The 288,358-nt window shown below is 38.4% G+C and overlaps 5 protein-coding genes across 10 annotated transcripts in view; 2 read left to right on the top strand and 3 right to left on the bottom strand.

Annotated features, from left to right (window-relative positions):
• Positions 1 to 108,224, bottom strand: part of CNOT4 (CCR4-NOT transcription complex subunit 4) — a 122,581-nt gene extending 14,357 nt beyond the window's left edge. For 2 of the 6 annotated variants that reach the window (XM_045565340.1, XM_045565342.1), the window contains exons 1-10: positions 107,951 to 108,203; positions 54,270 to 54,535; positions 45,161 to 45,358; positions 38,694 to 38,780; positions 37,837 to 37,938; positions 36,978 to 37,103; positions 33,549 to 33,673; positions 22,387 to 22,444; positions 19,847 to 20,096; positions 18,432 to 18,929 (exon numbers count right to left, since the gene is read on the bottom strand). In XM_045565340.1, coding sequence (XP_045421296.1) covers positions 18,432 to 18,929; positions 19,847 to 20,096; positions 22,387 to 22,444; positions 33,549 to 33,673; positions 36,978 to 37,103; positions 37,837 to 37,938; positions 38,694 to 38,780; positions 45,161 to 45,358; positions 54,270 to 54,443 — 1,618 coding nt within the window. In that variant the 5' untranslated portion in view covers positions 54,444 to 54,535; positions 107,951 to 108,203. Of the gene's footprint in view, positions 1 to 12,275; positions 13,507 to 18,431; positions 18,930 to 19,846; positions 20,097 to 22,386; positions 22,445 to 33,539; positions 33,674 to 36,977; positions 37,104 to 37,836; positions 37,939 to 38,693; positions 38,781 to 45,160; positions 45,359 to 54,269; positions 54,536 to 107,950 lie in introns of those variants that run through there. The other 4 variants (XM_045565343.1, XM_045565344.1, XM_045565339.1 and 1 more) reach the window with 4 other exon arrangements.
• Positions 108,225 to 141,679: 33,455 nt separating this feature from the next.
• Positions 141,680 to 213,661, top strand: NUP205 (nucleoporin 205). Its single transcript, XM_045565475.1, has 43 exons — positions 141,680 to 141,759; positions 148,584 to 148,726; positions 150,254 to 150,425; positions 152,385 to 152,529; positions 152,922 to 153,081; positions 153,765 to 153,993; positions 154,768 to 154,932; positions 159,016 to 159,191; positions 161,794 to 161,910; positions 162,468 to 162,605; positions 164,983 to 165,133; positions 166,519 to 166,724; positions 168,086 to 168,268; positions 169,843 to 169,893; positions 170,479 to 170,688; positions 173,524 to 173,623; positions 174,071 to 174,208; positions 175,649 to 175,838; positions 176,555 to 176,675; positions 178,107 to 178,188; positions 178,680 to 178,844; positions 179,170 to 179,294; positions 183,486 to 183,600; positions 185,100 to 185,249; positions 185,830 to 185,901; positions 186,273 to 186,430; positions 187,175 to 187,255; positions 188,046 to 188,237; positions 188,760 to 189,027; positions 189,129 to 189,227; positions 192,112 to 192,260; positions 193,566 to 193,757; positions 194,641 to 194,762; positions 196,348 to 196,486; positions 198,046 to 198,172; positions 202,376 to 202,452; positions 204,524 to 204,652; positions 204,842 to 204,968; positions 208,776 to 208,942; positions 210,496 to 210,619; positions 211,085 to 211,213; positions 211,804 to 211,877; positions 213,312 to 213,661. Exons 1-43 carry the CDS (start codon positions 141,732 to 141,734, stop codon positions 213,462 to 213,464), a joined length of 6,039 nt encoding a protein of 2,012 aa, XP_045421431.1. The 5' UTR covers positions 141,680 to 141,731; the 3' UTR covers positions 213,465 to 213,661.
• Positions 213,662 to 217,884: 4,223 nt separating this feature from the next.
• On the top strand, positions 217,885 to 227,510 carry STMP1 (short transmembrane mitochondrial protein 1). The gene is made up of 3 exons (XM_045564776.1): positions 217,885 to 217,996; positions 225,825 to 225,878; positions 227,159 to 227,510. The coding sequence occupies exons 1-3, from the start codon at positions 217,982 to 217,984 to the stop codon at positions 227,231 to 227,233; spliced, it is 144 nt and encodes a 47-aa protein (XP_045420732.1). The 5' UTR covers positions 217,885 to 217,981; the 3' UTR covers positions 227,234 to 227,510.
• A 6,359-nt stretch (positions 227,511 to 233,869) lies between these two features.
• SLC13A4 (solute carrier family 13 member 4) lies at positions 233,870 to 276,093 on the bottom strand. Its single transcript, XM_045564600.1, has 16 exons — positions 275,331 to 276,093; positions 270,391 to 270,519; positions 257,101 to 257,237; positions 254,987 to 255,159; positions 254,516 to 254,570; positions 252,050 to 252,089; positions 251,005 to 251,085; positions 248,788 to 248,972; positions 245,448 to 245,567; positions 244,205 to 244,306; positions 242,733 to 242,834; positions 241,740 to 241,837; positions 241,397 to 241,521; positions 237,870 to 238,031; positions 236,888 to 237,025; positions 233,870 to 234,588 (listed from the first exon to the last, which is right to left on the bottom strand). Exons 1-16 carry the CDS (start codon positions 275,427 to 275,429, stop codon positions 234,451 to 234,453), a joined length of 1,884 nt encoding a protein of 627 aa, XP_045420556.1. The 5' UTR covers positions 275,430 to 276,093; the 3' UTR covers positions 233,870 to 234,450.
• Positions 276,094 to 277,507: 1,414 nt separating this feature from the next.
• FAM180A (family with sequence similarity 180 member A) overlaps positions 277,508 to 288,358 on the bottom strand; it is a 14,930-nt gene continuing 4,079 nt past the window's right edge. Inside the window, exons 2-3 of the mRNA XM_045564119.1 lie at positions 282,001 to 282,101; positions 277,508 to 280,444 (exon numbers count right to left, since the gene is read on the bottom strand). Of these exons, the coding sequence (XP_045420075.1) occupies positions 280,100 to 280,444; positions 282,001 to 282,101 (446 nt within the window). The 3' untranslated portion in view covers positions 277,508 to 280,099. The remainder of the gene's footprint in view (positions 280,445 to 282,000; positions 282,102 to 288,358) is intronic.

Below are 288,358 nucleotides of genomic sequence, written 5' to 3'. Positions count from 1 at the left end.
GATCCTTGGAGGTTGGCCATTCCAAATAAAGTGATAGCTTTTGATTGTTTAAGTCCCAATAAAATACTTTTATTAGGGTATAAGTTCTTTTTTAGGCTCACATTCAGACCAAAGTATTTTGTTGCCTATACTGCAAGTCCCCTTATGGTTATATGTCTATTGAAATTCCTAAGACTCCTGATTTTCACAATATTCCAAATTACAAGATTCCCAAATTATCCACAGGTTCTCTAAAACATTAAACCAAGTTCTTTACTGCACTTGATTATACAGCCCACTTTTATTTCAATAGTGAAGATCAGTCAGTCTCATCTTTTTCTAAAAGATGGCTCCTATCAGCACAGAATTATCTTAAGTGTTAAATTCAAAGTAACAAAAATCCCAAATAAGAAGACTAAAGTTACCCACTTTTCTGAAACATAACTTTAATTGACAAATCTTTCATAACCCAGTTATAAGCTTCATTTTAAAAAGTTATTTTTTAGGTACTAAAAGGGTGATTTACTTTATTTAACTTCAGAAAAAAAATTATTTCAGAAAATGATATAATTTTCTTGTTATTTTATACTAAAATTAAATGAAATAGACATGGGTATAATCATGGTGATAAACATTTCCAACACTACAGACCAAATATAATCTTTAAGAGTTCTTTCTTTTTACGCTAGTACCCAAACCAAGAGATATTTGTTAAGGTTTGTTTTGGGATTATTTTTTAAAATAAACGTTTTCTGAAATAAGCATGTACATTTTGAAATTTAACTATTTTAGCTAGGTGAATTGTGATTAAAATAAATAAGACTGGAGGAAACCTAAATGTATGTTACTAAGTGAAAGAAGCCAATTTGAAAAGGCTATATACTATATGATTCCAACTACATGACATTCTAGAAAAGGCAAATCTATGGTGGCAGTAAAAAGATCAGTTGTTGCCAGGAGAAGAAGGGAGGGATGAATGAGAGGAACACACCAGATTTTTAGGGTAGCTTTTAGGTAATACAGATTAGTTTTACAGTAGAACTACTCTGCATAATACTGTAATAGTGGATACATGTCATTGTAAATTTGTTCTAACTCACAGAATGTACACCACCAAGAGTGAACTCTAATGTAAACTATAAACTCTGAGTGATAGTGATATGTCAGTGTAGTTTCCTCAATTGTAACAAACGTACCACTCTGGTAGGAGATGTTGATGATGGGGAAGGCTACACATGTGTGAGTACAGCGGATATGAGAAATCTCTGTACCTTCCACTCAATTTTGTTACGAACCTAAAACAGATCTAAAAAATAAAGTCTATTTTTTTAAAAAAGACTATTTTGATTTTTATTCCTCCTTATTATCTATCCACATATGAGGGGAAATAAAAACTTTTTGGCTTCTAATTTTCAAATGATGTGTCAATTTAAAAGGAATTAGTCCTAATTATACATCCTTCCCAGACTTAAAAAAGATACTTCTGTGGAGGATAGCATTCCCAAACATCCTAATGATTCAAACACTTACAGACTCACCACCAGTCCACTAAAAGGACTTCATTTAAAAATCATTTAAAATATATAATTACTTAAGTGTTCATCCTTAGCTATAATTTATTATAGTTGAATTAGAAACAGACTGCCAGAGATGGTCTTGACAGAATCAATTCTCAGTCAATACTGAATTCTTTCTTCAAGAGAAGAAAGGTAGAAAGAGTTGATACATTTTCAAATATTAATCAGAAGCTACAATATTCTTATTTCAGATATGCTGGAGCTTTGTACCGAATTAGAATTAACATTTAGTGAAAATAATTTTATTAAAAATCACATTGCAAAACCTTGAATTTTAGTCATATTGTTTAGACCTGTTAAGTGGTTTTTTTTAAGAGCTAGAATTACCTTAAAAGTTAGGGAAATTGAATAATACCAAAGTCTTACAATGTCAAAAATCTTTACCAATTCAAAATATCAATTCAAAATTTAACAGTACAGTGGTTGTTCCTCAATCTACTCCAAAATCCAGACTATGATTTCTGTTTAAATGTGTTATTTTGATTTAAACAAGAGAAGAAGGAGGGGGGAAAAATATGCTTACTTAAAGGCCAGTTTGGAAATAAGCTGAAAGGCTAGTAGAACGGTTACTGGGGAGATGGGTCTGGTGACTCTGCTAACTGAGTAAGAGTCTGAGAAAACACTCAGCAGCTTGATATGGAGAGTGCTCTGTACCCTGAAAAGGGAAAATTCAGCCTTGTCAAAGTCCCAGCAGGGAAATCATGCAGGTAGTGTACATTAAGAGCTGGGCATGACCTCCCTGCTAATTTAAGTTACACAGGGAAGAAAATGATTTCTTCTTTGTGCAAAGAAACTGTATAGAGACGTGAGCACAAGCTATTAGAATAAGACCCACGGTGGTCAAGAATTAAAACCTGAAAGCTTGTTATAAAACAAAGGTTGCAGCGCTTTGTGTATTTGTTTGGAGATTATACAAAATATTTGTTTAACGATATACTTCATTCCAATTTAAATAATCACCTACCATTTAAAATACAGGTGAGGTCTTAGGAGTTTATACCCATGAACACTGCTAGACTAAGTCAAGATATGTTACGTTTGTCTGGGAACAGGGGAAGACTACAGTTAGATTAATTAGTGAACGTTAACAGTTTAGAAGTAAAAAGAAACATATCTGGTAGCAAATCTTACTCTAAATGGGGACTGGGGAGTACCGTACATGTATCAGCAATCCATTATCATCAATTTTGATAAAAACTAATTTTTTTTTTTTTTTTTTGAGACAGAGTCTCACTCTGTTGCCCAGGATAGAGTGCCGTGGCGTCAGCCTAGCTCACAGCAACCTCAAACTCCTGGGCTTAAGCGATTCTACTGCCTCAGCCTCCCGAGTAGCTGGGACTACAGGCATGCGCCACCATGCCCAGCTAACTTTTTCTCTATATATTTTTAGTTGGCCAGATAATTTCTTTCTATTTTTAGTAGAGATGGGGTCTCGCTCTTGCTCAGGCTGGTCTCGAACTCCTAACCTTGAGCGATCCACCCGCCTCAGCCTCCCAGAGTGCTAGGATTACAGGCACGAGCCACCGCGCCCGGCCAAAAAACTAATATTTTTTAACAGAGAAAACCTAAGTGAAACAATGTTTGTAACTGAACACTCAACTTAAGGCCAATGAGAAACAAACCTTCCTACTTGGTTGATGAGGTCATAATCCACGGCTTCCTTTACCTTTAGCTGGGTACTCAACTTACAGGTGTAATACAACAAAAAATAAACAGCTTCAGAGTGTCAGACTTCTTGCATATACTAACATAGAACATGACAATGTTTAAAACCATGCCACTGAAGTTCTAGATCACTACCTTCTGCTCTGTAGACACATAATTTCAGTATGCAAGAATGATAATAGAGCATAAATGCTGGTATAGTCTCTGGGACAAGATCTCGCCATATTAAGAAATAGTGCTAGGCTACAAAAGTTGATTGTAGTCAGCTTTCTTGCATTTCTTCTTGGAGATAGTAACGGTATTATCACCTTTAAATCCTTGTGGATCTTTCCCTGATTCATTATGCTGAAAACAACCACCTCCTTGATTAGAAAAAAAAAAAAAGGGGGGCAGATATGCTACATGGTACAGCACAGGGCAGGTCTTCTTCAAAGATGAATGAGAGATCATACCTTTAGAGTGTGTGTGTGTGTGTGTGTGTGTGTGTGTGTGTGTGTGTCCTTACATCTTGGTGCCATCACTATAAGGTTTTTCTCATTTTGTAATATTAGAGATGTCACTTATGCATGTTTGTCCTTAAATGCTCTTTGGTACTGCAGGAAAATCCTGGGTAAATTAAATTCTACCTCTGTTTTACTCTTTATTTTAGTTCTGACATTGGTAATTATGTAATTACTGTAAGTTTACTTAAGAGCACCTGCAAGGTTACAATTTTTTTTCCCCTCCTAAAATTACTCCAAGATCACCAGGCCACATTTAACACAAGCTGATGTGACGACCTACATGATATGTGATCAAGCTGCCAGTAAATAGTCATTTTGAAAGCCTTCAATTATTTGCACTGATATTCACAGTTGAAAGATTTTGACTTGAGAGAATGACTATATTAAACTACAAGACACAATGTTTAGGGAAGAGATAAATTCAGAATCTTGAACTTTTTTTCTTCATTGAATTATATGTATGAAAGCAAATTCAGATGATGAGGGTTAAAGGAACTTTAAATTGTTGTTAAAATATGACTATAGACAAACCACAATCCTTCTGAGCCTTCTTTATTATTATTATTTATTTGGTCTTTAAAAGAAGGATTATTGAAGACTATGTTATATCCATTCACAGCTCTAAAGTTTCATGATTCCAATACAAATCTTTTTTTCTTAATTATCCTTTTCTTAGGTTTTCCCAAAAAGTGTGACATAGGATGGATACGCTTAGTAGTGGGAGTGGAATTTGATGAGAAAAAGCTATGAAAATATTTGTTCAGAAAAAACATGACCAGGGTGGGGTGGGCACCAGTATTGTAACCTCACTGCATTTAAATAGGGTCTTTGGTTCCTTTAAAAAAAAATTGGGAGAAAGACAATAAAAATAGAACATTTATCCTGTAATCAGAACACAGCAGAAATAAATACATGAAAAGTCACAGAGGAATGGTCTGAGATGTTTTCTTCTGCTACATTCACTAAGTGGAGGATTTAACTGAAAATTACTTTATATAAAAATTAGCACATGTACTCATACTCAACTGCATATGCATACAAAGAAAGCTAGGCTTATAGTTTACCTTTGCTAAGCAAACTCTTTCTTACATAATGCTAATTAAGCGTCGCAAAGACAGTAAGACTATCATTACCATTTCAAAGCTATTCAGAGTTGCTTCAAACATTTTTACCTACTCAAGAAAGCCAATCTCCTAAGGGTCTCTTGCTTAGAGCTCCATGCATTCTTTTTTATTTTTTTAGAAAGGGGTATAAAAGTTGTTTGATCCCCAAGTTTAAGTAGTACTGCTATGCAGAAATATGGAATATTTCAAAGTTTAACATTCGACTTTTGGCTTACTGGGTCTAGAAACAGCTATTACCACACAGCCTCAGCAAGGAACAGGCCAGTAGTCTCACGGCTGGAGTGCGTTATTTATTTTGCTATTTTTCATGGAGATAGTAAGAATGGTAATGGGGCACTGACTTGTACACCTTAAAATAGTTAATTGTATGTTATGTGAATTTTGCCTCTATAAAAAACAAAGAAAGGTACTGACTACTTTAAAGGCTGTATATATTATATAGAGGGAAAAAGCTTTTTGGGATGTTGCTTTCTAACAGCACAATAGTGGGTCTGAGCACCAAATAGGAGCCAGAACAACAAAATTGTTCTAAGCACGGTATGTTCCAGGGTCAGCTTGGAGCTTCCAGGAACCTTTAGAATAAAGGTGAAGTATAGTACAACAGTGAAGTCAATAGTTGCCTTAAGAAGTGTGATCAAGAGGAACCTGGAGAAAATGAATTGGCTCTTAAGGTCAACAATTTCCAGCTGTTTCGTGGAGCGTCTGGGTACTTCAGTCCAATTCTCAAGTGGCTTAGGTTACTTAGGCTTGCCTTCAGTTCTAGGTACCTAGCAGGTGTAAAAAGTAGATTTTTTTATAACTCAAACCCAGGGCAGACTCTCTAAAAGGCCATGAAACAGAACAGATTCTCCTTAATGAATTAACTCTTGAACTATCAAGATTGATTCTTTGAATAGCTCCTGATTAAGGAAGCTGCAGGTTGATATGACCAGTAATATAAGGTGGCTAGATTACGACTCATGGAAGCAAATCACAGAGCAGTAAGGAGGTCTAAGGAGCAATGGTTTCTCAATTCACCAGCATGGTTTCACAAACCCAGTACACTTGAGCAATGATTTGTAATCTGAAGCATTATCATTTTTAAATGTCACAGTTCATATCTCAGCTGACATATATGGAAATAAGTCCGGTGAGTTTAAAAATATCTTAGTGTTATGAAACTAAGGTTGCCTCCGAACTAAGAATATTTGCTATTAATTGAATAAGGAGAAGAAATATATAGTCGGCCCTAGGTATCTGTGGGTTCCACATTTGTGGATTAAACCAACCTTGGATGGAAAATATTAAAAAAAAAAAACCATTGTGTCTGTATCAAACAGGTACAGACTTTTTTCTTGTCATCAGTCTCTAAACAATATAGTGTAACAACCATGTACATAGCATTTACATTGTATAAGGTATTATAAGTAATCTAGAGATGACTTAAAGTATACCGGAGAATGTGCGCAGATCACATGCAAACATTACACCATTTTATATAGGGGACTTGAGTGCTCGAGGATTTGGGTATCAGTGGGGCTCCTGGAACCAATCCCTCCCAGATGCTGAGGGACGACTGTATATAATATCTTCATCCTGCTCTACTACATCTTCAGCAGATTTTCCTAAAGGTCACTCCTAAATATACAAAATACAAGAACCAAGAGTAGATTAGCCCAATAATTTGTAGATTTTATTTATTCACACAGTATATTCTTTTTGGGGAAAAATTATCAAAATATTTTTATAACCTGTTATGATAAAATTTTTAATTTCTCCCTACTCTTCACTAATATATAACTTTTAATTCTTATTTGCTATAGAAATAAAGCAGAATGGCCTAATCCAACTATGTAGGAAGAGATACATTCCCTTTGTAGATGGAAGCCTATGCTTAAAAAAAGCTTTTCAGTTTGCTTGTGAGCAGCCAGCTCATCTGTAGCATGGGCTCCTCAACTACCAGACTCATCATATCTAGTACCTAATCTCTCTCTCTAAATCTTTCACAAGTAACATTTCTACCAGCTAATCCCTCACACTCACTGGGGCTTACTTACACCTGTCTCATCTCATCCTTGGCTTTTCCCAGGCCTTCCCTAACACTCTGCTTCCATGTCCTCCTATCGTGCTTTGAGGAAGGAAGTTTTCCCTTGGATCATTTTCAACCTACAGAAAATCTGACCCAGGATTCCTCAGATATACAATGCTTTCTACAATTCTCTCTCATATACTTTGACTTCCTACCCTTATAAGACTGGAAGGAAATGGGGTAGAGCAGAGACCATAGGAGGTTATAAAAGCTGGCCTTCTTTCCAACCTGCAGCTCTAAGGTTAGACATTTCTACCTACCAAATTTTCTCTGGTTCTCATTCATCATTTAGCATTCAGTGGTCATCACACTGACCAGTCTCCTTAGTTGTCAATTCCTTAACAACACTAACCTGTTCTTTGTCCTCATGAAAATCTAAAATCATTCAACTCCCTTCCACATCATTCAGACCATTGGTTCACAGGAAACTGCCTTAGTGGACTCTTTTTGGCCACAAGATTAGGTATTTCAATGTGGCCTTTTTGAATATCTCTATGTCCTTGTCTTCTTCACCTTTCAACCAAACTGTCAATATTTACTTTCTTCCACTAATGCTTTGTGCTAAACCAGAGGACCACACAAAGCCATACATATTTGAACTCTAAAAATCTTTAAGCTGACTCTTATCTTTACACAGCAATTCTTTCATTTATTTCCAATGCACATCTGGGCTTTTTCTTACAGATTCTATTTTTAATCTCCCTTTTTAACAGGCTACCAACTCCATTCTCTCATCCCCATTTTCAAACAATAATGCATTCTAATAATTACTGATACGAGTCCCTTCATCTATTCTCATTTTCTCTAATCTTGCCTTCTCTTTCCCTGATCTTCTCCTTGCTCTCACAAATCACCGAGGAAGATATGGCCCACCTATCTCTCTCCTTTTTAAAATAACATACGGCTGGGTTTTTTATTTTATTTTTTAGAGACGAGGTCTTGCTATGTTGCCCAGGCTGATACTGATCCTCCTGCGTCAGCCTCCTGAGTGGCTGGGATTACAGGCACAAGCCACGGTGCAGTTCCTGGTGGTCCACCTCTCTTAAAGCTAAACCACAACCTCATCTCAGGAGACTATTTCCTTCCACCACCTGAAGACATCTGCCATCCTCCTGAATTAGCCTATCTTCTTTAAAACACTTGATCCCTTCCTCTTAATTGGCTCTGTATGGTCTGCCTTTAAACACTTAGGTCTCTTTATAGCAAAGCAGTGCCTTCTAAGACCTAGCACCCATCTAGTCGGCATCTTGTTTTTCTTTTCACCTTTGTTGTCAAATGTCTTAACTAAGTAGTCAATAATTGCTGCATCCACATCCCTGATACTTCCTTATTAATTCTAAAAATCTGGTTTCCATTCTGCACCTTTCTATGAAAGTTGCATTTTTTTTTTTTTTTTTTTGAGACAGAGTCTCGCTGTGTTGCCCAGGCTAGAGTGAGTGCCGTGGCGTCAGCCTAGCTCACAGAAACCTCAAACTCCTGGGCTTAAGCGATCCTACTGCCTCAGCCTCCCCAGTAGCTGGGACTACAGGCATGCGCCACCATGCCCGGCTAATTTTTTTTTTTCTATATATATATTTTAGTTGGCCAGATAATTTCTTTCTATTTTTAGTAGAGACGGGGTCTCGCTCTTTGCTGAGGCTGGTCTTGAACTCCTGACCTCGAGCAATCCACCCGCCTCGGCCTCCCAGAGTGCTAGGATTACAGGCGTGAGCCACCGCGCCCGGCCTGAAAGTTGCATTTTTAAAGATCACCAGAGACCTACTCAAACCTAAAGACCTTTTCTCAGATCTCATGCTTCTAATTTCTAATTCATAATTTCTTCTCCAGTCCAACTACACTGCTCTTATTTGTACTGGACAGCAATGGCATACTGGAATTGTTGTCTAACTGGTCCCAATAGCACAATCAAATCTATTACCAAATTACTCTTTTTAAAATGCTACAATCAAGTCACAGCTTTGCCAAAAAATCTATAGTTCTCTACCACTTGACCATATCCACATCAAGACTAAACTCTTCTTCCTAGTTTTCAAGGCTTTAAGCACATCTATCCCAGCTTACCTGCATACCTCAGTCGAGTCTACCTCCTTACTGTCCTTCCCTTCCAACCCCTATAGACCATGTTAATTTCTCCCTCTCATCCTAGGTTCAATCTGCATCCTTTACTGTGCTTTCTCCTGCCTTCATCTAAATTTAAGCCATCTTTCAAAGTCAAAAAGTCCCACACTCTTTTTATGAAGCTTCTCCCTGTACCAGCTCACAATAACTTCTTTCTCTAATTCCTACCTTTACTTTTATATCAACATAGTGTCTGATTTGTTCACTAAACATTTCATGTGTGAATACTTGCATGTATTACTGCTATTTATCTAGCACAAGCAGGCACACATTAGGTACTCATTCAGATAGAGACATAGCACTAAGGGTAGAAGGACTAGCTTAACACCAGAAAATTTGGCCAATTTTGTAGAATACAGACATATATCATTGTTTGGAGTTATCACTTCTTTGTAAGATAATTAAAAAGAAAAAGTTACTGTATTTTCAATTGTATGATAGCCAACTCTCAAAGCCAATTAAGCAGATTTGGTAAGACTTTGTGATCAAATGACCCAACAAATCCAAAACCTTACATATACAATTCAACACAGCATAAAATGTCCCCCAGTTTATACACACACACACACACACAAATAACTTGGTGGTCTTCATTTTGTAAGATTTCAATACACCTGCAATTTGTTCCCTTCTCTCGGCTTTCTCAGGCAATGTCTCTGTGGGAGTACCTCCCTAAGGACCCGTGTCACAGCAGAAGAGAGCTCTGGCAATTGTCAAGGTGCTTGGAATACCATACAAATAGGAGGAGCCATGTCAGTAGAAATGTGCACAGACAACATGCTTTAAAACTGTTTTCTTTAAAAGAACACAGATATAGAAGGCTCTACTTAATTCTCAGGGACATAAATAAAGGGTAAGAGACATGAGCATACACACACATAAATTAGAATAATGAATGTATGTCTTTCCTATGAAGGGTTTTCACTTCCCTCCAAATACAAATAAGTACTCAATACTCTTTGTTGCCACTGTCAGAGCGGTTACTGATATGAGCCTGGACTGCTATGGTAGTTCTTGTGATTAAAGTGTATCAAGAGCTGACCTGATAGAAATAATGTGAAATAAAACTGTCATTAGGCTGTTATTGTTGGTGATAGGGTCTGTATTTTATTCAACCTTGTATCCCTTAAGATCTAGCTCAAGTCACTACACAGAATAGGTACTCAAATATCTCATTAATGCTTTGTTGAAAGAAGGGGAGACTATACAAAAGCTGGAAAAACAAAATGCAGCAGTAGAATGAAAAAGAAAGCATTGTTAATCAGAAAATATTTTCTAATGAAATCTTTGAGAAAATAAAGAGGCACTTGACATTCACCACACAACTAAAATCATTCAGTGCTCTATTCAGTCTATTCAGACTCTATTTCATACAGTGGTACTAAAAACACTGCAAGGCAGCAGTTTTTAACTCTTTTTCTTTTTCTTTTTTTTTTTTTTTTTGAGACAGAGTCTCACTTTGTTGCCCAGGCTAGAGTGAGTGCCGTGGCGTCAGCCTAGCTCACAGCAACCTCAAACTCCTGGGCTTAAGCGATCCTTCTGCCTCAGCCTCCCAAGTAGCTGGGACTACAGGCATGTGCCACCATGCCCAGCTAATTTTTTTCTATATGTATTTTTAGTTGTCCAGATAATTTCTTTCTATTTTTAGTAGAGACAGGGTCTCGCTCAGGCTGGTCTTGAACTCCTGACCTCGGGCGATCCACCCGCCTCGGCCTCCCAGAGTGCTAGGATTACAGGCGTGAGCCACCGCGCCCGGCCTTAACTCTTTTTCTTGAAGGGGAAGGGGTGTCATCAAATCTTTCACAATCTATTAAAAATGGACATATGTAACAGACAAGAAAAGGACATGCAGACAAACCTACAATTTTGCATGTAGTTTCAGAGTTCTGAACTCCAAGTTAAAAATTCCTGGGTTAAGGAAAAGACTAGTCACTTTATGAAGATTAAGGACTTAAACATGTACAAATTTTCCCTTGCGCATGATGGATCATGCAGAAATGTATCAAAAACAAATTTGAAGCTTTTAAAGAATTTCTCATTCTTTGCCATCATTTTGGATTCATTTTGCTTGCTATGTGATGTGGTGCTTTCTTTTATGTGTTCTGTCATTTCTTCTGTACTTTAGTGAAAAATTAATTATGACTATGATTTTAAGATTAAAAAAACAGTATTAAATAAAATATTAAGTAAACAAAAGGTGAGGTCTACAAGGTCGAAGAATTATAAATTGAGTTAAAAGAGTATCTTTAGCCATATATAAAAATTTAGAAGATGAAATCTAATTGCCCAAGCAGCATTTTCTTCATTCATGGTGTGCCTGGAAATGGAGGCAGGGAGGAGAAGCAGGCAGGGAGACGGTTTTGGGATTCTATTCAGGGATCTGGCAAGTCTGGGCAAACTACCTGACAGTTGTTCTGCACTGGTTATGAATGAGAAAGGAAAGGAACAGCTATAAAGAAAAAAGCCTTATTTAACAGGTGTATCTCTCAATACCAAAAAGTGAGTAAAATGGGAGCTATCCACCTGCTATGTCTTCTTAAGAAGATCCAGACAACAAAAGGCCTTACACTGAAGGCTGGAGAGAACTATGAGCTAGTAAGCATCATTACAAGGAGTCAGAGTTTATTAATAAAGCCCAGGAGCCTTAGCCCCACAGGAGACATAAGTGAAGTCTCTGTCTCTTACAGCAAAAATGAAAACCATAATTAAATTAGGATATAATAAAAGGCTAATGTTTAATAAGTCTACAATATTTTATTGGTACTTTCTAAACTGGTAATTTTCTTGTAATGTCTTAAAATCACCTCTGAATAGAAATTAGACTAATATTTATGACGAATTTTACAAAAATCACTTAAATGGCTAGACAGCGGCTTCTCTACCCTGTTAATCAAATCTAAGGGTACCTAAGAGTAGATTTTAGCTTACCCCAGTATACCTTGGAATAAGGCCATTTAATTTGTTGCATTATATCTAATAGAAAGTAACCAGATTCCATATAAAGAGGTAACCTTGAAAATTCTAACCCCAACACAAGTATCATCTCCTAATAACATATTTTTTTATTATTATCTTAAGCCCTAGGCTTCTTTTTTGGTATTCACATTACCCCTTTCATACCTTTTAACAAATTAAGGCATACCTTTTATCACAATTGTTTTTTAAAATCTCAAGAGGAGGTGTGACTTTCCCCTTCTTCCCAGATGCTTCATTTAGGCAGAATATGGTCATGTTTTCTGAATCAGCTTTTGTCCACTGGTCAGGACTGAGTTCAGTTTCTTTCTTTTATTATCAGTTTTAAAACTATTTCAAGAAATTCTGTATTATCAAAAACATCACTTCACATTATATCCTAATAAAGTACTCTACCATTCTCTTGATTCACTAAGGTTATCTATTACAACGTAGGTGGCCTAATTTTAGAAGACACCCACTCTCTTCTCTTCTTAGTCTCATTCTGGTCAGGTACTTATAATATCGTCTTATTATCACATTTTCATTATTAATCAATGAAATTTCCAAACAGATATCCCACAGAATTACTGTTTGTTCAATAAAAATGTTAAACACTGCTATGGTTGCTTCTCACATACAATGTTTACCCTATATTCAAGTTTCTGATAAGTCAACTATAAGTTGAAATTCTGTTTTTGAGGCATTTCCTGGTATACTAGGCAGTGCATTAGAAAAGAGATTATATTGCATTTAAGCTATAATATAATAATTATCTTTTAACCATCTATGTATAATTAACAACCATTCAAAAGAAAGTGCAAATGTGCAAATGAGAGAGAACAAAACAATTTCTACAGATGTAATGCATAATATAAGATATAAATCTAGACAACTAAAAACAATTGCTGACAACATCCTTTTGAGCATTAAATGACACCACCAATTTTATGTTATATGTATTCTTTCTTAAGTATTCAAAGAATGCAATAGACATTATCTTCTTAATTTTCAAAATTTTCAGGAGTAGATTAGGATATTACCATTTTTTCACATATCAGAAAACAAGGAACTACGATTACCTTTGTATATTTTCAATAATAGAGCCAAAATAAGAACAATTCTAGCTAATCTCATCTGGGATCTTAATTAGCACTACAAGTTTATTTGTATGAGTTCAAAATAGTATCACTCATGAGAAACAATGCCAAAATTATTATACTAATAAATTATGTTAAAGGCCTAATGAAGAAATACTCCAGCAACTATGAGGTAACACGCTAACTGTAGGCATGAGGAACGTTTATATTGGCTCTTTTGGGTGTATACATTAAAAGCAAAATCAGAAAGGAATCATGCAAAAATCCGGTTGCCCATGCAAGCACCCCAGAGTCTAATCCTCTCCTCTCAGTTCTGTTGTCAGGCCACAGTAGTGTGGAGACTTGTAGGCTGCTGTCCTTGTTGTAATGAATGGGAAGAGGCTGACAGTGGCATGGTCGAAACCTTCACCTCTTCTTCCCCTGTGGAAAAGTCAGTCATGGTCTAGTTATGGGTGACTAGATTTGTTAACAGTCCCTTTAAAAATGATCTCAATATTTGGAATACTGATACATATATAAAATACATGCTTAATGTATGGAATCTGGGTGTGAAACAAGACATGAATTTTAAAATATAAGTTTATCAAGTACCTAGAAAGTAGTTATACTCTAAACACACCCTTAATTTTGTCAAAGGTAAGAACAAATATAATAGATTTAGATTATAAGTATACTACAAAAAAAAAAAAAAAGACCAGGAAAGCCATTCTTTTCCAAGCCAATTGGACCCCTTATAAATATAGATACTCCTAAGGGTAAATAATATTTTGTGAAAAAATTAAAACTTGATTTACAGAATTAAAAAACTGATTCTTAAAAAGAGGAAAATTATAAATCTGTGTTTCAAAGTAGTATTAAAAAACATGAAATAACAGATATAAATATTAACTTAGTAAATTAACTTAGTAAAAAATTAACTTTAGTAAATTGACATAGCTAATCTGAAAATTCAATGTGAACTTCTGAAGTAACTGGAAAATAGTACAATACTAACAATATAATGATCCAATTGACTGAAAGTGAGATGACTACTTCTAGGTCAGAGAACTATACAGAAATGATATCAGTTCTCCTAATTATAATTGATTATTATTTGACTACAAGTGACTTGTTTCACACGTGACTCAAAATTCAATCAAGTCACTGATAAAATAGTTAATATAGAAACAAAGACAATTTAAAGAAAAATGCCCTCTCATAAATAAAATCTGAATTAATAAAAACATGAAAAAAATCCAATCCTAAACAGTTTCAAATATTTTTCAAGGTATCTTGAAACAACAATGCTTACAGACTTAGACCTACTATTATTTGTTTTCCAAATAATTTTTATAATTATGGAATAAAAACAACTTGGCAAAGAGTTCTTTGAAAAACAAATCTGCAAAATTACATTTGAAAAGATAACTGACAAAGTGTAGAAAAGGAGTTTTTCAATCCATAGAACAGGTTATTTCATAGTTTTTCAGCAAATTGGCAAAGATGCTTATAAACCCCAAGTACATAGCAATGAGACTGTGAAGCAAATTTTAGCCTAGAGTTCTTGGTGAGAACATGATACTAATGAAGACTAAGCAAGAGATTGAAGTTAATAAAGTCCATTCTATTTTGTAACTATAGGCCACATATCTCTGAGCTGGGCCAATTTGTCTCATGAATAGATACCGTTGATAAAAAGGGACTTGCAAGTGTGTGAGAGCAAAATCAATTACCACGGGAAGAAAGCCAAGTTAAAACACATGCCAGTGAGCTTCATTTATGAGGGAGAGTATCATTGTTGTAGTGTAAAAACTTTTCCGTTATTGAATTTAGGATCTGGATTCTTATTCTAATTCCACTATTAATTGAATATGTGACCTGTAACAAATTATGTAAGCTTTCTGGAACACAGTTTTACCATTCCTAAAATGAAGGAATTGCGTAAGTCGCTTTTTAGGATAAGATACGTCACTTTTTATAACAAAGGTGTATGGTTCTAATAATAAAAAAAGAATGAATGGACTTACTATAACTGCCCACTAATCAAATTTTCCCAAGAATATTCATTTGAAAAATTCTTCTAAACTTAGCAAACCAAATGTGAAGCCCAAAAATGCTGCTAAAAAGATTTCACCTAATTAAGGAAATAACTAATTTTAAACTCAAAAATGTTTTTAATCAGACAAAGGAAAGGGAAGCTGCATTTCTATTAAACCTCTGGCAACTGTTCTTCCCATGATAGGTTTCAGATATATCAATCTTTAATAATTAACTGAAACAAACCAAAAATAAGAATTTAAGTACAAATATATAATAAATGAAAGCTGTAAATGTATGATATGTAAGTGACTGCCACCTCTGATTTGCTCCTACAGGTCAGGAACCCTATTTTGCTCTACATAGCTAAAGAATAAAAACACATGCCTTTCCCACGGTAGTATTAGTTTAAAAGTAGCAGGTCCCACAGAAACAGTAAGCATTTAATGAACAGGTATCCTGTAGAAGGTACCAGAATAATTGCTGGAGGACACAAAGTTGAACCCCTTTCAATAGCTCAACTCAAGTATAACTAAGTTACCACTTCAGTGTAGGCAGGTATCACCTAGGTATTAAGTTGCTTAAAATTAGACACATTAAGATGTATATAGTTTTCTAGATTTTTACTTTCTGTCATTTCTAATAATTACTGAAAATCCTGAATTATCTGGCTACAATTATACAACTATTCTGCCCTAAGGTTTGGCACATTCAGTTTTCTGAGGTACATGCCAAATATTTATAAGCCATGAGAGGATTTTGGTGTGACTCTTGATAACAATTTTAAATATTTTGGTACATTAAAACTAAAGTTTCTCCAGTCACCAGAGCCTTAAAAATAATCTAATCATAAGCTTAGCCACAAGTCACCATTTAAACACCAAACAAGTCTGCATAGACAAAAACTGAAAATGTGAAGTAAACTCTCCCCACTCTCCACCAAATACAACAATGATTTAGAACTTAAAGCTGGTGACTTAATTTTTAGCATCTCTGGAAAAAAAGTTTTTAATGCTCTATGGTTGAGTATATGGTAAAATTAAAAACAAAACAAAACCCACAAAGATAGGGACATATTTAATGCTACATTTTTTTTCATAAAGTATCTACTTTAGATGAAGATTTCAAATTACTAACATGAGGACAACCACACTCACAAATCAGAGATTTCTCATTACCAGTGTGGCGTTTCCAGAATATCTACTGGCTTGAAATATTTGGGTTAAAACTGCTCTTCAGTGCTAAGGGACAATAGATTATGCAATTGGAAGAAGAGATAATTTATCAAAGATGGTCATGTAGTAAGTCAAATAAAAGTACAAAATGAAGACAACTAAGAACTAGAGTCCCACAAAGGCATCCTACTTCCTATCATATCAAGTCCACGCTGTCTTGTCTCGTCAGAGCTCCTCATCTTCTCATCCGTTTTATCTATACAATCTAAGAAGCACCTCCTGTTACAGAAGGCAGTTGTATTGCTTCTTAATGTAAGGACATACTAATTCTTGCCTCTATGCCTTTATTCAGGAGGTTTCCATCAACATAAAAGGCCTTTCTCTTCCCCTGCTGCTAATCCAAATCTAAGACACCATAGTAGATCAATTCCTACTTCTTCTATGATGAAGCCTCCCCAACAATGATAGGCTACATTGATGTCTCTCAGATTCCAGTATCACACAAATAGTTACCACTTTCATATATGATTTTAATTTTATCTCTTCAACTATACTACAAAGTACCTGAAAACAGTACCCATATTTTATGCTTCTTTTATATCCCTCATATAGCCTAGTTTATTGTAGGGCAAATAGGAACCCAAGTATTCACTGTAATTGGTTTAATACTTTATTTCTGGGAACTTAACTTTAACTTTTAATGTTATAATCAGTTATGAGATACAGTACTAGTTATTAAAATGCCACACTTCTAAATGATTAAAACAAAGCAAAACAAAATAGAATTACTTTCTAAGATGCTATCTTGAATGAAAGAAATAAAAAAGGACTAGGAACTGAACACATTATTTCACAAGTGAATAACATGGAGATGAGAGGACTTAAAAACGTCACTCTGGATTGCCTACAAACTACTAAAGTTAAATGACCAAATATTGTATCATCAATGTGCAAATCATTACATTAGGCACTAACAAGCTTATGTAAATTATCTTCACTGTAACAACTGTTAACTTCACTATGTCAATAGCTACAAACTATACTTTCTTAATCTAGCTACTTGTCTAGAACATGAAATGTTGTTAGTCCCAATCGGAATAGAGGCTAAGAATTTTGATGGATTTTTCTAAATTCATCTATCAACTTTACTAAAAACAAGAGAATGAACATCTTGTTGGTAATAACACACTATTATAATAACACTGTGCCATGCCATACCTTAAATACCATGACAGGGATAAAAATAGATTATATGAATTATGCAAGGAACTATTCTAACAGAGTGAGGAACTATTCTGTTCTCCTTGAGAGAATCATGAGAGGAAAAAAACTTGTTTCTTTCCACATCATCTCTAAAGCCCAAATTAAATAAGAATACTATTAACAAGAATGACTTCCTCAGATATAGAAGATACTTCATCTAAAAAATATTATACAGAATATTAAAACCCAAAAGTTCTGAAACCTTCAAGGGTAGCAGTACAAAACCAGAAGTATTTGTATTCTGGCATCAAATTTATATTACCTTATATATACCTAATATTTTTCCCCAGAAATAAAAACATGACAAATGGGAAAATACCTTTCCTTGAATAATTTCTTTTTCACAGAAGGATATGTCTGTAACATATGATATGCTATATGAAACATTAATAACCAGAGTTCTCAAATATTAAATATTAATATATAAGCACAGTTTTGATGTGTGTGTATGTGTGTTTCAGTCAAAATAAGTAATTGCCAAAAGTAGTTAGAGAGTGGCTTTATCCCTCATGCTCTCATTAATTATCAATTAAAAAAATTTTTTTAACCACTTTACTTTTAGAATGTAAAATCTGAATTTTTACCATGGTGTTGGACTTAACAGCATCATAATTTCAAAGACCATTTTTTCTTTTTGCATTTATATACCATATGAAAGTCTGGTAAATATCCTATTAACAATTACTAGGTATAATACTCCACCATCCTTATAAAGCTCAATATTACAAGGCATTTATCCAATTAAGTATTTTTTAGATTACGATATAGACTTTGAAATTTCCAAGACTAATAATAAGTAATCTTTGTTATTCAATAGTTCCCTCCCTATCCACCCAACAACCTGAAAGCATGAGTTATTCACAAATTCTCAAAGGCTTTAAATGAACCTACCTGCTATAGGGATCCCTCCCAGACCTGTGTTGTGCTGTGGCGGGAGATTCAAGTCCAAGAAATTACTATTTGAGGTGGGGTTTGCTGTGTGGTTCAAGTGCATGATGCTATTGCGTGGAAAGGCCATCCAAGGATAGCGGGCTGCCTGGCCTGGAAAACTGAATGAATTATAAACCGCTCGGTGCTGCTGAAATTGAGGGAACCTCTGTGGCAAGACTGAAAAGGTACTATTGAGAGAGTTGGCATTTGTAGGTGCAGCAGGATGCAGGAATCCAGAGCCTGGACCTTTGGCGGTTGTAGTGTGTGAAGAGGAGTTCTGAAGAGATGTGGGTGAAAGGGAAGGTTGGTCTTGGACGGACAGTTCCTTCTCAATCAGGTCTGCTAAGGCTTTTCGAGTGACATCAAAGGGATCAAAACCCAAGTCATCCTCTGGTTGTTTAGAAGAACCAAAGCCAAATGCTGCTTGCCAGTCTGTAGAGGACGATACTGGGATTGTTTCTGTTGGGAAGAAAAATAGTGATGAATATCAATTACATAGTTCACTTTCAAACTTAATGAGTATCCACACTAGTGAAAGTTAAACATGTCATATTACAGGATAAAATCAAGTGCGCGCAAAATCTGTATGACTTCTTAACACATTAAGATCACGTAATTACAAAAGGCTTTATATACTTCTAGCAGTGATTTCATACTTAAGTTACTAACTTCAAAAACTGAATGATACAGACTGATTTTGCCCATCAAGGGGAAAAATGTACTTGATACCCAAATTATATTCTTAACCATTGATAATCAAACTAGTATAAGTCATTTAAATGAAATAATCTAACAGATTTTAATTAGTAAAGTTTATTTTTAAAAATGTACTTATCAAAGTATAAATAATTTTGAATATATGCTTCATATACCACTAAGAAAAAATATAATTTAATAAACTATCTATATAAATCTGTACAGTTATTGTTACTTTTATGCTATCTTTCACATTAATAAGAGAATTTAGAATGAATATACATGGAAATGGCTCAAAAATGCCAAAACACAGCTGTTACTATTAAATAAATTACCTCTTTGTCAGTTGGAGGGAAAAAAATCTTAAATTTAACTATACAAATACAAATCTGATTAAAAATGTAAGTCCTCAATAATTCCCAGAAGAATAATGTTTTTATTACTGGGAAATAAATTACCCTTGATTTCTGGAGGAATCTTTTTAACACATTAATTTCTAGGTCATATAACAATTTATCTAACCATCTAATTCTGTGTGGTTTAAATGTTTATATTTTTATAAAAAGGGAGTGGAGAGAAAAAGGATAAAAACATATTTACCAATGGGTTTCATTTCATATCAGTCTTGTCAGTCTATCAACAATATGTCAAGATTAGTACTCGATAGTAGTATCATATACCTGATGTGAAGAGGCTCTGTGGTTCTGGTGCTGTAGGCCAGTCACTAGAAGTCTGTGGGGAGCTGGGGAAAGGAGGAAGCCCACTTGGGATAGGGTTGGGATGGCGAAAATTGTCTGAGAATAACGACTGAGACTCTGTTACTGCTCCTTCAAAAGGAGACCGTGCACTGTGATTGGATGAACTGATGGGGATGACTGGATTGGATTTTGATAAACCAGGTGGTGGTGAGGGCGTATCACTGTTAGATATCTGAATCAAAAAGAAAAAAAAAATCAATACATGTTTATACATTTTAACAAACCACAATTTAAAAGGTCTGCAATTAAATGGATTAGAATAGTGGTTGTCTTCAAAACAGGGTACTTGAAGACTTTTTAATGAAAGCATGGAGTTTCAGAATATCAATTAAATCATTAACTTACATATGTACTCTTTTTAGAAATTAATCCAGCTGAAAAGAGTAAACAAGTCTCCTTTTTCACAAAGAAAAGAATTATTTCTCATTTTCTGAGATTTCGCTATAGTATTTTGCTCAAGAATGAAAACTTTCCAGGGACCAAATACAAATTATTAGAAATATTTGGATTAGTGATAAGAGAGTAACTGACTCTAATGACTAGACTGTTTTGCAAACTAGGTGATTCCCAATATTTTAGTTTTCAACAAAATTGAAGAAAGAGATTAAGCTGTTACAAGACACATCCTTAAAAAATAATTTTATAAGTAGTCTTGGCAGAGTGCAGTGGTTCATGCCTGTAATCCTAGCACTCTGGGAAGCCAGGTGGGAAGACTGCTTGAGCTCAGGAGTTTGAGACCAGCCTAAGCAAGAATGAGACCCCATCTCTACTGAAAATAGAAAAATTAGCAGGGTGTTGAGGCACATGCCTGTAGTCCCAGCTACTTAGGAGGCTGAGGCAGGAGGATCACTTGAGCCCAGGAGTTTGAGGTTGCAAGTGAGCTATGATGACACCACTGCACTCTACCCCAGGGCAATAGAGTGAGACTGTCTTAAAAAAAAAAAAAAAAGTCTTTATATATGATTCTTAGGTATTTAATACAGAAGGAATTCAAAAATTTGAGTGATACTGATACAATACTCCTCCTTCTTCCATCTACTTATTTATATGAACAAAATATCTCAATACTTATATCATAAAAAAAAGAAAAATATAGCTAGATTGCTGCTGAAACTTGTCTCATTTTACCACTATGTAATATTCACCTAGGGATATATAAAAACTAATTTTAAAATGGCCCTATCTGTCTCATTAGGAGATGAATTTCTAATTTCAATATTTATGTTTAATGGTTTTTATAAAAATTTACACTTGTATAAGTTGTTCAGATCAGCTCAATACTAATAAAATTTCAGAAGAGAAAAATTGGCATTTAAAGCCTGTGACAGCAAAACATTTTTATTTCATTCAGAAATTTAAATGCCTATTTTTGAGAGAAATGTATGCTTTTCAAGCAAAAACTATATTACATCAAGAAAAACTCTATGATGGCAATAGAAATAGAAAAATGAGTTCACAGAAAAAAAGAAATGATGTAAAATTTCTGACTGTTGAAGCTTGTGTATTTTAAAAAATGGATGGAGTAACAAAACATGATTATGATCAAAATATTATGATGGAGTATCAAAACATTCAATTTCTTATTTAAAAGGCAATGTAGCACTTTCATTTAAAATTACCAATATTTATAATATGTTGGAATACCTACTTTTAACTTATGAAAAAATTTTAATGTGAACCTAAAATATACAAGGGGATATGAAGATTTTCAAATTCTTTTATGAAATTTCTGAGCAAAAAAGTTTGGAAAGGTACCCTATTTTAGATCTCGAAGAAGTTATTCACAAATACTGTGGGGATCTGGTCATTCTTTATGGAAGAGATTAGAATTACATTTATTTTACCAATGTAAGATACACAGAAACTTAAGCAGTGAAAAAGTAGCAGGAAAAAAGCTCCCTGGACAATAAGACAAGACAATGCAAACCATGCTCTAATGGTCAGCACCTCAGTTTCACAGTGGATACAACTTTGAACAACTTATCTGGTTTATCATTCAAAGCTGATAGTCATTTGGGAGAAACTAAGGGGGGAAAACTGTTATAGGCAAGTATATTGAATGAAATAGAAAATGAAAGCTGGCAGCAAGGAACAAGGGGAATGTGTAGTAGGAATATAACTTTTAAAAGCAAGAACTCAAAAGGCATGCTAGCCTGGGGCCATTTGGTGTAGAGTCAAAAAGACTAGTAACATTAGCAGACTCTAAGGATACTGATGTATTACCATACAGTACAATAATATACGGTCATAATGATAATTCTGAGTCATCAAGAAAGTATTAATCTATACAGTGTGTGGAAGAAAAGAAGGCTAATCATAATACACTTAATAAACAAGTCCCTCAAAAGTGTTTTTAAATTGTGTCAGTATTTAAAATATTTTTCACAAAAATACACTTACAAAGAATACCCTGTTTTGTGAGTATGGCAGAAAAATCAAGTGATACTGTATCCAAATCTTACCTGCTGGGAATTATCACCATTCCCTATACTGAGAGAATCTGAAGGTTTGTCAATGGGGCTGTAAAAAGAAAACAAATCGAATAAAATCAGAATACAGTCATTCTTCTAAAATAAAAACAAACTCCTTAAAAGCCAGAAAAATAAAACATTTTACCATCTTAATAAATGTTTATTGAAGTACTGTGAAGTAAAACACTAGGTTAAATGTCGAGGACACAAAGTATTTCAGATTTCAAATCTGAAAATCCGAAACCTGAACTGCTCAAAAATTCGAAACTTTTCGTGTACTGATGTGACTGACAGTCAAAGAAAATGCCCAATGGAGCATTTGGGATATCCAATTTTCAGATTTGGGATGCTCACTCAACTGGTAAGTACAATGCAAATATCTCAAAATCTGAAAAAATCCAACATCCTAAACACTTCTGATCCCAAGCATTTCAGATGAGATTTTCAACCTGTATAAGATTAAGATCCCTACCATTGAGGAACTTACATTCTAATTAGATTCTCCAAAAACAATGGGTGAAATAATAGTTTATGGGAAAAAAACTACTGCTTACAACAGATACTATTCCAATTAATAGACCAAAAGTCTAGTCCATCACTTGGTTTTGCACAGGTGATAAACACATTCCCCATTATAGTTTCTGAAAAAGTAATGACCCATTTTTCTAGGTGTTTGACAGAGGGCACAAAAGTTATTGAAATGTTCTCTACAGGTTTTTAAGAGCAATAAATTTAATACTTCTATATACTAACCATAACCCTAGACAAGTGTATACATATTGAAATACATATACACACACACACAAATTAGACAAATGAAACACACTTCTGTGCAAATTTGACTCAAACAAAAATATTAATGTTTTATTTCCATATGGAGAAAATGCAGCACCATGGAACAGTAAGACAGCATTGCTTACTCCAAGTCCATTTTAGCTCATCTGACTTAAAGAAAAAATAAAATCTTTATAAGCAATGCAACTCTGACCTAGTGACATCATTTCTATAACTAACTTTAACTCACCACACAAACAAAAAATAAGTACAGCCACGTGTTGCTTAATGATGGAATACGTTCTGAGAAATGTGCCACTAGGTGATTTTGTTATACGCAAACATCAGAGTGTACTTACATAAACCTAGATGGTATAGCCTATTGTTCCTAGGCTGCAAACCTGTACAACATGTTACTGTACTGAATATTGTAGGCAACTATAACACAATGGTAAGTAAGCATTTGTATATCTAAACATAGGAAGGTACAGTAAACATATGGTATTTATACTCTTGTGGGACCACCATCACATACGCAGTCAACCATTGACAGAAATGTCGTTACGCGGCACATGCCTGTGTTATTAATATTACCTCAAATGTGTTGCTCTGATACAATATTACAGGAAAAAGAATTAAAATTCCAAATTTCTCAAAATTATTTTATTCTCTGGAAATATATATGAAGTCACCTTTCAAACAGATAACTTACTGGTACTATGTTTAATTGCTCTAAAAAAATTTAACAATGGCTAGTACCCAATCTGAATCCCAGGTGTATCTTCTACAGAGATATTGCCAGAGACTCTTGATTCTAGCAAACAGATGTGAAGTTTACTTGAAGAGCACCTTCTCATTATCCATAAAATATCAATGAATCAATGAATATAAAGTAATGTGGGTAACGCAAATTATTTTAAGATACAGTTCTGAGCACACTAAGTTTAGAGATATTTGGGGAGACAAGACAGGTGCACACCAAACAAATATCAGGTAGTGTCTGCTATTGAATGAACTGTTTAAACAAAAAAATGCCACAAATCTTCAGAATAAACTGAAGCTACCACAAGTGAGGCAATTAGGGAAAGTTTCCTAGGGGAGTTCAAATTTAAGTAGGTCCTTAAAAAGATTTATACATTAGGAGAAGGAAAGAAAAAAGGGAAAGGGGCAGCATTAAAGACAGGAACGGTACCTGTATCAAGGGTCAAAAGGTCACATACAGGGTAGGACAGAGTTACGGAATTAATATAGCTAAGAAATAGTATGGATGGAATAAAAATGGGAAGGTAAGGATAGAAAGGTAGACAGAGGCCAGACTCCAGAGACCAATGGAAAATTTCTGAGCACAGAAATCAAGCAGAGTTCCAGAAAGATTAATTTGGTGGTGGCACAAAGTACAGACTGGAACATAATAGAGATAATTTTAAAATAAACTTCCACTATTCTTATAATATAAGAATAAGGGCTTCAAGTTGAGAGCAAGAGGTGGTAACAGAAACAAAAGGATGAAAGCAAGATATTACAAAGGAAAAATTTTAGTGTCTAGATCTTGGTTCACCTTCCCAGACACAACCATTAAAGAGCACTAAATAAAAATTTTCAGTATAAGTGAGGTCAGTCTTGCTAAGGTCCAGAGCAATATATAAGAATGTTATTACATAGAGAATAAATCTTAAGGATGTTTCTGGATTACAACTGATTAGAATAATTTACATCATCTTGTCCAACACCCCAATTGCAGTTTTTTAAGCCCCGATTCATAACACCATATGCTTTATCTGTGAAAGTTTTATCGAAGATGCTAATTGTGTCAACAATTCAAAAATAGCTGCTGAAAAATAAGAATTATGGCAACATACCAGTATACTCATGTTCCACTCAGTTTTAGTATATTTGTCTCAATTTATTAATATTTTAATAATTAAATTAAAAAATCAATTATGTCATAGTCAAACCTGATATTATAAGTGCAACTATCAGTGGAAAAGCAGAAAAGAAATATGGGAGAGTCCCTGCAAATACATGTATAACTTCAACAGAAAGAAAAAGTATATTTAAAAATTCCAATGACCATGAACTCCTTAGATCTCTAATGGCTGGACAAAAAAGATACATCCCTAGACTACTACCAACAGGTCAGAGTTCTCACAACTCCACTAGCATCAAATGTAGAACCTCTTTCCTCAGCAAGCTGTTTGCTTAAGGTGTGGTCCATATTAATAAATTTGTTTTACTTTCAACATTCACGCACCCATTATCATGCCATGAAGGTAACTGCTGAGAAAAGGAAAACAAACTTTACTAGTAATAAATACCACATTTACCAAAGAAGAGTGAGACACATACATTCTATTATCTGGACAAGAATTTCCAGGTCCTAATGATATCAGATGTAAGCAGGCTGGGTGTACTAAGACATATTGCATAGGGTTTTTTCATTTAAAAACAAATTAAAACAAAAACAAAACCCCAAACCCTATGGGATTCCTTAAATCAACCTCTTTTTGCAACACTAAAAAAATTGCATTTTGAAGCAAAGGGCTTGTTCATTCCATTTTCAATGGGAAAGATTTTTAAAAACTATTTCTGCAGTACAACGCAGTGGGGCAGAAGCTGCCTAGTGAGGGAAAAAACTCTAGGTCTCTGAAAAGTTGAAGATACCAATTTAGTTCTCAAGGATAGAAGCAAAGAAAAGCAGATAGTATAATCTGAACTAAAGAATGAGAGAAGCAAAAACAAAGGTTGACAACCATCTTTGAAAAGGCTAAGAGTTGGAAGACTACCTATGCCTATAGTTCAAACACTGAAAACAGTCATAATGTTGACAGAAAGAAATCAAGACACTGAAGTCCATAAACACCATGTAGTTGATTGAAAATCACCAGATTAAAAATGGGAGAAGCACTAATACATATTAGGTCTTGTAACACAATCGGGATGTTATCTCTAGAAGGCAATGTTGTGTGTGTAAATCCCCGTAGGTAAAAATTCATTAACATATATTCTCATATAAACAGGTCTCATTAACTTTTTTAAAGTTCCAGTCCTAAACAGTTCTGAAATCTATGGTGAAATTATAGATTTCTTAGGAATAAATGTTTTTAAATTAACCCAACCAGTTGGAATCAAGTACTACGGAGCTTTTATTAATAAAAAATAAATATATAAGTATAAATACATATATTGAAGTATATATTCAGACTCCATCCCTAAAGATTCTGATTCAATTAGTCTGAACTGAAACATCTGGTATCTGATGATCACTTTAACAGAGGAAGTGAGGAGAAACAAAGTAAAAAGGCATCAAAAGTCTCCTCAAAGTCTCTCAGATTATTAGATTTCACAGCTAGAAGGAATCATTAAAATTAAATACTTTATAGATAAACCAAATTCAAAACTCTCTGCAAAAAGGTAGTCAATGACACAGCAGGGTCTCAGTTTGGATCTTCAGATGGTCAGCCAAGTTTTGCTCTCTTCTAACTTGCCCCAAAGACAGTGCTTGAATTTTACTTCCTTTTACTTACTACTTCCTTAGTGGTGATGCCAAATATTCTCATGGCTGCTTTTTAAAATTTGCAACATAAGACCATTACATAGTAGAAGGATAAAAAAAAAAAAATCATTTTCAGGAAGTAGGGGTGGGCCAAAAAAATGCTGAAGTCTGTCTCCCTTGTTTATCAAGTTTAAAACAAAAATAGTCAAAGTGATTGTATTAATTTTTAGTCACATTTGAAAACAAGACAAATTAACTTAAGGACAGAAATTTCACCATCATGTTATTATATGCACAAGTACATACTTACTTTGCTTCTAAATTAAATATTCCCATATTCATTTAGAAGAATTAATTTTAATTTTTCCTGGTCACCAGAGTCCTACATAACTCTGAGATATACTTAAATATTTGCTAACACAATAAATATATTTGTTATTAACAGGTAAAATTTGCCTCTACAGAATATATTTCATTTGATATAGGCTTCAAATAGACAGTAACATTTAAAGTATCATTCTGCTACTAAAATATGGCCACATCTTAAATGGCATAATTAGCTATAAAAAGGGCAAGGAAAAAAATGCCTCAATAAACCTGAAATGATTGTAGTTGAGCACGTATGATTTTAATTGGAATTTTCTCATAACTCTAAGGCCTACTTAACATGAATGAAAACAAACGTTTTGATTAACTACTAGTAAGTACAAAAAATTAGTTATTTTTAATGTTAAAGGTGAAAGATGGACATCTATCATCCTAAATATACCACAGAATGTAGCAAACCTTTCAAAAACAGCAAATATTCATTTATTCATTTTAATTTTGTATTACAGAAATAAATTTGATCTTGAAAAAGATAATAGGTTGGTGCAAAAGTAATTGAAGGTTTCGGACCATGAATTTTAAGTCACCTAGATATCTAGGCTCAAAATCACCTTTATTAATCAAAATAGGAACCATTACAATCAGCACATTTTTTGCCAACAAGAAATGTTTGTTTATTCCTGTAGCATAAAAATCCATGCTTCAGGATTCGACAAACTCTTGGAAAGCATTTTCTGCAACCTGCTAGTTGTGGAAGCATTTTCCCCACAAAAAGTTGTGGAGATGCTTGACGAAGTGGTAGTCGGTTGGCGAGAGGTCAGGTGAATATGGCGGATGAGGCAAAACTTCGTAGCCCAATTCGTTCAACTTCTGAAGCACTGGTTGTGCGACGTGTGGTCGGGTGTTGTCATGGAGAATTGGGCCCTTTCTGTTGACCAATGCCAGCTGCAGGCGTTGCAGTTTTCAGTGTATCTCATTGATTTGCTGAGCATACTTCTCAGATATAACAGTTTTGTTGGGATTCAGAAAGCTGTAGTGGATCCAACCGGCAGCAGACCACTGAACAGTGACTGTGACCTTTTTTGGAGCAAGTTTGCTTTGGGAAGTGCTTTGGAGCCGCTTCTTGGTCCAACCACTGAGCTGGTTGTTGCTGGTTGTGCTAAAAAACCCACTTTTTGTAGCACATCACAATCCCATAGAGAAATGGTTTGTTGTTATTGCGTAGAGTTAAGAGATGACACCTCAAAATGACAATTTTTTTGATTTTTGGTCAGCTCAGGAGGCACCCACTTATTGAGCTTTTTCACCTTTCCAATTTGCTTCAAATGCCGAACCACAGAATGGTCAAAGTTGAGTTCTTGACAACTTCTCATGTAGTTTTAAGAGGATCAATGATTGCTCTCAATTGGTCATCGTCAACTTCCGATGGCCGGCTACTGCGCTTCTCATCTTCAAGGCTCTTGTCTCCTTTGAAAAACTTCTTGAACCAACACCGCACTGTAGGTTCACTAACAGTTCCTGGGCCAAATGTGTTGCTGATGTTGTGAGTTGTCTCCACTGCTTTACGACCCATTTTGAATTCGCATAAGAAAATCGCTTGAATTTGCTTTTTGTCTAACATCATTTCCATAGTCTAAAATAAATATAAAATCAACAGCAAGTAATAAGTCATTAGCAAAAAAACATAAAGCGAGAAATGTGCATGAAAATGACTTACAACATAACCATACTTAAGAATGTATTCCAATATCAAATGGCAAATTTCAACAATGCTAAAAGCACAATTACTTTTGCACCAACCTAATACTATATATTTAAGTTGAATTTAAACACGCAACTGCTTGTTTGATGTGCCTTTCTTCTATTCTAGGAAACAAGGGCACAAACAACCCTATCTCTAACTGTCCCTCTTCCCACACTCATCCCACCCCACTCTCTAGAATAAATACTTTACACCAGTAGCTTTAACTTCTTTTTTGACTATTCTACTTAGGTGGGGCAAGATACCCCAGCACACATACTAGTTTTCCACTGTATATACACATGTATAGTAACTGTATATATCCAAACACAACATGAGAAGAAAACTTAAGAGAAATAAGATTTTAGGATATAATCTCAAAATAATCTAATAATCCACTAATTTTAATGTAAACATAAAATTTTAGCAAACCTTAACTCACCCACTTAGTTTACTCGTAAATAGCCTTAGTTTTTTGCAAAGCTAAAAGTGGGGAAATATAAATAAATCATTTACCCATAATAAAAGATGGGATATTTTTCTGGAGATCAATTTTACAAAACATAGGCCACCTTTCATGGCACTTATCCATACTTTGAGAATCACTGCTTTTGGCCACTCCTGAATTCACCTCTAACCTACCTATAGGAATCAGCAGAGCAGCACCATCTATACCAATAACTGATAACTATTTTTAGGTCATGGATCCTCTTTCAAGAAAAACGTGTACAAATATAAAATTTTACCTAAAATTTCAGAGTTCAAAGAAATCCTGAGGCCTAGCCATGATTTAACAAGCTCTGCTCAAGGGACCATACTTTTTCTAAATCTCAGGGGTTTACCAAATAATGCCAGGGTATGAGAACAGGATTCATGCAGTGACCATTCATATTCTGCTGAATTAATAAGGTATTTTGACTCCATCTTCAAGTATGTCAGAGCTTATACTTGACTTTCAGGAAGAATATAGCAGTATTTTTTTCAAAGATGTACACTTCCTCTCGATGTAATAAAAATTAATAAATTTCTGTATAAATTTCCTTTCATCATTTCTTTAGCCAATCTACTACTGCCACCAATCTGTGGTTTAGGGAAACTTTTGCTTAAAAAACCATCAATTCCTAGGAATTTACAGTCCATCCACTATATTTATCCTGCAATATTAAGCCTCAAGAACTAGAGATTTTCAAAGTCAAACTATATATAGTTATGGCTTGGTTTCATTTAACTGAATTAATTTGATTAATGTTAAAGAGGTTTTCCTGTGAGTTGCTCATCAGAATTTTACATCTTCTAGACTAAGCTATGGCAGAGGGGGAGAATGAGCTTGGGCTTTATGGTAACAGAGACTTTGATCAAAATCAAGTCTATCACTTATTTTTGTGGGATGCTGGTAAATTATTTAAACTCTCTGAAACTTAGTTTTCTTGCCTTTAGTAAAATAACAATATATACCAAACAGGAACTAATAAGGAGAGTAAATAAACAAAGAAGACACCAAATTTTTGTTCAATCCCCCTTCCACCTACGTCTAAAGCTGAACATCTCCATTTCCTTAATGGTGGTTTGTCTGAGCCACAATATCATGTCATAACCACTTATATTGAGTGATCTGCATACTCCATAATTCTTGTAACTAGGTCTGCTCACTGTCCTGGGCACAGTAGCCCACCCAGCTCCTGTTCCTTTCACAGTTTTTAGTTGGTACATATATAGTGTCTTAATTTAGTGAAGGTATTTCAAAGCCCCAAACTTAAAAATCATAAAATATCCAGTCCTTAAGCATCACTATTGCATGGCTTCCTCACTTCCCACTCACATTTTGTGTATTCATCATTTCAAAGCAACTTACTCATATTAAAAAATAGCACATCTATAGCTCAAAACTCAATATGACTGATAATACTCTCAAATTAATAACAATGGTGAGGGAACAAATGCCATGTTCCTTTTTGGAATTTTCTGCTCATTGAGAGAGGAATAAGACATATTACAGAAAATTTCACTTACTAACAAATATGCTTATCAGTGAAGATTAGTAACGATGGTACTCTTAAGATTTCTACGTTGGCTTAATTTAAAATAAGAGAAAACTACATTTTAAGTTGTATCTCAGTCTATAAGGTTCCGAACTTTGCTTTTTGCAATTCTTCCTGTAAAACTGATACTATCTAGGAATGCCAAGAAATAAGAAAATGGAATCCTTCTTTTGAGTATCTTTTTTCACAAGGGAAGTTTAATTTTCAACTTACCCTGAAGAAGTAAAAAAACTTATCTCTTGGGTAGGACCAACGAAATACAAAATGCAAAGAGAAATACAGTAAGTCCTTATTTAACGTCATCGATAGGTTCTTAGAAACTACACCTTTAAGCAAAACGAGATAGAATGAAGCCAATTTTACCACAGGCTAATTTACGTAAAGAAGGGTTATGTTCCTACAGTGTATTTCTGATCACATAAACATCACCAAACTTTTAAATAAAGACCCCAAACACTTCTAACATTAAAACTGAAATAAATGTGAGCTATACATACATTTAAGAAAGATTAATAAAAAGAAAGATAATTACCCAATTTTTGGTTAATCAGTGAGTGACAGAGGTTGTAGTAGTGGTGGGTTAAATCAAGAACCAAATGTTTGCAAAGTCAAAATTGTAAGGAGTACCTTCTGCCACCACACAATTCAAACACAAACAATAACTAATATGGTGGGCTCACTGAGCACTTTCATACCACATCATTTACTGTCATGCATTTATGTAACTATCATGTAAAAATTTTGATTTTACTATAATTTGTATTCATTCATTTTCCAACCCACTTATTTCAGTTTAAGGTCACCAGTGGCCAGAGCCTGTCCCAGAAGCTCAGGGTGCTAGGTAGGAACCAACCCTGAAGAGGATGCCATTCCATCACAGGGTGCACTCACTCAGATGCCCACACTCATTCACACTGGGACAATTTGGACACACCAATTCACCTAACATGCATAGCTTTGGGATGTGGGAAGAAACTGGAGTACTCAGAAAGAACCCACAGACATGGGGAGAACATGCAAACTCCAAACAGTGACCCAGGCTGGGAGTCAATTTTTTTCTCATCATTGTAACAAAACAACATTCAATGAAATGATGTTATTCAGGGCCTGCTGAACACAAATCATTTTCAGTGAAAAGCTCTGGGTATTTAGATCACATACAATATTTATTTTCTTCTGTATACTTTCACAAATTTTTCACATTTCCTTCAATAAAAACATGTTACTTTTATATTCAGAAAATAACAAATGTTATCTCAAAGAGATAATCTAAATTTTAGATTTTGCTCTGAAATCACCAGGGGCTATAAACCCAGAATATGACTTAAATTAGAATGACAACATTTTTAATGAGAACAATGATGTGTATAAATGTTAAAAGCATCTGAAATAAATGTTTACTACAATAACCTCATTCTTATACCAAGCACTAAAGAGGTGGCAACCAATGAGATAAGTAATAGCATATGGTTCATCATAAAATAAATATACAGGGCTAGAAAAGGATGGGTACAAAAGATCAAAGGAAAACATCAAAGCTTGTCAAACCAGAAAGATCTCTGTTTGGACTGAGCTTTTATTCTTAGCTTTGACATAAACAAATTTCACATCATTTACAATCACTTTATGTTTTGCTTTGTGGCCTATTTATACACAGATAAACACATGTACATACATGTGTATGTATGTGTGTGTATAAATATTTAAATAGTCTTTAATATTAAATAATATTTATTATCAAAGGGAATAAACAAGGACTTCAAAAATTTAAACACAAGAATGTTTTTTTGAAGAAGTGGACTCAGACAAAAATCCATGTAGTTATTTTATTATTAGCTACATTTGAAAGACCGTTCTTACATTTTTTTAGTACTAAATAGACACTGGGCTATATTTAACACCCAGACATTAAAACATCACTTAGAAAAATTTAACTTTAAAATTAAAAAAAAAAAGACAGTTAACGTATCCAAATTAATTACAGCTATTTACTTTTAAAAGTTCATTTGATAAAAGTTAATCAATAAAAAAAATTGAATAACATTCCTAACAAATCAAACTCATGGAATGTTCAGAGTAGAGTAAAATCCTAAAATTATTACATTTCTTAATTACATGATTTTCTGACAGGCTATAATCAAATACAATCCAAGATATGAAGATCACCTTATCAGAATGAGACTCAGTACTAAAGACTATAAATTTGTTTAAACATTGACACAATATAGTCTACCCAAAACTATGTTGGGGGTGGAAAATAGGTGACTTGTCCCCTAAGATAAATAAGATTCTGAATATGGAATACTCTCCTAACTCACAGGATATAACTTTAGTAATCTTGGGACTAGACATCTTTGAATATTTGTGTCCCCAACATAAAATGCTTCCTTTAGATAACTCCACTCTCTTTTTTACAGTATTCCCCCCCCCTTATTCTATCAGGAAAAAAAAACCTCAATTAGGAGACAAGAGCCTTTTAATACCCAACATCCTTTAACTTCCTTTTTAAGAAGGAGGGTGTTCCCTGGGATCAAGGTAGTCTGCAAATCACTGCAAAAGCTGAAGTCATCAAGAGGCTAGTCTGAATTATTATCAGGGAGCAGTAGGCAGCAAATATTCAAACCCAGAAATTGTCACTCAACATTTCCTGTATAACTAAACAATTCTGCATAAATGGCAGACTTTATCAATAGGCTTTTGCCTGAAAAATACAGAAAAGACTGACAGATGTGAGGGTAAGATGTCTGAGTGTATGAATATCAATACTTACGTATCATACCTCTGCAGTGGTGTCACTTTGTTCTTATTCTTATCAACCGAACCCGTAGACAGCTGAAGAAAATTGGGATTTAATTTATATAATTCTTGAAGTAGCTTCTGTTCATATTCTTGGTGTTTACCCGCCTAATGAAAGAAGAAATTAAAACTGCAGTGGGATTCACAAAATGGCTGGCATAAAATACTGAATTACCTTCTGGATTATTAAATATATCCTAAATAGAGCATACAAGGTATTTTCATGGAGTCAGCGAAACCTGTGAAGATGACGTCACAAAACTTCCAGAACAATGACAATTATTCCAATAAAATCACATGATATATATTCCATAAATTAACCTCTTTATCATATAGAAAAGAGATTAAGGAGAGAATATTTTCACCAGCTCAAAACTATACAGACAGGTACATTTTAAATCTACTTCCAAATCTTTCATATAAGAATTAAGTCTTCTAACAGGTCATTACTGAGTTTTTCTGAAAATCTCCTATAATCCAGTCGGTCAATCAATCTCCTTTTTAATTCAGAGATTAACACAGATGAATAATTTTACTATATTATCTTGACACTAAGCTAAAATTTCATTAATTTGTTTTTATTCTCTCCTTTCCTCCTCTGTTATCAAGAGTAAAATAAAAATGTATTTTAAACTTTAGACCGAGAGTCAACAATTTATAGCCAGTCACCTGTATTCATAAATAAAATTTTATTGGAACACAGTCATGCCCATTCATTTACATATTATTTATGGCTGCTATTCTGCTACAATGGCAGAGTGAAGTACTACAACAGAGGCAGAGTGAAGTAGTTGTGACAGATACTACACAGCCCAGAAATCCTAAAATATTTACTGTCCTTTTTAAGAAAAAGTTTGCCAACTCCCATCATATACGCTTTAAATTTAGACATGAGACTAGCAACGAAGAAGCAATCAAGGGTGAGTGGCAGGGAGCTAGGCAGGATCCAGTGAAGCTTCATCTGTATTTACAGCTGCTCCCCATGGCTTAAATCACCGCATGAATTTCCCCCCCAACCTTTCGTGAAAAAATTGTCTTCCATGAAACTGATCCTGGGTGCCAAAAATGTTGGGGACCGCTGCTATACACAAGAGAATGCTGCATTTACTATAATTGGGTAGCTGTATCAGAAGGCAACATTACAAACGTTATGGGAGAAATTAGGCAAAGATTGTGGAAGCTAATCATACACAAAAATAAATGATAATAAAATTAATTACTTTGAGTAACTTTTTACTATTTGAATGCATATCATGACTGGAAGAGTATTTTTACTTACCTTCAGGGATGTTAATTATTTTTAAATTATGGTCTAAATAGATGTTACGGCAAAATCAAAATGGAACAGATCAACACAAAAGAAAAACAATAACAAGCGAGGGCAATATCATTTAATTGAGTACAACTGTATCATGTACACTGCACAATGCATCATTCCCTGTTCTTAGAGGCTACTTGCCTATTTCAATTGGACCTTTAAATATTTCCTGTGGTACTAAATTCTTAACTATGAAGTAATAAGGAAAGATTTTCTGATTTTTGCCATGATATGACTTATTCAAATTTCCTTTCCACACTGAGGAAGTGTTTTTAACAAAGAAATCCCTTTTCAAAGTAATTTAAATTCAGGTAAAGAAGAGCAGGATGAATTCAGGACAACAATATGAAATAAATTTTAAATTATTTTTAAAAATACATTTAGATGTGGATTTTACATCTTTAAAACACGAAAAGCCCTGAAAATGCTTTCTGCAATCAATACTTCAGGAGTTATTATGGCTTTCATTAGCCACAAAGAGTTCAAACTGATATTAAAATGACTCTACAGGGGCAGTTCATAAAGACAGATTAAATCCCATTACAAATGAGTTCCAAAAGGACTGTCTGAACATTTTCTTTCATTGTTCAATAAGACTTAATTTTTTTTTTTTTTTTTTTTTTTTTTAGAGACAAGGTCTCCCTCTGTCACTCAGGCTGGAGTGCAGGGGTGTGATCAGAGCTCACTGCAGCCTTGAACTCCTGGGCTCAAGGGATCCTCCTGCCTCAGCCTCCTGAGTAGCTAGGACTACAGGCCCACACCACCACACCCAGCTATTTTTAAAACTTTTTTGTAGAGATGGGGGTCTTACTGTGCTGCCCAGGCTGGTCTTGAACTCTTGGCCTCAAGCAATCTGCCCCCAACCCCCCTGGCCTCCCGAAGTGCTGGAATTATAGGTGTGAGCCACCACACCCAGGCCAATAAACTTTTAAATGAGATCAATTGGGCCTTGGATATTCTTTGATAGAAATTTTCATTGTAATCGAACATGTCAGTAAAGTATACCCTCACCACTAGCTAAAATTCAGTTGAAATGGTTCCATCTTAAATTTCGTTCAAAAAAGAAAACAAAAAAGCATATACTGAAGAAATCAGTAAGTCCCTGTTAAATATCAGACAGACCTTATTTTAACATTGTTTTTGAATCATAAAGACCACACTATCAAGAAACTCCAGCGCATTTATTATAATGGGATTTAATCTGTACTAGCTCCAAGTCAAAAAAGGTAATACTTCATTTTATTTAACAATATTCTCTTAAAGGAGTCCCCACCAGACTTTCTCTAGTTTGACCTGGAGAATGAAAGGTAGCAATGAATGCCCCCCACCTTCTAAATGAGAAGTATTCCTGAAAAGTCCACAGCAACAATCTGAAGTCCTCATCTACAATAGGGAAGTGCAGCATTGTGCTTTGGTATAATCCTCATTTAATATGCCGTATGGTCAATATTTTTACTTGTAAAGGCATGTTTATACTACAAATTGAAAGGAGACAGAAGAGGATATGTAAAAAAGAACATAGGATATTAGGCCTTCAATTCATCCTTTACAGGATAGTGATTCAGGGGACACTTTCACTGGGAGAATCACTGTAATAAAAATAATGTTAGCTTATCAGTATCATTTGATAGAATATTATTTTCTGGCATGCTCTGTAAAGAGTAGACATTGGGCCAACAAAACAACTAGTAAGTACAGTATCCCACTTAGCTTTCATTTTGTTGACATTCCCTTAAAGTAGCATTTCCCAAAGTGCTTTCCTTGGTCAATTAAGTTCTGGTTGTACATCCCCCTACTCCTTACACATGTATTAGCATATTAAAGACTTTGAGAAGTCCTACAGCAAAGAAACCTGTTTTTCTTTATTTATCTAACATTTTCAAATTTAGTTGACCACAGGCCCATTTTTATTGTAACAATATCCTGCAGAACTGACATTCTCTGGAACATTTTGTTTAGAAAATGCTACTTTAAAGTAATACTTGTTTTTTTTTTTAAAATCAAATCAAATGAGTTTTTGCTTTTACAATTACAGCTTATAAAGAAAAAGTACTCCCTTTTCTACAAAGTTGATAATTCACATGACTTTACTACCTGCATTTCTTCTTTTGTGAAGCTTGCAGCCTCATCCCCCAATTCATGTAGATACATGCAGTCGGGTTTGGGGCACTGCATATTCTTTAAGAAGTAACTGCAGTATTTTGTTGTACCTAGAGATGCCTGCAGGAAGAAAAGGGGTAAGCAAAAAGAGGACTCAAAATATGAACTGACACCACAATGAAAATTTCCATATTTAGTGTTTTCACTTCACCTAAAACCAGGCACAGACAAGACAAATCAAGGAGTATGGCTGCGAATACTACAGAAATGGACCACCACTGGTAGGATTTATTACAGATGATGCTCATTTGGAAGAACTAAAGAAAATATCTATCTCAACCTATGGTTTCCAGAACTTGAATACCCAAATTTTCTTCCCTATATATCAGGAGAGGAGATAGACAAAAATCTGTTCCATATTATGAGTGGTTAGGCACATAAGAAGGCAAATCCTTTTTCTAATTATGCCATCCTTCTATTTACATAAAGCATTGTTGGGACCTTTCGCTGAAACCTGAATCAATGACCAAATATTTAAGGACAAAAAATTAGAACCATTACCATTTCTGATGAGAAGAATAATGGTTCCATTTTCACAAAATTATATGTAAAAATGGGAGATTTGTAAAGATTATCCCCTAATAATGAATGTGTTTATTCCTACCTAGTAAAACAGAACCCTGTATAAGTCAGCAGTTAACAAATTAGTTATCATAGGTTGGTAAAGATACTTAAGACACAATCGTTAAATTAAGCGTCTTCAAATTTAATATATAAATGGTAGGTTCTCCTCAACTTATACATCTTATCCCTTCCCCCTTAAAAGAAAAAAATATCAAGAGGACTGTATTACCTTAAGTGTTCTGCCATCTACTACCACATTGTTGACACACTGTATGGCTCTGAGAGCATCTTCTGACCGGATATAGGTTACATAAGCACTGGCACTTGGACCCTAAAGTGAAAACATCCCATTCCACTGTTAGTAGTTTCAAATTAAACACTTAAAAAAAAAAAAAATTCTCTTACAACCTAGGAAATTCTAAAGACCTTTACTACTACTATTATTAATAGTAATGACAATAATTAGAAGTGGTAGCAGTTTTGATTAAATACTATACTAGCCCATGTAAGAGCAATCACACTTAATGAGTTTTATCTGATTTAAAGTTGACTATAGCATATATGAATAAAATATTATCTTTTGCTTGGTATTTATTTTTTTAAAAAGTCATTTGACAGGCTCATCAAGGTTAAAAAATTTTTGAAATTTGCAGATTTTTAAAAATCAGATCTAAAGACACTGTGTCATATTGTGTTCTGTCAAAAATAATTACTATAACAGTATTCTATCTGCTAATACCAGCATAACAAAGATGTTCCATTAAGTTTTCAATATCTGAAAATACTATGAATTAGAAATCATTATCTAATTATCAGATTACCTGATAACAGACTCAACTACTCTTCCCCTTCATCACTAAATCTTTGTTTTACTATTTCCCCCTTACTACTACCAATTTACTATTAAGTCATACAAGGGTCAAATGAGCACCAAAAATTCCCCCACCCCACCAACAGGGGTCACTACACTGTTTAAGTCCATGTCCCTCAAGCTTTCTAAGCACAGAAAGCAAATTTTCCTTCTGAACGGCCCAGGTCAAGCCCAGATCATAGGGAGGAAAGGCAAAAATCCCTATAATTAGTTACCTGTGAGCCTGCATACGATGTGCTATTATTGATGACAACTTTATGTATTTTACCAAACTTCCCAAAATATTCTGGTCGTTTTAAAACCTATAAAAGAAGAAGAAATAAGGTATAAACTGTCCCCATTTTCATCAACTTTATCCTTATAATGGGAACATTCACCATCCCTCTTCAGTGAAAAGAAAATATTAATTTTTAAAGTTTTCTAATAAATGTGACTATTTCCTAACAGCAATTTGTGTAGCTAACCTTATAAGAGATCAAGAGTCTAAAAGCTATCCTTTTCTGACCCACTGAATAAAAACTGAGACTCAGTAAGTTTGCTACTGTCTACTATGTTCTAATATCTATATCAATAATATGGGGAGATCTTACCTTCACAATATTTTTAAACATAAAACAGATCAAAGATCTTAACTACACTGTCATTAATAAATGATCCTTGTAAGAAAGTAATTCTCAAAAAAATGACCAAAATTACATATTATAGCAGGGATAGAACTGAAAGAACAGAGGTAAGTAGAGACAGTCCTTACTCATAAATCTATTGGAAATAATATTTGATATACATTAAAATATTGTTTATAAGCTACAAATTCAAAATATAACAGAGTGCCCCCTCAACCTTCTATGCTTTATGATTTATCACTGTGTATATAGTTTCCTACGTCAATCAATTTCACCATTTCTCAACTGCCTTGTGGGGTTATTTTTCCCTCTTTTCTTGGTAAATAACATTTGGGAAACAAATTTGTACATTTCTTTCTTTATTACTTGGTTACATCTTGGTGGTTATTTCCCCCTCATACATATTTCACCCCTTTTACTTTGTGATCACTATGTGAATTCTTTTAGCCTCTTTTACAAACTTAACCTTGGCTAATTTGACCAGTATGTAACTTGATACAAAAACCTCTCCCATGGGTGCAGTGGCTCATGCCTGTAATCCCAGCAACTTGGGACACTGAGGCAGGAGGGTCGCTTAAGGCCAGGAGTTTGACACCAGCCTGGGCAACACAGCAAGATGCCATCTCTACAAAAAATTAAAAAACAAAACCAGAAAACCTGCCTGAGAAGGAACAGACATAAATTTAAAAAAAAGAAAAGAAAAGAAAAAAACAGAAAACTCTCTCCCATGATTTGCAATTACCTTAAAAATTAATTTGTTGTTTTCCTTGAATTTACCTTTAGATCTACTATTCCTACAATTTCTCCAAATAGTAAGCTCTTAATCTAGCTAAAGTGTTCTGCATTTGATAGAATCAAAGCTTCATGAAATAGTCTATGGTTGGTGTATCATTAATCCTTAGTCTTCAACTTAATTCATGTAAAGTAATTAATCTTACCATATTTTGTTGCAGGTGCTTATAAGTACAGGGTTGTGATGTTTGCTACAGCCAATTTTAATGTACTAGAAGATGAGCTGGTTACACTGGTCTTTAATCTTTTCTCTACTCAAATCCCCTGAGGGATATGATAGTAATAGTGGCTAATGCAATGACCCTCAGGTTATTCCTAACAAAGTCTCTGGGTTGAGCCATAGGGAAGAGTATAGTTTGAAAATGCTTTCTGGCAAGTGGAGTTTGGAACTGCATTCAATATTACAGGTGGATGTACACCAACTCAGCCAAGTGGCCTCGTAGCTCAAATACCTGCTCCAAAGGATTCAGGCTGGTCACAGGTTATCCTCTATCAGCATCTCATATGTGTGAGTTTATGACGGTAGTTGTCAATGAGGGAAACACTCAACGGGGCATTTTGGAAATTTGTGGAAGCTTGTACTGGGGGAGACTGTAAAAGCAACTGGGATACACTACTAGAGTTCAGTGGATAGGACCCAGGGATGTCTTACAAGGCTCACACTATCGCTGCACAATAAAGAATAGTCCCGCATAACTTTTCAATGTCCTACAAGATGTTCACGAAGTTGAGAAAGCCTGTTTATAATTAAGTGAACTTAGAAACAAATCCATATTACATATAAACACAAAGTATTTTCCTAGTTTTGACATACATTAAATTTACAGAAAAGTAGATAACATATAATTAAGGGAAGACTACACATGCTTTGGTTGAAATTTTACTATGATTTTTTTCAGAAAAATCATATCATTGGCATTTCATGGAACCTGAGCTGCCAATATATACACCTGTAACAATCTGCATTTGTAGTTGTCATACTCAGTGATGCTACAAATAATGCCAGAATCTTACTACTTCATTACATAGAGTAAAATAGTATTTTAAGAACTCTAGTACACATATAAATCTAGTTAAAATGCAGATTCAGATCCAGTAGGTCTGAGGCAGTGCCTGACAGTGGGCATAATAATCTTCCAGGTGATACTAATGCTACTGGCCCAGAGACCACACCTTGAATAGCGAGGTTCTCAAGTAGCAGTGCCCAGGAATTTATATGTAGACACAGTCTTTCCATATTTACTATCCTTCTATTTCTCCTTTATATGTTTTTTTCAAATTATGTGTGTAGACAAATTATATTATCAAGAAGTCACTTCAAGAAAGTCAAGGGATGTTATAAAATATTAGTTTTTAAAAAGTGGGCACTGAATCTGATAGGGTTGAATATCACTGGTTTATGGAAACAGTATCTTGACAACATTTGGTTATAATACCTTCACAGTGACATGAGACTGACATATAATTACACTGACACGTCCACACTGCAGCTAGAAAGATATTTTCAAAGCACAAACCTAGCTATGTCACTGTTCATAAGAATATTCAACAGCTTTCCACTGCCTTTAGGATAAAGAGCAAACTCCTTAGCATGATTAGAAAGCCCTTCATGATCCATTACCACTTACCTTGATAACCTTATCTCTCACCACTGCACTCTAATCTTCCAGCCAAACAAAACACTTGCAGATCGAGGTCTTTTTCATCCAGAAGCATTTGTACAGTTCCTGTGCCAGAAGCACTTTACCCCCAAAATAGCAGAGGGGTAGTTACCTCCTTCCCAAGGTCAGGTGCTATCCTTTGTGCCTCCATAGCCTATAGTACTTCTACGTATTGTTACTTTTGTAAACAAGCAGGTACTACCTTGCTTATCCAGCGTATGCTCAGTGTCTTACGTAGTGCCTTATTGTAGGCACTCAGTAAATGCTTACTGAAAAACTGAACTGTCTTAGTATTGAACAAAAAGAATTACGTGAATATATAACATCGGTGGGCCTCAAACTATTAGCAAATGCCTAGTGGTGGATAAGAAACAGGCTGGTCAAGCAGGGAAAATTCAAAGAATTTAAACCCCTCATATTAACTTGAACATTTCAGATTCTGCCTAAATAACCAGCAAAATAGTATTCTAGTGAATAAAGTAAAGGGTAAGGGGAGTAGAAACAGCACCCTGTACATCAGTACATTATCTAAACACTTGCTGTCATGTATTTACTTCACAGTGGGCCAGTTTTAGAACAAACAGACTATAAAAGGTCATGTGACAGAATTATAAATATCCAATGGTATGCCTAATGACTAAAATGTCTTGCTATATATTCTCTGGGAACACAGTCAAGTATTCATGGACACTACAGAGAAAAACAAAAACTTGGTAATCAGATGGATAGAAAAGTATAAATGAATGGGGTGGGTGAACAACTGGCCCAATCATTAGTATACAGTGGAACAGGAGCTGTAAGACCATAGGCAAGTCATGTAACTTCCCTTTGCCTCAGTTTCTTATTTGTAAAATGAACTGTTGTATCTTTTTAAGTCTTTTAGTTCCTCAAATAAGCTGTTCTCTCGGGATAGCACACTGGGAAACTACTGTTCATATATGCTGCCTAGCTAACACCTATTAATTCTTCAAGCCTACCCTAATTATCCTTCCTCAGAGAGGCTTTGTGACTCTCCACACTAAGTACTCAACTGTTATATGTTCCCAAAGAGCTGTGTACTTCCCTTTTTATAAATGCTCAACACACATGTAAGCACTGAAATTGTCTTCCCTACTAGTCTGTAAGCTTGTTAAGGGTAAAGACTGTGTCTGGCTTGCTAAACTACTTTATTTCCAACATCAAAATGCCTAGCACGTCTTAAGTATTCAAGAATTAATTTTCAGAATAAATGAATTAGGTCACTACAAATCTACAATTTTAGGACTTAGAAGACGATCATCATTGCTTGTAATCTAATCATCGCCTCTAATTACCATGTCTTCTAAGATAGTTTTTCTATTAACCAATAAACGAAGATATTTGACAATTAATCTTGGTATGAAGCTTTCTGATGTACAAAAATTATTTTCAAACTAAGCCTTAATTATTCCTAAACTCTCCCATTTTGTTAATCTGAATTTAGTCAAATATCAGACTGTTCATCATCCAAAAGGTAAGTAAACTATATAGATCTTCTTTGGCTTGAAAGTAACACTAACAATTTGAAAATTCTTTGGAGTTTTCGGTGAAGTCGACTTTAAGTTTTCCAAAAACTGAAAAGGTTATATAGACAAATTAAGTGAATTTTAAAAGATATTTAATAAAAAACAAAAACACTTGTCTCTGGTCTTCGTAGGCTTTCAAGAGAAATAAATGAGAGTAACCAATGTTGAAAAAAATTAATTGTCCTCCCATCAAGCAACAATGATTTCAAAAGTATGAAACTAGTAATTTTTAGATAGATTCATGATAAAGTGCTCTCTCACTAATCATCACCTAGATATTTCCTTCTGTATAACAGGTCTTCAGATTAATCTTCCTGGAGTTATTTGAAATGGAAAAAAGAGATTTCTGTAAATAAATAAAAACTTATAAATCACAGACAAAAAAAAAAGAGGTAGGAAACCTATAATCCAAAATCAGATTCAGTCTATGGCTTAATTACATCCAGCTTTTGGGTGCTGCTTTGTTAGCCTCCGGTACTACAGCTGACCAGGCCCAAGATGTATTAATAAAAACAAGTACATCCACATCCAAGAAGTCTCAAATGAAGATAGAAGTTCAGCTTTAGTAAGGCAAAAGTAGATTCTAAATAACAGGATTAGTAGGAGTAAATAGAGGCAGAAATGCCCTCTGCTTAAAAAAAAAAAGGCAGTTGAAAGAGGGAGATTAAACGGTCAGTGCAAAGGTGAGGTGGTGTTCAAAGAAATGGTCAAGGGTGAGGTGGGATTCTGTCTGCCTGGGGAGTAACCACCAGCTAAAAAGAAGGGAGAACTGGCTGCTGAAGTTGAGTCCTAGGCCTAAAATGAGCTCTCTTCTTAACATTTCTTATTGAAGAAGTCTCTTTCTATGTAAACTTTAGACCATTCCCTTTGGCTTTGGAAAGAATCTGGTCTCCTGAGTATCACACAACCCCCTACTGCCAGCGTCCCTGGACCTAGGTCCTAGTAATTAGTGAGTTGCCTCCCTGTTTATTGTCCATGATAGATCCTTCTTAGTAACATTTCCCTGGCTCACCTCTATTGATTTTGAAGACCTTTATAGTAAACTCTTCGTAAATAAGTACTTATTATTCTCTCTAAATTAATTTTTACAGAAACAGACATCATACTCCTTAAAGTTCCTCCTCCTGGGCTATTAGCATGATGAACCAAGTCCAGAGGTTCCTACCTCCTCAAGCACATTCACTACAACCCTCCCTCTGATTGGAACCATGATGAATATTACTTTAAACCCTTTTCAAGAAGTACTTTTAGAAGATCCCTAAAATCTAGCTCTCTCCTACTTAAGTAAACACTCTGGCTGTCTAAAAGCTTCCATTTGTCTTCCCCAAAATCTAGTCAGCATCTCATGGTATATCAGAAACTAAAAATTAGCAGATGCATATTCAAGGGTCTCAAGGAAAGCATGAGTTTGACATTACTCTAATAAGGCTGGCGGTGGAAGTAGAAAAAAAGAGGTAGTAAACAAAAAGGTTAAGATCTCTCCTGCCCCCAAAAGAATGACAAAGAACCCTGTCCTTAATTTCACTTTATCAAATTCTCCCTCTTTCCTCTAGAATGGCTTAGAATAAGTAAAGAATGATTATACAGCACAGCAACAGTTCTGAAAAACCAAGAATAACTACTTTGGAAGGATAAATAAAAAAATACAGGTTACTAAGATCTCTAGTGGGTTCAAATAACTGCATCTCCATTGTTGGTCCTTACATAGCTACAGAAAAGAGGAAAGAAACAGTATTCATGTCACATGATAGTCTTAACAGCAAAAGAAATCATTACCCAATTTTCACAGACTGTTAGCACTAAAAGGGTCTTTAGAAATCTAGTTCAACTCTTTAGTTTTACAACTGAAGAAACTGAGGCTAAGAATGATTAAGACACTTGCCTAAGATCACAACCAGTCATTGTTTTTTAGCAATTATTAAAAAGTCGTTTCTTATTTTCTCCTAAGATTTAACATTTTCAGAGGAATCTGACAGCTGAGCAGGGTCAACTGTTTATTTTCAAATAAGGTAAGCAAACAGAAAAAATATCAAGATGACAAAGAAAAGAGAAGATGACTTACCTCTGGGTCTGCTAGGCGCTGAGACAGACCTACAACAAAGACGAGGTTTTTTTGTACAACACGTACACTAGCCAAATGCTTGCGATTTTCTGATATTTTCTGTTTTCTCTCATTTTGTTTCTGTTTTTTCTCATTCTTTATCCTTTGCAGCTCTTCTTGGGAGAGTGGTTTATAAACTGCTGGGTCTTCTGGATATGGCTTTAAGCATAAAACAAACATAGAGGTTAGTATGAAATAAATTAGTAGGAAAAACTGCATGAATAACAATTATCCAATTCCGGATGGCATATATGTGGTTATTTGTTATTTTCTGAACATCTTAATCGCTTAAAAATATTTTTTTATTTAGCAAAAGGTAAATATTAAAATAGTTCTAAAGATACTTATTTTTTGGAGCTTAGCAGGGACCACCTTTAGTGCTAAAACTTCACACCAAAGGTTTAAAACAAAACAACAAAAAACCAATCTTGGTATTCCCGAGAGTACCCAACACGGTTCAAGGGAATAGTTAGCTTCTAAGGTGCTGTGTAAGAGGAGAAAAGTGTAAGGTCTCTCATCTAAATATAGGTTTTACATATTATAATCAACAAATATTTAATGAAAACCTACGTGCTGGAAGATTAATGAAGTTATACATTCCCGGTATAAGAGGGAGAGAGAAGAGCAAATAAATAACAATATATACTCTGGCTCAGGAGTTTGAATTTAGTTTCAACACTAACATGCGGTCTTAGGCAAGTTAATGAAACTATGCCTCAGTATCCTCAAAGTTAAATGAAAACAATCTTAAAGGTTGGTGTAAAGATGAAATAATACTCATAAAGCAATTATTATTGTTCCTGGAACACAGTTATCCCTTAATAAACATTAGCAATTTCATTATTGTATGTCTTTTATCTTTTCCTTCTCAGCATTATGATATCATTTTCATTCCTACTGCTAATGCCAGCGCTACTTGTGGTCTGAATAAGAGCTATGGAGTCAGAATGCCTGGCTTTGAATCCTATCTCACCCTTCACTATCTAATAGACTTTTTGGCTAAGTTATGTGACCTTCCTGCCTCAATCTTCTCACCTGTAAAATGCAAATTTCAGTATTTTATTTAGAGTGTTTCAGTGACAGTTAAAATAGATAATACACTTACAAAGTGATTAAAACTGTGTCCTGGATATAAGCATTCTAAAAATCAATTATTACAGGTACTAATAAATACTGTTAATGATAAACAGAAGATGGAGCACATTAAATACAGTAATATTTAAAACTGGATATAAAGAGATGCCAAGAACAGGAAACACAACTGGTTAGGAATTGTACCTATCAAAATACAAGAGTGGGAGAAAGCAGAAACAATGCCAACAAGAAAAAAAGTGGAAACAAGAGTGAAAGAAATTCCACAAGCCTGAAACCTTGCTATTCCTTTAACATAAAATTACTTTCATATCTTTACACATAAGCAAAAAATAAAAGCCAATAAAAACTCTTTAATGCATAAATTTACCCAGACTAATGCTGAAAGGCAGTAAAGTGTGATTTCACTTTATGGTCCTCAACTTGTACTAGTATATATCCTAAAGTCTCCAAGACCCATATTCTTTCCCGTTTATGCCCACTTTTAACTTTAAGTTACTGCTTTTTTAAGAAAACCTTAAACTTTTCAGTTTACCTTATCATCAATGAACTAGACCTGGTTACCTAAAAAAGATTCAGGAGTAATTCTTAATGGTTCCATAGGATGTGAGCACCTTACTATTCAACTTCCACATGAAGAAATCTGAATCTCTTAGCTAATTGATCCTGTTTGGCATACTCTAACTTACTCATGAGTGGAAGACATATAAAATAGCTTAGTAATTTACCTGACTTTTGTATGACTTTAGGACGTTCTCCAAGATCAAATATAAATTTGATCCTAAAATTGCTCATTTTAGGAGCTCAACAAATATGTGCCAACTGAACACCAAGCTACTCTCTAGAATTAGAAATGGGGCACTGCTAATTGTCTAAAGAACAAAGCAACTCACCTAAAAACAAAAACAAAACCCCTGCATTTCTGGATTAAAAAATAAATTATTTATTGCATTTTAACTTAAGGAATCAAATGGTTAAAAATCTATTAAAGTAAGTTCAATTCCTCAATTATGTAGTCTTCGTTTAAGTTTTTTTCAATGCTTCTTCTCAAAACTTTTTATCCACTTACTCTCCTCTCTACTTACTTTTCTATACTCACATGAATTAACTCCATCAAATCTTAATCTGCCTTGAAGCTATTTGGAGCTATAAAGGCACAAATATAGGCCGGGCACAGTGGCTCACATCTGTAATCCTAGCACTCTGGGAGGCCCAGGCGGGAGGATCGCTCAAGGTCAGAAGTTTGAGACCAGCCTGAGCAAGAGCAAGACCTTGTTTCTACTAAAAATAGAAAGAAATTAGCTGGACAACTAAAAAATATATAGAAAAAACTAGCCAGGCATGGTGGCATATGCCCGTAGTCCCAGCTACTCAGGAGGCTGAGGCAGAAGGATTGCTTGAGCCCAGGAGTTTGAGGTTGCTGTGAGCTAGACTGATGCCACTCTAGCCTGGGCAACAGAGTGAGACTCGGTCTCAAAAAAAAAAAAAAAAGGCACAAATATAAAACTTGCATAACAAGCATGAAAAAGTATAAAAATGAACTACCTGTTAATCAATTAAAATACTTTTCTATAAGATCACTTAAATTTTTCATTTGCACATAGAAAAGCTGTTTTCTACATCTGGATTTCAGGGTCGCTCCTTTTGGAGTATAAGCTGTTGCTTTTCACTAACATCTAGAATGGCAACGATCCACTCCCTGAATCCATCAAACATATGGATTGTTCCTAGCTTTGTTTCAAGAATGAGGGGAAAGAGGCAGCATTCAAAGCCCAAGGCCAGTCCAAGGTGGAGAGTTTTTGGCAAGACTGGCCCCAGGTTAAGATGAGACCCAGCCCACTCCCAAAAGGTAATCTCAGAATAAAACCAAACAATAAACCAAAGGATAGTCTCAGGATAAGAACAAACTACAGCGAGGTCAGAATAAGGTAAAAGAGGGCAGGAGAAAACCATCCTTGAGAAATTATTGAAGCCAACCCTAGGGAAGACTTACACTCTGAAGATGTGTATCTCGACCAGACCAAAGATCTTTAAGCATGAGGCATTCCTAATGCAATCTTTATAGAATCCTGCAGAAGGCAAATCAAAGCCTTTCCAGAGGAAGGCAAATCCATCCTAGGCTTTGGGGAATGTGCAAATAATTTTCTCAATGATAACAACCAAGAAGCAGCCACATTAACTAAGCACATAAAGAAAGAAAACAACATGAATAACCAACCAGCAGAAACATCTCCCCATAGACTTAAGCTACTGGATTACTGAACAAATATTTTAAAACAATAATGTTTATCTGTTTTAAAAAGATGTACAGAAAAAGTTAGCCAGGTATAGTGGCACATGCCTATAATCCCAGCTACTTGGCAGGTTGAGACAAGAGGATCACTTGAGCCCAGGGGTTTGAGGTTACAGTGAGCTATGATGAGGCCGGTGCACTCTACCCAGGGCAACCGAGCTAGACTCTGTCTTAAAAATAAATAAAGAAATATGATGTAATAAGCTTGAAAATATCTGCAGAGTATAAGAATCTATTTAAAAGTAACAGCAAATATGAATAAAGAGCAAACATTTCTTGTAGAGAACACAAAAATTGTTAAAAACTCAACGGACATATTTAGCAGCAGATTGGATCCAAAGAAGAAACTATTCCAACATGAAGATAGATCAGAAGACATCATCCATTGACCCATTAAGGAGAAGATAGAAAAAACAGAAAAGAGATTAAGAGACACGGAAGACAGTAAAAAGATCTGAAAATATTTAGTCAGAGTCCTAGAGGATAGGAAAAAAGGTAATATTTGAAGAAATAATAGCTTAATTTTTTTCTAGAACTAAGGAAACTCAGCAGCCCAGAGATTCAAAAAGTTCTACAAACCCCAGGCAGAAGAAATTTTTAAAAATACACAAGTGAGCTCTACTTTTTGGAATTGGCTAATATTTCCACTGTGGCCTAATAGTCAATTTTTGTATTTAAAGTTTTGTATAAAGTTACGCACACATACACATCTTGTTGAGTTACTAAAATTCTCCATTTTCTTTTTATTGTTTGCTTTATCTGTCAATTTCTAAAACACAGATGTTAAAGTCCACTATGAATATTGATGTCAGTTTCTCCTGGTATTTATACTATAATACCTCAAAGCTCTGCTGTTAAATAAAGATTCATGACTTTGTGGACCTTTTATCAGTAAGAAAAATTCCTTTTGCTCTTTTAAAATGTGTTTGATCTTAAATTTTATTATGACTAATATCAGTATTATTATATCTTTTTTCCTAGTATTTCCATTTGCCCACTAAATCTTTTTTTCCCTTGTTTCATTGATATTTTTCTTATACATGGACCTAGTCAACCACTTCTACAACTTTTATTAGGAAAAAGAATAGTTCCCCATTTCCTCCCTCCTTTGTACCAGTTGCCTTCCCACAGAAATAATCATGTTGACTCTTTTAGATAATTCTTTGTCATTTACTACAATATCTCTAAGTAACTTGCTTGTATTGCTTCTCTTTGATTTTTCAGTTTTAAATATTATCATGTTATACAAGTTGAAGATTTAGCTCTCTCAGCCTTCCTCACCACACATCCCAAGTCCACTTTCTAACCTTTACCCTAACTTTGGTTGGGTCAATACTCACCATTATTATCCAAAAGTCATAATGAATAGAGGGGATAGTGGTCAAAATTTGAAGAGGCTAAAGCAACTGAAATATAGGGCAAAATACCACAAAGAGGGAGTTAGCCTAGAAAGAATTCCAGAACTCTACATAGAGAAATACTGCGGAAGCTGGTTTTCATAGGTGGCTTTCCAGTGAAGACACCTGACAGAGTTCATGTCATTAACGAATTTGGGGAAGAAATAAAAAAGAATACCGATCACATGCAACTTTCAGAAGATAATTAGGCAACATCTCCTAACTCATTTTATGAGGCCAGTATTACTTTAATAACAAATCTAAAAACAATACAAAGAAAAACTACAAATAAACACCCTTGATGACACAAAAATCATCTGAAAATATTATCAAATTGAATAAAAAAGATAATGAATGATAATAAAGTGGGGTTTATCCTTGGGACTAAAGGTTTATTAAAAAATCAATATAGATCACTTTTCAACAGAATAAAGGGAAAAAAGTATTACCACCTCAATAGAAGTAAAAAAGGTATTTGGCAAAATTCAAAACCCATTCACGATAAAATCTCTCAGCAAATTAGGAATACAAGAAAACTTCCTTGACCTGAAAAAGACCATCAACAAAAAAAATGTACAGCCAGCAACACATTTAATGGCAAAATACTCAACACCTTCCTGATAAGATTGAAAACAAAGACATCTTTCTTACCACTTTCTTTTCAGTATTGTACTGGAGGGATTACCCAGTGCAATAAGGTGAGAAGAATAAGACTTAAAAAGCATAGAGATTGGAAAGGAAGGAGTAAAACTGTCTTTATCCACAGAAGACATGATGATCATCTATGTAGAAAATCCCAGGGAATCTTTTTTTTTTTTTTTTTTGAGACAGGGTCTCACTCTGTTGTCCAAGCTGGGTGCAGTGGCACCATCATGGTTCACTGTAACCTTGAACTCCTGGGCTCAAGCGATCCTTCCACCTCAGCCTCCAGAGTAGCTGGGACTACAGGAACATACCACCACATTGGGCTAGTATTTTCCATGTTTTTATAGACAAGGTCTTGCTGTGCTGCCCAGGTTGGTTTCAAACTCCTGGCCTCAAGCAATCCTCCTACCTCAGCCTCCCAAAGGACTGGGACTACAAGCATGAGCCACTGCACCAGACCCCAAGAAATCTATTTAACAAGGCTTCAGGATAAATGGTCAATATACAAAAACTGTACAACAGCAATAAAGAACTGGAAAATGAATATTTAAAATACAGATAAACCTAACAAAACATGCTGTACTACACTCTGTATACTGAAAACTACAAAACACTACTAAAGAAAATTTTAAAACCTAGAAAAATTAAAAGACATTTTATTCATTAACTGACAGAGTCAGTGCAACACCTATGTTCCCTCATCTGCTGCTTTCACCAGGTATTTTCCGCTAAAAAGGCATACAAAGGCAGTCTAAGAAATGACCAAGTGGCATGCATGTGCCTATGTTTAGCAGCTAGGACCAAACAAACACTAAATTCTCTTGGTTTTTAATACCTGTTTTTGCTTGGTATTAGGGCAAAGAGGCCCTTTCTGCAAACAGGCAGGTTTCATCTTGTAGACCAAAATTAAGGGCTTGATTCAACTAGCAATCTACCTGCATCTACAAGTTTATTCAAATCATCTCAACATGCCACCTCAGAGTGACCTCTGCAGGCCCTTTCCCTGCAAAGTTGGAGTGACATATAAATCGTAGCTTCAGGATCCCCTCCAGGCCTCTAGCAACACTGGTGGTTTTCCTCTGTGTTAACACAATCATGGAGGCTGGCCTCCAGAGACTGAAGATTTGCTGGACCCTGACTGAGATGGGCAACTTCATAAATATTAATCCTGTGCTCAGCATATTCTCTGGCAAGGCTAAGCCAGATCTCAGACCCAAGACCCTCTATTACCTGCCTGTGCCCTCCGTGACCCACTCCAGCCATGAGACAGGAATGAGCAAGGTCTGGCAGCCAGGAGACCAAGGAGAGGTTCTAGGAGATGTGGTTACACTAAGTCAATAAGAAACCAATCACCTGAAAACAAGGACTGCCTCAGCTAAAGATTGAACTGGGAGACCTAAAAGGAGGTTGTCCTTAGACTTCTGTAATCTGGATTTTTTTTTTCCCTATAAATGTTGGAGTGCTCATCCTTAGACAATCTCTCATCTTTTCCATTTACCCTCTCTCATGATCTTATCTAGTCTCATGATTTTATTAATATAAGTAACACACTATATGCTGACGACTCCTGAATTTGTACCTCTACACCAGAACCTCATCTGAAATCCAGATCTGAACATTGACCTGTCTACTTAATATCTCCATTTAGATTTCTAATAGGAATATAATACTTAACATATCTAAAACTGAGTTCTTGATCTTCTAAAAAAAAATCCATTTCTGTTTTAGTTTTCTTCATTTTAGTTAATGGCCATTCTTTACTTCCAGTTGCTCAGTTCAAAACTGTGCAGTCATCCTCAACTCTTATACTTGTCTATATGGTGGTTTATGAATAAAATTTTATGAATTTCTGCATGTCTGCAAATGTTTTGTTATGCCTTCATATATGAATAAAACTGAGAATTCTTCTTTCAAAGTTGTTTTCCTTCAAAATTTGGGAAAATAATTTTTCAATTACTTTCTCTCTTCTTTGATAATATGAAAATATTAGTATTAATTTTATTCTTGTTCCTTTGTAGTCTATATGTGTTTATATCTCATGAGCTTTTAGAACTTTGTCTTTTTACTAGGTATTCTAAAACTTAGTAATTATATAAATAGATATTGATCTTTTTCAGTCATCTTGTTTCACATTCACAGTGCTCTTCTGATCTGAAGACAACTGCTTTTCATCATGAGGAAGTTTCTTCTATTAGTTCTTTGATTATTTCTTCCCATCCATTTTCAGTTCACTCCTTCTGAAACTGCTCTCAGCAGAGATTAGAATCTGTAGATAGTCTATGTTGCTTAACTTTTCTTTCATGCTATTTTTTACCTTTTTGCATTATATTCTGGGAAAAAAACTACTCGGCATAATCTTCCAATTTACCAATTTGCTCTTGAAATGTGCCCATTCTGCTCTTCAGGCCATCCATATGATTTTTCATTTTCAACATACCTAACTGGCTCTTTTTAAAAAAAAATATATTCTTTCTATACGAATACGTCATTTTCTCTCACTTCTCTGAAAGGTACCAATGGTACGTTTAAAAGCATTTCTCTGTTTCCTTGTTAGAATATTCTACTTACTGATTTTTGTGCTTCTCTTTAATGAGGTTGATTTTTCTAAAATCTGTGTTGATTTTTTGCTGTTGCACATCTTTATATGTGAGAACCCTGTCAACCTGTCTATCAATGATATTGCTGTTTACTGCGAGATGCTCCTTTGTGACCACAGCAAAGATAAATTGCTGGACAGTGTGTGCCAATAGGTAATCTGCTGAGCATAGGAGCAGACATTAAAGAGAAGGCAAATTCTATAATGTGACAGATATTTGCATTAATCCCTAAGGTCACAAATAAAGTCCTTCAAAATAGAAATGCAATAGTCCTACCTACCCTAATACCTCATTCACTATACTATAACTGTGTTGCAGATGCTTATCAAAACAAAACGACTCAGAGAATATTAAAAATCATGCATCTTGAAAGTTAGAAAGGGCTTTTCAATAATACAATAGTTCAGAACAAAGACTTTAGACTCAAAGATATATCTGAATCCCAAACTTCCTACTCACAAGTTGATGGTTCTGGACAAGTTGCTTAAGTTCTCTAAGCTCCTATTTTCTCAAGGATAAAATGGGGATAGCAATAACAGCCTAGAATTTTTGTAAAAGCTCAACAAAATGAGCAAATATTATCTTCTGAAACTAGGATTTCTCTGTCATATTAACCCCTTTTATAAACATCTTCTCTCCTATTTTGTATAGAAAATTAACGTGAATTTCCTCCTACACAAAATGTGTTTTTCCAATTTTATACCATCCTATCTAAATCAATTACTTCTCCAATCCTAATTCCCTTAAACAGCAAGCACTCTTGACTTGTGTCCTTCTCGTCAGATTTAAAAAAAACAAAGTAAAGGCCAATCAGAGAAGTTATTTGACTTTACAAAGGTCACAGAGCTAGTTAACAACAAAGCCAAGCTTTCACCCTGACTCCTTAGTGCAATGCTCTTTCCACCTCATTATGTCTTAAAAATACAATGCTAACCATAATCTCACCTGAGGTTTGTAGTCTTTTAAATTCATTTATGCATACTTACAATGGTAAAAAAACTGTACAGTTAAAACAAATAACTGTAAAGTTATTTTGAAGTATTTACCTTTCTACACGCAGGGCAAAGCCCATTTTCATCAGTGCGAATTCGATGCCAACAAAATCGGCAAATCTGGTAGCCACAGGTGCAAGGAAAAAAGTTGATATCATCTATTTCCAGGGGCTCCATGCAAAGAGGGCATTCCACAGGGTCTTCCTTCGCATCAGGACTGCGAGACATCTTCACGTTTATTGAACAGCAGAGAAAGTTTATAATAATTTAAGGGAGAAGGAAGTTCAGCACTGTGAGCTAAAATGTAGAACTTTGAAGACCTGCATGAGAAGAAACAAAATACATTGTTTACTACTGGAAAAAAATTGCATAGTCAACAATCAAGAGTCACATTATCAAAAACTTTTAAAAATACTGACTGAGCAACTATTGTTACTGCCTTTAAGTGGATTTCAGAGCATATTTTTAGAAATTTTTGTATATCAAGATAAACGGCCTGGCATCACTAATATTTTAGATTCAACACAAATACAAAAGAACTTCCTTTTTTGCTATAGAAAACATTTAGTATTAACCTATAGCACTAATCATACATATTTTAAGGGAATATATAAGGTAAAGAAGCATCTTCAGCCTTAAAATAGCACTCTAAACTGTCTTATCGGCCAGGGGCAGTGGCTCATACCTGTAATCATACCACCTTAGAAGGCTGAGGTGGGAGGATGGCTTGAGGCTATGAGTTCGAAATAAGCCTGAGCAACATAGCAAGACCTGATCTCTACAAAAAAATAGAAAAATTATCTGGGAGTGGTGGTGCGCCTCACTAGTCCCAGCTACTCAGGAGGCTGAGGCAAGAGGATCACTTGGCCTGGGAGTTTAAGGTTACAGTAAGCTACGATGATGCCACTGCAATTCTAGCCCAGGCAATAGAGCGAGACCGTCTCAAAAAACAAACAAAAAAACTGTCTCATCTTTGACCTGAAGCTAGTAATAATGCCACATATCTAAAGAGGTATTATAGTATTCTATAGTATGTCACATTTTACAAAACAAACCAAATGAAAGAGAGACTTGAATCACCTACAGTTACATGTTAATATCAAACTCTTGCCACAAAAAATATAGGCTAGAACTAAAAAAACAAAAAAGAAAAGAAAGGAAAGAAAGAAAGAATGTAAAACTAAGATGCCATACAACCTGTTTACAATTAATTATATAATAATGTGCCAATGAAAACTGGGAAAATAAACACATATTAAACAAAAGTAATCCTACGGTAATGCTACAAAAAGTTCACAAGAAATAAGAAGGGGGATGACAACAGATACACATTCATATCCCAAATGCTTTTTAAAAATTAAATAATACAACTTTTTAGATTATGTAGAGTTGAAGAATTTTAGGTAACAATTTAGGTTAAAGAGACTGTTAGAGTAAAAGATTAGGTTGAAATCACTTGTATTTTAAATTAAAAACTGATACCCTGCAAACTAATCTCTAACTCGATGGTAATGTCCATAGAAATCACGGTGATATATTTTTTATGTAATTTGACAAACTGATTCTAAAGTTTACATAAAGGAGTAAATGCATGAATATCATTTTGAAGCTTGTGGGGGAAAAATGTGGGGATTTGCTCTATCAGATACTGAATCATACTAGAATGCTACAATAATCTAAATAATTTCAAAATGTCTGCTATAGAAAAATAGACAGACCAAAGAAACTAAATAATCTGGAAACAGACCAATGAATTTATGAGATTTTAATATTGGATAAAAATTACCTTAAAAATCCACAGAAAAAGGATGGACCATTTTATAAACAGTAATGGGACATTGGGCTATCCACCTGAAGCTATGTGGACATTCACACTACAATCAAAATAAATCCCAAATGATCTGACTAAAGAGCTATACATTGAAATAAACTACTAAAGTTTAGAAGAAAAAAAAGACTTCTTTTTTTAAATCTTGGGATATAAAAGGCCTTCCTAAGCAAAATTCAGAAGCCATAAAAGGATATGATCAACTTAGCAACATGGAAAGATAACAATATAAACAAAATTAAAGGCAAGAAACAGAGTAAACGATATGTTCACTATATATAATGAAGAGTTAATGTCCAGAATGTACAAAGAAATCTTACAAAGAGTAAGAAAAAGGCAAATACGTTAAAAGAAAACATAAGAACAGAATATGATGCCTAGTTCGCAGAACAATCACAAGTAATTAAAACACATGAAAAGATGATCTGGCTGGGTGAGGTGGCTCACGCTTATAATCCTAGCCCTCTGGGAGGCCAGAACAGGAGAATAGCTTGAGCTTAAGAGTTCAAGACCAGTCTGAGCAAGAGCAAGACTCCACTTCTATCAAAAATAGAAAAAATTAGCCAGGCATGGTGGCAGGTGCCCGTACTCCCAGCTAGTTGGGAGGCTGAGGCAGGAGGATCGCTTGAACCCAGGAGTTTGAGGTTGCAGTGAACTATGTATAACACCACTGCATTCTACCTAGAGCCACAGAGTGAGAATGGCTCCAAAAAAAAAAAAAAAAAAAGATGATCAACCTCTTTAGTTAGTCAACAGCAAGAAAGCATTTTTTCCCCATCATTCTGTCATAGTTATATACCCTGAAAGTACAGATACTGATCTAGTCCCTCTTTGCAAAAGAGGAAGTGGGAGCATATTTCCTTGCTTCAAGTTACACAGCTATTAGTGCAGCCTGGATTCCTTCCAGAAAGTCTCAGCCCCAGAATCTGTGCTCTTAAATCACTCCCTTATACCACCTATTTAAGAATCTATTCAACATAAATACTGATACATATTTCACCAAATATGTGGCTATGTTCTGCAGCATTGTTCGTAAGAGTAGAAAACTGCAAACAACATATCATCCATCAACAGGAGAATAATTAAGTAAATTATGACATGGCCATAGGTAGATCTATATGTGTTGACTTAGAAAGATGTTTACTCTATAGTTATGCTTTTTAAGAATAGCAAGCTGGATATTAACACAAAATATACAATTACTTCTATATAAATATATAAACCCTGTATGTGTATATATTTGATTTGTTTCACTAAGAAAACAAAACATAAGAAAGTTTAGGCACCAAAATGTTATTATATCACAAAAGACAAAATGGAGGTAAGAGACTATTAACTTTAAGAAAAATCTGTATTATCTAAATTGTTGCTCCCAAAATGTATTATTTTTGCAATTAAATGGCCAAAACTACTTCTAACTTTTGTTAATAATTAGAAGAAAAATATAATGAAATGGTGTCTCCCTGTAAATCTATAATTATTTCAAAATATATGTTTAAAAAAACAAATCATGCATGTATTTATAAACAATTCAGGATTTCTGGTTTGTGGACTCAGATTTGTCCCTATCCATTTTCCTCAGATATAAAATTAAGGGTTTAGAATTGATTTCTAATGAGTGCTCCAACTTAAACATCCAAAAACTGTATGTGTAAAAAACACGGGCTCAAATGTAGGGTCCATTAACAGGAAACTAAACTGAAAAAATTGAAGCATGCTATCTGTACTTCTAGTGTCTTTGATGCTAAGATATTATTTCCTTAACTATAGCTTATTAGAATTTTAGGGAATTTGTGAATGTTGGAAAGGAAACAATACATTGGGGCTTACGAATTAAAAAGCTTCTAGAAAGTAAATTACCATAAATAAAAGATGACATATTGAGGTTTTGCTTTTTGATTGTTTCTGTTTGCTTTTTAATTTTAAAAAAGTTTGCAAAAATGTATCTTTCAGTTTAGAGGGAGGTTTAGAGGGAAGGAAAGGGATAAAGCAGCAAGAAATCCCTTAAGATAGTTAAAAACAAATACATTGGCTCACTTCTAGCACCACAGAGAGACGCCACACAAGCCAGTTGCCAAATGTAATCTCATGAATGGTAAAACATAGGAGTAGTCTGCTGTGGTAAAACACTGGAAATTCAAGGCAAAAGAGCAGACTTCCACCTCATCTCTTTCACTAAGTAGGTATATAATCTTGGATAAGATACTCAAAAGCTATGGAATCTAATTTACTCATCTGAAAAATGTGAAGAGGTACAAACTTTTAGGAAATTTCAAGTATAGAGAAATTCCCTTAATGTAATCTCCCTGGCATAAGCTTTCAAAATAAGCTTTGAAATAAACTCTCTCCCTCTCCAAATATCCTAACCCAAATTTTCATTTAGAGAGTAATTTTATTTGATAAGCCAGTCAACTAATATTACAATAAAAATTAAACAGAATAAACTGAAACAGTAAGATTTATAATGGTAGAAGAAACAGAAATAAAAGATCTTTTTAAATGAAAAAGGCAAGTAAAGCCAATAATTTCCTGGATGGCGTGTGGGAGTTCTGAGAAGTGATCAGTTTGTGATGCAGTAATTAATTCTATAGGAAAAAAATTCATTTTCATATACATGACCCAATTCTCACAGTGACTTAGTAAGAAAATAGTACACCCTTTATAAAAGATGAAACTGAGGCTAAAGTGTTGAAGACACAATTTAAAAACAAGATTGTCAAATTCAAAACCCATGCCCTTTCTAATACTGTAAGATAGAAGTCATGATTATTAAAGTTGCAGCTGCATATTCTTGGTTGCAGAGTGCAAATGCCCAAAAAATAAAATGACATTACTTTTTCCAAAAATTAAATATTACAGCAAAATTTTACCTCATTACCTGAGTTCTCTATATGACCTGCAACTAATACAACACAGTGTTAGTTGCAGGTGATTTATGGCATGCCAACTCTGACACGCATAACAAAGCTCTTGCATCATCAAAAATCTCACATTTCATGTGGTAAGTATACAAAACAAAAATCATATACTCAAAATTATGCTCAAAAATTCCTTATCACTTAGGAAGTGCTGTATACATGGTTTTGTGTTCAGAGTCTTGTTCAAAAGATATGTATAAAAATATACTATAATGTAAAGTAATACAGCCACTGTGGAAAATAATTTGGCAGTTACTCAAAAAGTTAAACAAAGAATTAGCATATGATCCAGCAACACCACTCCTAGGTATATAACCAAAGAATTGAAAACAGAGGCTCAAATAGATACTTGTACACTGATGTTCACAGCAGCATTATTCACAATAGCCAAAAAGTAGAAATAATCCAAGTGTGCATCAACAGATGAATAAACAAAAAGGGGTAAATCCATACGGAATATTATTCGGCCCTAAAAGGAATCAAATTCTGATACATGCACATGGATGAACACTGAAAATATTATGCTAAGTGAAATAAGCCAGTCACAAAAAGATTATGATTTCACTCTTATGAGGTATCTAGAAAAGGAAAATTCAGAGACAGAAAGTAGGAAAACAGCTGGGCAAGGTGGCTCATGTCTGTAATCCTAGCACTCTGGGAGGCTGAGGTGGGAAGATCACTTGAGGTCATGAGTTCAAGACAAGCCCGTGCAAGAGAGAGACCCCGTCTCTACCAGAAATAGAAAAAATTAGCCAGGCATGGTGATGCTTGTGTCTGTAGTCCCAGCTACTCGGGAGGCTGAGGCAGGAAGATTGTTTAAGCCCAGGGGTTTGAGGTTGCAGCAAGCTATGATGATGCCATGGCACTCTAACCCAGGCAACAGAGTAAGACTCTGTCTCAAAAAAATAAAAGTAGAATAAAGGTTACCAGGTGCTTAGGGGAGGGAAAATTGCTGGGATGATGTAAAACTTCTGGTAACAGTGGTGATGGTTACACAACATTGTGAATGTACTTAATACCACTGAATGGTATACTTAAAAATAGTTAAAATAGTAAATTTTTATGTTACATATATTTTTCTACAATAAGAAAATCAAGTGTATACACTGAAATACAGTATATAGTAAACAATACTTTTGCAAAATTTTTCAAGTATTTGATTGCTCTATTTAAATTAATCCTTTAATTTTCTGCCCAATAGTGAATTTTTAATAAGTTAAATATGTGTATGATGCAACTCCACTGAATAGAGTTACACAGAAATTACACTCCTAAATATACTATACAACTAAAGATATACACACTATAATTATACATAATTGAAAGCTATTTATCAATATGAAATATATACACACACACACTTTGTTATATAACATCTTAGAAGTTTCCACAAAAAACATACATGCAATTCAATATATACATAGAACTACAAACTATAAATTTTTTATAACTTTAATATAATACCACACACTACATATTTTACTTAATGTTTTATAACTATGAAATTCTTGTTTACTTAATAGTCTATTCCCATTAGACTGGAAGCTTCAGGAGAGCAGAGAAGTTACCTGGTACATCACATTTACGACAATATACCAAGCATCTACATACAACACGACAGCTAGAAAATAGTAAGTACTCACATATTTGATGAATGAGTAAAAGAAGAATGAATTATTTGTTATGTATCAGCTATAACTGACAACCTTCTTCAAAAATAAGAAACAACACTGTAAGTTGTACATTGCTTCGGTATTAGGCACATATTTCACAAAGCATGTTATTTATACAGAGTGAACTGTAACTATGGGCAGTGTGCTAAGTGAAAAAGGTAAGTGACTGCTTAAATATCAGCACCAATACTAATTCCCCTTTTTAAATCAAGTACCAAAGTACTGATATACATATACCATAAATATGCATATGCTATATAACTCAAGACTGGCTGCATAACCTTTGGGAAGCCAGGAAAGTTTATTTATATTTTAGAAAAGCATCTACCCCAAAACTCAAAAATTTCTCTCAAAGGTTAAACTGCAGTTATACAGAAAAGTCAGCTATATAGGACTACATTCTACCTCTTCACCACTTTGCTATTTATTTAGTGAAATATCTGCATTTAATTTTTCTAAGACATAAACTAAAATAAGCATACAAGTCATCTCATATAACACGTCCCCAAGAGATAGCTGAGAATCTCCTTCCAAAAGAACTGACTTCATTTGCAAGAGTGTGAAGTCCAAGCCTAAAGGCAATCTCAAACGCAAGCAGGATAAAATGAAAGGCAATTTGGGAACAGATTCAAGATACAAACTAAACAGTAGGCCAGCTAAGCTTGCAGGTGAGAACCAGAGAAAAAGACAGCCAAGATGAGCCCTCCTGGAGTCTGAATAAATCTTAAGCACCAACCTCAAGATCTGGCTGAGAAGCAATTTATGTTCCAGGGTATTGCTGAAAACAACAGAGCAGCCAGCCAGAAACTAGTGGAGCTTAAAAACTGGGTGTGGTCAGGTAAAGAAAGTAAAAGAGAGCCCTGACAGACACTGTCATTCCAGATTGCACGTGGACATACCCATGTCTGAGCCCCTAACAAGCAATACCAGAGGCTTACCACTGCAAGAAGGAAATAGACTTCACTAAAATAATCTATGTAGTCACTAAATAAACAAACCACCATTATAAGCCCTTGGGGGGGGGGAAGGTTGCAAGACTGGTACTCAGAGTTGCTACAATATTATATAAAATGCTCAGTTTCCAACATAAAATTACAAGCCATGCAAAGAAACAGGAAAGTATAACCCATATACCAGAAAAAATGAAGGCAAAAGATACTACCTTCAAGACGTTCTACCAAGATGTACTACCAATCCAGATGTTGGATTTCATAAAGACTTCAAAAGACACATTATAAATCTGTTCAAAGAACTAAAGGAAACCATAAAGAAGTAAAGTTGACAGTAGCACAATGAACAGACAACATCAATAAAGAGATATACATTATTAAAAAGAACCAAATGGAAACTTTAGAGTTGGAAAGAACAATGACTGAAAAAATTCACTAGAAGAGCTCTAAAGTACATTTGAACTGCCAGAAGAAAGAAATGGCAAACTGGAACACAGATTGATAGAGATTATTCAATCCAAGGAACAGAGAGAATAAAGAGTAACAAGAAAAAAATACAGAGCTTTAGAGAAATGTGGAACACCATTAAGCACAACATACACATAATGGAAGTACTAGAAAAGAACAGGAGAGAGAAAAACAAGACAAAATATTTTAAGAAATAATAGTTGTATGAAAATGAAAAATTACAGCTACACAACAACGGAGACAAATGTCACAAACGTAATTTGAGCAAAAAAAAAAAAAAAGCAAGACATAAAGAATACAATGCTGGTCATATAAATTTAATCAGACAAAAGAAACCTGTATTTTAGGGATGTACATAAGGTGATAAAGTCAGGATAATGATTGCCTCGCGCCTAAGGGAAAGGAAAAGGGATACAAATGGCAAGATATGTGTGGGTCAGGGATATTCTGAGCTACCTCAAATATTCTATTATACTTTTGATCTGGGAAAAGGTTACAAAGATATCCACTTTATTATTAAACTGTATACATGTTTTATATGTATACATATTTTTATATGTTTCTGGATGTATATTTCTTACTTTTTTCAAAGTTTTAAAAGAAAAAGATAATAGCTGCAAATTTCCCAGAATTGGTTAAAAATAATCCCCAGACCCAGAAAGTACAACATACCCAAGTGGGATCAACCAATCCACACTCAGACACGAAGTAGCAAAATTGCAGAACACTAAACACAACAAAAATTTTAAAAGAAGTCATAAAAAAAGGAGTGATAATTATCCAATGGAATGATCATTAGAATAACCTCAGACTTCCCAACAGCAACAAAGCTAGAAGGCAGGGATGTACCTTCAAGATAATGAGAGAAAATTACTGTCAACCTACAATTGACCTCCTGGGAAACAATAACTCTGAAGAAAGAGAGAAAAATCATAAAAAGAAATTTTTGAGATAATTGGGAAGATTTTGACATGGTCTAGGTGATATTAAGGAATTACTGTTAATGTAGTTAGGTATAATAATAGTATTGTTAATTTTTTTTAAAAAAACCTCATCTCTAGGAGATACATCATTCTGAAGTATTTAACTTCATGATACAATATTCCATCAGTAAGGAAGGCACAGAGAGGGAAAAAGATGAACCCTAAATAATAAAATGTCAGTAAGTGTGGAATCTGAGGGATAGAAATATTGGATTTCATTATACTATTTGGTCTTTCATATATACTAAAAAATTTTCGTGGTAAAAAGCTGAAAATAGCTGAGCACAGTGGCACATGCCTATAATTCTAGCTACTCATCCTGAGCCCTGGAGTTCAAGGCCAGCCTAGGCAACATAGCAAGACCCTGACTCAAAACAAAACTAAACATGTATATACGCAAAATCACATAAAAAAAATTACACACAAACCAGTAACAGTGATTACCTTTAGGAAAACAAGGAATGAGAGGAAGTAGAAACTTGAACATTATCCATGTTTTCTGCAGAGACTATTTATGTATTTCTTCTACAATAGCAAATTAATTAAAAAAAAAACTTTTTAAAGAATATTAGACTTTGAATCCACTGAGTGCAAAGACTGCCTATTTTATTCAACACTGCACCATAGACAATGCACAGCAAATTATAGGTTCCCACAACTGTATATGGGGAATGGGGGGGAGAGGCATAAAAGAGCGATTCAAAGAAAATATATGAAAATAGCAGTATTTGTCAGTAAGTAGAGGGCTAGGGGGTAGTTTATTTTCTTAATTTTATTTTCCTCTATTTTCCAATTTCTAGAAATGAATATTTACTTTTTTTTTTTTAAGAGACAGGGTCTGCCCCTAGGCTAGGCTGCAGCGGCCCAATCATAGCTCACTGCAACCCTGAACTCCTAGGCTCAAGCAATCATCTTGCTTTAGCCTCCTAAGTAGCTGGGACTACATACAGGTGCATGTCACCATGCCTGGCTAATGTTTCATTTTTTGTAGAGACGGAGTCTTGCTATGTTGCCCAGGCTGGACTTGAACTCGTAGCCTTAAGTGATCCTCCCATCTTGGACTCCCAAAGGACATTTACTTTTATCATGAGAAAAACTATGTTAGTTAAAGATTAAGTATAACAGACAAACAAAAAGAGACAATAAAGTGATCGATGAGATGAAAAACCTTCTGAATGTATAATTAGAGAATCAGCATCAACATGTTTCCTATTAACTTAATGCTCTCTCAGAAGAGGGGTAGGAGTTTAAGAAATTAAAGGGTAAGCCTGGTGAAACTGTTATTAAGAAGATAAAATCAAATCTGTACAAAATCAAAGCAGAGACTAATTACTGTGCTAATTAGTTTTCTACCACACTTGTGCAAGTTGTCAAGAAAAAGAGTTGCCTATATCAATTTATTTTCAATTAAAAAAAAAAACAGTTCTATTTGGGGAAAACCTGATAGAAGGCTATCCCTATTTTAAAGTTTGTAAGTACTGACCCAGACACTTATTTGAAACAAATGCATCCAGGTATCACAAGCTTAAACTCTTCTAGTCAGGCTGGATTTATAAATTAGTCCTTTTAGGGATGCTTCTGTACATCAACGTACAGTATACTAGTAGTAAAGGATAACATAGAAAAAATTAATCTAAAGAGGAACACTAAACTGAAGTGCAAACGCCAGTCTTGGTCTCTCAATTTTTTTTTTAAATTCATGTTTATTAGCATGGTTAAATGCAATCACTTCTTTAGCCAAACCTAAGTGTCCCCAGTCATTTACACTGTAACACCTCCTAAATTCTGATCCCAGATGGCATGCTGCCAATCATACGCTTCTGTTCCACTGAGAGATCACTGCCAGGTCATCCATTTCTCATTTCATTCAGGAACATGTTGCCATCACTTCTGTGGTTCTACTTCATGGCAAGCACTAATTCATATGGAAGTCCACCTTTTCAATGTTTTTCGCTAGGTGGGGGCATGCAAGGGGGCACAGAAGAAGGGCACAATAAGTAAGACAAATTCATTTAGGAGAGATAAGAGGTTTCTGGCTACGCAATGATTTTTAAATAGAAAAAAAGATTTTAAAAAATTTAAACAAGAATGGTAAGAAATTACTTAATGGGTACAATGTACATTATTCAGGCTTTTAGGTTTAGGGAATCCTAAAAGCCCTAACTTGACCACTACGTAATCTATGCATGTAACAAAACTGCACATGTACCCCATAAATTTGTACAGATAAAAAAAAATTAAACAAAAATATAGCAAGCAAGCTTACATATGAATATTTCCTGGGACTGTTAGTAATATATATTTAACTTCTAGATATGCTAACATGCAGCCATCGAGGATAAAATTAAATAATTATTAATAAAGATTCTTAAGGGGCCAAAAATATGGAAATAATATCTCTTAATTCTTATTTACAAAGAAAAAAATGTTTTAATCTTGCTCCTCCTTAATTTCCATGTGTGCCTTGTTTCTATTGTGACTCAGCAAAATCTAGAATGGTAACAGCTTTATACTATAAAATTAACACATTAACTACTATGTGAATTATATTTAACTCAGGCTAGTTTTGAGCCTGGGTCCTCCTCACAAGTCTTTTCACGGGAGCTGTGAAATATATGTATCTCGCAAGTCTTTTCACGGGAGCTATGAGAACTATTTTTTAAGTTGCATATAACTCACCCACAGAAAACAATAAAGCAACAAATTTTTCACGAAATTAGAAAGGATCGTTTTATTTTCAAAGTTTTTATTCTATTTTCTTAATAAAACATTGTGGCCTCAAGAAAAAATTTTTTTTTCTAGTGTGTCAGTCAATGCGTTAAAATAGTACAGCCTCTGTTCCATGTAAAACCAGTTCATTCCTATTTGCAATAGAAAATATTAAACTAATATTTCTGTAGAAAGTCTCAAAGAGAATGTATCAGAATGTTTTCAAGAATAAAACATGCTATAACATAAAGGATCATTGACAACAAAACACTAGATCAATTACAATTGTGAAAAATATAAGTCTCTCATCACCACCACCCACCCCCAAAACAAAGAATTATGTGGGGGAAAAAAAGCTTTAAATCCGTACAGCAATGCAAACCTAATCAACTAAAAGGCTTTGCTGCCAATGTGGAAAATAAACGTCAATATATGGGTGCTGGTTTTATTAATCTTTAAATTGCACATACAAATATACTCTATACACACCCTTTAAAAACTTCAAAATAAAAGTCCATGTTCAACTATGAGCAATTTGTTCATTTTGCAGCAAAATGGTCTATTTAAATAAATATATATTTTAAATGGCTTTACGGAGTTTAAGCCTATAGGTTTTTTAAAAAGACTAAAACATATATGCACGTAAATTCTGAGAACAGAATTTAAAAAAATTTTTTTTCCAACCTTTAATGACCAAAAGAACAGGATATTTTGTTTACTTAATTGTAGGGTGGAAAATATATTAACTCACTCAACTGCGTACTGCCATCTTAGAAAGTAAAAACCCCATTTAAAAGTATCACACTCACCAAAAAAGAAGAGACTCTAAATTAGGGTTCAGTGAACATTTTTAGTGAAGGGGTAAAAAGTAAATATTTTACGCTCTGTGGACCATACAGACTGTTGCAATTACTCTACTCTGCTGTTTAAATGCAAAGGCAGACACAGACAATACAGAATTGAGTAAGTGTGGCTATGTTCCCATACAACTTTATTTATGGACATTGAAACTTGAATTTCTTTAATTTTCTCAGATCATAAAATACAATTATTCTTTTGAGAATTTTTTTCTACCATTTAAGAACCATTCCCTCAGGCCTAACAAAAGCAAGCAGTAGGGAGGATTTGGTCACTGTGACACAATTTACCAACCCCTGCTCCAACGTGGAACCTCACAAATTTGAACATAAATCTAAATCCTTGCACTCCTTCAAACCTTTTTCCGTGGAACCTCACAAATTTGAACATAAGTCTAAATCCTTGCACTCCTTCAAACCTTTTTCCGTGGAACCTCACAAATTTGAACATAAGTCTAAATCCTTGCACTCCTTCAAACCTTTTTCCGTGGAACCTCACAAATTTGAACATAAGTCTAAATCCTTGCACTCCTTCAAACCTTTTTCTCTTAAACTTCTGAGGAAATCTTTTTACTACTATATTAGGCAAGTGGTTTCTCTCCATTCTAAGCATTTACTTTTACATGCTGTGGTATAATATGAAATACAATCATCCTTCAGTATCCTTGTGGGATTGGTTCCAGGAAGCCTAACCCCCAACTCCCTGTGGATACCAAAATCCACAGATGCTCAAGACCTTTATATAAAATGGTATAGTATTTGCACTTAACCTATCCACAACCTCCCATATACTTTTTTTTTTTTGAGAAAGTCTTGCTCTGTCGCCCCAGCTAGAGTACAGTGGCAACATCATAGCTCACTGCAACCTCAAACTCCTAGGCTGAAGTGTTCTCCTGGCCTCAGCCTCCCAAGTAGCTGGGACTACAGGCAAGCACCACCACTCCTGGCTAATTTTTTCTATTTTTTTTTTGTAGAAATGGAGTGTCGTGGCCAGGCGCGGTGGCTCAAGCCTGTAATCCTAGCACTCTGGGAGGCCCAGGCAGGAGGATGGCTCGAGGTCATGAGTTTGAGACCAGCCTGAGGAAGAGTGAGACCCCGTCTCTACTAAAAATAGAAAGAAATTATCTGGACAGCTAAAAATATATAGAGAAAAAAATTAGCCGGGCATGGTGGCACATGCTGTAGTCCCAGCTACTTGGGAGGCTGAGGCGGAAGGACTGCTTAAGCCTAGGAGTTTGAGGTTGCTGTGAGCTAGGCTGGCACCACAGCACTCTAGCCCAGGCAACAGAGCGAGACTCTATCAAAAGAAAGAAGAGAAGAGAAGAGAAGAAGAAGAAGAGAAGAGAAGAGAAGAGAAGAGAAGAGAAGAGAAGAGAAGAGAAGAGAAGAGAAGAGAAGAGAAGGGAAGAGAAAAGAGGAGAAAAAAGAAATGGGGTGTCACTTCCTGCTCAGGATGGTCTTGAACTCCTGGCCTCAAGTGATCCTCCCCCCTTGGCCTTGAGTACTAGGATTACAGGCATGAGCCACTGCATACGCCCAGCCCCTTTCATATAGTTCAAATCATCTATGTATTACTTGTAATACCTAATATAAATGCTATATAAATAGTTGCTATAACTATTGTTTTTTATTTGTATTATTTTTTGTTGTAGTGTCATTTTTTATTGTTTTTCTCACCCAAATATTTTTGGTCTGTGGTTGGCTGAATTCACAGATAAGGAAGGCCAACTGTAAATAAAGGATTCAGTACTATTTGCAGTTTCAGGTATCCACTGGGAGTCTTGGAATGTATCCTCTGAAGATAAGGGGGGACTACTGTATAAGATTGAAAAAGAAATAAAACTAGTCTTTATTTGCGGATGAAATGATTTTAGACACAGAAAATCCAAAAGAATAGAAAAACTACTATGACAACTAATTTAGCAAGATCACTGGATATAAAAACCAATATTAAAAAAACCCACTGTACTTCTAAACAGTACATACGATGGAAACAAAGTAAAACCATAATAACATTTACAACAGCATCAAATAAAATATCGAATACATACAAATAAATTTAACGAGGTGTGAAATACATCTACATTAAATCACAAAATATCACGGAGAGAAATGAATGAAAACTAAGTACTAGAAAGGCACAGAGCTGCATACATATGTAAAGTTGGTATTTTACTTCATGTATATTGCACTTCCATAATATACTGTGAAAAGGAAAAGTAAAAGGGAAAGGAAGGGAAGGAAGACAAAGGGAAAGAAAATGGAAGAAATTCCATTTTAAGTTTAATTTTATGGTCTGGCTAAGTCAAAAATCTATGTCTGAAAGCGACATGAAGACATACTTTGTGGACAGAAGTGTTCTCTAAGATACATGGTACCTCAAACTGTAAGGGATACACTTAAAAATAGTACTATTTTCTTTGAAGGACTCATTGAAATGCCATTACTACATACACAGACTATTGAAACTCTAAGGATTATAACAGAATGTTAGCAGCAGTTCCACTTTCTTTAATTTTTCTAAAGACTTCTAAGTTTCAATAGCATTTCCATATTTCTAATACTATTTTACATATTAATACTCTATTCTCTTTGTAACTTAAAACTCTATTCATGTTTAATTTTTCCATACAAAAAGACAAATTATTTAATTTCACTGTAACATAATTAACAATGACAAACAAGCAACAATTAGAAAAATATTTAAGTCACCCAAAATCCCATATTCAAGTATATAAGGTTTTCTGTACCTACACAGACATCAGTAGCATATGTATGTATGTATGTGTGTGTGTGTGTGTGTGTGTGTGTGTGTGTGTATATATATATATATATATATATATATTTTAAACGATCATACTGCATGTTGTTGTGGAATCTGGTCCCCTACTCTTTCACATAATCAACATTTTTCCTTTCATAAATCATGGGTTATGGCTCTTAATGCATAATATTCTAGTACACAGATGTCTTATAATTTATTTAACTAGTCTGTTTCTAAACTGTTCCAAAGTTTGTACTACTGTAAACAATACTGTAACAAACATTCTATATGTGCTGATTTTCTTCATTTATATTATTATTTTAATAATACAGGCATACCTTGGGGATATTTCAGGTTTGGTTCGAGATACCCGCAATAAAGAGAATATTGCAACAAAACGAGTCACATAAATTTTTTGGTTTCCCAGTGCATACAAAGGTTACGTTTACACTATACATTATGTCTTAAAAAAACAATGTACATATACCTTAACCTAAAAATGCTTTATTGCTAAAAAAAAAAAAAGGTAACGATCATGTGAGTCTTCAGTGAGTCATACTTTTTGCTGGTGGAAGATCTTGCCTCAGTGTTAATGGCTACTCACTGATTAGGGTGGTGGTTGGTGAAGGCTGACGTAGCTGTGGCAATTTCTTAAAATAAGACAACAATAAAGTTTGCTGCATCACCTTGCACTTTTATGTTATAGAGATGGCTTCTTTCCTTAGACTTCAAGAACCAACCTCTGCTAGCTTCAAACTTTTCTTCTGCAGTTTTCTCATCTCTCTCAGCCTGCACAGAATGGAAGAGAGGGCTTAATGCAGAGAGGGCTCTGCATTAGACTTTGCCTTAAGGGAATGTTGTGGCTGGTCTGGTGTTCTATTCAGACCATTAAAACTTTCTCCATATCAGCAATAGGGCTGTTTTGCTTTCTTGCCATGTGTGTCCACTGGAATAGCACTTTTAATTTCCTTCAAGCACTTTTCCTTTGCATTAAAAACTTGGCCAGCTGTTTGGTGCGAGAGACCCAGTTCTCCGCCTGTCTCGGCTTTCAACATGGCTTCCTCACTGAGCTTCATCACGTCTAGCTTTTGATTTAAAGTGAGAGACATGCTATTCCTTTTTTCATCTGAACACACTGTAGGGCCATTAAATGGCCTAATTTAAATATTGTTTATCTCAGAGAATAGGGAGATCGAATGACAGGGATGGAGACAGGGAAACAGCTGGCCAACAGTCAGAACACACACATTTATAGATTAAGTTCACCATCTTACATGGGTGTGATTTGTGGCATCCCGGAACAATAACAATAGTAACATCAACCATCGCTGATCACAGTTCACAAGAGATATACTAACAATGAAAAAGTTTGAAATAGTATGAGAATTACCAAAATGTAACATCAAGACATGAAGTGAGCAAACGTTGTTAGAAAAATGGCACCAACAGACTTCCTCGATAGAGTTGCCACAAACCTTCAATTTGTAAAAAATGCACTGTGAAGTGCAAAATAAAGCAGTGCACAAGAAAACAAGGTATGCCTGTAACTCTGAATGGCCTGAAATGGTTCTCTTTGACCAAATAGAGCTTTCTCCATGACTCTGATCAAAGATCAACAAATTTTGCTCTTCTAGGGCCACATACAATCTCTGTCCCACATTCTTTGTTTTGTTTTTACAATCTTGTAAAAATATAAAAACCAGTTTTAGCTCATGGATCTTACAAAAATAGTCCATAGACAGGATGTGTCCTTCAGCCCATAGTTTGCTGACCAGATTTAGATCATGTTCTACAAAGACCTGTGAAGACAAAGTCACCCCAGAATTCTAGCTGGAGTGTGCCAGTCACTATATTTTATTAGATAGTGTAGTACAATAATTCTTAACTACTGTTAAGAAATAAAATTTATTTTCATATATCTTCTTTCAACTGCCATATGATCGTCCAACCCCTACCCTGACTAAATAATCAAAATTTTTTCATTTAAATTATAAAATTATAAGGCTACTGTACAAAATGAGCAATTTTAAAGGTATCTATCAGACTAAATGGTTTTGCTAATGTTCATAACTCATCAACTACTTTTATCAAATATTCAGAAAATACTCTCTAAAAGGCTGCTCCTAACAAACCCTGCATACCCAACAGTGGCTACATGACTCATAGCTACAGGAACAAATAACATAACCTAATTGTCCCCATCATAGTCTATAGCTCATCCTGCTCTACCTATAAAATTTTTGGAAATAACAAGCATAGAAAATATAATAGAAATATTAAAAATTATCTTTGTCTTCTCTAAGATGTGATTTCAGTAAAATATTTTTAATAGCTCCAGCAAATTCTACTCTTTAAATAAGGATAAGACCAGAGACATTTCAAAGATTTATTAAAAGAAGGAATATCTGTCTTATAAGTATATTCACATTTACATTTTATATTCCTTTGTAAAAAAATTACTAAACAAACAATGCTTAAAAGATAGAGAAAAGAAAACAGGAAAATTTTAAAAACAAAAAACATGGAAGGTAGACTTCACAGGTGTAGGATAGAAGACTAACAGAGAAATCTTTAACTTTATAATACTGCCAACTTTGATGAAGTCTGGAGTGCTTCTAAAAAACAATCTCCTGTTTTTAGTTCCTTTGGTTTCCAGTGACTGTGTTGAAACATCAGAATCACCTTGGGAAGTTACAAAATGTAATTAATCTATTCCAGTTTGCCCTGTCTCCCTCAGTCTAATCTCCCCATTTTGGTCTAGTATAATATGTCTACTTTACAGTCTTCCCATCTGCACTCTGAGAAGGGGGGAGAAGGGTGTGGGAGAAAAAAAGAGATGAAAGAGATGGAATAGTAAGAATCTGGATAAGTATCAACCACATACAATGAAGACTCTTTCATGGGAAACTTGACTCTGACTCCTTCCTAAAACACTTTTGTTCATTATTGTTTATGCAGATTTTCTTATTAATGAAGACCTCTGAACATGCAAATACAGGTGGTTCCTGGGATACGGATGAGTTATGTTCCTGAGAACATTTTCAGGTTGGATTTGTATGTAACTCGGATCCCTGATGAACAGTGCATGTATGGTAGAGGTGGTGGTGGTGGTGGTGGTGGTGGTGGTAGTAGTAGTAATAATAACGATACTATTTTAACATAATGCCTCATGTGTGGTAGTAATATGCATAATACAGTATAATACTGTAATAATATTACACCTGCACTGCAATAATAAGTTACAGAAATTATTGTGCTCTTTCTTTTAATTCAAACAAACAGAACATAAAAAGTTTAGATAGGAGAAATTTCTTGAGTATTAAAGGTTAACATTCACCTAACGTTGCATCAACACTAGGCTAATAAGAATGTTACACTTATTTTGATCTTCTAATCAAATCAATAATAACCTTTCCATTTCAATATTAGTAATTAATTCACCACACTGCTTACTAATAATTGATGCTTTCATTGGAGGACTGTCTTTCACATGTTCCGTTATTCTTACTTTATCCTTTATATAATTGTTCCGATGGTCAAGTGACTGAAGTCTAACACTTTCCCAACTAGTCGTGGCATCTAGCCTTTCTCCAAACAATTATTTCTACTTTCATTTCCATTGTAATCACCTTTCTCTTCACTGCAGGCTCACCTGGACTTGCAGTGGACTTTCACTTTGGAGGCCTGGTCCTAAGGGTAAACACAGACTCGCAAAATCAAATAAAAAAATTAAGATGAAAGTAATGCTGATGTCACTAGAGTAAAGATACTGCAACAATGAACTGCTTACACCATGCAGATTTGTTTTATGTGTGTGGAAGAAACTAGTTCCCAAATTATTAATTGAATTCTTTGATTATAAATTATCCTTATGGGTAGGCTTGGGAGCCCGTTTGTGAGTATGGAATACCACAAGTCAGGTCATCTGTAACTTGGGGACTGCCTGTATTGAGCACATTCTATATTTCAATTAGACTCAAATTAGAAAGCATCAGAAAATAAGATATGTATAGCAAAGCTAGGTTACAGTCCTGTTTCTTACAATGACTAATTTTGAGAAATTGGTCAAATCATAGCTTTCTAAGGACCAAGTGAGCTTCTCTGTCTGTAAAATGAAGAGATTGTATTAGATAAACCTCTAAGATCCCTCCTGGTTCTAAAACTCTAAAAACTCGAAATGATTACATTAAGCCTCCTTCAGTTGGGTGGAATATTTTAAAGGGATTAAATAATATGACAGGCTACAGTAGGAATAAAATAAAACACCAATCAACATTTTGTGATTCTAAAATTTAAATTCGTCACTGTCCCAAGAAAACTGTTTTATTTCATAAAGATCATGTTTTGACATTTAATGCTAACAAATGGCTTTAATTTTAATGTTATAAAGTAATAATCAGAAAAATCTAAAAAAAAGTTACTGCACAAAGAAGTTTTATCTAAGGTATAATAAACACAGATTAACTAATTTGGATTGGAAGAGAATCTGAATCAGAGTACTACTTTGTATACATACTGTTATCTTACACAGTAGATTGCTATTGATGCACTAAATCAGTGAAGATGATTTAGAAGACAGCTGGGCTATTAAAGCAGATTTTTAATAAATCTCATTTATCTCCTAAGCTGCTGTTCTCTGGTTTTAATAAATTAATTTGAAATAAAAGGACAGGATTCACTTTTTTATTCATTTACATGTTTAAATTTATATAAATGAATAATCTTATCACATATCCATTTTAGTGCACTTTTTGCTATTCCTTTTAAAAACTGGATCTTCCCTTGGAACTTCCACCCACATCAGATACCTGTGTATACCCACTCCCACAACACAAGCCCGTATTATTTTATTTATGATACAGATCACTAATTCACAATTATTCAATACAGTAGTCCCCCTTTATACAAGGGGAATACATTCTAAAACCCCCAGTGGATGCCTGAAGTACACAGACTTGATGATGATAATAATAAATGACTATGTTACTGGCTTATGTATTTACTGTACTAAAGCTTTTTATCATTAATTTAGAGTATAGCCTTTCTACTTATTAAAAAAAATTAACTGTAAAATAACCTCAGGCAGGTCCTTCAGGAGGTATTTCAGAAGAAGGCATTGTTATCATAGGAGATGACAGCTCCATGCATGTTATTGCCCCTAAAGACCTTCCACTAGGACAAGATGTGGAAATGGAAGACAGTGAATGATATTCATGATCCTGATCCTGTGCAGTCCTAGGCTAATGTGTATATTTGTATCTTAGTTTTTAACAAATAAGTTTAAAAAGTAAAATAATTAAAATAAAAAAATTTTTAAAATAGAAATAAGCTTATAGAGTAATGCTATAAAGAAATTTTTATACAGTTATACAATGTTTGTGTTTTAAGATCAGTGTTATTAAAAAAGTCAGAGTTGAAAAAATTAAAATGTTTATAAAGTGAAAAATTACAGTAAACTAAGGTTAACTTATTATTGAAGAAATTTTTTTATAAATTTAATGTAACCTAACTGTACAGTGCTTATAAAGTCCATAGTAGTGTACAGTAACATCCTACGCCTTGACAGTCACTTACTGATTCACCCAGAGCAACTTCCAGTCCTGCAAGCTCCATTCATGGTGAGTGCCCTAAATGGGTGTACAATTTTTAATCTTTTAAACCATATTTAAACATAACTATAAACATAACATTCCTATGTTTAGATAGGTATAATATACACATATTTTGACTGTGTTACAACTGCCTATAGTATTCAGTACAGCCACATGCTGTACGGGTTTATAGCCCAAGAGCAATAGGCTATCCGCTATATCATATACCCTAGGTGTGTGTAGTAGGCTATACCATCTAGATTTGTGTAAGTACACTCCATGATGTTTACACAATAATGAAATCTAAAGATGCATTTTTCAAAACTATCCACAAGTTAAGCGATGCATGACTGTACATTTCCATTTCTAGAACTGAGCATTTCAGTTTTTAGTGATGTTTACTTTTATCTTTCACCATCTGTGAATTTTCCAGAGAACTGAAGTTTCCCTCCTTTCTAAAACAGCAAATCCTATTAGGCACCTAGTATGTATCTGATATAATATATACTAGGTATTTATGATAATGATGTTATTGCTGTGGTTCAGAGGGGAAATATTAATGATTAATAAATTTACTATACACTCGGTGACCTTCATTCCATTTACACAGGCAAATTTCAGGTTCTTCCAGATTTAAAAATTTATCAGCTACGTTCTAAACATAGCTGTGCAAACTACTGTGCAAATCTGTCTACTCGATGCTGCTACTCGTTTTCCCATTATCACTGAGAGTTGGCCTTCTTTAGTCAATAGTCTATGATGTAAAGATGTAAAATTTCTGGAAAATCTGAATGTCTGAGGAAAACACTGGGTGGGAGTGGTAAGGATGAAGGCAAGAAAAGGGAGAACAGAAATGTTGATGCTTTAATGAATTATGGAGCATATTTTTTCATTTCTTTTACACGTTTTAAAGTCATTTGTTAGCTTAGAAAAATAATATGTATTACAGATCACTTGATGAGTGCCTAAGATCATATTTTGGATACTTACTTTGTAGAATCTAGAAGCAAAGGAATAATATACTTTTCTTACTCTCAAATAAATCATGAAGAACTAACTCTACTAGAAATGTTCCCTCAAATTTTATACATCTATTCCTTCCCTGGACTTTTGTTTAGAGTAATTATTGGTATATTTTCCACTTTCTCATAGCAAATTAGCATGCAGTTCACTATCACAATCACTTTAAAAATCCATGCCTTTCTAATAACATAACTCTCATTTTTCTTTTTTTATATTTCCTTTCCACCCAAGGAAAGGCACGAGAGGGAAGCCCTGAGTAACTTCAACCTTTAGAGACTGCAGTAGAGAAACAGGAAGCATATGAAGACCACAGAAGGTACTCAAGAAGGATAGAAGAGAAATCAGGAGTGTAATGCCAGCATAGATTGAGAAAAATGGACATGTTTGAGAAATATTTTAGCAGATGGATAGAACAGATAATGGAGAGAAAGGAAAAGCAGGAGGTTTTCAAGTGTGACTCTTGAGGATGCCCAAGAATATTTTGCTCATTCATCATCATTTATTGAGTATCTAATATGTACCAGGTACTTTTCTGAGCGTGGGGAATCACTTGAATAAACATATCTACAGTTCAGAGGACATGTGAGGGCTGATGAAATATAAATTTTGGAATTGACATATTTAGTATTTAAAGCTTTGAGAATAAATGATACTGCCTGGCCTTTCTCACTTATATGACTCAAAAAATTCTCTTTTTTGTTTAAGCTAGCTTGGGTCAAGTTTTCTGTCATTTGCAACAGAGTCCTAACTGACATATTGTCTTCACTGATCTTCCTCCTTCAGTCTCACCTTTAATTCATTCTTCAAAAAGCAGTCAGAATAAAAATGTAAATGTGATGGTTTTATTCTCCTATCTTAAACTCTTCTATGGCTTTATTTTGTACTTGGGATAAAACCCTCCTTAATATGACCTATGAGGTCATTTATGTCATAGCCTTGGACTCATCTCTTATCTCCATTCCCCCCATACACTGGCCTTGGGGAAATAGCTTTTAACCATATATATATATACCAGACAGTCTAGCAAATTTCAACTCTAGATATTAACACAGAAAAATGAAACCATAATCCACAAAAGGGCTTATACATAAATGTTCATAAGCAGTTTTATTTATAATAACCAAAATGGAAACAACCCAAATATCCACCAACATGTGAATGAGTGAACTAACTGTGGCATATTCGTTCAATAAAATACTAAATACTACCCAGTAATAAAAAGGAACTGCTGATAGATGTAATGTGGACAAATATGAAAAGCTTTATGCTAAGTAAAAGAAGTCAGTCACAAAACTATTCCATTTATATAAAATTCCACAACAGCCAAAACTAAGCTCCGGTGACAGAATCAGAACAAAGGCTGACTCTGAGAAGACAGGTATGAAGTAGGAAGGAGTACGAGGAAAGTTTCTAGGGCGATGGAAATGTTCTATATCTTGAAAGAGATGTGGGTTACAGGAGTACGTGCATTTGTCAAAACTTACTTAATGCTCACTTAAGATTGATATATTTCATTATATATAAGTTATACCTCCAATTAAAAAAAATTTTTTTTACCATAAACAAAATCTCTATCTCCATGCCTGCAGAACCCTTACAATTAAGCCTACTCTATTAGAATTTGGTTCTGCTATTCAGCTGATGATAAAGACTCACCTGGATTGAAGCAAAATACCCAGTAGTGGGGTAGAAGGAGGGAGAAAAGGAAGTCTTTTAGGACATGCTCTGCAACTCTAAATCCTGATATATTCAGGACAATTACACTAAATTACGTAGTAAACCTTCAGTAAAAGGACTGAAAGACAGTGCGGAAATATAAGGGATTCCGGTTGATTAAAAAAAAAAGTCTCTATGCATTCAGAAACCACTCAAATGATTGAAAAAAGTTGGTACTTTTAAGAAACTTAAGACACTCCTATCTTAAAAAAGTCCTCTAGAAAACCATTATTAAACTATAGAATATTTTGCAATTATTAATTATCATGAGAGTTGTGGCACATGCCTAGAAGTGGCATCTTCACAACTGGAAGTAAAATTATAAATAAGTTAAGTACCTATAAAAGAATCATGTTAAAGACTAATTTTAAAGGAATCTGATAAAATTATGTTTTGGGAAGCAAAATTATCAAGAGATAAACAAAGTTATAGGTAGAGGAGTAGTCTTAAAAGTAAATTATTGACCAATACATTCTTTTCTTTCTCTGATCTCTAGCTCCTCACTACACAATGCCTTTTACTACTTTATAACTATCTTATGTTATATATGATAATCTTGTCACTCTGTTAGCATATATACTAGGTGCCTTGAACAGTGTTCCTATCCCTAGCAGAGGATTGGAAGATATGCTTACTAACCAAATGAGACATTGCTATATAAAACATGCTAAGTGGTCCTCATCACAAGTAGGTCACAGCATCTCACAACATTTAATCCTTTCAAACTAGCCCTAAGAGATGATTGATTCGAAAGGAAATTAAAGAGAAAGAGAGAAAAGAGAAACTTAAGTACGCAACTCACAAATGATGAAATATTCTAAGCAAAACTAAGAGTTAAATCTTTTAAAAGGTGCAAATACAGTTTACTGTCTTTTTTTTTTTTTTTTTTATTTCAGCTCATCATGGGGGTACATAAGTTTAGGTCAGTTTACTGTCTTATTGACACAAAAAATGACTAGTCTGCCACATAATCTAGTTTTAATAAAACTGTTGGCTTGGAGATTTAAATAAGAATCCTAGAAGTCTCATAAATGAGAAAGTGAATAAAAATATTCACTCAATCTCCTATTTAAGTGTTTCTTGTTTTCTGATAAATGAACTGGTAACATGTTTTATTTAAAAAGATTACTTCTAAACTTCTCTTAATTAAGTTACTTAACAGTTTAAAAACCATATACAAAAACAGTAAGAAAAGAGTAGAGCTACCCTAATATTTTTTGGTTAAGTAAAAAAGAGTAAACAAAAAAAATTAATAAACATAACAACAGTAGTTTTTCATTTACATCCCTGCAAAATATATTAAAGCATTACTATAAATAACTTAGCAAACAAGAAGTAACTTTTTAAACTGACTGTTCCAAGCAGACAGAGACAGATTTAAACACAGTGACTGTCAAATTATAGGAAAAAGTAGCATATTATTTTATTCAGATTCTAGAAGAATGTAAGACACAAACAAACAAACAAAAAAAAAAAAAAAAAAAAAACTCCCCTATTCCAAAAGTAGAATAGTAGCATTCTTTATGGCTTTCCATTCAGGGATACTCTATTTCATGATGGTAACAACGAATCTTAATTTTTAAACTGGTTTTTGGTTCAAAACATTTATACAATACATAGAAGGCTGCTTAACCAAATGCTCTGGTAAAGAGTTAACATGCCTCTCTAACTTGCTTCTGACCTCTTGTTCCTATGAAATTTCTATACAAAGTTAACTGCAAATGTAAACGAAAGCAAATTCACAAGACCATTTTACTCTTAAGTAAAACATAAGTGATAATTAATTCTAAAGAAAATATATTAAATTGAATTGCTTATATACTGCTGATGACATGAATTGGTTCAACACTTTTAAAAACCAATACAATGCAAAAAACATAATAATGGTAATATCCCCATCCAATAATTTCATGTCTGGAAATTTTGCCTAAGTGAAAAATTTAACTAAAAGAAATGCTAGCTGTTTCAACCTTTCCTAGCACATCAGAGTGCAGTTAATACAATTTAGCAGTCAATTTAAACAAGCTGGGGGCATCCAAAATGCCCTCCTGTACTCCACAGGTATTATCTGTGTGACAGAACAATAAATGAAATCCTCTGAATAAAACTTTATCAAAGCTAAGGATAGTCACAAGCAAGCAGAATTCTATATTTCAGAATCTCATCACTGGAATACAAAGGCTCCCAAACAAAAGCGGCCAGCATCATGACCAGTACTTTCAGGGTGAAGAAACAAATGAAATACAAAAGAACTGAAAGAATACTGAGACTCCTTGAATTTGGCAATAGAGTTAGCAGTCTTATAATATCAAAGAGAAATTGCTTCCAATTTTCTCACAGATTAGCTAAGAAATAAAACATCAGTCTTTTATCCAATTCATAAAGGTTATTAATGACAGAGTTAATCAACAAAATTAAGCAGACCACGACTAAAATTGCATATGGTAAAATATACTGCTGGCTAAAAACTGATGAATCAACTCTGCTTGACAAAATTTCAGTGTGCAGGAGAAGCAAGATCAAAAGAAAACTAACAAGGCTGCGGGTGGTGGCCCATGCCTGTAATCCTAGCACTCTGGGAGGCAGAGGCAGGAGAATCACTTGAACTCAGGAGTTGGGGACAGCCTGAGCAAGAGCAAGACCTCATCTCTACTAAAAAATAGAAAAAATTAGCCAGGCGTGGTGGCACAAGATGTAGTTCCAGCTACTGGGAAGGCTGAGGCAGGAGAATCGCTTGAACCCAGGAGTTTGAGGTTGCTGTGACCTAGGCTGACATCATGGTACTCTAGCCAAAGCGACAGAGTGACACTATGTCTTTCAAAAAAAAAAACAAAAAAAAACCTAACAAATACAAAAGCTTTAATCTGCAAAATTAATTAAGAACAAAAATTGAATCAATAAATTAAATGTTAATTCTAAAGTATAAAAGAAAATAATTGATCCCAATAAAAATAATTTGAATAAAATAAAAATGAGGAATAAAGTCTGAAAAAGTTTAATGCTGCTATGTATTAAACTGACCAATAAACTACTTTAATATAATTTTCTACACAAAATAATCTGATAAAAATTCATCAATTTTAGTATAACTGATTAAAATGCTTCTAGTCACAATATTGTTAAAGGATCAGTATGTCCACTGGGTCAAAATGATACCCAGTTAAAAAGTTACATTACTACACTATGAACAACAATAAAAAAAAAACAAAAAACCCTGAGAAAGTCTAAATGTCCAATGGAGGAAGGTTTTCCTACCCATAGGCTGTCATCTGCAATCTATGACAATGGAGCTCAGGAAAGTGATAGACACACAATCACGAGGAAGGAAGAGGCCATCCACCCAACCCACAAGATCAGCCATCAAACCAGGTGATCAACACAAGCACATTGCTTTACCAAAATTATAATGAAGTATTAAGTGACTGCTCAAAATGATTCTTACAAGTTTATGTCCCCAACTTATTTCAGAAAGTATGATATAGAGTATATGACAACTGTAAAACACTACTGTTATGGTAAGTAAAATAAGCTAACATAAAAAAGTAAAAGCAAATCACAAAATAAAAAGATTGAAAGGAAAACACAATAAAACAAACATTTAACAATAATTATCTTTGAATACTTTTCTATGCTGTCATTTTTCACATGTTCTATAATGAATATATATGCTACAAACATTTTACATTTACTAAACATTTTACATTTACTAAACTCGATCATCAAAATTAAAACAATAAGAGTACCATTAACTTTTGTTTCCATCTTTTAGAGTTCTAATGACAACTGTAAACAATTCTTGTGTATTCTTCCAGATATATTCAACATATACATAAACATACACTCATGAATATACATTTTGCCACACTCGCTTTTTTTTAACTGAAAAGGGAAAGGACTGGCATTGTTCTGAATCTTCAAAAATATTCAAAAACTTTAAAATCATCCCATGCAATATAAAGAGCTGTAAACTTTAGTTAAAAACACAAAAAATATTAAAAAGTCTAAAAACAATAGATGCTGGTGTGGATGCAGAGAGAAAGGAACGCTTATACATCATTGGAGGGTCTGCAAATTAGTACAACCTCTATGGAAAACAGTATGGAGATTCCTCAAAGAACTAAACATAGATCAACCATTTGATCCAGCAATCCCACTACTGAGTATCTACCCAAAGGAAAAGAAGTCTTTTTATCAAAAAGACACCTGCACTCAAATGTTCACTGCAGCACAATTCACAATTGTAAAGATGTGGAATCAACCCAAGTGCCCATCAATTCATGAGTAGCTTACCAAATGTGGTAATATGTATACGATGGAGTACTCAGCCATAAAAAAGGATGAATTAATGCCTTTTGCAACAATCTGGATGGAACTATCCTAAATGAAGTATCTCAAAAATGGAAAAACAAACACATGTACTCTCTATTAAACCGGAACTAACTGATGAGCACACATGTGCACAGAGGGAAGTAAAACTCACTGGAAATCAAGCGGGGTGGGTAAGGGGTGGGAAGGAGGGAGGGGCAAAAACCTACCTAATGGGTACAGTGAACACTATTCAGGTGATGGGCACACTTACAGCAGTGACTCAAGCATTACAAAAGCAATCCATGTAACATGTGTACCCTCCTTGATATTTTGAAATTAAAAAAAAAAAAAAACACAAAAAACCAAGGTTGGTATATGTACTTTGCAACTGACAAAAGGATCCTAAAAATACTAAAATTCTGAAGGGGAAACCATAAAATAACTTTTAAAAGGACTACAAAGAAATCACAATAAATTCAAATCATAATAAATCCAGAACAATGGAATTTTGGCTATATCTATTAGAAAAATATTTTCCTGAATACATTGATACAATTGCTAAATTTAATGAATTGGCCTTTGGATTAATTGACATAGAGCCAGTATATTTGTAGAACAAATTCCTAGAAATAAAATTGCTGGTTCAAGCATGGTTTGTGCATTTTTTTAGCTTTGGCAAACATTGCCAAATTGTCATTTAAAAAGTTGCACCACTCTACATTCTTACTAAAGCCTAACCAAACATTTTAATCCTCACCAACTAAAACATAAATACTGAAATCATTATTTTTAATTTGCATTTTTAAAAATTTGAGTGAGGGTGCATGTATTTTGTAATGGGAAAAATTCCTTTAAAACCAATTATAAGAAAACATAAAAAATATTTACATAATAAATACCAAAAGTATACAAATTGGCTTTAAACTACTAACAATAATCAAAACAAGTTCACATACTAATAAACCAAGAGGACTTGCAAAAAATGAAAATGCTATTTCAGGATTTTGGAATTATGAGTTTTTTTTTAAGTGTCCCTTGTCAAGATTTTTCTCCACTGTTATTATTATACTGACTTTCTGTTAACAATAAATTTTAGTACCATGGAAGTAAAGAATAATCACAGCTTTTTATGCCATCTAGGCTTTTGATTTCCCATCAATGGCCCACCAGTTTTCAGTTGCCCATGGTCAAAACTTGATCATGATCTTTGATTTAGCACTCTCCTCCATTCTCTAAATCCTGGTCATTAAATCCTACTAATTTTATTTCTTTAAGTCTCTTCTCGTATGTCCTTTGGTCTCCATTTCAACTGTATTACTAATATACGATCTAAAGGAATCTATACTGACTGCTTACCATAATCCCTCTCCTCTAGGAAGGATTCAATTTATATACAGTTCTATTTGATTAACTTCCCTTCAAACCAGTACTTAAGAAACTTGATTGTGCATACAAATTGCTTAAGTATCTTGTCAAAAATGCAGACTCTGATTCAGCAGGTCTGAGGTAGGGTCTGAAATTTTGCATTTCTAACAGGTTTCCAGGTGATGCCAAGGCTTTAAACTATATTCTTTAAGTCACTCCAGATTAAGAACCATTAAATTGGCTTTAGACTCTTGCTCAAATTCAAATTCTTTCCTGTGCTTGAGGAACCCTCTCTCTACCTTTGTAGTACTGTGTAACTCCACTGCCTCCTTTTCCACTCCACCTACCACTCATTTAAGTATTGTCTTTTCAGAAGACCACACAAATTAATCCTGTCCACATTCTTTGATTACTCCTCTGAATTCCTATAGTACTTCCTTATTAAGCATCTGGTGTCTATTGTCATAGTATTAGAACCATTGCAGAGGCATTCATCTGTGTCCCATGAAATGTCTTAGGGACACAAATTTTCCTCCCACTTAATTTCTAGCTATAAGCTTAACATACAATTCCCAATTCAGTCTAAGTTTATCCCGAGAATCATACTTTGTGGGTGACTTTTGGAAGAATAACAAAAACATACTTGGAATACTAATATATCAAAGTCAATTTGCCACTAGTGCAAGTACAAATTACACTGCCAACATAAAAACTAGTGACTTTTTAGAACAAAGAATATGAAATTTTGTTTAGAACTACAGAAAATGTCAAATGAGACATAAGGCATGGTTAAAAAAATTCTAAGAGAAGAAATAAGGATAAAAAGAAAGAAATTGTCAATGATGATACACAAACCAATAGGGAACAAGAACCAAAAAGAAGGGATGTGGCAGGGGTCAGAGGAGTTGTACTGGAAGAGATTGTGGTATTCCAGTAAGGCTAGGAAGCTAAAAGTAAAGGAACACATTCTTTTTGAGTGCCCTGGAACACTTACACAGATAGACAATATCCTGAGCTGTAAAACAAACCTCAACAAATTTCAAAAACTGAAATCATACAGAAGTATGTTCTCTGACCAAATGGAATCCAACTAGAAATCAAGAATAAAAAGACAAGAGGTAAATCTCCACATACTTAAAAATTTAACAACACGGTACTGAATTACCCATGGGCCAAAGAAGAAATCTTAAGGAAATTTTTAAAAATACATAAAGCTAAGTGAAAATGAAAATATAACAAATCAAATTTGTGGAATGCAGCTAAAGCAATGCTAAGAGGAAACTTTATAGCACTAAATGTTCACATTAGGAAAAAAAGAAAGGTCTCAAATCAATAATATTAGCTCTTACCTCGAGAAAATACAAATAGAAGAGAAAAATAAACTCAAAGCAAGCAGAAAGGAAATAATAAATATAAGGGTAAAGATCAATAAAATTGAAAACAGAAAACTCAATGAAACAAAAAAAACTGATTGTTAAAAAAGCCAATTAAATTGATAAACCCCTAGCAAGACTGACAAAGAGAAAAAAACACAATCACTAGTATCAGAATGAAATAGGGGATTATCACTACAGATCCTGCAGCTATTTAAAGGACAATAAGGAAAACAACTTTACACTTACAAATGGCCAATTCTTCAATAAACACAGACTACCAACAACTATTTGTCAATCTACAAGCAAAAAATAGAGAATTTTTTAAAGTTATACAAACTCACCCCCACTATGAAAACTCAATCAAGATAAAATAGATAATCAGAATAATCCTATAACCATTAAAGAAACTGAATTCATAGTTTAAAGCTCCCACAAACAAAATCCCCCCAAAAGGAAACCCAGATAGCTTCACTACAGAACTGTACCAAAAATTTGAAGAATTAGCTCTAATTTTACATAATCTCTTTCAGGTAAGAGGAGGAAACACTTCCCAACTCATTTTATGAGGCAATATTACCCTGGTATGGAAATCAGACAAAGACATTACAAAAAATAAGAAAAAAAAAAGACGGGGGAAAAAACCTCTTCAGATTGACTTCTCTCATGTACTTAGATGCAAAAGTCCTGAACAAAATATTAGCAAATAAAATCCAGCAACATATAAAAAAAAAAAAATCACAAACCACAACCAAATGGGATTTATTGTAGGTATGCAAGGCTGGTTCAACATATGAAAACCAATCAATATAATCAGCCATAAAAAGCTAAAGAAAGAAGAAAAATAACATGCTCTTATCATTGAAGGAAAAAGTATTCGATAAAATTCATGACAAAAACTCTGAACACACTGGAAATAGAGAACAACTTCCTCACCTTGGCAATGAATATCTATTAATACAAAAAACCTACAGCTAACATCATACTCAATGGTGAAAAACAATTATCTTTCACCCTAAGGTCAAGTAAAAAACAAAATTGGCTGTTCTCATCAATCTTATAGCTAGCACAGTAAAGTAAGAAAATAACAGGCAAACAGACTGGAACATAAGAACAAAACTGTCCATTTGCAGATGATATGACTACCTAGAAAATCCCAAGAAATCTACCCCAAATCCCCTAGAATAAGTAAGTTCAGGAAGGTTACAGGATGCAAGATCAACATATAAAAATCAATCACAATTCTATGTATCAACAATAAACATATGAACACCCAAATTAAAAATATAATGCCATTTATAATCACCCCAAAGAAAATAAAATACTTAGATATAAATCTAACAAAATATGTGCAGGATCTATATGCTGAAAATATTAATACAGAATGGTAATGAAAGAAATCAAAGAGCTAAATAATTGAAGAGACCATCTTCACTGATTGGAAGATGTAACATAGTAAAGATAACAATAATCCCCAAAGTGATCTATAGGTATAAGGCAATTCCTAGCAAAATCCTAGAAATGTTTTTTGTAGCTATAGACAAAAGGTCATTCTAAAATTTATATGGAAAGGAAAAAGTCCTAGAAGACCTAAAGCAGTTTTGTAAAAAAAAAAAAAAGAACGAAGTGGGAAGAACCACTCTTCCTGATGTTATGGGTAACTACATAGCTACTGCAATCAAAACAGTGTGGTACTGATGGAGAGAGAGACATAGATTGATGGCATAGAACAGAAAACCCAGAAATAGTTCCACACAAGTATGCCCAACTGATTTTTCACAACGGGGCACACACAATTCAATAAAGGGAAGATAGCTTTTCCAATAAATGGTGCTGGAACAACTGGGACTTTCATGGATGGGAGAGGAAATATCAACCTAAACCTCATACCTTATGTAAAAATTAGTCCCAAATGGATCATACACTTAAATGTAAAATGTATAGGACTTTTAGGAAAAAACTTAGAGAAAATCTTTAGGAATTAGCATGGGTAAAGAGTTCTTAGACTTGACACAAAAAGCACAATCCACAAAAGGAACAACTGCCCTACTGAACCGCATCAAAATTAAAAATTTTAGCTCTGTGAATAACCCTATAAAGAAAATGAAAAGACAAATTAGAGCTTGGGAGAAAAGATTTGCAAACCACATATCTGATGAAGAACTTGTATCTAGAATATATAAAGAACTCTCAAAACTCCACAGCAAAAAGATAACCCAATTAGAAGATGGACAAAAGACATAAGCAGACATTTCACTGAAGAGGAATTAGAAAAGGTCAATAAGCACATGAAAAGATATTCAACATCTTTAGCCATTAGGGAATGCCAGTTAAATCCACAGTAAAATATCACTTCACATCTATCAGAATGACCACAATAAAAACCAGTGATAACCAATCTGGTTAGAACACAGAAAAACTGGACCACTGATACAATGCTTACGAGAATGCAAAATTGTACAGGCGCACTGGAAAATACTGTAGCAGTTTCTTTTAAAACTAAACATGTACTTACCAGATGACCCAGCAATTTTACTCTTAGACACTCATCCTAGAGAAATTAAAACTTACGTTCATACAAAAATCTACATGTTGATGTTCATAACACCTCTTTCAGTAAAGCCCAAAACTGACAACAATCTAAATGTCCTTCAACATGTAAAAAGCCAGGTGCAGCGGCTCACACCTGTAATCTCAACAATTTGGGAGGCGAAGGCAGGAGGATCACTTGAGGCCAGGAGTTGGATATCAGCCTGGGCAACACAAGACCCCATCTCTACAAAAACTTAAAAAAATAGCCAGGTATGGTGGCATGTGCCAGTAGTCCCAGCTACTCAGAAGGCTAAGGAGGGAGGATCACTTCACTTGAGCCTAAGAGTTTGAGGGTAGTGAGCTATGATCATGTCACTGCACTAGTCTGGGTGACAGAGCAAGACTATCTTAAGAAAAAAAAAACAAAAAACTATATGTAGCATCTTGAGTAAAGAAAAAAAAATTTTTTAATTAAAGAAATACACAAGTAAATAGTTCAACTGTGGTACATCCACACCATGGACTACCAATCAGCAATAAGAAGGCTCAAAGAATTAACATTCACAATATAGATTCAGAAATAACTCTTATGGATCAATCCAAATCTAGGCCTGCAGAGCCAACAGAAATCAGTCTTATCCTCAAAGTTAAAAGGAACCAAAACGGCAAATAGAGTACTAAGATCCAGAAAACAGATTAAGTGGCAAAATTTTTGTTTTACTCTATCAAGGTTATCCTTCCACTGAGCATCCAAGAATGTGAACTTTTGTGACCTCACTTATCTTCTTACTTCCCCTAATTCCTATTAGCTATATTACCTCTATCTTTTCTGCTCTAGATATCTTCATTTGCCCTAATTGTCCTTGTTTATAAAACCTGTTTTTTTTCTCCATTCTAATCATAAAAAAAAAAATTAAAGCTTGTTGGCTCAAACTTTTTGACTTCATGTATACTGTTACGAATGTGCTTTTATAAAATTTTCCATACCTAAGTATGTACTGACTCTTTGAGTGGGTAAAAACAGTAAAAATAACAGTTCCTCAGTAAATAAATTATTTGCAAATGCCTAACAAAGCCATTTTTTGTTAGTATATTGATGGTAACTATCTTGTGGATTACTCTTGAAATATACTTTGGAGCTCAGAAGTCAATATCTCTCTTAAATAATCCACAGCTGCTCAGTAATCAGTTGTTCACTTAAAAACTACCCAGATTTGAGCTATACACATTCCACTTGGTTTTAAACACATTGAAGACTTAACCCTAAAAAGCATTCATTGAACTCTACATAAGCCTTTTTTCAAAAGATATTTTTTAAAACAGTTAATATAAAAAAAAACCCATAAATCTCTGAAGTATCATAATATGTTGGGGGGGGATCCAAAAGTAATGGCTGTTAAGGTCCAAGTGTACAACAGTTTATAAAATGTGTGACAGCAGAATCAGTCAGTGCAGAGTTTTTATTTTTTATTTTTATTTTTTATTTGTTTGCTAGGTTGTATGTTCAAGCAGACAAAATCTCTTCCCTCATATGTAAAATGCCAATCCATTTTCTTTTTTACCAGATAAAATCTGCCTTTAAATTTTAAAATTGTATGTTAATAATGGAGGAATTGTAAAACGTACTATGAATAGTCCTAATATTAAGAAGTGAAGTATAGAAAAGATCAATTCTGATACTTTTGATTTTAAATTCCCTCTTCAAAATTCTTCCAGGCAATATAGAAAAAGAATAAATTATGCTTACATTGTACCATGGGTAAAATATAGCAAAAGTCAAATGTTTTTTTTGTTTTGTTTTGTTTTTGAGACAGAGTCTTGCTAGTCTATTGCCCGGGCTAGAGTGAGTGCCATGGCGTCAGCCCAGCTCACAGCAACCTCAAACTCCTGGGCTCAAGCGATCCTACTGTCTCAGCCTCCCGAGTAGCTGGGACTACAGACATGCATCACCATGCCGGGCTAATTTTTTCTATATATATAGTTTTAGTTGCCCAGATAATTTCTTTCTATTTTTAGTAGAGACGGGGTCTCACTCTTACTCAGGCTGGTCTCAAACTCCTGACCTCGAGCGATCCACCCGCCTTGGCCTCCCAAAGTGCTAGGATTACAGGCATGAGCCACCGCGCCCGGCCAAAAGTCAAATGTTTTTTAAAAAAATAAAGAAAACCCAAGATTCGAGACAGTTAATACTAAAAGGACAAAAACATAAAAGTTATTCACTTAAGGAAAAAAATTATTTTATAATACATAATATCAAAATCATTTTTAGTGAATATATAACAGATCATTCATTAACTGAGTTAAAATAGCTCCGAAAATGTTAGGGCAAAAGAGAAAGATAAGTTTAAGATAGTACTGTCCAAGAGAAATATAATGCAAATCACATATATAATTTGGTATTTTCTACTAGCCACATTAAGAAAAAAGCAAAATTAATTTTATTTAACCCAACATATCCAAGATATTATTAGCTCAATATGTAATCCATATTAAAAAACTACTAATGATACTAATGAGAAATTTTATACTCTTTTTTTTTTTGTTACTAAGGATTCTAATTCCAGTGTATATTTTCTACTTAACACATATTTCAATTCAGACTATTCACATTTCACGTGTTCATTAGGCACCATGTGGCCAGTGAATACTACACTGGACAAGAAAGGTCTAGGAAACAGCTTGAGGAAACAGGCATACGTCTACCTTCAGATCAAGAGATTAAGTGTTATAATCTGAAAAAAATCTGAAATTAATAGTAATGTATATACAGTACCAAAACAGTGATATGATTGTTGATCCTAGTATAAGAGTGCTCTCTGAAAGGGAATCAAAGGAAAACTGACTTGAGAACATCTGCCTTCAGAGAAAAGAATGTAAAGAGATAAAAGAAATGAACTGTGAAGTTCTTTTTTGCCAACCAATCTCCGAGGTTCTTTATATGTAGTATAACCCCTCTAGAAATCATTAACATTATTAGCTTATGACAAGTACATTCAAAGTGCCCAATAAAAATATCTTTCATTTCCCCCACAATTTCACACATGATTTCTTTTTCACCTATTTGTATCAACTTCCTTTTTACTATCATGTCCAGTATCATTTTCTTAGAAATGTTATTAACAAAAATAAAACCAACTCACATAGAAACCATAAGAATGGGTTTCAGGATATCAGAACAGAGTTTAGATTATAAAATACTAATTCAAATAGAGCCAAAAGTCCTAACAAATATGTTTCCACCTGCGAGTATGGGAAAACAGGGCAGGTATATAGAGAGAATGCTAAACTTGGCAGGGGTTGGGGGGGAACCCAAAATATGCTGCTAAAAGAGGTTATAGGTAGTAAGGAAATAACAGTCCTCTATTAAGAAAGGGTGGTCCAGTATTCCATTCAAAGCAACTTTCAGGAATAGCAACCAACTCAGACCTTCTCCTTCCAATTTCCTCAGGAATATAGGTGTCTTTTTGTGCACAGGGTGGGAAAGGGACTCATTAGTGAGGGTAAAAAAGAGAGGCCATAAACCATCCCTGAAAACTCCTACCCCTCCTATATACAAACAGGCATACTCAAAGTCTACGTTAAATTTACCTTCAGGAACAATGTGATTTAGTAAAATAACTAGAACACTCTCTAATCTTATCAACATATTATAAAATTTCCTAAAAGTGGTACAAAATCTCTTGCCATCTGACTTGTTTTCAATGGATTATTCTGACTGCTGTACTAAGACTACAGAGACCAAGGATGGAAACAGGAAAATCAGTCAGAAGAGTGCTGCAATAACCCAAGAGATGACAGTGGCTGTGGAGATGGTGAAAACCGGATGAATTCTGGATATGTTTTGAAGGTAGAGCCAACAACTTCTTGATGGAATGAATGTGAGATGTGAGAGCAAGAGAGTCAAGGATGACTCCAAGGTTTCTGGCCTGAGCAACTGGAAGCTACGAACAACTCAGATGAGGAAAGCTATGTATGCAGAGAATGAACGGGCAGTTTTGGGAGTGAAAAGCAAGAATTCCATTTTAGACATGTTGAATTTGAGATGTTTAATAGTCGTTCAAGTGGAGACAGTACATAGGCAACTGGAAATACAAATCTGGAGTTCAAGAGAGAGATCTGGGGGCTGGGCATGGTAGCTCACGCCTGTAATCCTAGCACTCTGGGAAGCCAAGGTGGGAGGATTGCTTGAGCTCAGGAGTTTGGGACCAGCCTGACCAAGAGCGAGACCCCATCTCTACTAAAAATAGAAAAAATTAGCCTGGCATGGTGGCAAGCGCCTGTAGTCCCAGCTACTCAGGAGGCTAAGGCAGGAAGATCGCTTGAGCCCAGGAGTTTGAGGTTGCTATGAGCTGGGCTGACATCAAGGCACTCTAGCCCGGGCAACAGAGCTAGACTCTGTCTCAGAAAAAAAAAAAAAAAGAGAGAGAGAGAGAGAGAGATCTGGGCTGGAGAAATAAATTTGAGAAAAGGTATTCAAAGCCATCAAACTTACAGAGATCACCAAGGGAGTGAGTGTAGATAGAGGAGATAACCAAAGACTGAGCCTTGGAATATTCCAATGTTCAGAGGTAGGCAAAGAGGAAAATCTACTAAGACAGACTAAGAAGGAGCAGCCAATGAGTTTTGTGGGAAACCAAGGTAATGTGCTATCCTAAAAGGCAAGTTAAACAAGTATATCAAAGACAAGGAGAAAATAACTTTGTCAAATGTAGACTGATTATGCAAAATAAAGACAAAGAACTACTAGATTTAACAATGTAATTTTTTTTTTGCAAGCGTCAAACGAAGTTTATTGAGGAAGGACAAGATAGGTTTACTGAGCAAGAGCAAGACACGGGTTTACAGTGTAAGAGCAAGATACGTTCGCCACAGAACGACTAATGGACCCCTCTGTGGTAATAAAAGGGGCCAACAATGTCATTGTTACATGACATTAAGACCTGAACATAAACAATCTTCATATAGTGGCAGGGGAAAAACCTGATTGGAATAGACTTTCAGAGAGAATATGAGAAGGAAATTAGAGCAAGTACACTTAGACAATGTTTTAAGGGGTTCTGCAGTAGAGGAAATAAAGAAGAGCAAGAAAGAATAATCAAGGGAAGATATTTTTATTATTATTATTATTATTTTATTTATTTTTTTTTTTTTGAGAAAAGTCTTGCTCTGTTGCCTGGGCTAGAGTGAGTGCCATGGCGTCAGCCTAGCTCACAGCAACCTCAAACTCCTGGGCTCAAGCAATCCTCCTGCCTCAGCCTCCCGAGTAGCTGGGACTACAGGCATGTGCCACCATGCCCAGCTAATTTTTTCTGTATGTATTTTTAGCTGTCCATATAATTTCTTTCTGTTTTTAGTAGAGACGGGGTCTCGCTCTTGCTCAGGCTGGTCTCGAACTCCTGAGCTCAAACAATCCGCCCGCCTCGGCATCCCAGAGTGCTAGGATTACAGACATGAGCCACCGCGCCCGGCCTGATATTTTTAAGATGAAAAAAATAACAGCATATTTGTATGTTGATGGGAATGATCCAGAAGATAAGAACTGATGATGTACAAGGAGAAAGGAGAATGGCTAAGACAATGTCGAGAGTAAATAAAAAGGGATGAGATCTAATCCATTAATCAGAGGAACTGGAATTATTAATAGAAATAGAGACAGTTCATCTACAGCAACACAAAGAAGGCAAGGTCTATGAGTACAGATGCAGTCAGCGTACAGATGTGGCGGTGGGAGTCTGTAAGTGCTCTTCTGCCTGCTTTTATTTTACAGTGAAGTAGAAAGCAGGTCCATCAACTGAGAGTGAATCGAGGAGGAGGGTTGGAAGTGTGAAGAGAAAGGCAAAGGTATTAAACTAAGTCATCTAGCACAGGGGAGACTTAGTGGACTAAGGAAATAGAATACGACTGCCAGACAATGTCAAGAGTCACCTGAGGTTTCTTATCTTGAATTTAAAGTGAAAGCAGTCATCATATTTGTGTTTTTCTTCAGTCACTTGCAGCTGTACAGGTGTGATATGAAGTATTCAGAGAGCTGATTTGACTAAGATTGAGATTTTGCCGAGTAAGTATGAAGAAGCAAGAAAGGAGCAAGAGAGCTGAGGGCATATGAAAGGGAATGAGTATGACTGGTCATAGAATTACACTAGGTAAGGAGGGAAAAAAGGGAATCAAGGGGGCAAGAGATAGTGAAAAGGCCTAGAATCAGTGGACTGGGGTCTCAATGATGGTAAAGGATTGTTGAGTTGGGATACCAACTAGAAAGACAGTAGTCAAAAAGAGGGTTGCAATAAATAAAAAGCATGAAGAGGTTCAAGTTATTGGTAATAATAAGGCATAAGATATGACCATGGAGTGGCTATGATAGATAGGTTGGAGAGCAAGATCATTAGAGAAGAGGACTTTTAGAACTTAAGAGGCCATAGCGGGCCGGGCACCGTGGCTCACGCTTGTAATCCTAGCACTCTGGGAGGCCGAGGTGGGAGGATCGCTTGAGGTCAGGAGTTTGAGACCAACCTGAGCAAGGGCGAGATCTACGTCTCTACTAAAAAAATAGAAAGAAATTAACCGGACAACTAAAAATATATAGAAAAAATCAGCTGGGCATGGTGGTGCATGCCTGTAATCCCAGCTACTTGGGAGGCTGAGGCAGGAGGATCGCTTGAGCCCAGGAGTTTGAGGTTGCTGTGAACTAAGCTGATGCCACGGCACTCACTCTAGCCCAGGCAACAGAGTGAGACTCTGTCTCAAAAAAAAAAAAAAAGAGGCCACAGTATTAGAAGGACCATAAATGGGATATATTAAAATTACCAAGAATTAAAAGACATACTGTTAGCAAGAACGACAGTGAGCTAGGAGCTAAATTAGTCAAGAAAAGAAAAGGAGTAACCCAGGGTGCAGTAGATACCAGCAAACATGAGGGTTTATTAACAACAGAACCTGTTAACAGACAAGTTTTAGGGAAAAGAGAATGATGGACATATGCCCCGTCTCCAGGCTCAATGGAACCAGGCTTCCTTTTGACTCCTGTTCAATGGAGGAGGTCAGAGTAAAGAAATGTAGTTTTTGTTTGTTTGTTTGTTTGTTTTTAGAGACAGGCATGCCATGCTGCCCAGGCTGGCCTTGAGCTCCTTGGCTCAAGGGATCCTCCTGCCTCAACCTCTCATGTAGCTGGGACTACAAGAGCGTGCCACCACACCTGGCCAGGAAAGGTAGTTTTACATCTCAGTGCACCGGACTCCCCGCTGATCCTTAATAGCATATCAGAAAAAAATAAAAAAATTAATTGCCAACATATAAGAAAGCCACAGGTAAAGCAGTGTCCTCAGAACAGTACAACATAGAGGAAATGTTCAGAGAAAAGAAAAAACAAGGACACAGGAAATTTTTCTGGTAATAGACTGTGAATTCCACTGAGTTGCATAATGACAAGATTTCAAGAGTTGGAGAAGACTGAAAAGATAGGAAATACACAGAACCTTGTGGGGATTACAGCAGGACACATGAGTGTCACATGGGAGACTGGTAATAACTGACATAAAAAAGAGATAAAGGAGTTTAGTCCTGATGGACTAATGCAAGTAGTGGTGTCAAGGCCATGAATGCTGCAGGGAGGAATGTGGTATTTGAAGCTCTCCATTAATGGAAGGCAACAGTTTGGGAAAGCATGCTCTTGGTCTCAGTGCAAAAGGCATCCCTTGAACCTTGATGACGCTTACAAGTAAACTGTAATGTACCTGTAAGGCTATTATAGAACAATAATAACAAAGAGGTTAGAAAAGTGCCTAGCATCTAATAAGCACGCAAAGATAAGCTTTTATTAGCTAATCAGATGTAAAATAATTATTGTAGCAAAAAAGATTCACTTTACACTTTCCTTTCCTCACGTAAATGGTTTTCCCAAGTGATTTCCAGGAAAACCTGCACCAAAATGAACTCAGAAAACTCATCTGAGAAAAAGGAAAAGTCTTTGAGAAGGTAAATTTCTATGTAGTGTCCACCAATCTCAAAAAACTGGCTCTCGGCTGGGCGCAGTGGCTCACGCCTGTAATCCTAGCCCAGCAGTTTGAGGTTGCTGTGAGCCAAGCTGACGCCACGGCACTCTAGCCCCGGCAAGAGTAAGACTGTCTCAAAACAAAACAAAACAAAACAAAAAAACAAAAAACAACTGGCTCTTCTCTAAAAATAAGAAGTATCACCACCAGCATTTGAACATGTTTCTCCATCCATCCCACTTCAATGACAGATTAACTTATTCACCCAACCAGCACATATTGAGCACCTATTATGTGCCAAGTACTATTCAGGGACCAAATCAAACATCCCTGCCATAGTGGAGAGAGACCACAAATAGTATATATGTGAATTATATGATATGTTAGAAGATAAGTGTTATAGAAAAAAGAAAAACTGCAAATATTGGAGGAAAGAGGCCTGAAATTCAACTGTATATAAATAGGGTAAGCCTTATTGAAAAGGTGATTTAGGCTGGGCACAGTGGCTCATGCCTGTAATCCTAGCACTCTGGGAGGCTGAGGTAGGTAGATCGCTCGAGGTCAGGAATTTGAGACCAGCCTGAGCAATAGTGAGACCCCCGTCTCTACTAAAAATAGAAAGAAATTATCTGGCCAACTAAAAATATATATAGAAAAAATTAGCCGGGCATGGTGGCGTATGCCTGTAGTCCCAGCTACTTGGGAGGCTGAGGCAGTAGGATCGCTTAAGCCGAGAAGTTTGAGGTTGCTGTGAGCTAGGCTGACGCCACGGCACTCACTCTAGCCCGGGCGACACAGGGAGACTCTGTCTCAAAAAAAAAAAAAAAAAAAAAAAAAAAGGTGATTTATTTTGAACAAAGGTCTGAGGGAGTTGAGATAGGTTATGCAGATATTTGCAAAGCATTCTCCAGGCAGGGGAAACAGCCCAGAGAAAAGACCCTAAGGCCTTTCCACTTAGTCTTGCCACTATTAGCAATAATTTTATTAATTTATCGTTTTTCTTTCTATTTCTTCTCTTCAAGCCTCCAATCCTACTCTACCTCACTTCAGTAGTGGATGATAATAATAGCTAACATTTATCTAACATTTACCACATACCAAGCATTGTTCTAAGTGTTTCTAAAGGATTAAATAATTTAATCCTCACATCAGATCTATGAAATAGGTGTTCCTTTTGCCACCAATTTACAAGGGAAAAAACTGAGGCACAAAAAGATGAAGCCAATTTCCCCAAGATCACATAATTAGCAAGTGGCAGAGCCCTGAAGCAGTATGTGCAACAATACATCTTCTCTAGCATGAAATTTAAGAATATTCAGCACAAACTGCCTCAAGTATTCTCATCTCTTAATAAACAGAATCTCCTATAGTACACATACAATAACTATGAATGCTGCTATTATAATGTTTTCTTGCCATTTTTACAGTCATTCTCTTGACTGAATAGTCTTTATCAGTCTTTGCTTACCTTAATCTTCCTTAACATCCCCCCAATCTGATTTACATTCCCATTCCCAGTCTATTGAAATTGCTGAGATATGATCATCACACCACCAAGGCAAAGAATTCTCTATTCTCATTCTCCTTGAATGTTGTATTGGACTATGTCAACTTTTTTCCTGAAACTTTCTTGGCTACCTAGAAGTGATACTATCCTGGATCTTCCTATCCATCTGACTTCTCTCCCAGAAAATCCTTTCCTTTGTTTTCTGAGACTTAAACTTTTCCATCTTCCTCTACCTCTCAAATTGTTCCTTTTCCACTTCTACCCCTGAAAAGTAGAAACCCCAAAAGTCTGAGTCCACTGCACTTCTCTATGTTATTTCACAGTCTCCTTTAAGGTTCATTCATCCAATAAACATTTATTGAATGTCTACTATCAACCAGGTACTGTTTGGGTCATTTTAGACAGATGAGTGAACAAAACAGACCAAAAAAATCCTCTGTCTATATAAAGTCAAATAATTCCATGCTACCAAGGACACTCAAAACCATCTTCCCCTAAATACTATTTTAAACATATCACTCCTCTGAGTTAAAAAAAACAAAAAACACCTTGCAATGATTCCCCTCATGTTAACCACATCTAAATTTCTCTGCCTGTGTTCAAAACACTCAATTCAAAAGAATTTCACGAAGGCCAGTCCTTTGATTACCCCCTCAAACATATTGCTTATATTTCTACCTGTTCAAATAACTACTGAAAACATATGTCTAGTACCTAGACACACACACAAAAATGTACTGAATTAAAAGATAAGTCTTTTTAAAAAGTGAATGTTTTTTGATTCCTTCAACTGTGTAATAATAGCAAACAATTATACAGGGCTTACTAGGTGCCACACACTATTCCAAGCACTTTATATACATTAACTCATTTATTCCATACCACAAGCCCAGTATCTCCATTTTATAAATGAGGAAGCTGAGGCCCAAAAAGGGTAAAGCAACTTGTCTCACAGATAGTAAGTGGCAGAGCCAAGATTCACACTTAATAAGTCTGGTTCCATACTACACTGCATATTCCCAGAAGTAATAAAAACAAGACAACTTCAAAGCTGAAACTGAGAACTACAGGCTAATGAAAACTACGTTCAACTATAAAGTCATTTAACACACAGGCCACCACACTAGAAAAAAAATTTTTTTTCCTTGGGGGCCACGGTGTTTTATTATGAAAAAAAGAATAAAAACTTCGAAAACAAAACCACCTTTTCTAATTTAATGAAAAATGAAATTTATTGACTTCTATTCATTTAATCCACATCTTTAGAATTAATTTATCAATATTATTACAATACAATTTTATTGTAACAATAAAAACATCAACAAGTAAGATTTTCACAGACCAACTGCAGGGCTTTACCCAGGTTTTGCTTCACAAGGCTCCGGGCTCAAAATTAGCAGGGCAGTTAATGTGTTAAGTTATCCTTTACTCCAAATAATGAAGAGCAGTATTTCCTTTAATATGTCAAGTTTGGGTCCGGCGGTGGCTCATACCTGTAATTCTAGCACTTTGGGAGGCTGTGGCGAGAGGATTGCTTGAGCTCAGGAGTTCGAGACCAGCCTCAGCAAGAGCGTGACCTGTCTCTACAAAAAATAGAAAACCTAGCCAGGCATGGTGGCATGTGCCTGCAGTCCCAGCTACTACGGAGGTTAAGGCAGGAGGATCGTTTGAGCCCAGGAGTTTGAAGTTGCAGTGAGCTATGATGACACCATTACACTCTAGCTGGGCAACAGATGAGACCCTATCTCAAAAAAAAACCAAAAAACAAAAACAAATAATATGTCAAGTTTGTTAAATTATAGAATTTAATAGCATAGAAGAAAAAACACAATCTATAAACACAATACACCATAAATTATTCAGAGGTTCCCAAAGCTGCTGAAAATATTTGCTAGGCATGACAAAAGACTATATAATGTCCCAGGACTAATGTTCTTTTGTTAGCATGCCTACATTAAAGTATTTTACTATCATCCTTACTTTCATCAAGATGAAAATAGATTTAAATACAATATTTAAGCTATCTACCTTAAAGAAAGATTACCAGCTTTACTTTTTGGAAACAAAATTCACATCTAGGACTAGCTAGGTCCAGTATGACAGAAAAGATTTTAGTAGAAGCAAAAAAATTCCCCAAAACTACCACTAAGCATTTAACTTATATACTCTTCAAGCTATCATTAATTCTATGGCTAAAGGACCTTTTAAAAGGTTTCTAAGGACACACTGAGAATTTATGAAGTTATTTTATAATTGATTACATAAAATTAAAATTGAAAGGCAGAGGTTCTATAAAACAATCCTAACATATGAGCATTTGGGGAGTACCACACTATCATTTTCATCTCCTTCCAGTCTCCCCTTCCCTTCCAGCAGAGAAAACACACACATTTGTCAGGTTTTGAGATGGAGAGATTAAAATGCACAAACCTAGACCAGGGACACCAGTTTGGTTTGGAAAAGGCAAGCCTTTCCAACTAGTAATGACAGCCTAAGTTAGAAAAGAAAACAAAGTATATGGCTAAAGGCAGTAAAGGAACAATGCCATCAATGTCTTAGGCAAAAATGCATAGTAGCTATTATTAGAATGTGAAGTTTTCCCACTTTACCTTCTGCCTTTCTTCCCTTTTCCTGAGTATATAATGCACCTACCCTCCTGGCTATCCATGACACCCCTATGGCCCCTCACAAAAACCAACCTCTTCCCAAGCACTGTATGAATAAAAAATATATAAACTATTAATAATTTGAGATTAATTCAAATTAGTCTCTTATTCTCAAACTATGTGGAAGAGATTTTTGAAGCAGGGAGCCGTTTTCTCCTCCCTCTCCTCCACTGCAACCTATTGTGACACTCTCATAAGTGATTCCATACTTACAAGAGATTAAATACAAACTTCTTGCAGAAAGACTGAATTGGCAGCTACCACTGTAGATATTCTCAAATGCTAAGGTGCCCCTATAGTCCATATTTGATATTTACTTCCCTTCTACACGCACTGGGGGCAATGAGAAGGATACATAATCCTTCTCAAGATTCTCCTGCATTTGGAATGGGTTGTTCCATAAAAAAAGAAGAAAAATAAATAATAAAAGAAAAAAAAAAGATTCTCCTGCACAAAGATCTCAATTCAAATCCAAAATTAACACATTAAAGCCTCTGTTAAAGTAAACCCCCAAGAAGAAGGCAATAGCTTTCTATTCTAGTGATCATATCCAATAGCATACATGACCAGCTAAATACAGTAGTAAATATATGTCAAAAATAGTTCTGCCACATTACAAGAATTAAGGCAGTCTAACGATAGAGGGGATGTCAATGAAAAAAAAGATTATTTACCAATCATGTACTATACTGCACAATTATCTTTATCATTATTAATATTTCCCCAGTACCAAAAAGGTCCATGGCATTATTCCCTTTTACAATAAGAGGAAAGAAAATGATTGGTAAAATTAAGATCAGTTTAACTTTTAAATTGTAAGCACCCTGAGCTTGAAATGTTTTCAGACTCAACTGTGAGAATCTTTGAGATCCATATGCTAAATTCAGTAGAGGAGGAATATCTGAGATAGTGAAGGAAGCACGAAGGGAGTAAGTAGCAACAGTGTATTATTCATCTACCACTTACAAAGCCAGAAGCAAGAAACCTACTTTCTTTCCCAGCTTTAAAATAAAATGTGAAATTTTCCTTCACAAAACAAAGAAAGCATGCTACCCAGAAATACACAATAGATGCAGAGAATTGGCTTAATGATGGGGTCAACACATGAAAACAAAGAATAACTTCAAGGGTCTTTGAACTAAAAAAAAAAAAAAAAAAAAAATCCAACCAAAACAAATCAAATATTGCTGATGTTTAACCAGATCTGTCTTAACGTTACCTCTGCAAAACAAAGTATATCCAAGTAAATCAAAGAATAAATTTTCATTTCACAATATCCCTACAGTCATTCTCCTTCAGCCTGCTGACGTAACCTTCTCTGTCCTTAAGGGAGCTTGGAGCTGGCAATATTTAATGCCCTACTTCATCACAATTTTCTGCCATTTCTTCCGCTGTAATCGGGCCATTATTAAAATTTAAAGATATCCTATAATATTTACTGGTTATAGCTATTCAAATAAAAGAAGTCTCCAAATATCCCTTCTAAACTAACATATACATAGAAAGCAGATGAGGCATAAATTTCTCTTTTACAAATGAAATATGTTCCCTCTCTTACTATCAAATTATAGAGATAATGTTTCTTTATTTTCCAAGCTATTTTTCTCCAGTGAATGAATTTCTCAAATCATTCAAAAACACTGGTGGATCTTTTTACTGAAATATTTTGAGGTTGTTATTTGGGTAATTGGGCATGGATAACAAACTACAGTTTACTATTAAAGACAAATAAACCACATTTTCTCAGTTCTCTACTCTCCAAAATCTTCGTGTCACTTTAGGGCAAAAGGGACTCAAGAGAAGACGGAATCAATTAGATGCCAAATCCTGTCGAATTTCCACCCTAATATTTCTCACAACAGTCCCTTATCTCAGTGGCTTGGTCTCTAATTTTTCAAACAAAATTCAACTGTTAGTTCCAAAATATGCTGCACAGTACTGAAAGGGCAATCTTTCTTAAAAAAAAAACATTTTCATCATGTTATCTCCTGCCCTCCATCAATCTCTACAGGCTCTTTACTGTTTAGCACATTAAATTCAACCTGACAATGAATACCTTTCATCATCTAGCTCTACCCAACTTATACAAATTTATCTTACCATTCCCAGAAATTAATACTTTATTCCACTGAGAGCAGGCTCCTTAAATCCATCTCACATCATGCTGGTCCCCACCACCAAGTGTTTGCTCATGCTTTACTATGGACTGACTGTCCCCTCCAAAACTCATGGAAATGTAATTGTCACTGTGACAGCATTAAGAGGTAAGACCACTAAGAGGTAATTAGGCCATGAGGACTCTGCAAGCCATAATAATGCCATATTGTGAGAGTGGGTTCCTAATAAAAATCAAGTTTGGGCCCCTCTGCTGTTGCTCTCTTGCCCCATCGTGCTCTTCTGCCTTCCACCATGACACAGCATGAAGGCCCTCACCAGATGCTGGCGCCAGTCTTGGACTTCCCAGCCTCATGAACTGTGAGCCAAATAAATTTCTGTTCATTACAAATAATTCAGTCTGTGGTATTCTGTAATATAGCAACATAAAATGGATGAAGATATGCTTCTATCCCCTTCACAGAATGTATGAGATGTTCTCCTGTAGATGCTCGCTTATAAAAATAGTACATATTCTTTATTCAAGTCCCACTTTCTCCAGGAAACCTCACTCCTAGAACTTTGACGATATCCTCACACTAACATCTTGGACCCAGATTGTATGTAGCACAAATTATTTGTAATATTATATGAATATATTATTTCATAATAATATAACAGCTACATCACTATGAAAGTGTTCCTGACAGGATAATAAACTCTAAGAAGAGGCTGTACCATTTTCTAAGAAGTGAGTCTATAGTAAACCCTCAAAGACTATTTGAAAAGCTGAATAATACTGATTAAAAAAATGGAGGTATTTTATTATGCCAAAAGAGTTCTAGTACAAACGAAATAATGTGATAACTAGAATTTTCTTCAAAATAATGCAGAGCAAAGAGTAAGGGGAGGAGAGGAAAAGTGAATGGGGATGTAGTTGAAACCAAATTGGCTATGAGTTGATAATCTTTGAAGCCGAGTGATAGCTACACGGCCATTCATATCTACTTTTGTACTTATTTAAAAATTTTCACAAAAAGTTTCTTTTTGAAAAAGTACTGATAATATCTTCACTTCATTTTAAACCACAAAACCAAAACAAATTATAGCACTTTCTTCACTCAACAAATAGCTAGATACCCATTGAGAGTAAAAAAAGGTTTCTGGAAAAATTTAATTTGACAGGAAACTTGCAGCATCCTAATTGTCACTGAAGAATTAATAAAAATAAGTAGAGGAAAAAATATAATCAAAATAAAGGTGATCTCCATCAAAAGGAAATTAATCTTACCACCAAAAGCAATATTGTTTATATTACACATTTTCACTCAATTACAGTATTCACAAGTGTCCCACCAAATAATTGCTGAAAATAAAAAACATCAGAAAAAAATCATAGGCAAAATATGGGAGGCAGAAATAAGGGGAAAAGAAGGAGAAAAAGTTGCTATAACTGATGTTTAATAACCCAAATCAGCCAATGTTATTTCCAGAAATATACAATCTGAAGACATCTGATGCCCTAAAAGGGATTGAATAGGTTCTCAAATAATTAGAAAAATTAGCACTTCCACTTTATTCCAAGGATTGAAAAATATGCTTAAAAAATTTCAGATATTTGGCTTAATGACAGTATATCTATTTGCTGCTGTTAAGGAATGCTCCCCCTTTGAAATTTCAGTTTATAACTGCTTTTCAAAATTCAATACTACTTTGCCTACAACATCATTCACTAATTCCTTCCAAAAGCAGTAATGCAACACCTACTGTTTTTAAGTGAAAGCATTTTATCCTTCTAATTACACTGTTTTTTTGCCTTGACATTTTTTCCAAACTGGTTTTGGGCATAAGTACAAGCCAATTTTGATTATTTTGATTTCCAACTCTACTCCATAATTGTTTTAAATACTCAAGAGGAGAGATTTAGTAACTGTAACTAAAAAAAAATTTGTTTTTTAACAAATATCTGACATATACACCTACTCAAATAGGAAGGCTTGTCGTAATAGCAACACATCATCTGCCCATCACCTAATGCAATTAAAGTTTAAAACTGGACAAACTCTCTGGTATAAATAGAGTTTAATAATAAAGAAGCCATCCTCCCAAATAAACTTCTTAGAAAAAAAAAATAAACTCAAACTCACACTCCCTTGTACTTATACTATCTTTAAAATTAGGTTTTCCTAGCAAGTAAAAGTAATCATCTTTGTTTTAAACAGCATGTAATTTCCCTCTTCTGATAAAAGAAAAACATGCTACCAAAATCTAGGAGACCAAAAAGGTGCTGAAATTTTTTTATAAATAACTTTATGATTAAAAAATAATATAAAAAGAAATGTGTAATAGAACCTACTAGATTCTATTAAATTTGGAAAAGTTGACATTTATACCATACAATCTTTTCTAATGAAGGCCATGTAACAAGATTAAAAACAATTTTGGGCCAGGCACGGTGGCTCACGCCTGTAATCCTAGCACTCTGGGAGGCCGAGGCGGGAGGATTGTTTGAGCTCAGGAGTTCGAGACCAGCCTGAGCAAGAGCGAGACACTGTCTCTACTAAAAATAGAAAGACATTAGCTGGACAACTACAAATATATAGAAAAAATTAGCTGGGCATGGTGGTGCATCCCTGTAGTCCCAGCTACTTGGGAGGCTGAGGTAGAAGGATTGCTTGAACCCAGGAGTTTGAGGTTGCTGTGAGCTCTAGGCTGACGCCACGGCCCTCTAGCCTGGGCAACAGAGGGAGACTCTGTCTCAAAAAAAAAAAAAAACAATTTTGAAAAAAGTTCTTTTAGAAAACTGTTAAATAAGAGATTTAAAAGTCTCATTTATCTTCTTTCTTTGCATCACAAAAATAACTGAGTCAATTATGCTATCTTTATAATTTGTATACTCTCAACTTTAGAAAAATATGTATTACAATCTTTAAAATATCAGCGATATTGTCATATTTTACTCAAGAATGAGTATTTGCTGATTTTCCTACTATCTTTCAGGTAACATAAAATTTATAAAATCTCAGAATGTGTTAAAGAAGTTTTATCCAATACATGCTATTCCAGTGGGATGAAAACCATTTACAAGTTCCATTTAGATTAAGAAATCCTTTGAGAAAAGTATGTAGTACATTCTAGTTATACTGTTTCTAGAACAGCAAAAATCTCTATAACCTATTTCCCTACTGTTTTCTTCAGAACCAAATGAGCTGAACATTAATTCCCTCACAAAAAGTCAAGACAGTACTATAGTTACTGACAGAGACCTAATTCAATTTCAGCAGAGGCTGAAGTTTTCACAAATTCAAACTATTTTACTTAAATAGGCTATAAAAACAATAACATTGAATTTAAATATACTGAATCAAGTATTATTTGCAGTCACATAAAAAATTTATTAAAATGAAGAGCATAGCTTTATTTTAAAACCGAGAGTAGGGAGGAGAAAGGCAAAATTTCTAAAACCAAACTGCTTAAACTGAGAAGGTATTTTTTCATTCTCTTAAAGCACATAAAAACTTTAAAAAAAAAAAGCAACAGTCTTCTTTCTTTTACAAAGTAAAGAGTTGCAAGTTATCGCTAGTACTCCCATTTAAACTGAAGTTGACGGGCATTATATTTTTATTTTCCTGTATTTTGCCATTTGATTATAATTGTTTCAAACTAATAGAATTAAGGATTTGTCTACATGACTTTCTGAAAACAAATTTTATAATAAGCCAACTTTAACTTATAAAATAAAATCTATTCATCTGAAGAAGTCAACTATTGAACCTGGCAGAAAGTATTCCAAATTATCAAAAGAAATCCTGAAAGTATGAAGCTGGAATGTTCCTAATGTTATATCTAAATACTTAAATCATACAAAAATATTTAGAAATCTCAGTTCCCTTTTTCCTATTAAAATGTTAAAGGACTTTAGGTATCTTCTTTAATCATACCAAAAATCCCAATGTAAATTCATTTTGACTTCAGAGGGCTGAAACTAAGAATTCAATGACTTCAGGCAAGAAAGTACTGAAGGAGAAAATTACTTGAGAAAATACTTAGTGTGGCAAAATACCTTTCTAAAAGAAAAGATGTATTAAAATCATTTACTCTTTTATGCCAGACAAACAGTCCTCTCCTAGAACACACTGCTTACAATTCAGCCAAGTATGACTGCCAAGTGTTTCTAAACCTGTGTTAGGATTGTTCAAAGTGGAAAGCTTCTCCACCAGTGTATTATCGAAAAAAAAAAACACAAAATTTTTAACTTACAGTTTAAGATCAACTGTATTAAACACATCCTACTGATAAACTAAGTGTAAATAATATCTTTTTAAAAACCTCAAGTTGTAAATTAGAATAACATTTGCTATATAAATTGCTTCACTCTAATAAGAGTAGAGATTTATTTAGTTCCCCAAATTGCGGCTTAACTGGCTGAAAGGAAAAAAGAAGTTTTCTAAACAGCTTTTCTTACCTTAGTTTACATTTGGTAAAACAGACCATTTATCTCAATCAAGTGAACGTAGCACCAAATGTAAGACTCCTCAAGTTTTACAGGTAAAATATGTAAAAATTACAGCAATCCAGTAATGTGCAAAAGTGACTAAAAAGGAAGTGTATGTATTCTTATTTATGCTTAAGGTATTACTACTTTTGCAAATAAGAGATAGATCGCTGCATGAGATTGTTACCATGACTTTAAACATTTTTATATATATCTTAAGAACACAATGTCTTATTTATATTTAAACTTGAGATGTATCTGAACTATGTAATCCTGTTTGCTTTTCTGGTAATTCTTTATCTCACAGTGGTCTGATTATAGCAAGGGCTCCTTCTTCCCATTCTGCCATTAGTCATTACATTTCAATTTTGCTTTCACCAAAACATGGACATCATAGGCCACCTCTTGCTTCTAGTTTTCTGCTTTTTATTGCAGATAACAATGACAGTGAATTCCACCAAATGCATATATGTGCTGAGCTTTGTCATTCTTTTCCCAGCCCCCTTCTTTTCTATGGAAAAAATATGAGGAATTTAGGTTCACAAAAAAAAAAAAAAAAATCAATTTTTCTCTTGCATACATACATAATGGATTTTCAAGAGAAGTCAATTTATTCAGATAATTATTATCCTAGATATGTCAAAAGAGAGAACTTCCCAAATGCAAAAATACTAAGTAAATGTGATATTAACTGGAGAGGAAATTTCCATTCAAACCATAAATAAAATGTCATCAATTAAGCTGAACATCAATATAATTCACTTAGTCAAAAATCAATTCTCAATATAGAAGGGATCTGTAACCCACATATAATCAAAATATCACTTATATTTTGCTTGTGGAGTTCACATATGAATTTTGTGTGTCCGCCAGATTTATCTTATTTTGAAATGCTTAGGCTAATATTTATTGATATAATCAGAGCCCACACTAAGTGTCCTGGGGAGGGGCAATGCAAAGAACGCTTAGTAGCAAGGTGAAACCGGCCAAAAGGAAAAGGCGAGGGGGTGGGGGGGAGCCACGTCCCAACAGAGCGAATAATCGACAAATAGATCACAGAAAGCAAAACGAAAACGTTCCTCTCCTGAGCAGCCTGAATAACGTTTAATAGTATCCTACCTCACTTCATTCACTTCCCAACTTCCTTTACTTTTCAAGGGCCAACACGGGGCATCCCTTTTTCTGGAAGTGTATGTTGAAAGGATCTGTATAGGAAAGAGGGAAGGAACCGACAATTCTCAAGAAGGCTGAGAAACAGGTGGGTTAGAAGGAGCAGCAGCATCATCTAAATATTTAAGGGGCAGCTTTAAGATGACAGATACGGTTAAAAGACAGACTGCAAATCTCAAGAAGCTCTAGTGTGGCAGATACACTGGGGGCTGACTGCAAGCACCAGAGAGGGGCAAAGAATAACTCCAGAGTGGTAGCACTGGAGCAAAAAACAAGCAGCAGGACGAGTGGGCAATGAGCAGTGGGATTAATGAGCAGCAGCAGCAACACGGGTCAGAGTGGAAGTGATGGCTTTGGTCTTGGGAAACGGGGGCCGGTGGGAAAAGACGTCAGACAGGGGGAAAGGGGCTGGGGAAACAAGGAGGACCGAGACCTAAGAATCCTGCCCCTATAAAAACGTAGGAGAAAAAGCTAGAAACGAGAAGCCGTCTCGGCTCCCCACTTCAAGAAATTCTCGAAGGAAAGTCGGTGCTTGCCGCCGCGCTGCCTTCAGCCCCGCTCCCTTTTCCTGATGTGCCGTAAAGGGGAGAAGGGGGAAGAGGAGGAGGAGGTGGAAGACCAAGAAGGAGGAGGGTGAAGATGAGGCTGGGGGTGGGGAGAAAGGGGGGTGCGGCCTGCACAGTCCCTGCGAAGCCTCCGCTCTCTCGTAGCCGGTCAGCCCCGGGTTTCCCCTAAGCCCAGCCCCGCATAGACTCACCCGCCTGCCTTGCCTCGCTTTTCCCTTAGTCGACTCCACGCGCTGCCGCGTCCTCACAAGAGACCACTGAACGAGTGTCGGGGAAAAAAACTCTTCAGAACCGGGTCTGATTCCTTCAGTGAGTCCGACCTTTACGGCTGAGAGAGAGACTCTCAGCTTTCGGTGGGTTCCACAGCCAGACGGGCCACCATCTTACATTAGGGTAAGACTCCGCCGGCCTCCCGTGCGCAGGCGCACGCCGATCCGGCCGGGAGGGGCGGGGGAGGGGCGGGAGGAGCCGCGGGCGGCTGAGTGGGAGGTTGCGGCAGCCGTTCCCGCAGCACCCTGGGAGTTGTAGTTCTCGGAGGTTAACCGCCCAGAGGCAAGCCGGGAGTTGAAGTCCTCACTCCGAAGGCGGACGGGATCGCCCACCTCACGTGGTTGCCGGACTGCTCCCTTTCTTCGTGTTTTGCTTCCTTCTCCGCGCGCGTGTGCCGCTCCAAAGTCATATGGTCGGCGGTTTTCGTTAGTGGATCCGTTTTCTCGGCGTTTGCTGAAATGCGGGATCCTAAAACTCGAGACAAGCTTAATGCATTTGAGGGGAGCCCAGAACGACCCTCCTCTGCCACGCCCACCAGAGATATTTAAGGGGGCGGAGTGGAGGTGCAGGCAGGTTGGGGTGCGAAGAGCGCGGGATTTGATCTGGGGTGGGATTTAGTACAGACTTGTTGTTTTGGGAAAAGTGAACGGTGACTGGTTTCCCTGTCTCTCCGCAGTTTGGAGCCGCCACACTTACTCCCATCTTTACCAAAAATCTCCCCTGAGGAAATATCCTAAACTGTCATGTGCAGATTGCTCAAGAGAATGGAACACCCGTGCACTTACAATAACGTATTTCTGTTGGTGTGAGTTTGAGAACATGCGGACTTCCGTGCAAAATATTGTTAGTTCGGTCCTGTCTGCACAGCTGTGTGTACGTCAGCTTCACAAACTCTGCACACGTCGCCCAAGAATAGAAGCATGCAGTCGCAGTCTTTACAAACACTGAGGAATCCTCAATCACAAAAATGAGTAAATTTGCTGTTCCCTCCCGTGTGCCTCCTAGAACTCTGGTACAAGTGGCGCTCGAAGAGGTCATTTTTCCTTATTGCGTGTACTCTTCACCCATTCTTACAAGTACTCGTTGAGCTCCTCCTGTGTGCCTGGCATTGTTCCATATATTGGGAATATGGGAATACAACGGTAAGCAAAACAGACAAAATTCCCTGTCCCCATTTTAGTGGGTGTGTTGGGGTGAGGGAGAGGGGAAAAGAAGCTATCAACTTTAAAAATACGTGCTTAGAATGCATCATATGTCATAACTGATAAAAAAAATTTAAAACAGGGAACGGGAGTAGGGAGATGGCAATTTTAAATCTACGAACTTAATCTCATAATGAGAAGCCCTCAGTTCTTTCTTTTATTTATGTATTTATTTTTTATTTTTAGAGACAGGATCTTGCTCTGTTATCCAGGCTGGAGTGCAGTGGTAGGATTATAGCTCAAAATATGAAAAGAACAAAATAAAAAGATTTCTTTCCATTATTAAAGACTAAAACCATTGCAGTAAAAACTCGAAGGGATTTTAGGCACACCTAATCCAGTGGCAAACTTATCTTACCCAACACTCCTTTTTTTAATAAATATTTTCATAACGTCCCCTTTATTAGCCTAAAATGAAATTCATAGATAAAATAACTACCTACGTACTGATTTTGTTTTAAATGAAAATAATTCCCTATTTATAATATAAAAAGTACAAAGACAGTAATTTGTAAAAAAATTAGTTGTATTTCAATATATAAATTCTCAGGGATGACTATTTTAGAAAATATAATCAAATCATCATTTGCTAGCACTTATAACTAAAATCTCCAACACTAGGGGGCAATGCCACACCTATATTGAGAAGCATTCATTGATGGAGACTGACAGGAAGTGACAGTTCCTAGGTCACCAACTAATTAGTGACAAACTCACTACCCTCTCAGGCCAGAATTCCTTTTTACTACACTATTACCAGTTTCTCATATATTTATGTGTGTATGTATAATTTCATATAGACTTATCCATGTAACACTTAATTTTCATAAAATTTTAAAAGTTAATTCACATTAAATTCTCTTACCTAGCTTGCCTAATGATTTCTCAGTGTGGGACATATCATCTTTTACCTTTAGGCACTGTGTTCAGAGCTGGTGATGCAGCAGAACAGTGGTCAGCAAAACATGGTGTCCTCAGAGAGTATCATGCCTAGTGGAGAAAGCAGAGATTAAATAATCATGCATATGAATAAATACAAGTATATAAATATATGGCTTCTTATATATGATTACAACTGGTGATGTGTATACTAGGGAGGTGTTTACAAGGTGTTACAAGCAAGTGTAAGAGGGGAACCCAATTTAGGTTAGTGGGGGAGAGGAGGGTAGTCAGAGATCTTTACCAGGGTAAAAGTGGAAAATATGCAAGAACAGGAGGTGATAAGAAACCTCATCAGAAGGTGAGTGTGAACTGTGGTGAGCAAGGGGAGGAGTGGCATGAGGTGAATTTAAAGAGAGGCAAGGGCCAGATCATCCAGGGCCTTGTAGGCCATGGTAGGAAATAGAGCTGTTATTCTATGGGAAACTGAAATCCTATGGAGGAAAGAGACATGATCTGATTTACATTTTTAAAAGACCATGCTACTCAATGTCCATCAATGGAAAAGTTATTAATAATTCATTTCAGTACTTCCATTCTCTGAACTATTACATCGCTATATAAAAAGAGAAAGAGAGAGAAAAAAGGCTACATATTGACCTGGAGGAATGCCCATGATATATGTCAGGTAAAGAATAAATAAGTAAATTATAACATATTGTGTGTGATGCAATCCAATTTGTAGAAACAAAAAACTAATCCAAAAATATATGAAAACATTTCTGTAGAATCACAGAAAAAAAATAGAAGACATACATATCAAATATTTAGTGTTTGTTGATTACCTGGGGGGGATTGCAGTTGAAAAGGGGTAGAGGGAGATCATAACTTTTTCTTTATAAATTGGTATATTATTTATTGTTTTGTGTGTGAATTAGTTTTATACTTTTTAAAAAATAGATCACTTTGCTGTGTGGGGAATGGATTGGAGAAAGGCAAGAATGAAAATGGAACAACTAATTAAGAGAATATTTCAGTCATCCAGTTGGTGGGTCTGATTGTGGTGGCAGTGAAGATAGAAAAGAGGTGATGAATTCAAGATGTACTTTTTTTGAAATTGAAACAATAGAACTTAGTGATGAACTAGATATGAAAGAGTTCTCATAAATGACTCTCATATTTTCTGGCTTCAATGGCCTTGTAGATGGTGGCTCCTTTGGTAAAAGAAGAATGTTGAATATCAAAATACCATCTGTGGAAAGTAGGAGGACAACTTTACCAGAAAAACTGCAGGATTTCAGGGAAATAATGATTGCCCATTTGAGATTGGTGAATTTAAAAATCATGGTGATTGTATTTTGCCCAGCTTAGTGATTTTTTTCTAATAATGCTGATCTCCTTGGGTTCTGCCATAGAAATGACGTACAATTGAGTTTATCTAGGCTGAAGAAGAAAATGAAAATAAGGGTGTGTTAATGGGCAACCAACACGTTTTGGGTTGTGTCCCATTTTTTCAACTTTTATAAATTGTTAATACGTGAATACTTTAAACAAATAAAATGTTCCAGTTATATTCTTGGCATATAGTCTCAAATGTAGACCTACTAGATCAAAGGAAATGATCAGTTTTATGACCCTTGTTGTGTCCATATTGCTTTAATACTAATGAATACTAATGCCACTTTATTTATGGGACTCTTTTCCCAAAAATTCATTAGCTTTGGGTTTTACCATTATTACTTATTTGTTTCTAGTTTTAATCATTTAGTGAATATTTGATTGCTAAATATTGGGTATATGGTAGTAAGCAAAGCACTAAACTCTCTCAAAGGTCTTAGAGTTTTTGCTGGGTGTGGTGGCTCACGCCTGTAATCCTAACATTCTGAGAGGATGAGGTGGTAGGATCACTTGAGGGCAGGAATTCGAGACCAGCCTGAGCAACAGTGAGATCCCATCTCTACCAAAAATAGAAAAAGTTAGCTGGCCAACTAAAAATAGAAACAAAAAGTTAGCTGGGCATGGTAGCAAGCACCTGTTGTCCCAGCTACATGGGAGGCTGAGGCAGGAGGATCCCTTGAGCCCAGGAGTTTTGAGGTTGCAGTGAGCTATGATGACACCACTGCACTCTACTCAGAGCCATAGAGTGAGACTCTGGCTCAAAAAAAAAAAAAAAAAAAAAAAAGTTCTTAGAGTTTAAAAGGGAAGACAGGCCAGGTACGGTGGCTCATGGTTTGTAATCCCAGCACTTTGGGAGGATGACTTGAACCCAGGAGTTCGAAGCTGCAGTGAGGTATGATTGTGCCACTGCACTCCAGCCTGGGCAACAAAATGAGACCCTGTCTTTCAAAAAAACAAAAAAAGTTAAACAGAAAGAGAGAGAGACAACAAATAAAATAACATGCAAATTACTTATGTTGTCAAAATATTAGGAAGGAAGAAGAACGGAGTGATAGAAATATCAGGAAGGGATTTACTTTAGACTGGAAAGCCTTTCTGAAGAGATGACATAATCTGGGATATAAAGGATTAGGGGAGATTATCCATTTAAAGAATAGTCTGTGTCAAGACCCTGATGTGGGAACAAGTTTAGTATATTCCAGGAATGGAAAATTAGCCAGTGGAGTTGGGGCATAGAGTGCAAAGGCAGACTGGTAGGAGATGAGGTTAAGGAAAAAGGCAAAATCCAGATCATGCAGAGCTTTACAAGCAGTTTGGATTTTATTATGAGTGGAATAAGAGACAGTTGAGCTGGATGCGGTGGCTCACGCCTGTAATCCCAGCACTCTGGGAGGCTGAGGCGGGTGGATCGTTTGAGCTCAGGAGTTCGAGACCAGCCTGAGCAAGAGCGAGACCCCCATCTCTACTAAAAATAGAAAGTATATGGACAACTAAAAATATATAGAGAAAAAATTAGCCAGGCATGGTGGCGCATGCCTGTAGTCCCAGCTACTCAGGAGGCTGAGGCAGTAGGATCGCTTGAGCCCAGGAGTTTGAGGTTGCTGTGAGCTAGGCTGATGCCACGGCACTCTAGCCCGGGCAACAGAGCGAGACTGTCTCAGAAAAAAAAAAAAAAAAAGACAGTTGAAAAGTTTGAAGCAGAAGAGTGGTATGACTCAGTTTGTCTTTTCAAAAGACCACTGTGGCTGTTATGTGGAGAATGGATTAGTGATGGGTGGCAAATGTAGACTTAGTGGCAAAGTAGATGTAGGAAGACTAGTTAGCAAGCTACTTCAGAAGAGCAGCCTGGAGATAATGCATGGCTTAGAGCAGGGTAAGACAGGAGTGAGGGGAGTGAGGCATTTGCTATGGGCACAAAATTTAAGTGAGCACCAGAAAACTCAGTAATCAAGATAAATAATATTTTGATAAAACATTTTTAAAAATCAAAATTAATGCAAAAAATTCCATGATGAAAAAAATGTTAAAATAGAAAATAAAGACAAGATCCAACCCTGAATTTACACAATGCTGCCTCATTTTCCTCCCCATAATCACAGCCCTGGTTCCAATCAAACTTTATTTACCAAAACGATTCTCAGGCTGTAGTTTGCTGGTTTGATTCTTTTTAAATCATTCATATAAGAGGAAATACAAATGACCCATTAATATATAGCCTACAACCAAACAGTTCCACTCCTCTATGTGTGCGTGTGTATCTGTATGAATCTTATACAGGTATGCCAGGAGCGTTAATGGCAGCATTAGTTGTAATAGCACTGGAAACAACCCAAATGTTGATGAATAGTAGAATGGATAAATTGCAGTAACTTACTACAGAGAGGAAAAAATGAGTGAACCACAACTTCAGTTTGAAAGAATGAATTTCAGAAACAATACAGGGCAAAGGAAGAAAGTCACAGATGAATAGATAACAGTATGAAACATTTTCTATAAAGTTCAGAAATAGGTAGAACTAAATAATATTGCCTAGAGTTACATATATAGAGTTAAAATGACAAAAACAAGTAAATGTTTTATATAAAATTCAGGATATATTTATTCCTAGGAGGAGAAAGAGGGACATGAGCTTGGAGAGTTACCTAGGATCTTCTAAGGCTACAGTCCCCAACCTCCGGGCTGCAGATGGTAGCGGTCAGTCCGTGGCATGTTAGGAACCAGGCCATACAGCAGGAGGTGAATAGCAGGCAAGCGAGCAAAGCATCATCTGTATTTACAGCTGCTGCCCATTGCTTGCATCACTGCATGAGCTCTGCCCCCATCAGATCAGTGGCGGCATTAGATTCTCATAGGAGTGGGAACCCTACCTACCATAAACTGCGCATGCGAGGGATCTAGGTTGTGTGCTCCTGATGATCTGAGGTGGACCTGAGGTGGTGGTGTTAGCACAGGGGAGCAGCTGCAAATACAGGTTATCATTAGCAGAGAAATTTGACTACACAATAAATGTAATACGCTTGAATCATCCTGAAACCATACCCTCCTTCTCCCCTCAGTCTGTAGAAAAATTGTCTTCCATGAAACCAGTCCCTGGTACCAAAAAGGTTGGGGACCACTGTTCTAAGGAAGTGGTGCTGGCCTGTTGCTTAATTTGTGTTATAAACACACACAGGTATACATATTACTATACTTTTTGAATTCTCATTTATACATGTGATGTATGTCACCAGGAAAACAGTTATATTATTCAGGGACATAGTCATGAAAAACTTAAATGAGTAGTCAAGTTTATTCTGTTGAAAAACAATGGGTCTGAGTATTTTTGCAGGTTAGTTTTGCCATTCATTCAAGAAATAGATAATCCCTCTCTTATTCAACTGTTCTTATTAAATTTCTTCACTTATGGAGATTAATGCAGTATAATTTACCACATCAACAGATTAAAAAAGAAAATACATATGATCATTCTAATAGATGCAGAAAAAACTTTCAATAGAAGTTAATGCTCAATGAAAAAAATATACATTTTTACTAACTAGGAATAAAAGCACCAAAAACCTATAGCAAACATTACACTTAATACTGGAATTTTAAATGCATTTTCTTTAAAACATGACAAAGAGGCTCACCACTATCGTGATTACTATTTGACATCATATTGGAGGGTCTAGCCAATGCAAAAAGACAAAAAAGAAAAGAGAAAAAAGAACTAAAAAGAAAAAGAAAAAACTCTCATTATATACAGATATGATTATCAGTATAGGAAATTAAAGAAATTTAAGAGAATGTATAAACAAACTGAAAAATAGAGAGTTCATCATGATCGTTGGATATAATATCAACATACAAAGACCAATAGCATTCCTATATATCAGCGATAACAATACAAAGCCATATGAAAAATGCTTATGACACAAAACAGTAAGATTTGTTAAATTTTAATAACAGGTTTTTAACATAGTTGTTGAGATTTGTGGCTTCCAGTAATAGTGTACAAGATGATTCTTACCACCCTTCTCCATTATTGTGCAAAGGGAGTGGAGGCACACACACCACAAGTGCTACCTGGTGTAAAATAAGATTTAGTGGGGAAAAAATATTGGCAGGAATGCAGCAAGGCACTGTTCCTCATTCTCCCTCAGAGACGCATGCTGAAGCCTGGTGTAAACAGACTAGGTATACGCCGTCGCCGTCCCCAGCCCCCATCAAAAAAATGGGGATTCCAGGTGATAGCCCACACTCCTATGATGTTTTAACTGCCTATTGAGAATGGGAAATGGAGAGCATCTAGGCAATTTTGTATTATAATAATGAGAATTTCCTGATTGGGGATATGTCCTTGTGAGAAAGGAGGAGCTTCTGGAGCTCAAATTCTAGTAATATCGTTTTTTTTTCTGTCAAGCTAAATTGGGCTTGCTGAGTCAGCTTTCTTGCTAGGCTACTTGTATGATTAACTATTGGCAGAAAAGTGCTGTGTAACAAACTACCCCTGAGATGTAGTGGCTTAGACCGTAGTCATTTATTCTCCCTAAAGAGCAGGGGAGTTGGGGGGGGGCGGTCAATGGACATAAGCTGGGCTCATCCAGGTGGCTCTGCTTCAAGCTGTAAGTCCAGCTGGGATGGGCTCCTCTCTGTGATTTAGGTTCAGGATTGCTTTCATGTGTGTTCATTCTGCCCCCCCCCCCCCCGGGGTGAAGAGGCAGCAGCTTCCTGAGAAAGTTCTTCTCAAGGCAATGGCAGAAGTGCAAGAGGACAAGCCCAAATATGCAAGCATATTTTAAGCCTCTCCTTGCACCAGGTGTACTGACTGTATCTCGGTAGTCAAAACATGACACATGGCCAAGCTCCACATCAAAAGAGCTGAGAAATAGACTCTTCTCCTGGAGGTTGGGGAAAGTGACTGAATATTCCCTGAACAGTAATCTACCATAATAATTAAAGAGGGAAAGGAATCAATCTCCAGGACCACCCAGATTTGTCTCTCTTCACTTTCTGGCTCTTGAGACTCATTAAATGTAATTCCCTTTATCCTTTCACTAAAAAGAACTAAAAAGAAGTTGGCTAGGCTGGGCGTGGTGGCTCATGCCTGTAATCCTAGCACTCTGGGAGGCCGAGGCAGGCAGATCATTTGAGTTCAGGAGTTCGAGACCAGCCTGAGCAAGAGCGAGACCCCCATCTCTACTAAAAATAGAAAGAAATTAGCTGGACAACTAAAAATATATAGAAAAAGTTACCCAGGCATGGTGGTGCATGCCTGTAGTCCCAGCTACTCAGGAGGCTGAGGCAGTAGGATCGCTTAAGCCCAGGACTTGGAGGTTACTGTGAGCTAGGCTGACGCCATGGCACTCTAGCCCAAGCAACAGAGCGAGACTCTGTCTCAAAAAAAAAAAAAAAAAAAAAAAGTTGGATAAATACCAGAAGCATTTACTAAAAGGCATCAGAGACAAAAATATAGTAGGCCTTGAATTGGGAAAGAGTTGGAGCTTAAAGAGGTGTATTGAAGCCATTTCTGTCCAAGGGGTATTTGATCATCCAAAAAAGGCATCTGAGAGACAAAGCTGCCTTTGGCCAATGGCCAAAGGTACGGAATCCTCTTGCTACCAAAGATAAAGTTCTCCCTCCATATTCAATAATGTTAAAGAGATACTGGTTTTACCGTGGGGCCATTTGCTAATTTAAGGGGAACAGCTGAAAAATGGAATAGCTTCATGTACACCTGAGGCGAAAGGAACAGAGGTTCAAATTCAATACTCCCTTCCCTTGACTGGGATTCTGAAATGCTCTACTTAAGAAAGATAGGGACTCAACTTCAGAGGGTAGTATAGGTGACTAAGACTTGCTCTTGAACTATTAGCACCATCAGGTACTTGGTAGAAGGAAACAAAAAGTCTCTGGAGGAAGCCTACATTATCCTAGCTTTTAAAGTGTACCTAAAAGTAATTTTTAAAATAAAATGTCCAAGAAACAATAAATTATGGAATACACATGAAGTCGAAACAGTTCAAGTCAGAACCCAACAAAGCAAACAAAAATACAACAGAAAACAAAATCTACATAGACACTGAGTATTAAGAGTTATCAAGGAGAGATTGTGAAATAGTAACATTTCCTCTTTTCTTTTTTTTTTTTTGGTTTTGTTTTTTTGAGACAGATTCTCACTCTGTTGCCCGGGCTAGAGTGCCATGGCGTCAGCCTAGCTCACAGCAACCTCAAACTCCTGGGCTCAAGCAATCCTCCTGCCTCAGCCTCCCGAGTAGCTGGGACTACAGGCATGCACCACCATGCCTGGATAATTTTTTCTATATATTTTTAGTTGTCCAGCTAATTTCTTTCTATTTTTAGTAGAGCTGGGTTCTTGCTCTTGCTCAAGCTGGTCTCAAACTCCTGAGCTCAAACGATCTGCCTGCCTCAGCCTCCCAGAGTGCTAGGATTACATTTCCTCTTTCCATGTAGACAAAAAGTAAACTTTAAAATCTCTACAAGGAACTAGAAACTATTAAAAGTGACATTACAGAGTGGAAAAAAAACAGTTAGAGATTATAAAACTGATAAAGATAGTCACCAATATTAATAACTCAGTACATGGGTTTAACAGACAGGCAGAGCTGAAAAGAAACTTAGTGAACTAGATGGTGAAACATTTATCCACAGTGAAACTCAGAGAGACAGAATGAAGTAAAATATGAAACAAAGAACAACAAATATAGAAGATGCAGTGAGATGGTACAATATAATTAGTATCCCAGAAGGAGAAGAGAGAGAAAATGGAATTGAGGCAATATTTGGAGATAATGGCCAGAAGTTTCCGAAAATTGATGAAAGGCCTTGATTCATTGATTCAAGATTTCCCAAAAGGTAAAAGAGAAAAAATAAAGTCGTGTGTTCATTCTGAGGCCTGATCTGAAGCTGTAGCAGCATAAACTATGGACAGAATATATCTGATCTGGTTTTACTTTTTAATGCAATCTGATAATCATCACCTTTTAATTGGGCTATTTAAACCATTTACATTTAATATAATATTGATATGGTAGGATCTAAACCTACCATATTGCTAGGTGTTTTACATTTGTCCTATCTCTTTTTTTTTTTTTTTTTTGAGACAGACTATTGCTCTGTCGCCCTGGGTAGAGTGCAGTGGTTTCATCATAGCTCACTACAACTTGAAATTCCTGGGCTCTAACCATCCTCTTGCCTCAGCCTCCCAAGTAGCTGGGACTACAGGTGCACGCCACGATGCCAGGCTAATTTTTCTGTTTTTAGTAAAGATGGGGTCTCCATCTTGCTCAGGCTGGTCTTAAACTCCTGAGCTCAAGCAATCCTCCTGCCTTTGCCTCCCAGAGTGCTAGGATTACAGGCATGAAGCACTGTGCCCAGCCTATTCCATTCTTTTTTTGTCTTTTTTTCCTGCTTTATTTGTATTGGGTATATTTTTATTATTCAATATTACCTCTGCTATTGGCTTATTACTTATAATTCTTTTTAAAGATTATTTTAGTGTGTACTAAAGGGTTTACATCTTTAATACATTTTTAACACATCACAGTCTAACTTCAAATAATATTTTTAGCATTTCATGTATAGTTTAAAAATCTTACAATATATTTCAAATTCTTTCTTCTTATTTGTGCTATATTTGTGATATATTTTACTTTTACATAAATTATAAGCCCCCAACACATTATTACTATTTTTGCTTTAGACATCAATTATCTTTTAAAAATGAGATAAAATACTATATATTACCTTCATGTTACCATTTATTGAGCTCTTATTTCTTCATATAGATATAAATGTCTGTCAGGTATCATATTTATGCTTGAAGAACTTCCTTTGCCATTTCTTGTAATGCAGATCTGCTGTCAGTTAATTCTCTCAGCTTTTGTTAGTTTGAAAAACGCTTTACTTTGACATAATTTTTGAAAGATGTTTTCCCTGGGTGTGAATGTTGAGTTAACAGGTATCTTTGGTTTTCAGCAGTTTGCATGTTGTGTCAGCCATGGAGGTGCACTGCTCATATGTCCTTTGAAGAGAACCTGCTGCAGAAAGCATAGTTGACTGATAATCCCAGTTGCCATACCTTTTAATCTACCACACCAGTCGGAATCAGCCAGCCTCATAAAACACGGGAATGCCCACTGAAGGCACAACTTAAGTACCAGCTCAGAGATAATATACTGTAAGGGTAGGATGCCATTCTTCCAGAGGCAATATATACATTAAACCAGAGTCCATGTGGCACAGTGGCCTCAATAGGAAGAATATGTGGATCCAGGCAATAAGAATGAAAGCAGAAGTGGCCCCTATTTCCTGTCACTCCCAGTGACCCACTGGGGATTTTATGCTGCCATCCTGTAATGCTGGGCTCTGTAGGGTTAAACGTCCGGTACCCAAAAAGGCCACTTCCTTGCTAGAGGACATAGCAAGGGTCCCATTGAACTATAAGCTACTGCTGCCACCAGGGCACTTTGAACTCATTGTGACCAGGGACCAGCAGGTGAGAAGAGTCACCATCTCAGCAGGGGTCATTGACCTGATCAGCAGTGGGGGGAGGTGGGCTGCTTTTACTGCTTGTGCACAATGGGAGGATGCAGGTAGACATGTGGAACACTTGGGCGTATCTTGATATTCCCTTGCCCAATTTTAATTGAGAGTGGACACTGCTGTCCTGGCCTGAAGAGGCTGTCATTATGAAGAGCTCACACACCTCAGGAATGAAGGTTTTAATTACTCCTTAAGGAAAGCCTCCTACCTCACTTCATTCACTTCCCAACTTGCTTTACTTTTCATTCCCACTGATGTTGAGGCGGGGGCAGGGAGGGGGATGTAGATCCACGAGCTTTTAGCGTTTTTTTTTTTACCACACAGAACCTGACATAAAGCCCACACAGAGGGGATTGGACCTGAAAGATGAAGAGAGACCTGATGACAGTCCCTTGATCTATCCTTGGACTTTATGATCATATATTTCTATTAGCCAAGATATTCTCTCTTTTGCTCAGGCCAGATTGAGTTAAATTTTCTGTTATTTGTAACCAGGAAGTCTGTCTGATATCGGTGTGTTATCGATGCTGTTGCTGCTGTGCCCTGTACCCTGTCAGCCTATTCGAGTGCACTGCAGCTGCTGATGACCTCCACGTCACTGGGAGCTTGGCTGCAGGCCAGAGCAACCTGGAAGCGTGGGGGTGTTAATGCAGCAGGGATAACCTTCAAAATAACAGGGTTTGCGGTGCCAGCTGTGGTGGTGCATGCCTGTCATCCTAGCTACCGAGGAGGCTGAGGTGGGAGGATCGCATAAGCCCAGGAGTTCGAGTCCATTCTGAGCAACATAGCAAGACTCCATCTCTTACAAACATAGCAACAAAAAGCAGGGTTTGGGAATTGGTGAACAAATACCGCAGTATTCTTGTCCTCTTGGTGGGACAATTCTGAGGCATGTTCTACTTAGTAACCTAGGGGGTCTGCAGCAGGATTGCATACCAGTTGTCCACAGCAGTAAATGGATCTCTCTTCCTTGTCTCACTTTCCATACTTCCTCACTTGTACTTCTTGGAATCATCTCCCACATAACTACTTTCACCTAAGTTCTTGCCTCAGGGTCTGTTATAGAAAGAGTTCAAGCTAATCTATGAGGTATACAATCACATAACCTTCACCACAATCACGATTTAGAGAGATTCCCTTAGTCTAACAGGTTTCCTTGTGCCCCTTTGCAGTTGTTCCTCTGTCACCACCACCAGCCTCACCCCACTGACCTGCTATCTATCATTATCATTTTATTATACTTTCATATATTTTCACATAATATGGAAACTTGATTTTAAAAAGTTTTCATCTTGTCGATTTTCTTGCATGGGAGTTAAAAAGAACTAAAGAACTTATATATACTTGAAACTGCTAACTTTGTCAAAGAAGGACTTCAGGGAGAATCTCATTGGTGTCTAATCATGGGATTCATACAAGTCTGAGCACCTCTGGGAGACTGAGGGAAAGCTACCAGAAGTCTCCCTGTAGAAGATCCCAAGAAATTTCTTAAGAGAGATGCATCTCCAAGCAAGGACCTGGCATCCAAGATTGTAACAAAGCCTTAGTCATTGGAGAGGCAGGAGATGATACTGAGTCAGTTAGTTACTCATATTTGTGTCCCAGTTCAGCCCCCTCCATAAACTCTTATGAGTTATGAGTCAACACTGAAAGGCCAATTTCCCTAAAATCTCTGTATAACATTGGTATAGAAGCATTGTGTCTATAATTCTCACTCATAAAGCATGACATCCAAAAGCACATTTGCCCAGAATTTAGAGGAGCTTTGGAACCTTGAAAAATCCAGCATATCCACCATTATGATGCCTAGAGAGGGAGGAGGTGGCACTCAGGGCTGATGAGCACCAGCAGCTGTCATGGGCAACTTTACATGTCTTGGCAGGCAGCAGAATCCTGAGCAATTCCTGCTGCTGGGGTCTAGGACATAAACAATATAGCCTGATGATTAGGAATATGGGCTTTGGGCCAGGCACGATGGCTCATACCTGTAATCCCAGCACTTTGAGTGTCTAAGGAGGGAGGATCGCTTGAGCCCAGGAGTTTGAGACCAGCCTAGGTAACATAGGGAGGCCCTTTGTGTCTACAGAAGAAATTTTAAAAATCAGCCAGGCATGATGGTGCACCCCTGTGGTCCCAGCTACTGGGAAGGCTGAGGCAGGAGGATCGCTTGTGCACAGCAGTCTGAGGTTGCAGTGAGCTATGATGACACCACTGCACTGTAGCCTAGGCAAGAGAGGGAGACCCTGTCTCAAAAAAAAAAAAAAGAAAGAAAGAAGGAAATAAAAGAAAAGGAAAAAAAAAAGGAATATGGGCTTCAGAGTCAGACTTCAGTGCAAAGGCTCACCTCCCTCAGTGCTAGTGTCACAAAGAATCACTCCTCAGCCTGCTCGTGGTGTTTGACCGTTTCCAGGTTATAGACCCTTTGCCTTCTCTCCACCAGGCTCCCTTTGGACAGTGAGATGCAGACTCAGTAGCATGGCACTGGATACTTGCATGAGTTTCCTCTTGACTCTCTACCCTTCCCCATTCCTGCACCCAACCAGCTCCCATTTGCTGGAGAGAAGAGCATTCAGATATTTACCTTCTGACAGCCCTAATAACCTCATCAGAAGGAAAGAGAGTCATCTAATCCCCAGAGACCAGTGCAACCCTTATTTACCTTTGCCCTGCTTTTTTGCTTCTCTGCCTTTCCATGAAGAGACCAAATCTACAGCCCAGTGTTAGAGGATAACCCATTTAGAACCCTAGTTCTGGAGATCTCTACCCTTGTGCTTATTTATGTCTATCAGAGGCTCATTCCAGCTGAAGTTGCTTGCTTATCTTTATGTTCACTGTATTAGTCAGGGTTCTTGAATACAAAGAACAATAGATGCTGGCTAACGTAAGTAGAAAATGAATTTATTAGGAGAATAATATTGGATGACTCACAGAATTGGCTGAGAAATGTAGAGCCAGGGTTGGAAAATAGGCAGGAATCAGAGGGCTGGCATTTGAAGAGGTCTGGATAGCAGGACAAACGTTGCTGGCATCAAATTCATCACCATTGTTCTGCATGGCTCAAGTGGCAGCACTGTTGTATCTGTTGCACACTGCCACAAATAAAATCTGACTAGCTGTTCCTCCTTGCTTCGCTCACTCTGAGTTCTAGAAAGAGCATCTAATTGCAGAGCCTAGGTCATGCCTGTGGTTTAGCTGTCCACGAACACAGGCAAAATTTAATGCCATATTGATTGATTACTCTTTTTATTGCTCCCAGCTTCCCCTGGCAGATACTTCTCCAAATCTTCTGGCTGGTGAGTTGGAAAGATCAGGATTGACCATGAAATGAGGTGCAAAAATATTTGCAAGGAGGGTTCTGTGGATTTCATGCTATTTAGGTCCATTGTTGTATAGCCATCCTTTGGAATACTATTATTTCTTTTTCATCCTGACTTGCCCTTAGTTCGTTTGTAACTGCTTGCCTTTGTTCTCCACATTTCTTTGCCATTTTTCTCTGCAACGCTATTTGAACTTGTGTTTTCATGACTAAGACCCTTCTCTGAGCCTAAATCATTTCAAACTTGTGGTCCTATATTCTATACCTTTTCCAGCTTTAAGGGCCTTTTTACACTGGAAAAATCTGTGCACATGTAGCTAAAGTTATTTCTCTACAACCATTTCATTCTGCTATCCAAACACTTCACTTAACTCTTAAACCATCCTACTCATAAAATAGGATTCTGTTTTATTTTGCATGTTACAAACCTCTCATTTCTATTATATTTCATTGTTTTCCCATATTACTACAATTTTTAAAAATTTTGGACATAAGTACTCCAAATAAGGTTTCAAAGGCCCTATTTTTATCTAATGTTATTTTCCCCCTAAAATATTTGTGATCTGCGTGTTTGCATACTTTTTTTCAGTATTGTTTATAATAGCAAAAAATAGGGTCTAAATTTCCATTGATGGTATACTGGCTAAAGAAATGATGGTTGTTTTCATATAATGGAATTCCATACAATCCTTTAAAAGGATGATACAGATTTATATATACTGGTGTGGAGCCATGCCCAACACATCCTGATAAATGAAAAAGAAGGGGCATACAAGTGTGTGTATGATATATTATCATTTGTGAAGAAATTTATACATGCAAAGAATATCTCCAGAAGGATACACAGGAAACTAGTGATGGTGATTGCCTCTGGAGAAGGAATCTATTGGCTAGGGGAAGTGGTGTGAGGAAGACATTCTTTTCACTGCCTGCTCAACATAGCACTGAAATAAAATAAATTATTTCTACTAGGGGAAAATCTGGACAAAAATTGTGATAATTTATGATTCATCTGAAAGACCTTGAAAAGTTACTGCATTTAAAGATGATTTGGTTTATAGTTTAAATATTTTCTGATTTCTCCTCTTGGTTTGATTGCCGCAAAAACTTTGGGAAAAACAGGATCTTTGGTTTCACTTTAATCTCTTTGGAGAGGCTGATCTGCATTTTTGAAGAGCCGTTCTAGAACATAGGGGTAGGATATCTAACTGTATCTTCCCTTCTATGTTACTCACTCATTCAACAAATATTTATTAAGCACCTACAGGGAAAATCAGGGTCAGTGCTACACATTGAAGTGGCCCATATGCTGCAAGCAGGTTTCAGATCCTCTGATGATAATAAAGTACAAGAAAATACAAACCTGATAATGCTAACTCTTACTCTATCAGTGAGAGCACAGTTTTGTGCCATTTTCTCATTCCAAGTCCTTGAAATACCAGTAAAGAGATTTGATAATTTAAAGAAAAAACAAAGACAAAAAAACCCCAAAACAAAAAACCTTGTATATTCAGGCAAATCTATTTCCAAACTATGCAGTTTTTTTTCTCCCAATATTCCAGTAGGAGTGAAATAGTTTTAAAGGAACCAGGATCTTATTTTCACAGCATGAGCTTTTTTAATAGAACAAATCAAGTAAGTAATAGGCTACAGAAAATGTCACGGGAGAAATTTCTGTTTAAGTATTTTAAAAATATATATTTAATTCTGTCTGAATATGTTTCACAATTTACTTGGGATCTTAGGTATTTCAGCAAAATAATTCAGCAAGTTTGGAATTAAAATAATTCTTTTAGCCTTTTTTTTCCCGTTTGGCACAATACTTACAGCTAGCAATGCTATGAGAATCCAGTTCTTCAGTTCTTTTCCAAAGATTTGGACAACTATTTCCACTTTGAGACATTTGTAGAGACTAAATAAAAAGCAGAGTGACTGCAACAGAAATATGTGGTACCTTTACCCAGCCAAGTTGCAGTTGTAATGTTCATCATCTTTCCACTGGGGAGGCTAGTGAGAAACAGCCAACCCAAGCCAAAAAGCAAGCCATTAAGAGGCCACTAGGAAAACTGACCACGAAAGCCTAAGGAAGAGTAATCCCAGAATAATGGTACAGATAATATGGTGCATACAGATAAATATGTCATTCATTTGTTCATTCATTCAGCTTAAGATTATAGTTAAGAACATAGACAACGGAGCCAGACTGACTGAGGCTTAATCCTGACTTTGCTGTATATTATTAATGTGTGACATTTGTCAAATTACTCAACCTCTCTGTGGTTCAGTTTCCTTATCTGTAAAATAGTACCTACCTCACAGGGTTGGTTAATATATGTGCTCTTTGAACAGTGCCCAGCACGTAGTAAATATTATAGAAATGTTTTTAGATTAATTTAATTAGTTTGACAAGTATGCATTAAGCAATTACTATGATCCAGACATTGAGCCAGGAGCTTGGGATACAATGGGGAATGAGATAGTCATGGCATCTGCCTCCATAACTTTGAGACTATGGAGAAAGATAGACAATCAAACAAGTGATTACATATAATGCAATGAGTATTTTGACAGGGGATGTGTAAGGCGTTGTGAGGGCACCTTGGGACGGAACCTTCCTAACCTAGGTCAAAGGGAATTTGGGCTGTTCTAGGAAGGAGTTTTGTAGGCACCAGAAGAGCCAATATAGTGTAGCAGTTAAGTGGCCCTGGGAAGCCCAGCTCTCTGAGTTTGTGTCATGGTTTCATCACTTACTGGTCGTGTGACCTTGAGCAACTTACTTAACCTCTCTGTACCTAGATTTCTTTATCTATAAAATGGGAGGCATAATTGTATCTGCCTCTTGAGGTGTGGTGAGGATTAAATGAGTTTACACATCTGAAACACTTAGAACAGTACCTCGAGTATGGTGAGTATCATCTAAGTGTCTTAATAATGAGTATTACTTGAGTATTAAGTATTATTATTATGTGTTGAAAGTAGGATAATAACATGACAATATTGTTGTGGTTGATCTTGCCTAGCTTTCTTCTTTAGCTTTAACTCTCCTTTTACAAGACAGATAAATATTTTAGAGTGTATATTTTTCCATAACTAAAAACTTCCTCCTTCTCCTCTCCCTTTTAAGTCTAGGTTTTAGTACAGGTTTAAAGGGGGACCTCTTTGGAAATATCAAAGCGTATTCTAGAAACTGGAGTCATTGCAGGCATAGATGATAACAGCATGCTTTGTAATATATTTCAGCTTTCCTCTTCTGGAAAGAACACTGAACTTGGAGTCAGACGGCTTAAGTTTTATGCCTAGCTTTGCCAATTTCTAGGTGGTCTTGAGCAAGTCACTTGACTTGTCTGATCTCAGTTTTCTCATCTGTAAAATGGAAGAATAATTCCTTATTTACTGAATTGTTATGAGGACAAATGAGAAAATATAGGGAGGAAGGAGAACTCTGTAACCTGTAAAGATCTATTCCATTAGAAATATAGCCACATGCATTTACCTCTTATAATATCTGATCCAGTTTTCTATACAGCTGGCCACTCCCATGGGCCATTCATGTTGCCCAATAAATCCTTAGCTATCTGCCCCAAAGCTTTACCTATTAATACTTCCCTAAATTCCAGATCAGTGTAGGGAGCCTATCTGGGAATTAAATTGCTGGGAGGGGTAGGTTTGTGGGTATGGGAAAGAAACGGAAGTTGTTCTCTTATTTGTCACCCCATTCCCTTTTTTCTCTCTCCTTTACTTCCTGAAAAACCCTGATGCACCCATTTACCAAAAGGAGAAGAGTTATGAGTTTTCTTCCTTGTCCCTTACCTGGATTTCTGTAGTGCTTTATGTCCATCCACATCACACAGAAAGTCACAATTTATTGTGGTTATATGTTGTTGTATCTGTTACTACTACTGAACCTCTTTTTATTCTCCATATTGTTTCATGGTGGATTCTCAATAAATGTTTTTTGGATTGAATTAACCTGAGTAGACTATAATGTAATTGAAACTATTCAGAGCTCAGAGCATATTTCACATGCTCAGATCAAGTGATTTATTCAAGGAGAGTTTCAGAAGGGTTAAAAATAGAGATCTGGATCCAGACAATTTCGTTCAGAGAATTTTAAGGGGGTAAAATAGCTCTGGCTGCAGGCTAGGGTCTTTGATATGGGAAAAATGCAACATATGAAGAATTGCAAAATACCACCAGGGAAACATCTGGGCATTATTGAACCTTTGGCAGAGATGTACTTCTGTCTGGAATACACTTCCTTCCCTTCCCTCCTGTCTCAAATCTTATGGCTTAACTCAGTAGCACATAATAAATAAGCAAAATTTATAGAAATGTTTTCCTAAAGCCTGATCCCTTGAAATTATGACCTGGTAATTCCTTCCCCCACCAATAATTCTGGAGTCAACATGGCATATAAATACGTCCACTGCATGTCCTGGCTTTTTCACCACAGTTTTGATTAAAATATTATCTCTCAATATCAGACATAGTTCCATTTTTGGTTCATATTTATGGAGGTCCTATAATAAAGAATTTACGTGAGAAAACTATCATCACATTATTTGTAAGGTATTGTGCTTTATTTAATTGTGTTTTAAATTATAGGGTAGGGAAAGTATTTTTATTTGAACAAATTCAAAAACTTCACCAGTAATCAAAAATGCAAAGATAAGATACCATTTTTTAAAAACACCTCCAAATAAGATCTATTTTAAAATTTTAGTATTTAGTGTTGGTAAAAGTTGGAAAATCAGTAAATTCTCTGGCAGGAATGTAAATTAAATGAATCTTTAAAGCAATTTTACAATGTCTGTTGAGAGTATTGAAAGTTTACACATACTGGCCAGGCGCGGTGGCTCACGCCTGTAATCCTAACACTCTGGGAGGCCGAGGTGGGTGGATCGCTCGAGGTCAGGAGTTCGAGACCAGCCTGAGTGAGACCCCGTCTCTACTAAAAATAGAAATAAAAATTATCTGGACAACTAAAAATATATATAGAAAAAATTAGCTGGGCATGGTGGTGCATGCCTGTAGTCCCAGCTACTCGGGAGGCTGAGGCAGGAGGATCGCTTAAGCCCAGGAGTCTGAGGTTGCTGTGAGCTAGGCTGACGCCACGGCACTCACTCTAGCCAGGCAACAGAGCGAGACTCTGTCTCAAAAAAACAAAACAAAAAAAAGTTTACACATACTAAACTTACAATGTTACTTCTAGGAGACCTTTCTAAAAAATGTGAACAAAGATTCATGCATAAAGTTGTTCATCAAAGTGTTTATAGCAATGAAAAATTAGAACTAATCTAAATATTCAATATTAGGAGAAAAGTTACATAAAGTTAGGACTGTATATCCACACACTGGAGTAATAGGCTGGCTTTGAGTTAGCACATAAATGTTCTCTGACTGAAACGAGCAAAATTAAAAATGATGATTTAAAGAATATTTAATAATGATGATAATGCCCATGATGTGCTATCATATGTAGAACATAAGAAACATTTATTAGTTTATTATGAATATTTATTAGTAATAATTTATATTAATATTAATGTATCCAACTATCATTAAATCAAGATCTCTATGGGATTGTGGCTAATTTCAGTTTTTCTTCTTTGCATCATTCTGTGTTTTCTAAATGCCCTGTAACAAGTGTGTGTTACTGGCCGGGCAAGGTGGCTCATGCCTGTAATCCTAACACTCTGGGAGGCTGAGGTGAGATGATAGCTTGAGGTCAGCAATTTAAGATTGCGGTGAGCTAGGCTGACGTCACGGCACTCTATTCAGGGCAACACAGTGAGCTCCGTTTAAAAAAAAAAAAACAAACCAAGACAACAACAACAACAAGAACAACAAACAAGTGTGTGCTACTCTTACAATCAGAAAAAAAAAATTAAAAATTATGGAGGCTTATCAGTGAACCTCAATTTAGAGATTAAGTATTATGTTAGAAGCCAGATGGGGTGAGTGAGGAATTCAGGAGTTAGTTGCCAAAGAAATTCTTTTTTGTTGTTTTGTTGTCGTTTGTTTGTTTGTTTGTTTAACTCTCTGGTCCTTGCTTCAGGAGCCAAAGAAATTCTTGCTTGGAAAGTTTATAAGTGCAAAGAGTACTACTCTGCAGACAGACCTACAGGTGAGCGTTTAGTTTTGCCAATTACAATCCAGAGAACATCAAGTGCTGAGAACTCAGGACTCAGTAAGCCAAGATCACGGAAAAATTCAATTTAAATATGCTTAGAAGAACTGAAAACTCTTCTGTCTAGCTGGAGAGACTGTCAGAGAAGAGAGCACCAAGAGTTTAAGGAGGTTATTAATGAAAGCTGATAGCTATGAAGTCACACAGCAAGGCAGAGCAGTATCTCCTGGAAAGGTCACCCACCCATCTCGTGGGATCCTCCACTTCGGTCCAAGCAGATGGAAATTAAGTAAGTAATTAATTCTCCTTTTTCTCATTCATTTATTTATTTCTTCAAGATATTATTAAGTACCTCCTAAGTGCCAGGCACTGTGCAAAGCCCAGGGAATATATTGGTGAATAATATACCAGGAACATACTTGTAGTTGAACAAGTTGAGTTTTTACTCATTGCTGTGAAGAACACACACAATAGGGAACATGGGACATCTCAGTAAGAGGCTGCTAGAAAGGACTTAAAAGGTTTGGGCTTTGGGGAATTCTGGGTGAGGTCTAAGGAAGCAGAGGTTCAGTCCGCATTAGGTGCTGTCAGGAAATGAGGGCGTATCTGTGATGGGGATCTCTGCCTTATCCGTAGGGAGAGCAGACTAGAGGGAGGCTAAAGCTGTACTTGGGAAAGAGGTGGCAATCACTCGTCTTAGCTGGAGGGAGGATATTTGGTATTTTGTAGCTTGGACAATGTTAATGTTTTCTCTGTGTTCAGACATGACTACAGAGTGGTCTTGTTTTCCTTCATTCATCATAGTCACAGAGTGCCCGTGTCTAATGTTGATGTTCTGTGACGTCAGTTGTGTTCAGCAGGAAAGCATCAAAACCTAGCTGTGAGGGCTGGGATAGCTTGTACCAACACCAAGGCCCAAGTGATTACATCAGGTCAGCTTCCAGACATCAGAACTGCTTTTGTCTTTCTCACAGGTAGATGAGTAAATGTAGGTCACACTAAGTGCTATACAAAACAAGAAGGATGAAATGACAGAGAGTCAAAGGGGTTGGGTTGGGATCCATTCGTATAGGTTGGCATGAGCCTCTAATCCCAGTGCTTTGGAATACCGAAGCAGGAGGACTGTTTGAGGCCAGGAGTTGGATGCCAGCCTGGGCAACATAGTGAGACCCCCATTCCTACAAAAACAAAATTAGTTAATTAGTTTAAAAATTTTTTAAAAAGCTTCTCTTAAAAGTAATATTCAGGCTGGTCCGAAGGTAGTGAGTTATCTCACTTGATTGTTCACAGTCAGTTACAGATTGAACTCCTTGTTCTATTACTTTTCCCCCTCCTCACTACTGCACTTGACTAGTCTTAAAAAAAAAAAAAAAAAGTAGTATTCAATCCAGACTGGAAGCACTTTATATTTGCTCATATAAGTGTATATCCTGGATGTAAGTGTATTTCTTACTATGAGTTGCCATTAAAAATTGAAAATCATTGTATGATGAAGATATCAACATGAGTTAAAGGGTGAGAAGAGGTTGGATCCAGAGCATACAAGTCCTTATAGATAAAGAGTTTAGAGTTTTTGTTATATTTTAAGTATTAGGTTGATCGATATAAAATTGTTGGTTTTCATTTTTGATCAGGAATTTCACTTGGTTCAACCTAATAAAATAAAACACGTTTAAAAGGATCTAAAATGGTCAGTCTCATGACTGGATTTATGTTGTAAAAGGAGCACCCCGGATGCTGGGTGGAGGATAGATGAGAGGCAGGTGAGAGAGCAGAGAAAAGATCAATGAGGATGCAATTGCTTTGAAATGGACCTGTTCTAATATTCAGTCCTCAGATTTATTGGCTTGGAAATCTATCTGTTTTGTTAATTACTCAGCGCAGTATGGGTGATAGGGACTTGACTCATACTAAAAAAAATTGTAAGAGATTGATAATAGTAAAATCAGAATGCCAACTTACTAATTCATAATAAGAAATAAAACTATCAGTCTAAATTCTTGTGCTAACTGATTAATGCATCTCTTTACATGGGAAGCTAAATTAAAACCAATAGTTGTTTTAATTTAGGGATCGTAAGAAATAAGAGCAAGGGGACTTAGTGACAGGTAGAACTAGCAAACTTTGTTGGCATGACTCCTAGTTGGAAATACATTTTTACACGGTGACCTGGTTTACACCACAAAAAATATAGCTGAAACAAAATTTTTACAAATCATAACATACACTCATTACTTACGAAACACTCATATTTTGTTATTCTATTTTCTATTTTTTAAGTTAAAAAATTGAGGAATAGGTCTAATAAATTGATTTTAAGATCTACTTTGGGTCACAACTCTCTATTTGAAAATCATTGAGTTAAATCATCTTAATGCTATAATTGTTGGCATCACACTGCGATTATCTAAATTGGGATGATGCCCTGGTACTACATAGCACCTCTGGCCTCAGGGTAAAGCTGCAGGCTGCCCTCTGTAACAGCTTCCTGGCTTTCAGGTTCAGAGGCTTGACCCATCTCCTTAGGTTCTGTCTCCTATTATCATCCAAAACCTGTTGGAGAACTTTTCTTGCAGCAGTTTTGTCAGCTTACAGTTGGTTTCTAGATCTCTACAAAGATGAGTGGTTGTTTGAACTGCCTCCAGCTCTCAACCTCGCCTTTCCTTCACCCTATTTAGCAACATGGCCCTTCTCACTCTGGGTGGGACGGAAGCAGAGAATGAGCTGCTAGCACAGCTAATAGGCCAGTGCCCCATCGTTTAACTGAGCTGCTCAGATCCATATTTCAGGGTTAGCAAACTGAGCTGAGATATAAAGATGCAGTTTTACCTCCAGCCAAGGTCCAGGACTGATTGAACTCTTTGGATGAAGGTGTTAGGAGTCTAGCTGAGGACCCTGAAATTAGAGCAATGATTCAAAATAGCCAAAACACCCAGGAGCTAGCAGGAGGGTAGCAGTGCCTAGAAGTGAGGTTTCATCCTGGAGAGGCTCTGCTAGTACCGATCCAAGCTTCCCACCTGCGCAGCAAACAGACAAATGCTGCTCAGAGTTCCATTAGGTCACCTACCCATAAGCAGGTTAGGAGTGAGGGCAATGTTGAGATGGGTTAGGGGTCAAGAAAGCCAAGATGGTTTTTGGTGGGGAGTGACCCTCTAGGGAGGCCCAGATTTGCGTGCTGTCATTTTTGGACGACCTTAAGTAGAAATGTTGTCCTGCAAAATAGTCAATAGTGTTACCTTTCACATCTATGTCCAGGTCCTGGACTAGTCCAAGCTGTTGAAAGGATCTTGTACTTTTTCCCATCCCCATATTTTTGAGACAGGATTACTCTTACTCAAAGTACTCAAAATACTACAAAAATAGAAGAGGGCTTTTTGTTAAATTGTGCCTAATAAAATAGTCAGTAACAAGATAATAAGATGTCCTAGAATTGGGGAGTGATGTCAAGAAAATGTTATCCTTTGAGATTCCCATTTAGTTGTTAATTGAACCAGGTACTGTGCTAGTTGCTGAAGGTGACGCATGAGAGGAACATCGTCTGTGCCCTCATATCCTTTAGTGAGTTAGCCATGAAACAATTCATTTGCCAAATAGAGAGCACATTAATATTGATTATTATAAACTATAAACTAAAATAGTGATCACACAGATTAATGGATGAAATTGTCACGTGTAAGAAATCCTAAGAGATGGAGTATAAATGTGTTATAAAAATTTGGAAGACCAAGTCCAATTTAGAAATGGGAGTGCTTTTTTTTTTTTTTTTTTTTTTGGAGACAGTCTTGCTCTGTTGCCTGGGCTAGAGTGAGTGCCGTGGCATCAGCCTAGCTCACAGCAACCTCAAACTCCTGGGCTTAAGCGATCCTTCTGCCTCAGCCTCCCGAGTAGCTGGGACTACAGGCATGTGCCACCATGCCTGGCTAATTTTTTCTATATATTTTTAGTTGTCCAGCTAATTTCTTTCTATTTTTAGTAGAAACGGGTTCTTGCTCTTGCTCAGGCTGGTCTCAAACTCCTGACCTTGAGCTATCCTCCCGCCTCCAGCTTCCCAGGCAGGGTGCTAGGATTACAGGCATGAGCCACCACACCTGGCCCAAAAAAATTTTTTTTAAATGAATAAGTAAATTTTTCTCTTCTTTACTTTTAGTGTTTTGAAAATAATTAAAGGAAGGGATCCTTCCAATGACCTATAGGTTTGAACATAATTAACAACTTTTCCTGGTTACTTGTGGAGTGAGCCTAGTTTTTAAAATGATGCATTTAAAAATGAATAAACAAATAAATAATGAAACAGAAAATGAGTACCCAATAAGGGATTAATGTCTAGAATATATAAAGAACTCCTACAACTAAACAATAAAAAAAGCAACCCGAGTAAAAAATAGGCAAAGGATTGAATAGATATTTCTCTAAAGCAGATACATAAATGGCCAATAAGCACATGAAAAGATGCTCATCACCACTAATAATTAAGGAAATGAGAATCAAAACTACAATGAGATATCACTTCATACTGATTATGATGGCAATTATAAAAAAAAAAACCAGAAAATATAATAACAAGTATTGGTGAGGATGTGGAGAATCTGGAATGCTTGTGCATTGCTGGCAGGAATGTAAAATGATGCAGCCACTATGGAAAATGGTATGGTCATTCCTCAAAAAATTAAACATAGAATTACCATATGATCCAGCAATTCCATTTCTGGGTATTTACTCAGAATGATTGAAAGCAGGGATACCAAGAGATAGCTGTACACTAATGTTCATAGCAGTGTTATTCACAGTAGCCAAAAGGTAGAAGCAACTTGTGCACATTGGTAGATGAATGGATAAACAAAATGTGTTATATACATACAATGGAATGTTATTCCACCTATGTGAGGAACCTAAAATAGTCAAATTCATAAAGAAAAAGTACAATAGTGGTTGTCTGGGGCTGAGGGGAGGAAGGAATGGGGAGTTAGTATTTAATGAGTACAGAATTTCAGTTGGGGAAGATGAAAAAGTTTGCAGATAGATGGTGGGGATGGTTACAGAACAATGTGAAAGTACTTAATGCCACAGACGCAAAACCGTACACTTCAAATTTTTTAAAATGGTTAATTTTAGGTTACGTATATTTTACCACAATGAAAAGAATGTGTACCCAACCTTGATGTAGGTACTATGCAGAGTTAATGTCAGAAACCAAGAAACAACAATATTTTCAATGCTAGATAGTACCTTTTTTGTCTTTAAATTAAATTTAAAAAAATGATTGACTGGCTTTGGAGTTATTCCTATGGCTGGAGATTGAAATCTTAAAATCACAGTCAAATTCAACTCTGAGTACCTACAGCCACGTCAATTTTCTATCTAATTTTAAAAGCATTTAAATTAGTCTTCTTACTACTCATGTGCCTATTAAATGTGCAATTTAAAATGTATAGAGTTGTGCAACATGGCTGAGTTAACACTGCCATGGGAACTTCATTAACAGAATTCACTGAATTCATACATCTTTATCAGACACTTTATCAGACACTTTATTCAATAGCTCCTTTTTCCTTTCCTTAACCCCTAGAGTTTACCCTCATCATTCTGCAGTGTAATATCCTATTACTAGCCCAGGATATCTTCCAAGCACTTTATGTTAAATTCATATGTCGCTGAATCTTCACAGCAATCCAAGGGAAGTATTACTGTTTCTATTTTAATGGAGGAGGAAACTCAGGCTCAGAGACTCAATAATTTGCTCACTATCACACAGTAAGTCACTGGTGAAGTCAAAATTTAAATTCAGGGCAATCTGCCTCAGGAGTCTTTCCCCAACTCCACCAGCATGCTTTGCCTTCCGTTGTTTACCAGTCTCTTTCTGAAATCTCAGCTCTCCTGTGATGTGGTAAGAGAAGACACAAAATACACATCACTGAAAAACTGCCCTAAACCAAGTTACCAGGAGGAATGAATGACACACACAACAGCTTCATGTTAATCTGGAATCTTTTTAAAATTCTTCTAGGCTGGGTGTGGCGGCTCACGCCTATAATCGTAGCATTTTGGGAGGCCAAGGTGGGAGGATCACTTGAGGTCAGGAGTTTGAGACCATCCTGAGCAACATAGCTAGACCTCACCTCTACAAAAAAAAGAAAAGAAAAATTAGCCAGGTATTGGTGGTGTGTGCTTGTAGTCCTAGCTACTCCAGAGGCTGAGGCAGGAGGATTGCTTGAGCCCAAGAGTTTGAGGTCTCAGTGAGCTATGATGATGCCACTCACTGCACTCTAGCCTAGGTATCAGAGTGAGACCCTGTCTTAAAACAAACAAACAAAAACCAACTTCTTTCCCTAATTTATGTACTTATTTTTTTACATTTGTTTTCACTTGGGAATATTTCCCATTGTCCTTTGTTTCTGAGTTTACATCATGTCCTGAACAGTACAGTAGTTGATTTCAATTAATGCTTTCTTGTTCGTCATACAAACGGTTTCATTTTGAGCCTTCTTCTGATAGGATGAATGCTCTGCTCTTTCATCACACTCAGAATTCTGCTTTCCTTGGGAGCTCCCCACTCTCCTTCACACACTGTTGCCCAGGGCCAGAGCCAAGTATTCATGCTAATTCCCGGAATACAATCCAGATTCCTTCTAGTCATATAAACTGACTTGCAATCAGCACTTTCACACTACTCCTACCCGATTTCCTGTTTTATGTCATGCACCGTGTGGCACAAGCCCTTGTCAGGACCAAAGGCTTAACATAGAGGGACATGTGGAGTTTCCTGTCCCCTTCAGAGCCACATTGGTAGTCCATTTATTAGGAAAAGAGGGAGGACCTCACCTTCTTATCTCAGAGTTTTCAGACATTGCAAGAGAGATGGTGGCTTAGGAAGCCATCCTCAGAAAACCCACAATATAGTCTGGCAGTGGGTAGAAGGCAGCAGCTTGACCTTTCCTCTTCCTTATTCATTCAACAAACTTTTATTGGCTACCTATTGGGTACCTCTATTCTTCTATGTGGAGCTTTCAGTCCAGAGGCACAAAGTTAAGAAAAATTACAACTTGTTAAGAGAAAGCACACGAGAGGCATTTAGTCCAGCCTGGGGTAGGAATGGGGAAGGTGATCTTTGAAGCTTGAGGCTTGAAGGCCGAGTAAGACTAACCAAATAATGAATGGGCTAAAGGTATTCTAGAAAGAAAAGATAGCAAAAACAGAGATTCAGAGGCAAGGAAGATGTGACATGGCAGCCAGAGGATAGTGACAAGAAGGGTTGAAGGGTCTTAGGGAAAGGATGAAGTGATCCTTCTGGTTATAGGGTGAAAGGTAAATTGGAAATAAGTGAGACTGGAGGCAGAAAGACCAGTTAGGAGGTTGTCAGAATATTTCATCCTATGAAAGGAAGCCCCTCTGTGGGACCCATTTGCTGTATTTGGTTGTGGGTCCCTACAAGAAAAGCTAGGGCAAATTTGCTTCCTACTCCACCAGAGACTGCCAGTATTCCAGGGCCAGTGGTTCTGCAACTGCGGCCCACAGCTGGCCACTGACTGGGGAGCAAAACATAATGGTGAACCTGTCATGTCTGGGGTCCTCCACTCGGCAGGGTATGGAAAATTACAGAACTTGAAACATTTAAACTTATAAGCTTTGTCCAGAGGAGTTGTTGCAGCTCTGTAAATACCAAACCTTGGCTTTATCACTTTTTCACTTTTTCTGTTCTATCTATCTATCTATCTATCTATCTATCTATCTATCTATCTATCACTTTTTCTGTTCCCTTCTCTTTTCCCCATACACTTTCATGACCATGTAAAATCTTATCATCTATCCATTCAAATGCCACTTACTTTATGTGGTGAAGTAATTTTCATTTCCCGGATTCCAAATGAAATTAGCTGTCCTTGTTTGAAGATCTCAAAGAACTTTGTGTGTACTATTGAAAGTCAATTGGGGCAATGAAGGAAGTTGCCAGTAATGAGTCAATTAGACTGGGACACCACTGTTTAATTGCTGAGTGCTTCCACATCTGTAGTGCACTCTAATAACTTGGTTAAATTAGTCCTAAGTAATTAAGTATACCACCATTTACACTTATTTTGCCTTGCAAATAATTTATTTTTAGGGCGAGTACAGTGGCTCACACCTGTCATCCTAGCACTCTGGGAGGCCAAGGTGGGAGGATCACTTGAGGTCAGGAGTTCAAGACCAGCCTGAGCAAGAGTGACACCTCTGTCTCTACTAAAAATAGAAAAATTAGCCGGGCGTGGTGGCATGTGCCTGTAATCCCAGCTACTCAGGAGGCTGAGACAGGAGAATTGCTTGAGCCCAGGAGTTTGAGGTTGCTGTGAACTAGGCTGATGCCATGGCACTCTAGCCCAGGTGACAGCAAGACTCTGTCTCAAAAAAATAAGTCCTAGGATTAGAACTTGTCCAACATAATTTCCTCTGCATTCTCCTGGTCCAAGCAAGTCATAAGGCCAACTTAGATTCAGTGTGGCAGATAATTACACAATGGCTTGAATTCAAGGACCTGTGCATCATTGGGAGGTGGCTTTTAATAACAGTTTCCCACAGGAAGCTAACAGTTTTCCTGGGTGCAGCAGTTCATGCCTATGATCCCAGTGCTTTGGGAGGTCTAGGAGGGAGGATCGTTTGAGTCCAGGAATTTGAGACCAGCCTGCGCAACATAGTGAGACCCCATCTCTACAAAAATTTAACAAATTAGCCAGGTGTGGTGGCACATGCCTGTACTCAGGAGGCTAAGGTGGGAGAATTGCCTGAGCCCAGAATTTTGAGGCTGCAGTGAGCTATGATCATGCCACTGTACTCCAGCCTGGGTAACAGAGCGAGACCTTTTCTCTAAAAAAACAAACAAAAAAAAAAGAAAGAAAGAAAGAATAGAAATAAGGTTTTAATGAGGAGACAATTGTTGTAGCAGATAGGGCCATAATAGAGGTGGGTAAAAGTGCAATAATAGGGCTGTAGGGAAAGAAACCCCCAAATCGGTTGAGGGGGAGAGGATCCTGGCTAGCATCATGGAGACAGCGTTAGCACAGGCCCTGAGACTTGGAAGGTGGGTCATGTTTTGAGGTTAACTTAGTGGGTGGTCAAAAAGAGGTTAGGGGAGGGAAGGAAGGTCAACCCAGGACGATAGAAGAGCAGGGGTGAAGGCATCAATATCTGGTACAAGTAAGCATTTGTCATTGGGAGATAATGAATGATTCAGAATGATTAAAGGGCTCTTGAGGAAGAGTATGGATCAAGAGGTCGAAGAATGAAGCTGAATCAGATCAGGAAGTGTCAAGAGTGCCTTGCTAAGAAGTTTCAAATGATACTGTTAGTAATAGAAGATCATTGAGAAATTTCGATTAGGGCAAGCACATGATCATGTTTGTATATTTAAAAATCACTTTGGGAGTCCATGAGAGGGGGATGAGATGGAAAGACCAGTGAGAAGGCTATCACATAAAATACCAAGTATGACATGAGACCTAAAGAGAAAAATGGCATAGAGAGCAGAGATGAGAAAAAGGGTTCCAGAAATATTTATAAGGTGGAATGAACAGGATTTGGCAATTGAAGAGGAATATAGAATGACTCCCAGGTTTCTGAGTTTGGCAACTGGGTAGATACTGATGGTAGAGTTTTAGGGGATAAGTGATAATTTCAGTTTTGGACAAGTTGATTCTGAGATGCCTATATGACAATCAGTAGAGAGATGGAGTGGAGAGGACTGAACTAGATATACAAATAATAATTCATCAGCAACAGATGGTAGTAAGAAGCCATAAGATTTCCCAGAGAAAGCATGTAGAATGAAAGGACAGAAGCTAGGGGATGACCACAAGGGAAGAGTTACACTTAGTGGGTGAGAAGAGGAATAGAAGTTCATGTAGGAAACTTATAATAAAAAGAACTAGAAAGATAGGAGGAAAACCAGGAGCGGTGGTGTCCTACAAGCCACAATAATTTTCATAATGCAGAAATAAAATGCCCAAGGAATTTGACAGTTGATCACTGATGACCATACTGAGAGCCGTTTTAGAAGGGGTTAGATAGCAATATCCCGATTGCTAGAGCCTGAGGAATCCTGTGAGAGAATGCTTGTACGTGTAATGGTGGGTAATGGGGTTGCTGCCAAGTTAAAGAGTTCCTTCATAGAAAGCAAAGTGATCTACTGAGAAGGAAGTGTGTGGACTTAAAAGTGTATGTGTGTGTGTGTGTGTGTGTGTGTGTGTGTGTGTGTAAGGCTTGTAATAGTTATGCAGAGAAAGAAAACCTTTGAACGCCACTTCCTGTCAATTCCCACTCAATAGTCTTCTCACCTTCATGATAAATTTCATGAAAAATCCCTTTGCCTTTTCGTTCTCTCTTCTCCTCTTCACTCCTTAAAACCACTTTCACTGTAGTTTAGCATTTGTCTCTATACAACTACTTTAAAAAAAAAATCACAGGTGACTTTGTGTTTCACCTAATGTACATTGTGTCACTTGATATTATTTGTTCAAAAGAATGAATATGCCAGATATTCTTAATAACGTATGCTATGATTTTGTCTAAATTATTTGATTCTGATTTTCAACAGTGAAATGGGAATAAAGCCCTATTTCCTTTCACTTTCAGTAAAATGTCAGCGAATTGATAAAATGAGATTATAAGGCACACAGAGCATCTCTGACATAAATAGCTATAGTTATGTCATCTCCCCAATAAAATTATTGCAGAGATTAAATAAGATAATGCATATAAAATTCTTAGTAGATATCTGGTATAGGATAGTAAGTGGTAATGATTATTTTTTTCAGTTTGAAAATTAGCAAGCTAAAATTTAACAAGTGAAAAAAAGAGGGTCAGTTATTTTGGGTGGTAGGTAGAAGACTACTCAGTGATTAAAAAGTATGTCTGGAATTTGCTTTAAAATAATCTGTGTGTAGGGGTAAGGGAAATTGGCCATGTTATTGAAGCTGGGGTTCATTATTCTAATTTGGTATATGTTTGAATTTTTTTTTTTTTTTTTTTTGGTGACAGATTCTCACTCTGTCGCCTAGATTGGAGTGCAGTGGCGCGATCACAGCTCACTGCAAACTCCAACTCCCGGACTCAAGCGATCCTCTGGAGTAGCTGGGACTACAGGCACGCGCCACCACGACTGGTTAATATTTTTATTTTTCGTAGAGACAGGGTCTTGCTATTGCCCAGGCTGGTCTCGAACTCCAGGGTTCAAGCGATGCTCCCTCTCCCCCACCTCCTCCCCCCCCCCCCCTCAGCTGCCACCTCTCGGCCTCCCAAAGTGCTGGGATTACAGGCATGAGGCACCGCGCCTGGCCTTGAAAATTTAGTAATAAAAAATTATGATTTGGCCGGGCGCGGTGGCTCACCCCTGTAATCCTAGCACTCTGGGAGGCCGAGGCGGGTGGATCGCTCAAGGTCAGAAGTTCGAGACCAGCCTGATCGAGACCCCGTCTCTACTAAAAATAGAAAGAAATTATCTGGCCAGCTAAAATATATATAGAAAAAAAAATTAGCCGGGCATGGTGGCGCATGCCTGTAGTCCCAGCTACTCGGGAGGCTGAGGCAGTAGGATCGCTTAAGCCCAGGAGTTTGAGGTTGCTGTGAGCTAGGCTGACGCCACGGCACTCACTCTAGCCCGGGCAACACAGCGAGACTCTGTCTCAAAAAAAAAAAAAAAATATGATTTGTTTCGGTCTGTATAACTACGTTGATACAATAAACTCGGTAAATTGAAATGTCATGGAAACTTAGGTCAAATGGCTTTTCGAGGTGCAGACACCTTACATCCCCCACCACTCCCAATGTAAGGGAGTAATGCAAGGAAGATTCAATTTGAAATGGAGGTGATTTGAATTTATAGCATCATAAGTGGGCATCATTTTAATAACTAGTCTCAGAATACTCTTTTCTATTCTACCTGCTTTTCCCACTCCACCTGATCAACCTCACTCATCATTAGAAAAAACTACCAGTCCCAGAATGCACTGCGCGAAGACCGTCAAAGCGAGGACCTCGACTCTTTGACCTGGTTGCCCTCGCCTTATTTGAATGGGAATAATGCCAGGGAAAAATTGATGTCTGTGACTCAGAGCATATGTGGGAGTGTTTTGTACGCCTGGCTCGGCCAGACCGCGCCTTTCGGAGGGGACAGCGTGGTGCCGTTTTGCTCAGGCTTCGCCGAGGGCAGCCTCGCCTCTGCCTGGGGCCTCCATGCGGCAGGAGGGCTCCGTTAGTGCGCCTCCAAGATGGCGACGCTGTTGGCGGTAAATTCGGGTAAGCGCGGCCGGGCAGAAGAGAAACGATGGGGCAGAGCGATGACCGGTTCTTCAGGGAGCGTCCCGGGCTGTGAGGTTTCTCGGAGTCCAGATTCCCACTTGTGCGCAGTGTCTGCTTTTTTCTACCTCTGGGCCTAGAGTCCCGCCCCTCCCCGGTTTGAATGGCGCGCTTCGGCGCCGAGGCTGTAGCCCCCGAGTTGGGGTTAGAGAGTCGACCCGATGAGGGCTGGGTCAGCTGGAACCTGGTGTGTGATCTCTTGCAGCCCAGGGCTGAACCTGGTCCCTCTCACTTCCAATCACACCATGAGTGTGCGGCCCGAATTTTGGCACGATATGCGTCGAGTCTCTGGCAATGAGGCCATACGACCTGAGAGAGTTTTCAGCCACGAGAGGAGGCTGAAAAGTCACGCGTCAGAGTAGGCAGCGGGGTTCCTCTGGGGTGGGGATGGCGGTCTTGTAGGCAGCAGGTACGCCCGATTATGAAGTCTGCCCTCCAGAAGGTGGCCAGGAGGGGAGTGTCGCGCGCTCAGCAAATGTCTCCCAGGTCTGAGGGTGTGGTCTGGCCCTAGATACGCCTGTACTTTGGGGGCAGTAGATTTTCGGGGTGAGGTAGAATCTAGAAGGTAGTAAAGGAACTCTGGAAGATTTGGGGTGGGTTCTTTCTTGGTGCTTATAAACTCGGGGCGTTACCGCTCTCCTGGGGTGTTTGAAAGGGCGCATTTTGATTGTCACATTTCCTGGGATACACTGCAGGTGCATAGCAGGCGGGGCAAGGAAGCCAAAAGTCCTGCACTGGGAAGAACAGTCTTGCAAAAGAATTTCCTGCTCAAAATGTTAATACTTCACTTGAGATACTTAAATACTTAAATTCCCGGGCAAAATTAAGAGAATATTTGTGTGGTAAATGATTGAAGAGAATCTCGTTCAAGATGACTCTTACTTACCTGGGTGCATTTTCTGTCTCTATGCAGTTTTTTTTTCTTTTTCTTTTTCTTTTTTTTTGTGTGTGTTGGTTTGTTCTGCTTTGCAAAGGACTGATATACTTGAAAAGTCTAAATCTGCATTTTATAAATCAAGCTAATTCAGAAACACCATGATAAATTACTTTTTTGAAGGCCACGTTTACTGAACTCCTACTATGTCCCAGCATTGGACTGAGTGTTGTGTTCGGATTATCTCTCATTCAGTCCCGTTTGTACAGCTGTGAAGTAGCTGCTATTAAATATCCCGTTTTACAAGTTTGGAAATAGAGGCTTCAAGTGGTTAAGTAACTTCCACAAGTCAAACAGCTAATGATTCTAAGCCAGTCTTATGTGCTTAAACTATTGCATGGATGCTAGTACTTGAGCACAACCTAATTCATTTTTATGGCATCATATTTTTATATATTTTATATATCTGAATGTTCTTAATGTTAGTAATGCTAATACATGCTTAATAGTGCTGTCCCTCCCTCCCAGCTAGATGTACTTAAAATCAAGGCTTGCATGTTATGTGTGGTTATATACATTCCTTTAGTACATACTCATCCCAAGTTATTATCATTAAACAATCATTGAAGCAAAAGAGAAAAGGAGTTGCCAACAGCTGCAAAGGGTATGTATTGTATAATAAAGCCTTGTTGCAGGAGAGTTTAATTGGCAACATAGGAAACATTTTTAAAAGCCAAGAGTCAGTATGATTACATTTATGTGAGGTATCAAAAGTAGTCAAACTCACAGAAACAGAAAGTAGAATCACGTGTTGCCCAAGGCTGGGAAAAAGGGGAAATTGTTGTCTAATGGGTATAAAGTTTCCATTTTGCAAGATGAAAAAGGTCTGGAGATCAGTTGCACAATGTTAGTATATTAAATAATTAACATTACTGAACTGTACACTTAAAAAAGGGTTAAGATGGTATTCCATGTTATGTGTGTGTGCTTTTTTAACCACACTTTTAAAAAATTAAACATCTTAGAGTGGTAGAGAAAAAAAAAATAGAGATTGTAGAGTTCTAAGACCTATGCTTGAATTTCAGCCACATGACTTCCAAATATTAATGACCTGTATCATCCCTGCTGAGTAGATACACTCACAGGCTTGTTATGAATAAGCAACCATTAACACTGCTTGACAGTCCTTCTGTGGTAGTCTGGTCACCCCTGTCCTGTTCACGGCAGTGATGATTTTAGACCTTTCCACACTCCTCAAATCTTTAACCTCTAACTGACCCCTTAAACTCCTAGTCACGGAGAAAGTAGAAACCAATAGGCATGAACTCTTTTTTCATCCTCAAACCTACAATTCTAGATATATCTGTACCCTTTTGAATAAGTTTTGCTCTGTCTTCCTAACTAGGGTAAATTCTACCCTTCATGTCCTTTTCCTGATCTATTACCCCTTTTCTGTCTTGTATGTTTATCTCTCTTTTGCTCTTTCTTTTCACTAACCCACCTCCTTATCTTGATCTCATTCTTCACTCCAATTACTGTTCTTTCCCCCCATTCACATTCAAACCTTTGGAAAGATTTGTCAGCAGTCACTGAGTCCATTTTCATAACTCCTGTTCCTCTACCCATTCTAGTCTGTTCCTATTCTCATCAACAGTTCTCAATAAGGTTAATGTGTTCTTTTATTTCACAGAGTCCAGCAGACATTTTAAATCTTCATCTTGCTTGATCTTTCAGGGTAAAGACCAAAATCCTTCATTGATTGATTGATTGATTGATTTTGAAACAGGGTCTCACTCTGTCACCCAGGCTGAAGTACAGTGGTATAATCATAGTTCACTACAGCCTCAAATTCTAGGCTCAAGCTATCCTTCAGCCTCAGCCTCCTAAGTAGCTAGGACTACAGATGCACACCACCAGGCCCAGCTCATTTTTCTTATTTTTTTGTAGAGATGGGGTCTGGCTATGTTGCCCAGGCTGATACTGAACTCCTGGAGTCAAGCAGTCCTCCTGCCTCAACCTCCCAAAGGCTGGGATTACAGGCATGAGCCACCATACCTGGCCCCCAAATCCTTTAAATGGGCTAGAAGGCCCTGTGTGGTGTGACAGTTGCCGACCTTGCCAAACCCTTGTTCTCTGTACTCCTGTTTTTTTTTTAGCCTTTTTAGTTCTTTCGACAGTGCAGTGTTCCCTCTTGCCATAGGAACCCACATGTTGTCCTCTCTTCCTGGAATGCATGTCCTCATCTCCCACCCCTCAGTTATCTTCTACGTTTATCCTTCAGATTTCAGCCTAATCATAACTTCCTCAAGGAACCCTTCTCTCTCCTGACCTCTCTAGCTAGGTCAGATTCCCCTATTATGTGATCTCTTGCCCTGGGTACCTCTCCTTCATAGCACTTACCACAATTTGATATTATATTTATGTATGATTATATGACTAATATGTTTCCTCACTACACTGTAAGCTCACCAGTATCTTATACATGATGAATGACTGAATAAATGTGACTTTGTGGAGGTATCCCTAAACGTTAAGGAAAATACATGTATTTCTCAAGTGAGTCAACTACATGTTAAGAAAAATATTTAGTAATTTTGAAAAGTTTATGGTCTCATTTAATTTGTAATTGGTAAGAAGATATTTGCTAAAATTAGTCAAACTGAAGACAGACTGAAGATAAATATTTGCTGCAGTTACCTTCGGTGATATGTTGATGTTAATAGTGGACTAAGTAGGCCAGTATACATGTTTTGTTTTTTTTTTCCTGTGTAGGATTTTTGTTCTGTTTTTGGATGCCTCCCTGTAATGGGGGAAAAAAAGGAATTTTTCTCTACAACTCATTGATCTTATTACACTAAGTATGTATAGTATAAGGAAATTTATTAGTGTTTCAGAGGTCCTATTGTATATTAGATATTGCTTTTAACGGACGAATATTAACTTTTGTCAGCTATATTTATTTACTTATTTTATTTTATATTGAGACAGAGTCGCACTCTGTTGCCTGGGCTAGAGTGCCATTGCGTCAGCCTAGCTCACAGCAACCTCAAACTCCTGGGCTCAAGCAATCCTTCTGTGTCAGCCTCCGGAGTAGCCAGGACTACAGGTGCATGCCACCGCGCCTGGCTGATTTTTCTATTTTTAGTGGAGATGGGGGTCTCGCTTTTGCTCAGGCTGGTCTTGAACTCTTCTGAGCTCAAACAATTCTCCTGCCTTGGCCTCCCAGAGTACTAGGTTTATAGGTGGAGCCACTGCGCCTAGCCAAGTTTGGTCAGCTCTTTATCACATTTCTGAAATACTGTCGTAAGGCATATTTCAGATTTGCCTAGGAGTCATTTTTGATACTTTCCTTTTATCCCTGTGCCATTTGATTACCAATTCTGACTCTTCTACTACTAACAGGCCTTTCTTTCCTCTTTTACTGCCTTCATCCTAGTTTAGATTCCATCATCTTATGGGTGGCTTGCCTGTTATCCTTGTTTCTAACACTTCCTGTTCTAGTCTGTCAGTCATACGAGAACACAGTTGTCCTACAATGCCAATTTTATTTTGTCATCTAGTACTTGAAACTTTCTCATTTATTAATGGGAAAATTTTTATCTTGGCACTGGAATCCAAGGCTCATGTCTCCTCTATCCTTTGCAGTTAGAGAGGGCCAAGAAAATGATCCTGAGGGAGGTCATCTAGTCACCAGAATCTAGAGTAAGGTCCTCATTTTGGCAGGCCCAGAAATCTGATTTTTGTCAGTGTGTCCATAGTTGATTAGGTTCCATTCATTGATTTTTCTCTAATCAAATTTGGAAAAGACATATATAAACTAGCATTCCAGTTTATTGATCTTTAGTGGGAAGTATATCTGCACAGGTACTCATGTTGGTTTTTCAGTACATTCTTCATTCTAGAAATTTATATAACAAGCTATATTTTAAATCAGAAGATTGGCAAGTATGAGATCAAAGCAGGAGAAGCAAAGCAGGGAATTGGATGATCTCTTTAGGTAAGAAAGGTCTAAACATGCTGATTCCCATTCTCTGACATCTCCACACCAAAGACCTAACATATCATTTCCTCCCCTGATCCTCATATTAGTTTAGGTTCTCCCTTTTATATGCTATCGTAGCACTCTGTACTTCATCATACTTTTTATTATACCGATAATTGTTTTTGAATTCTATGTTTAATGTCTTTCTTCTCCATCTGTAAGTTCCATGAGGTCCAGGATCCTGTCTGTCTTGCTCAGTCTGTAGTTCATGGTACATGGAAGGCCCTCAGGAAATATTTGTTGAGTGAATGAAAGAATTAATGGATGGTCAGCTTGACTGGTTTAGTCTGTCCTCTCCCTGCACATCCCCCCTTTAAAAAATATTTCTCAGTATGTTCATTGGGTTATAATGCATTTATTTATGTTACGGTAATATTTCATGCCATTCTTACCGTGCTGGTAACTTTATTTGGATTTGGGTTTTCTCAGATAACATTTTAACATGTTTATAGACCATCCTTTCAAATTTAGGCTATAGTTAGTTCCAAGTTTCATCTGTTGAGTAATTAATTGATTGGTTTTGACTAGTTTCCCTTTCAGAGTCTTTATAAACACATATGGGTACCTTCTCTGATTATTTCCAAACAGAAACCTTGGACTTTGGGGTAGTACTTTTTAAATGGTAGGTCTAAAATCAATTTAGTGGACCCCCCAACAAAAAGGGAGAACAAAATATAAAATATTAGAGTTCATTGAATGTACTTAATGAATGACTATTAGTATTTTATATAAAACTTTTGTTTCAGTTTTGCATATGTATGTACTGACTTGAGATATGAAATATTTCTTACTATGGGTTGCAATCAAAAATTTTGAAAGGCCCCACTCTGACTTCTTTAATCTTGCTACTCCTCTGTGAATTCTCTTTCATACTTTTCACACCTGTTTTGGAGCCTTTGCTCACACTTTGCCTTGTCTGTTCTTTGTCACCCAGATTTTCCCCATCCTTCAAATGCTGCACAAGTGCAGCCATCCCTTAGCAATCTTTGACCATCATTTTGACTTTTTGAAATTCTTACATTATTTATGGCAAAAATCGTATTTCTTTTTTATATTGTTATTGAAACATTTCACTTATGTACATTTTGTCTCCCAAACTTGATCGTGAACTTTTTAAAGACTAGGGTTGTTTCTCCTCTCTCCTGTGATACCTTACTGTTCATTTTTGGAGCTTAAATATTTTTAAGTAAATCGATTTCCTAAGTTTAAACGAATTAGCCTAGTTGTGTCTTTCTCTACTTACGAGACTATTTACCAGGTATTTCTGAAATACCTCAATTCATCTCCTGAAACATTTTCATGTTCCAAGGATTATGTACAGGGGCAATATAATTTAGTGATTAGGCTATACCATGATGCCATACTGCCTGGGTTCAAGTCCTGCTTATCAAGTGTGACCTTGGGTGGTGAGTGTTTTGACCTGTCTGCCTCAATTTTCATACTTATAAAATGACAGAAGACATAATGCTGACCTCATAGGGTGTTATGAGATATAATAATACATGTAAAGAGCTTAGGACCATGCTTAGTAGCACATAGCAAATGTTCATTCAGTATTACCTATTATTATTTCATTTATGAATTAAAATGTGATCCTTTTTATATGAGTTTATAAAAGTATTCCATATGCTGTGTTTTAATAGCTAGTGCCTTAGCCAAAATAAAGTACATTTTTTCAGCTTCTCAGTTTTCTAAAATCTGAGTACTTTCCTAGTCCTGCTTTTCATTTGGATGACAGGGAGGGAGGAAAAGGCACATACCTTTATTGAGTGCCTGTGGTATGCCAGGTACTGTTTTGTGTGTTATACCTAGTTTTTGATGCTGGTTTTATTTCTTTTTTTTTTTCAGCTGCTAGTCTATGGGGTCCTTACAAAGACATTTGGCAAACAGTGGGAAGTGCTCTTTGGAGAAGACAACCTGAAGCTGTTCACCTTCTTGACATGATTTTGAAGAAACACAAACCTGACTTCATCTCATTGTTCAGAAACCCAGTAGGAAATTTTCTTTTTTGCTTTTTGGATTTGTTTTGTTTTTTAATAAGATTGTAGGAGCAAATAAACTCTTAATGCACGTCAACAAAATGTATTACTTGTCTACTCCAGTGATTCAGTGATTTTCTTTTAAAATGTAATTTTTCCTAGGAGCAATTATTATCTTCCTTTTTTCTCCATGGAAGTTAATACTGTATTTATCTCTAGCTAGGAGATAAAGTTAATAACATTTGAAGATGATTTAGGAAATTCAGTATATTCCAGAAATACTAGCTGTCTGAGAATTTCTGACCTGTATTTAATAATATATCTAAGCTTGGTAAGATTGATGATTTTACTTATTTCCAGGTACACTTTAGCATTTTAAGTCTTCATAGTGTTATTTAAGTTGTTAGCTGAACTAATTAATTCTTGCATGTCATTAATGATTGCATCTTGAAATTCTTTGCAACTAGGAATATGGTATTTTAGTGGAGGGGATTCAGATTTGGAAACTCCTTTCCTTGCTGTTTGACAATTTTCTTTTATATACTAATAAGACCATCTACGAACTATTTATAGGATTGTGTTACAAGAAATGACTTTTTGTTTTTTGCCCTTTTTTGCTTACTTTTGTAGAAAGAGCCGTAGCCTGGGAGCCAGTTGAGCTGAGTTCCAGTCTTGGCTCTACCACTGGAGGGTTGTATGACCACCGACAAGTTATCTGACTTATCTGGGCATCGGTTTTCCCACCTATAGTCCAGGAGCTGGAATAAATGACCTGTGTCACCTTTTTTCAGGGTCTAAAATTTTAAGATTTTATGATCTTTCAGTCTTTCAGTTAATTCTTTGTGTCATTTGTTAAATATTTGAACCAATCATTTAAGAAATAAGGCCACATTTTATATAATATGTTAACAAACTATTATTTGCTCAACTAGGTAATTTGACAATTTATATATTCATTTGTTATTTCCCACCCAGGCTGGAGAGTAGTGGCATAATCATAGCTCACTGCAGCCTCAAATTCCTAGACTCAAGTGATCCTCTTCCTTCAGCCTCCTGTGTGCCACCACACCTGGCTAATGTTTTTTATTTTTTTTAGAGATGGTATCTGGCTATGTTACCCAGGCTGGTCTTGGACTCCTATCAAGTGATCCTCCCACCTTGGCCTCCCAAAATACTGGGATTAAAGGTGTGAGCCTATTGCACTTGGCCTGAAAACATTATTATTTTTATTCATTAAATATATAATTGAAAAAGTTCCTTAGAATCTTTAAAAATAGTGTGCTATTTTGTGTGTTTTCTCCAGATTTTGTAGTTCGGAGTTTAGCAGAACAGTTATTGCAAATGTAGTATTAGGATAAAAAGTTGAAGGTAATGTCAAATGTTAGCTCATAAAGGCCTAATTCTAGACTATCTAATAAGAAATACTTCTGTTTGTCATATTACCACACTGTGTTATCACAAATAAACTTCTGTAGGTAATGCTTCAGGACCTCTCTCCAATGTGCTATTTTCATTATGATTACAATTTTGTCATTGCAGCCAAAAAATGTTCAACAGCATGAAAAGGTTCAGAAAGCCAGTACAGAGGGAGTCGCCATCCAAGGGCAACAGGGAACCCGACTTCTTCCTGAACAGCTCATTAAAGAAGCCTTTATTCTCAGTGACCTTTTCGATATTGGAGAATTGGCAGCTGTTGAGCTTCTTCTTGCTGGTAGGTTGACATCTAACTGAAACTATGGTAAAGTAATGCAGAATTATAAAATTATTCACTGATATTTTAAAATATTGTTTAGATTCCATAGTAGTTTCTCTGTTTTTTTTTTTTTTTTTGAGACAGGGTATCTCTCTGTTGTCCAGGCTAGAGTACAGTAGCATAATCATAGCTCACTGCAGTCTCCAATTCCTAGGCTCAAGTGATCCTCCTGCCTCAGCCTCATGAGTAGCTGGGACTACAGGTTTGCACAATCATACCCAGCTAATTTTTTATTTTATTTTTTGTAGAGATGAGGTCTTACTATTGCCCAGGCTGATCTTGTCCTCCTGGGCTCAAGAAGTTTTCCTGCCTCGGCCTCCTAAAGTGCTAGGATTATAGGCATGAGCCACTAGGCCCAACCAGATTCCATGATAGTTTCTAAGGATGTAGTTTGACAAAACCATCTTCAAAAATATTTTCTTTTGTTTATCTTTGATTAAAGGGAATACTTCAGTTTAGTGATCAGAGTTGTTAAAGGTAATTGAACTGTTTTCAGATAGGCTTTTACATACTATTAATAATTTACTAGCAAAGAATAATTGGTTGCATCTTCGAAGTTTAATAGCACATAGTATTTATTGTCATATAGTGAGTAGGGAAAATAAGATCACTGCTTTTTTGGAGTTTCTTTTTGAGATGGTGATTCAGATAATGAATGAATAGCTCGAAAATAAGATAATTCAATAATAGTAGTAGGAAGAAAATAAAACAAGGCAGTAGGATGTAGAGAGGTGGGTGCTGGTTGAGGTACCTCAAAAAGGATACATAGAAAAGACCTTTCTGAGATGGGGATATTTGGTACGAGCCCTGACTGATGAGAAGGTGCCAACCACCCAGATCTCTCAGGGAAGGCTGTTCTAGGCAGAGTGAGCAACAGGTGCTTGAGGTGGGAACAAAGGCATTGTTTAAGCATAAAAAGACCACTGTGGCTGGAACATGATGGATGAGGAAGAGAGTGGAGAAAAGTGTGATACAGCAGAAATCAGGTCATGTTTGATTTTATAGGCCATAAAAATTATTTGGATTTTATTCTAATTGCAATGGAAAGTTATTGTTGAGGACTTTAAGTAGAAATGTTACATAACCCAGAGTAGCTTTGAAATTATTTATCCAGCTGCTATATAAATATTGAAATTTCCATAAAATGAGCAATTCATTTTAGTTATAACAAGAGCCATGTGAAGAAAATACGAGCATTTGTATTTATTTATTTATTTATTTTAATGGATTTACGGGATGCAAGTGGTTTTTGTTACATGGATGAATTGTATAATGCTGAAATCAGGGCTTTTTAGTGTTCCTGTCACCAGAATAGTGTACATTGTACCCAACAGGTAGATTTTTATCCCTCACCCCACTCCCCCTTCTCAGTTTTCAATGTCTATTACACCACTTTATGACCATATTTACCCCTCCTTTAGCTCTCCCTTAGGTGAGAACATGTGGTGTTTGTTTTTCTACTCCTGAGATACTTCACTTAGGATAATGGTTTCCGCTTCCATCCATGTTGCTTTGAAAGACATTATTTTTTTCCTTTTCATGGCTGAGTAGTACTCCATGGTTGTGTCTCTGTGTGTGTGTGTGTGTGTGTGTGTGTACACACACACATTTTCTTTATAATATGGGCAAGTTTCTTGCCTAGCATATGTAAATCACAGATGAAGGTAAACTTGAGAGTTTGAAAAGTAGTGAATTCCATGTGACTGCTGGTGTTCAGGCATAGGTTGAATGGCCCTTTGTGTTTATTGTTTGTGCAAGGAGTGAGACAGTCGATGGATTTTTGAAGAAGAATATTAGGACCCCTTAAACTTTGAGCTTCTATGATTCTTTGAACTGAACATTAGTATAGTGATTTTTGTCTCATCCTAAACACATATTTGTTTATTTACTAAATGATTTCTCAACTTCCTTTTTTAGGAGAGCACCAACAGCCACATTTTCCTGGCCTCACTAGAGGATTAGTAGCTGTTCTTTTATACTGGGATGGAAAGCGGTGCATTGCCAATTCCCTGAAAGTCTTGATACAGTCTAGACAAGGAAAGACATGGACCTTAGAACTGAGGTCTGTTTGCTTCTTGGGATTTCAGGGGTCAAGTTGAAATTACTTACAGAGTTACAATTTTAGAAATAACAAAAATATTCTCTTACTATTGTATAATTTAAGTAAAATATATAACTTGAGCTGAGCAATTTACTCCCTTTTTCTGTCAAGAATGATTTAACAGTTTAAACCTGTTTTATTTTGTTTACAAATAAAAAATAATTCAGTTATTTATAGTTAGAAGTTTATTGAAGCCTGATGATGTAGAAAAGGTGAAAAGAGGTTACAGTTCATCCTGGTTGTTTTCAGTAATGCAATATTATTGTCAAAAGTGTTTGCTGTATCTGTTATTATAAGAAATAGAAGCAATATTATTTAATATAGCTTTGTTTATTGATTTCTTTTCATTACAGTCCAGAGGTGGTGTCCATGGTAACACGCTTTACAGATGAACTGATGGAGCAAGGATTGACTTACAAAATCCTTACTCTCGTGTCACAGATTGATGTGAATAACGAGTTTGAGAAACTACAGCGAGAGAGAGGTTTGGGCAGAGAAAAACATCGCAAAGAGGCAAGGGTTCAATGAAGTCAATTCATGGGCTGTCTCTGTCAAATCTCACAGGCAGAAACATCATGACAATTAGAATATTCTTTTAATGTAGGCAAAGAAAAATTAGTAATGTATTTTTTTTATACTTTTTATTGTACTAGGTTTTTATTTTATTTTTCCAGAAAGAATTATGTAGCTGACACCATGCCCAATTGCTACGTTTCTTTTTGCTTTGATTATTATTTTTAATTGACACATAATAATTGTACATATTTATAGGGTGCAATGTGGTATTTTGATATATGGATACAATGTGTAGTGATCAAATCAGGATAATTAGCATAGCTATCACCACAAATATTTATTACTTATTTGTGTGGGGAATGTTCAAAATTCATTCTTCTAGCTATTTCAAAATGCAGTATACAATAAATTATAAATTATAGTCACCTAATAATGAAATTGGTGACTGTTAAGAAATTGGTCATCCCAATCTCTTAAGGAACTTAAGGATGAGGAGTAAACATAAGAATGATTCTGAACAAATCAAAATCCCAGAGGTGAGATTTTTAGGGTCACTTGTGGATTCAGATAGGTTTATTTCATTAGCCTTTGTAAAAAATGATTTATGTTAATATTTTGGAATATATTATAGGTTTTACTGTAATTTATTTATATTGATAATTATATGTTTTTATTTCTAGGTTTCTGATCTCATCAAGGAGTGCAGGCAGTCTCTGGCAGAAAGCCTTTTTGCTTGGGCTTGCCAGTCACCTTTAGGCAAAGATGACACCCTCCTCCTTATTGGACATTTGGAAAGAGTGACAGTTGAGGCTAATGGCTCACTGGATGCTGTGAATCTGGCTCTTCTTATGGCGCTTCTGTACTGCTTTGATATCAGTTTTATAGAGCAAAACACAGAGGAACGAGATGGTATTGAATTTTATACCTTTTCATACATTTATTTTAAAAATCAGATTTTAAATTGTGGAGATAACATTTAAGAAGAGTGATATTTTAACTACTAAAATTAAAAAATTGTCTATTCCTTTATGTGCAATTCATTCATATTTGAATATTTAGATATAAGATTATATTTAAAAAATAATTACCAACTTGTTAGTTGTTTCTGTTGTCCTTTTGGGATTTGGAATGGAAAGTATTAAAGGATGTATAATACATGTTCATGAGTTATACATGCTTACTTAATTGCTTGTTTCTTTACTGTTCACATTTTCAAACCTTTGATAAAAACATCCTAAGAGATGACTGTAATTTCAGTAATGTATTATCTTTGGCCTGTATTTTCTGTGAAGTAGATAAAATACTTTTGACCTTTAAATAGCATTGATTTATATTTTAGGATTTATATGCAGATTCTCAAAGGGAGATCTGGAAAAAAAATTTATATGCAGAAAAAATGAGTGGCCCTTATTTTTTTTCTTGTTTATTGTATACTTGTAAAATTCACTGAAAATAGTGAAATTAAAATTTAGGATTATTATTTTCCTTTTCCATGTTTGTATATAATCTTTAATAGTAGTATACTCTTTGGTATGTTAAAAGTTAAAGTTAATGTTAATTAGTTAGTTATTTTTTTGGTAAGTATGCTTAGATTTTCTGACTATTGGACATTATTCCTGTATATCAAAACTGAGAATTTATTTAGCTTATGTTTTGTAAAGTGATCTATTTTTGTGTTTTCAGATATGATTCATCAACTTCCATTGCTGACAGAGAGACAGTACATTGCAACAATTCACTCTCGTCTTCAAGACTCACAGCCTTGGAAACTGCCTGGGCTGCAAGCCACTGTTAGACTTGCCTGGGCACTGGCATTGAGGGGAATATCCCAGCTACCTGATGTGACAGGTAAATTGATTGTACATAATTTCGTTATGAGAAACAGCATATGAGAACTTAATGAAATTTTGGAAGGGCTGTTATCTTTGACATATAAAAGCATGAGCATATGAAGATATCTAGAGTTGTATTATATTAAGTGAAACTTCATTATGTAGTGGTAAAATACAAACCTTTTCCTGTCTCCCAAAATAAATTTTAGGAAATATTATTTTCCTTTCTTGGAGCCAGTGACTGTGCCTTTTTATCTTCTGAGTAAGAGTTTAAAATTTGAAGTGACAATATCACATTAAATATTTTTTTAAATCAAAATTTACCATTGCTGGGCTTGGGGGCTCATGCCTGTAATCCCAGCACTTGGGAAGCCAAGATGGGAGGACTGAGGCCAGGGGTTCAACACCAGCCTGGGCAACAGGGTGTAATGGCATGCACCTGTAGTCCCGGCTGCTTGGGAGCTGAGATAGAGGATCACTTGAATCCAGGAGTTTGAGGCTACAGTGAGCTATGATCATGCCACTGCACTCCAGCCTGTGCAACACAGTAAGACCCCATCTCTTAAATTAAAAAAAAAGAATTAAAATTTACTATTACTTTCATTTTTATATGTTTTGCTTATTGGTTTGTTCACAAACTAATTTTTCACATTGTGTCCAATTAAAAGAAATATTATTTTTACATAAAGTGTATTAGGAAGAACATATGTCGATCAATCGAGAACAAATGTGTGCTGGGCATGTGTCTGTAGTCCCAGTTACTCCAGAGGCTGAAAAGGGAGGATCACTTTAGCCCAGGAGTTCAAGGCTGCAGTGTGCCCTGATTGCACCTCTGAATAACCACTACATTCTAGCATATATAGCAACATAGCAAGACCCAGTTTCTGTATATTTAAAAAAAAAAAGAAAAGAAAAGCAGATGTGGAATCCTGACTTTGAAGAGTCTGTTAATTCACTATAACATATCCTATTCTGCTGTTTACATTCATGTAATGATTGTACTAATGGTGATTTATTCTAACAGGATGGGAACTATGCTTGCAATTTGAAGCCCAAAGAATTGTCACTTCTGTAGGTTTTTGTGGTAAAACTGGGAGGGCTTTGTTCAAGTTTACAATCCATGTCAATGTTTTCTAGTCCTAAAGTGTCAACAGATTTTATCTTATCAATTATATAATTCTAAAACATTTTGTTCACTAGTGTCATGCTGTTCCCAAGAGTTTGCAGAAAGCTTTTTTTGTATTAGGAATCTTTCTTTGGCCACTTTTTTTTTCTTTTTAATGTTAGAGCTGATAGATAGCTAATTAGCCTTTACGTTCATGTACAAATTCTTTTTCTCAGTTATACATACCCTATTCATTTATAAGCCTTATTTCAGTACTTTTTTGTCATTAAGTTACCCTTTAAACTTTTAAGTGGCTATGTGACAGTTATTATTAATGAAATTCCTATACTGTAATTTTATTCCATACCATTGCCTTAATCTTGACAGGCACAATAGAGTAGGCTATAATTTGCTATAGAATAGTAGATAGAAATAGGTTAGGATTCACAACCCTTTCAAGTCCCAGATCTTTGGCTACTTAATCTCTTTGGTTTTACATGCTCATACCCTTTTATAAACTTTAGTAATTAGAGTATTATAATTAGAATTTTTAAACTATAAAAATTTTTCTGTGTTAATTTGCATTAAAAATTGCTAAAAATGAATAGCTTATATTGTAGAAATGGTCACTTATCAGAATAATCTAGACAACTTTTAACAAAGATCTCAAATTTGAAAAAGTATTTCCTACTTTCATCTAGATTTCTGAAAAATTCATTGAACATGTTTATTGGATTCTTATTTTATAAAAAGTGTGCTTGCACTTTCACTATACAAAATTTTAGCATACTATTTTAGGCATTAAAACTCAATTATATATAAATAATGTATATATGTTAACGATGCCTTATTACCTAGTTAGTTTTCAAGAAGTAGTTTATGAATTGATTATTTTGCAGTTTTAATTCCAGTGTTTCCAAGTTCAAGTGAAGGTTTGGAATTGGTCATTATTAATAATATTTAACATCAGTTAATTAATAATTTTAATAATCTTTATTAGTCATAATAAAGAATTAAGAAAATATCTTGTTCTCAAGGAGTTTCTATGCTATGGGTAGATATGTAGACTTTATTTCAAAATATAAAACAAAATATAAGCCAATAAATAAAACCCCAAACCATCTGTTTTCCTCTGGTTGAGTCTATCCTGGCTTTTATCTATTCTTGACCCTTTTCAAGGCAATGAAATGTGCTTTCAGTAACACACTATGTGTTTGGTCACCATGACAATCAAACAGTATAAACTATGTAGCAGTTCTTTTCCAAAACTAGGTTGCCACAAAATTACGTAGCAATTTATATTTAAAATTTAAAAGAAGTAATCGGTGTGATGGAATGATACAACCACCACCTAGGACATACTCTTACCAAAAAATTCAATTAAGTCAGATCAAGCCTTTAGATCAAACTATTAATACCGATTTTTAGTGTATCTGAAGGAAAGAGGATAACCCATGCCACTGGAATGTAGTAACCTGAACCACTGGAATGCAATGCCTAACCACACTGTGGAAAACTAAAGGATAAAAGACCCAGTTTCTTCAGCAAATAAAGGGCAAAGGAAAAATAAGAAAGATGTATGGGGAGCCTACAGATGTATCAAACCTTATTTGCATCTGGATTTAAGCACACAGACTGCACAAAAGATAAAAAGCAAAAAACAAAGCCTAGACCTTTCATGACACTTATGAGACAGTTGTAAATTTGACCATTGTCTGGATATTTGACACTGAAGAATTACTTTTTAAGATGTGATAATGGTGTTGTGTATGTAGTTTATTTTTGTTTTGTTTTTTAAGTATCTTTTTGAGTTGTGTATTAGAAATACTTAGGGGTAAAATGTTAAATTGTCTAGAATTTGTTTCAATGTAATTTAAGTGGAGAGAGGAGGGAGGCAAGATGTGAAATAAGATTGACCACAAATTGGCTAGGCACAATGGCTCACACCTGTATCCCAGTACTTTAGAAGGCTGAAGCAGGAGGATCGCTTAAGGCCAGGAGTTCAACAGCAGCCAGGGCAACATAAGCAAGACCTCATCTCTAAAAAAAATTAAAAAAGAAAGAAAGATTGGGGCCGGACGTGGTGGCTCACGCCTGTAATCCTAGCACTCTGGGAGGCCGAGGCGGGTGGATCACTCAAAGTCAGGAGTTCGAGACCAGCCTGAGCAAGAGCGAGACCCCCATCTCTACTAAAAAAATAGAAAGAAATTATCTGGCCAACTAAAATATACATAGAAAAAATTAGCCGGCCATGGTGGCACATGCCTGTAGTCCCAGCTACTCGGGAGGCTGAGGCAGTAGGATTGCTTAAGCCCAGGAGTTTGAGGTTGCTGTGAGCTAGGCTGATGGCATGGCACTATGGCACTCACTCTAGCCGGGGCAACAAAGCGAGACTCTGTCTCAGAAAAAAAAGATTGACTATAAATTGATAATATTGAAATGAGATAATAGGCATGTAGATAGTCATTATATTAGTCAATTTTTAGACACCTATTTGAAATTTTCCAAATAAAATGTTAAAAAATTATAAGTAAAACAGATTATCTTCAAATTAAAATGCAGTTTTTCAATTTTAGCTATTTGGTTACCAAATTAGTAGAGTTACTTAACTAGTCATATTCAGGTTTTGGTTCTCACTTGACTATGAAGACTTTCTGAATGACCCATGAGATTGGGATTAAGGTGTTAGTATGATTTTAATATGTTGATATTTAGATAATATAGCTCCCTGGCTACATCAGTGTTAAGGTCACAGATCTCCAAAATAATTTTTATCACTCATGATGTTATTAGAAGAGCATATGTATTTCTAATGTACATTTTCAGTAGTTCTTTGGGGTTTATAACTCAATTACAGTTATTTATAGTTTCATATTGTGCATAGCACATGCTAGAAGATTGGGAAGATGTCTTAACCATCAGCAGAGTATTGTGAAATATAATCTTGGTTAATGAGTTTTCTTCCCTGTACTGTTTTTTAAAATATATTTCTAGCTCTGGCTGAATTCACAGAAGCAGATGAAGCAATGGCAGAGCTCGCAATTGCTGACAATGTTTTCCTGTTCCTCACTGAATCAGTAGTTGTGTCAGACAACTTTTATCTGGAGGAATTTTACATCCGTAAAATCCATAATCTCATCACAGATTTCCTTGCACTTATGCCAATGAAGGTAAGTGTAATAATGTAGGATGAATAAATAGTAGAAGAATTTTATAAAGTAATTTAAAACTGATTAACTAGGTTTATGTTTTGGAAGTTAATAAAATCTTTTATACAGACTAAAATTTGATAGTAGTTGTATTTCAGCTTTTGAATCAGTTTGTGACTTATTGAATATTTTTGTACATGATTTGGAAAAGGCATAGTGGAAAATCTCATTTTATAGATAATTGTGTAGACTCTTAATTGTAGTGTATACATGAGCTGCAACATGAATTCAGGTAAAGTACGTAAAGTGATGGATTTACAAAACTAATGCAAAGGCTACTTTTGATCAGATGGTACTGTAACTGTGATCCAAAACAGGATTGTAGAGCCATTTCCTACAGTTCCTTCATAGTATGTGCTCTGTGCCAAAGAAGCCATCAAAATTGTGGCAGGAAGTAAATGAAGGAAAAAGCCACATTTTTTGTATGTATATTATAAAACTGCCTTTTTTGTATTTATATTTAAAAAAGAAGCACCCTGAAGGGTCTTCACTTGTAATATATTGTGCAGTTCTGATACCGTATCTCCTGAAAAACATAAGACAAATGGAAAAAGTATCCAGAATAGCAACAATCAAGGAGTGAAGTGCTTATTCTTTATTTGATGAGTCAGGTATTTTTTGAGTTTCTCCTGTGTTCCAGGTACTATGCTAGGTGTTGTAAAGAAGGGAAATAAGTAGGGGATTTATTTCCTGCAGCAAAGAATTTATAATACAGTTGGAGAGATAAGAGATACACACAGAAAAATACAGATAGTAACAGTAAGTAATTGAGAAGTACAGACAGTAAATTACAATGGATTTTGTTAGTCTAAGGATAGCTCACTCAGGACTAGAATAGTCAAGATATATTTAACAGATAATTTGAAACATCAGGAACCTTGAAGGACTTGATAGGTTAACATCACAGAATTTTGAAATAAGAAGCCTGCTAATCCTTTCATTTTATGTTTGTGGAAATGAACCCTTAGAAAGGTTAAGGCTTAAAAGTTTTTTCTAATTAGTAGTCTAGATGAGACTTGGATTATGGAATGATAATCATCTGGAAAGATGAAGGCTGAGAGGCATTTGAATAGACAAATCATAAATGGCTTGGTTAAAGTAAACAATGAATTTATTCACACAATTCTGGGTTACTGGCCTTTCTTTAATAGGTATAGCACTATTTAGGTAATCTGTGTCTTCTTTAATGAGTTTTGGTAATTGGTGTCTGTCAGTGAATTTGTTCATTTCATTCAAATTATCAAATTGATTGGCATAAAGTTATTCCTAATGTTCCTGTATTATAATAATACTTTTTGTTTCTGTAGTGATGTTTCCTCTTTAATTCTTAATATAGGTAATTTATATCTTCTCCCTCTGTTCTTAATTAACCTGGCTAGAGATTTATTGATGTTATTGATCTTTCCAGTGAATCAGCTTTTGGCTACATTGGTTTTTTTTTACTGTTACTGGTTTCTGCTCTTTATTATTTTCTTCCTTTTGTTTTGGGTTTAAACTGCTCTTTCCATTTTTACTTTCTTAAGGTGGAAGCTTAGATTATTGATTTGGAAACTTTTTTCTAATATAAGCATTTAATAATGCTTTAAAGTTACCACTAATCAGTGCTTTAGCTGTGCTACACAAATTTTGATATGTTGTGCTTTTCTTTTTTGTTAAGTTTAATGTATTTTCTAATTTTCCTTGAGACTCCTTTGATCAATGGATTATTTCCAAAGTGTGTCTAATTTCAAAATATTTGGGGACTTCCAGATATCTCTCTGTCACTGATTTCTAGCTTAATTCTGTTGTGGTCAGAACACATACTTTGTAGGATTTCAATTTGTTGTTGTTTGTTTTATGGCTCAGAATATGGCCTGTCTTGGGAAATGTATATATTCTGTTGCCGTTCTGTGGAGAGTTCTATAAATGTCAATTAAGTCAAGTTGGTTGATACTGTTGTCTTCCATAGCCTTGCTAATTTTCTGTGTACTTGTTCTATTGAATATTGAGAAAGAGGTGTTAAAATCTTCAGCTATAATGTAGATTTGTCTAGCTGTGATTTTTTTTTTTTTAAGGGAGAAGTAGTTTCATATTTCTTTTGGAATTCAGTTCACCCAAATGTTATAAGGCAGTAATTCTCAGTTGGGGCCATAATGCTCTTCAGAGTGTGTTGAGGAAATGCATGAGGGCAGTTTTGCTTGTTTCAACGACTATAGTGTTGTTATTGGGGATTAATAGGTAGTTCCAGGGATGCTAAAATGTCTTGCAGTGTTCAGGATAATCCAATCCAGTGAAGAAATGTTCTGCCCAAAATGTCAGTCATGTCCCCTTTGAGTAACACTGATTAAACTCAATTTGTCTGTAGCAGAAAATGCATTGAAGTTTTAAAACATAAATTATGGATAGTTGTATTGCAATAAAATTCCTAGCATATTTCATATGTCACTCAAGTGGAATAGATATTTAAACAATGTTTTTCTTGTATGTAGTCACTTTAAGACAGTTGCCTAATTTCCTGATTTCATTATTATTAACCCATATATAATAAATTTACATATTAAACTGTATCTACTAAATTTAATAGGTGAAACAGCTGAGGAATCGGGCAGATGAAGATGCTCGAATGATTCACATGAGTATGCAGATGGGTAATGAACCCCCCATTTCACTTAGAAGGGATCTGGAACATTTAATGCTCTTGGTAAGCCATTATTTTGTTTTTTTGTTTTGTTTTTTTTTTTTTTTTTTGAGACAGAGTCTCACTTTGTTGCCCGGGCTAGAGTGAGTGCCGTGGCATCAGCCTAGCTCACAGCAACCTCAGACTCCTGGGCTTAAGCGATCCTACTGCCTCAGCCTCCCGAGTAGCTGGGACTACAGGCATGAGCCACCATCCCCGGCTAATTTTTTTTTTTTTGTATATATATTTTTAGTTGGCCAGATAATTTCTTTCTATTTTTAGTAGAGACGGGGTCTCACTGTTGCTCAGGCTGGTCTCGAACTCCTGACCTCGAGCGATCCACCCGCCTCGGCCTCCCAGAGCTAGGATTACAGGCGTGAGCCACCGCGCCCGGCCTCGTAAGCCATTATTTTGGAAAGCTTGTTGTCTTTCCCTTCTTCCATTATTTTTTCTCCAACTTTGGAAAATTTCGGGTCTAATACTTGAAATCCACAAGAGATTTCAATACAAAGCTACTTTTCAATTTAAAGTAATTTTTGAGTCATAAGTATTTCCCCACAGCCTTTGCTTACTCTTTGCAGATTGGTGAGCTATACAAAAAGAACCCTTTTCATTTGGAGCTTGGTCTAGAATACTGGTGTCCCTCAGAGCCTCTTCAGAGTCCCACGATCATGGGTTCTTATCTGGGAGTAGCTCATCAGCGACCCCCTCAACGCCAGGTGAGTAAAGACTCTGGTTTCCTACTTTTATACTCTGGTATGGTAATAGAGAGTCTAGAAAACATGAAAGATGTTACTCCCGGATGTTACTGATGTTAACACAAATGACCACTAGTGTAACCTTTAGAAATTTACACTTTTCCCTTTTATTTAAGAAAATTTGCAACCCTTAAATTCAAGTTCTGATTATTTTGTAGTTTATGTAGTTAGCCCTTTGTTAGATACTAGATGTGTGTTGAATCATTAGAGGCATAAAGGCATCTGGTTTCTTTATGTATCACTTATTTGAAAATTATTAGTATTTTAATCTGTCCTCTACAGCTGTGGTTCCCAAACCCCAGGCCACAGACTGGTACTGGTTAGTGGCCTGTTAGGAACAGGGCCAAACAGCAGGAGGTGAGCAGTGGGCAAGTGAGTAAAGTGTCATTTGTATTTACAGCCACTTGCCATCACTGACATCACCGCATAAGCTCCGCCCCCTTTTAGATCACCTGCAGCATTAGATTTTCATAGGAGCATGAACCCTACTGTAAACTGTGCATGTGAGGGATCTAGGTTGCACGCTCCTTATGAGAATCTAATGCCTGATGATCTGAGATGGAGCTGAGGCGGTGATATTAGTGCTGAGGCTGCAAATACAGATTGTCATTAACAGAGAGGTTTTACTTCACAATAAATGTAATGCACTTGAATCATCCCCAAACCATCCTCCGCCCCCACCCCCTCGTCCTTGGAAAAATTGTCTTCCATGAAACCAGCCCCTGATGCCAAAAAGTTTTGGGACTGCTGCTCTGCACGTATGACAATAACTAATATACATAATTCTTGTCAAGTTGGGGAAGATAGGATAGGTATAAATATTAAAGAAATAGGCTTAGGAGTTTTAATTGATGGCAAAATGCGTTTCAATCTGTAGATAATATAGGCAAAAGTCCATTTTTTTATCCTCTGTTAACTGAAGTATGATGTACAGAAGCAAATAAAATGGGTTGCCATATCAGTGTTCATTTTTTGGGGAATCATGTTCTATAAGCTTTCATGCTATATATTTTTCATTTTTTCCAGAGTCTGGAATCAAATGCCTTTTTAAAAAAAAACTGTGTTTATTACATTTATTGTTTCAGTTTTTTCCTCATCTAAAAAGTTTTTGGAGAAGGATTTATTAAAAAATTTCAAAGGTTTTTAAAAAAACTTTCCATTATGAAAAATTTGAAACATATGGATGAGAGAGAGAGTAATTATAATAAATGTCCAACATCTTTATTTCACATCTGAAATTAACATCTTGCCATGTTTGCTTTATCTACCACTATTATTTTTACCACTTTTATTTTAAAGTAAATTATAGACAACATGACATTTTACCCCAGTAATTAAATAAATATGTATCTCTTAAAAGTAAAGACATTTTTCTACATCATGATAAACCATTGTTACAATTAACAAATTTACAATAATTTCCAGAGATCTGTTAACACTTTTAGTCTGAGTTCCAATTGATGAATTTGAATAATATTTTTACTTGATAATAGATTTAAGGCATAAGCAAGAAAAAAGGAAAACCTAAGAAGTGGACTTAGGGAACAGGAGTATAGGAGCGTAGTAGTGGTAGAACACAATGCAGAATATGTTTAGGTTACCATCAAAAATGATTTCAATGACTGGGATTTAGGAACTCTGAGTTCTAAGTATATCTTTGAATTTGCTGGTTGATTTTGGATGAGAAAATTTCTTCAGCTGTTTTATGTATTTAAAATAGGAATAGCTTTATATTTCGTGACATTGTGATGTTTTGAAAAAAATGTACTTTATGGCCGGGCGCGGTGGCTCCCGCCTGTAATCCTAGCACTCTGGAAGGCCGAGGCGGGTGGATTGCTCAAGGTCAGGAGTTCGAGACCAGCCTGAGCAAGAGCGAGACCCCGGCTCTACTAAAAATAGAAAGAAATTATCTGGCCAACTAAAAATAGATATAGAAAAAATTAGCCGGGCATGGTGGCGCGTGCCTATAGTCCCAGCTACTTGGGAGGCTGAGGCAGTAGGATCGCTTAAGCCCAGGAGTTTGAGGTTGCTGTGAGCTAGGCTGACGCCACGGCACTCACTCTAGCCGGGCAACAGAGCGAGACTCTGTCTCAAAAAAAAAGAAAAAAAGAATGTACTTTATGTTCACAAAGGTATTCTATAATTGCATTAAATTGCTAATGATAAGACTGAAAGAATAATTTTTCATAAATAGAATATCAGTTAAATTTATCTTTTGCGAGGATTGAATCAGATTACTTAGTTTTAGTTCATATGTATGTAGTCTTTACCAGCTAGTCCATGTTGCCTTAATGTTCAGATATACATTATATAAACGATTTGCTTTTCTTTATTTCAGGTTGTCTTATCAAAGTTTGTTAGGCAAATGGGTGACCTGTTGCCTCCCACTATTTATATTCCTTATTTGAAAATGCTCCAGGGGTTGGCCAGTGGGCCCCAGTGTGCCCACTACTGTTTCAGCCTGCTCAAAGTCAATGGTAGTAGTCATGGTAAGGAAAATCTCAATGTTGTTAAAATACATCCTTATACTCTTAAGTTCAGTATCTCACTTGTATTAAATAGTATTGGTTATTTGTGCTAGGTTCTGCCAGAGGTATAAATTATTTTTATAGTAATAAGGCGAAAGCAGCACACTGGTGGCTTTATGCATAGTGATGCCTTGATTATGATCTCACAGATTGGGGAATTTTGCCATTCTCCTTTATAAAATACAGTTTAACAAATCAGAATTAATATATGTAAATTTTCAAGAACATATCTGGTGCATAAACCAAAGTATATAACCTTGCCACATAAGTTTGATTTCTTTAATTTATCTTCATAAGTACTTGTTTTCTAAATATGTGTATTTAGAATTTTTCTCTTGACCCTCTCCCAATTTCCTCATTTAATTTCCATACTTAGGTCTAGTAAAACCAAAAACACTGCAAAAGAGGGAAAAAATTAAACATCTGCTTTGTTAGATACTTATTTTCATTTTTACATGTGAAGAAACTGAGGTTTAGATAAGTAATTTACTCAAGGTTACAAGTAATTGGGAAGCCATGATTAGAACTGAGATCTGCCTGGCTCTAAAGCCAGTGTTTTGATTAGTCTGTCAAGGCCTGCCTGTGTTGTATGCTATGCTTTTGTTTCCAGTGCTTGGTATATAATGGAGTAGTATAATTTATAAATCTAGACTGTGTTTATCTCTTTCTTTGGGAATTTAGACTCAACATTTGTGAATTATTCTATGGGAAAAAGCAGTACTGTATAGTTACATGACAACATAGAGAACTCTCCTGGATATAAAATAGACAACTGACATCTGAAATTAATTTCCCTTTACTTTAACATGGATACCGTCCCTTTCTTAAAAATTAATCCAGAGGAAAAACTAACCCTAGTTCTAGCTCACAGATTCTAACCCATTTCCAACATACTACTTACTTATCTAGGATAAAGATTGCCTTTGTCCTAAGACAAAGGCAAACAAAGTTTATTATTTTTTCTGTCTTTTTGTTTTCTTGAGACACAGTCTTGTTCTCTTGCCCAGGCTGGAATGCAGTGGTGCGATCATTGCTTACTGTGGCCTCAAACTCCTGGGCTCGTGTGACCCTCCCACTTGAGCTAGGACTATAGGCATGGGGCATCATGCCTGGCTAATATTTCAAGTTTTTTGTAGAGATAGGGGTCTCGCCATGTTGCCCAGGCCAGTCTGGAACTCCTGGCTTCAAGTGACCCTCCTGCTTTGGCCATCCAAAGTGCTGGGATTACAGACATGAGACACCATGTCTGGCCCCAAAGTTTTTTGTTTTAAATTGTTTTTTGCTTCATTTCTAAGCAAATGCCTAGCCAGTTTTGAAAGAAAATTCTGTGCTATCTTTTTTTATAGTTGAAAATATTCAGGGAGCAGGTGGCAGTCCTGTTTCTTGGGAACATTTCTTTCATTCCTTAATGCTTTACCATGAACACCTCCGGAAGGATCTTCCAAGTGCAGATAGCGTCCAGTACCGTCACCTTCCTTCACGTGGCATCACCCAGAAGGAGCAAGATGGATTGATTGCTTTTTTACAGCTCACGTCTACCATCATTACTTGGGTAGGTAACTCATCCACAGCATAATTTTATTTGCATTCTAGCATAGTGGCATTGTAAAGGCCCAAACATATTCTTTTAATGCTTAAAGTTTATGAATGATAAATTTAGCATATACATATAGTGTTCTGTCCTTAAACTCTTTGTTTTCTTGACCTCTAGTGGAAGTTATGGTAGCCCTACTCACTGATGTAATCTCAGTATGAATATAATAGCCCGAAAGAAAATAGAAGGACAAATAAGAATCAGTTGTTGGATACACTTCCTTCTAGAAGGTTTCCTAGCATGTGTGTGTTGGTATGTGTGTGTATACATAAAGAATATTTTTAATTAAAAAAAGGTTTGTTTACTGAATTACTTTTCTTCTCCTTTTCTCCTTACACCAAACCATCTTATCTGCCACTAACAAAGTCTTTGTAAAAAACATTATTTGCATTACTGTACATAATTCCCCAACTCAGAAATACCTTTTAGTTGTTTCTGTTGTTCACTAAAGCAAAATTAAGTTGCTCAGCCTAACATTCTCTCTGAAGGATAGAAATAGTGTCTTCTAACTATTTGGTTTTCTGATAATGCCTAACATTATTAGGCATCAAAATGTCAAGTTAGTAATTATTTCTCACTGAATTAAAATGGAGATGGAAGGGGAGGATAGGGAGGAGTTGGTTAACAGATACAAAATTATAGCTAGAAAGGAAGAATATGTTCTGGTGTTCTATAGCATTGTAGAGAAGGAAAATGTAGTTAACAATAATTTATTGTATATGTTCAAAAAGCTAGAAGAGGATTTTGAATGTTCCCAGCACAAAGAAATGATAAATGTTTGAAGTGATTTATTCATTACCCTGATTTTATCATTAAACTTTGTAGACATGTATTGAAAGATCACTCTGTAACCCATAAATATGTAGTTATTACATGTCAAAAATAAAAGGACAAATAATGGAGTGATACTTGATACCATATATTTCCATTTTTTTCCCTCATGAAGGACAAGGTATTTATTCCTTCATACATTATATTGCTGTATGATATGTTGTTCCAGAAAGGATTTAAAATGCCTAGATATGATATTTGTGACCCTGGCAGACCATTTATCTCTGTTTGTATTATTTTCCATACTTGTAGCTGCCAAAGTAGTTGTACAAAGACTATTTCTCTTCCATTCTTTAAGTTGACTGAACTAGTGATCTGATTTGAACCACTGGTAGAATTCAAACATAAATGATGGGCTTATCCTTGTTTTAGTATGTATTAAAGCTATGAGAATGCAGTGTAGTGCTAGCAATTTAGATGATTGTTGGCCATGTTTCTTAGCTTTTGAAAGCGGAAAGTCTCTCTTACTCTTTATGCCCAATTCTCAGAGTGAAAATGCTCGTTTGGCACTTTGTGAACATCCTCAGTGGACCCCTGTTGTGGTGATTCTGGGTCTCCTGCAATGCAGTATTCCCCCTGTTCTTAAAGCTGAGCTACTGAAGACACTTGCAGCTTTTGGAAAATCTCCTGAAATCGCTGCTTCCCTCTGGCAGTCGTTGGAATACACTCAGGTAGTGTTATGAACTCCCTTTCTTATTATTCTAATTTGAAAAGTGAGACTTGATAATACTGTAGAAGCATGAGCATTTGATTGAGACTTATACTATATCATGAACTTCTCAACTAGAGTTACGGTTTGGGGACTGAAAAGAAACAGAAACTAATAGGCTTGGGTTTTTCTCTTGGATCAGTTGAGAACTTCACGAGGCTGCTGGAGACTGGTTCTTTATGTCCTACAACTCTCTTAAGATCTTGTTTTTCAACGACTGTAAGATAATACTAGAAGAACAGAATTCTTTTACTCTGTCTTTAGACCAGGCTAATGTAAGCCTTCAGAAGTCATCTGCACTCGTGGGGAAATGTGGGGAATGTCTGCTTTTCTTTTCTGCTCTTTCTGTGTCCTTCCTGCCCCATACCAGAAGAGTGAAGTATCTCTCTATAGCTACATGTAGTCACTGGAGTTGTTCTCCCATTAAAGGGTAGGTCCAACTGTTTGCCAAGTTTGCACAGTAATTTTACCAGCAACCAGAAGACTTTTTATTGGTGGTCATGAAGGCTTATTGCCAGGACCATAAACTTAACTTTGGGCAAAGTGGGAGTGCAATAGTAGGAATTTTTGACTTCTGCACACTGAGGGAATATACCTGTGCAGACGTGGGAGGGAAAATAAATGGGTGATTTAATGATTGAGGTCTCAATGACTTCAGAATTATTAACTTTTTCCATCCCTAAATGTAAGCTCTCTTGGAATTTTCTATCAAGTATACTTATTCTATATGTGATAAAGTGAAAAAGAAAAATAAGAATGTGCTTTATGGAAGTATCTCTAGGAAAATGGTTAGGTAGAATATTTGTTTGTCTTAGAAGTAATATAACACAAGGGGGCCTGTGATTCTAACTCATTAGTCATAGAGGTAACCATTTTTTAAATTAACAAAAAGTATATTTTTTTAAGAGATGGTCTCGCTATGTTGTCCAGGCTGGAGTGAAGTGGTGCAATCATAGCTCACTGTAACCTCACACCCCTGGGCTCAAGGGATCCTCCTGCCTCAGCCTCTCAAGTAGCTGGGACTACAGGTGCACACCACGCCTGGCTGATTTTTAAATTTTTTCTATAGACTGGGTCTCTCTATGTTGCCCACACTGGTCTCAAACTCCTGGCCTCAAGCAATCCTCCTGCCTCAACCACCAAAAGGAAACCTATTAATAAGCGTACTTTTGATTTTCTGGTGCCAAAAATAGGGCTGGTTGTAAACAGACCAGTGTGTTGAACTCTGGTGAGATTTCATCCCATAAATTCCTTTTAAGATCATTCCTAGAATATCTGAGAGGAAATTTGCTGAAAAACCATCTTATGTGCTCTTAGAAATTATCTGTTTTCAGAACTCCAATTGAAATTTCTACCTGAACCTGACAGAATTGCTAATGAAAGTCCATCAAGGGGACTCCTCAATTGTCATTTCTGGTGGACGTTGTGAGATGTGTGGGTGCAGTGGGTCAGGTATATAAGTATTACGTTGTCAAGCCACTACTGTTCATTGATGAATGAGGAATGCTCCTGACATTTACTTCTTACTGTTTTAAGATACTACAGACCGTCAGGGTTCCAAGCCAGAGGCAAGCTATTGGCATTGAGGTAAAGTTTTCCTTTTAGTTTTAAATGCTATGTTCCTTCATACATAAAAAGACTGAAAACTTATTCTTAAAGTTTCTGTAATTTTTAAATTTAATATATTTTCATTTGAAGGGTTTTCTGATCAGTGTTAAAATTGAGATAAAACTTAATGAAAAGAACCAAAATATTTAATGTTTCAGAGTTGAGTTCAAATGGCTACATGGCAGCCGTCCAAACCGAAAGTTCTTGGTTTGAACTCAATTTAATTAGGTTACTTGAGTCAGCCCAAAGTGAGAATTTAATTGTTTTAGCTTCTTTTCTTTTCTGTCTACTCTCCTGCTATCTTTTTAAAATAAATATTAAAGATTTCTATTTTTAATTCAAGGTTGGGGACAATATGTGGGAATTTGAAATTCTTTCATCTGACTCATCTAGATTCATGTAATATCTTTGTATCTCTTCCTCTCAGTGAAAAATGGTAATATCTGTTATGTGTCTTTTGGTGTGATATAGCACTATTAATGAGTTAATGTCTGCAAAATGCTCTACACTTCATAGCTGGTAGTTTTATATTATCAATTTTTTTTTTTTACTTTTCTTTGGAAGGTTGAACTAAATGAAATAGAATCCCGGTGTGAAGAATACCCATTGACTCGGGCCTTTTGCCAGCTCATTAGTACCCTGGTGGAAAGCTCATTTCCTTCTAATTTGGGTGCTGGACTGCGGCCCCCTGGGTTTGACCCTTATTTGCAGTTCCTCAGAGATTCTGTGTTTCTCCGATTCCGTACCAGAGCTTACCGGAGAGCAGCTGAAAAGGTGATGTCCAAAGAAAAACTTTTTCCTCCTTACTCATTCACTGCTGCTTTTTCTTTTATCAAAGGTATAAGGTGCTAAAAATGCATGTTAGTTTTTGACAGGTAGTAAAATTCATAATCTTAATTTTGAAATGTCTGTGGTCTGATTTGTTTATGTGTGTTAAAAAATAAATTTGGCCATTGAAACCAAAGCACTGACACATTAGTGATCAGTAATCTAGTTGATAGGAGTTCATAGTAATTCACATTCTTAATTGAACAAATTTTGTCTGAAATTGAACCAAAAATGTCACACTGTGTTGGAAACACACTGCTGCACCTTTATTGGGATGATTTAGGTTAGGGATCAGAATAAGTTTAACTTACATATTAATTTCTATTGATGAGTAGCACTGGCTTGTGAAGTGTTGCCTTAGTGGGAAGGAATATTGTGATCCATTGGGCGTGTCTGCCATGGATGGAGGCTAAGGAAGCACTGACATTTATGCACATATTTGCTCTGCTTGCAAGATGCTCATGACTGAGCTTATCGTAATGTATCATCTTATGTAATTCCAATATTACTGTGAGGCAGGTACTATTAATATTCCCATTTTACAGATGGAGGCTTAGCAAGGTTAAGGAACTTGCCTAAGGTCCAGGACCAGGATTTGAACGTAGGACTCTGATTCCAGATCCAAGCTCATAACCACTAAGCTATGTAAGAAACTCTTCCAGGTTCTGATGTAATTCACTTTAGTCTATAATATAATACTGTTTATTACCTTACAGAATACCCTTGGATGTGTTTTGTAGGAACATTTTTGCTTTATTTATATAGTTTGCTATTTTTGAACCTGTTGGGTTTTTGTTGTTGTATTAATGATTATAAATATAATTTAGTTTATGCTAATTTGGGGCAATTAGGAAAATACAGTAAAATAAAAGAAGAAATTATATCACCCTTAATCCTCTTGCCAAAGGAAAGATAACTACTTCTGGTCTTTTTCCTATGCGTGTATACTTAAATAACATTTGAGATAATTAGTTATATTAATTTGTATTCCTTTTTTGCCACTTAGCATCATGGGGATTTTTCATGCAATTAGAGATTTTCTTCTTTTCTTTTTTTGCCTATTTTCATATTTTCAGAAACAGAGATTCTTTGAAAATAGTCTTTTAGTGACTGCATGACATCCGTTACTTGTGTCTAGCATAGTTTATTTATCATTGGACATAGCTTGTTCGTAATACTTGGTCTATCATTGGACATAGCTTGTTTGTAATACTTGGTCACAAATAACTGAAGTTCATTTTTTGTCAATTGCTTTAGACTTTTTGCTTCCCAGGTAGTAAAAATAAGCACTGAGAGGGGTATACATTTTATTTAAGCTCTAGAACTACCTTGTTAACATGTATTTCCTGATTGGGTGAAAACAGTAACAGCAACCATGCTTCGTTAATAAAAGTCATTTCAGATGAATAATGGATGCTGATAATTGCAATCTCTTCAACAAAATGTTCTTACACTTTTTTGTGCTTGTTTTAAAGATCTCGTGTTCTTCTTCCTGAAAAGGTCATTATGACCTGAGTGTTTAGAGATTCATTCACCTGCATTCCTTCCAGATGTTACCACTTTTCACCCGTTTATAGCTACACTTCAAGTGATGCTGCTTTCCTGCTGCCATTGATTTCAGTTCCACCCCAGCACATTTACTCTAAAAAATTTTCGCTTAATTTTGTGGACTTATTTTACTTGAAAGTCTTCTCAAGTCTTAACCTATATAACTCTATTTTAGGATGCTAGCTGCTCACAAAAACAATGCTTTGGATTGAGATAAATAACAAATACAGAGGGTTAGAGGCAGTGTATCAATCATAAAATCCATTATTATGTGGTAATATGTCTTTTTTATTTAAATAAATTTTTTTGAAAACTTTGGAAAATATAAAAAAGTGAATAATTTTAAAATAATAATAAAAAGTCATCCTATAGTCCCATTCCCAAACTCAGGCTTGATAAAATTATGTGCAATGGAAATAATGATTTTAAAATAATTTTAAAAGCTACTGTGTCTATAATGACCAAACCAGTCTTACTACAATTCTTTGCAGTGGGTTTTTTAAGAAAAGCTTTAATTTTATTGTCTGTATAGTTGCGCATAATTTTCCTTTGGCATAAGTACTTTTCCTTACTTGTTTCATAACTTTTAAATACATTTTTAACAAGAAAGTGATAATGTGGTCATTTGGGGCAGGCCTACCAGTGATTGTGTCTTCTTACCTCTTTGACTGTAGCCATAAGGTGGAAGCCTGGTCTAAGAATTAAAAGACCTGTGCTTGACTTCCAGCCTGTTTGCTGCCAAGCTTTATGTATGTATGATCTTGGAGGATTCATTCACTCACTGTTCTGAGATTCACTGGCTTCACTTATTAATATAAGGATGATTAGATAAGATGATTTCTTAGATCTTTTCCAGCTAAGATTCTTAGAGACAGTGTGAAATATTTGATACTTGGAGAAGTGTCCAAATCTTATGTTTAATTGTAAAGTGACTGTGACTGCATACCAAATGCTTTAATTTGTCAATGAAGCCCAAACACCTGCTATAAAAATGTATCTTTATTAGTAATGCATTAAAGAATGTTTTACCTTGAAAATGAGCCAATTCATTATCCTTTAGCAAAATAAAGCAAAATAAATCGAGATTTCTTTATTACTTAGCATAAATTTAAAAATAGATAAGGGACTTCCCTTATTTTCTGGAGAAAAAAGTGGGAGGAATGAAAAGCCTGGCAAGGCTACCTTCACCTTGCACTATTTTATTGTTACTGAAACATTTGTGTCTTTCTATAGTGGGAAGTTGCGGAGGTTGTTTTGGAAGTGTTTTATAAATTGCTCAGAGATTATGAGCCTCAGCTTGAAGATTTTGTAGACCAGTTTGTGGAACTACAAGGTAATTTAATTCTGTCACTTTCAAACAAGGCATCAGCTATTTATATAGCTATTTGTTATTTATAAAGTATATATTATATGCAAGTTAAAATTATTTATATTTATAAATTAGAGTTTAATTTTTTCTTTCATTGTTTTAATCATTTTAATTGTTCTGTTTGAGAGAAAATAAAATTTTACTGAATGGAAGATCAAGAACACTGCATTATTGCTTCTTTAATGAGTTAATATATAATAGGTGACTAACTATATATAATAGGACTATTTGCAGATCAGTCCTTACAGAAATTACTACTGTATACAATTTGTGTCACTGTCTCTAAATTGAAACTTGCCTTTATCTATTTAGATGCCATTTAATTTAAAAATCTCATGTATTTCATATAAATCAATGGTGTGACAAAGATACTAATTCATCATCTCTTGGACTATGTTATATTCTATTTAGGAGAGGAAATCATAGCCTATAAGCCACCTGGATTTAGTCTGATGTATCATCTTCTGAATGAGTCACCAATGTTAGAACTTGTTCTTAGTTTACTGGAAGAAGGAGTTAAGCAGCTTGATACCTATGCCCCTTTTCCTGGTATGTGCCTGAAAGTCTTTATGTCTTGAAAACCATTTTGATGTTTTTATCTTTTGTAAACTGAGTGTTTGAAATAGCTTATCTCTGAAGTTCTTTTTCATTGTAAGATTCTCTCTGCATCTATAGTAGTGTTTTCAGTGAGTCATTTAAATGAGAGTGTATTGTAAATGAAGTAGACTACAGAGAGACATTCACTGCAACTGTGTCTCACTGCAGGGTTTTTATAAATAAAACGATATTTCTGTCACTTTAATGTCTTTAACATAACTAACTTTAAAGTACTTTTTGTTTTGTTTTCCCCATATTTGTAAAAGCACTTACTATAGTGCCTGATACATAGCGTTCAATAAATTTTATTTGATATTATTGTTACCAGTAATTATTTATTGAATGTTTACTATACATTTGGCTCTTTTAAAAGCATATTGCATGTATTAATTCAGTCTGTTCAAAAGCCCTATGTGGTAGATCTTGTTATTTCCATTTGACAGGTAAGGAAACTGAGGTGCAAAGGGATGATACTGACTTTCCACAATAATTGTCAGAGCTGGGATTTGAATCTAGCCAGTTTGGCTCCAGAGCCCGTGCTTTTTGCCACTATATGTCTCTGCTTAATGTGGCTGTGATCTAAGTGAGAAAAGACAGGTTTTAAACATATGAATTATAACTGCATAATCAGAATACACAGATAAGAAACCATGGAAAGAATTAGGCTAGAATTTTAAATTTGAATGGTGGGATTATAGATGATCCTTATTTATATTTTCTGCTTTGTTTTCCACAATGATTGGAACTTACTGTAAGTCAGAGTTTCTCAACTTCAGCACCATTGACAGTTTGGGACTAATTCTTTGTTGTGCGTAATGACTTGTGTGTTGTAGGTTTCTGTGCATTAGATCAGCGGTTCCCAACCAGTTTTTCTGTGGACTGGGGTTGGGGGATGGGGGGTGAGTGGAGGATGGTGAGTGATAGGGAGTGATTATAAATACAGATGAAACTTTGCTCCCTTGCCTACTGCTTACCTCCTGCTGTGTGGCCCAGTTTCTAAGAGGCCACGGACTGGTACTGGTCTGCAGCCTGGGATTTGGGGACCGCAGCACTAGATGACAGTAGCACTTCCTCAGTTATGACAAGCAAAAATGTCTCCAGACATTGTCAAATGTCCACTGGGGCCAAATCACCCCAGTCTGAGAACCATTGCTCTAAATAATCAGGGATGAGATAAAGGAGCAATGACTCAAGAATCCATTCCAGGAAAGTAATCTGGGTCTCAAAAATAACCATGACTTGCATAGGTGAACAGTTTTGTGAAGTTGCTGCTGAAAGTTTGGAAAAATGAGTGTCTTTTGAATCTAAAACTTGTCCTTTATCTTTTTCCTAAGAATTGACTGAGTTTCTAGGGTTCATTTAGAACTTTCTAACTTTATTTTTGGTTTATAGGGAAGAAACACCTGGAAAAGGCAGTACAGCATTGCCTTGCACTTCTCAATCTTACTCTACAAAAGGAAAATCTCTTTATGGATCTTCTAAGAGAGAGTCAACTGGCTCTAATAGTCTCTCCTTTAGAACAGCTATTGCAGGGAATTAATCCTAGAACCAAAAAGGCAGATAATGTGGTAAATATTGCCAGGTAAGTTACATTTGTAGGTAGAGAAATGATGAAATCAGATGGGCATTCTAACTTTGATTTCCAAATCTGATTGACTATCTGATGCATCATTTTTTTGCCCCTTCTGCCTCATTTTACTCTTCTCTAGCTCCTCTGGTTTTAATTACTCTGAGCCTTACAATTTATTTTCTTCTTCCTAATTTATTCTATATACTAAAGATTTCTAAATCTAAAATGATGATATTATTTGTCTCCTGTAGGGAAACTAGGTGTTTGTAGGATAGGGCTGGATAGGAAGCAGACTTTTCATCCTACGTATAAATATCCCAACTTTCTGGTGCTTTGGCGTTCCACGGGTTGTAGAAGAATTACCCTGATCTCTGCTTTCAGCTTTGCATGACAATATCCCTGTGTTTGTATGTATCTGTGTTGAAATTTCCCCTTTTTATATCAGTCATGTTGTTTTAGGGTCCTCCCTAATGATGTCATCTTATTTGATTGACTACATATGCAAGATCCTACTTCCAAATAAGGTCACATGGGTTAGGGCTTCACATATGAATTTTGGATGGGACACAAAACCGGCTGCATCTAGCCAGAAGGGGACACCTTTTTCTGATTTACCTAAAAGTGCTGTGTGGGTAGGGGAGGACCTTGTTCTAAATTTTCTTTATTGAGAATAGTGAGAAGCCAAACATTTCATCACACTGTTCCTCAAATGTTTTCTTCTTTTAAAGGTACCTGTACCATGGCAATACTAATCCAGAATTAGCTTTTGAAAGTGCCAAGATCCTTTGCTGTATCTCTTGCAACTCCAATATTCAGATAAAATTGGTTGGAGATTTCACACATGACCAGGTAACTGATATTGTTATCATTTTTTGGTATATTCTGAGTACATGTGGAAGTCCCATTGTCTATAGAGGAATCATATTCTTGTTGTGGAAAAATTTTTGAAGAGTAAGTATGTGTGTTTATATAGGATAAGTGAAAAACTATCCATGAACTGGCTGTGATTTGTCTTTAAAGATAACACTATTTATGGTGTTATCACACATGCTATAATATGTGGCTGTATAGCCTAACAAGACTGCTGCTAATGTAAGCACATTTGAAGCGATTAGGTTTGTAGCTGCAACTTCTGCTTGTTTTCTGCTCTCAACCTGTCAACTGCCTCTGTTTTAAGTGAGCTTCTGCAATTCTGATTATGTCTCACTGTTATGAGTTGTCTCCTTCTATGGTTTTCTTGTGATCCACATCTGCGTCATTTCATTTGATAATACATTGTAGAGTTCCTCTTTCTGTTCAATTTTTTATTCAATTTATATTGAATCTGCTTTTTCTTTAGAATTTCCTCTTTTTATTCAATTTATAATAGTTCTATTCACTGAATACCTACAATTGGAGGATCTGCTTTTTTTTTCTTCATAAACATTTATCCTATTGTATCTTTATGGTGAAAATCAGTGCTTTAGCTAGTTGAAGGATTTTATTGTGTACTACTTCACAGTATTTTGAAATAGAGATTCTTCTGGCATGTTGAGTGGGACAGATCTTCATTTTGTGTTTAATTGTTTAATTGTCCCTCATATTGAAGGGCCTTTAGCATCCCTGATGCCCTGCCACTATCAGTAATATTAGCTGTGTTAACTCAAAATGACCCCACTTATTTCTAAGTGCCCTCTGGAGTATAGTACCACCCAGATTAAAAACCACTATAATAAGTATATATGTCTAATCTGTGGCTTATGGATGAGGTTATGAAACCATGTGATAATCAGGGGATATTGAAGATTTTCGGTTTGATTTTAGTATAAATTATTATTACTGATTAAAAATCCTGCTAGATTTCTAAAAGAAAAACAAGCTCAGAAATATAAAAGTGGTGATAAGTAATATATTTCTAAAGAGAAAAGATGAGAATTTTATATTTTAGTTAAGATCTCATAACATTGAGTATATAATGAAGAGATCAAGAAATAACAATTTAATGTTATTTTTTAAAAAGTTTGATTCTTTGGGAAGGAAAGTTAGGGAAGCAAGTTTTGAAGCCAATACATTTTTAAAACTTTTTTTTCTTTAATCATTTCTATAGATTTATTTATGGCAACTTAAGGAACCAAGTTTTCTATTAATTAAGAACATAGCTAAAACATGAATACTTGGAGCAGATTTGCCTTTTTTTCTTTACAGATAAATATTTATAAATATATCCTATTAATCACAGTTTCTCTAATATTTAGAAATGTTTTTATAATTTGTCATTTTTCTGCCTTTATATGACTTCAGAGTGTAAGTCAGAAGCTGATGGCTGGATTTGTGGAGTGTTTGGATAGTGAAGATACAGAAGAATATGTACGTCCAGAGGAGGGTATGCCTTAGATTAACATGCGTACATGTATATTTTTTGTTTGTATATATACTAAAGGAAAAACTTGAAACTGTTAACTGTCTAGTGGTGATGTAAGAAAATTTGCTAGAATACGCATTGAGCATCCCAAATCCAAATCCAAAATGCTCTAAAAATCTGAAACCATTTGAGCACCAATGTGACACTCAAAGGAAATGCTCATTGGACCATTTTGGATCTGGGATTAGTAATGCCAGTATTCCAAAGTCTGAAAACTGAAATCTGACACGCTTCTGGTACCAAGCATTTCAGATAAGGGATACTCAACCTGTAAATTTATAAAGTTTTTAGGATTCCTCTTTAAATAAATCTGAAGCCAATGTAATGGCTAATAAGATAAGCTGAAACTAAAGAAAACATAGGAGTTCAGAATACAAGTTTTATATTTTTAAGGTTGACTTATGTTAACTTTGCATTTTTTGGTAATTTTGTTTTGTGATTTCTACATTAAGGATCAGAAGTTGAAAAGAAATTAGCTATAATCCATCATGAAACAAGAATCCACATCTTGAATCTTCTCATCACCTCTCTGGAACGCAATCCACCCAATCTTGCTCTTTACCTGTTGGGCTTTGAATTGAAGAAACCTGTCAGTACCACAAACCTACAAGATCCAGGTATAGCCATAAGTCACATAGGCATTTATTTCTTTCCATATTTATATATCTCAGTGGTCATTTATTGAATTCTAGGCTCATGGGATAATTCATTAAAAGAAAAAATAGCGTATGAAAGGTGATGTGATGGATCAATCTTTAGGACTTAGATCAAGACTGAACAAACTGAGCCTTAGAGAAGGCTCATTTATCACTTTGCTGTATCAGTATTTGGAAGAGTATTTATGGTAGAGGGTATATTTACAGAATTTCACTTTTGTAAAGGCAGTCTAAGCTTTTTAATGCAGAAATTCTAAAAAGTTGAATTTCTTTGGGTTTCACGTAGGAGTGTTAGGTTGCCCTCGGACGTGCCTTCATGCCATTCTAAACATCTTGGAGAAAGGAACAGGGCGGAGAACAGGCCCGGTGGCAGTGCGAGAATCTCCTCAACTGGCTGAGCTGTGTTACCAGGTATACAGAAGACTGCTTTGTAGCACTGAACAGAAGAAACTTGACCAGATGCTTGAACATACTACAGATATGAGAGTATAACAGTAAGACTGAGTTGAAATGAGTTCATTTGGTAGTTTGACGAGTCGTTCGTTTATGAATAAAACCCATAAAGCATAAACTTCAAGATTCTATAGATCTTAAGTCCTATATATTAATCACTTGAGAAATGAGGGAAATTAAATTTTTTGTGATGGATTTTGACCAGGTAGTATAGAAACCTTGTAATAGTCCTGTGTTTAAAATACCTATTTTTGATGGTTAGAGCAGAGGATTTGGGTCAGAAGACCTCTGGTTCCCATCTCTGCTCTGTAATGGGCTAAAAGTCACCTTGGGCATGCCCTGAAACCTCTCTGAGTTTTCAGTCTGTGAAATAGGCTGTTGAGAGACTTAAATAAGAGTATGAGTGAAAGCACTTTTTAATAACTATGTAAATCATGAAAACTTACATATAGCTATGTAAAGTGCTAGAATGTCAGATTATTATAAAATTTAAACTATCATGAGAACTTTTCTTTTACTTATTCACTTGTTATTTTCTTGTTTTATTAATCATTTTGTAAGTGTTTTACGAACTAGGCTGTGACTAATTTTTCAATTTCAGTGGCACCTTGATTCACATTTTCATGATACGAAATGCATCATTAACCTCAGTAGCATGGAGATTTTTCTTTGTTAATCTCCTGCTTTTCTTTTTATAATTCTTTACTATTATCTTCTGTCGTCTGCCTGTCCAAGCATCCTTTCACTGGAAGTACTGCAGTTAGGTTTTCCTGTGAATCAACATTTATTCTTCCTTAATGGGGGAAACAAATTTGATGTACATTTTAGAACAATGTTGCAAAGTTTGATATCTAGGTAGAAGCATTTGAGGAGCTCAATCATCTAGGCTAAAGGCAGGTAAAGTAAGTGAATGAAGCCAGGTTTAAGTCAGAAAGGGAAGGAGAGAGAGGAGGATCTGACAGACTAGAGAGCACATGCCTTACTTCTCAGCTCCTGCTAATTATTTTTTATTTGTTTATTTTTTTGGAGACGGGGTCTGGCTGTTGCCCAGGCTAGAGTGCAGTGATGTTATAGCTCACTGCAACCTCAAACTCCTGGGCTCAAGTGATCTTCCTTCCTCAGCCTCCTGAGTAGCTGGGACTACAGGCATGTGACACAATGATTTTACCATGTCAGAGTGTAAACCCTGTTTTGTTAGATTTTCTAAATGTTATTTTTATTTCTTTACTTTTTTAATAGGAGCTGGGAATCTGAATTTTTGTGAAAGATTTTCTGATTTTTAGAACACAGTACTTACTGGCCAAAGAAAACATGTCTATATCAGCAGTCTACCATTTTATAATACATGTTCTGTGACCTTGCTACTCACAATGTGGCCCAGAGACAAGCATTATCAGCATCATCTCCTAGGAGCTTATTTGTGCAGAGTCTCAGGCCCCACTTTAGACCTGCTGAGTCAGAAACTGCATTTTAACAAGCATAGCTCCATTTGTAACGAAAGATACTCCCTTTACCTGTAGGCTTATACTTCACCTTGCTTCATAAAAAAATACAAACATCTAAGAAGAACTTATCAGTTTAAATAAATCCGATTGTAGCAAAGGAATATAATTTGGGCCTTATTGATACCTTCATCATCCTGCAATATAAGGGATTCTGGGTAAAGTTGAGATCAAGCCTTATGCTTTTGCCCTCTTCTCTTTAAGGATGGAGATTATTTTCTCCCTGGTCTTGGAAACTGGGAAGGATAAAAGACATACCTTAGTAAAATGGCTCGTAGTGCTTTTGGAACTCACTTTTTGTGTTTTTTCCCTGTAATAGTATTACTTCTAACACATCTTTGAGCATCTTTTTGTATTTTCTTAACTTGCCCTGTAGTACTCGTAACTATTTTTGTTTTGTTTTGAGAAGTATTAGCTTATTAAGTTTTTATGTGTTGTATATAGAATATCAAAACAGTATCAAAGCTCTTTGAAAGTCATACATACATTTGTAGCAGAGTTGTTTATTTTTTACCATGTGTTTTCTTTTTGCCTTTTTCCTTGTGTATACATATTGTTTATTTAATTGTATTCAGTATGCATACACTTGTTTTGTCCTTTTACCCCCTCTCTTCGGATAAACTTTCTGTGCTATTACAATGTAAATTACATTTAGATTGTTTCCAGTTTTTTTACTCTGCTCTAGTGACATCTTTAGTTACCTTTTGTTTATATATTTTTTGTTATAGCTAATTTTCTTTTTTTTTTTGAGATAGAGTCTTGCTCTGTCACCCGGGTAGAGGGCAGTGGCATCATTATAGCTCACTACAACCTCAAACTCCTAGGCTCAGGCGATCCTCCTGCCTCAGCCTCCCGAGTAGCTGGGCACAGCTACCACAGCTACCACACCTGACTAAATTTTCTATTTTTAGTAGAGACAGGGTCTCGCTCTTGCTTAGGCTGGTCTCGAACTCCTGAGCTCAAGCAATCTGCCTGCCTAGGCCTCCAAGAGTGCTTCAGGATTATAGGTGTGAGCCACCACCCCCGCCCTGTTTTATATATTTTTTAAGAATATATTTGTAGACATAGGTTTACAGTTGATTCTCTTTATTCATAGTAGTTATGTTTTATAAAGTCACTGTGAATACTGAATTGGCAAATCCTGAACCATTGCCCCCATTGAAAATACAGAGTTAGATTCCTACAAGCCTTTGGTCCCAATATTCTTGTCAACTGATGAATCTATAACCTTGTTTTATTTGTGTTTCTGTTTAAAGACATTTTATTTAATGTATATTGTTGATTCATTAACATTGAACTCATGGCCAGCAGCACTATATATCATGCCTGAATGAAGTTTATCTAACATGTTATTTTCTCTGAAAAGCACATCACAGCCTTCTTAGACTTAGAAACACGAGACAGCCACCTCAGCACTATGCTTGGGGGCTGTTTTAAAAAGCATGAAAAAAATTTAAAAAATGTGGTATTAAATAGATCATTCAGAGGACCCTTGTTTACAGTGTGACAGCTGGAACAAGAAAGCAGAGTGTTGGCTTTTGTGTGACAGCATGTGAGTTGGGCAATTGCAATTTGTCTCTGCTCTCCTCCCTGCCATAAATGACCATAGAAGTGCCTAAAGTATTGATTTTGGGGTTATGAATAGATTTTAACATGTAGACAAATTAGCAAATATGGACTCTGTAAATAATGATTGACTGTGTTGGGTCAAAGGATATGAAGAGTTTTGACTTTAGATTTTAATTCACAATCATAATAATTATACTAGGTGTTAATAGTGCCAATAACAGACAAGTCTAAAGTGCCTCATACATGGAAAGCAATTAATAAATGTTTATACAATGTATGAATGAAAGTTTTCACTGCCACTTTGCCAAATATGTACTGAGATTTGCTTTTTACAGTTAAAAATTTTGCTGATTTACAAGACGTAATATGGTACCTGCCTTAATTTTTTAAATTCTAGAAAACAGATGGACATTTTTCTTTGATTATGGGCTATGTTTTATTTTTCACATTCTGTCTATTTAGATCTTTATGATACTCATATCCATAATTTTTATGATATTTGTAATGGAGATCTTTATATATATTAGAGCTAGTCACTTTCTCTTATATTTGATATAAAAACTTGATATATTTGATATAAAAACTTCCCCCTCATCTATAGTTTTCTGTCAAGTATTTAGAGTTTAGATTTGTTATTTAGTTGAATTTGTAGATCTTCTTTGTAGTGTCTGCATTTGCTTCAGTTCTAGTGATTGCATTATATTCCTGAGGTTAGGATGAAATGACTATGGTTCTCAGAAGTTACTTCCAAGTAATTTGCTACCAATAATAGTTAAAATACTGAAACTTGTTACTTAACTATATGTGTGTATATTAATAAATTTATTTAGGGTGATTTCAGGATTAGTCCTATAATAATGTTATCAGCACCGTCAATTGTATTTCAATGTATTTTCTTGAGCTGGGATACCAAAGACTGCTCATAACTCTGAGCTTATGATTTATATATTTGTTTATCCATTTTGCTTGAGTTGTTGCTAGGTCTTAGTTTTTTATTTGGTAGAGCTAAGATCATATTTTGTTATCTTAAAATGTATAGAAAGACTGATTCGGAGATTTTCTTATTTTAATTCTTCAGGTTATATATCAGTTATGTGCATGCTCTGATACATCTGGTCCTACTATGAGGTATTTGAGAACCAGCCAGGATTTCTTATTTTCTCAGTTGCAACATTTGCCTTTTTCGAACAAAGGTAGGATGTTATTTACTGTTATTGTAACAAATTTATAAGTCCATGTTGGGTGATTTTACTTATACAATATTTGGGAGGATTCTGTTCTCATTTTGATACTTTCCTTCTTTGTTATTTTGAGTTGTTTTTGTGCTTTGTTCTTGAGAAGCCTGATGTTTTAGCTGCTAGTATAAACTTATTTAAACATAGCTGATCAAGTATGGAGTTTGATTCTTTTACTAACAAAAAAATTTGAAGATTATGTTGAAGGGATAGGAAAATATTTGTATAAGAAAATTATGAAAATTTAGTTTTTGAATGAAAATTGTTTTATAAAAACGCCTGATTTACTTTTGTTTCTTTTGTATATATTGAAACCAAGTGAGGTTTTGAAATGAAATATTGAAAACTGATTATGGTGGAAAACATTTATAACTTAGTTTATTGATATAACTAATAATTATCCCAAGCTATTGATATCTTATCAGGATTTTACTTTATTTTCTTTCTGATTGACTTTTAAGAATTTTCTAAATTCAAATTATGTCCAGACAATGTTGGCCTATAGAGTTTTTTTTTTAAATTTACTTTGTATCATCTTTATATTTTAGGAAATTGAAGCTTCCATATTTTGTAAATAAATTTCCATTATTAGTAATTGTCAGCTTTTAATTTACCTTTTAGAGTAATGGTGTCAAACTCTTGGGAATTATGTAATGGCAAAAGGTTTTTCATTCTGGCCACTTAAATTTGGACCAAAACCAAAAGGTTTTCACTTCATTTTCATTACATATCTTATTTTTAGTCCTGAGATTTTGTTTATATAAGAAGCTTTTAGAAACTCTCTTTTTACACCTAATTAGTAAGAATGATTAATATCTTGCCTGTTATGGTATGTGTTAAATTGATTTAGCTTTGCCTGAAATTATTATTAATATTATTGTTATTTGGTGAATTTTATATGTATACTGTCAGAATTTAGGAGTTCAAAGCCAAGCATATTAAAATAATATTGGATTAAAAAACTCCTATTGTATAAGTGATGCCCAGCTCTAATTATTTGTTAAACCAAATGTCCTTAATTATCTTGAGATATTATAAAATTATGTAATTTAATTCTATTTCTTTTAAGTATTTCTTTTGTGAAATCAATCAAGCTGTATGATAGTTTTTTAATGAGTTATAAAATTCCTTGTTTTTTAAATAATATTAAGTTATGTATTAATGTCAGAATATAACAGAGTCAGAGGATCTTTGTGAAATTATCTGCTATGAAAACTTGTCTCTTGTTCTTCATTTGCTTTAGCTCGTCTGTCATAGACACGTACTAGCTTATTTTTTTTTCCCTCGGTATCTTTTTTTCTTTTGTAATTTTACAGAGTGGTAAATTATTATATTGCTAAGTTTCATAAATTATTGACTTTTTTATATGGGAAATGTATGATGAGTTATGGAACATAGGTCTGCTCTGATCTTGTGTTATTATTCTGGGAAACGAAATTTATGTGTTTAAATTTTAGAATATGAAATATCCATGTTGAACCAAATGTCATGGCTTATGAAGACTGCTTCAATAGAACTAAGGGTAACTTCTCTGAATCGTCAACGGTCACATACCCAGAGGCTCCTGCACCTCTTATTGGATGACATGCCAGTGAAACCATACTCAGGTGAATATGTCTTATGTTGCTGGTGACTGGTCTTTGTGAAGACAAGCACGAGCCTGAATTTTGTGCTCAGTATGTGATTATAGACCAAAATAGTTCTTTTTACCTTTAGAATATTTTTCATTAAAACACAAATTTTAAAATTATCCCATGGTAGTCATTTTGTATTGTTTTAAGCATCTACATTACCCTGTAGTCATATAGATATTATATACAAAATATTCAGTTGAGTTTGTCACACTGAGCCAGCATGACCTAAGTTATTTGACTATGTTTTATACATGCAAATTAAGCACAAGCTTTTAAATCAGCTCATTGGCATGATTAGGTCTTACCAGTTTTGGAATTCTGATTATTCTCTTAACAATTGTGAAGTGAATCCCGTAGGGACAGGAAGAATTAGATGAATGTTGGTAGTAAGTCCTCATCAGTCTTTGCATTTTAATTATCCATTTGCAAAGGGCTCTTTGACCTAGAAACAATGACCTAGAAATAAAATACCTATGTTTGTTATTTCCAAATAAATATAGTTTTAAGAATAGGTTCTTCTTATTCTGATCTGTTATTATTGCATTTCCAATAGATGGTGAAGGAGGAATAGAAGATGAAAATAGGTCTGTCTCTGGGTTTCTTCACTTTGACACTACTACAAAAGGTAAAGGCCTTTGAATTTGTAATAAATTAATTTTGTAGACATAAAATTGCTTAAAACTTGAAGAGATTATTATGCCTATGTTTTCAAATTCTGAACTGGTATAGAAAAACTATACATAAAGGAGTATTTGTCATCCAAAATTTTTTTTTATAACTAGGATCATAGGATAGGAAAGAAAATATTTTTGTAAGTGGATGTATTAAAAATAAAGTCAAACTTAGATTTTAACATATCTTCAGTTTCTAGACTAATGCCTTTTTTGAACATAGCACTATCTTTGAGAGTGAGCTGAGTATTGAGAGTGACCTGAGTATGATGATTTTGCTCTTTTCTTCAGTGTCCCAAGTTGAATTACTTTCTATTATTTTTAGTACGTCGAAAAATTCTGAGTATTCTTGACTCAATTGACTTCAGTCAGGAGATCCCTGAGCCTTTGCAGCTGGATTTTTTTGATCGGGCACAGATTGAACAAGTTATTGCTAACTGTGAGCACAAGAATTTACGGGGACAGACAGTCTGCAATGTCAAGGTGAGGATTGCTTTGAAGTATGTATCTATAGGCTGGGTGTGGTGGGTCAGACCTGTAATCCCAGCACTTTGGGAGCCTGAGGTGGGAGGATCCTTTGAACCCTAGAGTTTGAGACTAGCCTGGACAACACAGCAAGACCCCGTCTCTATAAGAACTTAAAAAAAAAAATTAGCCAAGTGTGGTGTTGCACACCTATAGTCCTAACTACTTGGAAGGCTGAGGTAGGAGAATTGCTTGAGCCCAGGAGTTGGAGGCTGCAGTGAGCTGTGATCACGCCACTGCACTCTAGCCTGAGCAACAGAGTGAGACCCCGTCACTTGTTTATTGGACTGGGGCTTTTGCTAAACAATCCTGAAATAAAACTTAATAGACTACAATAACTTTTGTAAAAGGTTTCCCATCACATCCCTTTTAGTATCAATAGTTATCCCACCTAGCTAGAATATGGAGTGGTTTTAACTATTTAACTCTCTACTAGGTAAATGGTAATAGCTTTGCCAATAGGAAGAAGATATCCAGAGTGCTTGCATTAATTTACCTGCGCATAAGCTCTTTGGTACCACTCTCAGGAATATGAGGGATACTTAATATTTTTGTTTGGAAATTGGACAGTGCCATTGTTGGATTATATATAAAGGTATCTGAAACTTTCTTTTTTAGGACGGTTTATAGTAATTGCTGGGTGTTACTGTTCTACCAGTGTCTGAAATGGTCTTACTGTTCTCTCTTTTCTTAATTCTATAGCTTCTTCATAGAGTTCTTGTAGCTGAAGTAAATGCCCTTCAGGGTATGGCAGCCATAGGACAGAGACCTCTACTAATGGAGGTAAGCTCCATTGAGTATATGTTAGTTTTACCCTTTTAACTACTTGAACTACTTCAGTGGTTGGTGAAAAGATATGTAAATTGACATGTAGTTTGTTAATTAATAAACTACCTAAAAATTAAACTTTAATGGAATCTTTCACTTTTGATTTTATAACTTTTGTAGACTGAAGTTAATGTCTGGTGTGTCAAAATAAATAACATCTTTTCTGCTAGGCTAGTTAAGGATTTGCAACCTGACTTTTTTTGTTCCCTATCAGTGAGGGAGGAGAGTCGTTTGTCATCACAAATGGGGCGTTACGGATGAGAGGTTAGGTGGGAAGAACTACCACATAGATGGAAACATAACTGGCCAGGCCAATGCAAAAGGCAAAGAAGTAAAAGACATGTCAGGGAAACATGCCATTGAACTTGGATTTTAGGCAATTTTAGTATTCTAGAGTAAGTTTAAGTAGATAGTTATAAGGAGAAAGAAGATAATAGGGTCAAAAAGTTCATTTTCATCCATACCACCTCTGTCCTCTGCCTTTCATGCATGCGTTCATGCATGCATGCGTACACACACATGTATACACACACACACACACACACACACCCTCTTACCCATATATATTATTTTTTATACCCCTGGTCACCAAAATAACATGAAAAGGTAGCTGCTGCCTGGCTTGCAGGTGGTGGGTTTTCAAATAAATATTTTCCAAATAACTGACAGTGTTTAAATGAATCTGTTGATAATGGACCTTATTTACCTGTGTGTCAACCCTTTGATTCAATTTCTGTGACTTTAGGAAATCAGCACTATACTTCAGTATGTGGTGGGAAGAAATAAACTACTGCAGTGTCTTCATGCAAAGCGGCATGCACTGGAGTCATGGAGGCAGCTGGTAGAAATTATACTGACAGCTTGTCCCCAGGACCTCATTCAAGCAGAGGACCGACAACTGATCATTCGGGATATTTTACAAGATGTGCACGATAAGGTGACATACTTCCTAAATTACTTTATACTGCTGAACAAATTTTATATATAAACATATATTTATAAAATATATACATATATAAACAAATATATTTTGCCACCCTAATTTTTTCCCATTTTAGATTAGTAGTTAAAAAGTGTTATGCAATACCAATGTTAAGACTTTCCTTGAGAAACAGTAATTCTGTTCAGTAGTGGCTCTCAACCAGAGTGTGTATCAGAAATTACCTAGGGAGCTTGGTAAAAGTACACATGGACAGATTCCACCTCAGACCTACCAAATGCTACTTTCTACTGGCGAGACCATTCTCAAATTTCAAAAAAGAAAACTTCCGTGGGGAATTCTGATAGGAATACTTCTGGTTAAGAACACCTGTTGCCCAGCTTTTTTTTTCTTTTTGAACAATTCTTATATTCTATACTTACATTGTTATAGTAGTTGATAAGGTGAATATATATAAAATGTGTTTGTGATTACAGTTGAAAGCAGGATCCTCACTCTAATTTGCCCTTGTACTTTAAGATACTGGATGATGAAGCAGCGCAGGAGTTAATGCCTGTGGTCGCTGGTGCAGTGTTCACCCTAACTGCTCACCTAAGCCAGGCAGTCCGCACAGAACAGAAGCAGCCGTTAGTCTTGGGACCAGGAGAGACCCATTACGCTTTTATGCTCGATAGTTCTTTCACCTCACCTCCTGCAGCAGAGAGCTCGTTAGTGGGTTTTGCTTCTATTGGGGATTCTTCACTTCACATCATATTGAAGAAACTGTTGGACTTCATTTTGAAAACAGGTTTTGTCATCTAAATTTTCTATAAATTACAACTTTTGTATTTGTTTTAACTTCTATTGAAAAAAAGTTTTCATTTGACAATATCTCCCTAATCTTCCTAGGTGGTGGATTCCAACGAGTGAGGACTCACCTGTATGGCTCTCTGCTTTATTACCTACAGATTGCCCAGAGACCAGATGAACCAGACACCTTAGAAGCAGGTACGATTAGATTGATTCCTAATCCCTAGTTTTAGAAAAGGTTACTTTAAATTAAAAAATCACTTCTCCATTTTTTGACTAAGCACAACTATAATAAATGAGTCTTGATGTAATCATTAAAGAACTTACTCTATACTTGAGGAAGAATGTTTGGTTTTTAAGATTTATGAAGATAGGGCCAGGCGCAGTGACTTACACTTGTAATTCTAGCATTTTGGGAGGCCAACGCGGCAGGATCACTTGAGGCCAGGAGTTTGAGACCAGCCTGAGCAACATAGCAAGACCCTGTCTCTACCCAAAATAGAAAAATTAGCCAGATGGAGTAGCATGCACCTGAGTCCCAGCTACGCAGGAGGCTGAGGCAAGAGGATTGCTTGAGCCCAGTAGTTTGAGGCTGCAGTGAGCTGTCAATTGTGCCACTGCCCTCCAGCCTGGGTGGCACAGCAAGACCCTTTCTCAAAAAACAACAACAAAAAAAGAATTATGAAGATAGTACATGAGTTCTGTAAAAAAAAAAATAAAACACCCTCAAATAATACTTTAGCTTTATATGGTCTGTAACTCTCTCACTTGCCTCCCATCCCACTGAACAATGTGCGTAGAACTAAATCATAGTAACATGTAGTTGATTCTTTTAAAATGGCTCTGTTATTGCAAGGTATAGATATAACATTTAACCATTTTCCTTGGCATTTAAATTATTTCTATTTTTTTTTCTTCTACCACAGCCCCTCCCCTAAATTATTTCTAATTTTTACTGCCACAAAACTGCTGCGTCAGCTATTCTTTCACGTGCCTATATTTTTTAAGAAGGATGCTTTATGGTAGAATTTTCATGTGAAAGAATATGCACATTTTTATTTTAATAGAGTCTATCAAATGGCCTTCTAAAAAAAGCTTTAGCCTGTAAACTCTCATTAATAGTATACATATATCTTTTTGTATCAGTGTGAGATTTTGTTAAATTCCAAGAAGTAGAATTCTTGGCCAAAAGATTTGCATATTTAAAATATTGATAAATGCTGCTTTTTAAAATGTAGTTAGCATTTTTTTTTTTTTTTTTTTTTTTTGGAGACAGAGTCTCACTCTGTTGCCCGGGCTAGAGTGAGTGCTGTGGCGTCAGCCTAGCTCACAGCAACCTCAAACTCCTGGGCTTAAGCGATCCTACTGCCTCAGCCTCCCGAGTAGCTGGGACTACAGGCATGCGCCACCATGCCAAGCTAATTTTTTTCTATATATATTTTTAGTTGGCCAGATAATTTCTATTTTTTAGTAGAGACGGGGTCTCACTATTGCTCAGGCTGGTCTCGGACTCCTGACCTCGAGTGATCCACCCACCTCGGCCTCCCAGAGTGCTAGGATTACAGGTGTGAGCCACCATGCCCGGCCGAGTTAGCATTTTTAATTGAGAATAATAATCTGGAACCTTTGATCTCCAGTCATGAAAAATGTTTTTAGCTGTTCAACAGATGAATATATAATACTCTATGGCAGAGTTATTCTGCTATTTGTTAAGAACTTGTCAGAAGTGCCTTCTGATAGCAGACTTTGTACCCGTCTCCTTTACGAATGTTTATTTTGTACACAGACTCTTAAAAACCACTGTGTGTAAGACTCAGTTGATCTCATATTATTCTTGTAGTGGTTGTATATTATGCCATGTGTAGTACCCTAGAACATAATAATAGCCAAATGGTAGATTTATAGACATGTAGTACACACTTGAATAATGAATCCATGAAGATATTTTTAAGGTCAGGAAATATATCAGAATAGTTTGGAGAAGTTTTTTAAACAAACATGAGCTTCTTTTAAAAAGAGAGATAGTAATTCCCCCGCCCCCAACACCTCCCACATGTTTTTCTTTTCTAAAATTTTTTTTACATGCCATTAGTTTGAATTGGCAAAATCACTACCTAACCACTGGGTGGAGCTCTACAATAGGCTTTTTATTAATATAAGAAGTCATCGGGGTGATGATTTAAAAACTCCTGCTACATAGTAGTTGGGAGGGGAAATCGTGAGATTAGTTCCAAATCAGGTTATTGCTTTATTTATTTATTTATTTATTTTTTAGAGACAGGACCTCATTCAATTGCCAGCTGGCATGTAGTGGCTCAATCATAGCTCATTGCAGCCTCAAACTTCTGGGTTCGGGGGATCCTGATCTTCCTGTCCTAGCCTCTTGAGTATCTGCCACCATAGGCACATGCCACCACAGCTGGCTAATTATTTTTTTAGTTTTTGTAGAGACAGAGTGTTGCTATGTTGCTCAGACTGGTCTTGAACTCCTGGCCTCAAGCAGTCCTCCCATCTTGGCCTCCCGAAGTGCTAGGATTACAAGTGTGAGCCACTGCATCCAGCGTTAGTTATTGCTTTATTTAGTGTATTTGTGAGGCTTTTCTAAGAGGTTTACGTCAATCTTATATAAAATCTCATATTGTTAATTGTCATTGTATTTTAAAGTCATCTTTATAATGGGTGTGCTTTTATTTTTAATAAAAATATCTGATTTTTTGGAGGCAGATTTTTGTTTATGTTGTACCTGATTCTTTCTAGGCAAATTCACAAAGATTACAATAAAAGACAAAAGATTAACTGGATAAATATAGGATACTCTCTTGGAGTCCCATAATTCATTTTGATTTCTTTAAGAAACCAAACGGTATCCTTTTCCTGATACTGTTATTATTTTAGTGTACATGCATGAAATATATGCATTGTGTTATTAAAGTTTAACTGCCTGGACTCATTGGCATTGGTCAGTGGCCTTTGTGTATATACAGTAATGGAAGGAAGGATTTTTTTTGTTGCATATGAAATGTCATTACTTAGTTATTAAACTTCCTTTTTTGAAGTGTTTTTTCTGTTTTAATCCTTTTAGCCAAGAAAACCATGTGGGAGAGGCTGACAGCCCCTGAAGATGTATTTAGTAAATTACAGCGAGAAAACATAGCCATCATTGAGAGTTACGGAGCTGCCCTCATGGAAGTGGTCTGTCGAGACGCATGTGATGGTCATGAGATTGGAAGGGTAAAGTGACTCTTGTTTAGTGTTATAATTGAATAAGTATTTTCACTTATTAAAGTATAAACAAGTTTAAAATGTATGCTATACATAAGAATTATTTTTTATAATACATTAGTGGATTTCCTTATTTGCTGTAATTTGGGACTTTTATTTATTCATGTTTTGTTTAATTGTGTTTAGAATCTTAATTAATTCAGAATTTCCTCTCAGAATTATCTTTTTGCTAATTTTTTTTTTTTTTTGAGACAGAGTCTCACTCTGTTGCCTGGGCTTGAGTGCTGTAGCATCAGCCTAGCTCACAGCAACCTCAGACTCCTGGGCTCAAGTGATCCTTCTGCCTCAGCCTCCTGAGTAGCTGGGACTACAGGCATGCATCATCATGCCTGGCTAATTTTTTCTATATATTTTTAGTTGTCCAGCTAATTTCTTTCTATTTTTAGTAGAGACAGGGTCTCCCTCTTCCTCAGGCTGGTCTTGAACTCCTGAACTCAAACGATCCTCCTGCCTCGGCCTCCCAGAATGCTAGGATTACAGGCATGAGCCACCGCTCCTGGCCCTTTTTGCTAATTTTGGGGTTGGCTAGTGGAACAACGCTGGCAGAAATAACAGAAATGCTGCTTAATAAAGATATTTGGTTAAGGGATGCTAGATAAATTGCTTTTAGACTGAGTATATCTTCTCTGCCTCAATGCTTTATGGAGAATTTGCATTTATATTTCTTTTAAATATTGTGGCACACTGGTGAGATGCAATGAGAAGATGACTTTGTCCTAGTGAAAAATTATGTAGCATTTAAATCACGTTTTTGAAGACCCTGGGAAACAGGATTTAAAAAAATAGGATAAAATATAAACTATGTTGTATTTTTATGCATAGGAAAAACACTGGGAGGAGATAGACCAAAATGGGTTAACTGTTTATCAGATTGTGTATTTCTTATATACTTTTCTATTTCTTCTGTAATGAGGGTGTAACACTTTACAATTAGAGAAAAGAGCTAATTTAACAAATTCTTTTCCTCTAATGGTAATGTTTAGATTCTGCCAAAATATATTTAATGCCATTATTTTAATATTTTAGGTTTTGTTTCAGAAATATAACTTTACCCTGAATGTTTCCTTTTATTAATAAATTGATATTCTGGATCCATACTTTTTACTTCTCAAGAAAACAAAATAAGGAAATTTTATTGTGAGCAACCATTCTCCTTACGAAAAAAGTTTTTAGTATTCCCAGATAAAGGCAGTTATTGTCACTGATTTTGGTAGCCATCTTCATGTTTTGAACTTTGATTTATCCTTCCTTCAGATGCTGGCCTTGGCTCTACTTGATCGGATTGTCTCCGTAGACAAGCAGCAGCAGTGGCTTCTGTATCTTTCTAACAGTGGCTATTTGAAGGTCCTTGTGGACAGCTTAGTTGAAGATGACCGTACTTTGCAGAGCTTACTCACTCCACAGCCTCCCCTTTTAAAAGCCCTTTATACTTATGAATCTAAAATGGTAAGGCTTTATTGACATTTGATGTTAGATCAACAGGTCACTTCCTCTTGGGGTTATAGACGTATTAAGGAAAATCAATGTGGCATACATTTTGAATATTTCTATCATATAAGCTGTAATCTTTTTAAAGCAGTTTTAAATTTGGAAATCTGTATATCTTCTGAGCGTGCCAAAAATGGGTGAAATGATCTTGAGAGGGTCAATTAGATAGTGGGACTGCTGCTTACTCACGTAGCTTGCTAATGATGGTAATATGACACCCAGTGTTCCATGAAGAGAGAGCAGAATTGTCCTCCTACAACATAATTCAGACTATATTAGTTGCCATGTTGAAAATTCCAATGTAGATGTGCTAGTTCTACTTTAAACACAGAATTTTCAACGTAGTATATAATTCATCATTTCCTTGCCTCCAGATCTGTTTCAGTTTCTCTGTTTCCTCGTGGTTAAAATTATCACAAATGCCGCAATAATAGAAGCCTAAGAATAAAGTCAAAGGTTCTTCATTAACTCCTTTTTCCTCCTTCATTCATTTATTCAGCAAGTATTAATTTAGTACCTACTATATGCCAGGCTTGGTAGTAGGTGCTAGAGATACAGCTGTGAGCAAAATAGACAGACTTCCTTGCCCTCCATAAGCCCACATGATGATGACAAAATCTACAGTTTAAGTGAATATTTGAACCATGCAAGGCACTGTGCAGGCACCGAGTCCTCATAAAAATCAAGGAGAAAGGTGGTATGATGTGCCCCTGTGCCTAGCCCCAAATTTGTCTTCAGTGGTGACTAAAGATGAGAAATGTGCCATGAGAGTGCTGTACTTTTATATGAGGCCCTTGGACATGATTTCAGCACTGATGATTTTTCTTGTGTCACTTCTTAGGCATTTCTCACGAGAGTGGCTAAGATACAGCAGGGTGCGTTAGAGCTGCTGAGGTCTGGGGTGATTGTGAGACTAGCGCAATGCCAGGTTTATGACATGCGCCCAGAAATGGACCCACAGGGGTAAGTGTCCATGCAGATTAATTTGGTTAAGTTTCCAGTAAAGGATTATTAAGGAGAAAAAATTTCCAAAAATAATGTTGTCACTCTTTTATTTGATGTGGGGTTTTTGGGTCATAAGCTCCTGTCATTTACTAATAAATGGAAGTTGGTAATAATGGTAAAAGTTGGTAGGGGTGGGAGTGAATTTTGTTAGTAAATGTGTACCTTCCCAACCTTACTATTTTGTTCAGTAGAAATACTTGTTTTCAGTGACAGTGGTCCTTTAAAGAATTACAGTAAAATTATAATTTTTTGTGGATTTCCTATTTCTGATGATTTGAATGGGATTTCAGTGTTTATATTTTTCTCATTTTAATATTTTACCTACTGCTTGCTAATTTGAAAGCTTCAAGTGAAATTATTTTCAAATTTCAAGCTTTTCAGATTTCTCAGTTCAATTGGAATATGGAAAATTGAATTTGAAGTTTTTTTTCTTTTGTCTACATGACTGCAGCATTGTTAGACAGACAGTATACTTCCCTAGCAGTAAATAATACTTAGGTTGGATTTAGTAATTGTTTTCAGAGGATCCATTACCAAATTGAATGTTTAAGTTTTTCAGGCTTAACTACAGAACTGTTTTACCTCCTGGGGAAAAAAAAATTTACTTTAGTATTGCTTTCTAAAGTTTTAAACATGAGAGTTATTATTAATATTTTGACTTTAGGTAAAGAGGGTTGAGTTCAATATTCTTTAGTTTGTGGCATGTTATCACTTCTCTATGCAAAGCTTCTGTATTCTGCTTCCATTCCCTCAACAGGCAGGCATTTTCTTTTGTCCAAAAATTTAAATATTAATATAAACATTTGTAATAAATAAGAGTTTATTAATACAATGTTCTGAGACCTAATCTTAAGGGTTAAGTGATTTTACAACCTCATTTTAACTCTTTTAAATCTTGTTTTATTTTATACAGGTTGAGTATTCCTAATCTGAAATCTGAAATGTTCCAAAATCTGAAACTTTTTGAGTACTGATATGACACTCAAAGGAAATGCATAGTGGGGTATTTTGGATTTTGGATTTTCAGATTAGGCATGCTCGACTGGCAAGTATGTATAATGCAGGTATTCCAAAATCTGAAAAAAATCCAAAACACTTCTAAGTACAAGCATTTCAGATAAGGGATACTCATCCTATATAATGGACAGTGTAGAGTCATTTTTGGATTGGGTAGGGGAGAAGGAAATTGGAGGAAAATAACTTGATTTTTGTCTGCGTCTTACAGTCTCTATGGCCCAAGGGAGCATTTAAAGAACAATAAATATGTTTGGGAAGTTTCAAGCATTGTCTTTTTAAATTATACAGGTTTTCCTTAATAAGATTTTTCAAAATTCAAATAATACTGTTTTTACTAAACTATAAGTTTAGGCAAAAGCCTATTTCTATGCATTACTGATATACATATGGTATGCAGAGTACTCATTAGCAGCTTCCTATCTTAATCCCCCGGCCGTGATTGACATGCCACATAAATGGTAAGGAATTGCTGAGAGTATACCTTAATCCTTGTAATGTTGCTCTCCTTTGGTTGAAATGAATAAAGCATATTTGGCATGAGAGACCCTCCAGTGTTCATCCCTACACCAGTGGATCGCTACCGTCAGATTCTCCTTCCCGCCCTCCAGCTGTGCCAGGTCATCCTCACGTCTAGTATGGCCCAGCACTTGCAGGCAGCAGGGCAGGTAAGCTGAATCTTTTGTTGGATATTGTCTCCTACAAAATCTTCATTTTACAAATGCAGAAACCCTATGCATAGAAAGCTTAAGTGAGTTTTCCTTAATATTAATGTTTGTGACAGAGTGATGTGTAGAAAAAAGGCCCCTGTACTTTGCTCTGAACTACACTGGCCCTTTTTTGTACTCTTGTTTGAATGAAACAGCTAATAGATTAGTGAGATAGAAAGCAAGAGGTTGAAATTTGTTCTTCTATAAAAGAATATAGTTATTATGATAGGAATAAGCTGGCTTCTAAAATGTAATTTAAGCAAGTATTTATTGAGAGAAGGCTATGTTAGGCCTTGCAGAAAATACAAAAGATGATAACACCACATTTATATACGATATTGAGAACTATCAAAATTTTTTAAATACCAGAAATTAGTTTTATTTACGTTGTTTTTCAGTGAAACCTTCAAACATATGTCTTTTTGTTTCTCTAGTAATATGATAAATGATTTAATCTTTCAGTGATTAATTAGGTTTATAATCATGAATCTACAACCTTTTATTGTATTGCTTTATTATATTTTGGAACTGTGTCCTAAAACGCTTTTATTTCTGGTGATTTTTGTCTGCTTTCCCTGCCATCAGGCCTCAGACCTGTCTTACCAGGGTAGATGCACCTTATTTCATACTGCAGTAATCTAGGTTCACATCCTACCCCTTTTAGGCCTACGTGGCCTTCAAGTAAGTTCTTTAAAACTCAAAGAATTTTGCTTGTCTTCTCCTTGGTTAAGATTTGCACCAGTCTTGTATTGACTGAAGCAGAATCGCCTGAGTTGCCTCTTAGGAAAGTATAGATGGCTGAGTTCTGCATCCAGTGGTGATGGGTGGAGACCAAGAATCTGTATTAAAAAATAAAAGCAGCCACAGTTCCTGTGTGATTCACATCCTCAGCTTGTTTTGGCATAGTCTGTGTCTTCAGGGTGTTTATAATCTAGTTGAGATATTCATATGTGAAAATACTGAGAGAATCCTCCATGATGGTACACTGTAAAATGCCAAGGTGGAAGGGCAGAGTTTAGAGGGGTCAGGATTTATGTCTCTTGTTTTTACCACATCAAAATGAGAATTAGGCAAAATTGTTTATTTGATTTTCCCCATGTCACACTTCCATAGAGAAGCTTCTTGAATTCTGTATTGTTTTTAATACCTACTCATTTTAAATTCTTGCTCTAGTTCCATTTGGACAAACAATAAAAGAAAATAGAGGTCAAATAATAGTTTTCATAGAGTAGGTCCAAGCTATATCATACTCTTCTATAGTAGCTGCTAAACATATTATTTATAAACTTAGAAATAATCCTTATCTTTAGCTTTCATGTTAATTTTAGTTAAATTTTGCTTCCTGAAGAAATAAACTGTGTATTAATAAATGTAGAAAACAATTACTTATCTCTCATTCTTCCTCATTACATCGAATTACCTCAACATTATTTGAAAGATGAGTGACACATTTATAATATAATTTTCTACTCTTCTACCTCTGTTTCTTCCATTTCTCCTCTTTTTCCATGGCTTAGGTGTTGCAGTTTCTCATTTCACATTCTGATACCATACAAGCAATTCTGCGCTGTCAGGATGTTAGTGCTGGGTCTTTGCAGGAATTAGCTCTGCTGACAGGAATTATAAGTAAAGCAGCACTTCCTGGTGAGTTGATTATGTTGAATGGACTTTTAATAATTCTTTACAGACTGACATATATTTAATAGAATGAGATTTTTGTTATCTTGCCGCTGTATGTGACTTATTTGAAATTGGTACTGCTAACAGAATTAATTGCCTTAATATAATTATTAAGTTTATGTTTATAAAAATAATATATGCTCATTATAAAAAAAAATCCAAGAAGTTCGAGGAGATAATTAACACTCAAAATCTCACTACCTAGAAATTACCAAATGTTAACATTTGATAAATAGCTTTTCTAAATTGTTGTATGTATATGTACATACGAGAGAGATAAAAACAGAAATTCAGAAGTAATTTTTGAGAATTGGATTGCCTTTTACATGCTGTTTTAGAGAACAAATATTTAATTTTACGTGAATTTAACAGATAATTGCAGAGAAAGAGAAGGAATTGTTGAATTCCAAACAAATGTTTCTTTACTACATGAGTATAGAGATATTGTCTATTAAAAGATCAGTGTGATTAAGGAAGAAAGATTATTTCCCCCAATATAATTTCTTTACTACATGTAAATTTTAGAATCAGTTACTCCCTGATAGGAAAGATGAAATGATTAGTTCTTTCACCCTTCCTCTTCTACCTTCAGCTTGATTGCTTATATCATTTTTGCTATGTCAGGTTTTATAGCATTTACATTCAGTTCTGCAACCAGCTACTTAGTTTTAGTTGTATATTTACATGGAGTCACTGCAAAACGCCATTTGTGTTCCACCCCCACCCTCATCCCCACCCCATGGCTTCACCATTCATGAGTTCTTTCTTTTGATTTATCTCTTGGTATTTTTAATTTATACTGTGGTCTCCTTTCTCAAGAGAAAGTATATTGTCTTATACTTCCTGAACTCTCTAATGTTTAAGAATGTCTAAACGTTGCCTTTGTTCTTGAATGACAACATGGCTGGTTATTATTATTTTCTTTCTCTCAGAATGTGGATGTGGAATATCAATGATAACAGCTGGCATTTATTAAGCATTTATGTGCCAGGCATTGTTTTAAATACTTGACATGTTATTGATTGAGGACACAGCAGTCTTATGAGGTAAAACCATTATTATCCACATTTTACAGATGAGGAAACTAAGGAACAGAGAGGTTAACTTGTCCAAAGTCACACAGATAACACTGATAGTATAGAGTTTCCCAGGCCCAATGGCTTCTGGGCCTGTGTGCTTAACAATAAGGCTACACTACTTCCATTTTTTTGTTGCTTTGGAGAAGTCTAAGGCAACCCCTGAATCTACCCCATGATCCTCAGTATTTTTTCCTGTTTGGGGATGTCTCGATACCTGAGCCCTGTGGGTTGGGAGAAGTTGATAGTTGGACAGGGCTGAGTACTGTGCCTGCTGAGGTATTAATACTTGGAGCCTGTGCTCCTTTCGAGGAGATCCCAGGGTCTGCTCCACCCAGTCCACTAAGCTGGTGTGCCTTAGTCCCCAGCTCATTCCAGTGTCCTGAGATGATTCCAAGTCTGGCCACCCTTCATGCCTCTACTAAGGTCCAGTAGTGCTGTGGAGTGATTCTCCTTATGGGTTTTCTCTTGATTTCTCCTGGAATTAACTGATTGCTCTCAATCTGCTTGTCTGCAAATTACTAGATCTCCATGACAATTTCTAAGAGTTTATTGATTTATCTTCTTTCTTCCATACTGCTTCTGAGGGGTGGATAAGGGCCATGAGCTGAATGATGTTGCTCACTTCATCAGAATTTTCTGCTTTTTTTTTCTTCAGCCACTACCATTGTTTAGTATTTATGACACAAGCTGGCTCCTTACCTTTTTTGGTGAGCCTCATTCATTTTGTAGGTCAATGGCAAGAGGAACATTTGACATTCTATGACACTACTTCATTCTGCCATCTTAACCCAGATGCCCTTAGTTAGGTATTTCTTTATGAGAATTTACCTTTTATCAAATCCTTTGGCAAAGGTGTTTTTTTTTATTTTTTTATTTATTTATTTTTTTTTTATGAAGTCTCCTTTGATTAACTTTTAAAAAACACCTAACAATTCTATAGTTTGCTAATACCAGCTTTTGGCCCTGTTGAGTGCACAGGCTTAGCATTAAGGTTGTATTCCGAAAAGCACTATTTGTTTTAACATCTTTATGATAAATTCAAACAAAACAAATGAATAGACTAAAAGCACCCTGAGCAGCTATTCTTGTTCTTTGACAAGAACCAGTTGTCAGTTTGTAGTTATTTTTTTAGAAATTTCTAAGCTTGAGTGTGTGTATAAACATTTTCCCTTCCCACACAAATGAAATCATACCATACACATTGCTCTGTAGCTTTTTAAAAATTTTATCTTGGAGATCTTTTTTCATCAACACATATAACTCCTAAACTCCTTCTTTTAATTAGCTGCATAATTTTCCAGTTGTGAGATAGTTAACAAACCCTTGTTTTAAGCAGACCTCTATGACATGACTATTTCTAATCTTTTAAATATTTGAAACAGTGTGGCATTTAATACTGTCATGTGTATATGTACATGTGTCTGTACTTCTCTATATACCTGTGTTTGTGTCTCTTGTATATGTATTCACATATTTCTGTACATTTGAACTGGTAGGTTTGATAAATTCCTGTCAGTACTTGGTCAGAGATGTATATACTTAAAATTTTTTTAAAGATAATGTCAGATACCTTTCAAATTTGTAAAAACACTTTTAAAACAAGTTACCCTCTTCTTAACTTTACTGTGAACATTTCAGCCCTTGACTCATATGGTTTTGTGTTATCCTATAATTTCAACGTACATTTTTGTCTTACATGCCCCCGTAACATTGCAAGCCAGTTTATAACTTTGTATCCCCCAGAGTGCCTAGCTGTCTACTGGCTATGTCACACCTCCACAAATCTTAGCTGGTTGACTTTTGTTTCTGTGACACACAGATATTCTGAAAAGTGTTTTGGAATTGAGAGTGATATATATATAGTATACATAGAACAGATAGGTAGCATTTAACAGAAAGGTCTTACAGAAACTGAGAATTGGAATTCTTCTTAAATCAAGGCAGTGCAGGTGGGGAAACAAACGCTGGAGCACAGGATCTGTTGCAGAGATAACAAATTTGAGGACAAAGAAGAAAAAGTCACAGTTCCATGATAATGTTAGGTGCAAAATCCCAGGTTTCAAGAAGTTAAGAGGGGAAAGAAGAGCATAAGAATTACAAGCAGCAATTATAGACAGTTTCAGAAATTTGATACTAACCAAATTTTTGCTTGTTTTTGTTTTGTTTTGGAGTATAAGGGAGACTTGAACATATTTTCAAATAGGAAAGATCCTCTGTGGCAGGGTAGATTTTAATATGCTAGAAAGGAAAGTAATTCTAGGAGCATGTATCCACATGTGCCAGATAACAGGAGGACTTTTTTTTTCAGTTTGTGTTGAAGGCTGAGCTCATCTAGAAAGAGGAAGGCTTGTCATTATGAGGAGAAAAGGATAAGGTTCTTTTTTAAATGCTTAGAAGTGAGTAAGGAGTGAATGAAAGGGATTGTGAAAACAGAGAAAGTTAGGGTGGCTAGGACAGGTTTAGGTGGATTTTCCTCAGCATGACTAGTCATGGAACAAGGAAACAAACCAACGGGGAGAATGTCCCACAGGTTTGTTTGGAGGGCACAGTAGAAATCAAGAGAGGCCATGGTACTATGAGTTACAGTGCCTCGATTTAGAATTTTGTAAAGGGCCAAACTGAGAAGTTAAATGGAAACTTTTTTTTACAAGCTGTATTTTGCTTAAGGGAAAAGAGAAATCAAATGATACAGTACCTAGAAAGGTCAAAAAGAAATGGATGTCATTCTTAGTGTTTTATATTCTAAACTCTTTCATGAGAAAATAATTTACTACTGAATTTAGAAAATTTTAACTTTTATGGTTATAAAAATAATTAGATTTTTCTTGAAAATTTTTAAAAATGCCTTTTAAAATCAACTCAATCTATATTTTAGATTGCATATTAATGTACATTTGCTGGTGCTGGTGTTACTAACATATAAAAGGTACTTACAGTCTTCGTAAAATTGTATTTCTCAAAACTCTTTCATGGCAAAAGTGTCTGTTCATGTACATAAAGGATATAAAATATTAGCTCTCTTCCTAGTTTTTAATAAAAGCTTTTATTTATTATAAAATTGTATTTAAAAGCATTCCAAATTTTATAGGCATATTAAGTGAACTTGATGTTGATGTAAATGAAGGATCTCTAATGGAGCTACAGGGACATATTGGAAGATTCCAGGTAACTGATTCTTATTTCTTTAAATAGCAGTTATAAGACATATTACAAAATGTAACAGTTCTCTGACCCATCCTCCCCATTTTGCTCCTTAGATTTGGGAAACCCCTTTCAACTGTTTTAATCCATTTTTTGGTATTTCTAAATAACATTCTTATGTTGATACTACTTGATTTTCCAATTTTGAGAATCAACTATTGACTTTCCATTTAGGAAGATGGGAATTTAGATTTCTTTACTCTTTTTTTTCCCTCATGCAATATGTGCATTTCTCATCACACCCTCCTGGAACTCAATATATTATATCACAAATTTGGTTATATTAACATTTAGTGTTACATCCTTATAATTGTATAATATAATGTTATTTGTGATTAAGCCATGGATGGTACTGTTACTTTTGTGTGCAACATTTTGTTTTCCCTAGAGTTAATAATTATTTGTTTCTTTTTTTGTTTGCTTGGTTTTTATGTACTTTATACTAATTTATTCCCAAACTCTCCTCCAGTTCTGTAAACTTCCAATATATTCAAACAGATAGTTTATCGGTTAGATAAACTAACTTTCTGGGAGCCTCCTGGCCTGCTTTGGTCTGAACATCTTCACTTTTAATTGGCAGAGTAATTGTATTTATCTACTAGAATTTATATTCCATGGTTTTTAATACAATAATTAACTAGTCCTTTTTTCATGAACTGTTTTTCAAGTTTTCCAAGAAAAATGCTGCTACTGGCATTGTTGTGTACATATTTTAAACTCTAGATTAAATAACCTATGGTATTACAGGGACTAAGGGTATACACGTAGTACATTTTTACATCATAATTGTCAAATAGCTCTCCAAAAAGGATTGCTCTCTCTCCAGCAAAACCCAGCAATACCCTGGGTTTTTTAAGTCTTGTAACTTTTTGGTTGGTAGGGAGAAAAAGACCTTTTTGCTAGATCTTTCATAGGTGACCTTTGGAAATGTTTGAGCACATCTGTTTTATCTCTAAGAGTAGGAAACACACATTTATAAGTTTTAAAAATAGATATAACTAATCTGTCACAGTAAGTTTATATTATAGCCTCATTAATATATTTTGCCTTATCTAAACTTATTTAAACTAACATCAGTTAAAATAAGGTAATCATGTTATATATGTATATATCTGTATATTTATATCTATATGTGGTGTAACCAATTTTTAAAATACATGTTTTTATTCTGAATTGATTATGTGCAGAACATTGTGTTAAGCAATTTAAATACAACACCATTTCTCAGGTAATCCTGATAACAATCTCATAAGATATGAATTGTTATTACCACTTTAGAAATGTGAACATACAGGCTTTAGGAAATTAAGTAACTTGTCCCAGATCACATAGAAAAAAGGTATACCTGCTATTTGGAACCCATGTCTCTTGAGTCCAAACCCATGGGCTAACCACTGGATATGATGCCAATTTTGAAAAGCTTGTCTTTTCCCTCTGAGAACCATGGGAACAATGGTATTCTCAGGTGAAAAGTACCAACATTTGAAGCTAGTGACATTTGCATTTTATCTGCCAAGGCTACTGGTGTGTTCCCAACCCCTTGATGAAGTCCCTAGAAGCAGTCACGGGAGTAACAACCTTTAAATCTGTGCATTAGACACATGATAATTTTGTGCCGCACCCAAATTATCATGGTGTGCTTGTTACGAACCATCTTGTAGTTGACCTTTCATTTTGCTTCTCATTTGTTTATCAACGTGTGTTTCATTTAATGAGTATCTTCCAAAGAATTATTCAATTTTTCATACAATGCAGAAAATCCTTTGGCAAATATTTAGATTATTTTAGGGATTTGTTGCTAAAAATTATCAGTACTCTTTTCACGAGTTGCCTACCAACCAAATACCTTTGCAAAAGAGGTGAATTTTAATAGTACAACCTTTAGTTGACTCAGTTGGAAGTAAAATATCTGATGCTTTAAAGTATGATTCCATTATCCACTGACTTTTTCTTTTTTCTATCCCTCAAGAAAGAGAGGTCACTAATTTTAAATATATTCAGCTAGATATCACCAAAATATCTTTTTCTTTCTTAGCGCCAATGCTTAGGACTACTAAGTCGTTTTGGTGGCTCTGACAGACTCCGTCAGTTTAAATTCCAAGATGATAATGTTGAGGGAGATAGAGTGAGCAAGAAAGATGAGATCGAACTGGCTATGCAACAGGTAAGAGGAGTGAGAATTGTGTGAGTATTCTATAAGGTTTTTATGTTTTTGGAAAAATTTGATAAAAATGACAGATGTGAAAAATTGTATAAATTAATTTATAACCTGTTTTCCTTCAAATCTAGATTTCTGTGATGTGAGGGCATTTGAGGGGCTAATGTTTTTGTTACTACTGTTCTTCCATTGTAGATTTGTGCCAATGTAATGGAATATTGCCAGTCACTCATGCTACAGAGTTCCCCCACCTTCCAGCATGGTGTGTGTCTCTTCACACCTAGTCTTTCAGAAACTGTTAATAGAGATGGACCACGGCAAGGTGAGCCTAGTTCTTTCATTCTGTGTCTGAGGAACTAAGTTGCTGTCATTATGACACAGCTCTTCATCTTGGCTCTCCAGTAAGATGCGGCTTTTCTATTAAGAGTCATTAATGGGAAAAATTTTAAATGATTTTTTAAAGGAGTAGGCGGTACTATTGTTAGACTTATATGTAAGGCTGGAGAGCTGGAGAGAATAGAGAAATTTAAGATTTTCTGGGGATAAATCAAGAAGAACCATGTGGGGAGAGTATAATTGTGAATAGTACTTGGGGTCTCTGAAGAAAGGATGTAGGATTGGAGAGTCAGCTAGCTGGGTAGAAAATGTGAAAATACAACACTGTTGTTATGTTCAATCATGTTAAGCTGAATTTAGTGTCTAAACTGGATTTTGTATTATAGCTCCAAATTTCTGTAACATAGCAAAATAAAATTTAGATACTAAGCAGGCTGACTTAGCCTATGATTTTCTGACGACTCAGTAGGGAAGATGTGGAATCTGGGACAGGGTAATGGATGAGTTAGAACTGTAATCCTATGGGACACCCAGGAAACAAAGCCCAGGAGTATCTTGGTGGTGGTAATGGAATGGACTGTTGGTGATTTCAGGAAGCCTCTGTTTGAGATTTCTGGGAGTAATTTTGTTTCATTTTCATCCTCTTCAAGAACTTACTTCCCTGAAAATTGCTTAATCACAAAACATATGTATTTAGTAGAATAGTAATATAAAGTAATATTATGAAAAATACAGTTTAACAATATGTAACCTTGTCATATATAAATTATGCTAAGAACTCTGTTAGGCTCTATTATAAAATATACCAGCTAGTAGGATTAGAAATTTTTTGTTGTTGAGCTATTATTTATATATGACAAAATTCCCCCATTTTAGGTATCCAGTTTAAATAATTTTTGGTAGTTGTATGCAGTTGGGTAACTACCCCTGCAGTCAAAATACAGAATAATTCCCTGTTCCTTAAAAGTTTCTTCTTGCCTCTTTACATTTTTTTCCTTCAATCCCTGGCGTAGGCATCTGCTATTCTGATTTTTGTCACAGTAGTTCTGCCTTTCCCACCAGTGTCTGCTTCTGTGTGTATTATGTCTAGGTTTTTTAGGGTTTTGCCATAGAGGAACAGAGAGGAGAGTCTTGTCTGGTGTGATCTTAGTTTGTCATACTTGAAAGCAGAAGTTTTTAATAGCTGATAAGATACCTTGATGTAAAGACAACTACTGATGTCGAACATTTTTTCATATGTTTTTTGACCATTTGTCTTTTTTTTTTGTTTTTTTTTCTGAGACAGAGTCTCACTCTGTTGCCCAGGCTAGAGTGCCGTGGCGTCAGCCTAGCTCACAGCAACCTCAAACTCTTGGGCTCAAGCAATCCTCCTGCCTCAGCCTCCCGAGTAGCTGGGACTACAGGCATGCGCCACCATGCCCGGCTACTTTTTTATATATTTTTAGTTGTCTGGTGAATTTCTTTCTATTTTTTTTTTTTTAGTAGAGATGGGGTCTCACTCTTGCTCAGGCAGGTCTCGAACTCCTGACTTTAAGCCATCCTCCTGCCTCGGCCTCCCAGAGCGCTAGGATTACAGATGTGAGCCACCATGCCCGGCCACCATTTGTCTATTGAAGATGAACTTTTTGAAACCTTATAATTTGTTATTTTTACATTTTTTTCTTAGACTTTTTTAAGGGTCAACAACCATATTTTTCTCTTCCAGTTCTAAACATATGTGCAGGTAGGTATGTGGTAGGTTTGAGAATGCTTAGTTATAGAGAGGCATTTTAACCTGGTGGTTAAGAACACAGACTGATGATGAACTGGCCAGATTTGAGTCTCAGTTCTATAAGTAACTTATTGGTATGATTTCAGAAAATTACTTAAACTCTTTGTGCCTCAGTTTCCTTATCTGTAAAATGTAAGTAATAACAAGCTCTCCTCTGATGAATTGCTGTAAGGATTAAATGTGTTAATATATGTAAAGTCTCTTAGAACACTGGGTGGCAGTTAACACTACAAAATGTCAGCTGCTATTATTTTCATTATGGTTATTGTCATGTAGTATATTTTACTTGTGATCCAAGGACCCTTTCCTATTGCGCTTATAATTCTGAGACCACGTGGTCTGTAGTCTGTCCTGTGGGGTCTGTTTTTATAGTCCAGTTTCTCACAAGTCATCTTCATCTTGTGTCTAACTCTGTTTTTTTTTTTTTTTTTTTTTGTTTTTTTTTTTTTTTTTTTTGAGACAGAGTGTCACTTTGTTGCCCGGGCTAGAGTGAGTGCCGTGGCATCAGCCTAGCTCACAGCAACCTCAGACTCCTGGGCTTAAGCGATCCTACTGCCTCAGCCTCCTGAGTAGCTGGGACTACAGGCATGAGCCACCATGCCCGGCTAATTTTTTTGTATATATATTTTTAGTTGGCCAGATAATTTCTTTCTATTTTTAGTAGAGACGGGGTCTCACTCTTGCTCAGGCTGGTCTCGAACTCCTGACCTCGAGCGATCCACCCGCCTCGGCCTCCCAGAGCTAGGATTACAGGCGTGAGCCACCGCGCCCGGCCGATCTTGTGTCTAACTCTGATAGCCTCTGAATACTGTGGTATTCTCTAGACTCGAGCAAGTTAGTGTGGTGAGAACTCCAGAAATTCTTGGGAGTCCTTTCAGCATTAGATCATCTTAGTGGATATCTTCCTACCAGGGTATAGAGATCACACAAATATTATCTGGGGACCAGGGTACCTAATTTTACTAGGACAAGGCTCTCAAATAAACGACCTGTATTGTAAAGATGGTAACATCTTTATTGTAGACTGGGAAAGGATACCTGGCACGTTGAATTTGTGTGGAATATCCTGGTTGGTGATAGCATCCACAGAGAAGAGACTGTTCTCTCTCTTTCCCTCTGTAGAAAGATCTATGAGATCTGACTTTAGAGCAAAGTTAAGGGAGTTGGTAGTAAAGAAAGCCAACACAGATCTCTCCTTCAGTATTCATGACAGTTTGGGCCATTAAACAAAGATTATCTCCAAATTGAACTTGAAGTTACCATAGTATTTCCAAGAAATCCCTCAGTCATTAGAGGAAATTGCTCTAATTATAGCACACAAACTATCTCTAGGGTGATAATGTTATTGTTCTCTAGGTCTTCTTCCCTCTGCAAACAAATTTTATGACATCCCACTGTTCCTTTGCACCTTCATTAGAAGGTAACCAGGTAAAAGGCTTATCATTTTGTTTTGCTACTCTAATGGAGTTGTGGTAAAACACTGTTAATGTTTAAATCTAGTTATATTTTTTGAATATTTTGGTTAGTGTGCTTATATAACTCTTTGAAAAAACGACTTCCAGCTGTCAGTATAGTAACCAGAAAGATGCAGACCAGAAAAGAATCCATACAACTAGAGCCATCAGGTAAGGCAGGAATCATTCACCTGAGGACAAGAAGCCCCAGATTGTGTATATGGTTTGTATATGTGATGAGAGGAGAGATGAGTGTAAAAGTTTATAACTTTGATGGAGTCCTCAAAAAAGTCTTTACTCAGTGAAGGGTAGGTTCTGTTGATCTCCATCAGCCTAATTTCTTTATTCTCTCAGGGTCTCCAGCTTTATGTATGTACCTGATTACAGTAGCTCCTTACCACACATTCTTTGAACTATCAGTGGTATTTAAAAGTAGTCTTGGGTTGGTCTTAATGATAGTTTACATGTCCTTAAATTCTAGGGCATCCCTTGTTTTAAAACAGGTCATTTGAAATTTGTATAAGATGCTTATAAGTGGAACACTATTTTATATCATTGACTCTATTAGATACCCAAGCTCCAGTGGTTCCATATTGGCGCCTGCCTGGTTTAGGCATTATTGTCTACCTGCTGAAACAGAGTGCTAATGATTTCTTCAGCTATTATGACAGTCATCGACGGAGTGTGAACAAGCTACAGAATGTAGAGCAGCTTCCCCCAGATGAGATAAAAGAGGTATGAATCATATACTGAGCTCTGGGGACTTGAGAAATCGTTGCTGTTACTAGGGCTGGGGTACTGATCTCAGACTAAGTAAAAATGACATGTGCAATATGACTAAAGGAATTAGAATGATTCTTCTGTGTGACTTGGAGAAGAGTTTCTCACCTCAGCACCAGCCTCATAAGCACAGAAACTCTTGACCAAAAAACAGTGAAGTAGCACCTGTTTAAGAAAATAGAAAGGCAGCTGGCCTTTGAATAACAGTTTTGGGTAATTTATGCTCTAAAATCTGTGCTGAGAAACATACGAGTTTCTATTGCAGGTGTTTTTTCAGTAGAACTTAGGTAAGTGTCTCTGTGCCTTCAGCATCTTTAATATCAGTTTAGGGAGTTTTTCAAACAAATGAGATAGCATATCAGACTTGACTGTCTGCTCTCAGTGACCCAGAATCATTCCCTTGTGCTTATTATAGCTAAAGATGCTGAATTACTAGCCTTGCTCCCTACGTAGCTTTTTGCCTTTTCTGTTTGGCACAGCTGAACTATAGCATCCCTTGGCCAGTTCCTAAGGCAGTGCTAAGGCTTCCTGGTGTCCAGTGGCAGCCTGGATGTTGAGCCATTTTGTCATTCCTGGTTTACACCAGGCTTTCTAAAAAATTCCATGTCATTCTTATGACTAGTCAAAGCCTACTCCTTCTTGCCACTCTTCTGATAATCATAGGGAACATTTATTGAGTGTTTATGATGTGCCAGGCCCTGAGCTGCAGGCTCTACCTGAATACATGAGGCAGATATTGTTGCTATACCCATTTCTTAGGTGAGGAAACTGAGGCACAGAAGGCTTGAATAACTTGCCCAAAAGCACACAGCTAGGAGGAACAGGGTGAGGCAGGAGTTATTGACTGGGTTCAGGTAACCTCTGAAACTGTGTGGTTTACATCTGGCAGTCTTTCCTCCCTAATGTGTAGCTTGTTCGTGATGCTCATACTCGAAAGAGGAACGGCATCATTATAATGAAGCATGTGGCCTTCCATCAGCCTCACTCGAGATGCCTTCTGTCAAACCCAGTGTCACAACACTGAATTGAACCACTGTTTATATGTATGCCAGTTTGGGAAATGATCAGGGGAGGCTTTGGTTGGTGATCATACTTTTGTTATGCTCCAGAAGTCTACTGTTTCCTCAGAAAATACTTGACAGCTGTTACAGAAATTCTCCGTGGGATTGTTACACCTACTGATGATGGAAAGACCTACTGCTGTCTTTTGTTTTATTTCGATGTGACAGGAAACTCAGGGTTGTGGGCCCATCAGCAGATTCCAACTGTCTGTTTCAGGGACAGACTTTTTCAAAAGGCAGGAGATAAACATTCATTTGTGAATGTGAGCTTGTTTGGCTTTCATTTTTTAAAATTACTATCTTCTTAACTAGATAATAAACTCTTGTCCTTGAGGATGTTTAAATTTGAGTGTTATTCACAGCACTTACCCCACCTGTGTATAGTAGACTCTTACTAAATTTTATAGTTAATGCCATTCTAATACTGCATTTGTTTCTTTCTCTTAGTTGTGTCAGTCTGTGATGCCTGCTGGTGTTGATAAAATCTCCACTGCCCAGAAATATGTTCTAGCAAGACGGCGTTTGGTGAAGTTGATCAACAATCGAGCTAAACTGCTTTCCCTTTGTTCTTGTATCTTTTATGAAATCATAGACTTGAATGGTGACCTTTAAATGTAGAAACTGTTTATGTATTCTCACATTATTTGGGCACCAAAACCAGATGGGAGGGGATATGATTACTGTTAATTTTTTTCTAGTAAATGCCTGATATAGTTCCAAGTCATACTTTTTGTTCGTACCTTTTGGAGTAGCTAGTAATACTGACAGTATGTGCAGGCACTTTCTGTCTGGGCAAGAGGTAAGGACACGATACTGCTGGCACAGCATCCCCCGGTCCCCTACTCCTTCCTCTCAGCACACCTCGCTGCTTCCTCTGGAGGTACCTTCAGTGGAAACTTACCCCTGTCTGTTAGACTGCAGCTGTGGGTACGTCATTAAGTGAGTGCAGTTTCTCCTTTTTTCTCCTCCTCAGAAACTACTTTGTGAAAAATATCTGATGAGATTATTTTCCTTTAATCTGAGCTGTCATATATAGTTATCATAGAGACCTGCCTATTTATTCTTTGGCGCCATCTGGAGTACTACTTGTTACATTGCACACCCACGGATTCTCAAGATTCTTTATGTGCCTCCAGAACCTTATTTAAAAGCAGAAGACTACAAGGTAAACTCTATGCTAAAAATTAGTGAACCATAAATGCCTATAGATTTTAGTGCCTTGAAAAACTTGTTACATTTTTATTTTTTATGTGTCCAGGTTACTAAGAGTGAATTGGGTAAATCAGGAACAATTAATACTTAGTTACTAGACATAGCTATTTCTTGCATTTTACCTTCTGTCCATGGAAATTGTGCTGAGCATAAGAGTATTCTAGAGCCTGCTCATCAGCTGTTACTCAGCTTCTTGCAGTTAAGAGCTGACCTAGCTCCAGAGTCCTCTGGTCACAAGTAATTCTCTGTAAGAGTGGAAGTGGGTCAGCCACTAGGCTGTGATTCTTATTGCTGGAGTGGGCCTCTGACCAGTGAGCCTGTATGAGATCCCTTATGTGGGAAGAAATAGAGAAAAACTACTGAATCCTGGCCTGGTTCAGTGAAATGTTTCCCAGGGGCTTCCATTTGCTGAAAGTTGAAAATTGAGTCCCCAGTCTTGGACCATGTTTTTCCTGATATAATTGTTTATTGTCATTCAGCTTCCTCCACTGGGTAATAGATATGTACTTGCAAAACTGGTGTGACTGTGTCTTTTATCTCTAGATTCCTTCACCTCAGAAACCAATCTAGATTTTAGAAGTGGGCTGACTATAGTGAGTCAGCATGATATAGACCAGGTAAGGTTCTGTTCTCATACTTTTTCTCTTTATTAAAGGAATGCCTGATGTGTTAATAAGATTATGATTTTCAGGGTTGCATATAGAGATCTGATTTGAATTCTAGCTTGGCCACTGAACAGCTTATGTGACTTTGAACAACTTCTGAGCCTCAATTTCTTCATCTAAGAAATGGGAAAGATACATCAACCTCATGGTTTGGTCAGAATTAAATGAGATTTCATGTATGTGAGGCTTCTAGTGTTATGCCTGAAATATGGTAGGTATGTGTTCAGCAATTGGAAGGTATTATGATCTAGAAACTTCTAATATCTTCTCATTAGCTTTGTAGAACTTTTAGGCACAAAGTATCGCTCAACACTTAATTTTTCAGGAAATAACGATGAGATTGAGAAGCAATTAAAATGAAAACCTCACATTAAACAAATAGCAAAGTCATGTTTCTAACAAAGCAGATATCAATCAGGGTGTGTGATATTGGGGAAAATGAATTATAGCTAGATGTGCTACTAGGCATCTGAATGTCCTTAGCCATGATTTGATAAAGCCTCTGCTCTTCCCTAATCCCTCTTTGTTGCTGCCTTTCTTAAAGCTGAAGGTTGAGTCTTACCCAGGAAAGAGAGGTGCAGTTACAGCAATGTCATGGATACCATGCTCTCATCCTAGTCTGGACTACATTTGCCCCTTAGTGGCTTTATAAAAGGAATTCATTTTTTGGCTAGGCTTGTTTAGGAAAGCTAGTGTTAAGTGGTACCATGTGCAGAATTAGCTGAAGAATAGATCATCCAGAGGATGTTTTATATGTTGAAGTAATTGCTATTATTGTTTCATTTACACTGGTCTGTTACAAAATTAGAAAAAAAATGCAGGATTAATAAAATAATCTTACTCCATGTTGTGATTTTAGTGTAAAACTGAAGACAGGTAGAGTTATCTAATTTTGTCCTTAATTTTAGCCTTTCTCTATATAACATCAAAAAGGTCCATCTGAAACTACATATGCATTCTATAATACATATGAATTCTAAAGCATATACCAGGTTTACCCCACTTTAGTTCTTGAAAACATAAGCTTGCAAGTAGTTTTTTAAAAATTGCCAAAATGAGGCACCCACTTGTACTAACTTATTGTATGGCCCTTTAGGAAATGTTTTGTGTGTATATCAGTGTCAACAATTGTTGGCTATTTAAAGCAGATTTAAAAATTTACAATTTATACAAGAAAGGAAAGAGGGAAAAACACTAGAATTATACCCAAAAATTCTAAGGTGGAAAGTGTGAATGTTAATTTGTACCACTTACAAAAATTCAAAAGTATTTTTTATTGGAAAGACCACATTACAAAAATTCAAAGGTATTTTAGATTGAAACATATAAACTAAAATATTTGAGACAGCAATTTTAATAATAAAATGTAATCTGTGTTACCTCTAGCTTCAGGCTGATGCCGTCAATGCTTTTGGAGAATCACTACAAAAGAAACTTCTGGACATTGAAGGATTGTATTCAAAAGTTCGATCTCGATATAGTTTCATACAGGCTCTTGTCAGACGTATCCGTGGCCTACTGAGGATATCAAGGAACTGACAGCTTGTGTTTATACTCTTCTGTGGAAGAGATGACTTGGGGAAACTATCTCCTTTTTATAGACTAGTTTGTTTCTAAATTATGACCAAAAAATATTTTGCTATTTTTTTTCTTTATATATGGACATCTTTACTGTAACTTCTTTGCTTGGTTCCATCCTCACTATTAAAAAAATAAATACTTTTTAAAAAAACAAATGTCTGCTTAGTCTTTTGAAATTTTATGTAGAAAATGATCAACATCAGCAATCTAACAAACCCTCCACAGTGGAGATACTATTCTGAATGCTAAAGGCATAGTTTAAAAATTCCAGCTTGGTAACCACATCACACTTTTATGATATTCAGGGTTACTTCATGGGGTAGAGTGGATAACAAACTATAGCCATGTTCTTTTATAGAATAGCATACCCAATACTGTGAAAAATGTATTATGAAAATATGTCAGAAAATCAAGCCATTTCTTTCCTAAAATTATTTAGCCTTTGCATTTTTTCTTTTCTGCATATAAAATGACAATACAGTTGTCCCTTGGCATCTGAAGGGGATTGAGTCTAGGATCTCTACATCCACTTGATGTTCAAATACCTTATATAAAACTACACAGTATTTGCATACAACCTAAGCATATCCTCCCATATGCTTTAAGTCATCTCTAGATTATTTATAATACCTAATACAATGTAAATGTTATTTAAATAGTTGTTATACTGTATTTTTAAATTTTTTTGTTATATTTTTCTGAATATTTTCGATCTGCAGTTGGTAGAATCTGAGAATGTGGGACCCACAGATATGGAAGACTGTATGATAATTTGCATTTTTTCCTTAGAAATGATTATGAAATTTCTCAAATTGATCATCTGCTCATATAATTAATATGATAGCTACCTATCCCCAGGGCAAAAAATTTACTTAATAACCACTCATTTCTTACCCAGTTGTTTATATGTTCAAGTGATTATATCATCTGAAAGTACATTTTTCCCTTTCTAGTCAGCAGTTATTTCAGTGTAATATATAGGAGAGACTGCTCAGAGAGGAAAGAGTCTTGACTCTCATATAGTAGCAGAAAATTAATACTTAGTTCTATAGTGTTGTAGTGTTGCTTTTAAAAAAATCTTATAAAATTTCTGTGGCTTTTTAGCATCTTTTCAAAAAGGCTTTGTCAGTGTTGTATTTTGAAATTAATTCAATGCCCACTAGTTAAACATTACCTTTTGGCTGGAAAGCATCCTATTAATAAATTGAAGTCTTAGAGGGATGTGAATAAATAAATTACTGGATCCAAAATGTAGTCATGATGCCTGTTGCTCTGCTGGTCAGGCATGTGGTAATCTTTATCATCTGGAACACAGGCATGGACCCAGAAATAATCAGCAGGGAGCCTGGGGCATGAAATCAAAGCATTTTATTATCATTAAGGTCATTAAGTATGGAATGCCCAATTTCCTTAAGTACTAAGTTTGACAGTTGATATTTCTGACATTTCACTTTGACAGTTCTTGGTTTCTTTCCCTATTGTGAAGGTGCATCCTTGGTCTTTCAAATGCACATTTTGGCCTGTGATTATCTTTCACATTTTTTTAGGGCAATTTTTGTGAAACCATAGATAAGTCAAAAATTCGTGTTATTTTTGAATATGAGTTCCATCATGGAACCTGTGCAGACAGCTCTAAATATCATGGAAGTGTTTGGGAAGGATGTGGCTAACAAACGCACAGTACGTTGATGGTTTGAGAAGTCCCACTCTGGTGATTTTAATTTTGAAAGTGAGCCATGTGGGTGACCTGAGACCAAGGTGGATAATGAACTGAAAGCTGTCATGGAAGTGAATCCATCTCAACCTATGCATGCATGCATTAGCAGCAAGGTTTGATGTTACTATTCCAACAATATTGAACCATTTGAAACAAATTGGCAAGGTAAAGAAACGACAGATGGGTACCACATGAATTAAACGAGTGTTAGAAGAGAAATTGGCTAGAAGCTTGCCTTTCTTTACTGTCAAAACAAAGGCGAACCATTTATACACCATATTGTTACATGTGATGAAAAATAAATTCTTTCTGACAATTGCAAGTATTCAGCACAATGGCTGGATAAAGATGTGCCAAAACACAGTCCAAAACCAAATGTTCATCACAAAAAGCTAATGGTGTCTATTTGGTGGTACAGAGCTGGTATTATCCACTACAGTTTCATGAAACCTGAGCAGTCGATACTGTGGATGTCTACTGCAACCAATTGGATGAAATGATGAGGATGCTTGTGATTAAGCAGCCAAGACTGGTCCATAGAGACAGGCTAATCTCTTGCAAGACCACATGTCGCAAAAAAACAGTGCTGCTCGAACTACAGAGGCTGGACTTGGAACCTCTGTCATCCATCATATTCACAAGACCTTGCACCAACTGACTGCCACTTCCAGGCTTTGGACCACTTCTTGCAAAGGAAGATACTCAATTCTACACAAGGTGTGAAAAATACCTTTTGCAATTTCATTGCCACTCGATTTCCAGGCTTCTTTGCTGCAGGCATTAACAACCTACCCTTAAGATGGCAAAACTGTGTCAAAAGTTTAGGCGCACACTTTAATTGTACTGCTTCTTGTTTGTGATATAATAAACTACACTTTTGATTTGGAATCGGACATTTCATATTTAATGACCTAATATAAACCTCTGAAGTGTGAAGCCTTCCAAACAGGAGAAAGATATTAGCCAAATTTGGAATTAAGATTTTGGATTTACTAAGCTTCATTGCCTTGTTTTCTAACCAATTTTTCCAAAATTACAGCTGACTGGATGGATCAGTTTGGGCAGTGGAGGAGGGTGTGGGCGGCGGTGGCAGGAAGGACTGCAGGTGCATTGCATTGGTGACCAGAAATGGTGTTTGTATGAAACAGCCAGGACAAGGCTAGCACTGGGCCTGCCTCTGTTCCCTGGGGCATTCTGTTCCCTGGCGCATGGAGAGAGGGTGCTCTTCAGCAAAGCAAAGTAAAGGGGATAAAACCAGGTTTTAGGTTATTTTGCTTTAAAAAGTTTTAGCATGTAAAGAGTAGGTTTGTTTATTCCTCAACAATACTAAATAAATGTAGGGTTTTAATTTGTTGTTTCTACTGAGTTAATCATTTTCGTGGGGTTAGAATATCAAAAACAGGTACATACCCTCTTCCTAGTCATGACTCCTGCAGTTTTGATAAATTGGTGACATAGAAATTATATATCCAAACTTTATCTGAGCTGTAATAGCTGTTAATACCCAAGCTAGCCTTTTCCAGATGTTTATTGTTTTCCCATCTTGAAAAATTTTGAATCTTCAGAAGAGTTGGAAGAAAAGTACAATGAACCCATATACTTTTCACCTAGATTCACTAGTTGTCCACACTTTGCACATTTTCTTTTTAATATGCTTATATACTGGTTTTCTTTAAGTTGTAGACATCATGACACTTTATCCCTAAACATTTTAGCAAGTAAGAACAACTGTATTTTCCTTCCTAATCACAATACCATAACATTCAACACATTTGACAATAAAATACACAATTCCTAATATTCTGTCCATATTAAAATTTCCTCAATTGTCCCCAAAATGTTCTTTAGAACTTTTTTTTTGACCCAGGATCAATAATTAAGAATAACACATTACATTTAGTTACCTCTTTAATTACCTTTATTAATAAAGCAGTTCCTTGCCTTTTTGGAGGAGTAAGGGGCTTTTATATTTTTTAGCTGTTTTGAAAAAGAACCCACAATTTTTCTTTTGATGAGATTCCGGTTAAACATTTTTGGCTCGAATACAATTGTACCGGTGATACTGTGCGTCAGGAGGTATATATCAGTCCGCACCAGGCATATGACTAGCATATATTGATCCCTCACATTATCTTATTTGGTCCCCACAACAGCTGAACAAGGGGCTTGCGTTAGCCCCATTTACAGAGGTGGAAACCGAACCTCAAGAAAGGTTAAGCGGCTTGCTCACGGCTGCCAGGTGGTGCAAGGCAATCATGACTCGGACTCAGCTGTGCCAGACTCCAAAAGCCTCCTTCCTAACTACTTAAGCGCCCAAACTCTATCACTGTTTCTTAACTGAGATTACATAGCACACCCGTGGAGCTTTGACAACTACTAGCCTCCTTTCCTGCCCTGCAGAGTCCTATGGTGCAAAAGATCCCGGGCCATACAGATGCACACCTTGGGATGGGACAGGAACCCCGAAGCCTGCACACCTAGGGATGGGACTCCTGCCTCATCCCGTCCTAGGCCAGGGAGCCCTAAACCAGGCGGTGCACCACAATCGTCGGCGTGCAGCTCCAGGCTGTGAGCCCGGCACGCTCCGCCAGGGGGCGCCGGCACGCTGTGAGCTGCTTCCTGGTGTGGGTGAAGAAGGAGGAGCGGGGCGGGGCGTGACCCGGAAGTCGACGGCGGGTTCCGCCCCTCGCGGTGGGGTGGCAGGCTCGGACCGGCCGTCGGAGCTGCGGCCTCCCTTAGCGCCCTCCTTGTCGACATCATGCTCCAGTTCCTGGTGAGTGGAGCTGCCGAGGAGAGGGCCTGCGGCTTGGGGTTCACCTCGGGCCCCTCTTTCCCCTCGAGACGGCCTTGGCCGGGGGACGTGGGCGTAGTTCCCGCGGTCCCCGCGGCGCCTGCGCCTGGTCGGCGCCTCTCAGGGTGGCCCGTGGGGTTTTCTTCCTGCCTTCCCATAAATCCCTTTGCCAGTACTTTTCTGTAGCCATCAAGTGCCTGAAAGTTGGAGGTGTCAGACAGTATGCGTCTTGGAAGCGTCTTGCTGTGTGCCGCGCCCTGTGGTCGTTGTGTAATCCTCGTATTAAAGCTCGTGTGGTCCTTAATGCCTTTTCGTAGTCGACTCCCTTTCTGCGCTCCCGACATAGACACAGACCCTGTCCCCGACTTAGAGCTCTGCTGGTTGGCATTTTTGGAAGGTAGGAGGGCGGGAGGGCCAGGAATAAATCTTACATTAGCCATCGCACGAGGTCAGAGTTAGAGGCGTAGCGAGCCCTCGTCAGACCTTTCAGACTTCGCCAAGTGAGTCAGACGCTGGTATACAAGTGATTTTTCCGAAAATGAGTGAGCGTGAGTAAGCAGATTATTTCTCATGGCTCCTTATTTGAGTTAAAAACGAGTTTTCTGGCAAAACTCAGTGAAATCAAGGATTGCCTGGTGAAAGTTCCTGGTGGAAGACTTGCCAAATTTTCAAGTGAAAGTTTTTCTACCAAGTTTTTGTGCGTTCAAAACTTGATGCTCTCGATCCCTAATTCTTACAAGAGGCAGATATTCTAATATCTTTCAGATGTTCAATGGAGATCTGGTGCTCTGGAAATGAGATTCTATCCCAAATGCTATATTTTTTTTATTAAAGAAATTAAAAAACAAAATGTGGCCCTTCTGTCCTCTTGAAAGATGGTAATTGATTGTGAAGTCCAATGAGTCAAAAGAGAGTATCCTTGACCCAAACTGCCCACCTAAGACAGGGCTGCTCCTTTGGGAGTTTCTCCAGTGTCTTTACAGGTGTTAGCTTGAGAGTTAGGAATAATTACAGTCATTTACATGCAGGAAACAGTAGGTTAAAAGCAGTATCACTTAGCCTCAAGTGTAGGATGATATAATAATTGAACCACCTACATCTGTTGGTCATTGATAAACTGGGAGGACATGATTCATTTGCAATCAACTTTGTGAGTTCTTTTGCAGAATGAGTTTATTTGGTGTTGGAATAAACTTTTTTCCTGTGTGGAAACATGGATTTTGATTTGTGTATTCAGAATTCTCAGCATTTAAGGAGAGATGCTGAAGCTATCCATTCAATTCCTAGCTTGGAAGTAACTGGAACGCTCTTGTTCTCTCACCTTCTGGTCTCCCACCTCATTTCCTTTAAAAGTAGTATATACTTTTCACATTGATTCCAACTCTGTCAAATGATTCACTAACTCTGTGAAGTTGGGCATGTCTGTCTGTTTGTTTTCAGTCATTTCATCTATAAAACAATGACCATCATGTCCTAGTATTTAAGAGGTTAGACTCCAGAATCAGACTTCCGGGTTTGAACCCTACCTCCATCATTTTCAAGCTGTGGGAGCTTGCGCAGGTTATTTAAATTTCCTATGCTTCAGTTTCCACATCTGAAAATGGGAACTCACCTCCTGGTTTCCTTGTGAGGATTAAAAATAACACATTAAAGAACTTAAAAACAGTGGCACTTAACAAGGATTCAGATATTGTTTGGTTTTTCTTTTGCGGGGTGTCAGTTGAACTCTTGTTTTAATTTCTTCTCAGAAATGGGAATTAGCTTCCCTCAGAAGGGTAGGTGATGAGAAAGGTTTGGAAGTGATGGAACAGTCACAAGTTAAGCATGTGCATTGTCATCACTCATTTTGGAACCCTCTAAGATGTTTCCTACAGTTGTTCGTCGAGCACAATTTGAAACCAGTGTACTTGATTGTGTTGCTTATATATTCCTCCCATTGTTCATTCGTCTTCTGATTAAAATATTCACCCATAGTCCCTGTCTTCACACCTTGTTCCTGTGATTTTGCTACAGTAGCTTCCTTAATCGTAGTATGGTTTAGCTACAGCTATTTTAAGAATGCTTTGGAAGAGTAGCTTATTACAAAGACATACAAAGGCACTGCTGGGGGCTTTGTGCACACTGCCTGTGGTACTATTCCTGGTAATCTGTTGCTTTTCTTACCTCTTGAAGTCCCTAGCACTTGGTACTCTTAAATCATGTCATCTTTAATCCCTCTTCCCTCGGCTTTGGGATCCCATATCTCAAGTACTTTCCAATATTCTTTCACGTTAATTATTTTTAAAGAGGAACCTGCACAGAGTGAAGGTGACAGGCTCTGGGCGCGGGTAGCTCAAAGGGCTGAGAGAATCGTATCTGGGTATACCAGCTGGGGGAACTGCTCTATCTAATCTCTCCTGTTTTTACTGGCTGCTTCTCCCTGCTTCTTGGTTACTATGTGCTGGCCGAGGGTCAGTCCCTGATCCTCTGCCCTTCTCTCCAAACCCACCCTCTCTGTGAGTGTGTTGCTTGCCATGCTGTCACCTTTCACCTCTTTGCAGACAGCTTCCAAAACTATCTGAGTCCCTTTCTCTGAATTCCAGTTCCTGGCATCAGCTGCCAACTGAACATTTCTGGTCTTACCTTCCATTTCAGACTCCACATGTCTGGCCCTGTTACCTGCCCTCCACCCCACATCCCCTATCCTACACCTAACTTTTTTCTTTGTTCCCCTGCCCTGAGTCTCTCAAATTTGAAATGTTGACATAATCTTTGATTTATTTCTCTCCTTCATTTCCCATGTCATTTTCCCACCATGTGCCTGGGACGTATATTTGCCTGCTGTGTAATCTTGGGCAAGTTACTTAACTGCTGTGTGCCTCAGTTTCCTCAACATAAACTGGGCAATAATAGTATCTGCTTTATAAAGTGAAGAATGTTTATGTTTGGTCACTTCCATTTACAATAGGCTCATTATTCCCTCTGATAATCTCTTTCATGTTTGGCTAGTGTCTCCTTACCTAGTGCTGCTCCTTTATGTTAAAGAGCAATTCTAATCTACTTGAGAACCTTTTACCTACTCAAAGAACATTGTCTTGGCACTTCTCTCAACCCCCCCCCACCTGGGTCCTCTGTCTTGTCTTTAGGCTAAACATCTCTACTTCTTCCATCCATTCTTCATGATTTCAAGTTCATGCTGGTTGCACTTCTCTAAATATGGCACTGCCCTCATATAGTCTGATAAGCCGTAGCAAAGCAGGGCTATTGCCTCTGGTTCTATATGTATCCTTTGCTGCCCTTGGCTCTGTCCTTCCCTCTTGCAGCTGCCAGAGTAATCAAGATTAATTGCCTTACTCACATGCTCAGAAACTGTCAGTGGCCCCTGCATCCATCCTTCCACATCAAACCATAACCACTTTCACTTGATTTTGCTCATTTGCTAATCTCGCTCCATTTTCCTTTCCCACTGCCCTTCAACAGAGAGTCCTGTTTTAGACTGGCTAGCCTAATCTTACGGATCCATAACCAACCTGTGGACCTTCTTGTGTTCATACCTTCCCACATGGTTTTCCTTTCATCCTGCTCTTTGTCTTCCTTACTACTCCTTGTGGACCAACTCCCATCTTTTTCCGTGAGGCCTTCCTGGTGACTTCAGCTCCTGAAATCTTCGCACCATTATGTCTTGATACTATTATGATCCATCTCCCCATTTATTTAGGTCTCATATGTCTTTCATCAGTGTTTTTAACTTCTGAGTAATCTTGCACCTTGTTTGTTGTATTTATTTCTAGGTACTTTTTAGTTTTGTGTTGTTGTGAGTGGTGACCTTTTTAAAATTACATTTTCAAATTAGTTGTTGCCATTGTATAGAAATGCTAATAATTTTCTCATATTGATTTTGTATCCAGCAATCTTGCCTATCTCTTAGCTCCAGTAGTTTGTAGATACAGTTGGAAGTGAACCAGTGAAGGGAATACTGCGAAGGCAGTCATGTCTCCAGTGAAGGCAAAAAACTGACAGTTCTGTGTTCTTTTTAAATGTTTATTACTCTTATTTGTCCATCTTCCCTTTCATCCTGTAAGCTAGGACTTTGAGTTGAAGTCATGAGAGTGAACATTCTAGTTTTGTTTCTGCTTTTAGTGGAAATGCTTGTCAAGTTTTAGTATGGTATTTGTGATATTTTCTAACAGGTTAAGGAAATTCCCTTCTCTTTCCTGTTTAAGAGTTTGGCTGGGCTCACACCTATAATCCCAGCACTTTGGAAGGCTGAGGCAGGAGGATTGCTTGAGTCCAGCAGTTTGAGGTTGCTGTGAGCTAGGCTGACGCCACTGCCCTCTACCCGGGCAACAGAGCAAGACTCTGTCTCAAAAAAAAAAAAAAAAAAATTTTTTTACTGTGACTAGCTATTGAATTTTGTCATCCTATTTCCTCATCTGATGATCATATGATTTTTCTCCTTTAATATGTTGATATGAATTACATTAGTAGATTTCTAATACAAAGCACTTAAACTATGTAGTCCATTGAGCCCATCACATGGTGATGTGCTGTATTGTATTCACTGCACCTTCATGTGGTTTAGTCGTGGCTTCCTAGAATAGATCCTAAAATCCATGAGAAGAAGCACTATACCTTATACTTACATTTTCCAAGCACATGGCTTAGTTTTAGGACCTGTAAGGCACTTAGTCAATACCTTGTGATTGATTTCATTTATTTAATTTTAGATCTTCCTCTTTTGCCTCATTGCCACTCAGATAGTCATAAAATATTTGAATTTTGAATAAGCTTCTTTGAGAACAGGCAAACCAGTTCTACCTCTGCACTGGCAGACTTTTTCATGAATGTCCCTGTTTCATTTACTGGCTCAATGAAAGCATTAAAAGCCTCCCCCCCCCTTCTTCATTCTCTAAGCAAGATCATTACATGTAAAACTGAGCTTACATCTTTAAAACATGCTTCTCTGTGGTGGTAAGTAGAAGGGATATAGGTTATATCCTCAGCAAATTTTCATTTTAATGTATAGAATATGGGTTTTATTATTACTTGAACAGTTGTTAAACACATTTGATAACGTTCTCTACAACAAGTTTACAGACTAAGACGCAAAAAAGGTTGAATTTTTTTCTGCCTCTTTGGAACAGAAAAGTCTTCTGCTTGTCTAGCTGAGTCTAAAATTAAGAAATAAAATAATTTTTGGTTTTGTCAGTGTGTAGATTTTGTCACTGCAGACTGTAAATCACTTTTGGGTTGGCTAGGCTAATCTTTTTGAATGCTAGTTGTAGCTGTATTTGCTAAATAAAATGAGATTATTTTTAGATTTCTTAAACCCTTGTCAGAAAATATAGTTGAGATTCTATATCATAACTTGGGTGGGTCATTTTTGAAAATGTCATTTGATGAGTCATATTTCAGATTTGTCAGATACTTTGAGTTATTGTCAGCTACTTTGGGTTATTGTCAGGAGCCATCCCCAGATAAAAATTGTAGCTTTATTTGCTGATCTGTGTGTACAACTTTTTGGTTAGGGAAAGGTTGAGCACAAGATGAGAAGAGTCAGTTTGCTTTGGAGTTGCCTTTCTTTCCAAGAGTGAGTGCTTTTTTAGGCTGGGCATCACCTGGTGGCTCTATTAGAGAGGGTGTGATAGTAATGGTATTTAGTGTCAGGCTTGGAAGAAGGCATTGCACTTCTCTCTGCGCTGTCTTCTCTGCAGGGGATACTATGGGGTGACCACGTGGTGTGGAGGAGGTACTATGCTGATGTCATCCAGCTTACAGAGCTTCTGGTGAGGCTTCCAGGTCTTGGCCTGGAAGAAGTTAAGCATTCTTGGCCTGCAGAGAGGTTTCAGACTCATTCAAGACCTTCTATAATCTGGCTTCAATCTAACTTTTCAGGCTCAGTGTTCTTCAGATTTAATTTTTTTCTGTCTAAACTTGCTTATTGGCCATGCCATGAACAATATACTGTATAAGCTTTTCTGGCTTTGTGCATTTTCCCTAACATTTCTCTTAATGAGTAACATTTTTCTTCTTGTATTGTGTGCTTAATTTTACAATACCCCATCGGTAGATCTGGTAGTTTTCTGAAACTGGAATTGGATCTCACTTGTCTAGAGGCACGTGGTTTTTGTTTTGCTTTGTGTTTTAAAATAACCACTAGTTTTTCATGTACCCTGATGCCTGGTGAAGTTACCAAACTGAAGCCAGGTTAGATCTGCCCTATTTATTTTGAGACACCCATGGTAAGAACTAGGAATCTTAGAATGTTGGACTTGCAACATTACATAGGTGGAGTAATGTTTTATAAATCAGGAAGCTGAAATCAGCAGTCCTCCGGAGAGGTAAGTGTCTTGCCTAAAGGCACACAGCTAGATAGTGCTAGAACCAGAACTGGATTATTTTTCTTGAAATTTTATCAATCTCATGTTCTTTCTATTTGGTGTTAGAGCTAACATCTTCTTTTAAGCAAATTTAATACTCTTTCTGGATTTGGAAAACCTCTGCCTATCTGATTTCAATCCATAGGAGTGAAAAAAAATCATTCTTCTTGGTGCTATGTTGGTAAAAATACGATTTTGCAAGATGTATCTAATTAATCATATGATCAGAAAATGATGTATGGTTAGAGACTAGATAGTCTCTTTTATGTTTCTTAATTTGCTAACAACAAGCCAATTTAAATTATGTTTTTGGTGTTCGAAGCTTTGTAAGCTTACAGCTCAGTAAGGACCCAGCTGTATTCCGTTCCTCCATATGCACCTCCAACTTGAAGATAAGGCTTGACCATGCCATGTGTGATTGATGGTTTTAAGTGCCATACTTTATTTTTCTATTTTAACCTCTTTGCTGCATATTGATTAAATAGGAGCAACACTGATTAAACAAAATGATGAAAAAAAGTAGATGCCAGTTTGAATTTATAAACTTAGAAATTAGGCTTCAGTTGGAGGGTCTTATTTAGGAGTAAAATAGGGAGTTATCATTAAAACTCAAAACTAAGGAGGTTTAGTCCTTTTGGTATGTAAGGAGTACTCTAAATTTTCACGGAACAGTTTTTGTTCAGAAAAATAGTCACTAATGAGAGAAACATTTATAGTTCTTTAAAAACCATGCCTGTCTCTGTTGTCACTGAGTTAGAGCTGTGTTTTAGACCTTAAACGTCCTGCCTGTTAGACTTTACCCATGGCAGAGCGCTTTGCTGTATGTACTCTCAGTGGTATGTCAGAGTTCCCTAATTTTTTCTGTCATCACATATTTTGGGTTTTGAGTGGGTATCTAATGTAAGTTGTCCTGTTCTCCTTGTTGTGAATGACCTGGGACAAGTCCCTTCCCATCCAGGGCCTCAAGTTCTTCTTTTGAAATATGGAGAGATTCAGCTGTGAATAGGATCTAAAATCCTATGATTTAACTGAATACTTATAAAATTGAATAATTTTTATTTGGTTTAGAGAGGAATAACAATACCTGTAACCAAAAAAAGACAAAAACAATTACAGCATTCAATAACAAAAATCTGAACTTTGGCTTGGGTTTCTAGAACTTATGGTCAAATATTTATGGGGATTGTGAGGGGAGAAGGAGAATTTAGGCTAGATTTTTTTCACCATTTGTTATTACTTTTGTATGCTTTTTAACCTTTTGGGAGGGTAATTCTGTGTTTATAGTAGAAAAATGTGATTCTCAAGTTGTACATAGTCCTAGAGTGGACACCAGGGTCTTCTAACTTCCCTGAGCTCCCTAGGAAGAGGATATTGTCTATGTGTTTTGGTTTGGCAGCAGACTGGCACAGGACTTGCTATGCAGCTTAACTCTTCATGTTCTATTCTTTCAGCTTGGATTTACTTTGGGCAACGTGGTTGGAATGTATCTGGCTCAGAACTATGACGTAAGTGGCCGTATCCATGACCTCCTTGATTCCATGTAACTCTTTTAGAGTGACTTTTCTTTGTTTGAGGTAAGGTGTGCCTTCCAGCATATGTGAGGTCTATAGGTCTGAGGAAAAAGTACTGAATATTATAGAAAGGTTTTCCATTGTTTGAAAAAATAATCCAACTCACAGAAGTGTCTGTCCTCTGTATCACCACAAGAGGGCAAAATCCCATCAGTTTAGGTGTTCTCTAGATGATACTAAGCTGTGCTCATTAGCTTAGAGTAATATAAGTTGCGTTCTTAAAATGCTATAGAAGGCCAGGCATGGTGGCTCACACCTGTAATCCTAGCACTCGGGGGGTGGAGGGTGGGGGGGCTGGCTAAGGCTGGATTATCACTTCAGCTCAGGAGTTTGAGACCAGCCTGAACAAGAGTGAGACCCTGTCTCTACTCAAAATAGAAAAAATTAGCTGGGCGTGGTGGCAGGTGCCTGTAGTCCCAGCTACTTGGGAGGTTGAGGCAAGAGGATTGCTTGAGCCCAGGAGTTTGAGGTTGCTGTGAGCTGGGCTGATATGGCACTCTACCCAGGTTGACAGAGTGAGAATCTGTCTCAAAAAAAAAAAAAAAAATTCTTTAGAAAATCATGTGATAAGTGAGAATGTAAAGATTAATTGGATAATGTTTTCAGCCTCCCTACCCAGTAGTGGAGATAACTGAGAATTTTGGAGATGGATCTATATAATGTAGGACATTTAAGGAGGACAGAGTTTTGTGAAGTGGGGAGTTTGTATTAATCTCACCTTATATAGGGGGAAGTTGAAAACTGGGTAGTACAACTGCCCATGAATGGGGATCCTGGAATGGTGTTTTAAAAAGACAAACAAGGGAAACATGGTATTCACTTTTGGTTTGTTTTATAGTAAAGCTTTTAGTTATGACAAAGGGAATCCCTTTTGTCAACCTTTGCTTCAGTCATATCAGTTGCTAGGCAGGGGCTTTATTAATTTATATCACATTTATTGTTTATATGTACAACTTTTACTTGACACTGGATTGAGGGGCTCAGTGGGTAATATAAAAGTAGAAGTTGGAATCTGCCTTTCAGAGAGGGAGCATACTTATCGTACAACTTCTAATATCTTTTGCATGCAGTTATGAGGCTAAGAAATACTATTTGGTAGGTCTCTTTTAGAGGAAAATAAAACTTATAAAACCATTTATTTTTGGAGGAAGAGAAGTTAAAAGAATATTGATTAGGTAGATGCAAAATTATAATAATCTTTTTTCTTTTTAAAGATACCAAACCTGGCTAAAAAACTTGAAGAAATAAAAAAGGACTTGGATGCCAAGAAGAAACCCCCTAGTTCATGAGGCCGACTCCAGCACAGCCTTCTGGATACACTGAGTCTCCACCTCTTGAGGGCCTCCTTTACCTTCTGAACCAAAAGCCTTTGTTTTCATCTCCAGCCTTGTGATTTTCTTCTTTGCTAGACTCCGTGTTACCGTAGAGCAAAAATGGGGCCCCAGGTTAAGAAACTACCCTTACATTTCCAACATCTTCACCTCTTCCCGTGTCCTCCTTCCAGCTGCATGGGACATTCTAGGACTGGAATTATGGTGCTCGACTAGTAAACATGACCTTTAATGAGTCGTCTCTTCCTTATTCTTTGAGATTTCTTTTCTACTACCTTTTGTCAGAAGAAAAGTTGATGAGTTTCATATAGGTGATCAGTTACAAAATAATACTGATTTCACAGTTTAGCCATTATAACTGGTGCTTGTTAAACATTTGGTACTAAATTATGTTGTTCCAAAGTAATTAAAATTAATATCTAGAAGCCAGTTTCTGGCGAATTATCCATTTATTTTTTACTGTTGTTAGGCAGCTCCATAGTTACTAATTTAATCAGTAAATCAATTTGCTATTCATTAACTGAGAAACTATATTCTGAGAATTCTGTCAGGAGCTAGGGAATTTAAATATATGCAAAATAATAGTCTTTTTCCCAGTAGCAGTCTATTGAGTATGCCTGTTTTTCCTTAATGATGTATTGATCTAACTCTTTTCCCTCAAAAGAATTATACTTGAGATTACAGGTACATTTGACGTTATATGATGGAGAAGTGAGAAGTTGTCTATAAAGAAAATTTTATGCCTTGTCACATTAAAAAATGTATTTACATTATTACTTTATAGTGATTCTCATAAGAAAAGTATAGCCCAAATGTATAATGAAATCAGCATCTCAAGAAGGAAAATTTCTAGCCAGGCACAGTAGTGCAACACCTATAGTCCCAGCTACTTGGGAGACTGAGGCAGGAGGATGGCTTGTGCCTAGTAGTTTGAGGCTCTTGGCAACATAGCAAGACCTTGTCTCTTTAAAAAAAAATTTCTGGCCGGGCGCGGTGGCTCACGCCTGTAATCCTAGCTCTGGGAGGCCGAGGCGGGTGGATCGCTCGAGGTCAGGAGTTCAAGACCAGCCTGAGCAAGAGTGAGACCCCGTCTCTACCAAAAATAGAAAGAAATTATCTGGCCAACTAAAAATATATATACAAAAAAATTAGCCGGGCATGGTGGCTCATGCCTGTAGTCCCAGCTACTCGGGAGGCTGAGGCAGTAGGATCGCTTAAGCCCAGGAGTCTGAGGTTGCTGTGAGCTAGGCTGATGCCACGGCACTCACTCTAGCCTGGGCAACAAAGTGAGACTCTGTCTCAAAAAAAAAAAAAAAAAAAAAAAATTTCTGCTTCTCTCCACAATTAATGCTTGCTTTTTTTTCCTGCAGTCAGAAATTACACATTTGAGAAATTACAAGATTAATCAGCCCATATTTTTTAAAAATTAATAAAAAAAAATTTGAATAGGTAACTTTTCCCAAGGGTTAAGATACAAAATTATTTTGTATAAAGGGCCTCTCCCACCCTTGTTCTCTGGCTCCTACTTCCTCTTAGGTGGTCACTGTTACCACTTTTCCTGTGTACTTTTGAGGAAGAGTCAGTGCCTAAACAGACACATGTGTACATGGGGTTTTTTTTTTTTTTAAACAAATGGCAAGAAACTATACATAGAGATCTGCCCCTTTCGTTTTTTTTTTTTTTAAGGGAGATCATTCCATATCAATATGTAAGGAACAAGGAACCTCCTTCCATTTTTGGCTGCATAAGTTTGTATTGAATAGATATACCATAATTAATATAATCTACTGATGAATGTGTAGGTTGTTCTTTTGCTATTACAGTGATAACCTTGAACCCAACATTATTATACATATCTATGCAGAATGTAGCTATAAGATAAAGTCCTAAAAGTGTAATTTGCACTAACTATATGTAGATCAGTACTCATTTTATTAGGTGTTTTGTTTCAGAGGACTTGTTGCGCAGCTTCACTGATAATGCCATTTCTGAAGCCATGGTGTATTCAGAATCAACAAACTGGAAGAATTAGAGCGCCTTTTGTAGATGGTGGTGACACTGATTCCTTTCTGTATGTGGTAAAGTGATTGTGCATCTCTTTGAACACATGGATCTCTCATACATGGAGATACATTTTATCCCTGTCAGAATTGTCATTGTGGGTGAGACAGATTAGGATCAAATTATGGTTTGACTCCTCCCTAGCAGTGTCATCATGGGCAAGCAACTTATTCTTTCTGAAACTCTTGCATTATCTGTAAGACGTGGACATAACTCCTACCTCATAGGGTTTTCGTAGAAATAATTGAGATAATGTTTGTGATGTGTTACACAATGCTTTACAAATTGTCCAATAAATAGTAGATATTGGCTCAAACATGCTGCTTTTTTGGCCAGTTCTGCAATCACTTTTGGAACCAGTTTATGAACCATGCAAAATTTGTCATTCTGTGGTCATTCTCTTTCATATTAATGAGAATTTACAGCATCCACCTAGATCATACCTAACCTGGCTCACAAGATTTGATCTTCAGGGACTGAATTGTTAGCAGAATGAACTAGAGCCTCAAAGGATATAGGTTTACCATGAGAGTATTCAAAATGCTAGAAGCTTAGAAAGCTGTCTCCAAAGAGGGATTCCTTGTGATCAACCATGACAGCATTGTCACTGTGTGTGTGATCTCCCAGAATGGCTGCTTTCGCGATGAAGTTCACTTAGATGTTAGAAGATTAGGCCTTTTTATATTATGTCTTGTAAACAAGGTTCATTTGGACTTAGGGCTTTTCTCAGGAGTGATACATAAGCTTGCTGATAGGACCATTTCTACCAGTGGGAGCTATCCAGCAGATCTGTTCTTAAGTTCAAGTTCACCACGTAAACTGCTACACAATGAGTACAGGCTGACTTCCCGTTCACCATTCAGATTCCCTCTCCTAGATTTATGTTCTTGCAGCAGTGAAAAGAAGCTGAGAGTTCTCAGGCAAGATGATCTTCACTGAGATATATGTTGGAGAAACCCAGAACCATCATAGGTTTTCCAGAACCCTCAGGTTTTAAGGTGTAGTTGAAAATTTGTGCTGTGGATGGCATCTGTAGTTACTGTAGTAATCTGAAAGTTACTCTTTCCCTGGGAGTTTTATAGGAACTCTTGCTGCACAGATCAATGGAGCGATGGGAAGAAGCACCACAAGACGTGGTTTTTTTTTTTTTTCCTGAGACAGAGTCTTGCTGTCACATGTGCTAGAGTGCATTGGCACTAACAGCTCACTGCAACCTCGACTGGGCTCAAGCAATCCTCCCACCTCAATCTCCCGAATAGCTGGGACTATGGGTATGCACCGTCATGCCTGGCTAATTTTTTTTTTTTTTTCTGGCATGTGCCTCTAGGTATAAATGCCTGGCTAATTTTTAAAAAAAAAATTTTGTAGAGATGGGGTATGCTGGTCTTGAAGCATATCCTGGGCTGAAACAATCCTCCTGCCTTGGCCTCCTGAAGTGCTGGGATTACAGGTGTGAACTATCATGCCAAGCCTTTCTTTTCCCTTTAAAAAATGTTTGAAAACTCCTTTTATTGTGATTTAAGAAAACTTTTTGCCATACCTGACCATAAAGGGAGGGTTACTCAAAATACTAGTGCACATTACTCTGACATGTGAAATATAAGACTTTACAATTGATGCTAAAAACTTAATATGCTGAACTTGAAAAGTTTATCCCTAAACTGTAACCCTCCCAAACCACAGAGGGAGAGAAAAAACAGCCTTGTTTAAAATCATCAAAAGGGGTTGAATTTTATGAAATGAAGTTACCAAAGTTATGCTTTAGACTTTTCTTCTGATTTAGTGTTATATGTAATTAAGCATATGTTACTTCTGATTTAAAGGAACAATTTTATTTCTCTTTTTCTAAATCATTTACTCAGTCTTCACTTGTACGACTGTATGTAAGCTGTGTGGTTTTTCTAGTTGTCTGTGCATGTTTCATAGAGCCTATGTACACGTGTAATGTTTTCATTTCCACTAAGCAGTTCACTCCCTAGATACTATGCTGGTGTTTGTTTTTCTCCTGAGGTCGCCCACATTTTTAATACCTTTTCTGAGTTATTCCTCCTGAAGGAATACTATATACTGTACTGGAGCAAATGAGGCTTTTCTTAAACTTCCAGTCTTGGGTTTTGCACATAGCATTTCCATTCCTTACACAGATGAATGAGTTCTTTTTTCCCTACTGACTATTAGGGCCTTGCCTTGTGGCAAGGAATAAGGTGGTGAAGGAAAATATTTTGAGATCTTGCCCGGTTTTAATAGGGAGTTTGTGACACTTAAATTTTAAATGTTCACTTTATACCTTTCCTAAATCTGGTTGCAACACATTCCGTCGAGTACTGAAGACATAACATATGGTATGTTTTGCAGGGCACTGGGAAAGAAAACGAGCTGAGAACAGTGAGACTGTGTGGAAATTCCCAGGGTGGGGTGTTGCAAAACCTGGGTCCTGCGCCTGCTTGAATCACCGCCATGGTGGTAGGACCCTATGAAAGGTGCAGTGCAGTTGCATCATCTGACATAAACAATTGCACGGCACGGAACGAAAAAGGAGCCATGTAAATAGTGCATGCAGTTGTGCTCCGCATCTATTCAGTGGGGGCAGCCCCAGACTGAGCTACCTGTGTACTCAGGTGGTCTCAGTTCCTTTTTTGTTGAAATAGTTTGAGCATCTTGCTATACTGAGAGTGATTCTAGTGTCTAAAGATAACATTTTCAAACAACGTCATCCCCAAATGTGAAGCCAGCTACTTCATTTGGTGTTTAGCTGGAGAAACAGGGATCTATTTTGACATTGGGGGAATACTAGCTATTTTTTTTATTTTTTTATTTTTCAAAAGATGGCACGAGTCTTTGTGACATGTAAATGCTAATGTAAAAGATTGTACATCATGTACTTTATGGATGACTTAAGAGAATTTCAAAGGCACATTTAATAATTGAGAATAAGACGCAACTAAGTGACTTAGGCTCTCAGTTTCATCGTTAGTAAAATATTAGAAGATAAAAATCAAATTATATTTTCAGGAGACACAAGACAACTAAGGAGAGCTAGAAATTATTACCTAACAGTGGAGTGATTTAGATGACAAGAAATTATTAATCACATCTGCCATTTCCTGGCACTAGGATGGGCAATCTTGTTTGGCTTGACTCTCTGGTTTTGGAAAAGAACAGTGCAGGTCTTGAGAGCAGTCAGTAGACCAGACTGAACTAAACACACTTTCTAAATCACCTAGTTGAACACATGAGCTGCTTGGAGCACCTGGTAGCAGCTGAAGCTGGGGAGCTGGCGCAGCTCTCCCTTTAGGAGTGAGTCAAGTTCTCAAATAGCTGAGCAGTGGCCAGCAATTGAGTCCACTTAATTCTAAATCGACTTTTCTTTCTCTTTTTCCTTGTTATACTCCCAGGTTCTTATTATCTGCACCTTTGTCTTATTGTCTGAGTTCTGTAATGGGTCAGAAATGTGATGATTTGGCTGCCCCAACATCCTGATTCTTTTGAACATCTTAAAGCAAAATGACCTTAGAGATGTTGGCTCGATCAGATCAGCGGGAGTGTACCTAATATTTTATGTGGGTTCATGAGGTCTTCACTATTGTATTGGCCAAATAATTTAGTCTAAGCTGACAGGGTAGAAACGCTAATATGTCCAGTTCACCCTAGTCAAGAACATTCTGTGGTTAGAGCATGCAAGTGTGGTAGTTTCCTTTGCTCCAAAAGAAACTTTACAACTCACGGACACTTGATAAGCTAAGGGAGTGATTTTATAGATAAATTGTGGGAAAACCACACATGCTATCAATGATTACTTATCAGTTAAAACAGTGCAGTAACTATGGAGGACTCCTTTTCCATTAAGATGCGTTTAGTAAGCAACTAATGGTAGAAGTCAGAAATATGTAATTTCCAGCAAACTAGAGGGATTGAGAACGATAGCCAGTCATGTAGCAAGGACATCTGTCATGGAGAAAATGGCACGGTCTTCAGGAGGAAGAAGGAGGCCTTGATGTCCAGAACTGTTTTTTCTCATGGGAACCATTTATTGAGCAGTTACAGCTGACTACATTGTAGAAGTTGCTGGGGGAGTTCAAGAGACATCTCTTCTTCCCTCGAGGGGGCTTGTTGACACATAGGGAGTGACTGATGCATTTGGACCTTTGGGTACTACCTGGTACTTTGTTTTCTCAGGAACAAACTACTCATTAAGTCCAGAAGCAAGCCAATCTAATACCAATAACAGTACTGTGGTCTTAATTATAGTTTTGATCTCCCTAGTAAGACAGGTATGAAAGTTTTCCCTCCCGACACTTAACCAAGGCAATGGTATCTGTGGTTAGTGACAGGTAGGGAGAGAGAGATGCTAATCTCAATGTGTCTTCTTTCTACTTCCCTTTCCCGTGACAAATAGAACAAAACCAGCCTCTTTCCAAAGGGGACCACTACCTCTCTACAGGAATTTGGTGCCAAGGTAAATGGAGCCATCGAAGAGAGATGCTTAAAACAGAATCAAAGTAGTGATAAAAGAGTACTTACTGATTGCCACAAAGAAGACCTACTCAGAATTGCCTTTTTATGGAAAGAACTTAGGATAGAAACACTTAGGAGAAAGGGGCTGACGTTAGGTCTCAAGTTCCAGGAGAAGTTCTCCCCCAAAAGAGAACTAGTTTCACTGCCTGCATAGGTAGGATGATTTGGGTATCTCCTTCAACTCCTAAGAAGGTAGTAAGAATAGCATAAAACCTAGTGAGGCTGGTTTGTGAGGCTTAGCCTCTGAGGGGCAACTAAGACAGACTTTCTTTTCCTCCCTTCAGAAAGAATTGATTGGAAAGGCTAGATACGAGGAAGCAAGAACAATTTTAGGTATTTTTTTTCTTTTTCTTTTTTTTTTTTTTTTTTGAGCTGTGGTGCTAAGGAAGGGAAAGCCGGGAAGAAGGCACTAACAGCCAAGCATGTGTTTGTGGTTGTTGGAGGATTTCTGCGCATCACTTGTAGATGGCGCAATCTTCTGGCAGGGGGAATGCCCTTGGGCCTGGGTCTGGTGTCTTGTGCTCCTGGTAGTTTTCTTTGCCTGTGTTTCAGATTCTGCTGGGTGCCAGCAGCTCCTTAGGCCAGTCTGTGCACTCGTATTAGGCCTGATCAGTGATGTTACTGACCTTCGCCCATGCGGGGTAAGTGTCCAGGTGGAAGAGACTAACTCCCCAGGTGTTGATAGCCACCATTACTATCACCAGTCCAATGACGTTGACCCCCAGGCCAGCTTTCACCTGCAGGACACAAACCAGCACTCTGTCATTCTGACCCTAGTCACTGTGACCAGGCAGCAGCAGCTGCACAAATCCCCAAGTGCTCCCTGTCTAGGCCCCTAGCCTAAGCCTTGCTCCGTCCACACGGCCCTGATTGGTTCCAGACACTGCATGGGGTGCTCTACTGTTGCCTTGTAGGGTGGCGCAGGACCGTGAAAGGACTGGAAAGACAGAGATTGGGGCTGGGAGAGGGTGATAAGACTCATCCCAACTTGTTGCTCGCAGCACTCTCACCGTAAAGTGGAAGCCTGGAAGGTACGTTAGTTACTTGGGACACCAGATCGGTGGAATGTGAAGCTATTTCTGCAGTTTATTGATAGGGAAATGTGCTAAAATTAAGCAGATCTCTTTAAAGCAGGAACTTCTCAGAGCCTCTTATGTGCAAAAACACACAGAGGGACCTTGTATGAGGGGCTATATCATATGAAGCCTTTGCCACTGTTACATATTTTTTCTTCTTCAAGGAACAGCTCATGGAAGTCGTGTACCTTGGTTTACCTGGAGAAACAGGTCAGCTGCTTCTGCTCAGCCCTTCCTCAGGAAGGTCACACAGGCCTGCTAGCTGGAGGAGGGGCTTTGCTGCTTTCTTCTGAGGGAATTGCACCTCAATAGCTCTGCCCCTTTTATTTCTGCCATGACAGTGACAGACTGTGAGGGGATGTGAGGAATGGCAGAGCCAGGGCCAGATGGAAAAATGCATACAGTAAGGACAGCTGGCATTCTTCCAGGCAGTAACCAAGCATACAATGTGCAAGTCCACTAGCTGGCATTGAGTTGGGAAAATTGCAAGGGAAAAGTGGATGTTGGGAAATTGCTCCAAGCAAAGGGCTAGACGTGTCCTCCCTCTCCTGCCTTCTGGCCAGGACCCTGGACTTCTCAATCATCCTGGCCCCCTGGGCCTTTTGGCATGGAGAACAGCCCATGTTTCTGAGCTAATGAGAAGGGGCAGGTTCTAACACAACTAAATTAAAGTCCTTCGGAGCTGAAAGGGTCTCCATCCTCATTTAACAGATGAGGAAATTGAAGTGTTGAGCTAATGCCCAACCTGAGAATAGAACCCAGGACTGGCTCACTTGCCATCTGGGACTTTTGAAAATTACTGTCTCGGATCATTTGATTCCAGTATAGAAGGCTAGGGATGAATGGTGGGGGTACACAGCAGAGGAAGTGGAAGTTGGGGCACAGCTCAGCCTGAGCAGACTGAGGGTTATGCAGTAAGATAGGACGGAGAGAGAGGGATGGCCATGACCTCTCTTCCTGGAAGTATCACTGATAACTTAGATAAGCAGTTTGAATAGTCCAAAGGACCTCACAGCAGAGGAAGTGGAAGTTGGGGCACAGCTCAGCCTGAGCAGACTGAGGGTTATGCAGTAAGATAGGACGGAGAGAGAGGGATGGCCATGACCTCTCTTCCTGGAAGTATCACTGATAACTTAGATAAGCAGTTTGAATAGTCCAAAGGACCTGATATCTGCCACCAGCCTGAAACCCTTTCTTCCATTCCTCCATTTGATATGTTACAGGACTGCTGAGAACAAGTTTGGACTCCCATGAAAAACAGTTTTCAGACCATCAGCAAGGGTGAATGGGCCGTATGTTGGACAGTCGGGTCCCAGTAATTTGTATCAGTGTTTTCCATCCTCTCCCCAACCCCCATCAGCCCTGGGTATTAAGAAGCATAGCAATGGGTCTAGGTTGAGGAGTGGAGAGTGGATAAGTGCAACACTAAAGTCAGTAGCAAAATGTCTCCTCAAAGCCATCTTTTGTGAGCCCAGCTGAAAACTAAGAAATGAATGGTAGATGCTTCATTTTCCTTTGGTGCTTCAGAGGTTTCTTGCTCGGGGGAGAGTTGAGCAGAAGAATCTTGTTCTCATAAAACCCCTTTCACTCTAGGTTCAAACAGTTTCTCATACTTCATCCTTTATGAAAAAACCAGCAGCCTTTTGAATGAATATCTCCACTGGTCTAATGAAGAAACAGGCAAAGCTTTGTGCAAGCTCATGCCTTCTGGAACCGGCCACTGCCTGTGTCTGTTCCAGCTCTAGCTAAGTACCCACTTTCTGCCAGGTAAGGGTTGGGGGAGCACAGTATTGCTATTCTTGGTACATATGGACCAACCAAAAACCTTCTTACACTATATTGAGTGTTGACAGTCCAGGGACACTGCTAGAGTGTAATAAGCTCTGGGGGAAGGGTGTGGAGCCAGTCAGCCCTGTCCTCATGGCAGCTGGGCCTGGTGGGGGAAGGCACCAGAACTCACCATGTCTTTGATCTGGCAGTGCCCGTAGCTGAAGACGATGGCATTGGGGGGATTGCCCACAGGCAGCATCACTGCAAAGGAGATGCACATGGTGACTGGGATCAGCGTGTAGAGCGGGTTAATATGCAGCGTTTCAGACTAGAAGAGAGAATTCACAGAAACATCAGTGTTGAGATTAGGCTTGTGTTTCCTGTGTTTAACATCGCGAACATGCTTTAAATGATGGCTTGGCATTGGCTGACCTTAGCTGGACGCCATGTGCTGGGGGCAGTTAGGTCCCTGTCTTCAGGGCATGCAGTGCCCTTGGCAGCCTAAATGGGCTGATGCTACTCACTCCCCATGGAATATGGCTTTGAGTTACTTCCTAGGAGGGATGTTTGATTTTTTGGTGCTATTTTAAGGAAGTTTTTTTTTTTTTAAGAGACAGGATCTCGCTCTGTCACCTAGGCTGGTGTGCAGTGGTGCGATCACCGCTCACAGCAACCTCAAATCCCTGGGCTCAAGTGATCCTCCTGCCTCAGCCTCCTGAGTAGCTGGGACTACAGGCACGCACCACCACTCCTAATTTTTTTTTTTTTTTGAGAGATGGGGTCTTGCTTTGTTGCCCAGGCTGGTCTCGAACTCCAGGCCTCAAGTGATCCTCCTGCCTTGTCCTCCCAAAGTGCTGGGATCATAGGTATAAGCCACTGTGCTTGGCCTTGTCCATTCTTTTGTTTCTGCTCAGGGCTGCTCCTAAACCAATTCTACTCTTTCAGAAAGGCGTTTCTAGAACTCTTTCTATGCTTTACTAATGTGTCTTTTTATTTATTAGTCGCCAGCTGAAAAACTTCATTTTTCAAATGATGAGTTGAACACCAATCAGTAATGGCAGTGGGCAGCAGCCAGAGGAGAGGGTACAGCCATGGGAGCTGGCCTGGAGCCAGGCCTACCACTGCAGGCCTTGGGGCAGCCTGTCTGGACGTCTGGGAGTCACATTACTCACCAGGCTGCACAGGATAGGCAGAAAGATGGTGATGGTGGCTGGGTTGCTCACAAACTCGGTGACAATGGACACAAGGATGCATGCCAGCAGGGTGACAGCCCATGGTGGGAGGCTGCTCAGGGACAACATCTGGTTCCCGATCCATGTAGAGAGGCCAGAGCTCTGCAGGAAGAAAGGTGTTACAGTAAGAAGAAAGAAGGAAAAGCACATCCCAAGTGGAATTGTTCGACTTCAGAAGGTCAGGGATGTGGGAGGGCTGGACTACCAGGGGCCGTCTGATCTGTCTGATTCCGTCTGACTGGAGCCAGAGACGGACCTGATTTTTATGATTAGATCATTTTTGTAGCCCAGAAAATTCTTTTTTATGCTTGCTTGTGCAAATTCAGACTTTGGGTTTCCTGATCAGTGGTCATCACCAAGTGTGGAGAGCCACCCACCCTAATTTCTGTGATTCTTCTTAGGACTTTGTCATGATGGCTTTGCAGAAGTTGGTGATCTTTACACCTCAACTTTAATCTCGTTTCCCTTCCTCCACAGCCTCTGACACCCTTACTGTGTGCACTGACTTGACAATGCCCTTCACACAGACTGCCAAGTATAATCTTTTATTCTGCTTTGGAAATCCATTTCTGTCATTTTATTACCTAAGAAAGGGAAAAAAGTTATCAACATCTTTGGATAGTAACTTTTCCTGTGTTTTTTAGGGAGTAAGCAGGCAGGGTTGAACACTACAAGTTTTACATGAGTAATGAAGCAGAGAGGGATTAAAAGTCTACCTCCATTTAGTGAAGAAGGTGCCCCCTAACTGGCCGGCCGCCTAGTCATTCAGCCCCGATGTGTTTTAGCTTCAAATCCCATCATGGCTTTAATGTTTTACTATTAAAGACATCAGGATCTACTATCTGCCAGCACTTTTTGAAGACACAAGATATGAAGGCATATTGCCCATCTTGAACCTTTTTCATTAGTAACATTTATATACATCTACTTAAATAAATGAATATTCCTATTTGGAATAATTCATTCGGTTGGAAGATGTTCACCTGCCAACAGTGAGGGCTCCCTCCTTCTCCTAAAAAATGAAGGATACCATACAGTATTTGTACTACAAAACCCCAGGTTGCCATATGCATTCTTCCTCTCTCCCTTCCCTCCTCCTCCTCCTCTCTCCTCTGTGGTTGACATACTCTGACTTGTCCTGTGGTACCGCAGAGACTGCACATGCAATGAGGATATGGAGAGTGGGGCAGAAAGCAAGGGGAGAGATTTATGATCCTGCAGGGTCTAAGTCCTGCTACTCATGTTTTACTACTAAAAACAGCCTTCACTACATTGTCAGCAGGCTACGTTGTCTCTTCCTTTCCAAATTCATCAAACGCTCATTTGATCTCTGCAGTACACTGGCCACCCCCTGGTGAGCGAGCTCATAGACAACTGATGACCAAAGGCCTTCAGAATTCTCTGTTGTAGCCATTTCGCCTTGGAGAACTTGTTTTCCTTTTTTCTCTCAACTGACTGAGAGCTACAAACCCAATATGTGGAGACCGCATCAATTAATGGTTGGTGCAGAGCCTCGAGGCCTACAGGAACTCTGTAATCGTTCCCTCTCCTGACACACTAAACCTTGCTCATTGGACAAAGGCAGCGGAGGGAAGAGCAGTTAGTTGAGTGGAAACAGTACACTTATAAAGAAATAGAGTTTTACTTAACATGTTATCCAAATAGTACTGGCAAGTAAAATGAAATAATTTAATGACGTTTATTTTTCCAGAACTATTATATACTATAATTTGAAATAAACTGATAAGTCAGACTGCAAAGGTAGACAAAACACAACAAAGGAAGTCTTAATTTTTTAAACTCTTGGTTATGAAAACATTTTACATTGGATTTTCCTCACTAATGTCAAGATTGAAATTATTTCTCACTCAGTAGGAATCACATATATGGTACCTGACTTACTATTAAAATTAGGTAGTCAGTAGGTTTTACAGAAATAGCAACTGTACTATCTGTAATACGTGCACAATTTTGATTTAAAAAAAAAAGTCTTACCAGGCTAGACTCAGGGGGCCAAAATTAACAACTGAAATTTAATAAGGATAAATATAAATACACTGAACTTGGAATTAAAAATATTGACAGGTGGGGCATGCTGGCTTATGCCTTTAATTCCAGCACTTTGGAAGGCTGAGGTGGGAGGATTGCTTGAGCCCAGGAATTCAAGACCAGCCTGGGGAACATAGTGAGACTCTAAATAAAAAAATAATGAATGAATAAATAAATAAATACATAAATATTAACAGCATATATTGAGGATGGGGTGGAGGAATTGAGGTCTAATAGTAGCTAACATTTAAAAGAATGAAGGGTTTTAGTTGACTTCAGTTTCAATAAATGTTGACATGAGTGCCAAGGACGCTTTATAAAAACTTCCATAAAAATGCAGGGTGGTGCTTGAATCAGAGGTGAGAGATGAGGCTTGGGTATATAACTACTCTATTTTGCAGTAGACTGACTGCCACCCAGACCATGTTTGAACAAGGCCAAGTGTACTGAGTCTTAAGGAGAGAGACCAGATGGTAAGGGGTCACTACTTGATTTTTTTAGTTTAATAATTATTACCCAGGAGAGGGTTCCAGAGAGCAAAGCCAGAGTCAACAATTGACAACATATAGAAGATCTGGGCTGAAAGTAAAGAACTATTCTTTATTCTCTGCACAGGGAGTGCCATGTCACTGGAGGTGTCCAAGCCAGGGATGTCATGGAGGGAAATCTCACACTGGGTAGGAGATGGGACTCAGTGTCCTCTACAATTCCTGCCGAGTGTAGGATTCTGTGACATTATTAATGATGCAGATAGTACACAGCCCTGCAATGAATGGGCAATCAAAAGCGAACCAAGTTTAGAATGGGTTAATGCCAAGGTGGAGGGAGAAACAGTCTGTACCTTAACTTGATTCCTTCTTAGGATTGTTTTCTATTTCAGGGAGAGCTAACACTTCAGGAAATTCAACCATATCCCCCCAGCCCCACTTAAAAGATCTCATCCCAAATCCTCCCAATCAGGAAGTCAAGAAGCATTTGCATTGGCTTCAGCACAGGTTCTTGAAAGTGGCTCGCTCTATGCACACAGACTGACGGAGGGCAAGTGTATCACTTGGGACCTCTCTGGTCCCTTTCAGACCCATCTCCCATCACCACCGTCAGATCCGATCCCAGAAGAAGATGACTACAAAATCCTTTTGCTTGTGGCAGTGTGGGTCCCATAATTGAGGTGTGAATGCCTATGTATCATGACTTCGTGGCACGGCCGACCTCTAAGTAACTCTGTTCCCAGCAGTGCCAACTGAGGAAGCTCGGGGCAGGACAGGACGGCCATCCTGCTCTATTGCTTCTCTTCCCAGTGACTTGGTGAACATTCACCTCTCAGCTCCTTTGAGTCTTTCCTCCCAGGGCCGTAATGACTCATTAGGTAAAGATGCCAGAAAAAATATTTGACCATAAGAACAGAATTCAAGGGTTACCTTGCTACCAGAAGCCAGAGCATAGCCTCCTCCCACCAGGATGACAATCTCCCAGGGCATGGTCTTCTGAAAGTCCTTCCACGTGATGATGGGCTCCATCCTCAGAGAGGGCTCCCGGTTCTCTCCTGAATCACAGATAGAGAGAGACGTAGAGCTAGTTAAACCCTGATGGGTGTGATTTGTGGAGATGGGGGCCCATCTGATGACTTGGATGATTTGGGATACTGTTCTGCTAATCTGGGGGGAGTCTGAAGGACCTTGATAAGTCTCCTTCAGAACATTCTGATTTGGGTATTCTCCAACTAGAGCCACCCCCAATTTCTTCCCTTGAACCTTCTCTCACCATCACTCTTTTTCCCAAAGCAGGGCTTCTTTGCTGGGATGAGGAAGAGGAGGAAGCCAAGGAAGACAGAGACGGTGGCATCGGTGCGGTAGCCTTTCCTAGCAAAGAGAAAAGCACAGCTGGAGGAGGAGGGTCGGGAATGCTCGGGAGTAACACCATGTCTCAGGACAGTCTGAACACAATGCCTCTTTTTAGGACTTAGTCTAGAGGTGACATCAACCTTACTTCTTGCCAGTTGCTGCTGTGCTATGCCACAGTGGATTTAATGGGCAATGGTTAATGCTGGAGGCAGGGCCTGGCGAGGGTAGATGTCTTAGTGTGAATTTATGGGCCAGTCCTAGAAGAAGTGATCAAGAGTTGGTTCAATAAAGGACGACGGAAAAGGATGAGACCTCTTTCCCGTGAGGGCCACACCTCCAATGAGAAGTTGGTATTGGGAGAGCTTGTGGGCTGCTGCCCTGTGGCCCTGGCCGTTCTGCAGGGGTGGTACAAGAGCCTACGTCTCCCTCTTCCTTCCACAGGCCTCAGCCTCTCTATGGCCACCGTCTCTTTACAGTTGGTACTTCATAGATTTATTTTACCCCTTAACCTTCATAACAGGCTATGAGATAACTGAGGTTCCAAGAGCTCACGTAAGAAGACTGAGGTCACACAGCTAGTAAGTGGTAGCCCTGGATCCCAACTCCAGACTGGGACTCCAAAGACTGTATTTTCTTCCTGAATCCACAACGCAGCTTCCCTAAAAAGAGTAGATTTCCCATGGAATGAAATGTTTCCTGGATTCCTGTCTGCCCCTGAGAGTCTATGAAGGGACACCAGTGGTTAGTTATTGCCTGAAGAATTTGGGTAAGGAAGTCGCTCTTTTCTTTTCTTTTTCTTTGGTTTTTTTTTTTTTTTTTTGTTGTTGTTGTTGTTTGTTTGTTTGTTTTTTGACTGTGTACTTCAAGGGATGCAAAGGGGGATTGCTCTTAAGGAGAAAAAGGTATCACTTACTTTTCAAAGAAAGAATCCCAGCCAGGGACAAAGCCAGGCTCCCGGGTAAACCACAGCACTGTCATCAGGATGAAGAAAAATCCAGTCACCATTTCAGGGTAGCTATGAAATAAGACAGAAATTTCTTTAAGCTTCTGTATTCAGAGTTCTAACACTTGAGACATAAAACACAGTTACTGCCTAACCGCTGTGAATGGCTGACTGTGAAATGAGAAGAGGACTGAGTGTTACCAGAAAATAGGACATTAACCATGTTTACTGGAGAAATTTATGTGGGAAGGGAAGGAGACCACATTTATAGTGTACATTTGGAAAATAATTCCACATACAGCCTACAAGGAGAATGCAGTGAAATGGGCACCCCCAAACACTGTGCTGGTGGGAGTGGGAATTGCTACAGCCTTTTTGAGGCCATTTGACCATATACATCAGGAGCCTTAAATTTGGTCATTCCCATCATCTAAGAAGATAACCAGAAATGCACACTGAAACATTACCTATTAAAGAATGGAAACAGCCTCCATAGGCAATGATATCCCATGACACTGAATACATTTTGGTACTAATACATGTTAAATTGAGATGCATCTTCTGATAATCATGCTTCTACAGCAGAGTTAATGACACGGGAACATAATGACAGTATAATGTTGAGTGAAAAAAGGCAAGATATACAACCATGTTCAGTATGGACTCTAATTTTGCCAAGAATACATATAGTTTTGCACAAAAAAAGCATGGAAAGGAGTACATCATGTTAACACTTGTTAACACTGGGATGCTAACACTATAAGTCAATTTTAATCTTTCTTGTATTTTCTAAATGTTCTACAATGAACATGTATTCCTGTTATAACTTAAAACTTTTAAAAAATACAGTGTCTACCTGAATTGTTTTACCCAGTCAAAGCTGTACGTGCCATCGATGGAGAAACTGCCATAAAAGGAGAACTCAAACTAAAAAGGATGCCAGGTCACTGTGGAAAAGCTGATAGAAGTGGCTAAGGGTTGGTTAGTGAATGCTTGACCTTCTGTCTTCAAGTCTCTGTCTGATGCTGCTGTATGCTCTAAACACGGCACAGTCTCCCAGCTCCCTGGAGTGACGCCTGGGCCACTGCAGAGGGCCATTTGAGCGACGTGAAGAGTCCTGGCTGTAGAGCAAATTCGGCACATTCCGAGAGGGTGGCTGCGCTGTCTTTCCCTGTTCTTTCTCCGTCTGCCCCGCTGCCAGCACTCCACCCCCACACCGCGGCTATACTTTGGACGCTGAATATAGCAAAGGGGAAGGGTGGCTATCTGAAATCTGGGCCAGCTTGACTCTGGCGTTAAATAGCATCTTCTAAATGGCTGGATTCATAGTTGTGGAAAATTCTCCCTGTGTCAGGGACTGTCGAGAACAAGGCTGCTTCTGTGCTTGCTTTACCTGCTATGTCTGCTCGCCTGGAGGAGAGAAGGGAAGGGCTGGTTTTTACCTAATGTCTCCCAGCTTTTCATATTCCTCCTGGATCCTCTTCTCTGACAACTCTTCCCTTTTGGTCTTCTTCTTCTTGCTCAGAGAGCAGGTCTCTTTAAAACTGAGAAGGGAGAATGAGCAAATGACTAAAGAAGACATGCTTCTGAGGCCCAGAGGAGACCAAGTATTAAGCAAATACTAACCCACTTGCCTGCTGTGCTCACTTTTCTCCTCTTCACTCACATGCTCTACCCCTCTGTCTCTCAGCTATTCATACAACTTCCATCTGCCCCGTTCTCCAGCCTCTCATCAACCTTGACCCCTAGGCTTTGGGTGTATCCATCGGGGTATATCTCGCGTGTATCCATGTCAAGTTATGTCTTATGGACTTGTGCAAGCGTACTTACGTGAAGTTATTTCTACATACTTGTCTTTTACATAAGTAAAAGAATCAGTGTAATGTGGTATATGTGTCTAGATGTATATGTTTGCTGTTCCACGTGGGGGTGTGTGTGTGTGTGTATTTGTGTAGAGACAAAGCTTATCTGGGGTAACAGTTGGTATTAGTTTTACATTAGCAATACCGGAGTTAAGAGGTATATAGCCATCATTGGTTTGACAACAGTCTCTGAGTAAAAAGAAAAATCAGCTCAGAGAATATTCTTAACCAATGGGACTGATAGCAAAACATTATATATCTCCCCTTTATGTGTTTGAAACTGATCAAATTTGGAGTAGACTGATGGTTATGAAGAAAAGCCTTGCTAAGTAGATTAATATTAGAAATAATATTACAAGGGAAATGTCTAACTTATTATTTGAGGGATATGAGCATATTCCATACAGGCTACTAAGTCATGTCTAATAAAATTAAACCTAACGCAAATTCTACTTGGAGTCATATTTCCTAAAGTAGTTGGAATTACTCTATTTGCTATGAGAGCATTGCTTTGAAAACAATAAAGCTACATTAAACACTCTCCAATTCAGACTTTTAATAAATCAGACAGGCCCTCTAACTGTTTCGTTGGAATTAAGAACGTTTGATCGTAGAGCTGAGAGTGAAGTACTGAGTGTCTGAACGTTTGGAGTGTCTAGAAGAGACAATGCCTGGCTCCCGATCCAGTCCACTGCATTCTCCACGGGGCGTCCTCCGTGGGTACGTGGCAGGCCCCTTGCGCAGAGCCCTCCAGGGCTAATGCCATGGCCTTGGGATCAACAGGAAAGCCTCAGCGCTTTGCTGGAAGGGTGCTGGGACTCACTTGCAGCCCAGGAACAGCCAGTGCATCCAGAACCAGCTGACCACCAGCATGATGAGGGATATGGGGAAGCTGAACAGGAACCAGGTGCCGAAGTTCACCACCTCTGCGGCTGGATACTGGCTGGGGAGTAAACAACCAGGTCAGCGATTGGAAAAGGGAGGATCCCATATGGCATTTTGGGCTAATAAGCTAAATGCTCCTTAAGAAGACAAATAGCAGGGCTAAGGGAGAGATAATGACAAGAATATGGTAAAACATTATCTAGAACTCACTTATTTGACGGTTGCAACTGTACAGAGCCCAGACAAGGATCACAAAGTAAACTAAAACAGGCATCTCAGCAATCAAAATGAGTATCACTAAAGTGTATGCACTTTGCACTCAAAAGAATTACTCAGGATCTATTTGCCCTTAATTTACATAAAGATTCTGGTAAGTTAATTCATCTGGTTTTCAAGACAGCACAGACTGGAGAGGGCAGTCTGGTGTATAAACTCACTGAAGGAATGTGAATTTTGATTGGGGCACCCAGGGCAGCCAATTCTGGAGAACTTTGGGCTCTGGGGCCTCATGAGGGTTCCAGGTAGTAATGGAGCCCATAAGAAGAAAATTAGGACTTGGAATTTCCAAATTTTTTTCAATATCCTTTGCTGTCTTGAGGTAGAGGGAATTTGCCCAGAGGACTGCTCATTCATCATCAGGTAGAGCTGTGGCCCCCAACTCAAGATGTTTCCTGGGGAGATGGGATGGACCACACGTGAGCCATGACTTTTGCCCAGGTAAGGCTCAGGCCCAAATGACTGTGTTTCTTCTTCATTGGGTCTCTCTTTTGGGGACTGGGCATAGAACTCTTCCAAGAAGGGAGACGGTCATGCCCCTCTTCTCACACTAGGCCCTGCAGGATTCCTAAAAGAGAGAATGCAATGAAAGCAAGAGTGTTTGATCTCTATTATCACAGGGACATTTGCTCTACTGCACTGTGGCCTGGTCGTGGATTTACTTATACGTGTGCTTCTTGGAGTTGAGGCGGCTTGTACCCTGCCTAAAGGCCAGACTGGGCCACTGATGCATTGGGAAGAAGTGCTTTAGGAGCCATGAGGATGCCACAGGGCATAAACCATTCAGTGACTCACTGTGGGCCACCCTGGGCTGACAGGCCCAGGTCCTGCTCCTGGACCCAGGAAAGGAATGCGATTTTAGAATAGATTAAATAGCTTTTTGTGGATAAATGTGAGGGCTTAATGCCATTTATAGCATTTTTTAAAAGTGAGAATATCTATATACTCTAACAACGAGTTTGTAGGTTTTTGAAACATCCAATATGAACTTTGGGGGCGGTCTGTTCACTAATGCCAAGAAAAACAGCCTGGGGGTGCTTTCAGACCAGTGTGGAGGCAGGGAGCACCCCTTTCATTCACAGAGTGCCCATTGCTCAGGTAAGCAATAATTTTGAGTAAATGTGGTATTTTACCACCCAAGAAGTAGACTAAAAGGATATGAATTGGCCCAACCACAAAATGAACCAGAAATTAAAGACCAGAACTCAGAGCCTGGACAGAGTAAAATGGCATGAGGACTCCATGAGCTTAGATCCTGGGGAATGAGGTCCTTCAGTGGTCATTCTTTCCTCCCTCTCTTCCTCCTCCCTCCTTCTGCCCTTTCTTCCTACCTCCTTTTCCCTTTCCTCTGCTTCCTCCTTTCTCCTTCTTTCCTTCTTTCCTTTCTTTCCCTTTCTGCTAAAATGAAAGATGTGTTTCTCCTCTTGTTTCTGATCAATTTCTCAGCTCTCTGCTCCGGATCCCACACTTTTTTGTTTCTCAGTGACATCACTCTATCAGTTATCCCCTCTCTCCCAGATCTTTAATTTTCCTCTCATCTGGATCATCCCTACCAGCATTGAAATGTCTCCCATCTAAAAACCCTTCCTGACCCTACTTTACTCTCCCTTTACTGTCCTCACACATCTCTCCTTCCCTCCGCAGTCAACTCTCCATTCCCTCATCTCTTCTTATTCCTCAACTCACCGAAATCTCGCTTCTTTTCCCACCACTTGGCCAAATTCCTCTTGTCTAGGTTACCAGTAACCTCATGTCACCAAATCTAACACACACATTTTATCCTTATTTTGCATCATCATTCATTGACATTAAATATTGTAGCCGCTTCCTCTTTCTTCAACACTTTTCTCCCTTGGGTAGAATAACACCAGATTTTCCTGGAGTTCCTCTGTCCTAATACTGTTTCTTTCTGTCTTTTGTAGTCTACTTTAAGTATTTGAGCTTCATCTTTATGTCCTCTGCTCTACTTTATATATTCTAAGCAGCCTCTACTCCTACAACTTCCATTACCAAGGGGCAAAATGAATGTTTGCTCAAAGGTTATTAAGAATCTCTAGACAGGAGAGCATTAAACCAAGCATAAGGCCGTTCTGGGCACAGTGGCCCTGTCACTGCACACCCATAACACCAGCCCTCCAGGCCACTGAGTCCAAAACTATGCCTTCAGCCTAGATATTTCTCTTGAAATTCAGACTTCTGTCTCCACTGGACATCTCGACCTCTGAGTTGGCTTTTCCAAGACCCCATTCCTCGTCTTTGCCCTCTTTTCCCCAGCTGTTGAGGCCAGGAGCCTGAGAGGCAGAGTTGGCCTTTCCCTCTCTCAGGCCCTTTCTAATCCTGCTAAGACCCATCATGTTACCTCTGAATAGCTCTCAAATCTGACCATGTCTCCTCCACACCGCACTGTCATCCAAGGTCACCCCAGCTCTCTCCTGGGCAACTGCAGCAGTGCCCTAAATTGTCTTCCTGCTGCCTGCTTTCTCCTCTCCAAGCTGTTCTCCATTTTTTCATCCAGAATGAGTGTTCAAAACCATAAATCTGATCGCCTCACTCCCTGCTTCAAATTCTTTAAAGGCTTCTCACGGCCTTTTGGATGAAGTCCAGGCCCCTGCGTGGGCCTTGCCAAGCCCTGGAGATCTGCCTGCCCAGCACCCTGGCCTCCTCTTCCCTCTGTCATTTTCTTTTATGTGCTCCATTCTCCTGCCATGGGGCCTGCCTACACTGTTTGCTTTGTCTGGAAAATCTGCCTTCATCTAGTTGACTCTGACTCATCCTTCAGGTTTCCACCTGGTCTCCTCTTCAGGGAGGCATTGCACCCTGCAGATGGCAAGCACCCAGCACAGCATTCCCTGTGGAATTTGGACTTCTCCAGTCGCACTAAATTGTTTCCCTCAGTACAGAAGCTGTTCAGTTTCGTTTTCTGCTATATCCCCAGCACCTGGTCCCGTTCCTGACACACATGGGTGGGTAGTAAATACTTGTTGAGCGAGGGAGTTGCTTACTTGTTGAAGTGTTCCAGGAAGATGAGGCTGGTGGAGGTGCCAATGATGGTGGTCAGGCCGCCGATGGTGGCAGCATAGGATATGCTCAGAGAGAGGCACTTGCAGATCATTTGGTCATGGTGGGACCTGTACTTTCTGTTCAGCTCCTGGTTCCTAGGGCTGGGGGTCACGACTCGTGGCTTTTCCTGCCAAAGGAAAGTCAGAGGATCTCTCCAACCCAGCTCCGGCTGTGTGGCACACAGAGTATGAGAGGCAGAAGGCACCATGGTACAGGAGAAAGGTTTCGAGCTTGGGTGTCAGAAAGACAAATCCCAATTTCTACCATTTACCAACTTGGGCATGCCTCCAAGCTGCAGTTTCTTCTGTAAGATGGGGAAAAAGCATATTTTCTTTGCCTTGTTGTGAAGGGTAAATGAAGTAATATGTGCAAAGTGCTTAGAACACTTCCTGGCATTTAGTGAATGATAAACTATAATGTTAGTTTTGTTATTAATATTACTAATATTTTTGGATACAGTCTCACTTTGTTGCCTGGGCTCGAGTGCAGTGGCATGATCAAAGCTCACTGCAACCTCAAACTCCTGGGCTCAAGTGATCTTCATGCCTCAGTCCCCCAAATAGCCAGGATTACAGGTGTGTGCCACCACACCCAGCTAATTTTTCTATTTTTAGTAGAGACATGTTTCACTCTTGCTCAGGCTGGTCTCGAACTCCTGACCCCAAGCAATCTTCCCACCTCCCAGAATGCTAGGATTACAGCATTCTGTACCACCACACCCAGGCAATTAATGTTATTAACATTGACAGCGTGGTTTGTTTTTTTGCTTGAACTCCAGGAAAAACTGGTTGCCCTCCACTCTGTGTTTGAATAACAGACAGAAGGTAGTCATTCTATAGGGAGTTAGAATGACAGGACTTGGCGTTTCCCTCTCTCAGGCTCTTTCTAATCTTACCAAGACCCACCAAGTTACTTCTGAATATTTCACAAATCTGACTATTCAAGCCCATCAAGTCCTGATGGGGAGACAGCTGAAAAATAAGGCTTGGATTACATTAAAAATCTAGCTTTCATTGGGAAAAGGGTTGAAATGTGTGATTCTTTCTTCCCTCCCTTCCTCACTCTCTTCTTCCTGCCTGTTGGCTTTTCCTCCCTGCTTTTTTCTTCCCCCTTGCATGTAAGCCCCAGCCTAGCTGTGGTCCTCTCAGGCCCTGCTGGTCCTGATGGCAACCTCTCAGGGCCAGCGACGTTGCCGAGCTCTGGACTCCAGTGGAAACTGAAGAAGCAAGTGCCCTGCCCTGCCCGCCCCCCATGCCTGGCCACTCTCACTGATTCTTCACTAGACTAGGAGACCTGTTGGCACAACTGTCAGCAGTTCAGGTCATAAGAAAACCAGTGGGGAAGAGGCCACCTTGGTACATTTCTCAAAGCCCTTCACTATAGCCCTGTCTTCCTAGGAGGGCTGAAGAAAGACTTGGCATACATCTATTTTGTAACTGGAAGTACCCCGGGGGGTTAATTGCATGTGGTCAGGGAGACTTGGATTTGAATCAAGATGCTTCTCTTCATAGTTCTTCAGCCCTGGGTACATAATTTCATCTTTCTGCCTTATTTGCAAAACTGGAGTTCAAAGCCGCTACCTCACTGAGCCAAGACCAGAGAGAAAATGCTGAGCTCAGTGCTTGGTAAATAATAAGCATTTAATAAATGCTGGCAGTTATTTATGATGATGATGGATGTTGAATAAGTGAGACTGTTTTGATGAACACAAAAATTGGAAGTCAAGGGTTATAAGTGACAGTTGCCTTAACATTCATTTGATTTCTGTGTTTTGTTTCAGTGGTACAGTACCAGGAAGGTCCTTATTTATGCAGAAAAGCATAAGATTGCCTTACAATCTAAGGATACTAAAAAAAGAAAAAAAAAAAAAGTTCAGCATCCCTGAAGCACCTTTGAGGAATAGCTCGAGCACCTCTGATCTAGACCAACCCTTAGCTCTGATGGTTGAAGAAGCTGGGGCGTAGAAGGTGGGCTGTTTTGCCAAAGTCAGGAGAGCTGGATGTCTCATCATGGTGCACACAGGCCAGACACGTATGTGGGGAAAGGGTGCCTGGTGACAGCTGACCAGCCTGCCTCCCTCGCAGCTTCAAGACCAGTGCCCTTGGAAAGCTCAAGGCACTTTAGGTAGGAAACAGGGCCAGAAGGTGCGGTTCTGTTACCTGGGACGGGTGTTGCTTCCTGCCCTGGTGTTGGTTTGCTGTCTTGATGGGGTGGGTGATGCTAGGCACACCATTCAGGTTCTGTTGGGACAAAGGCCATCCATCGCTCTATTAGGAAGAGAATGTGGGGAGCCGGGTGCCTTGGAAAGAAGCACCTAGTCATCCCAGGCCACCCCATCAGCGCGTGGGGATGAGAGCAGCACTGTGGGACAGCACACACAGGAGTGGCCCCCCCCACCTGCCCCTGTCCCACACCCCCCCGCCAGCCTGGGGTCGAGCACCCCGCTCGAAGAGGCTTTTGAAACTTGGTAGACCGTGGCTCTGTCCTTATAGGACAGCCGGACTTTCTGGGGCTTTGTTAGGTAATGAAGAACCTTTGACTGTTTTTTTTTTTTTTTTTAAACAAAGAAAATGAAAACTAAAATCTCACCACAGCGAAGTCCACAATTCAACTGGTCTCTCATGAAGAGATGTAAAACCAGCTTGGGGGGAAAGGGCTGGGTGGAGTAGCAAGGTGGTGCAGTTAACTTTGCTTTCCCCTATAAATGTGTCCCTTTTAATAACAAGATTCTGTGGCCAGGCGTGGTGGTGCACACCTATGGTCCTGTCTACTGGGGAGGCTGAGGCTGGAGGATCACTTGAACTGGGGTTGGAGGCTGCAGTGAGGTACGTATGACTGCACTGCTGCACTCCAGTCTGAGTGACAGAGCGAGACCCTGTCTCGAAAAAAATTTTTTGTAAGTGGAATCCCTGCTGAGAGGAATTCTAAGGTTGAATCTGTGGCTCTTAGAAATCTGGATGGCTGAATCTTGAGTTTCCATGAAAAGAAGTTAGCTGTACTTTATGTGGTTAAAGCCAGTGCTCGAGACTGGGGTCCAGAACCGCCCAGGCCCTTCTTACACTCCGACTCGTGTGAGCACCTCCCCTCCCTTACATCCGTGGGGGCTGCTGGGCTCTAGGACAAGCTGCCAGGCATCTCTGTTCCTGAGTTATCTTGAGGGACTTTCAAGTGACCCCAAAGCACAGAGAAAGCCCCAGGCCATACCTTGCTGTGCATCAGAGAGGTGAGGTCTGCAGTCGACGTGCTGGAACAAAGCAAAGGAAACAGGAGCAACCGTGGCCCAGACTCCAGGAGAGGGCACTTCTCCTCCCGCGCTGGGGGTTTGGTGTCAGGGACTGAAACTCTGTGGACTCCAGTTTTGTAGCCTACAAAGAAGACTGATCTTCCCTAGGCTTCCCTGCCTTCTCAGATGCTGCCAGGACTCATGGAGCCGGGGGCTGCTTCCTCCCGGTGGCAGAGGCAGCGGTACTAACTCTCCTGACAGTAGCACACGTGGGGTGCTTACTAGGTGCTGAGCACTTATATATGGGCTTTAGTTGTCACGACATTGTGAATCCTCACAACAGATCTATGGGGCAGGAATTACCACCTCTATTTACGCCATCGCTTGGTGCCCAGATGCTGAGGGGCGGACTGGGCTGTCTGACCAGAAAGCCTGCACCCTGGACCACGTCCTCACTGGCTGACTTGGGGAAGACCACTATCTAGACAGAGGAACCTGTGACGTGCTTATGTGAGGTGGCAGGAGCAGGGAGGGCCTGGACTACACCCAGGGACAGGCAAGTGAGAAGGAGAGAAGGGGAGAATTTCTGATCAGCAACTGCACCTGCTGAGTCCCTCCCGTACCTGTTGGTCCCCAGCCTTTGCCTTGAGGACAGAGGAAAGTGAGAACTTAACCATCAGTGTAACTGACACACTGAGTATTCAGTGAATGTTTCCGGTTTGTCTCAGTCCTGAGGACAGTGGGTGGCACCTGCTCACACGCTGTGAAGACAGATGAGCGTTTGGGTGCAGGACACGACCTGCGGCGACGCCCCCTGCAGGTTGTATCAGGGAGGCGGAGGGAGCTGACAGGCATTCAGAGTGAAGCCTTCTTTGCAGAGAGTTCTTAGCCTGGCAGGAGAATGTGCTGTGACACTTCCCCTCCCTCCTTCCCACGCTGGGCGAGGAGGGCAGGCAAGGACCCTCGGATGGCATGCGGGGCGCTGACCGTGAGAGCCGAGTGCCACCTGCACACCCAGCAAGCAGCCCTGGCTCCCAGCAGCACAAAGGATGCTCAGAGAGGTCCAGGGACAATGTGAGCTTTTGCTTTGGGTTTGGCCACCTGCACCATCAGTGTCCAACAGGGCGGCGACGCTGCGTCTTCTCAGGGGTAGGGACATGGATGGAAGCTGGGCTAGAGCCATCTGGGAAAGGCCCTGCCAGCGAGGCAGAGGCAACCCTGGAACCAAGGGGCGGTGGGGCAGTGAACCACCAGGGCACGGCCAAGGGCCGGATTGGAGGGGGGACTATCCTGCCGCCACGCCTGGGGCCACGCAGGGGTCCTGCTACTCCACAGGCCCTGAGAGCAGGCGCCCCGCAAGGGGAAGGGCAGGGTCTGCATCTCAGAGAGGCCTACCCCAGACGACAATAACTCCAGCCCAGACCCTTTTTGCCCCTCTATCTTCCCTGCACCCTGGAGCCTCTGCCCTAACCCTGCAGAAGTGGAAGGGGAGGAGGAGCCATGAAAGGGCCACTCCCTCCCCCTCACTTTTACCCTTCTTCTTCTGCAGGCCTGGGCTGGGGTGGCGGAGAAGCTTTGGCTGAGAGCTTAAAGCTTTGATATGAATCTGGACTAGATTTCCAAATGTCTGAAAATCGGACTGTTATAATATCTGAAAGGAACCAGAAGAGCTAGGGGATTTGCCTGAGATATCATCAAGATATCCAATATGCTATGACGAAGACCGCGGTGGGAGAAAAACTAGAGCCATGTCCCGAGGGCACCCTGCTGCTCCGGTCCAGGGCCTGTGATGTCACTCAGCGCACGCTGTCTCCTTACGAGAGGGAAAATCACCAGGCTGAGCTGTACTTCAAGTCCAACTTTTCAATGTGGATGACTCATCCCGGAATGCCTTGAAGACCACATTTTGCAACAGAATCTCCAAAAGAAATCAGCTGTTACTGGGCCCACCTCTCAGGAATGTCTGAGGCTGCACTTCTCCTTCCCACCCTCACAGGCCCTCTCACCACCTGTGCCCCCGTCCCCAACCTGTCACCTAAGTTTTCTTTGCCGTATCTAACAAGACCGACTCTACTAAGACCATATCTAATACCTATAAGATATTTCATGATTCTCCAGGAATCTCCAGTGACATCTATTATGTGAGTGTTTTTCCATTCATAGACCAAACATATTATTCTCCTAAGAGGGACATCAGTTTAGATGAAATTCTGCTTGGCAGATACATGGACAATTCATATATCCACTCTGATTCAGTGTAGTCTTTTTATTTCCTCATCACTGCAATCCCTGTGGTTAAGGAGGAAGTGGGGGGACCCACGGGGTGGCAAGATGGGGAGCTTGCACCCCTGCATCTAAAAGAGCTGTTGGTGGGCCCAAGTCCTGTCTTTCCCGACCTCCCCAGTGGTCTCTGAGGCCCTGTCTGGGGGGAGGACGGTCATACTCACTCTTCATTGACAAAGATGAGTTCCAGAGAAGGCTGGCTGTTGTTTACATCAAGACCTGCAGTAGCAAAGAAAAGCAGGGAGTGAGACGTGGAGGCTGGAGCTGCCCCCATGGGGTGTGGTGGGTGACGATTCCCCTTCTCCACTCTGACGGTATAGTGGGGCTCGTGGGTGCACACAGGCCCCAGGGATTTGTGGTAGCCCTTGGGCATTTGGGGGACAAGGAGCAGAGGGGCACCCATAAGTAAAGGAGGAAGAAAGAGCTGGTAATGGGGGTGCAGGAGAGCTTCAGGTTGCAAGGGCTGAGTGGGGAAGAGGGGAGAGCGGAGAGGAGGTGGAAGGTGAGGGGAGGGCGTAGGTGAGGGGGTCACGGGGAGGGCACCATGTTGGGCAGCTACACAGGAGGAGCCTGGCAGGAGGCCCCGGGGAGGAGGTTGGAGGAGCAAGGGGGAGATGAACTCCAGCAAACAGTACTGATGGGCTCGGCCTCTTCGGCGCTGGAGTTGCCCGCCACGAGCTGCTCCTCCTCAGCACTGACCAGCTCCTGCAGCACGGCCTCCACGATGGGCATCACCATGGCGGTGGTGGAGGTGTTGGAGAGCCACATGGACAGCAGCGTGGTGCAGCACATGAAGCAAAGCAGCAGCCTGGAAGGCAAGGAGTGCCGGGCAGAGCCTATCCCATCCCCGGGCCCTACCTGCAAACCTACCAACCTACCAACCTACCAACCTGGTGGGGTTGGCCTAGACAACCACTGCTGGCATTTATCCAGAAAGTCAGGTCTTTATGTCCCACAGGGTGCCTTTCAGCTTTGTGCTCCGGTGCTTGGCACAGAGTAAGCATTAAATCACTATTTGCTGAATGAATGAATCACACTTTGTGGGCTGGTGGACTCAGCCAGAAAAAAGCCCTCACTTAAGCAAAAAATAGCTTTGGTAGTAGGGGTCAAAGGGTGTGGCTTCACTGCTTGCTCTCCTCTCTCTGTGGACATTAGTTGGAGCTCAGTGATGATGATGTGTGTGTATAAGGGAATGATTTGTTTGCTCTCACAGCCAGCGATTCTATGAGTACCATGACATTCCTTGCTTTGCAGCCAAGGCACCGTAGTTATCAGTGACCTAATAGAGATTAATGTTTGGAGCTCATGGGTCTGCCCACGACTTATCCTGCTGTCACCAAGCTGAAGGGATAGCCCCTGCAGTCACAGACGTGACCCATATCACTGTGTGCACCTTTTTTCAGTTGGCATCTTGAACAGTCAATGCTTGTAGGAAAACACTAACAAAGATAACCATCACATTATTCCCCTTTGACTTTGGAAACATTGTGCAATGTGTGCCTGTAGGGACATGGTTCTAGTTTCCATAAGATAAGCCAACACAAAGACTGCCCGTGTTTATTATCTTAGGTGGAATCGCTGACTTTGCACAATTTGGGGACAGTACATTTATCATGTGGATGATGTCTGGGTGGCCCCAGTCCTGACGGTATCTCTGTTCAGGCTGACAGTGACAGCAGTTTGCCTGTCCTGCACACGCACTGGTAACAGTACCATGGCGGGTGGCAACCTGCTGGGTGATGAGTTAAACAGGGAGGAGTGGAGAAGAAGGGGATACAATCTCTCGCAGAGAGTACGCAGAGGTTTTAAAGAGCCACAGACTCCACACAGGATGTGAGGAGATGCCACTGTGTGCCCAGGAGACTAAGTGTGGGCACAAGATTATTACTGTGCGAGGGGAGTGGCCTCGGCTGTGGTTGGCAGCCCCACCTGACAATCTGGGAGCCGGGATCATGCTTTCAAGCCAAGCATGACCTGTATTCATCCAAATGCTAATGTTGAAAATGAATACTATATTATTTATTTATTTATGCTCTCTTTGACTCTCAAAGGGGTCAGGGCGGCTTACATAAAATGTAGCAAGAAAGTTGTGAACCAGGAAGTGAGCAGGATATTCCAAAGGGAAGGTCAGGGTAGGGGTATTCAATGGAGCAGCAGTGAGGCTAACGCTAAACTGTCAACTCTGACATGGTGACGCATTCCCCAAGGGTGGGAATCCTTCCCTTGGGGCCTTCTTGACAGCAGGGTGGAAAGAGGAAGCGGCAGAGAGCAGGGCCAAATGCAACGTGTCTAACTGGTCTGTGGTCTGAACCGAGGACAGAACTCAGGGTGGGTGGGAGGAAAGATCCATGTCTTCTTAAATGACAAAGGAAAAGACACCTGCTTCCTCGTCCACCGGGTTCCCTAGGACACAGGAAAAAGGTTGAGAAACAATTTCTGTTGGTCTGTTTTGTTATACCTAATAAGCCACTTACGTGTTGTAACCTGTCGCCCTTGCAGTCTAGGTTGTCATGTAAGTCCTTTAGATCATGATTCTAAGGGTACCAAAGTCACAGATTCAAATCTCTATTCCATGGTCACAGGCGTTCCTGGAGGGAGAGGCGGGAGCCCCATGGCTCTGGTGTCATCCCATCCACGTTAGTAGAAAACAGGCTGAGGGGACATCCCGCTGTGACTCAGGATCACTGTCCCAGTAGCACCCTGGGCGCTGGGGGATGCGCTACAGCCCAGCACCCCAGACGCAACTTACATGCCTGGCTTGGCTCCGGCCATCAAGACCATGCGCAGCGCAATGCGCTTATGCAGGTTCCACTTCTCCACGGCGGCCGCCACGCAGATGACACCGACCAGCAGCAGCGTGGTGTTCTTGAAGTACTCGGCCGCCACCTGTGGGGAGGCCAGCACGGCTCAGCCACCCCTCCCAGGCTGGGAGCATGGGCCGTGCCCAGCAAGAACTGGTTCTCAAGAAAGAGGCCGGCAAAGGGGCGCGGGGAGTGAAGATTACTATCTAGCCGAACACTGTAGAATAGCTACTAGTGCCTACTGTGGGCAGGCACTGAGCAAAGCACTTTACAAAGATTATTTAATCCGGCCAATAGCCCTTTAGGGTAGATATTCTTCTTCACTTTTTAAAACATAAAATCACTATATTTAAATCTGATATGAATATGGTTTTAAAAAATAAACACATATTTATCATCTTATATTAATCTTTAAAATTATTACATTTTTGTTTGTCCACAAATATTATTTGGAATTTTTTTTTTTTTTTTTCTGAGAGAGTCTGACTCTGTCGCCTGGGCTAGAGTGCAGTGGCATCATCATAGCTCACTACAACCTCCAACTCTTGGGCTCCAGCCTCCCAAGTAGTTGGGACTACAGGCACATGCCACCATGCCCAGCTAATTTTTTCTATTTTTAGTAGAAATGGGGTCTCTCTCTTGCTCAGGCTGGTCTCAAACTCCTGAGCTCAAGTGATCCTCCCATCTCGGCCTCCCAGAGTGCTAGGATTACAGGCATGAGCCACTGCACCTGGCTTTATTTTTTATGTGTTTTAGAAAATTTCAGAAAATTATTTTTATTTCTGTTAGAAATGTAATACATGCTAGTATGGAACACTTCAAAATATAGAAAAATTTGAAGATGAAATTACCCTTAACCTACTACTTATTAATACTTGGGCATATTTCCCTCAATGTTTTTTTGTATGTCTATATAGATAAATGGATTTATACAATATGTATCATTTTATTAATATATCTTCCCTTTTTTTCCATTTCACATCATATCTGGATCATTTTCTTATGAGACTTAAATTATTGGAAAAATTCATTTTAATGGCAGCATAATGTACCATACTGTGTCAAATTTATGTTAATGTACATAATGTAGCATAGAATTTATTTGGCCACTTTCCTATTATTCAATATTTAGTTTGGTTCCTTTTTTCTTTTTTCTTTCTACTACTACAAATAAAGCAAAGAATAATTTCTGCCTAAGTCATTATCCTTATATAAATGTGATTATTTCCTTATGATAGATGAAGATGTTTTTATAACTTAACTTAAAAAAATTTTAATTTAAATAATTCTCAATAATTCCAAAGTTACAAAGAATTCCAGAAATGCAAGTAGTACAAGGAATACCCATACACTATCTGTCTGCATTTTTGTTTTCTGAATGAACCATTTGAGGGTAAGTTACACATATTTTGTTTCTTTACTCTTAAATACTTCACTGTATATTTTCTAAGAATAGGGATTTTCTTTTCCATAACCACAGTACCAGTTATAAACTTCTTTCCACTTTTTAATGATGAGGAAATGGAGACATAGGCTTGTTAAAAAGATGTTTCATATGTTCAGGTTCCATGGACCAAACTTGCACGTGATTCCCTCACTTGGAACGTTTTCTTTCTCTATCTCTGCCTGAACATTCCGATCAGATTTCAAAGCCCAGTTCAGGTCTAGTCCTCTCCGGGAAACCTTCCTTGTGGCTCCAGCCTCTGACTCCAGAACATGCCTGTGGGCACCAGGAATTCCACGCACCCCAGAGCACTGGAGGCAACAATTGAATTGTTGCTACCTGCTTGTACTTTTGCTTGTTTTATTTTTTTTTTATGTGTACTTGCCTCTCAACTAAATTTTAGGCTGTTAATGGTTCCTTTCTGTACCTCTTAACACCTAGTAGAATAATATGCAAAAGTAGATGCTTAATAAATATTCGTCACATACATGAGCATTGTTCCCAACTGGAAGAACCATGACAGAAATGGAGAGGAAAAAATATAGAAAAGTTTAATTTCTAATTGAAAAATCTTTTTAAAGTGAGAAAACAAGAACATTTTAACTTCAGAAAAAACAAAAATTGAACACAGGAAAGGGAATTTAAATATAGTAAAACAGGTGGTATTTGAAGTAAATAATATTTACATAATTATACTGTTACACTTTGGTTACTGAATTAACAAAAATTGAAATCTAACTATATTGAGAGGATGGAGGGAGGGGAAGAGGGGGTTGGAAAAGGAACAAAATCTTCATCTGCTGTAACAGTGAACTAACGATGTCTAAAAGTGAGAACTTGAGGACTAATATAAGAATATCCTATAGGAGGCCGGGTGTGGTGGCTCATGCCTATAATCCTAGCACTCTGGGAGGCTGAGGCCAGAGGATCACTTGAGGTCAGGAGTTCAAGACCAGCCTGAGCAAGAGTGAGACTCCATCTCTACAAAAAAAATTTTAAAATTAGCCAGGCATGGTGACATGTGCCTGTAGACCCAGCTACTCGGGAGGCTGAGGCAGGAGGATCACTTGAGCCCAGGAGTTTGAGGTTGCAGTGAGCTATGATCACACCACTGCACTCTAGCCCAGGTAACAGAGTGAGGCTTTGTCTCAAAAAAAAAAAAAACAAAAACCCAAAAATACAAAAATAACAAAAAACTATAGGAATATGAAACCTAATGCCAGAAGAAGTAGTTAGCAAATTTAAAAGTTATTGACTGAGGGTGCTGAGGGTGGGGTGGGACTCAGAGGGGGAAGAATGGGGAAGGAGGATGCTGGTTTTCAGTGCAGACTTCTCGGTATTGCAATATTTGACTGTGAAACTGTGTACACATAACACTTGGATAACACCGAAACCAAAATAAAGGCAACCTCCATTTCACCCTTCTCTCTTTTGCCCCATGGAAATTTCATTGCATCTGGTTGATGAGGTTTATGCAAGAGGAGGAGGAACGTCTGCTCTCTGTGACCATTTCCTGGGAGCAAGAACCCTTTGCTCTGGTTAAACTTGTTCACGGCTGAGCTTGGGGTCTCCACCCTTTCTCATGAATATTACCTTCCCAGGCTTCCAGGAGGCAGCTCTGGTGCCCAACTGGGACTTCATTTTCCTCTGTCTACCAAGGAGCAAACCCACAGAAGACATGAGACACAGTAGTTCTAGGTGATGGTCCCTCCACCGGCCCCATGACACACAGGCCTCTGTGAAGCTGTAAAGTCAGTGCCACCAGGGTCACTTTCTCAGGGGACTCACTGACGACATTTCAGTTTTCTGCATCTTTGGCACATGCCATTCTAGAACACCAGTTTGTCTGTGATGGCCTTTTAGGAGGCTCAGTGCCCAGATGACAGGTACTCTCCTTCTATGGGTTTTGCTCAAAGGAAGGGGAAAGCAACCAACAGGTGGAGAGAGCCTTCCCTGTGCGGGGCATCTTGCACTGTGCACTCACGTTCTCACTTGAGCTCCACAACAGTCCAGTGAGGCAGGTACTATTAGCATCTCACTTTACAGATGAGGAAACTCAGAGAGGCTAAGGAACGTTCCCAAGGTCACTGTGGAGCAGAGTCAAGATATCAATCCAGGTCCATCTGAATCCAGAGCCTACTAGACAACGTGCCACACGGGGTGGACCAGCTGGAAACCCCTCACCTGATTCTACTCTAGGGGAGTTTTCTTGGTCTCCCAGACAGCATGGGCTGGCACACATTTCTTGTCTTCATTCATGCTCGTGTTCCTGACACTGGCCCTAAGTGCGAAAGCCTCCCTGGGCCAGTGTAAGCCCCAGGCCCAACTCAGTGGGATGGTGGCTCTGTGCTGTTTTCTCGCTGGGTGTTGGGTGGGCTTAGGTCTACTCACACTCCCTCCCTGCCCCCTTGTAAGTGATGCCGTGTGCTTGAGAGACACAGCCTGGGGCTCAGGATTAGTCTGTGGTTACAGAGGGAGCACAGTCAAGTGGGGAAGAGTGAGGACTCTGGAGTCAGCCAAGACTCAGCTGTGTGACCCCAGGCAAGTTATTCAACCTTTCTGGGCTTCATTTTCTCATCTAAAAGCAAATGAAGGTTATATGAGTCCTCACCTTGTAAGGTTGTTGCTAAGATTAAATGACACATGCAAACCAGCTAGCATGGCCTGCTGCTTTGATAGCCAGGACTCCTGGAGACCCTTTCTGTTGCTAAGTGCTCTGTTCAAAGGCTGGTCTGCTCCGAGGCCATTAGCACACACAGTGGGCCCAGGCACACCGCAAAGCCACAGGGCTGCTTTTTCATTTTTATAAAGTAAATCCCATTCGGTGGTGTTGTTTGTTAGTTTTCCAGCCCATTGATTTTTCTTTCACAGTAACACCTTGGGTATTCAGAATCCCTTAGGGGACACCAGAGTTCTGAGATTCTTGAGGATTATTTTAATCGTTTTCTAGAATGTGTTGCATCCATCCTGCCTTTATTAACAGAGCCCACACACTCTCCCCCCTTCTTGTCAGACAGGTGCCTGCTCTCCCGATCTTGCGCTTGGCCAGCTGTCCAGGCTGCTGGCCCTTCTTTGGTCCCAGGTCTACATTTTATAGTTTTTCTGCCTCATTCTTGGGCTGTTGCAGCTTCCTGTTGTGAGGGCCCTTGCCATTAGCATTCTTTTCCCCAGTTTCTAATCTCCCAGACTGATATTCTGTGAGTACGGAAACCAGGTAAACGAAGCCGAAACTCATTTGAGTTATCTGCAAAGAGAAATTAGATTCTAAACGAGTACTTCTCCCAGGAGTAAAGTGCGTGGATTTTGTGACATTTGCGTTGGCGGTTTGATTGCTTTTTCTGCTTTTCTGCTCTGTGGTTTTCCTCAGTCTGCAAATCACCAAACTGGGAGAGCAGAGGTGTTTCTGGACTGTGTCTTAGAGGAGAAGGGCTCAAACGGAGGTCACCCTGGAAAGCAGTGACGAGCCCGGGCTCTGCAGTTCAGATGATCTGGCTCCAAGTCAGGGTCCACGACAGATGAGCTGTCTGCTACTGGACAAGCTAATGAGCCTCTGTCCCTCGGTCACTTCAGCTCTTTCAGGGGCAATAGTGGTGCTACATAGCTCAGGTGATCTGCTGTGACATGGGCCTTAGATAAGATAATGCCAGGGGGCTCTTAGGATGGTGCTTGGCACATCCGACGTGCTCAATAAATGTTATTATCATTAAAAAGGTAAAAAGAGATCAAAGCTTCAGGCTGAGATCGAGGGATAGGAATCAGCTATGCCAGCACGACCAAATGAAGGGAGCCGGAGAAAAGAAATGACATAAGAAGGAACAAGGTAGACCTAAAAGACACAGATGCCTCCAAAGTTTCTTAAGCGAAGGGTGCCGGCATCAAAAGAGCTTTCTGAGCCGGGCTTGGCTGGGCAGCAGGGTCAGAAACGCCGCAGGTGAAGGAGCTAGTCCACGGTTAGTGAACTGCAGGTGGCATCACTTAGGGACGAGCTTTAAAGAACATTACTTTGGGCACAGAATTATTTATTGCTCTCAGATATGTTTTTCATTTTTTTAAATTAAGATTTTTAAAGGCGGGGGGGGGGGGGGCAGTTTGTGGCCCTTCCTAGAAGTTTGAGGAGGAGGGAAATCTGGACGTCAACTTCAGCTCTCAGCTGTTTCCACTAAGAACGTCTGATCCTCTCCCTGGGGCATCCCACAGGGGGAGAAGAGACAGACCAACTATGTGTCCGTTCGTGCTATAAGCCGGGTGCTGCGAAAGGCACTTTCATGCTTGCAATAGTCTAAGATCCTCACAAGTCCCCACGAGGTAGGTCTGTCTGTTATTCTCATTTTTCAGATGAGTAAATGGCAGTTAGGAGAGGTTACATAACCTGCTCAAGACTAGCTAGTGTTAGAAAAAGGAAAATTCAAAAGAAAATTTTAACAGTGGCCCACGATGGCTGCAGCCAGGCATGAGGCTAACAGAGCCCAGGCCTGTCAACTAAAGCTGACCTCTCGCCTGTGTCACTGGAGTTTGTTGACTGTGTCACTGACAGGTACTGGTTGTAAGCCTGTTTATCAGATGCAGAACAAAGACAGGATGGAACCCGTCACCCTCCACCATCCCTAAGACGCCTAACCTTTCTCCTACCGGACTCAGCTGCATATTTACCTTATCTCATAGCTAGAGTCGCTGAGCGCCAATCAGAACCACAAAATGGAAGTGCTGCTTCACTCCCTGCTTCTCCCCCCTCTGGGCCGCACGGAGCCCGCAGTTAGAAGATGTGTATAGGCTGTGCCTCATGGAGGCTACTTCCGGACACCTTCTCGTCTAGACTGAGTCTGTGTTCCCGGGCTGAAATCCTCAAACTTGGCTTAGGATAAATCTAACCACGATTTCTCTAAGTTCTAGTGCCTGTTATTTCACTTTTCGGTCAATACTGGGGACAAAGCTGGATTCAAACTCACTTCTCCTCTACTCCAAACTCGGATCCTGACCCCTTCTGCATTGCTGCTCTACTGGCAGCACAGGAAACCCCTCTACCTGCGCTGAGCCAGAGACTGGCAGGACATATCTGTCTGCTTTCTGGACAGGGGCATTTGGGGGCACTGGGCGGCTGGTCCCATCAGAGATGCAGCCAATAGGTGCCCTGCTGCTGGCTGCACAGACCAGCTCTCTGCAAGTCAGCTGGGGGTGGGCCTCTTCATACGGCAGGAGTGTTGCAGCCCCTCAGGAGACTAGTGGTGGTCTCTGGCAATGGACTGATTTTGAGGCTCTTTGGGTCCATGGAACAATTTTGCAGCGAAATCCTCTAGACCCCGGGCGTGGAGCCCTGGGCCGGCTCCCCCTTGGCACTGGGCTAAGCCCCACACTACGCCATTCCAGTTGGCGTCCAAGCAGTGCAGCCAAAGCCAGTGGTGTCTGCCTCCCGCCTCTTCCTGGGGGCAGGAATGCAGTTTCTGCTGGGTAAGTCCCCTGCCTGGGCTCAGCCACCCTTCTCGTCACCTGATTTGCATTCCTGAGGACAGAGGTTTCAAACCACATCCATCGCCTCAGAAAACTTCAAGGGCCACCATGGGAAGGGCTCTGGCCCCATTCCCAATCTGAGTAGGGCTTGCCCTTCCATCTGCTTTAGATATTGAGTCTTTTAAGATTTGGTTTAAAGAAAAGGTTTTATTGCTTAAAAAAATTTCTTTGCAAACCCTACCGTGAGAAGTCTAAAGCAGAGAGACCCAGGTGGGTGCTGATGTGGCCCAGAAGCTGGCCCAGCCCCTGCATGGCTGGAGACACCGAGTCATACCCCCGCCCTCACCCTGGTTTTTTCTTTGGGACCCTGTGAACTGCCCAGATGAGGGGGGACGCGGAGGCCAGGGCTGGGTTCTGAGCCAGGGGCAAGGCGGCTGCAGGCCAGGTAGTGGCTCCCGGGGAGCTGCTCTCCTCTCAGAGACGCGAGCTTGGTTTCAAAAGGCTGCCAGGTCTGCAGGTTCCTACCCCAGGCCGCTGTGGCGCTCAGCCTAGGCTGGGTCTGGGTGGCTGAGGGTGACGGGCAGCCTGGGATCATCCCCACAGCCCGCGTGCAGGAGGAGGGTCAGCCTCCATGGGGAGCAGAGGCCAGAAAGGCACAGCAGAGAGTGGTACAGAAAATGCCCCCAGGCGTAAAGAAATAGAGGAAGTCAGGGTCCAGGCAGTGGGCAGGAATCCAGCCGGGCAGAAAGATCAGGAGCCAGCAGGGAGGCAGATTCATGACATCAGGCTCCAGCGTCACTTAGGTCACTTAGCTGCAGAGGCCAGTCGGTTATCCCAGCAGGAGCTGCCTTTCCTCCTCTCTCACCCTGGAGGAGCTAGAACCTGAATGAGCTTGGCCTGGAGGCCTGCAGCGCCGGCCACTGAGGCAGCTGGCTGGGCCGAGGGGGAGTGGGCGTGTGTATGTGCGTGTGTGCACGCGGGTGTGTGTGTGAGGGGGCGGGGCAGAGGAGACAGTGCACGTAATTACAGAGGTAGCCCCTGCCCCTGGCAGCACCCGTGCTCGTTCCCAAGCCCCAGCACTCAAACCATGGTCTTGACAGCCCCCGAGAGCCCTCGGGCACCCGCCTCTAGGCCAGGCTCCCACACACGGTACATCTTAGCTAACTGGATCCACACAGGCATCCTGCCCAGGGTGTAAACATCAGGAGCAATGCATTAGGAGGGGCTCAGAGGACTTCAGAGGCAGATATAATGACAGTAGCAAGTGTCACAATGGAGCCAAAACAAAAAACCACAGGTGGACACACACCTAAAATACAGGACCAAGCTCTGTGAACCCACACAGGGAAGCAGCCGCTGGAGGCTCACAAGATCACAGAATCCCAACGTCAAAGGAACCTCACAGTCCAACCCGTCTCCCAAGGCACAAAGCCCACCTCTAGCATCCCCGGTATGGCCAAATGACTCAAGCTTCCAGGGACAGGAATACCAGGGCCACGCATGGTGACCCATTTCAGAGGTTTCCCTTACACACAGTGGGGGCTCCTTATGGCACTTTGACTCACTGGTCTGCTGTGGCTCTTCGGGCCTGCTGTGTCGAGCCATAAAAACCAGAAATCACGTCCCCCTTAAGTCTTCTCTCCACTCCTCATGTGGCTCAGTTTCCGGATTTCTGACGTCCTGGCCTCTCACCTCTGGATGAGCTCCTTATCCAGAATGTGATGCTCTGGACACATTGTTCATTAATTCAACAGAAGACTGTGGTACCTATTGCCCAGGGGTTAAGGGCTCAAGTTCTAGAATCACACAATCTTGGCTTCAAGACCTGGCTCCTCTACTTAGTAGCTCTGTGACCTCGGGTAAGTTCCTTAACCTCTCTGAACTTCAGTTTCCTCCACTGTAAAATGAAGATAAAACTAATAGCTACTTCACAGAGGAGTGAATGATACAGTGTGTGTAAGCGACCTCCCACGGCGCCGGGCATATGGTAAACGCTAGGAATTTTGGCAGCCACATCGGACTGACAGATGACTCAGACTGAGCCTGTACTTAGCAAAAAGCCAAGGGTCTTTTTCACATGAACTACTCACATTTATCCTTATTAAACTTCATTTTGTCCATTTCAGTCCACTGTCTCATCCTGTTCACATTGATTCTGCCACCACACGTTAGCTGGCTCATCTAGCTCAGTCACCTGCAAGTCTGATGGCATGCTTTTCATATTTTCATCTGAGATCCCGCTCCAGTCTGATGCCAACATGATACTCTAGATTCTTTAGGTCCAGCTATTCAACCAGCACTCAAGTTATTCCACGGTGCGACATGATCTAGCCCACACTGGCTCCTCTAAGTGAGAAATTTTTTCCCCCTGGAAATTTTCGAGGCTCCAAGGAAAAAGTTAATTTATATTCAATGACTTCTGTTTAAAATCCAGGGAAATTATAAAACCTTTTAAAAAGACCTTAATCTAAAAAGTGGTCAACATAAATATTGGGCACCTGGCAGTGTAAATTTCATTAATCTAGAACATTCCCTCATGGGGAGTTGTGTACATCATCCATGCCGGAAAATGAGACACGACTGCATAGGGTATTCTGTACTTTTCCGCGTGGTTTCTACTTTCTCTCTACTAAAACAGAAACTGTTCAAGGTCAGGAGCCCTTTCTATCATTTCGTATCTCTTCTCAGCACCTGGGTCCTGCCAGGCAGTCTGAGCTTGGCACGCAACTCTTAATTCCTGCAGGCTGACAGATCATTACCATAAAAATTAGCCATTTATAAGTACTTGTGATGGTTAATTTTATGTGCTAACTTGAGTGTCCAGATTAAACATTGTTTCTGGGTGAGACGAGCATTTGCACCGGGGGGCTCAGTAAGGCAGATTGCCCTCCCCAGTGTGGACAGACATCACCCAGTCTGCTGAGGGCATGAATGGGACAAAAGGTGGAGGGAGCAGGAATTTGCCCCTTTTCCAGCCTCACTACTTCTCAGCTCATCTTCTCCTGCCCTTGGACTGGGATTGACACCCTCAGCTCGCTTGGTTCTCAGGCCTTCGGACTCGCACTGAATTACACTCCCAGTGCTCCTGGGTCTCCAGCTCACGGCATGTCTCAGCCCCCATAGTCAAGTGAGCCAATTCCTCATAATAAATCTAACCCTATCTATCTCTGTCTCTCCACACACGCACACACGTGCCCTTTCTTCAGGTGGGGGTGGCACTATGGACACGCCATCAAGAAACACTGCAAGCAAGACCTGAGAATTGAGGGCTGATGCAAGGATGGCGCTGGGCTGTAGACAGGGCACAGGACATTCTAAAACCCAGAGTGTGTGAATCTTGGCAGAGAGAGCGCATGGTTACAGAAAGTTTATGTCTGGGGTATCTGATGCACCGTTGAAAAGATAAAGACATCAAATAGGCTCAAAGGGAAGGGATCACCACTTTCGGCTGAGGTGTTTGAAAGGCTTTGTTGGAGACAGTAATTGAGTAGGATTTTAAAAGTTGAAGGCATTGGAGAGAACTTTCCAAGGTGGAAGAATGGCCTGAGTCGTGGTAAGGGGATCGCAGGCACAAAGTGGGCTTGGGGTGTGACAAGGAAATGATTTGGGGGCTCCTGAAGAGCACTGGCCTTGCTTTTCCCTGTGAGCATGTCCCTGTGGCACTTGCAGGTGTAGGGGTGCAGCTGGTGGTTGTGGGATAGGTAACTTCTCCGCAAAGTTGACTAGCTCACAAAGGGCTAACCCATATCCTCTACCTTATTGGCATTTCCCTCTAATCTGAGCTAAGAAGGTCAGCTAAACAGACTATTTTTGGACTAAGCTGCTCCCTGTAGCCCGACTGCTAAATATCACCACCAGCCAAACCTACTTCATCAGACAGATGGATTAGGATTTTTCACCTCAAATGATAAAACATGCCCTGTGGCTCCTCCGGCCCCCAGCAATAGCAACACACCATCCCTCGCTACACAGTCTTCCCTTTCTTCTCACAAAGTCATGTTACCCTTGCAAACTACTGCCTCCACAGACCTCCTTATAGGTCTGGCCTTCCTGGCTGGGTAAAGGGGTGGCCTTTGGGTAGCTTTTGCCTAGCAACGTCTCTACTGTGTGGATGGGCTGACGGGCCAAGCAGGGGATTCCTGCTGTAGGCAGCCCTTGGAGAATGAGAGACAGGCTAAGGCTTGCTGTTGGCTTTTTGGCTGCCTGTAGTGAAATACAAAGATTACGTTTCTTAATTATAATAATAGTTATCTCACTTTAAAGTGTTACTTAGGATTCAGTTCTTTCTAAAGTTTGTTCTTTTTCTCTGCTCTCTACTTTCACCCCCGTCTCCATCAGTTTTTCATTCCACAATCTTATTTTTATTTTCATTTATTTATTTTTTGAGAAAGGGTCTCCCTCTGTCATTTGGGCTAGAGTGCAGTGGAGTCATCATAGCTCACTGCAACTTCAAACTCCTGGGCAATCCTCCTGCCTCAGCCTCCTGAGTAGCTGGGACCACAGGCCCGCACCACCACTCTGGTTAATTTTTTAATTTTTTGTAGAGATGGGGTCTCACTGTGTTGCCCAGGCTGGTCTTGAGCCCCTGGCCTCAAGTAATCCTCCTGCAGTGGTCTCCCAAAGTGCTGGGATCATAAGCATGAGCCACACCTCACAATTATAAAGAGAAACCTGCAGAACAAGTTTGTATACTCCTCAAAAGAAAAGTCACGTTTAAGGTTAATTTTTCTTTTAGGCAAGCACAAAACCCATAGGACCTCTTCTTTTTTCATAAAAGAAGGGGTAAAATTGGAGCAACTGCCTGGTGATTCTGGTCACAGCCTAGCTTTTGCAGAGATAACCCATCTCTAGAAATAAAAGCACTGCTGAGAGTTTTGGGATTCTATCCTTTTTGGAGAGCCTGAGGCTATGGCAACTCAAAGCAACAACAACAACCAAAAAAAAAAAAAAGAAAGAGTGAGAAAGAATGAAAAGAAACCTAAGACCAAAACAAAGCCCCGAAACAAAAACCTAGTCAGTTGAGTCCATCCAGTAGAAAGACAGATTGTTCATTTGCAGTCAAGTACAACCATTAGGGGATCATCTAATTCTATCTTTGGACTTTCTAGTAAGTTCTGTCATCCATTATTAAGGCATCCATAGGCCAAGCTTCATTTTTCCTTCCTCATATCACAGAAGTGGACAGAACCACAGTTGTTAGTAATAACCCCTGTGTTTATGACACCATGAAGCCACATAGTGCTTTATGGGGTGTCTTTCCTTTGGTATGGTAAGCTAGAGTATAAACTTTGAAATCTAATAGGTATGGGTTTGAATCCTGTTCTGCTACTTTCTACTTTGTGATTTTGGGTAAGTTTCTTAACTCTCCAAGCCTCTTTCCTCCTCTGTAGAATAGAAATATTAACACTCACCTTGTGGAGAACCTTGCAGAGCTCTCTGGATCATTGCATAACAAATGTAGCACTTCTGCTATAGTGCCTGGTTCTTAGCGGGCATTCAGACACGAGTTCCCTTTGCTGTTCGTTCTGTGCCTGCCCAGAACCTCCCCCCACCTCTACCATTCAGGCTTGTCGTCAGAAACTCTACCCAGAGACCAGGTGCTACAAGGAGACAGTCCAAATGGAAGCAGGTGTTAATGAATAAGGATCATCATTCGTCTTGCTCCTGGGTTATGGCTGTTTTTTCCTTTTTCCTTATTTGTGGTAGGCTTAAATGTTTGCCCTGAAGTTTCCCACTGACAATTTCTGTTTGAGCTTTTGAGAAAGCCACTGAGAGCAAACAGAGAGGACTCTAGGGAGGGACAGTTAAGACAAGAATATGTGGGAAGCTTGATTCGGGGAAGAAAGAGAAGAAATGGTTTTTGGAGGGGTAGATGAAAACACTGGCAGGGCTCAGGAAAACATGGCAAATCTATCTCTCAACAAACACTTATTGAACACCTGCTGTATATCGGCTCAGCTTTATGAGATGCACGAGAATCGGTAGGCCTACTGCTTTTGTGTGTTTATGGTCTAAACGCACAGACAAAAGACTGAAAACGATCAACTGCAGCCTAGTTCTAGGTGTCAATCATACAGTTCCTTAAAGGTTTCAGACTGAGGAAGCAATAGGATGTGTTTAATCAAGTAAGGCTTCCTGAAAGAGGCAAGTTTTGAGCCAGTTTGAAGGATATGAGGGTCATGGGTGGAAGGAGAGGAACAGCAGGTGCCAAGGCCTAGTGCTCAGGGGTTGTTCCAGTGGGTGACAGAGCCCCCTCCTCCTCAATGCTGTGTGCATCTCCCCTCCCCCGGAGCCCTTTTCACTGCCCTGCAGGGACCCAGGCAGGGGGCTGAGCTGCAAGCGGTCTAACCTCGCTGGATCGGAGGACTCCGAAGAACGGGTAGAGGAAGGCGGGCACCAGGGCTGCAGCTCCAAGAGGCACCGCCTCGGACACCCAGTACACAGCAGTCACGATCAACACATAAGCACACGCGGCCTCCTGGAAGGGGAGGAAAGAGGCGGTCAGTCACAGGGACAGTTACCACCACTGAGCATACAGGTGAGACCCAGTGGCTGAGGCAGTTGGCATTCGGCTCTAACGCAGGCACCAGGACACAGTCCTCGGAGTGCCATGCTGGACTTGGTGGGCAAATGTGGTGGGGACGCGGCGGGGCCCATCCCTTTGTGGGTGACATTATGGCTGCTCCTTGGGGATAGCCCGTGCCTGGCATGTGGTTTGCACTGATGTGCAGCAAGGCCACCAGCGGACTGTTGCAATATCACAGCTCTGCTGGTTCCCGAAACTGCCAAGGGTGGGGATTGAAACTAATTGCAGTGACCAGACCCAAGATCAGAAACTATACAGGTGGAGTTCAATGCTTTAACTTGGACCCAGACACAACAAATTGATGTCAAGCTGATGGATACTAAAGGTTCTTGGGTGGCTGAAGGTAAGGGTCATTAGTGTGAGTGGTTCACATGTGAGCTCTGAGATTAGCCGCCCTGAGTTCAGCACACGTGCATATAATATGACGACATGGGGGCATTTGGTGTGTACCCGACTGAAGAGAAGCAGATCAGTAAGAAGTGAGATTTACAAATAATCCAAAAGGTGGCTTCCATCCTACGCTCTCATAGCCCTGGGATTCTGGGGTGTGTCTTGGCAAGGCCTGGGATGCAGAACCCCAACCAGAGGAGATGTGCTTTCATTTGATCATGTATTGGCATTATATGGTAAGATTATATTTGGAAAAAAAAGGCCTCATTGCTTTAAAAATGAATAAATGAAGTTAAATCCCCCTGCTTTAGACTATTTGCTAAAACAATTCAGTAGTAAATTTTAATCAGTTAAATTGTTAGGCAGGAACTGGTCGACTATTTTCCCCTTCAGTTTTTAATCTGAGGTTCCATCATGTGGTAGTAGCATCTGGGGATTGAATGCTTCCCTGGGGGCCTCTTTCAAGAGTTGGTAAGAAGCTGAAGGGAGCCCAGCAGAGGGAAGGGAGGATTGAAGGGGTAGGCAGCAATCCTGAGAACGGGCCCCTTATTTTGGATGAGGAAGAAACATGAACTCCTAACTCAGCGTTTCTCAACCTCGGCGCTATTGCCATGTAGGGCCAGATGGTTTCTTGCTGCAGGGGGCTTTCCTGTATGTTGGGAAATATTGAGCAGCATCCCTGGCCTCTACCCACTAAATGGCAGTAGCATCTCTTCAGTTGTGACAACCAAGAATGTCTCTAGACATTGCCAACTGTCCTTTGGGGGGCAAGATTATCCCCGGTTGAGAGATACTGCCCTAACCAGGGTCTGGTTCTCATTGCTCTTGGGCTCCATTCCACCTGCCCGACGCCACAGAAACGTGCTTCTACAAAGGGACCAAAGAGAGCCATCTATCCAGAAGGGGAGGCCTGGAAATTACCAGTATTTTCTCCAGCCCACTTGCTTTGCTGGTTGCACAGCCTAGGGGTGCACAGAGTAAATAAGTCCAACATTCTTATCAAAAGCCAGTCCTCCTTAACCTTGGCCTCTAGTAATGCCGAGAGCCCTGAATGGCTGATTAATGGTGTTGATAAATGTCACTGGCTTACTCTCGAGAGGTTACTGTCCCACGGACTTCGTAATGGAAACATCAGCGAGCCCTGTGACTCAGAGGGCCATTTATAGAAAATCCAAGTTGGCTGTGGGCTCCTCAATTTTTACATAGTTCTAAACCATTAGGGCTCGAGTCTGACCTGCCCTGAGGCTGGCTGCTGACCAAGGAAGCCGACAAATCTTGTTCTGTTTATCGCTCCTGGAGTTCAGAACAGACGTCCTCAAACTCTTGCATAAAAGTTACAAAAGGTCACTGTATCAGTGAGGGGCAGCAGGAGTGATTACCCGGCCTGGCAGGAAGGGACCCTGCTCCCTCCTGATACTCATGGATTATGGGGTTAGGAGTTGAGAAATGGGAACTGCGCCCAGTGATTGTTGACTGTCTCCCACTGAGATTTCCTCTGGGGCCAAAAGATCAGAGAAAAGATAGAACTTTTGGAAGTGCTGATAAGACAACAGAATCAATAGTGGAAAAAAAAATGGCTCCATTTGGAGAAGAATGCAGTTTAGAGAAATAACCTCTTTGGTATAGAAATGAAAAAAAAAAAAAAAAAACTGCCTAAAGGAGTTCAAAGCCCACTGTTCTTATTTCTTTTCTGGAAAAGAGAAAGAATGGCAGGTCTTAGCTCTCGTTGAAGAGAGAGAGGACAGAATGTCTGTCCCTCACCAGGAAGCCCTCATCCCCTCCCGAGAACCCTTGGTCTTTGTCCTGGTCATTACAGGGCTACAAATTAGTGGCTGAGGCAGGAAACAGAAGATGGGGAGGGAGGGAAAGAGGAAAGAGAGAGAGGAAGGAGGAGAGGAGGCAGGGAGAAGGAGAGATACAGACAAGACTTTCCTTTTACCAGGCATAATTTTGATTTGAATTAGGAGAATTTAGGTAAGCTGAGCTAAACTTTTTGATTGTAAATATCAGTAAAAGTTGGAATAGGTTCCTAGAGGAAGTCACCAGGCTACCTTCCTCCAGCAGTATCAGGACAGGATAAACCATCACCATTTTTATCTGGACTTTCCTTAGAGCAGAATAACGGACAAGAGACACCTTTCGATATATTCCTGTGTATTTCTCACTTAGCTCACCCATGGAATCTCTATGAACTGCCCTTTGCCCCTTCTCAAGCTTCTTAAATTCAGCAGATAAGCTTGTTTTCAGACAACCCAAAATACTCTGCAAAGTTTGATTGCAGGAGTCTGGTGTCCCAAGCATCCAGCCAGTGGCTGGCAAGAGGCTCCATTAATGTTGGCTGAACTGACGTGGACTCCTCTGCTGGCTAACAGGTCTCTCCCATCTTCTGGGGAGTATATTCTGGAATCCCCAGGCCCTTTATCAATGTCACTGTCCCCTTATTGGCAAGTGTGTGAGGCTTGGTGAGTATTCAGGCAATGCCTTCAGGGGACAGTGCGGTCAATTCTTTTTTGCTCCTGTTTACAAATAAAGGAAAGAGTTCAAAAGTGGCACTTCCCTAGGTAGGACGCATCCTACTCTGCAACTGACTTAGGCTTGGAACTGCTCCTTTTCCATGCAGTGCAGTCCGACCACCCCACTGATATCCCAGTGACTCCAACTTCACTGGAAGGTACTTGAAGTCTGTTTATTTACTATCATAAATGACTGGAGGCCTTTTTAAAAATTTAGCTTGGGAGGTTTGAGTGCAACTTTTATCTCCCTGGGGACACTGAAGAAGGGCTTAGTTGTGGACACCCCCTCTTGTACCCTCTTTTTCCGTAATATGATAAACAGGGTCTGGACCTCTGGTTTTAGAGAGTGGGGCAAGAAAAAGGGGAAGGTCATTCTGACCCCTAAAACGCAGTTGTGGTTGTCACTTTGAAGAACCATCAAAGCTGTAGGCCAGGAGCTCCTCCCCAGGTACTCAGTCACTTCCCTCCACTCCAGCCCAGAGCCAGCAAATCCATCTTGGAATTTTAAGGATTAAATATCAGAATCTAAAAGTTTGATGCAAGGGGTGAAGGATGGGTGAGAGACACAATATGTGCTGGGCATCCGGTTTGTGCCTCCTGTGGACACTGGCCAAGGTCCCCCCAAAATGAGGCTGACCTAAGGGGGAGACATGAGATTCCTGAGACTGCTGTGGAGAGGAGGGTAATGTGTCTCTTGGTAGCATTCCCTTAAATCAACCTGACATTGAGTTAAAAAAACAAAAAACAAAACAACGGTCATGAAAAGAAAAGAAAAAAAAAAAATCAGGCCCATTTGGACAAAGCAGAAAATCGACTAGCGTTCTTCGGCTCAGGAAAAATGTCAGCAGCAATCACTGTCTGCTAATCCCAGCCCAGTTTTAATCAGCGTCTCCCTGGCACGCTGGGGTATTTATTTTATAAAAGATTTAAGCCAGTTTGTTTTCAAGAAGAACCATCCTAATCCCCTCTGTTTAACTTTTTAACTTAATCTTGGTTACCAAGTTACGCAAGGAGCCGAGTGGAAGACGCCCTTCCCCTCCCACAAACACGATTAACTTGCCTTAGCTTATTTTTCCTAAAATCTCAAGGTCAGTGCCAGCTGGGGGGAGGAGTGGAGTCACAGACAGGAGCAGAGCAGAGAGGGGAAGGGAAGAGAGGGGAGCCCAAGGCGGAGCCAAAGCTCACACAGGCCCGGTCAGGAATTAGGTCCCCGTCTAGAGTATGGGGACTCCGATTTCTTTTTTATCGTGTCATTTTATGTCTGTCCTTCAGGAGCGCAGAGAAGAAAACACAGAGGACACAAGTAATTCAAGGCCACACACATGGCAACATGACAAACTCTGCTTTCCACTTACAGGTGCCTTCCCTAAAGTTCTCGGCGCTTAAGGGATTACAAGTGGTCACCAGAGTCCTCCGAGGCCCACCGCGGGCCCTGGGGTGGCTCCACGTTCCCTCCCCGGCCCAGCCTTCTGCTCCGGGTCATTCCTGGGGGCTCTTCCTGTGTCTCCAGCTGCTCTCAGATAAAGACGGTCCCACGGTGACTCCTGACAGATACAGGCGCACCGGCCTGTCCCCACGGGCCCTTCCACTGGCCCCTGCCCTGTGCTGACTCCCGGCTGGGGGCCGTGGGGTTGGGGACCCGGGGGCTGAGACGGAGGGGTGGAAATGGCAGCTTTGAGGAAGAAGGTATGTCCGTTTCCTCCAGAAAAACACTTGCAAGTGTTGCAACCCACAAAAAGCCGCCCTCAGGGACGGTAGGAGCCTCCCGGTCCCCCCGCCCGGGCCCGGGGCAGTACTCACGCTGCTGGGGTGCAGGACGGGCAGGGGCAGCAGCAGCAGCGGGGCGCAGACGACCAGCAGCAGCTTCCGGGCCCGGAGCAGGCCGCGCAGCAGCCCCATGGCGGCCCGGCCTGCTCTCCAGCGCCTCGGCCCTCCGCGGGGGCCGCTCCGGCCGGCAGGACCTCGTACACCTCTCCGGGCCTCCAAGAGTCCTCCTTCGTCTTGGGGCAGAATGGGAGGGCAGTTATACCCCCCGGGTCCCGCCGAAGGCTGGGCTCCTGGCCTCCCGCGTTAGGTGGGATTGATGAGCATGGTTTTATGGCCAGCAAAAAGGAACTGGGAAAGGATTATAAACGGGGGCATAGTGGGTCCTCTCTCCGCTCGATCAGTAATAGAGTAACTTCATTCCAGGTGTCAGCAAGAGCCCTCTTAACCAATTAAAGGGACACCTTTGCTGCTGCTGTTCGGCCTTGAAGAAATCATTTAAAAGCTTAAAAAAATTAAAAATAGTGAGAGCATATGGTGCTCTCCATCATTTTTCCTCCCTCGGATGGCCTGCTTTGGGGAGTACCTGTTTCATCTCCTACCTGTGCCTGCTGTTGGTAAAAATCTAGTGGCCCTTCCCTTAAAACAAGCCTCTGAGTCTGTCAGAGGCGCCTGCAGACTTCTGATGGGGCTGTTCGTCTCTCTCTCTCGGGACCTGATACCTTAACTCGGTTCAAATTTCTTTCCTTCAAATTGGTTTCCTACTTATAATTTGCCTTGAGCCTGGGCCTCCAAAGCATGAAAAAAAAAAAAAAAATCCCCAAGACATTCCTTTTTCTCACAGGACAACAACTTGCTGGAGGCCCACCTTTAACTTTCATCCACCAATGGGAAGCTGGGACAGAGGCAGGAGCTCCGGCCACTCCTCAAAGCCAATCAGCAAGTTGAAAAGAATGAGCCAATATCTCCTCCGAAGGCAGTCCTGGATTGGTCACAGCAGGGGCCTGCTGATTTTGCAGAACCTAGGCAGCTTGCAAAGCTTATTTTTCAGTTTCTCAAACATCCTGGGGGCTGGAGTGATGACCATCATGGTAAACATAATCTAATTCCACAAGCACTGCTGCATTGTTTCAGAGCATGGGACACAGCTTTCGCTGAGAGGGCCACTCGCTGACATAGTCCTTAGGAAGACCACGAGTCTAGTGTCAGGGAGAAAATGCAATATTAGTTCAGGAGAAATTTGCCCCAGAGCGTACAAAATTGAGCCTTTCAGCTTTCTCTACTGATGAAGCTCGTGTGCTTCAGCGCCTAGGGGACTACAAATGTTCTAAGCCAGCAGCGGGTATGAGCCTGGAAGAAAGACCCCAGACCTTTTAGGAAGAATGAGAAAGGTGGCTGCCTCTCTGGCAAAATCTAGATGTCAGTCTCATTTCAGAGGCCCTTAGAGCCCGGATGTCAGTGGTCTTTCTGGCTGGAGTAGGTGCTCAAATGCTCCTCTCTGAGGCTATTTACCAAAAAGGAAGCAGAAGGCCTCCTTTGGTTGGTAGGTAAGGGGAGGAGGGAGGCAGGGAAGAAGATGACAAGTTCAGGCACAAGGTCTTAACAACAGTTGGATTCAGGAACTTCTCCTGATTACAGATTGGGAGAAACTCTTTTCTCATAAAGAACATGTGGGGAAAGAAAGAAAAGAAAAAGAAAAGCCCAAACATTCTATAAGTGGTGGTCCTTGGAAACATTACTTTGGGAAATGCTGAGCAGAGTTAAGTGGTTATAAAACCCATGTTTTCTTGAATTCTCAGAATGCGAGGAATGGCATTCCAGGGTCTGCAGCTATACCACTTGGAAATCGTCCCCAGGCTAAGGGTAAAGTGACCCAGAAAACCAGTTCTTCTTGACTTCTAAGGCAGGAGCAACTGTGGATAGCCCAGGTCCCCTTTGAAATTATCTTGGATGGCCTAGGATAACTCATCTCTGTAGATGCATGTTAAAGGCTGGCTACTGTATTTACTACATTCTAGCCTCATTTTTGTAATGATTTTAAAATTCAGAATGAACAATACCACATGTGTGATGTTTTGGTTGCGAACATTAAAGAAACTGGGTAATAACAAACAGCTGTTGAAGTTAACATCCGCTGTTAAACCCATGAACCACTTCAAATTCCTTGGTGAGATAATCTGAGATAACAAAGATTCCAGTGAGTTTAGTAACTGTCATGACAGTTTTATTCCACCATAGATGAATATTGTTAAATAAAATTAGGTAAGCGAATGACACAGTAAGACCAGTAGTTCTCCCTGGGACTCTATCCATTTTTCAGATGATGAAAACACAGTCCAGAATACAATGTTCAAGCAATATAAGACAGATTCCACTTGTATGAGGTATCGAAAGCAGTCAAACTCTTGAAAAACAGAAAGTAGAGTGATGTTGCCAAGGACTAGGGGAAGGGGTAAAGGGCAGTTGTTCAATGGGTATCGAGTTTCAGTTTTACAAGATGGGAAAGTTCTAGAGGTCTGTTGCACAACACTGTGCATAGAATTAACACTGCTGTACTGTACACCTATAAAAGATTCAGAGGGTAAATTTTGGGTTATGTGTTTTTTTTACCACAATAGACAAAAGAAATGTAAGACTTTACGTTACAATGGACTAGGAAAGTCAGGAGTGTTGTGCAAAGTCACTTATCAAGCATTCAATTTTAGACCAGTTTACCTGCAGAAAAACTTTTGACTGATTCATTAGATTCAAGGTGAGATGACAGGACAATGAAAGTATTAGCACCTAGATGTTTCTCAATGTCTCTTGGGTGGCCCTGGAGATAGTTGCAAGGATGCCAACTACAGAGGTAACTGTCAGAGTTTTTAGATCCTAAAATTTCTCAGCAGAATCAAGGTGGCAAAATGGTTCCATAAGTCATGGGCAAGTTTCCACTAAAACATCATACTCCCAAATTATTCTATGAGTAAATATGACAAAATGTGACCCAGCTGTGACTGTGGTTGTATAGATTGTGGCACTAATGAGACCGAATGGGAGAGTCTGTCTGGCCTGCTTTTTCTACTCATTAGGCAAAGAGTAGGGTTTTTTGGGTGGTGGCGGTGGTGGTGGTGGTGAGCACAATATTTGATTCTGTATGTCAACGAAGTCATTGCTATAACATTTTTTGTGGGTAAAAAATTAATATGTATTCAGAGTAAAATAGTGTTTAAGAATCTATTTACTGCGAATGAAATCTTTACTTGTCTTTAAAAAGGTCATATCCTTCTTTATTTTCTATTGTATTTTAAGTCATTGATTGCCACATAAATTCAGGCCACAATTTATGAATACAAAGTCCCTTTAATGTTTTTGTTGTTGGGTGAATGAACTACCATTGCTGCCAATGGTCCTCGGACCCATCTCCCTCCCACTCACAGATCTCCTACCACTGGGAGCAGCCATCTATACCACAACGGTCATATAGACGGTGGGCAGTCTTTCCACCTGATGATTCTGAGTACACAAAAGCTCTCAGATCCATTCTCAGGGAGGTGGAATCTCAGGGAAGGATGCAAGACTCTGTCAGCGTATTGCACAATGTCTAGGGATAGAGTCCATCTGTGTTCCACTCCCCACCCCACATCCAGGAAAAGCACAAATAGCAAAGGTGGGCTATCAGGTGGATCTGCCCCCGGGTGATCTCAGCTCTGTCTGTATGTTGGCCTTTGTTTTATTCTGACAGCGATACCCAGAGGAGACTGAAAGACAGTGAGAGTCGGAGTATGACAGGCAGACACTGAGCGAGGGGCAACCAGAGGAGACTTGGAGATGCATCAAGAAACAGCACAAAGATATTCAGAACTGGGCCCAAATACAGAGCAGCAGAGGCACAGACTGAAATGAAAGGAAAGAAAAAGACAAGCAGAGTAACCATGTCAGAGAGAACATGTGATGTTAGAAAGAGAAAGATTGAACAAAAAAGCATAGATCAGAACCTGCATTTGAGGGCGTGAAGGACAGTATAATCAGGGGATGAGAAAAAGAGACAGCCATCGATCTTCTGGGCCTGAGAATTGTTGAGATGTAAAGTTTTATTTTTCTCAGATGATGAAAGGCATCCTTCTTCCTGCATCCTAGTATTTCTCCAAAGAGACCATGACTGGACTGGTAACATTTCTGTGGGCCCCCTTCCTGTTTCTCTTCTGTGTTAGACCGGTTTTCATAAAAGAAGAGTTAAGAGATATAGGTCATAAAATTACTGATTTTCTAACTGATTCTTCTTGGTGGCTTTTGGAAAAGTCAAGAAGTATATCCATAGCTAACAATATATTTATTTGGATATAGCTCTGGTTACTTTATATTTACTATAGATCCTCTGGAAAAATGTTCATTCAACCCAGCACCCCGGTCCCTTAGGACCAAAGGAATCTGTCTCCCGTCTTCCTGGCATCCCCAAACCTCTGTGGTGTCTCCTCTAGCTCTGTTGTCACTCTTGGGTGTGTGTAGCAAAATCACTCTGCGCTGATGCGTATCTTAGACTTCTGCATGTCCCCTGGGAAACCATTCCTCCTCTGGAGGCATCTTGGGTCACCACTCCAGCCCTTTCTTCCAGCCCAGGTCACCTTACGGTATGAATCAGATGTGTCTGCCAGGAAGCTACAGGGGTAAAAGTGCACTGGGGCTACTCTTATTTTGTCTCTGCCACTCTGTGTCAGAGGTGCATGTTTTGTTGCTGGTCTCTGTCAATGGAGTAGAGGATGAAGACTTTCTGGATCACTGTGTGTGCTGGCCCCTGCTCCGAGGTCCTGGTGTGGGCCAGTCTCTCAGGGAGGTGCTCCAGGACTCGAGGACCGCATCAAGTCATGCCGCAGGGCCTGGAAGAGGCTAACGAGGGACTGGGCCCAGATGTCCTTCTGATAGCCTTGGGACAGGGCTGTGCGGTAGGCCGTGTAGGCTAGGGTCAGCACTGTCCTTTCAAAGTCTTCTTTCTTGAGGACACCAGGGTGGCTGGAGAGGCTGGCGCTGAGCCTGCGGATGTCCGGGATGCGCTTGGGGATCACGTCGTTGCAGACGGTGTGGAAGTCCGAGGCCTTCCGCAGGGAGGCGAGCTCCTCGTCCTTGATGGAGATCTTCAGGTCAGGGCTGATCTCAAGCTCAGCCAGCAGGAACTGGTGAGAAACAAGGGATGTGCAAAGACATGAAGCTGGGCATTGTTGAGGACACAATTATATCCATCATCTCATGCATTCACTTAGGGAGGCAGCTGTGGAAAGAGCTCTGGGCCTCCAAGAGACCTGGGTTCCAGTTGGGCTTCCCAATTACTGTGTAACCTTGGGTGACTTACTTAACTTCTCTGAGCCTCACTTTCCTTCTCTGTAAAAATGATTAGTGACAACATCTACTTCACTGGGATGTTAGGAGAGTTAAATAATACAATCATGGACAAATCTAGTATAGTGCCTGGTACAAAGCCAGTGTTTAAGTGACCAATTATTGTTTCCAGTGTCTTGGATCAATCTCTTTTTCCCTTTCTCCCTCCCACCCACCAAAGATCTTCTCAGGCATAAACTGAGAAGGGAATTTGAAGGATGCAGGGGATTGTGGTAGGAACTAAGTGGGACATAGAGATTGTCCACGTCTCTCACCTGCCCACCAAGAGTAGGGGCTGGGTCCATCATGTGCATCCCTGCATGGAGCCAGGCTCCCAGTTGGAAATAATAAATACTTCTGAGATGGAATCGCTCCACATCCTAACTCTTCTCTCTGCCTCCCTCTTCCCCTGCTCTACCCCACCCTCTGTGGTACTGTCTGTGGTCTTCCTAAAACACAAGTCTGTTATATGACCCCGATGTTGAAGACTTGGCAAAGGCTACCCATTTTCCATTCTGCTCCCAAGGCAGGATTTCAAATCCCCCCCCATCCCCCTGGCTCAACTGTGTGGCTACAGCAGCCGTCTCTTTCTTAACCAGGCAGTCCTAGTGCACGGAGTTGGGGGATGTCAAAGTTGGAGGGGAATTTTGGAGACTGTACTTGATTCCCTCCCTCACTGAACAGTGGAGGAAGAGTCAGGCCCAGAGAGAAGCGGTGGCTTGGGCAAGGTTGCACAGCGGAGGGGTGGCAGAGCCAGGACTGAAGCTCAGACCTTGAGCTTGGGATCGTACCACTGAACTGAACCAAGCGGCTTCAGGAAACTCCCTGCTGTGGTTTGGGGGATGAGTGGGGTCTCAGTGATGCAGGGTGAGAGGCAGAGGAAGAGGGCCTGTGGAGTGGCCCTGGGCTTCCAGAAACGCAGCTGGGCTAGGTTGGCTGTTGCAGCATGCAGGGTCTGGGCGACACGGCTGCACCCAGACAACATCTTGGCATTGCCTGACGAGTCCTGCCTCAAAGCGTTTGCCTGGAAGGCTGGTGCCCGGGTGCCGGGATGGTGCCTATGGGTGCCAGGATTGGTGCCTGTGGGCCAAAATTAATCTCTAATTTTGCCTGGAGTGAACTCCTGACGCCCTCATTCCCTGTTATACGTGGGAGAGGAGAGGAGGTACAGGGAATACCTCGCTTTGGAACGGGCAGGATTCTATGACCTCCACCAACTAGCCTAAGCCATTCCCTACCACAGCAGAGGCCACTCATGTTCGGGGGCTTGGGTCACCTCTCCTTCCCCGAAAAAGACAGAGAAGGTGCAGTGCCTTCTGGGTGACGTGAATCGACCACGTTCCCGTCTGCCTACCTCGAAGAGCAGCTCCACTTCCTCCAGGGAGGTCTGCAGGACGGGGTTCGGTGGCATGGATGAGGACCTCTTTGGCCGATGGGCAGCAGGGAAGAGCACGGCTGAAAGAAACAGAAGCGTGAGCTCCCGGCGCTGTGTGTGCACTGGGCTCTCCCCCGGGGAACCTTGAGAGTAGCCAGCGGGTCTGAAAATGACTGACTGGAAGTGGTGGCAGACATAGGGCCGGAAAAGATAACACTCCCCTGGTGTTTCCCAAAAAGCTCTCAGGCATGTTAGACCAATGGTTTCAAAGCTGCTGCTCATCAGAACCATATGAGAAAGTTTTGAAAAATTTACATGCCTGGAAATTTATGTTAAAGCAAAGCAAAATAGAGCAAAACAGAAGTGAATGAACAAAGAAAAAGCCCCCAATTCCCTAAAACTACTGTTCCCTAATAGTACTGCACATCTTAGCACTTTATTTTGTCAGGATGAAGTGCCGGTTGATATTTATTCACAGCCCTTTTGATCAGAGGATCAGACTTCTGGCTAGCCCAGCCATCTGAAATATACCTGCCAAGAATCTGAACACAGGTGACAAAATAAAGGAAGAGCACTGCACAAGACGCCGACCCTTGGATCTAGGGAACCATGTGGCCAAGATCAGGGTTGGCTGATTTAGAAACACATGTAGTATAAAGTCAGCGAATAGACAACGTCGTTTTGCAGTGGTTGCATGTAGAAGTGGCAGCTGGGGGAAGATGGATGGGTTACTAGAGGCACACAGGATAGCAAGAATTCTGCACCGGCTGAGGACAAGTGAGGGAGAAATCAAAACATGAGAGAGCGTAGGAACGATCATTATAAATTGCAATTCTCTGGGACCGTGCCAGGTTAGGGGCAAATAGCCCCGACCCCCTCCACAGCCCTCTGCCACTGACGGAAGAAGGCACAGCTTCTTCAAGACATTTGATTGTGACCTTCTAAAAAACTGGGGAAGTAACTGTAAAAATCTGAGACTATGAGGCGAGTGGCACCTGAGGAAGTTGTGCAAGCACACTTTGCATAATCATAAATGACAGCTCTGCCGGCTGGTAATGGTGCCCTGGAGCCATTGAGAAAAGGTCCAATTATGTTCAGACTCTGTTAAAGAAGGCAGGGAACGATGTAAGGCATTTTGGAAGGATTTCCATCAGAAGTGATAAAAAATGGAAAGGGACTTTCCTGAAAAGCTCACTGGTAGGAATCTCCCACTTCCCAGAAAAACTGGTTGGATGTAGCATTGCTGTCATATTGCCCTGCCAGCAACTCGTGTATGGTCTATACCACAAGATCCTCAGGGGTTGGGATAAATATGGCTTTAGGTTTCTGTGCCTCCAGCAGAGCCTGGCAGGGTCCGGGGTGTGCACCAGGCGCAGCTGCTGGCTGACCTAGTCCCTGCACGGGAGGAGGCCTTGACTGGCAGAAAGAGCAGCTCTACTTCCTCCGACCATTCCTGGGGAAGGAGCTGGTGAACTTCAGGGCAATATTTCCCAGCCCAGCGTTTTAGCAGAATTTATTCTCTTTGCCAGAAAAGAGCCAGTTTCCCACAGAATCATAGATTTTGGGCTTGAGGAAGCCTCGCTCTGTTCAACCACTGCTTCCACCTGTGGTTTCAGGTGGAGCTCGGGCTCCAACTCCAGTGATTCACACCATTACAGTCACCCGAGGGGCTTTAAACAACTGTTGTGGGGGAGCAGGTCCAAGTTCTGATTTCACTGAACTAGAGTGCAATGGGGACATTAAGATTTTTTAAAGCTTCCCAACTGCTTCTAATGACAGCCAAGGTGGAGAAGCACTGGCCTTCCTGAGCATGATTTGAGGCTGTGTAGAATCCACCACCCTGGCTGTGTGACCACTCTCAGGACAGACCAATGGTTCCCGGCTTTGACTATAGATTAGAACCTCCTGGGAGCTTCTAGAAACCCAAGTGCCCAAGGCCACACCTCAAGCCAATTTGTGGACATCTCTAGGGCTGAAGTGTAGGCCTCAGGGACTTTCTGTAGCGCTGGTTGATCACACTGGGCAGCCAGGCTTGATAACCATTGTGTCATCCAGTTCCGAGCCCTTCTATTATAAAACAATTCAAAGCTCATTCCCGTCTGGTGGACCCCTCCAAGGGCATCTGAAGAGACCAAGGGCATCATGTTCTTGGAGGCATGGAGCGGAAGCACAGGGAAGGCGTTTACTTTGCCTTTGCTATCTCCTTGGTAGGAGATGAAGCCAGGACACAACTGGTCCTAGACCAAAGCATGACCTGTTTTTTTCCACGTGCTCTTTGCTTCCCACCGTGAAAGGGTGAATGAAAACCCCCTTCTCAGGATAAGATCTGAGAGTGACTTTACCTCTTTAATTCTGCCACCAGAATTTCTCTCTTACTGCAAAATTAAAGATATTGTTCCCTTAAAAAAACAAAAACAAAACAAAAAAACCCACCTCCCTCCAACCCCCAGCAGAAGGGCCTGGGGAGGAATGTCAGGGGCGTGGGGCTCATTCTGCTCCCTGTAATCTCAGACTTTCTGCGGCCGCCTCCCTGGAAGCTGTTCAGGATCTTAGACCTTTCTTCACTCAGTTGTTTCCCTGTGAACAGCAACACTCCTCTAACAGGTGGACCCCTGGTTCTCAAAGAGCTGAGAAGAAAACTCTTCCTGATTCAAAGCTGAGCTTGATAATGGAAATTTTGTCATTTCCAATAGCCCTTGTTCTCACACCGAATAATAAAACAGTTTGGTGCAGATTGTTAGAAACAGCTTCCGCCTCTGGTGGGGGGGGAACGGTTATTGCTTCAGAAAATATGTGTGGGTGCACAGGAATCTTAAGGGTGGGGCCCTCCCTCTCTTCCCTTTCCCCCTCAATCGGTCCACCTGCCCCTCACATTTCTGCAGCTGCTTTGACCTTGTGCCTTGGGCAGGGCGGGGTGGGGAGGTTTATGTCCCCTTAGGCACTGCAGTGCAGCCAGCCCTAGGGCGGACATCTCAGCCGCCCAGCAGCTGCCCAGGTCTGACTCTCTGTAGGAGGTGAGACCCAGAGAGGATAAACTCGTGGAGATGCTGGAGGTGGTGGGCAAGAAACAGCTTTGTCTCATCAATCAACGTCAAAATGCAGAGGTAAAAATTTAATTGTACAGTCACCCCAAGATGGTCTTGTCTATACTGACGAAGGCTGGACCCTGCCAGAAACGCCAATGGCTGAAACAAGAGCTGACCAACTCCGAGATCTGTACGTGCAAGGCCTGAAACTAGACTTGCTCCTACATCATTAGCGTCACAGCCCCAGGGAGCCTTTCCTGGTGGCCCTGTGGTGTTTGTTCCCTCTCTCCTGATGCTCTGCATACACTCCCCACGTTTCCCCTCTTGCTGTGTGTCACCCTGTGAAGTCTCATCAGGACAGCTGGCTCCAGGGTGGGGGCAGTGAGTGGGTTTATGTTTCCGCAGATTGACCTCCGTGTGGTCCTAATGCAGCCCTCCAAGTGCAGTCTCAATATATATTTTGGAATGATTAAAAAAAAATAAACTAGGCAGTAAAAAAATAAACAAAACCAAACAACAGTCCTGGAGACTCTTTAGGCTTTGCTGGTTTTTCTTCCTTTCCCTTCCGTCCCATCCCTCAAATTTATGGGGGTCGGTTTAAGTTCAGCTCCCTGCTCACTGTGAGCGATTAGCAAACTGCTTTGCGCAGCACGAGTCTCAGGGCTGCTGGGAGGATGGCCTGAGTGCGCCTCGCCGGTCGCCCTGACAACAGAGCCTTCCCTGAGAGCAGGTGGGGGCACCGCAGACCTGCAGGAGAAGCCCCCTCCCTCCCAGGGGCCACCAGAACACTCAGCCTCTGACATTTTTGTCATAAACGCTGACTTTGTGTACCTTTTGCCTGGTGTAAAATTGGGCCAATTTGTTTTCTCTCTTCTGCACTGGATGCTCCACGCCCAGCCCATTATCTAGGTCCTACCTCTGCATGTGAATGTGTCCACGGGGGCCACTCAGTGTGTCTGTCCTGGGGACACCTGAGACTCCCCAGATTGAAAGTCTGCAGCACACACTAGCCTTGGGTGAGGAAACCAAGCAGTGATCCCCTCTTCCCCGACTCCCTGGACAAGTGAGTGTTTATGATATATTGGATCAACCAGCATAGAACAAGTGACTCACTTGCTAAAGGTCATGCCACATGGACTAAGTTAGTCCAGGAACTGGATCCAGGGTTCGCGATTCATGTGTTATATCATGCTCTGTCTGTGTCCTCCATTGAGAGACAACTTTGGTCCTCAGACCAAAGCTATTAAAATGCGGAGCTCAGAGAGAATAATAGCTCACGAGCACCCACTGTGTGCCAGGCAGTGTGCTTTGTGCTTTCCTTGTGAGTTAAGTATTAACTTCCCATTTTACAGACGAAGAAACATGGAAGCTAAGGAAATTGCCCTAGGCCACCCAATTTGTTTGAGGTACGACTGGGATTAAAATCCAGATCTCCCAGGCTCCAAAACCCAATCTCACTGATAGGGTGAACAATGCTATCTTCTTGTAGGTACATCTGCCCAAAGACCGGGCATTCTTCAGTTTGGAATAACCACAGGAAGGATCAGTGTGGTTGCTTATTAATGAATGAATGCATTTAATATAAGACATATTCTTAAATGAATCACAGTCTTTAAAATGTCTAGCTTTGATTTATAATAATGTGGTAGGGAAGGTCAAATTACACAACCCTTAGGATCACTCTCTCGCACAGATCTTCAACTCCTTTGCTCCTTTCTTGTTCCTTTGCAATCATTTGGCAAAAGCACAGCCCAGCTCTACACCTGTGCACCTGAATGTGGCTGGAGGAGAACCCCACCGTGTGGGGTGGTCGTGCTGTAAGTTCGTGGCCACTCGCCTCACATTGGCCCTTGAGTGCTGGCCAGCAATGCACGTGTCCTCCTTCCGCTGACTCTCCCGCTTTCTCAGGTGACTGTTTCACGCCTCCTGCTCTCTCCTTAAACCAGTTACATGCTGACTCCTCTTCTGTTATGGTGGCCACGCTCCTATCTAGAGCGACCTTTCCCACGTGTGCATGAAGTCCCCTATAAGCATGTCACACTGGCAGTTCAACCTCTTCTTTCCTACAGCATTAATGTTTCCCTCTCTACTAGATCCTTCACAGCAGCATGGAAACATGTTGCTTCCTCTTCCAACTTAATAATAATAATAATAAAAAAATCCCCCCTCACTGGCTGCTCTTCCTTGTCACCTCCCGCTTCCTAGCCCAGGCGTCTGGCCGCAGTTTGGGCTCTTGCCCTCTTCTAGCCACACCCACTTCCTTACTGACTTGCAACTTCAGAGTTTTCAGGCCAGACTTCTGTATCTCCAATTGTCTACTGGAATCTCCTTTTGGATTTGTAATAGCTGTTTCCTATTACCCCATCCAGACCCCCAACCCCCAACACACACACACACACACACACACACACACACACACACGCACACGTGCACACCTATCTCCTGCATCATCTGCAGTCTTCCCCAGCTCTCTCAGTTGCTCAGGCATCATCCTTGACTTTCTCTTTCTTTCACATTCCATATGCAACTAGATAGCAAATGTTCGTGGCTGTACCTTCACCTTCAACATTTATCTGGAACCTGCTGCTGCTTACCACATCCCTGCTGGCTTCCTGGTCCCAGACTAGTGGTGTCTCTGCTTCCAGCCATGGCCCCTGCCCTCACTCTATTCTTAACACAGCAACTGAAGCAATTCTCTAGAAACGCAGGTCTGGTGATGTCACTGCTCTGCCCAGAACGCTCCATGGCTTTCCATCTCTCTCAGAGTACAATCTGCAAATGGCTAGCAGGTGCTGCATGACTTGACTTTTTTTTTTTTTTTAATTCAGTCACTACCTCATTCTACACCATAGAATGAGTGTTCCCTGACTTCTTACTACCTCTCTGAATTCATCTACTGTCCTCCCCTGGCTCATGCCACTCTCGCCACAAGCCTCCTTACTGTTTTTGAGCACACCACGCATGCTTCTGCCACAGGACCTTTGCACGTCTGTTCCTTCTGCCTGAATATTCTTCCCCAGGAAACTGCCTGGCTCACTCCACGGCTCACTCACTCCTCAGATCTTTAGTCACCTTCTCAGTGAGGCCCTCCGTGACTGCCATATTTAAAATTATAACTCTCTGTACTCTCTAACCCCTGTCCCTACCTTATTGTCATCTGACAAATTACATAGTTTTTAAATAAATGTGTTTATTATCTGTCTCCCTCACTAGAATATCAGCTCCATGAGGGTACGGGATTTTGTCTGTTCTGTTCACTGCTGTAGTCCCAGTGCCTGGCATCACATCTACACTGTTGTTGAATGAATAAA

The sequence above is a fragment of the Lemur catta genome, chromosome 11 (assembly GCF_020740605.2).
Source record: "Lemur catta isolate mLemCat1 chromosome 11, mLemCat1.pri, whole genome shotgun sequence".
Classification (NCBI taxonomy): Eukaryota; Metazoa; Chordata; class Mammalia; order Primates; family Lemuridae; genus Lemur; species Lemur catta.
Note: the sequence above shows the minus strand (reverse complement) of the source record. Positions and strands in the feature narration are given on the sequence as shown.

Coding starts and splice junctions, on each gene's coding strand:
- STMP1 (XM_045564776.1), top strand. Junction 225,879..227,158: donor ATCTGGCTCAGAACTATGAC/GTAAGTGGCCGT, acceptor TTCTTTTTAAAG/ATACCAAACCTGGCTAAAAA.
- SLC13A4 (XM_045564600.1), bottom strand. CDS start 275,429: ATGGGGCTGCTGCGCGGCCTGCTCCGGGCCCGGAAGCTGCTGCTGGTC. Junction 244,307..245,447: donor TGGCTGTTCCTGGGCTGCAA/GTGAGTCCCAGC, acceptor CTCCCTTCTCAG/TTTTAAAGAGACCTGCTCTC. Junction 237,026..237,869: donor TGCCTATCCTGTGCAGCCTG/GTGAGTAATGTG, acceptor TCTCTCTTCTAG/TCTGAAACGCTGCATATTAA.
- NUP205 (XM_045565475.1), top strand. CDS start 141,732: ATGGCGACGCTGTTGGCGGTAAATTCGG. Junction 178,189..178,679: donor ATATGTACGTCCAGAGGAGG/GTATGCCTTAGA, acceptor TTCTACATTAAG/GATCAGAAGTTGAAAAGAAA. Junction 186,431..187,174: donor AGACAGTCTGCAATGTCAAG/GTGAGGATTGCT, acceptor TTAATTCTATAG/CTTCTTCATAGAGTTCTTGT.